The sequence below is a fragment of the Amphiprion ocellaris genome, chromosome 8, assembly GCF_022539595.1.
Source record: "Amphiprion ocellaris isolate individual 3 ecotype Okinawa chromosome 8, ASM2253959v1, whole genome shotgun sequence".
In the NCBI taxonomy this organism is placed as follows: Eukaryota; Metazoa; Chordata; class Actinopteri; family Pomacentridae; genus Amphiprion; species Amphiprion ocellaris.
This window is the reverse complement of record NC_072773.1, coordinates 13,003,168-13,291,525: the sequence shown is the minus strand read 5'-3', so window position 1 is coordinate 13,291,525 and position 288,358 is coordinate 13,003,168. Positions and strand designations below refer to the sequence as shown.

At 39.8% G+C, this 288,358-nt stretch overlaps 6 protein-coding genes across 12 annotated transcripts; 3 read left to right on the top strand and 3 right to left on the bottom strand.

The window, feature by feature from the left end:
• Positions 1 to 32,341: 32,341 nt before the first annotated feature.
• ctnnbl1 (catenin, beta like 1) lies at positions 32,342 to 104,421 on the top strand. Its single transcript, XM_055013176.1, has 16 exons — positions 32,342 to 32,500; positions 33,111 to 33,335; positions 35,280 to 35,386; positions 35,828 to 35,969; positions 37,001 to 37,096; positions 40,180 to 40,273; positions 43,528 to 43,619; positions 45,350 to 45,422; positions 47,092 to 47,150; positions 47,538 to 47,686; positions 53,432 to 53,613; positions 68,684 to 68,781; positions 73,112 to 73,192; positions 89,735 to 89,872; positions 91,215 to 91,287; positions 103,728 to 104,421. Exons 1-16 carry the CDS (start codon positions 32,471 to 32,473, stop codon positions 103,814 to 103,816), a joined length of 1,728 nt encoding a protein of 575 aa, XP_054869151.1. The 5' UTR covers positions 32,342 to 32,470; the 3' UTR covers positions 103,817 to 104,421.
• Positions 104,422 to 111,987: 7,566 nt separating this feature from the next.
• Positions 111,988 to 192,934, top strand: LOC111571774 (V-set and transmembrane domain-containing protein 2-like protein). The gene is made up of 4 exons (XM_023275105.3): positions 111,988 to 112,322; positions 181,721 to 181,890; positions 184,143 to 184,187; positions 190,346 to 192,934. The coding sequence occupies exons 1-4, from the start codon at positions 112,205 to 112,207 to the stop codon at positions 190,805 to 190,807; spliced, it is 795 nt and encodes a 264-aa protein (XP_023130873.2). The 5' UTR covers positions 111,988 to 112,204; the 3' UTR covers positions 190,808 to 192,934.
• On the bottom strand, positions 126,201 to 148,988 carry LOC118470646 (uncharacterized). Of its 5 annotated transcripts, none has more exons than XM_055013183.1 (4): positions 148,879 to 148,988; positions 141,083 to 148,766; positions 135,022 to 135,180; positions 126,201 to 128,896 (listed from the first exon to the last, which is right to left on the bottom strand). In XM_055013183.1, exon 2 carries the CDS (start codon positions 145,371 to 145,373, stop codon positions 144,258 to 144,260), a length of 1,116 nt encoding a protein of 371 aa, XP_054869158.1. In that variant the 5' UTR covers positions 145,374 to 148,766; positions 148,879 to 148,988; the 3' UTR covers positions 126,201 to 128,896; positions 135,022 to 135,180; positions 141,083 to 144,257. The 5 variants fall into 5 exon arrangements, 4 of the variants coding, with proteins under 4 accessions (XP_054869158.1, XP_054869156.1, XP_054869157.1 ...); XM_055013181.1 differs by lacking the exon at positions 126,201 to 128,896 and adding an exon at positions 133,818 to 134,089; XM_055013182.1 differs by lacking the exon at positions 126,201 to 128,896 and having other exon boundaries at positions 134,161 to 135,180; positions 141,083 to 141,267; positions 141,946 to 148,766.
• tti1 (TELO2 interacting protein 1) lies at positions 181,145 to 230,241 on the bottom strand. Of its 3 annotated transcripts, XM_055013175.1 has the most exons (16): positions 230,107 to 230,224; positions 228,607 to 228,686; positions 227,221 to 227,960; positions 225,658 to 225,995; positions 225,281 to 225,569; positions 223,986 to 224,163; positions 223,464 to 223,750; positions 218,372 to 218,776; positions 218,022 to 218,181; positions 217,369 to 217,536; positions 216,461 to 216,612; positions 213,456 to 213,596; positions 212,581 to 212,785; positions 200,769 to 200,856; positions 188,259 to 188,317; positions 181,145 to 181,201 (listed from the first exon to the last, which is right to left on the bottom strand). In XM_055013175.1, exons 3-15 carry the CDS (start codon positions 227,932 to 227,934, stop codon positions 188,281 to 188,283), a joined length of 3,162 nt encoding a protein of 1,053 aa, XP_054869150.1. In that variant the 5' UTR covers positions 227,935 to 227,960; positions 228,607 to 228,686; positions 230,107 to 230,224; the 3' UTR covers positions 181,145 to 181,201; positions 188,259 to 188,280. The 3 variants fall into 3 exon arrangements, with proteins under 3 accessions (XP_054869150.1, XP_054869149.1, XP_023130877.2); XM_055013174.1 differs by lacking the exons at positions 181,145 to 181,201; positions 188,259 to 188,317 and adding an exon at positions 194,908 to 196,188 and having other exon boundaries at positions 230,107 to 230,223; XM_023275109.3 differs by lacking the exons at positions 181,145 to 181,201; positions 188,259 to 188,317; positions 228,607 to 228,686 and adding an exon at positions 194,908 to 196,188 and having other exon boundaries at positions 230,107 to 230,241.
• A 452-nt stretch (positions 230,242 to 230,693) lies between these two features.
• Positions 230,694 to 237,275, top strand: zgpat (zinc finger, CCCH-type with G patch domain). Its single transcript, XM_023275111.3, has 7 exons — positions 230,694 to 230,848; positions 232,493 to 233,142; positions 234,557 to 234,690; positions 234,834 to 234,998; positions 235,150 to 235,272; positions 235,945 to 236,350; positions 236,832 to 237,275. The coding sequence occupies exons 2-7, from the start codon at positions 232,544 to 232,546 to the stop codon at positions 236,968 to 236,970; spliced, it is 1,566 nt and encodes a 521-aa protein (XP_023130879.2). The 5' UTR covers positions 230,694 to 230,848; positions 232,493 to 232,543; the 3' UTR covers positions 236,971 to 237,275.
• A 17,058-nt stretch (positions 237,276 to 254,333) lies between these two features.
• Positions 254,334 to 267,345, bottom strand: chrna4b (cholinergic receptor, nicotinic, alpha 4b). The gene is made up of 6 exons (XM_023275095.3): positions 266,965 to 267,345; positions 263,440 to 263,591; positions 261,045 to 261,089; positions 260,839 to 260,948; positions 257,950 to 259,381; positions 254,334 to 254,971 (listed from the first exon to the last, which is right to left on the bottom strand). Exons 1-6 carry the CDS (start codon positions 267,014 to 267,016, stop codon positions 254,846 to 254,848), a joined length of 1,917 nt encoding a protein of 638 aa, XP_023130863.3. The 5' UTR covers positions 267,017 to 267,345; the 3' UTR covers positions 254,334 to 254,845.
• Positions 267,346 to 288,358: the final 21,013 nt, after the last annotated feature.

The following is a 288,358-nucleotide window of genomic DNA, read 5'->3' as shown; positions in this document are numbered from 1 at the left end:
GATAGAGGCTGCATTCCTAACAGCGGTGTCATTTACATGACTTATTTGCATGATAATTGTATTTTCATGCAATGTTTCTTTTTATGCATTGTTACCATTGTGAAACAGGAGGAAGGTGATCTGCATATTAAATAGTTTCATGGTTTGTAATGGTGCCACAATATTGGATGATAATACATATACTATAATGTATATTTTTCATTCTGGATCACTGTCCCTGTTTTATAGATGTGTCTGAGAGTAGATTTCATGAGTTTTATTTTACAAGGGCCATTGTGTAATCTATAATGCTAACCCTAATAGGATCTGGGGAAAGGTAATCTGAATAACTAAAGCTGGACTAGTTAGCTGGACAATAGTTTAGCGGTTAGGGGAGAGCTCCCACAATTATTTACGTCCTGGTTTTTATTTAAATTTATTATATAATGGAACTGCTATCATACATGTTTACATATATTATTTTAAACTGTTCTATTTTTTATGTGTGCATGTGTCAGTTGTTTTTTTAAAGCATGTAACTATTTTAGCATTTAATCTATTTTCTTAAATTTAGCACTTATTGATTTTTCTTTGATTTCTTTTACTAATATGTGGGCATGTATGTATTAGTTCTCTAGTCAAAAAACATTTGCCTTCAGGATTCTTTTATCAACGGACCCATACTTCCTTCACTGAGTTTAACACCTTTATTAATTAGGACCATTTTAAAGAGAATGAAATGTTGTCCATATACAAAAAAACTATTTTCCAGTTCACATGACTTGAATTGAATTTGTTTGATTCATTGAATAAATGAGACAAATTTCTACTTTGATTAAATGGGCTTTTCTGAAATAATATGTCTTGTGATACTGTTAAATGGTTCTTTTATTTACAATAGTAATAAAATAATGGTCTGTGACCCAAATGTAGTTGTTGGCACATGCGTAAAATATAAAAACAACACTTAAATCACAGTCACAAACGATGGTTGTAGGATATCTTTATTTTGACATGCAGTTGGAAGGAAGCAATCACACGAGACAAGAAATGTTCAAGACATTATGTTGATTGAAAAACTATTTCAATTATGATATTAGACATAAATTGCACAGCAGATTTTTTACAACCAAGTTTAGGTTAAGTTTAGGGCTGTACTTAGGTATGTATATACATGTCAGATGACTATCTTCTGCGACCATCTGTATATTGATTTTTACTATGTGTTATGAGCATCTGTGGCTCATTTTTCCCCAGGAGGAAGTAAGCTTGATCTCATCTTATTTTCAGGTTGTTAGTACAGGTTATGAGTATTATTTAAGCTCCAGAGTTCAAGAAGATCTTTTGAGATTTAGATCTCGAACTGTTTACTTAAACAGTAAACATGAAGAATTTTAAAAGGACAGATTAAATTGATAAAAGATAAAAAGAAAAAAGAAAGGCGGGGTGGGGCATTAACTGTGCTGTGCATGTTGTCTCACTCTTTGCCAGCTGAGCAGTACATTCTTTGATGACAGACATAATAAAGCCTTTCCAAGCATGACATTCTCTCTGTAACACCATCCATCCACCACACCCCAGTTATGGCCTTGCAGCTATAATGCCCACTCATTGGACTCTTTTAATACCATCAGCATCCTTGTTATGTTTGTGAGGCATGGCCTTGCCAAATGCGAGGAACACTGATTTTTATATCCCTGCTCCCAGCAAGGTTTGTAGCATCTGTAGTCTTGCTATCTGGCCTTGCATCTTTACATGGACAATATATTTTAGTGAATACATTAACATGTTTCTGAGAGATTGAATCAGGAGTTTGATCAACTGTTTCCCCATCACAGAACAAATACCCAGCTCAGTTTCTGTACAGTTAATTCATGAAGTGGTTTCTTCATTACTGTCTTAATGGCTGTTCAATTAGAGTTTCCATCACATTGAATTGAGAGTGAATTAGCCCCACACTATAGTCTATGCACTGCAGTCAACTATTTATACAAAGGGGCCATTTGGGGTGTGAAGATGGGTTTTACTTCAGGGATGAAATTATAGGGCTGTTACAATAATGAGAAACTAGATAGTTTCATCTGCACACTGACTGTACGCTGAGAGAATAATCTATATTTTGACATAAAAATGCTTTACCAGCCAAGGCTTTAAAATGTCTAAAAACAAGAAAAGACAATTTTGGATGGACTTTGGATGCATATCCCGTTTCAAATTCTTTCCATTTAAGGTTGATGATTATCTAATTTTCACAGATCCGCCCCAATGACAATATAGCAATTTATTTTGTTAAAATATCTGTTTGCTTTTTCTCTTTTAAAAATAAGCTGGAAGACATATCATTAGCGCAATTTGCAGGCAATGTCATTGTGGATCATTTCCACCTGGAAACAGCAGTATGCCAACATTTCATAGACCAAACGAACCAATCTTGAGCAGAGCTGTAGGTGAGCTGGTGTGCTCAAGCTGCAGCTAAGGGTGCAGGGAGAGGACAGGACCTCAAAGACATGTTCATGTAATAAGCAACTGTGTTACATTCAGTGCCATTTTAAGGTCTGAGGAGATTATTTTGATGGAAATAAATCATCAAAAATATGTAACTGACAAAGATGTGACTTTTAGCAACAGTTTCAAATGACTGAAGGAGACTTTCTACAATTTTTGTCAAAGATTATTTTGTTGTCCTTTCAACTATGGAGTGAAGATGAATCTGTTTATTTAGAATAATGTGTACTGGCTATTATTTTTGTCAAGTGACATGTAATCCACTTTTAGACATGCATTCCTTTCCATTAATCTAACAACAACTGAACGTGCCAGCTGCATGTCTGAATGGGCCCAATGGTCATGCTTCCATAAAAGGCATGACAGCCCTCTTATTAGGGCAGACCATGTAACGTTTCTGTATCACTTAAGGCTATTTCCACATTTCAGCCCCTATCTATGCTCAGCATCATAGATAGAGTCTGTCATCTGACTTTATCAAATACTTGCAGCATCAGGATTCTGTTAGCATCACCTAAGGGAGAGAGTTGTGCACAATGTGGAATAAAAGTGCTGGGAACTGCATTGATTACATGCAATTACAAATGATCTCCAACATGGAGAGAGGATCAGTCCAGGCCACGATTAGTCCGAACCGCACGTTTCACTGTACTTTCCTTTACATCATACAGGTGAGCTATGACACACAACATCACAGTTTAAGTTGTCGCTTCCAGCTGTTTTGAGAAGTCTTTCCAGCCTGAAGTCAACATGAGCATACTCAGTGTTCCTAGTGTTAAGTATTTTACATCCACCCTCCAGAAGCAAACAGCAAAACCTCCTTTCTAGAGCAACCACTTTACGCTGACGTTCAACAATCAGGTAGAAATCTGTTGCAGAGGAGGCACACAGACCAATTTCCCTGTGGCCCTAATAGGCCTAAATGCCATGCAGACACAATTTTCATCTTTGTGAGCTCCTTCACCAGCAGTGTATATAAGACACAATATCCTGTTACTGACTTTTGTTGTCATTTCAGCAACCACACAAGTTACACCACAGCACTGCCATCATTCTTTGTTTCCTATTCAAATCATTTTAATAGGTTTTTTTAGGTGGAAAAAGCTACTGTATAAGAATAGAATAGAATAGAATAGAATAGAATAGAATAGAATAGAATAGAATAGAATAGAATAGAATAGAATAGCCACTTTGTCAACCAGAACATACACTAGTTGGTGCACATCAGGCTGAAATTTCGATGCAAAAAGCTCGCCATCGGATTGTTAAAAAAAAAAAAAAGAAAAAATTATTCTGAATAAAAAACTATTTCACTTTATATGTGTAAAAAATTATAACTATATGTGTGTGTGTGTGTGTGTGTGTGTGTGTGTGTGTGTGTGTGTGTATAAATATATAGACACACACACACCTGTAAACACACACATACGCATCCGCACATTTATTTTACAGAGCAGATGTAGCAGCAGTGAAACTGTTACAGAACCTGGCTGTTCTCATTCTGATGCTTCCCTGCTCCCCTCTGGGAGAAGGTTCTCCCGGAGGGGAGCAGGGAAAACGGTCCATGGTGGGGGTGAGTGGAGTCTTTGATGATGATGTTGTGGGCTCTGCTGAGACAGCGTTTGTGTGCAACATCCTGGATGGATGGAAGAGAAGTCTTGATGATCTTCTCTGCCATCCTCACCACCTTCTGCAGCAACCTCCTATCTGAGGCCCTGGAGCTGCCAAAGCAGATGGAGATGCATCTGGTCAGTACACTCTCTATGGTGCCTCTGTAGAAGGTGGTCAGGACACATAACTCCTTGTATTCCTTTACTTGCAACTATCCAGTGTCCACAGCAGCAGCTTTTTTGATTTATATTTTATGGTTTTCTTAACATATATTTATTAATAATGTGCATACTCAGTGCTAAAACCTCTGTTGGTACTAATCCACATTTGAAATCTATCAAAATAAATCTGTCTTTATCGTCAGAGGGATGGTTCATGTGTGTACATATTCATAGTTAATCTGTGGAAGTGGAGAAGCCAGTAGAGGCAGTCTGATCCTCTGGGCACTGTTCTGCTAGTAAACCCACACATGTATTTGGATGTTAGTTTGACATGTTCCACCTAACTTAACATTGCAGCAGAGCAGGAACACCCATTACAGCAGTGAAAGTCCCAGGGGAAGCACGTTCTTTCAGAAAGACGATGCATCTTTGCCATTATGCACACATTGTTACTAAACGTTTGAGGAGCATGACAAAGAGTTCAAGCACTGAGCCTAATCCCATTAGCCATCTGAGGGATATGCAGCAATAAATCCAATTTGCAGTGACAGCACTATGCAACTTACAGGACTTCAAAGTCTCATAATAAACTCATTTTTAACAGTTTGATATAAGTCTCACTTGTCACCATGATATGTATTTCAAGGTTCAAGGTTTGAAGGAGGAGTCAGCTGAGAGCAGTGCTTATCCTGTGGTGAAATCACAATAGACTGCAAACTTGAACAGCTTGTTTCCAGACACTTTCTGACACACTAGACAAAAGACAGAAATGAGGGGATGGTCTTGTCTTATACTCTCTGGGTTCATAGATATACTGAAGACTGTCTCCTAAAATTTTGGTTCCTGTACAATTAAATTGCTTGACAATTACAATTTGAGGTAAACTTATTTTCTCATGGATTACATTTGTTTGTGATCAGATACAAATATGTTTCAAATCAATATGCTGATTCCATCAATGTGATTGCTTTCCTACTGTCACTTCTTTTCAGGCAAATATGTTTTGGACAATGCTCTTTAAACCACTTAGCATGAACTTTATAGCTCTTTTCAACTAGAAACACATCAGTGTTAGCTTAAAATGTATTTGCATTTTAGCTGTATAAGAGCATATTTCCTGTGAGACTGGGTTGGATCAGTATCCTTTTAGACTGGTAACATTATCTTTGCTCATCAGTACAATCTGTATGTAACTTTGGTGAACCCCTGCCTTTTTATCTGACACCTCTGTCAGAGCAAATTAATAATTTATCTTAGAATAGAATAGAATAGAAATACTTTAATAATCCCTGAGAAGAAATTAGTTTGCTAAAGTAGAAAGAGTACAGTTCCCACCATCATAAATACAGATAAATATTGTAAAAATGTGCAGTAAATATGTATCTGTCCTTGTGATAGCGGTGCTGGACCAACCTGTTGGAAAAGCTGCTCTACTGTCTGTCCAGCAAGGGGTGAAACAGGTGGTCTGGGTTATCCAGGATGGACAACAGTTTATTCAAAGTCCTCCTTTCCACCACAGCTTCAAAATAGTCCAGTTTGCAGCCATTCACAGAGCCATCTTTCCTGATCAGTTTGTTCAGTCTGTTCTTATCGCTGGTTGTGATGCTGCTCCCCCAGCAGACCACTGCAAAGTACAGGGAGCTGGCCACAGCTGACTGGTAAAAGACCTCTAACATTCTGCTGTGCATGTTAAAGGATCTTTGTTTAGTCACAAAATAGAGGCGGCTCATCCCCTTCTTGTACACAGCGTCAGTACTGGCCCTCCAGTTCAGTCTGCTGTCAAGGAAGACACCCAGGATACTCCTCCACCATGGGCATGTCCTCACCAAGGATGTGTAGCTGTTGCGTAGCTGTCCTCTTCTTCCAGAAGTCGACCACCATTTCCCTGGTCTTGGCCACATTAAGATGCAGATGATTGCTATCGGACCGCTGTACAAAATCACCCACCAGAGCCCTGCACTCCTCCTCCTGTCCACCTCTTATATATCCCACAACTGCCGAGTCATCAGAGAACTTTTGTAAGTGGCATGACCATGAGTTGTACTGAAAGGCAGAGATGTATAAGTGGAACAGAAAAGGAGACAGCGTAGTTCCCTGTGGCGCTCCTGTACCGCTAACAACCACAGCAGACATCGCGCTGCCCAGACGGACAAACTGCTGTCTGTCTGTCAGGTAGTCAGTGATCCAGGAGATGGTAGGCATGTCTACACTCACCACCTGCAGCTTCTCCCTCGACAGAAATGGCTGGATGATGCTGAATGCCCTGGAGAAATCAAGAATGTGATTCTCACAGTGCACCCAACACCATCAAGATGTGAGCGAGCGTGCTGCAATGTGTCCATTATTTTCATTTAATACCTGCAAAACTAATGATATCCCCAACAATCCATTATTTTACCAATATTAGCACAACAGTAACATGTTAAACAAGAAGAGCACTCAGAGAGCGCAGTACTCTAGCAAGACTGTTCATTCGCTGACCTTGCACTGAGCACAGGTGTGTATTATACATGTGTACGTTGTGTACGGATACTGAATCCCGTGACCTAAATATGAAGTGGGCGGCGGACTTGGAAACACCCTCACAATTTAATCAATTGTTCCTTGTATAGCGTCGGATGGATAAGTGCCAGTAAGTCCACAGTGGTCAGTTTGTAGTAGGACTGCAATCATGTGATCATCAGCAGGCAGCTGACGTAGCGTTCACTTGTCATAGTTACAGTGACACCGTTCCGCTATCTCGCAATGATACAGAAATCTCCAACAAATCCATAGATACAGACTATAAGCCGCGTCATTGCCAAAATCTAATGAGATAGTCCCTGTGTCATTTCTTACCTTCCCTGAAAATTTCATCCAAATCCGTTATTCCATTTTTAAGTAATGTGGTGCACAGACAGATTCACAGATTAACAGACGAACGTATGCCGATCATCATATAACTACCGTGTTCCTTGGCAGAGTAACTATATGGTGAGTATGAAAACCCTTAGACCAGCCTAAATCATAATCTTAGCATTATCATTATAAAAGAGAAAAGCTCCATGCTATAAAAAAACATTATCAAAAATAAAGTTAAATGACAAGATTCACTGTATAACATACACAGTACTGTGAGCAAGAGCACCCCCAGCTCAGTGATTAGTATGGATTATAAGCTGTGTCTTACCATATCTGTCCCTTACTTCAAATCAAACTAAGTTCATTTTCTTCTTCTTCTTTTTTTTTGTCACTGTCTTCTTCCCTCTCGACCCCTCTGCGATATCCATCAATCCTTAACTGTTGAGGGACACACTCATTTCACAGGTCAATTAATTTTAATCAGAGTGTGTCAATTTAATCTGAGTTCAAACCGCTAGACGGACACTTTGTGAAAATCTCATTAACCTTCCCATTTCCAATCTGCTCACTTCATCAGCAGGGCACAGCAATGACGCAGTCATTTTCAAACCCACGTTTTTTTACTGTAGGTAAACAAACTCCTGAATTTGGATAATGTCACTGGAAAAGAGGTGCCTGGGAGGGGAACCGCACAACATCCTCTCACACTGAAAATGACACAGGCATTGACTTAGTGTCCTCAAGTAGGTGTTTTAATAGCAATAGCACTGGCAAGAAAATCAATGTGATCTCCAGATAAAGTTAAGGTTAAATGATTGCCATGAGCTTAAGGGATGACTGCAACAGCAAGACAAGAAGCACAACAAAGACAGCATGTAATGTAAGATAATGTGAAAGATGGTCCTGAAGTAAACAAGAATTTCTTCATCAGACCCATTAAATTAAAAGATAAAAGCTGCAGATATCAAGATATTGAGATATTGTTTCAGCTCGACTTGTCTGATGTCTTTTTCACTGTTTGTGTTCTCTGATTTTAACTGTGTCATTCTGTATAACAGGAGTTGACAATCTTTTTTGCACCACAAGCCAGATTCAAGCAAGACAATTTTCTACACACCGGTCATCACGCACATAACAAATAAGAAAAGCACTTAGAGAGCGCAGTACTCCGTCAAGGCTTTGTATCATTTCCAACAGATGAAATCTTTAATAAAAAAAATGACTCTGTGGATGTTCTCAGTCATCCAGGTCATGATAAGTCTCAAGCAAGCATAAGTTATGGCAACTGGACTAACCTCGTGTGAGTCGAAAACGTTTCACCTCTCATCCAAGAGGCTTCTTCAGTTCTGAAAGCCTGGTGGGGAGTACCAGATATTTATCCACCAGGAAGGTGGTGGCAAAAACAAGTGGACAAAGACCCGCAACCAACAGACTCGTTAGGTGTTAATGTGAGTCGTTAGCCTTTGATGGGCGGTCGTTACCCCTCCCAGCCCTCTAGGAGGGTGGTTGGGGGTCACCTGACTGCAAGTGGGACAGATGGCTGCACCTCCTTGGGAGGGCTCTAAGAACGGCGTTGTAAGTGGGAGACAAGTGGTGTCTGAGGCCCCCTCCTCTGTTCAAAGATGGCCGTTCTAGTTTGACATGAATGGCTTCTTTTACCCCTCTCTCAAACCATCTGTCCTCTCTGGCTAGAATGCGCACCTTGTGGTCATCAAAGGAGTGCCCCTTCTCCTTGAGGTGGAGGTGGACTGCTGAGTCCTGGCCTGTGGTCGTGGCCCTCCTGTGTTGTGCCATGCGCTTGTGTAATGGCTGCTTAGTCTCTCCAATGTACAGGTCAGAGCATTCCTCATTGCACTGCACTGCGTACACCACATTGCTCTGTTTCTCCCTTGGAATTTTGTCCTTGGGATGGACCAGCTTTTGCCTCACCACCAGATCCCAGTACACTTCAAGCCCAGCAACACTCTGAGGCAAAAGCTGGTCCATCCCAAGGACAAAATTCCAAGGGAGAAACAGAGCAATGTGGTGTACGCAGTGCAGTGCAATGAGGAATGCTCTGACCTGTACATTGGAGAGACTAAGCAGCCATTACACAAGCGCATGGCACAACACAGGAGGGCCACGACCACAGGCCAGGACTCAGCAGTCCACCTCCACCTCAAGGAGAAGGGGCACTCCTTTGATGACCACAAGGTGCGCATTCTAGCCAGAGAGGACAGATGGTTTGAGAGAGGGGTAAAAGAAGCCATTCATGTCAAACTAGAACGGCCATCTTTGAACAGAGGAGGGGGCCTCAGACACCACTTGTCTCCCACTTACAACGCCGTTCTTAGAGCCCTCCCAAGGAGGTGCAGCCATCTGTCCCACTTGCAGTCAGGTGACCCCCAACCACCCTCCTAGAGGGCTGGGAGGGGTAACGACCGCCCATCAAAGGCTAACGACTCACATTAACACCTAACGAGTCTGTTGGTTTCGGGTCTTTGTCCACTTGTTTTTGCCACCACCTTCCTGGTGGATAAATATCTGGTACTCCCCACCAGGCTTTCAGAACTGAAGAAGCCTCTTGGATGAGAGGTGAAACGTTTTCGACTCACACGAGGTTAGTCCAGTTGCCATAACTTATGCTTGCTTGAGAAAAAAAATGACCTTGTGCTGAGCACAGGCTTGCATGACCAAATTGTGTGACCTAAATATGTAGCGGGCAGCGGGAATTGCTGGGACTCCCCCCAGAAACACCCCACAATGTAATCAATTGTTCCTTTCTGATTGTATCATTTCGGACAGATTAGTCCCATTAAGTCTGCAGTGGTGGATTTGTAGTAGGATCGCAATCAGGTGATCATCAGCAAGCAGCTGACGTAGTGTTCACTTGTCATAGTTACAGTGACACCGTCCCGTTATCTCACAATGATACAGAAAAAAAATCCATGGATCCAGACTATAAGCTGCATCACTGCCAAAATCTAAACACTTGGTCCGTATGTCATTTCTGACCTTCCCTGAAAATGTCATCTAAATCTGTTTGTTTGATTTTGAGTAAAGCTGCGAACAGACAGACAGACAAACAGACAAACGTATGCTGATCGTCGCATAACTCCACTGTGTTCCTTGGTGGAGTAATAATGATTTTTTTTTTTTTTTTTTTAAAGAAAGAGTCCTAAACAAATAAAATTACTTGTTATAGCTGAATATTTACTTACTTTTTCTTCTGTGTCAGCATCAACTCTCTTCTTCTTTTGAAAGAAGCTCTCCAGAGATGTTTGTTTTTTTATTAATATTGGCAGATTGACGGCTTCATTTAACATCAAGTGCGGGAAACAAGCACAGACAGAAGGGACGGGAAGACGATCTAGTGATTTTTCAAAATAAAACACCCTGCAGATGTTACGGGTCTCAGGCATGAGTCCACAATAACAAATAGGTGTTCAACCTGTATCAGATGAATAAAGCAGGAACAATGAAATCACAGTGCACCACGCTTCTTCCCAGACTGCTTCTGACGAGAGCGTGAGACATGCGTTCCCTCACCTGTCCCAGGTGCAACCAAAACAAAACAAAGGCTCCGCCTCACCGCTGCCTAAACAAAACTCCTATTCTTTTAGTTTCGGTAGTGCAATGGCAAGTAAACTAGACCTTATTTTCACTCACATACATGTACATACTAAGCAAAATATAAACATTGTAATTACTCTCAACTTTTATCACATAACTGTGGTCACACTATTTTATGGGTGCCACATAAGATTTGAATCACAACTCCATGCGAATGCTAATATTGCTCTGCGTCTCCTAGTCAAAAGTGGTCAGATGGCACTGCTTTTAGTGAGGTTCATGGTGTGTCTGAACCACAATGCCCATAGTCTGTAACTTTCTGTAACCAATGAACCTACATTCACACTCGTGACTGGCTCCCTGTCTCTTTCTTTGGCACACACAACCCAATTTAACACTATAGTAATGTGTCATGCGCAAAAGATGCGGCTCTAAGAGCCAATGCTTCTTAGTGAATCCGAAGAGTCGACTCCTAATTTTTTTCCTTTTGTTGCTCAGCTCTCACTCCGTCACTCCGTCACTCAGCTCTGCTCACAGCAGAACTTTGTTCTGATTGACAGCATGACAACCATGCAGCCAATCATATGTGAGGATATAGGATCACACCATTATGTGATAGCAGAGAAGGGCTCTTTGTTCAGCCATGGAACAAAAATTTCTCCATAAGGAGTATAACACTGTCCTCACAGAAACCACGCTTCTGGATCCTAGATTAAAGAAGCTTTCCTTCAGTGACAACAGAGCTGTTGACGACTTCAGAGAATAAGAGCAGCAGCAGCGAAATGTCCCCCAGCAAGCAGCCACCTTCACCATAAGAGGACCAAGTGGAGGACAAGTCACAAACTTCTGCTTTGTGGAATCTCTTTGATGAAAAAGCTACAGGAGATGATTCAGGAGAAATCCTACAGCTGATGCTGTAATGGAGGTGAGATCATATCTAGAGGAACCCCTCATCCAACCAGCAGATGATCCACTGAGCTGGAGGCAGGTCAAGGCCTCAGTCTACCCCACCTGGTGAAGGTGATGGAGGAGAGACACTTTCTGTTCCATCTGAGAGAATCTTCTCAAAAACACGGCAGATACTCAGTGAAAGAACAAATGGTATCAGCTCATCCAAGCTCAGCCATCTGATTTTCCTGAATGTCAACCTGCACTGAGGACATTTATACTGTTTGAACATCGAGTTTGGTTCTGGTTCTGTGGGTTTGTGTGCAGTGTTTTGTTCATTTGGTTTTTGTGCAAAAAAAGTTTGATTGAAATATTAAACAATGTAGGAATGCCTGCTTTTGTAACAGAACAAATGGACAAAATGAGGCAATTGTGAGGCTTGTCATAAAAACACTAAATGTAAAAGGGTTTATCAATACACAAGTCATTCATATTTGCCAGGTTAGGCTAAAATATGATGCTACAAATAATACTAAATTAGGAGCTATTTGGGAGCTGATAGAGCCATCTCTTCTTTGGGAGCCGTTCCAGATCCGGCTCACTGAAAAGAGCCGGATTCCCTTCACTACAACACTATCTATGTTCCTCCAGCAGCAACTATAAGCACATCTTAAGAACTATTCCTGAGAGACCATAAGCCTATGTTTAAAGTTACGTTCAAGGAGAAGTGACAATCCGGACGAGTATATTACCATCACTGTTCGTTGCATTTAGCAATTTCATGATAATCCAATTAAACTGGTGCTGGATGTGGAGCCCCGTTGGATGAACAGGTTCTCTCAGGTGCTTTGTTCTAAGCACTTCATCATCATTTCCTGTCAAATGAGATGTGTGACCACAAATGCTGAATTTGATCTAAGTTTTATAACTAATATCAATAGCAATCATCATTTTCAACTCTATAGAATGTTACCAACAACAGAAGAAGATACATTGTTTTGAAAGTGCAGCTTAGGTTCTCTCACAATATGTTGTATGTCTGGATGCAAAAAGCCATTCTACAAATTGCTATCAACTCTGCTCTCTTAGGGTGGCTGATAATCACAGCTCAACTGCCTGTAATATAATCTGAAGAGAAACATGAAGAAAATGGAAACTATACTAGTGTCTTTCTGAGTAACTAAAATAATACATCATTTAATTGTAGAAATGTTGAACTGTCAATTTTTAAATCTAATTATCCGCATATTCATATCCCAAATTAGGAACTACAAATTTCCGCAATTTCATGTAAAAAAAAAAAGTGAGTTCTAAGCGTGAATGCAGCAGTTACAGCAGAGCAGCTGTGCATGTGTGTATAATCAGCTCTTCGCCATAATCAGATTTACAGATGGAACAACATAGACAGGCATCCAGCTGCTGTGCTGTTAGTCACATGATCACACTGAAGCTTTCACTTTGTAGTCCATTAAAATTGCATCAGTCTTGAGAATAAAACTCTCTGACACTGCTGAACAAATGCTATATGCTGAATCTTTAGGCACAGAGATTATATCTTTTCAGCTGAGGCTGCACACACTTCATTTGGCCTGACTCTTATTGCAACTAGGGCTTAGTGCTTTCTATTCTTTCAGTGTGCTTGACAGACCAAATCAAGTGCACCCAACCACTACAGCCAAGTATTCATTATTTGGACTTTGGTGTCATGGAGAGCTGATAAGATGCAAGCTCATTTGCATGAGAGGCCAAGACACCCTTCAGAAACCGCAGACCCAAGCCGACCAGCCGCTATAGCCAGCACTGGCCTTTCATCTCTATCTTTATCGCTTTTATTCTCTTATTCCCTTTCTTCACTCGAGCACACACTCACACTGCCTGGCACAAAGAATAATAGGCATGCACTGCAAAAAATGACAAAGTTGCCAGGAGATTTTATTTTCTATCAAAGCTTATAAGCCTTATTTTGAGATAGCTTATGTCAACTTACTCTTCCGCAGACTCCCAGCATAATGTGAGCTGTTTCATGACATTTGCTACAAAAAAGAGAGACACAGTCACAGAGTTTTTGGTTTGCGGGCTTTATGATTATTCCCCCGAAAGAGGTTATTTGAAGAGAAACAAGCAGAATTGAAGCGAATGAGCAGCAGTACGGCTTCAAAAAATATCCTGGAGTAACGGTGATAATTCTTACTACAAAATATAAGCCCTTGTCGAGCCTGTAGTTTTTATAGTATAAGAATATGAGGACCACATACACACAGACAGAGTTTCCTGCTCCTACTCTCTCTCTCTTTCTCATAAAAGCACTCTCTGGCCTCTTTAGTATTCTGATGTGGTTCATGATTCTCTGTCAACATTTGACTTCACAGGCGGTGGGGATCAGACTCATACAGAGAGAGGCCAGCCGTCAGTGGCTCACCACTGCAGAGGACTGTAGGCAGGGATTACACGGACGAAGAGATGGACGGACAGAATGACATGCAGATGGACACCCTCTCTACTTGCACCTGAAGCTAAGGGGCATTTGACCTTAAGTGATATGGATCGTCTGCTGCGAAGCAAAAAAATAAAAAAGTCCAAGTAGGAATCAGTCAAACAGCAGACAGTATATGCTCCATATACTGTCACCTTGAGCAAAAGTGGCCTGTCACAAAACAAGAAAGTCAGATTGACACAAAACAGACAAATATGCTTGCTAATTACGGCAGGGGCCTTTCTCCAAGCCCTGCAGATATATTGCAGTCGTTTTGTGCTACGAGGCAGTTAACAGTTTCTCTTATAGCCCCTTTAACATTCATCTCACATCCAGTTTGCTTCTGGATATGATTCAGCTCGAGTACATTTACGACTGACATTAAAATGCGGCAGCAGTATACACAGTGAAATTGGATTTCTCTTCCCCCTGCCTAAATGCAGATTGTGTCCTTTACGTCCTTCAAAAACTGACAGTAAACATCTCATCTTACTTGTTCATCCACAAGTATCCCATTTTTGGCATGTATTTTACAATTCGAGCCGCCTGTTGGCAGTTTGATTTGTTTTATTTCTGTGTATAGTAGCTTTATGCGGATTGAAGTTGCTTTACATTGCCTATTTAGACCACCATAGGGCACCTGGGGAGGGGAGGTGACATCCTGCACATCCTGGGCTTGCCTTTGCTTAGAGAAATGCGTTCATACATGCTGGTGCAGAACTATCTCAACAGCAGTAAAGATGATAAGTGCTAGAGCTTGTGACCACATACTGAATATTTTATGTTTAGCAGTGGTTTAAGCTTCTAGCAGAGTGTGACGATGCCTGAATAGTGTTCGCTGTTGTCCCTCTACATGCCACTGAAGTGTTCTAGAGCAAGACACTTCTTATACCTGTTGTGGATGGCAGGGGGATTAGAAATAACTGAACATTACACTTTGTATACTTCAGCTCATATCTCATCATAAACTTCCCAGCTGTTTTCTGTGTTCATTCTGACCTCTAACAGCTGTTCGCATTACCCAAAGTTCTTGTTAACACATTATACAGAGGGAAATAAAAGTATAAAAAAGGAATGCAGAACTTTGTTGTTGAGTCAAACCTCCCATTTGCAGACTAAACACTGATTTTAACTATTACAGTGTGGGGTTGATATTTTCTTAGGGTTAGGCTGAGGTAAGCACATGTGGACAGGATGTGTAGAGAACAGGAACATTTGGCCTGAAGCAATAATACATACACAGCCAGACCATTCTCTAGTGCTCTCTGGTTCTCTGCTGTTCACACTGCTGTGTAGAATGGTCTGACTGCACCTTATTAACATTGTGCAATAAGGAATAAAAAATGCTGTGCTGTGTTTTCATATTTTTAAACAATTCTACAACTTCATTTAGCAGATGCTTTTATCCAAAGTGACGAACATCTGAGAGTAGATACAACACAGGCAAGGATCTAGTCAGAAGAAAACATCCTGGATAAGTGCCATAAAACAAGTTCAAGTGTGATAAGACTGTGGTGTCTACAGGAAGATTTATTTTTTATTTTTATTTTTTTGCAGTCTGTCAAGTGCAAAGATGTTGAGTGAACAACTGGGTTTTTAGTCTTTTCTTAAAGACTGAGGGAGACTCTGCAGATTGAACAGAGTTTGTTAACTCGTTCCACCACCGGGGAACCACAGAGGAGAAGAGTCTAGCTATCGAACAGCCCTGTTGTGCTAGTTGTATCAGGTGGCTTTTGTTGGCCGAGCGTAGTGAGCAGGAGGGGGTGTAGACCTGAATGAGAGAGTTGAGGTAGGAGGGAACTGTTTTCATTGTAGTTTTGAATGCAAGTGTCAGAGTTTTGAATTTAATGCAGGAAGCAACTGGAAGCCAGTGAAGTGATCTGAACAGCAGACGTGCTGCTGGATTCTGGATCATCTGCAGAGGTTTGACTGTTGAAGCAGGGAGGCCTACCAGTAAGGAGCTGCAGTAGTCGATGCATGATATTACGAGAGCCTAGACCAGGAGTTGTGCTGCATGTTCAGACAGGAAGGGTCTGATCTTCTTGATGTTGTACAGGGAGAATCAACACAACCAAGCAACAGAGGCCACCTGAGCCTTGAGGGTTAGTTGGTCATCAATCATGACTGATTTCTTGTTGTATAGAGGGACAGGCTGGGATGACCAGGAGATCAGTCTTGGAGAGGTTGAGTTGAAGGTGGTGTTTATTCATCCATGCCGAGATATCTGCAATTCATGATGAAATCTGGGCAGGACAGTGTGGTCATCTGGGGGGAACTGCCACAGGGGATGGTGAACCCAAGCAGAGAACACACAGACCACAGCAGCATCAGATTAAACAATCAATTAATTTATTAACACAAAAGTTAAGAGATAACAGAAGGAACTAATGAAGATGGAGAGTCTAAGGGGCAGAATTACTAACTAAAGCCAGGGGGGCCACAGAGACAGGCCGGGGAAAGTCTGAGAGGTGGCAGGAGGTCAGAGCTGGGGGGGAGCAAGGCTGGGGGTCCAGATGCAGGGCAGGGATACAGCACTGGGCAGCATGGAAGCGGGTAACTGCAACAGAGAAAAGATGTTTATCAAGGCGCACGAGAAGCAACAGGAGCAAAAGTGCAGGAGCTGAACTAAATGTTAGAAGCTGAAGCTACAATCTGACAGGAGTGGAGTGAGGAGCCAGCTTTTATGGAGGAGGAGATGGGTCAGGTGTACAGTGCTGCAGCTGCCCAGAGTTCTGCTGATGAGCTGATGAGGGTTAGGGTTGAACAGAAAATGCTATGTCCTCCAAAAAAAAAAAAAAAAAAAAAAAAGGAGAAGAAGAAAAAAGCCTTTCTGTTATGGTCACAGCCTCTGACTGTGATCAGTGACAGTCCCTTCCCTCCTCCGGTCCAGGCTTTTTCCTTCTCTTAGGTGTGTTTTGACACAGAGGCTGAGCAGCAGGTGCTTAGCAATCAGCAGAGGCAGAGTGTGGGCAGGTGTCCCTTACCATCATCTCCACTCACCTCTCCATAAAACCAGACGCCACTGTTCACTTGAGGCAGGACTGTGAACCTTCACTTGTTAGTGCTGTGCACTATTCAGTCCTTGCCAGTTGTTTTGTGACTTTCAGTAATCCTGTGTTTCTTTGATTAGTTCTTTCACCTAGCTGTGCCTCCTGGATCTACTGTTGCTCTGTTCCATCTGTTGTAGAGAACCTCACCTGTTGGATTCCCTGGGTTTCACGCTTCAGCCAGTCAGCTCTCCATTCTCATCCTCCCAAGCAAGCACCTGCTTCCAGCCTCCCACACCAGGAGCTCCATATGCCCTTCAGCTCGCCTAACCCTCCCAGTACGACGCCTGCCACTCCAGTGCAGCCCCACAATCACCACCTGCTGGGTCATCCCCACACTGGAAAGTTTGGAGCCATTCCCCTTCACGAACTCTGTTCCCCTGCCCAGTCAGCTAAGTCCCTAATACCGAGCTCAACCAGAGAATAGTTATTTATGATTAACTAATGTTCCTTCATCCCTCATTTCTATTTTCTGTATAGTTGTTAATTCCAGCTGAGGTTAATTTATGGGTTAACATCTATAGCTATTGCTGTGTGCATTACTGGGTTTTGGAGATTCCGTTAGGATTATTGTTAGTCAGGGTTTTGTTTAATTTTGGGTTTTTGTTGTATTCCTCACTTGGTGGTACCAAGCCAGGGTTTACGTTCTTTATTTCTTTAGTGTAGTTTGTCTTCCCGTCCTTTAGAGGGGATCTCGTTCCGTCTGCGTTTGGCTGTAGAGTTAGTTCCGGGTTTTTGTAGTGTTCCGGTTTCCTGTTGTAGTTTGTATAGTTAGTTCCAGTTTCCTGTTGTAATTCTGTATTGCATTCTGCACTTTGTAAATAAAAGCATTCTAAAACTCTTTTGCCTACGATCTCTATTTCCTGCACCTGAGCCTCTGACACCCACCGTAACACTTTCTTTAACTGGCAGAAATTAATCTTTGAACTCTTTGATGTTGTAGGGCACTGGTGTGTATTGTGAAATTTTCTGAACAGCTAATCCCACTATCGGATGTCTGTATTGTTGAAATGTGATTATGTGTGTGGAAACGTGTGTGAGGGAAAGATAAACAGCATCTTAATGGGAGCAAGCAGTGTGTACAACTTTTGTGTCCACCCAGGAGATTGTGTGTGCATGTGAATTGCGTGTGTGTATGCATGCACGTGTGTGTGTGTGGTGTGTGCAAATGTCATTCAAAGTAACTAAAGCTTCAGGGATTCGATCCTGTGTGAGTCCTAAGAAGGAACGATGAAGGGATTAATCCAAAGGGATTTCTTCAGTGTTGTGAATAATTCATTAAAAATGTGAGATAATGACACATTTGAGTTTCAAACACCACTTGTGACTCAAGTTTAAGAGTGGAGCTATGCATGAGTGCAGGGATTTGAAAAGAGTGTGTGACAAAGACTACATTCAACTATGAGAGTATTATTGTCTGTCGTCTATGAATTATTGCCTGCTCTGGAGTATAGACAGTACACACACACGTATGTGTGTGTATATACACTTGTTCAATTGCTTGTTAACCCTTTAAAGTCCCCACCAAGAAAAAAGTGATGAAAAAACTATTTCTATTTCTTCTTTCCTTGGGGCACTAATAACAATCTTTTTTTTTTTTTTTTTTTTTTTTTTTATAAATTGCCACAGCAGGTTTTGAAATATTGGCCTCTACCAAACAGTTGAGAGGACATTTCATGGTTAAAGTGCAATTTCAAGAATCTGCATAAATTTTTATGTATTTAGCTGAAATAAAAGACATTTCTATGCATACATAACTCTTTTTACTTTCAAAACTGATTAAATCATAATAGCCAATGTATCAAAATATAGTTACAAATACAAACAAATGTTGAAAAACTCAAACTGTAGACTACAGCTGAAATAAATTAAAGTTGGTCAGTTGTTTGGTGGTGAAGTTGCGCAAATGTTTTTGGCCATTAGATCCACTTCATTTCTGGTGGTATGGTAAGAAGCATTGCTGGTTTGCATTCAAATGCAGGAAAACCATGCATTTCTGGCACTTTCATCTGGACACACCCTTGCCAGAGTTTGCACTGTCCCTGCTTGTCACAGTAAAGTGGCAAATGCCCACAGCAGTCGTACCGCACACCTGGCTGTGGTTGTGAGGGTCTTGGGGTATAGCATTTCTTTTGAGACAGCTTGCAGGATGGGGAGGAGGTTGATGGTTGACCAACCCGTTCAGCCTTGAAGAAGATGGGCTACAGCAGCAGAAGACCACACCGGGTGCCACTCCTGTCAGCTAAGAACAGGAAACTGAGGCTACAATTCACACAGGCTCACCAAAATTGGACAATAGAAGATTGGAAAAATGTTGCCTGGTTTGATGAGTCTCGATTTCAGCTGCAACATGCAGATGGTTGGATCAGATCTTGGCATAAGCAACATGAAAGCATGAATCCATCATGCCTTGTATCAACTGTTCAGGCCGGTGGTGGTGGTGTCATGGTGTGCGGTATATTTTCTTGGCACACTTTGGGCCCCTTAGTACCAACTGATCATGCTTTAAACATCACAGCCCACCTGAGTATTGTTGCTGACCGTGTCCATCCCTTTATGAACACCGTGTACCATCTTCTGATGGATTCTTCCAGCAGGATAATGCACCACGTCACAAAGCTCAAATCATCTCAAACTGGTTACTTAAATGTGACAACGAGTTCACTGTACTCCAGTGACCTGCACAGTCACCAGATCTCAATCTAATGGAGCAGCTTTGGGATGTGGTGAAATGGGATTGGCATCATGGATGTGCAGCCAACAAATCAGCTGCAACTACATGATGATATCAAGGCAATATGGACCAAAACCTCTGAGGAATGTTTCTAACTCATTGTTAAAAGTATGACACCAAAAGTTAAGGCAGTTTTGAAGGCAAAACAGGGTCCAACCTTTTACTAGCAAGATGTACCTAATAAAGTGAGTGTGTGTGTGTCTGTGTGTGTGTGTGTGTGTGTGTACACACATCTGTGAATGTTTCTCAACAATTAACGGTACAATCTCTTCCTGCATAAACATCACCTTGTAAAAGCGTATCACGTTGTGATCATTCTGTGCTTATTTGTGGTTGTTTTGTTTAATTTCTTTGTGAATCTGTTGTCAGTCAAGCTGGTTAATTTACCAACAACCTTTACACTATACAGTCATCTTAGAGTCTCATTTTACAAGTAAAATATTATTGATTTTTAAACACATACAGCGATACCAGAAAGGTATTGTGATACTTTGCAGTTGAAAATAATGCCAAACCCTGTTTTATCAGAACCAATACTTTAATTGACCAGCTGTGATCAGCTTTGCTGAGCAAGGTTTAATTTGTGTTTGTCCTTTTAGCTAACTTACCAATATGGAAAACATCTCTGTAAGCAAATGCATCAACCTGCTAAGAGTCAGGTGTTCACAGTATGCAGATTAAGCAGATGTTTAAAATAAGCACTGAAGTTATATTGCACTTATACTTGCAAACATTTATCCTTTTCCAAGCAGCAGTGTGATATGTGAAGGAAGAAACTTGTGAACATGTAAAGAGCTGATCTTAAAGCAGAGTTACTCCAAGTTTGGTTGGATATGAAAATGTATGAACACACTGTGGTACAGTATTTCCCTCCAGTGGTTTTGTGACTTCTTTTCATGTTCACCTCTGCTCTGCACTGACATTGTCAAAATATATATATTTTATAAAATAACAAAGAAAAACAAATTCGTGAACCTACATTCGTTAGTGCTGTGTACTGTTCAATTCTTGCCATTTGCTTTCTTTGCTTTTAGTAATTCTGTGTTACTTTATGTAGTTCTTTACCTACCTGTGCCTCCTGGATCTGCTGTTTGCTCCATTCTATCCGTTGAAGAGAAACTCACCTGTTGGATTCTTGGGTTCCATGCTTGTGCCAGTCTTCTCTCCAGTCCTGTCTCTGAAGCAAACACCTGTCTCTAGTCTGCTCACTCCAGGAGCCGTTTGGCCTCCAGCTCGTCTAACCCTCCAAGTCCTACGCCACAATCTATGATATTGTTTTGTTGGTGTAATAAGTTCTTCCATCCCGCAGAGGGAATCTAGTTCTGGCCGCAGTAAGTGGATAAATATTTCCTGGTTCAGTAGTTCTAGATTCTAGTTGTAGTCCAGTAGTTAGTTCCGGTTCCTGTATACTTTGGTTTCCTGTTGTAGTCCGGAATAGTAGTTCCAGTTCTTCTTTGCTGTTGTAGTCGAGTAGTTTAGTTCCGGTTTCCTGTTGTAGCCTGTATTATACTGTTATTGTAAATAAAGGCATTATAAAACATTCGCCTACGATCTCTGCTTCCTGTATCTGAGCCTCTGACACCCACCGTAACACCTGCCTCAACATAATCAGCTGGTCACAGCCGTGGCAGGTTACCCAGAGCAACACGTACTGAATTCACTTGAAGACAAATACAAAATCAAACAAGAGAACCTATTAAAAACAACATTTCAAATTTAAGGGTCTACTGCTTAATGAATGGAGCCTGTCGAAGTGTAGATACAGTTCCTTGTAAGCCATCTGAACAGCTTTACTGACCTGTCATCCAGAACTCTGCCAAAAGAAGACACTCCTGCACATAGAAAAGATGTAGAGCAACAGAGTGACTGTTGGAGTCTACATGTAAGCTTTTTAACAAAAATAATATATTCAGAAGTCATCCTTTTGTAATCACCAACATTTTAATCAGGCACTGTAATTTAATTACTTATTCCTTCTGAGTAACTGTTTCTGCTTACAATTTGAATGACATTTATGTAACTAGTTATTGCCCAACACTGCCAGTAAACCAGCAAACTAATTCATGTAAAATTTCAATCTCTGAAAGACCATTAAAATTCTGAACTCTACTCTTCCTGTGTTTTCAAGCTCTGACTTTAAATTAGGTTTTAACTTACTATACACAGGGGTGTGCTGATTAATTAATTAAATTAATTTTCATGCCTTCAAGGAGCTGCTAATCCAACTTAAATGCTTTCACGAGTATCAGTTTCACTTGAGAGTTTTTGTATCACATCTTGTTCTAAATTCTGTTTCAGAGGCTTTTCCATCCACCCAAGAACAGTCAATGTGTCATTTTGTGCTGCTCTGATTAGCTGCCCTTAGTTTGCTATCACCAAAGGCATGGGCCACCACTACAGCACACCACAGCCTTCATATTCATAATGGAGATAAAATTAATTTTCCCTCTTCTCTATCTCTGCTTGCCACTCTCCACCTCCCCTATCCCTTGTTCTTCTCCCCTTCGTTTCCTCCCACACTGTCCCTGCATGCATTTATCTCTAAAGTGTTTGTCCTGCCTCTTGCCATCTTCTCTCTCTCTTTGTTTCACTGCCGTGTTACAGGCAGAAGCCTCCAGTCCCTATTGGTGTCAGATTTGTGTCGCAGACAATGGAGAGGGAAGCTATTAGGCACATGCTGGATTCCTTGAAAGCATTTATAGGAAATAGGTTTTAGCCTGTTCTCACTCTTTATCAGTTGAACACCATGCATCCGTCTATACATTAGTTTTCTTTTTTGTCAGTTTCAGTGTGTTAATGTAATGAAAAACTCAGTTTTACTTTTGCAACCTATGCAAATAAGCATCTGTTAATTAGCTGTTGTTACCATTCAATTTCCAGACAAAGCAGAATAACAAAATGTATACTTAATTTAGATTTTTCCCAGGCATGAGAATGGTAGCCAGAAAATCCTTCAGCCTCTTAAATAAGCTGGAAACAACCTCAACTTCACCTGCTTTTCCACAGCTGATGGGCCACTGAAAAACTGAGACCTTTCTAAGCTACAACAGCAATAATACATTAGTTGAAGGTACGAGGCTGCTGTGACATTGCACAGGTCCTGCCCTCAGAGCAACATGTTTGAAGGGTTTATGCACTAATCCGCTTTTACCACATGTAACACACTCAACCAGTTCACGTTTTTTTAGCAAACCAAATATTGCAGCATCAAACACAAATAAAACCACCACCCATGTGTCTGTTTGTGGTATTTTATCTGACAAGGGTAAGTCTTCCTTCTTTAGTTTTAGTTTACAACAAACTTAAGTTCTACTAACATTAGTTCCAGGAAGTGTGAGTGCTGCTTTTCCAGAGTATATACCTGGTCTGAACTTCCAAATGTTTAGTGTTGAGTTTTCAAGTACCAACTCTTGCACACGTTCAGGCCGCTCTAACACAACATGAGGCAAAACAAGTTAAGAGACTCACAAAGCACTGAGTCACTGTGACTTTGTACGTCGATGAGCCCTGAAGTTCCCGGTTGCTTTGTTCATTGTTATGCTGCGTATGGAGAATGTCGAGGGCAGCAAGTATGAGCGAGAGCTGGTAACAGCATCAGTTCAGCTTGTGTTCTTTTGTGTTTTGTAGCTTTTCAGTGCATCTCAGCGCTAAACTTTCTTTCCTCAATGTGAGCATGACACTGTCAAGAAAAGCTTTTTTGCTGTAGCCTATTACCTGCATGGTCAGCCACTGGATTGTGCCTTCCTTCCTACTTTAGTTAACATTTATGTACAGATTTTGCCTCAATATTGCAACAGTCGCTTCACTTGTCTCAAACAAAACTCCATTAGACTCAGTCACCAGGCTTTAAACAAGAACCGTGGCTGTTTTAGCCTCCTTGCGCTGACTTCCACTGTTTGATGTGATGCAGAATTCATAGTTGAGTCAACAATAAGGACAATGCAAGCTGCTGAGTGCTGAACACAAACCAGAGCATTACTTCCAACATGCTTCACGGGTGATATTAGGTTTTTCTCCTGTCTCTGATCTGCACCACAAATGCCCACTGTTACTGCAGCCAAAGAACTCTATTGTTGATTTGTCATCATGCCAAAAGGTCTACGCTTTGTCTGTACGCTTAGTTACAAAATCTAATGCTTTAATGTTCCTTTTGGACAGCAAAATCTTTTTCTCTGGACACCTTCCTTGCAGATCAAAGCTGTGCAAAGTCTTTCTGATTACACACACAGCACTTTGACACCGATAGTTGCAACAATTAGTTGCGGATCCTGTGCTGGCATTTTGGGCTTTTCGGAGAATTCTTTTTGCATCATGTGGTATGCTCTTGGGCTGAATTTGCTGTTGCAGATTCTCTCTGCACTGTCTTGTTTCTTGAAATCTTTTGTTTGGTTTTGACCCACCTCAGACTGTTCTGGACACTTTAAGTTGTTTTTGTTTGCCTTTGAAAGATGACTGTGACTTTTTGCTTGTTCGTCCATTATTCATCACGACCCAAACAGCTCGTTAACTCTTGAGTATTGCGGAAATCGAGGTAAGTGCTTAATGTTGATTTGCACATTGGTGGGGGATGGGGCTTTGAAGAACTCTGCTGATGTGATGCATAATTCCAATCATGTTTAAGAGGAGAGAAAACCGTGTGATTGCACCGCTTGACTTAGCGGAGGGGAAATGATAAGGCCTATCAGTCTTCATCATCTCCTTCCCTGTTTCTCCCTTTTTAAAAATAGCTGTGCTGCTCTGAATTTTGAGCACACTTATGTTGTTCTCTGCAGCATGATACAATCATACTGACCTCATGTGATTTAATGCAATCAGCCCTCACAGCTTGTGTGAAATTGTATTGTTCTGTTTCAAAGGAAATGAGGTATGATTCTGTGGAAATTATTCTACCAGCGTCACCCCAGAACAATTCTGCAGGGAAATGAAGAGACAATGTCATTAAGCAAACATTTGTGTCTGAAAAGCTTTTTGGCTCCTTCAGGAATTGTGGAATGTGTTAATCATTGTGTGAAACAAAAACGATTTGCAATTACAGAGGCTTCAAGGCAAGATTCAGTCAGAGTGAGCTTATTACTGTAGCTGACGTGTTTATGTAAAAAATACCAAACATGGCGTTGTGCTGATCAGCTGTAAAAGTAATGCTTATAGCTGTTGTTTTTTTCTTTGCTCTTGTCCACACAAATACTTGAACCAGTGACTTTATTTAATTCCATGACCTGCCTTTGTGTCAGGGTAAGTACTGTTTATTTTTTGTTTAAAAATCATTTTTGCAAGAATACATGTCATACCTTTTAAATGTGAAAGTTCATAATGAAGTTGTGTTGGTTCAAATGACCGAATATCCAATCGGATTTGTCTTCACTGCTGAACAAAGACTGGTGAAAGAGGACACTATGAAACATTAGGTAGAAACAAACAGTATAAGACCACATTGAAAACCCTTCATGTTTTTATGTAAATTTGAAAATAATCTGAAAGTCCGATTATTCAGAAATATAAGGAAATAATGTAGAAATATTAAATATTCACTTTATGCAAATTTGTCTCATTGCTCACTCATGTGTAAGTAGTATCAATGTGTCAGAAATATATGAAAGAGCCAGAAGGATTATTACTGTTATTCTAAACAAAGAGGATCTTTCTCAGCAGCAAATCGTGTTTGGACTGAAGGCTTCTGAAGGGGAAAATGTATGGCACTCACTGGATCAGCTGCATCCAAAGCAGACCAAAGGATCCACACTATCAGAAGATCAGTGCAGCACTTCAGGTAGGTCAGCACACACAAGCATTTTATTTACTGAGGAAACCAAGTCTGACTTATGATGGCTGTAACACACAGGTTTGTATAAGGAGACAAACTGACAAAAGAATAGTATGAAACCCACAGTGGGCCAAACTCAGTCACGCAGACTCACACACTCTGAGACTTGTCCCAGCTAAGGCTTGCTGCGGTCCTACCATCAAATCATTAAGTGCATGCAGGCTGTTTTGTGGATTTTGGGGTCTTTCCCGTTGCAAAACTGGTGAATGTAGTTGTCTGCTCCCTGCAAAATGTGCATGGATGGTGCCGGGAAGAAATCTAGTGCGGCATTTATCTGTTTGACAGTATTTGGCTGCTTGCTGTTGTGGCTATGTTTTGCTCATTTATAGAGAAGTTTGTATTTGCAGTTAAGCATAGGTTTTCCATTAGTTTGCGACTGTCCTGATTTTTAGTTTTCTAAAATGTATGAACACTGTAATGTCACTAGACCAGATTCACTTGTTTAGATGTTTTTTTTTTTTATGCCACTTCATTGTTTCCAACCGAGCTGTGCTGTCATGCCAGAGCATCTCATTCCTCTTTTATACCATTTGGAGCTTGCATTAACTTACACACTCAGATGCTCCAGATGTCAAGTGACGTACAGATGTTCTCTGAGGTCTCTGAGGCTTTAGTTCTTTGGTATTAATGTGAAGACTGGGATTGGTCCAGTCAAACATTGTACTGGGAATATCCAAGACTGGGGGTGTTTTCTGTTTCTATTTATTTATTTATTTTACAACTGTGTTGACGATTGAAATAAAGCATATCTTAGCCTCTGTAAATTTGGAACACGCTTGGTTCTCTTCCCTTAAACTCATTTATTTCATAAAAAAGTTTCTCTATTTTGCACCATTTTTTCTTTTTAATTTGAGAACGTTTATGTCTGCACTGTGTATTCATTAAATCAGTGTGTTCACATTATTTCTTTATCTTGCAAAATCTTTTCCATTTTATGATTTTGTATTATATTTAATTTCTCTTGTTTTGTTTACGTATCATTCAGTGCATTTAAAAGTTTAAGGTAAAACGCTTTGTAGGCCATTTTATGGGCCCTTTCCACACCATTTTTCACAAAGGAAAAGCACTTGTGTTACTAACAGTAACGATAGTTCTTTAGTTTTAATTTGACAGTGTCTGTAAGTGAAGCCAAATGGAATTCAACAATCAGTAATTTTGTCATTTACACCTGTGCTGTTTGTAAAGTGGTGTATCAAGATGCCTTCTGTGAAATAAAAAAAACCTCAGAAATATGGAACTTAGACTGATGAAAGTCACCAATGATCCTCTCAAAGCCTCAGATTATGGACTCGTCTTTGTTCTTGTCCTGCTAGATCTTACTGCTGCATTTCACCCAGTTGATCACAACATTTTATTAAATGATCTACTGCTACTGGCCCCAACTGCGTCCCAAGTGTTTAATGTCTTTTATTCAATATTTGTCTGTTTTGTCTGCAGTCCTGTTCTCTCACCCATCTACCTTCACCCCAACCAGTCAAGGCAGATAACTGCCCACCCTGAGCCTGGTTCTGCTGGAGGTTTCTTCCTGGTCAAAAGCATTTGTTTTGTTTCCGATGTCCACTCAAATGGAATCTTTGGATTTGTTGGGCTTGCTTGATAATATATTATTATAAGATATACATTTTACTATGTGAAATGCCTGAGATGACTTATGTTGTGGATTGATACCATATTAATACAACTTAATTGAACTGAAGCGCTTCACAGTGAAAAAAGTGAACATTTCTGCTTTATTGGATCAAATAAAATGCTTGATTTCCTGTGCACCAGTTTACCACATTTTTAACTCACTGATGGCTGAGAAATGTGCTGTACTGAACATGTCTTGCTTTGACTAATACTTGATGTTTCACTGCAGTATTCAACTTTTGCCATCCAGGCCTGTCTACATCGGATGAACATGAATGAGTATACAGTGGCTGCCCATCCATCTGTCAGCAACACAATCTAATTCTAAGCTTTGGTCTTTACACAACACGGTGATAAATATACACCATCACCAAGACTGCTGTTTAGCATCATAGACAAGAGTTTCTGTAGAAATACTTTTAACATGTACTAGTTTTTATGCAGTTGTCAGTCTCATAGAAAGGGTTCTCTCTAGTTTGCCTAATCAAGGCTTTCTATTCATCTGAAATTGCCTCGTTGACTCCAGCCAGAGGATTTCCATATAAATTCCTCTTTTCACCTGTCTTGCTCCCTTTTATTCTCGGTTTCTCTCTTTCCTTTGATCAAGTGCTTTTTTCCTCATGTTTGGTGGGACGTCAAGCTTGACTCCTTGGCAGCTGGATTCCTTTTAAATGTTGTTTCTATTGCTTTTCTGTCACACATCACTGGCCAGAGACTGAAGTTGCAATAGAGACTTCTACGCAACGCACCACTCATACATTTTCCAGGGATGCTCATTGAAAAAGTGATTTTCTGCCTGTCTGGAACAGTGAGCCAGCTTGACATATAAAGCTCTCCTGTTACAAATAAAGCAAACGTGATCCCATAAAACCAGGATTTCATGTGTGAGACCTGATGAGGAATCATTCATGTCTAATTTTCCATATTATTGAATGTCCCATATGGAGCAAAATACTTTTATTGTGTTTTGTGTTTGTTATGAACATGGAATTGTAAAGTAAAGGCTGTTAAAATGTGAAGATATTTAGTTCTGCTATTCATAAAGTCACACCACAACTAGACATGTTTTTATTAAGTTAAATTAAACAGATGATGAGTAATACAAATGTATTCAAAAACATCCATTAAGTAAGAGCTGTGATAACTACATTTTTACAATCAGCAAAATTTACATTAAATTTTGAAAGTGAAAAGATCATTTTAAGATTGCTATATCATAATATTACATCATTAATACTATTTTTGTGTGAATGGTGCATTGACACGTAAACAGCATTTTAATGTTACTACTAGTTGAGTTCATTTTAATTATTCTTAAGTACCTAAAAATGGTACCTGAGTGTATTACTTGAACATTTAGTAATGCACACTACTGGTCAAAAGTTTTACAATGCCCCAATTTCTCCAGAGTTTTATTGAAATTCATGTAGTTTAGGTATAATGAATAGCTTGAAATGGTACAAAGGTGAGTGGTGAACTGCCAGAGGTTACAAAAAAGTAAGGTCATCCAAAACTGAAAAATAATGTACATTTCAGAATTATACAGCAAGGCCTTTTTCAAGGGACAAGAAATGGGTTAACAACTCAAAGCTGCTCTGCAGCAATGGAGGTTGATCAAGCCTTGATAGTTGGTACTGCAAAATCCTACAAGGGTTCCAACTTTTCTTGATTACTCACAACCCCCTCTGTCTGCATAAAAGTAGTACTGGAACACACAGTGGCACCAAACCCTGGAGAGCATTATTTGAACAATATTGTACTGCAGAAAGTAGTGTGTTGCTATAAAAATGGTGAGGAAAAGCCAACTAACAATAGAAGAGAGACAAACCATCATAACACTTAAAAATGTAGGTCTTTGGTACAGAGAAATTGCAAAGAAAGTCAAAGTGTCAGTGAGTACAGTTTTCTTCACCATCAAAAAGCACTCAGAAACTGGTGGAAACTCTGACAGGAAGCGGTTTGGAAGACCCAAAGCCACAACAGAATCAGAAGGCAAGTTTCTGAGAGTCAACAGCTTGGTGATAGGAGGCTCACAGGACAACAGCTTCAAGCACAACTGACTAGTGGTCGTAGTAAGAAGTCTCATTTTCAACTGTGAAGAGAAGACTTGGAGTTGCAGGTTTGACGGGTCGAGTTGCAGCAAGAAAGTCATTGTTAAGATGGCAGAATAAGAAAAAGAGGCTTGCCTGGACCATGAAACACTGCCAATGGACTACTGAAAACTGGAAGAAAGTATTATGGACTGATGAATGAAAATTAGAAATTTTTGGTTCATCACGCACGATTTTTGTACGCTGTCGAGTAGGAGAAAGGATGTTTCCTCAGTGTGACATCAACTGTCAAACATGGAGGAGGAAGCGTGATGATCTGGGGGTGTTTTACTGGATCCAGGGTTGGTGACTTGTACAAAGTGAGAGGTGCCTGAACCAAAACAACTACCACAGCATTCTGCAGCGCTAATTTGAGTCAAACGTTTGGATACATTTTGGTTTTGAAATTGATTTTTTTTAAAACTCCATTTGTTTATTTGTTCTATGCTTTCATTTTAAAATACAATGACACATTAACATGCATAATTTCCAATAAAAAACTGGAAAAATTTGAGGGGGTTCTAAAACTTTTGACCGATAATGTAGTTTGATGTAGCATACCAACAAACGATGTGTCACTACAGTAATTCCAGCGCTGGGTAGTAACGCATTGTATGTAATTGTGTATGGGTAATTAGATTATCAAAAGTAACTAAAGATTACTTTTGCAAAAATCAAATTAAGATTTTGATTACATGTCCAATAATAACTTGATTACCATTGGACATTACTTTTTTAAAATGTGGCAATTTTAAAATGATTTAACTATTTTTTCAAGACGTCTAATGCGGTTAACTCATGAAAACCATGTCTGACATAAGGAGCTTCTTAGATCAGTACTCCACTATGTGGCTGGGGAAAAGAAAGTGCGTTGAGCCAAGATAGAAGGTTCAAGCAGCAGCCGTCCCCACATAATAGCTTTTCATTCCTGGCAATAATGACATCACTTCAGCCTCAGAAGTGTGAAACAGAAGAACGTGTACTGTATATCAAAGCAAGTAACTCCTCTCAGGTTTATAAGTAACCAGTTTTGTTACAGGCGACTTAACTAATATCTGCTGAATTCCTTAGTTAGCTTCATTTTGAAACATTTTAAAAATGTTTCAGCTGGCAACAACTTATTTAACCCTAGCTGATGCAGTGAGGAGCTTCTCATTTCTTAAACAACCGTGTCAGAAGACATATCCTGTGGTTGTGGAAAAGGTGTTAATCTGTTTCAGAAGGGTCAAATTATTGGCCTGCATCAAGCAAAGAAAACAACTAAGGAGATTTCTGAAACTACTAAAAGTGGGTTAAGAACCGTCCAACGCATTATTAAAACCTGAAAGATAATGGTAAACCATCATCTTCGAGGAACAAATGTGGTCGGAACAAACTCTAAGATGATCGTAGGAAATCAACAGTCAAACTCACGGCTATGTTTAATGGTGAAAGTAAGAACATTTCCACACGCACAATGCAAAGGAAACTCAGAGGATTGGGACTAAATGGTTGTGTAGCTCCAAGAAAACCACTGATCAGTGAGGCTAATCAGAAAAAAGGCTTCAGTTTGCTAGGAGGCATAGAGATGGGACTCTGGAGCAATGAAAAGAAGGTCACGTGATCTGATGAGTCCAGATTTACCCTGTTCCAGAGTGATGGGCCCATCAGGGTAAGAAGAGAGGCGGATGAAGTGATGCACTTATCATGCCTAGTGCCTACTGTATCAGCTTGTGGAGGCAGTGTTATGATCTGGGGTTGGTCAGGCTCAGCAATGTTATGTTCCCCTAAGAATGAGGTCAGCTGACTACCTGAATATACTGAATGACCAGGTCTTTCCATCAATGGAGTTTTTCTTCCCTGATGGCATGGCCACGTTCCAAGACGACGATGCCAGGATTCATGGGGCTCACATTGTGAATGAGTGGATCAAGGAGCATGAGACTTCACTTTCATACATGGATTGGCCTCCACAGAGTCCAGACCTCAGGCCCACTGAGAATCTTTGGGATGTGCTGGAGAAGACTTTGCGCAGCGTCTGACTCTCCCATCATCAATGTAAGATCTTGGTAGAAAATTAATGCAACTTTGGACAGAAATAAATACTGTGTCACTGCAGAAGCTTATCGAAACAATGCCACGGCGAATGTGTGTCATTCTCAGAGCTAAAGGTGGTCCAATGAAATATGTGTGACTTTTTTTGGGCGAGCAGTGTTTTTGTGTCAGTTTTTTTGTAAGGGCAACTGGATTTAAGTGACTGTAAATGCTGAATGTGGAAGTGCATTTTATTTGCCTTTAAATGTTTTGAGATGTTTAAAGAGAAGACTTCAGATTAGACTACACTGTATGACATCCAATGGAGCACTTTACTGTTTTTCAATCCCACACAATCCGTATTCAGTCACTAACTTCATTTCAAAGTAATCTACCCAACTCTGATTAAGACATATGTTCTGCAGAGCCTACTACACCTACAACCTACTTGCTGTCATGACTTTACTTATTTATACATAAGATCAAATTCCTTACACTTCTGACCACTATAGTGTAAGCTGATGCAGTTTTGAATCATTTATACTAGTATATATTAAGGCATTTAAATCTCGACATATAAGTCAATAAAACAAGTAAATGAGGTTGAGTTCATGACTCCATCACCTGTACACTCATCTACTATGTAAACGCATTGTTAGAATTAACCCACTGACTATGAAAGTATGCTTTTTGTTTTTTAATTAAAAATAAACAGCAATTTCCTTTTTTTATTTGTAGTTTTACAACTGTGGGCCTGACAGCGTATTCAATATGCACAGTACCATATATTTGTTGTATAACATGGTGAACACATATTTCTGGTTAAATAACTGAGAACTACAGTCTTGCTTGAAGTATACGTGTGCCTATCAGCTTTGTGCAAATAGATAAACGGAATAATGTTTATTTCATGTTTTTATTGAAAGAAGCAGTTAAATATTGTAACACTCGACTTGGACGGCTGTTAAGGTTTACGACACTATGATGCTACGACAATGAAAAAGACTGCTTTACGGCAGGCGTGTATATATGGAGAGCTGTTGCTAGACGAATAGCTAACTGCTCAGTGTTGTGGGCTCTTTTTCATTTCCAAACCAAACGGAGTTAAGACTTATAACCTGCACAAATGGATGTCGGAGAGCTCCTGAACTATCAGGTAGACATTTCTTCTGCCCATGACTGTTAGCGGAAGGCTAAGTTAGCCAAATATAACTTCTCTCATTCATTTGGTTGCATGTAACACCGCTGCTAGGTTACTGATGGACATGAGCGGGCAGACTTTAGTTCAGCCTCGTCTTGAGCTGTTTTGTTTATGCTGGATAGTTAGCGGCAACTTCTGTGCATCTCCTGCTGGTCAGACGATCAACTTCACTGTAGTCTGCGTTTTTCAGTGAAGAACGATGTCAGTTACCTGCTAGCCAAAGGCTGCTAACTGTGTCCCTGCGGTAGCTCTCACTTCTACACTAGTTGAACAAACGGAAGAGTTTAGCTCGTGTGCTATTGTTCTATCAAAACAAAAACAAAAACAAACAAACAAAATAAAAACACTACTCAGTTCAGTTGCGTCCATCATATTGTAATTTAATGCCTAAAAAAATAATTTATTCGTGGAGTTTAGTTTATTATACGAGGCACACAATTCACAGTGTAAAAGAAATGCATTTCCAATATAGTTGTACTTCGTTATGTTTTGTTGTGCAGTGTGCTGGAAAAACAAATACTGATTAAAATATCACATCTTCACTTCATATCTTTTTACCTTGCAGCCTGATAGAGGAGCAAAGCGTCCCAGGGAGGAGGATGGAGGGTCAGCAGGAGCAGAGGAGGACTTGAGGGGAGGGAAGCAGCAGAAAGGACTGGCCAGGTATCGGGAGGCAGCAGCAGGTGTAGGAATAGAAACAGGAATTGATATCAGAGAGAATGAAGAGCTGACTGGGGACAAGAAGAAGATCCTGGAGAGACTGATGGACCAGGATGAAGAAGAACTCGAGGTAGGGAAAACTATTGTATTATTACAGAGTTGTTCAATGTTTTTCACATAAATTCTAGCTTTTATTTGAAATTGACTTCCCCTCTCCTAATATTTAATGTCTCAGCAGAGAAATGAGGTACAATTAGTCGTACAGACATTAACACTAGGCAGCTTGTCTAGTGTTAATTATGTGTAGGAATTCATTGAAACTGAATTGTCAGCACTTGGAGACCCATCATCAACCTCAAACATGTTTTTTGAAAGAACCAGTGTGAGCTCCACATGATGTGTAAAAGTCAGAAGAGATTGATTTGTGCTCAGTAGCAATGGCATGGCCTGCGGTGTTCTTATGATAGTTGTCATGGTGAGATTTCAAGATTCTTAAAATTTAATAAATATTCATTGACCAGTAGAAAAATTCAGGATGTTTTACAGCTTTACAGTTGTGCTTTTGTCACTCTTGTTTATCTGCATTGCATTTTTCAGTTGCACTCGGTATGCTGGGAAGCTGGATTTATACTTCAGTAAAGTTTTAATTTAGTACCTAACATGCTTCTCCTTCATGCTGCTATGTTGGTTCAGACATATAGAGAAGAGACAAGAAGAACTGTGATTGGTCAGCTTGGGCTGCTTATGTTTTCACTTACAAGTTTAAGATGCAAGTAGAGATTGCTGAAAGTGATGACATTATTCTCCATCTGGAACCTAAGCAGTTTCTGACATCTTTACTCATTGGACTCATTTTTTGCAATATAAAGTCCTGCACTTGTATGGAAACAGCCAACCATAACTTGAAGTGAGGGGGATTTAAAAATATCTTTTATGCACTATGATAGGGCCATGGATAGTTAAATAAGAGTTGTATTTTTGATGTTTAATAACATACATTGAAAAAGTGCTATCACTACTGGAAAAATAGTAGCTCTGCATACTCTAGATTTTTGCTACAACATTTTAAATTTGTTTCTGTTGTCGTCTCCTATCTGCTCTGTGTAAACACAGCCTGTAGTTCAGCTAAAAAAGCCCAGATTTTTTGTCATGTGACTGTTGATGCAGCTTAATCGGTAATGACTTTATGGTTACAGTAAAGAACACTGTATTTAACACTGAATTTTTATTTATTTTTTACACAGTATGATTAGTTAAAGCTTTTCTTTTGGCAAATTTTGAATTTAGACATATATTGCCAGTCAAGAGTTTGGACACACCTTCTCGTTCAATAGTTTTTATTTATTTTAATTATTTTCTATATTGTAGATTAATACTGAAGACATCCAAAATATGAACGAACACATATTTGGGACTATTGTAAAGCTCAAAACCCATAGTGAGCTGAGGTGCTACAACACTACTGCGGTTAAAAGGAACATAATATAGCACCAAAATCGGTGGGAAAGCTCTTCACCATAAAGATGTCTGTGTAGTTTCTCATTCATCCAGGTCATGGTTATCCAACGTTGTTTAAATCGATCCAGCTGGACTTTAACCTTCTTAAAGTCCAGTTGGATTGATTTAAACAACTTTGGATCTGCACCATAAAGGTTTCTGTGTGATTGCCGATGCCATACTGTCCAAAACATTAGAGAACTGCATGTCTACAGGCCTGTTCTTATTGTCCCACAGTGTAGCTTTTTCAAAGGTGAAGTGCTTCAAGATCTACTCAGAGCAAAGAGCTGCACTGTTCAATAATGTCAGACAATTGAAATGTCCTACCCTGCCATTATTTGTCAACCACTTTGAGCCACCAGGAGGTCAGACACATTCTCTTTTCATTGAAATGCAGTCAGATTCCCTCTGGAGAAAATGTCAGGCCACTAGGCACCACTCACATAATTAAGGTGACCCTGATGTCTCTGTTGTTATTGCAGCATTTGCTTCAATAAAATTGTCTTTTCCTTTCTCCTTGTTCTTCTTTTCTCCACTTTTTCCTTCCTTCTCCTCACCTTTTGTACTAATAAAACAGGCAGAGCCGGTCGATGAGAGCTCAGTGAAGAAAATGATCTTGACCTTTGAAAAAAGGTCGTACAAAAACCAGGAACTGAGGATTAAGTTTCCAGACAATCCAGAGAAGTAAGCCTGTAACTGGAATTCCTCATTGTTTTACAAACTTGACCTAAAACTCATATTTTCTAACAAACATATTGTGTGTCAATTCAACAAAATATATTTCAATTAAGAAAAATTTCATGTTGACTTAATTGCGCTATCAGGGTTTTTCCTGGCTCAGAATGGGCCTTTTTGGAGGTGAATATGTACAATATTAAGCATTATTGGTCTGTATTCAGTTAAGGCTAAATCGTCTTTGGGGGCTCAAAAAATTCTATGCAGGAAGAATCCTGGTTTATTATGGCATATTGAGTTTTTTGTGAATTTATACTATGTGCCCGACTAACGCAAAATTGAAATGTTTCTCCTGTCAGTGTGATAGCATCTGAAAGAAAGCAGAACATATTGCTAATGTATTATCCAAATATATACATTTTTTATTGTTTTATTTTTTTCTAAAACCAGGTTCATGGAGTCAGAGCTGGATCTGAATGACATTATCCAGGAAATGCACGTGATTGCCACGATGCCAGATCTGTACCACCTGCTGGTGGAGCTCAACGCTGTCCACTCACTGCTGGGTCTCCTTAGTCATGAAAACACTGATATCCTTTCACTTACAGACTGGTTGTCTTTTTTTGGTCCATTTATCTTCAGACTTCAATGTTATTGTTTTTTTTGCTCTTCTTCCATTGTTGTCCTGAAGCAATGAGAAACGTATCATTGATCTCAAAATAAAACAGCCCAGAAGTTTTATGAAGCTGCTGTACCTTTTTAAAAATCGAAAACTGACGAGTTTTTAGAAATGTGTTATGTTTTAAGCTGAAAAAACTGGGCTTGAGAGCCACATGCAATACAGGAAAGTCAGCAAGTACTGAGAGAGTAAAGCATTGCAGCTTTTTATGGGATCTAAACTGACTGATGCTTTTGTCAATATCTGTGTCTCTTGTCAGACTGTGACCTTGTACATTGTGCCGTCATGATGTTGACCAGCAAAAGGGCGAGTTAGGCTCCAGCCACATCCACTCAAAATACTGCTAATGGGCGTAAAAAATGGCCAAAGTCATAGAAACTTCAAACTGAAACTTCAAGTTTGAAGTAGATCGAATGAGTAGTTCCTGAGATCCATGAAGAACAAACAGAGATTCTTTAATGTATAGTTACACTTGTGCAGCACATGATCCCAGTGGTTCATCTGTAACAACATTTCAGCTTTGATAATGTAGAACAACTACAGGGAAAACTTAGACTCCAACTATACTCAGGCCACTCTGAGGACCCCAAATAGACCACAAAAACATTCTAATGACTACAAAGTTGACACTGCTAGTCCCCAGCAATGTCTCTATAATGTCTCTATTATCATCTTGAACACTGATGAAACAAGACGATTTTTACACTGAGACTTGAGACACAGACTCGAAAAACACACCCAGATATCAGATCAAATTGGCTGGTTGACTTGCATTGTGGGTAATGTAGGTGCCAGATTTTGACAAGGAAGGACAGAGCGGCATCAATTTTAAACCTTTTGTTTATTTGTTTATTGTTGTTTTTGCAGTGGTGTGTGTGTGTACACTGCTACAGTTGTTGAGCACTCTTTTAACACCAGCTTATTCTCCTAAGCCTGATCCACATGTGGCCATAGCTGTGGTGGACCTGCTGCAAGAGCTGACAGATATCGACACACTCCATGAGAGTGAGGAGGGTGCTGAGGTGCTCATAGATGCTCTGGTGAGTTCAAAATTTACATCTGTCTTTGATGATATTGATGAAGCAGCACTTTGAGTCAATACGTACGTTTCTGGGCTTTCTTTCAAACCAGGCAAAGAAAAATTGATTCCTTACACTCTGGTAATGAATCAAAAACAAGGCTTCAGTTGGCTCTGCCTTGCATGCGGACATGTAGATAGCTTTTTTGTTTTCTAATTCATAAGTCTGTTGCCATGATTCTGCCATGATTCTGCCATGATTCTGATGCCATTATCTTCACTTTACTTAACAGCATAATGTGTAGATGATTTATCTACATATGCTAAATATGCAGAGTTGCATCTAAAGAGTACATTTCTCTGAGGCTTTACTTTTGTTTACTAGCTGCCTGGTTATTGTGTGACAGGACGAATCATAGAGCCAGATGGACATATATCAAAGATTCTTGTAAAGCTGTGGTTTGTGTGTGAATTGGCTTCTTATGTGACAGTAGTAGCTCAGGTGGCTTTGCAGCACTCTCAGTATAAAAGCATTATACAAATGCAGTCCATTTACCATGCAATGGAGCGCCCATAAACCTCACACTTCTTTACAGCTACTTCCAGGGGAAATGGTTTCAGGGCAGCAAGGGTTGGTTGAATCCATTTGTCTCCCCTCTTTGCTGTAATGCTCACAGCTCCTCTGTCCTTGCTGCCAGAAGGCCAGGTGGTGTCCTTGATAAGATAAATCAAAATGATCCATGTCAGTCTCTGGTGGCTCATATATCTGTGTCGACTGTCCATCTTCTTTCGTCTGTAATAGTACTTTTATCCAGCCGGTTGGCACCCCACAAGCTTTGTTTGGCTATGAGTCTCCAATCTTGACTTGACTGATAACACGTGGACATTTTCGAGATTTAAAAGTGAACTATGACTGTCATTTTTGCAGCCCTCTGTATTTTTTCTCTTTGTGAAATGTCAATTGTTTCTTAAGCGTCACTTTACACACTAATTTAAAGAGGAAGATTTAGCATACAGACTTCAAACAAAGTGAAAAAGTTGACATTGAGAGATTTGAAAGTGACCATCATACTTCATATTACACAACAGTCCCTTGATCAGAATGAAAAGTTGTGGTCTGTGGTTAAAAAGTCAGGTCAGAGGTTAAACAGTCAGAACTAGGGAAGGAAGGTTCAACCAGTTTTCTTATTGGATAGTTGATTATGTCATTGATCAGTGATCAGTTAATAATTTAAACTATTGTGGTGTAGTGGACATTTCTCTCAGACAAAGCCATTTTTGAATACAAACGATACAGTATTATATTTGCTGCAAAAGCGGCATAACTACTAATGTACTTGTAAACTACGATTTGGCTTCAGTATGTGAGCGCTGGCCAGAAGCCATTAATCAAGAATTTTTTTGTCATTATGTTTTCACATAATGAAATTTTGATTGGTGACCCCCAGCTGTAAATAAAAAATTGAAAAAGGCACACAATAAAATATTCAAAAGATATAAATATGTAAACTGAATTAGTGCAAAATGAGCAGTGAGATGGGTGGTAAAGTTTAGTCCAGTGCAAGACTCAGTTTTTTATTGCACCTGGTGTGTCTGTCTGTGTGTGCAGGGGGGAAATGGATTGGACATTTCTGGGGAAAAAACTGTTTTTCAATCTGGTAGTTTGAGTTTTTATGTTTTTATACTGTTTACCCGAGGGAGGCGGAACAAACAGTCCATTACCCGGGTTGGTGGGGTCGCCGGCGATACGTCGGGCCTTCCTCCGGAACCGGCTCGCGTATATTGAGTCCAGGTCTGGAAGAAGACTTCTCACAGTCCCCTGTGCTGTGTTTACCACCTGGGATAGGTTCTTTCTGTCCTGAGCTGTGCAGCTGCCCTACCACACCACACTGTTGCACTGAGACAGAGGATGGTTTCTATTGTGGCTCTGTAGACGTTTGTCAGGAGCTGAGGGGAGAGACCAGCACTTTTCAGCTTCCTAAGGACGAAGAGTCTTTGTTGAGCCTTCTTTACTAGGTGAGCTGTGTTCAGGGATCAGGTCAGATCAGATGTAACGTGGACACCCAGGAACGTGATGTTGTCAGCATGCTTGACTGCTTAACCTTGAGTGAGGAGAAGAGCCTGCTCTCTCCCCCTGGACCTCCTGTAGTCCACGATGACCTCCTTGGTCTTGCTGGTGTTCAGAACAAGGTTGTTGAATAAGGTGCTGGATCTCCTCTCTGTAGTGGATCCCATCATTGTCCGATATGAGACCCACTATGGTGGTGTCGTAAGCAAACTTCATGACCGTGTTTGTGGAGTGGATGGCAGAACAATGGCTAGTGAAGAGGGCTGGGCTGAGCATGCAGCCCTGTGGTGCTCAGGACCAGTGTGGAGGATGTACTGTCTTCCATTCTCACCACCTGAGGCCTGTTGGTGAGGAAGTCTCCGATTGTGGAGCTTCAGTGTCAGCTTGTCCAGGCACACTGTATTAAAAGCTGAACTGAAGTCCACAAATAGCATCCTCACATGGGTGATAGAAAGCTGCAGGTGGGTCAGAACTGCTCTCCCTGTAGGCAAATTGATATTGATCCAGACCAGTAGGGATGACGTCCTTGATGTGCTTTAGGACGATCCTCTTGAAGCATTTCATAATCACCGGAGTCAGAGCGACTGGGCGGTCATTGTTCAGGCAGGTGACTGCTGATTTTTTAAGGCACAGGCACAATGATGGAAGTTTTGAGGCTGATGGGGACTGTAGCAAGCTGCAGGGACAGGTTGAAAATATCCAGAAACACTCTTGCCAGTTGGTTGGCACGCAGTTTCAGTGCGACCCCACAGAAGTCTCAGGTCATGGCGGTTCGTTGCTAACTAAACCTCCACATTGCTCTCTGCTTGCTAAAATGGAGATGCTCACAGAGTGAGTGTCCACCTCTTTGAGTTACTACAGGATTAAGCACAGCAATGGAGCTGCAGTCTTTTGTTCCTGGTGGTGCAACCAGGCTCTACAGCAATTTGTTGAATTACTGTTAATAATTAATAGCTTCCACGAGGGTTAATTAATCATTATCTTCAACTAATATGAATATCAGGTTTGACTTCAGCTTCATCTTTGTGTGTTTATAGTTGGAGGGTCAGGTGGTGGCCTTGCTGGTGCAGAACATGGAGCGGCTGGATGAGCAGGTGAAAGAAGAGGCTGATGGCATCTATAACACACTGGGTAAGGAAACGTACACCAAGGTTGTGACAATAACACTCCACTCTGTGATTATCCTAGAAGAAACTGACATCAACATAAACACAACACTTACTAAGCACCACTAGAAAATGTTTTGTCTTTGTAAGCAAAGTAGTTCCACATTTTATTCATGTAATCAGTTTTGTCCAAATTCACTGAGACACAGCACATTTTCAGCTTTTGGGTTTGCGTAAATACTAGATATATTTCCTTTATACATTACTAAGCAGAGCAGACTCTGTAGGTAAAGGCTGAAATAGATGGATTGACTGAAATAGGTACAGAAGGACACCAACAGAGCAATAGTCATTTCACTGTCACTTGTCCAATGTACGCAAAATACATCTGAATCAAATAGTTGAAAAACCTGGCTTGCTGCATTCAAACATTCATCATGTTTTGAACTGAATCCTAGAACGGTGAGAGCGGCCAAACAAAGCAGGCGCCAGGAATGAAATATTGAACTGTTTTTATGCAGAGCCTGCCTGTCCTGTTGTTCAGGGAGGGAAGTAACAGTACAACAAGTGTCTTAGAATTGATTAATGCTGCATTGTCATATTTGTTTAAATTCCAGATTTATTTCTCTTATTTTTCATACATTGTAGTTTAAATGATTGAAGTCAGAATACATTAAATTTGTAACAAATATGTAATTTTTTTTCAAACTGGTGCCATTTTTGTTGGTCAGTTCATCAAGTGTCATAATTTGATACTGTCACAATGTGGTTTCAGGAAATGTACAGTACAGTACTGTATATGCTTAGTCAGTGGGTGATTTAAGGGCCAACATGCGCTAATTGTTAACCTGACATCTCACCTGTCAGTCCTTTATGAAACCAGCCTGCTGTCAATTTCTCAAAGTTTCAGCATTCCTGAACTTTTTCAAATGTCACGGTTTAATTTCTTCTCAATTTTTCATAAGTAATTGTATCAACATTGAAGCGGAGTTATGTGACGATTGGCGTCTGTTTGTCCTTCTGTCTGTTTGTCTGTAACATGCAACATTACTCAACAACAGACTAATGGATTAGGATGTAATTTTCAGGGAAGGTCAGAAATGACACAAGGACCAAGTGATTCAATTTTGGCAGTGATGCGGCTTATAGTCTGGATCCACGGATTTGTTAAAGATTTCTGTATCTTTGCGAGATAGCACCACGACTTCACTGTAACTATAACAAGTGAACGCTATGCCAGCTGCCTGCTGACGATCACGTTTGCGATCCTACAATAAATCCACCAGTACGGACTTATCAACAACTGAGCAGCCTTGGCGGAGTGCTGCGCTCTCTGAATGCTTTTCTTGTTATTATATGTTGACCACAGGAATTGTATTTACATCTTCACTTCAGAAATCATGAAAACGCAGCAAATATATAATTTACTGAGAGTTGCTCAAACGTTTCCATATGACTGTACATCTCAGTTCCTCAGCCACTGTCAGGGCATATCCCTGTGAGTAGGATAATCATTAAAGACTTCAAGGCACAGCAGTTGCTGCAGTGCTTTGTGAATTATTTCATATTCAAAACGTGTCGCACAAATATCTGGGAGAAATCTGGGACATTAACTGCACACTGCAGGTGCTCTATATATAAGTGCACTGTATAAAAAAAAAACATGCTTGAATACAAATAGAAGCTCTGTAACATTATAATATTCTGAGCAAGAATAATTGATAAACCCTGTCTTGTTTACTTGTACAGAAGCATGACAGGCACCTCCAGAGGGAGGTTTGCCCTTAAGGTGTGTTTGAAGCCTTGTTAGAGCTTTGGGCAGTGCAGTGACAGGGATCTCCCGTGGGCTTGGGTTTGACATTACGCAGAGAGTGTAAACTAACTTTATATTATATTCGTTCAGCTGTTGCCTGCTGGCAAGGGTCTGTGACATTTTCAGTGACTGTGAAAGGAAGCCATCAATGTCTCATTTTAGATGTTTTAAAACACTCACTCGGCTCTGGCATTAGTCATAGAGAATCAGCTTTTGTAGCTCACTTTGACAGCATTAAATGTAGACAAAGTCCTGGAGAGGGCAGGGGCTGGCAGATAGTTTGAAAAGTCATGGTCTCTGTATTTAGCCTCACATGAATCAGACGTTACTGCCTCTCAGCTCTTTTTGTGTTGAATGAGTGTGCTGAGATGATATTTTCTTTTTTGCTAGATTGGGGCCGGGTGTCAGGAGGCCTGTTTAGGTGTGTTTGGCTCTGTGTGTGAGGGTTATATCGTGGCAGCAGCGCTTGTGCATCGCCTGTTCTAGTTTATTTGTGTGTGTATCTGTGTGAGCTACCAGGGGAGCTCTCCAAGCTTGAATAAGCCTTTTGTCTGCCTTGGCTGCTCTCTGCTCTGAGCCTGCTGTCCTCCAGGATTCTGTCTGTCTGCTCTGTTTGAACCACTGATAAAGGCCCTTCCTCTCTCCTTCAGTGTCCTTCCACTCCAACTCGATCATTTCTTTGTCATCTGCAGCCCTTCTCTCCAGATGTTGCTGTTTTGCTGTATTAATTTTTTTTATCCTCTCACAACCCTCTCTTCCTTTTATGATCTTGTTATCTGCTTATTCACTCCCTTCTCAGGTCCCTGGTTCCCTCAGCTTTCCATGCTGCATCTTTGGCTTGTCGTTCCACCCCTGTTTCCTCCCTTCTGCTTTTCCTCTCCCCTCCCTCCTCTTAGTCTTCCTCTCCTTTTATCACCATCCCACTGTCTGCCCTCTCCCCATCCTCTTTTACTTCAGTGCTCTCATAGAGACATCAAGTAACAATCAGCGACAGCTTTCTAATGAAAATATTAGAAGAAGCTGGGGCGAAAACCAGTCAAACCCTCTATAAAAAGACGACTGTCAACTTTCACAGCAAAAAGTTAATTTTATCTGATTGAAAGTTTTGATATTGGCCTTAGATTAAAGACCACTCAAGGGTTTTTTATGTACTAAGACAGACACAACACAAAGTATGCAAAAAAATGTTTGTGCTTGTGGAAGCCGTGGATGTCATAAGATGAGAGAAAAACAGCGACGGAGAAACTATTTAATGTGGATTTGTCATGCTGTCTGGCTGATGCCACATCTGCTTAATAAGATCAGTTTTGATATTGATCGGACTTTTCCAATTTGGTACAGCCAGCCCAACTTATTTGAGCTCTAGCAGGAACATTTATAGAAACGTTCTCAATGGTGTTTTAGCAGGGTGCTCATACACCTTAAATGTCAAATTTAGTTTTTTGACACTTAACGTCTTCTTACAGCTATCACAGAAAATATGGCTGAATTCAGACCAGGCCTGTGCACCGAGGCAGCCCAGCAGGGACTTATGCAGTGGCTGCTCAAGAGAATCAAGGTAAGAACTTGACAAAGTTCTTGTTGCTTTTCACAGTCTTAACGATGTATTTAATATTTTTTAGTTTTAGTTTGATTGGACAAAACAAGACATTTTATGGCATTGCCTTGGCCTCTGAGAAGCTGGGGTTGACATTTTTCGGTGTTTTCTAAGATAATCTAGATCAAACATGAATCAATATATCAAGAAAATAATCATTAATCTAATAATAAATATTTTCAGTTGTGGACTCATCTTTCCTTCCTTTTATCGCATAACTTTCTGTTCCACAACTAGTTCCACATAGTATAAAGTTATGTTTAGGGCTGCAGCTATCGATTATTTTAGCAATCGGGTATTCTATGCCAATTAATCGAATAATCGGATTCTACACTTGGCATGTGTGTTACAGCATTAAAAGTGGGAGTGATTGTGCTGTGCAGCAGAAATAACCATCCTGGTGGAACATAGTGGACATCAGCTGTGTATTATACATATAGTATAGTACATGGGTATAGTACATATATAGTATAGTACACAGGTATAGTACATGTATAGTACAGGGGTATTGTACATATATAGTATAGTATCGGGGTAATAAACTAAAACTCAAAGCCATGGGAAAGTTCATGTATTTGGTTGGTGATGCAGAAATCACATAAATATGTTTTTATGTTTGGTCCGTTTAAACTGCTGGTACTGCAGCTGATGGAACATAAATAAGAAAACTGATCTGTTTATTAGTATTCATTACAGAGAATTTTCAATCCGTATAATTCCACTTTGATTTGGAGACAAATTAAAGTGATTTCCTTCATTATGAGACAGTGTCAGACCTACATGCACTTCAATACAATATCATGTTTGAATATATGAAGTTTGATAGTTTTATTGTGCAGCTGTCTGTTAGAAATAATCTGCTGCATTGATCAGTAATTAAATATATTCACACATGCTTAACAGTTTTATACCAGCATTCCTGTATTATATAATTTCCCATAGCAGCTTTTTGCCGTCATAAATGTTTATGTTCCTCATTGTTCTCCATTAAAACCACCTGTTTGTGATGGGTACATTTTGTGTGAAAAACAAGTCAAATGAAGCTTTAAAAGCTCCTGTGTGTGTGACGAGTTTGAAGCAGAAAGTCTGAATTAACAAAGAAAGTTGAAAACCACCTTCATACCTGTTAACTCTGACTGAGGTTTTAGTTTTTGTCGAGCTGACAACGAAAGTCTGACTGTGTGAAACTGCTTTAATAATTCAGCTTCTGATCTGCTAAATGCTGTAAACACTTGAAAAGTTGCATCAGTTAAAATAGAAGTGTCCCGTCAAATTTAAAATCCCCTTATAGTTTATTGATTATTGGTCCGTATAGAATGAAGTCTGAGTCTGGACTCGGCCCGCGGTCCACCAGTTAGTGACCTGAGGTCTAGTATGTAGTGGATGAAACGAAGCCTTGATTCAGAGAATTTTCCAGAGAATTGTTTCAGCCCTAGTTATGTTCTTCTAAACATCATTATTTCTGTATTTCTACTCAACACTCAGGGTTGTTTTGAATGAATAAATGTGTTTAGAAATGCTGTGGTTGCATCCCACTAATTTATACAATATATATGGCAGAATCTCTGCTCAAGGTTAAAAAAAATGCAGATTTTCTGATAGAACACATGGTTATTTTCTAAATTCTCTGGAGAACAGTTTCTTGAGACCAGTGGTAATTAGACTTTGGTCTCTTTTTGTCTCCCTCTCAGGCAAAGATGCCGTTTGATGCTAACAAGCTGTACTGCAGTGAAATTCTGGCCATCTTGCTGCAAAACAATGACAGTAAGTGTGTCTCAGTAAATGGTTTGCAGATTCCAAATGATGCTAGTTTATTTTTCACATTCTCCCACCCTCTTTTCTCTCTTTTCATCCCCATTCCTTTCCTTTTTTTCTACCCATCTTGGCTCAGGCATGTTCCCTCACAGTCTTACCTCCTTGTGTCTTTCTCCACTCTTTTCATGTCTCTCTTTCTGTTATCACTCCTTCCATTTGTCACTTCGCTTCCTTTCACAAATTTATTCTTTCCTCCTTTTATCACCCCGTTTCCTTTCTTTGTCTTTCCTCATTTTATTTAGTCACTTTTGGATTTTATGTCACCTTTCATGTTCTATACTGTATCTCCTTGTAGCTTTGATGTCTTTTCTATTGTAGCCTCCCTTACTACAAACATGGTAAAATCCTCAGATAGCCATTAGACTATCAAGTAACTGGACAGATTCTCATTAATGGTACGAGCCACATTGATATTCAGTGGGAGTTGTGTCTCATTTTACACTCACTCCCCTCCTCCTCACTGGTGCTGCCTCCATTCATCTTCTCTCACCTGGCTTTCTAATATAGAATAAAATCAAAATCTGAAAAATGTTGTTTTGCACTGAAGGAAGTGCCTTCACAAATAAGGTACCATATTTTAAGTCCATCCATCCATCCATCCATCCATCCATTATCTATACACCGCTTAATCCTCACTAGGGTCGCGGGGGGTGCTGGAGCCTATCCCAGCTGACTCGGGCGAAGGCAGGGGACACCCTAGACAGGTCGCCAGTCTGTTGCAGGGCTACATATATAGACAAACAAGCACTCTCACATTCACACCTATGGGCAATTTAGAATAATCAATCAACCTCAGCATATTTTTGGACTGTGGGAGGAAGCCGGAGTACCCGGAGAAAACCCACGCATGCACAGGGAGAACATGCAAACTCCATGCAGAAAGATCCCGGGAAAGCCGGGACGCGAACCAGGGACCTTCTTGCTGCAAGGCGAAAGTGCTAACCACTACGCCACTGTGCAGCCCATATTTTAAGTCAGTGTTTTGAAATAATAAGGCAAGTCACACAGTTTTTATGTAGAAAATTAATGGAAATTGCATGTAATTATCACATCGTACTGTTGAGTTTAATATAAGAAAAGATACAGCATCTCATCTCTGTTAATCAAGATGCTTCAGATTAATTACATTTTCCAAATGAATTTCAGCTGTTGTTTACACAACCTAGACAGAGTAACAAATGCAAGCACAAACTATTGTTTTTGTAAACGTGGGTGTTCGTCATGCCACATCCTCATGTCAGTTTACAATATTTCTGTGTCCCATTTGTGGCCACTCAGAAGCATGGTTGTGTTGTGTGATACTCAAGTCTACACAGAATAACTTGTTAGGATATATTTTTCAATGTCCTCATTTTCTGGCTCTCTGGAGGTCCCTCGTGTTTGATGTGCTCGTCAGTATTTCTGCTCTTTTGCATGCCTCTGAAGCCTGTCTGTCATCTCCTCCCCATTTCTCTTTTGTTTTCTTTATCAGTCCACTTGAACTTTTTAAAAAATTGTTTTATGTCTGCCTGACCACTCACTAAATATCTTTTTTGGCAGTAATGTCAATATTATGTCTCTCCCGTCCTTTTCTCCATATTTATCTCTGAATCTTCCTCTCTTTATTTGTCTTCCACAGATACCAGAGAGCTGCTGGGTGAGATGGATGGCATTGACGTGTTACTGCAGCAACTATCTGTAAGCTTTTTAGACACTATTTTTAGTTTGCTCTACCCACTACCCTTCATATTCACTCACCATCCTCTTGAGGCACACAGGAGTAAAACGTAATTATACTGTGAGCTTTTCCACACCCGAGATTGAAATTTAGGTGGCAAACTCTGGTGCACTCACTTGTGCATCCATGTCAAAGCCAGTCTTCACACTGAGCTAATTTTACTCCTATTTTTAGGCTTACAATTAACCTCACCTTTGCATTCTCCAATAGATGAATTAAGAGACGTGATCACCACAAACAATCTTAGAACCTTTTATTTAACACTCATACATAGGCATGTGCATGCCAGTGCATGCTTTGCAAATACATCCTCACTCAGTGCTTTCTCTTCCTGCCTTCCATCTCAGGTGTTCAAACGCCACAACCCTTCGACAGCTGAAGAACAGGAAATGATGGAGAACTTGTTTGACGGTCTATGTTCTTGTCTCATGCTTCCCACCAATCGGGACCGCTTTCTCAGAGGAGAAGGGCTTCAGCTAATGAATCTCATGCTGAGGTGAGGCTTCTTAGTAAAAGTAATGCCATGACACACTCAAATTTTGTACAGATACTGTTGTTTGGTATACCTGTTGGTCAGCCCATCTGCCACCTTGGGCTAGACTGAAATATGACCTCATGAGATTAAGGTTTTGTAGGGGACAACTTTGCTGGCTTGCTTGAGAAAGCTCATAGAGTTGTAGCTAGGTGATCTTTCAACTTTTCATCTCCATCTTGCAGTAAACGGGCCATGTTGTGCAATATCCAGGTTTACAGTGTTACTCCACCACGTTCCTTGGCAGAGTAACAATGAACAAGTGAACACTACATCAGCTGTCTGCTGATGATCACATGATTGTGATCCTACTACACATCGACCGCTCTGGACTTATCTGGACTTATCCACTGGAAATGATACAAGGAAAACTTGATTAAATTGTGGGGGTGTTTCTGAGTCCCATCAATTCCCGCCACCCGCTGCATATTTAGGTTACGCGATTTGGTATCCATATATAATGTACACATGCATAACACTGATTTCTGATCATCAATAACTAACAAATAAACAAATGCTGCATTCCTAAAAAAAAAAAAAAAAAAGCAACAACCTTTGGCAGATATAACAACTGAACACACTCGTAGCATTCTTTCCACAATGGAAATCAAATATTCTTTAGAAAGTTCTTCCCAACTCTGTAGCAGAAGTTCCCATAAATTAGTGGTTCTTGTAGGTTGCTTTGCTTTCACTCTTCTGTCCAGTTCATCCCAAACCAGCTCCATGGGGTTTAAGTCTGGAGACTGTGCTGGACACTCCATGTTTTCAAGCTTACCATCTTGTTCTTTTTTCCTGAGGTAGTTCAGGCATAGCTTGGATTTACGTTGTGAGTCATTATCTTGCTGTAGGAAGAACCCCTGACCAACTAGGAACATACCAGAGGGTACTGCATGATGCTGCAGAATACTGTGGTAGCCGTTTTGGTTCAGGGTTTCTCTCACTCTGTACAAGTCACTGACCGTGAATCCAGCAAAACAGCCCCTGATCATCATGCTTCCTCCTCCATGTTTGAAAGTGTCCCACACTGAGGAACCATCCTTTCTCCTACTCAACGGCGTACAAAAATCCTGCGTGATGAATGAAAGATTTCAAATTTTGATTCATCAATCTATAATACCTTCTTCCAATCTCCAGTAGTCCATTGGTGGTGTTTCATGGCCCAGGAGAGCCTCTTATTCTTGCTACAACTCCACCTGTCAAACCTGCAACTCCAAGTCTTCTCTTCACAGTTGAAACTGAGACTTCTTACTACGACCACTATTAAGCTGTGCTTGAAGCTGTTGTCCTGTGAGCCTCCTATCACCAAGCTGTTGACTCTCAGAAACTTGTCTTCTGATTCTGTTGTGGGTTTGGGTCTTCCAGACCTCTTCCTGTCAGTTTCCTCCAGTTTCTGAGTGCTTTTTGATGGTGAAGAAATCTGTACTCACTGACGCCTTGACTTTCTTCATAATTTCTCTGTAGGAAAGACTTACATTTTTAAGTGTTATGATGTCTACAATTCTGTATTTTTCTGTCAGTATGGTGTGCTGTGTATACATTGAGGGAAAAAATGAACTTAAATGATTTTAGTATATGGCTGTAATATAACAAAGAGTGAAAAATTTAACTGGGTCTGAATACTTTCCGTACTCACTGTGCATATTCTATAATAGAAATCCCTGATATACAGTCTGGCATTCACAGCTCAGTACAGAACTTTGTTTCGTTCCTTCATGCTGTACATCCATCTATTCTGTTGCATGGTGAGGGTGCCAGTTCAATCAATCAACACTTGGTGAAGCGCAACAAGGCAGAGATGTGACCTTAAAGAGTCATAAAGACACATTACACGCATTGATGAAACCTTCACAGCTGCTGCACCCGTGCGCTGATAATCATATCACTGGACACGTAGATTTAAGTCTTCGATCAATACCTCATTATTGAAATGCAGAAACCATTTTCTATTAAATCTTCCACCAGGGAAAGAAGATAAAGACAGAAAAAATGCATAGCAGGTGCAAGAACAGAGCAAGATATGACTTTGGCAATGTTGGTCTTTAAAATGAATGGTGTTTTTTATAATAGGCTCAACGTTAGGTAGAGTACATGATGTTTGTTTGAAACGACACGAACACATAGGATTTATCATATTAATCAACAATCCTACTGCAGAGCTATCAGACACACTTGTTTTCAGCTGTTGATACCACCTCCATAGTAGTTTATCAAGTTTAATACGATAGTGGCACATTACATTTTTTGGGTTGTATTTAGATGCAAAATCTCCTTGAAATAGTCATGTACCCCAAAGTAATCACATTTCATCACTTTTTCCTATACAGTAAAGTAATAATGGAAACATTTGTCTTTTCTACTTATTACTGAAAGCAACCCTGTTACTATGCAGGCATTAATTGCACCAGCAATTTCAACATAAGCTAAAAAAGCAGCAAAATGAATTATATTGTATGTTACCACTACCAACAGAAACTTCTGGGTGGAAACGCAAGCAGCCCAAGTTGACCAGTCACACGTCTTCCTGTGGTAGCAACATTTATTCAGAGAGTATATGCAGCTATAGAGCCTGCAAGTGTTACTTCTGCACAAATTTTAACACATGCATGCAAAACAAGCTTCAGTGGCTGCAGACAGTCATTTGTTCTTGTATGGAATACACTGACTCATTCAAGCTTAAATACCAGGTCCCTTCAGATCATGCATATTTCTTCTTTTCCATCATGGCCAACAAAGCAGCACTGTGATATACAGACAAGTCACAAATTAAAGGAAAATCAACATAAAATTTCTTGTATGCTGCCCGAACAGCCTTAGTGCACCTTTGCATTGATTTTTCCAAGTCTCTGGAACTCTACTGGAGGGATGAACTTCATCATTCCATTAGATATCCCCTCAATTGGGGTTTTGATGATGAGCGCTGCTGGTCTCAGAGCAGCTCCTGCTTTCTAACCAAGATACAATATAGCCGCAAAATAACAACAACGTAGGGAAGTGGAATAAAAAAATAAATAAATCAGCTCTACTCACTGAGACACTTCAATCAAAAACTCTATTTCAGTTCTTCAGCTTTGTGCTATATAGCGGACAGCTAAATGTTTGTCAGACCAGGCTCTGCAACGGAACCAAAGATGTGCCAAACGCATGTCCGACAACCAGGAAATAATCTCATAGAGTTTTAAGTGCATCGATATTCATGACAGTTTTCGAAGGTAGAGCTTCCTTTCTTTTCTAATTTGATGTAGCCATTTACTTGGACACATCTGATCTGTTTTGGTCAGTATTTTGAACTATACACAGGTTAATAAACTCTTCAGCCGGGGTCAATCTTTGAGTGATTTAAATTTCTAGTATCCTCTAACACGGTCCAAAATCCATTTTGGAGTGACAGCAGTAAATTTTAGGACAACGGTATGTTGAGTTAAATCAGCTGTCGACAACCTCAATTGCCTTAGTTTCTCTTCAGAAAGCACCCTGCATATCTCTCCCCCGTGCCCTCCACAGCTGTCTATCATGTATATGTCTGTCTGCAGAACCAGACACTGCTGCCTGAAATATGTGTCCTTCCTCTGAAATAAACACTGTCATCTGTCATTGGTTGGAATGGAGGAAGTGACACTTTGACAGACAGCTACATTTCCACACACAACAGGTGTGGAGTGGGAGGGAAGGGGTGTAGACAGAGCAGGGCACTACTGGTCCCCCTTATAATGGCAATGCTTTGTTGATCTAAAACAGATACATATCTACTGTAGATTAGTTTATTTGTTGAATAAATGCTGATTGTAAATTATGTATTTTAAATAATTAGTGGATTCACATAGACATGTTATATACTGGACTAACAGTCCTGTCTAATATAAAACTAATAAAATTTTCTTAGCAATGTTTAGCAATACCTTTAGCTTTATACAAGGACCCTTCTCAACCTTATCCTCATTTTTTCTTATTTTTTCAATAAGGTTTTTAAGTGTTTCAAATTAGTTCTGTCAGACTATCTTATCATCACAAATTTGATGTGAATAATTAGTTTCAGCCTGATGAATGCCACCTTTCTTGAGCAGGTGCACAACTGTGAGATTTCATTATTGGCATATTAACTGCTTTTCAATTGCCATGTAAGACACACAGCAGTTGGTACGGTAAATCTGCTGTAATAACAAGTGTATCAGTGTTCTTGGCATTAGCAGGCCATGATATGATGACTATCTATCTATCTATCTATCTATATCTATATCTATATATCTATCTACATATATATGTGTATATATATATATACACACACACACACACACACACACACACACACACACACACACACACACACACACACACACATACATGGCTGCAACTCATTGCATTTAGGTATGTAGATGTGGTCAAGACAACTTTCTGAAGTTCAAACTGAGCATCAGAATGGCTAAGAAAGGGGATTAATTGACTTTGAACGTGACATGGTTGTTGGTGCCAGATGGGCTGGTCTGAGTATTTCAGAAACTGCTGATCTACTAGTATTTTCACCTCAATCACGTGTAAGTTTTACAGAGAATGGTCCGAAAAAGAGAAAATATCCAGTGAGCAGCAGTTGTGGATGAAAATGCCATGTTGATGTGAGAGGTCAGAGGAGAATGAGCAGACTGGTTTGAGATGATAGAAGGGCAACTGCAACTCAAATAACTACTTGTTACCACCACGGAATGCAGAATGACATCTCTGAATGCACAACACATCAAACCTTGAAGAAGATGGGCTACAGCAGCAGAAGACCACACTGGGTGCCACTCCTCTCAGTTAATAACAGGAAACTGAGGCTACAATTTGCACAGACTCACCAAAATTGGACAATAGAAGATTGGAAAAACATTGCCTGGTCTCGATTTCAGCTTTGACATCCAGATGGTAGGGTCAGATTTTGGGTCAGATACACAACATGAAAGCATGGATCTATCCTGCCTTGTATCAACGGTTCAGGCTGCTGCTGGTGGCGTAATGGTGTGGGGGATATTTTCTTGGCACACTTTCTGTCCCTTAGTACCAATTGAGCATGGTTTCAACGCCACAGCCTACCTGAGTATTGTTGCTAACCGTGTCCATCCCTTTATGAACACAGTGAACCCATCTTCTGATGAGTACTTCCAGCAGGATAATGCACCATGTCACAAAGCTCGAATCATCTCAGACTGATTTCTCGAACATGATAATGAATTCATTGTACTCCAATGGCCTCCACAGTCACCAGATCTTAATCCAATGGAGCACTTTTGGGATGTGGTGGAATGGGAGATTGACATCATGGATGTGCATCCGACAAATCTGCAACTGCATGATGCTATCAAGTATGCCACGAAGAATCAAGGCAGTTCTGAAGGCAAAACAGGATCCAACCTTTTACTAGCAAAGTGTACCTAATAAAGCATGTATACACACACACACACACATACACACATACACACATATATATATATATATATATATATATATATATATATATATATATATATATATATATATATATATATATATATATATATATATATATATATATATATATATATATATATATATAAAAAATAAAATTATCCATGCAGTAGCTGATTGAATTGAGAACTAAAATCTCAATAGGCTATTAGGTTATTTCTAGTTTTTTTCGAAGCAACGAAACTGTAAAGATGTAAATATATATATTGCTTGTTTCTTTGGTCTTGATTCCAGAGAAAAGAAAATGTCTCGAACCAGTGCTCTGAAGGTCCTGGACCATGGGATGATTGGACCAGAGGGAGCAGATAACTGCCACAAGTTTGTGGACATCTTGGGCTTGAGAACCATCTTTCCTCTTTTCATGAAAACCCCCAAGAAAATGAAGAAAACTGGTGCTTCAGAGAAAGAACATGAAGGTCAGTCACAGATTTCAATGAGTCGGTGGTAACAGGATTCCTTCACAAAGGCTGCAGCTGCAAGCATGTCACTGTGACTTGTTGAGCCAAGCAGTGAAAACTGGGAGATACATTAACTTCTTGTTCACTTACATACCATCACCAGCAGCGGTAACCACATATCTCTCTGTTAAAACATTTGAGATCAATGTAATCTACACACACTGAAAATTTTCTGTACACATGCTCTGAAAAGCCTTGGTTGTGGACTACTTCAAGCACTACAACTAGCTAATCTCAGTTGATCTTTGTCGTAAAAGCCTGTCTATGTCTCTGGTTTTACCTCAGCTTCTATCACTCTCCATCTTCACTCGCTAGAGTTTCCAGTTTCCAGAGTTGTTCATTGTGCTGTAAATCACACCATCATTTTCCAAGGAGATTTTGGACCTGGTTGCAGACTTTAAACAGTGTTGCATATTGAAAGCGAGGCTTATAAGAACCCATCTAAATGCCAGTGGTCATTATTCTATAGCCATTTCATTGTTCAAACAACATATATCATAATTTAAAGTAAAAAAAAAAAAAAAAAAAAAAAAAAACACTTCCTATTGTTAATGACCTCAAACACTATCTCATTGTATTCAGATGTTTCAAAAATAGGACATGGAATACTGAGGGTCACTGGTTTATGTTAGCAAAAATTGTTTTGCATGTAATATATTGCCACAGACATGCACAACTTTGTTCATTTAACTGTCAGTTTTCCCAGTGTTCCGAGAAATCCCTCATAACTAATGAGCTAAATATGACATTTCTGTTCCGTATGTTGTAGATGATGACTGAAAGCTACTTCTTTAACAACCTTCAGCTGTCATTATTTTTATTTGTCAAAAAAACATACATTGCTGAAAGTACTCATTGAAATTATTGTAGATGTGTGCATTTCCTACTTCTCCAGCTTCTAGTTTTCTGCAGTGTGTTGTCACACCCATTTCCTGCAGACACACTCAGTCCTAATCTGTTCGTGTATCACGGTTTGCTGCCTCTTTGGCCTGTCAGTTTACACTATCAATCCAATCTTGATTGATTTTCCTGCCTGCGCTCTTGAACCTCTCTTGTCTCTGAATGAGAGATAGGAAATGCAAACAAGAGGAAGAGATGGGAAGAGAGAGCAAGAAAGACATAGGTCTATGTCATACAGGACAGGAGAATAAAACAGGGAGGAGCTGAAAGAAAAAGGAACCTTATCCATTTCTCTGCTCTTTGTTTGATTTCCGACATTCAAAATACGAAAACCCCTCCCATCTCTCTGTCTGTAATAATTAAGCTCCATACATCCGGTGGGACTCCCCAGCTCTGCCGAGGAGACCAAATTGTTTTCCATTGTGTCCCATCTCACCCAGGGAATTGATAAATTAACCTTCGACCCCACTGAGCAGCAGGAGAAACAGTAGGGCAGATAACCCAGCATAGCAGTGAAACCTTGGCCTTGGCAAGGCAAGACACTCTCCAAAGAGACAGGCTTTTGAAGTGATGTAAAAATCCACCATGGAGGTTCGTCTTCTCTGTGAAGTTTGGCAAGTCGAGGTCGAGATCTGTTTGTAATTCTTAGGGAAAGCTGTTGCTGGAGATCCACAGTATGGTGGTGTAAGGAGTAGGTTTTGAAGAGGTCAAAATCAGCAGCTGTGTCTGTTGACACCTCTTTTGCTGGGAGTTTAAGATGTTTGCAGTAAATGTTGTGGTAAGACTTTTAGTGGCCTTCAAAACCAACTATCAGTATATAAACCTGACAATGACTTCAAATCTTTGCACAAGTCATTGTGTAAATAAACATAAATACAAAGAAGTTCAGGGTGAAGGCGAAAGTAGGCAGGTGGCCATAACTACCAATGGGAGTTTTCAGACTGCAACCATAATAGATGCATATACAACCATTTTTTGAAAGTGTGTGAATTAGAATGTCAGATGGTTGCATTTGTGTGGGTGCATGATGATCATTGGGCTTATTTGCTGTCTCTCTGTGCAGCACGGTAACTACTGCACAATATATTGGGGTTGACAGTTGTAGTTTTCACTTACTTGGTCAGTCTTTTTCTACCTGCACTTTTCCTGCCTATGAGAGAAGCAATCCATTAAGCTCTTGCCATGTTCTAAAGAAGAGATGATCTATAGCTGAAGAGCAAAATTAGCTGTAAAGTAGAAGAGATGAATGGTTGTTGAGATATGCAAAAAAACAGACTGGCACACACAGACTTCGTCATTTATTAGTGAAATATTTAGAATTCAAGCTGCATTTGTAAAGCCTTTACTCACAAAAATGTCCAAGACGTCCCATAGAACATACTGCATGGTATAGTATAATCATAATAATTGTTGAATGTTAATCAGTTGTCCAGCTGTTAGTACCCCTTAGTTTTACTCCTTAGACATGCTAACCCTGTTGAATGGCCAAAGGGAATGGTGGCTTTTTTTGTATACCAAGTACTTTAACTGCTGCTCAGTTGGCCTTCAGCTGCACTCCCATCTCCTTGAGTAGCTTTTATGTTGATATTGCTAGAAACTAGGGCTGAAACGATTCCTTGAGTTATTCGAGTAATTTGATGACTAAAATTCCTTGAGGCAAAATTCTCTGATTCGAGGCTTTGTTTAATCCACTGCACACTAGACTCCAGGTCCCTACTTGGAAGAAGGCGGTCAGAGTCCGGACTCAGATGTCATCCTATACGGACCCAGACCTATAATCAATAAACTATAAGGGGATTTTAACTTTGACGAGACTCTTCTGTTTTGACCGGCGCGGCTTTTCTAGTCTTTACAGCGTTTAGCAGATCAGAGGCTGAACTACGAAGGAAATTTAACATAGTCAGGCTGTCTTTGTGTGAGTCAGCTCAACATAAACTATAACTTCAGTCAGAGTTAACAGACATGAAGGTGGTTTTTAACTTTCTTTGTTAACTCAGACTTTCTGCTTGAAACTCATCACACAAATAGGAGCGTTTAACGATCATTTGACTCCTTTTCCGTACTAAATGAACCGATAGCGAGCATGTTTTTTTAATGGAGAACAATGAGGAACAAATCAGATCAAAGTGAAACTAATGTTATGGATTGAATATTCTCTGTAATAGATACTAATAAACAGATCAGTTTTTGTATTTGTGTTCAGCTGCAGTATCAGCAGTTTAAACATAAAAACATATTTATGTGATTTCTGCATCACCAACTAAATACATATAGGTTCCCATGGCTTTGAGTTTTAGTTGAATATCCCTGTTCTATACTATATACAATCAAGCCTGAAATTATTCATACCCTGGCAAATTTTGATCAAAAGTTACTTTTATTCAACCAGCAAGTTTTTCTTGACTGGCAATGACACAGCCTTCCCCCAAAAGATAATAAGATGATGTACAAGGCATCATTGTGGAGAAATTATTCATCAGCTTCTATTTATTTATTTATTTTTAAACATTTAAACAAGAAGTGGCATGTCCAAAAGTTTGCATTGCAAACTGTCGCGGTCTATGGGAAAATCCAAGGGTCTATACCATTCCAAATAGTCCAAGCTGTTCTAAAGCATTCTGATTACCCTGATTCATTGGGAACAGCTGTTTTAATCAACACAGCAGGTGAAAAACAGCAGCACTCTGCAGTTGATTTGTGGACAGTCATGGCTAAGACAAAAGAGCTCCCTGAGGACTTACAGGTTCGCATTTTGGCTGCTCACAAGTTAGGGAAGGGCTGTAAGACCATATCAAAATGTTTTCAAGTTCCAGTTGCTACAGTGCAAAATATTATTAAAAAATACAAGACGTTCCACACTGTAGAAAATCTCAGAGGATGTGGTCGGAAGCCAAAAGTGACACCTGTGCTGACCAGGAGGATAGCGAGGCAGGTGAAAAAGAATGCAAGGATCACCACCTAGCCATCCTGGAGAATCTGGGCCCTGCTGGTGGCAACGTCTCAAAGCAGACAGTGTAACGGACACTGCACACTGCTGGGTTCCATGAACGCAGACCAAGGAGGACGCCACTTCTCCAGATAAGGCACATGAAAACCTACTGGGCCTTTACAAATGCTCATCTGGACAAAGAAGAAGATTTCTGATCTTCTGTTTTGTGGTCAGATGAAACAAAATTGAATTGTTCGGCCACAATGATGTAGCCTTCATTTGGCATATAGAAGGAGAAGCCTTCAACCCTAAGAACACCATCCCCACTGTCAAAAATGGTGGTGGGAACCTAATGTTTTGTGGATATTTTTCAGCCAATGGACCAGGGAACCTAATCACAGTAAGCGACACCATGAAAAAAAAAGGAATACATCAAGATTCTCAAGAACATCAGGCAGTCCGCAGAGAAATTTGGCCTTGGGCACCACTGGGCATTTTAGCACGACAGCTACCCAAAACACTCAATTAATCAGCAGAGTAATCAGTAGAATACTGGATTACTAAAATAATGGATAGCTGCAGCTCTACTAGAGACCCTTGGCAACATACCATGCTTGGTCAGACCTTTGTTTTTCCAGGCATGTTTTGCGACAAGCTTTGTGTACCTCAGCTTCTTGCACTTGTAGGCCTACTCCGCTGCATCCTCCCATTGCACTGTAAGCTCGATGATGTGAAAGAGATGGAGTGAGGCTGATCATAGTAGAAGATATGATCTCAGGTTGGTGGACTCGATTTCAGCTAAGCAGAAGAATCTCTGGCATAAGTCTACCACCATCTTCCAATGGCATATCCTGCTGAGCTGGTGTGGCGGATCTAGCTTGACCATCACTTTCTAGATATGTTAATTTGTCTGTTAATACGGTTTCTGCATGTTTGGCATTTTATCATTATAGGATATAAAATTATGAAAAATAACTCTAGCTAGTGAGTCCTGATCCGACGCCCATGATGGAGATCATGGCTGGTCAAAGCATTATTTAACTGATCAGTATCGGCTTTACTGAGCACAAACCTAATCCTGATCCCTCGTTTACGTCCACTGTGTCACAGGATGAGGCTAAAATGTCTGCAGTGTGGAAATATTTTAAATTGGATAGTGAAAGCAGTTTACCAGTCACTCGTAATATCTACAACGCAAGGATTTCACAAAGCAAGAGTAACAGAGCTGCATTCAATACTACTAATTTGATACGACACCCAAAAGTTCACTCAGGTAACTCAGTGGTCGCACAGCAGCAACACACACTGTACAAGACTTTAAAAAGGAGAGAAAAACATTTTCAAGACACTGGCAAGGCCAAAAAGTGTGCACATTCATCGTGCTGGATGAGCAGCCCATCGCTTTAGTAGAAAATACAGGTTTTTGACATTTTTAGGAGTTTTTGTGTGAAAAGACAGAAGTACCATATGTCGAGTGTTTGCACGTGATTTAAATCAAAGCGGCACTTTTTACGCAGCACCTGAGCTTTACAACAAGGATCACGACCAACTATGAGGTATTTTATCAGCTGTGACTGCTGTTACCATTTTATTATTCTATTTTTATTATAATGCTGCTCCAAGTGTGCTGTGACTGTGAATGTCAAAGTCAATCTATTACACCTCTTTAAAGTGGAATTTTGATTATATTTGAGTGCTGTAGTTTTATGCCATTAATGCAGTGCTAATGGAATTGCAAACGATTTATGAAGGCATATTTTACATTGTTTACTCCGTTATTATAGCAGCTACATATAATGCTGCACTCAGTGAAACTGAGGTATGTTACTTCCTTTGTTAATTTATAAAATACAAATAATATACGGTCATAGATTTGATGGACACTTTTTTTTCTTGTTGAGCATATACAGTGGATTCATTTTAATAACTTTTTTGTGCTTGAGGTGTACTGACTCCAACTGTAAGCAAAATGTTGTCAATTTGGGGTTTGGTATTGGCAGATATTCAATACTAAATGACTTGGATATGGTTAAAAAATAAGTTTGTCTATTGTCTTGACCCAAATAATGCAAAACCTTCAAATCCATGCTGCAGAGGTCTAATACAAGTTCATGCCTTCTTTTTTTTGTCTAAAGCTTTCTAAAAGTACACATTTAGACTGAATCTCAGAACAGTGCATTATGTTTGCAAGTACTAATAACAGATAGTTATTTGCTTGCATGGCTGCTTTTATCCCTCAGAGAGGTAACATTTATACAAATACATATGTTCTTATTAAAATTCACAACTATAAATGACTGTCTGACATCATCAAATTGAAAAGAATGAGCTTTGATTAGTTCAACATTCATGATTTCATCATTAGTCTATAATGAAATCATATTATTCTTTCTGATTAGACTTGGAACATGTACTGTATAGGATTTCCCTTCATGTCTCCATTGATTTGTCAAACAGCCATAGGTGTAATGAGATGCCTGTTATAATATATGACACAGTTAGTGAACCCTCCTTCTCTGTAAGGCTCCTAATTGAAAATGCCATGAATCAAGTGGCTCTCCTGAATAACACAATAACACTGTAGATTAATTAACTATCACATGCTTCAAACAAAAGTAATTAGGAGGTAGAGACCTCTCTGTCCTTGTATCTTTAGTCTGCTCTCTCTATGATAAACCTCAGTGCAAAGATTGATCCCTGTGAAATCCTGACTGTAATTGATGTAGCACAAATGACCAGGCATTGCCAGGCCATATTAGCATACAGAATAGCATAATTAATAGAGAGATTGTAAGTGGGAAGAAAAAACTCAAAGGAAACTAGAGGGGAAAAAAATCCAAACAAGTTACATTTTTCTCCTCATGAGTAACACTGACATTGTCGCAACACTGACATTCACCTTGGTTTAGGGTCTCAGTTTATTGGTGTATGTACTCTTTCATTACCACTGAAATGAGATTGTATGATGGAAATTGGTGGCAGCCGGTTGTTATATTTAGGTGGCTAATGATGCGAGCGAGTGTGAGAGGGAACAGAAGTAAACAACTAATTTACATGGCGAGGCACAATAGTCCTAGCTATGTCTCCAGCTCGGAAAAGTGTTTCTTTGTGTGCTCGTGTGAACGTGTGTGTTTGTTTGGTGGCGAGAGAGTGCTCAAGAGAGAGGCTGAGAGAGCAAACAGAGGCTTTTGTAATTGATAGATACTGAATGCCACACAAACACCTTCCAGTGCAGCGAATGCCCTTACCACGACCCTTATTTTCTAATGAATGCACTAAAATAGGTAATGAGTGAGCCATGCTGGCAGAAAGAGGTCTGTATTAGAAACACTGTCATATTGTATGCCTCTGCAGCTCTGGTGGATGTTAAAAGATGGAATAGCCCATTTAATAGAAACAGGATGCCTTTATTAAAGCAACCCTTCCCCCGACTCCAAAAAACTCAAAATGATGGCAGTTTCATTCCAGAGACAAAACATGGCTATTACTTTATCACTGGTATCTCTTCTCTGATATTAACAAAATGGAAAATTTGAAGCATATCTTCATAGCAGAATATATGACGTTAGATAAGTGACTTTAATAGAGGGACTTGGTTATCTGAATTTAATGATGAATGTTGCATCTCATATTTCAGTCAAAAGCAGAGACTTAAATGGAACTCTGATTTAATCCTCCTCCCGGCTCAGAGTGCCTTTGGCTCAGATTGAGATCAGTAATATTTTACATGATACAAGTTTGATTGGAATCTGTGTTGTCAGAGTCATGCTGTGTAATCCTATTATTATCCTATTATTAGTGCATTTCAGAGGAGAGATTTGCTGTTAGATCCTTGTGTAAAGATGCATCTAATTAACATCTTCTTCACGTTTGGTCTTTCCTCTGCTGGGGATTGATCATGTTCCATCCCTGTGAACTTTAATGAAATATGCTGTGGCATATTTAGATGTATATGAAAGATTTTATTCAGAACACTTAATATTCTGTTTATGAGGGGACATGCTTAACATCAAGAAAAAAATTATCACTCAGTAGTAGGAGGAATTTAATAACTCAGACCTTTTTCATATCAGCCGTTTATAATGTACCACAAGTTTTTTGAAGCGAGTCATTACTCAAGTTGAAACGAGTTTGCTGTATACTTTGAGCTTTATAAATTTTTTTGTAAAATACATAGTATCTTTTTGACCTAAAGGAATGGGGGAAAAATGTTTGATCCCATCCTTTAGCAAAGAAAGGATTCAGTGCTGATTGGTTAAACTTGGGGGAAAAAAAACAAGTTGTTTTTTTTCTGTAGTCTCGACCTACTTTTCAAATAGCAGTCTTCTAAAATTTACCATATAGGCTTACACAACAACACAGCAATGCAGCAACCATCTCTGCTCCTTTCAGTCATTAAAATTTGTGCATTATCATAGAACTGAAGTAACTACAGTAACTATAATTACTCCACCAAGGTATGCAGCGGAGTTATGTGATGATCGGCGTACGTTTGTCTGTCTGTTAGCAACGTTCCTCAAAAACAGACTAACGGATTTGGATGAAATTTTCAGGGAAGGTTACAAATGACACAAGGACCACCTGATTAGGCAGTGATGCGGCTCACAGTTTGGATCCACAGATTTGTTAAAGATTTCTGTATCATTGTGTGATAGTGGCATGGCGTCACTATAACTATGACTACAAGTGAACACTATGTCAGCAGACGATCACATGATTGCGATCCTACTACAAATCGATCGCTGTGGACTTAATAGGATTTATCTGTTGGAAGTGATATAAGGAACAATTGATTAAATTGGGGATGTTTCCGAGTCCCATCAATTCCGCTACATATTTAGATCATGCGATTTGGTATCTGTACATAACGTACACATGCATAACACACACCTGTCCTCAATGCAACATCATTTTTTATTAAAGATTTCATCCGTCGGAAATGATACGACGACTGAGCAGCGTTGGCGGAGTACTGCGCTCTCTGAGTGCTTATCTTGTTTGTCTTTGATCTGACACTGAAGCTGCAAAATTCTTGTCACCTCGTGAGTTTCGTGGATCCAACACTAGTAACAAAACAGAAAGATACAAGGGCTTATTATGGGGCTGTTTCTGTAGTGGAAAGACTCCTACGGTGACCCAAGGAACCTAGATCAAGTGTAACCCCTGTGCCGTAATTTCTGCCAACCAAAACATCTCTGCTCCTGAGTATCAAATCTCAGGAACCAACAGTCTATTTAGTGTATCGTGTATATTGTCACACACTGTTTAACACAAGAGATGTGTTAATAAAGAGTTACAATGGAATTCAGAGCCAGAATTTAGTGCTACTCTTTCAGACAGTGAATGCAGACTTTATAACCCTCTCACAGGGGCTAGCATGTGGTGCAGAAAGCTGATTGCTCTCTCCAGGGCACTGTTAGTTCAGACTCAATCTGTCTATCAGTGCAGTACCACCTATCTGTTCCTCTGTCGTTCAAAAGTACTCTCAATCAATAAATGAATTCAGGCCCCTTGGGGTTATTTGCATGTTAACTTAGTGCTCTTGAACTCCTTGGGCAAAGATGAGGCAAACAGCGAATAATTAATGAAGCATGAGTGAATGCTATCATTTGGAAATGCGCTGTGTATATCAATCTAGGAAGAGTTGACTGAGACCTTGTTCACTGCTCTAAAGCAGTTTATGGTGATGGAAAGACTTCATGCATTACTTTGAGGAGATGCCAACTCCATTAGCAGTGTGTCATTGCTGTCAAATATACAGCATGGCCGAGCCAGTTTACAGCAAATGGACATTTGTTTACTTGTCTTTCTCCTGCTTTCACAGTTTTTGTTATGTTGTTGGTTTGTGCTGTTTGTGCAGAATTTTGTGTTTCTTTTAAAATATAAGCAACTATGGAGGATTCTATAAATGCCAGAGTGAACTCAGATGGCTCTTGTTTATATGATTGTTCTGAGCAACAGGAGGTTCTTTGCTGTCACGACCACTATGCAGCTCTTGAGTTAACCACAAAATTACAAACTGGAGTTTACATACTACATTTAATGTGTTTTATGGTGTATGGATTTGACTTTTACCCCATCTGTCATGATCGATTCAACCCGCTCTTGCTGGTGACCTTTTTCGTAATATGTGCAAGCTGACCCCAGCTGAAGTTGCCTACATTGGACATTTGTAACAGCTTTGTACAACAAACTAGTCTTGTTTATGGACATTTGGAAGGTAAAATTGATTATTACTGTTTTGTGGGAGATTGTTATTAATTTGTTCCTTATGTTTGTACCCAACATTCAAGTGTAAAGCAAAACATGTAGATTAAGTATTGATTGCACACCTTTTTAAAGACAGATGAGGAAGCTGCTTTATTGAGCTTACCCTCTATTTGGTACATACAATGTATTTCCACCCCTTCGCAAATCTCAACGGAGCAGTCTCTGTTTAGTTTTAAACTCTTTGGGGAGAACATTCCACAGCCAGCGATCAATAGCCTCCCCGGCAGGGCGTAGAGGTGGCGACATCAATTACCACTTGGTTCAAGCTGATAAAGTAGTGTCCTTTTGGAAATGGCAGTTAGCCTCCTTGTCATTGTGTACAGGAAATAAGGTTGTCTACATTAAAGTAAGAGATCTGTGGGCTGAGCCAGTGTGCAGCTAGACCACATAGCTTTAACTGCATGTAATAACTGTTATACCAGTCAGTTATTGAAACTGTGAAGTCTGTTTAGAGTTTCACCTGCTCCTCTGATATACCATTATATATTTATTTTCAAAGAAATGTTGAAGGGATTTCATTGTGGCACACTATGACGTAAATACCTTTATTCTTCCTGTTAGTGGGCAAACCAGAGCTTAAAGGTGCAAGATGCAAGATTTGGTAGATAAATACAGCATTAATTTATCTGTAACTGAAAGGTGTATTGCAGTAATTGTGTGCTTCACAGAGAATGAAGTCCCTCTCTCTCTCTGTGTATGCTGTAATCTGAGCTTTTCTGTTCTATGTTTGTATCGTTGGTTTGGCCAGGTGTGTATGTTAGTGCATGTGAGTCCTTCCCTTTGAAACTGTTGGCCCTCCCTGTATTTATAAGCATGCTGAGAGTGATCTCCCACATGACACTGGAAAAGAGAAAATGAAGTCCAATGTTCAGGTGGTGCCCTCAAAATCCTATGAATTTAAAAACAAATTATTATATCTATCTCAACTCAATTATGTTCACTTGTTTAATTTTAGCTCAATGTAAGAGTTTCTACTGCTGCGCCTGGTTGTTCTAGTCTGAAATGCTAGTGTTCCAGTGACTTCCACTGGATCTGAAATGTTATACTCAGAACCTTTAACCACTGAGAGGAGGCACTGAACTAGTTAAGAAAAATTAAAAGCCCTAAAGTAAGCACATTTTAAGGCGTATGTACTTCTCTTTTAATTATTCACCATGCCAATACAGTGCCTAAAAAAAAATTAACCCCCTTGGAAGTTTCCCCCTTTTACTGCTTTTCAGCCATGACTTATGGTCAATTTAATTACTTTGACTTTTATTGACAAGAATTTATGAAAACGAACATTGCATCTGGCAAAAAAAAAACTCAAATTTGATCTCATCGTCCAAGAACCATCTTCTAGTTGACTTCAGTCTCTTACAGGCCTTCTAATGATCTCTTGTCCAGATTTAATAAGGGCAATACTGGAGGATGCACAGTTTCTCCCATCTCAGTTGCAGAAGCTTTTAACTTCTTTAGAGGAGTCATAGTTGTCTTGGTGGCCTCCCTCACCAATCTCTTTCTTGCTTGGTCACTCAGTTTTTGAGGACATCCTGCTCTAGTCAGGTTTACACATGCCACACTCCAATTTCCTAATGATGGGTTTAACTGGACTCCAAGAGATAATCTGTGACTTGGATATTTTCTTGTATCATCCCCTGAGTGGTGCTTTTCAATAGCCTTTTCACAGAGGTACTGAGTGTTCTTTTCCCTTCACAGTATACTTATAACCAGAAGAACTATTCACCATGGCTGGACCTTCCAGATACAGGTGTCTTTATACTACAAGCACTTTCAATGCACTCAGATGATCTCTATTTAAATATTTGTGTGACTTTTAGCATCAACTGGCTGAACCTGTGTTGAATTTGGTGAATTACTTTAAAGGGAGTGAATACTTATGCAGTCACTTATTCTAAGTTTTATATTATTAATTAATTACTTAAAATTTCATGCAAGTTTCTTTGTACCAAAGATCAAAGTGAATATTGCCTTCCATAGAGCCCTTTAAATTTACCAGATTGCATGAATGCAATCTCCCAATGTTTAAATTGGTTACAAATTTAAGGTGTCTTTTAATTCAATTCAATTCAATTCAGTTTAAACCTCGAGCAGAACCCGGCTCTTTATGTTACCCATCTGCCTGCTGGCCAGGCAGGTTGAGAAGGACAGAAGAGGTAGAGAGGTAGAGGTAGAGGGGAAGAGGGATGGAGAGGGGGAGGGATGGGAGAAGAGGGGGGTGGGGAACACAGACCATATAACACACAATTGGATACATGTATGATAAGCTAGATGATATATACAAAGTACAAGCTAACATTGAAACTGATTCATAGTTTACTGTTATGGTGTACGGCTCTGGCATTAAATATACTACATATATAGCCGGTAGTAAAATTCAAATAGCATGTAGATGAGCATATCAAGTATAGTAAGGGCAATGCAGAGTAGACTGGTGGAAATGGGCAGCTGGAAGCAGTGGACTGGAGGAAGGTCAGCAGCAGCATCCCACAGTGGACATGGTAGAGACTAGGCCAGTTAGTGGGACAGCAACCATAGATCTGAAGCATCCAGCTCTGGGACCAGGGACACTCAGAGAAAGGACACAGGGAGAAACAGAGTGAGTGTAATGCAATAACGGTACATATATTGAATATAAAGGTAGTTAGAGAAGGGCTCAGTGCATCCAGAGAGGTTCCCCAGCAGCCTAGGCCTATAGCAGCATAACTAGGGGCAGAATTAAGGGACGTCGAAAGGGGAAGTAAGTTGTGCAAATGAAGACACCAGCTCACCCCCTCAGGGTCCCCCAGTCAGCCCTAACTATAAGATTTGTCAAAAAGGAAGGTTTTAAGCCTAGTCTTAAAAATAGAGAGGGTGTCCGCCTCCCGAACCCAAACTGGGAGCTGGTTCCACAGGAGAGGTGCCTGATAACTGAAGGCTCTGCCTCACATTCTACTTTTAGAGATTCTAGAAACAACAAGTAAGCCTGCAGGCTGAGAGCGAAGAGTTCTGCTAGGATAATATGATACTAAAGGAATAAGCAGTGAAGTTAATCAATGTTTTTTCATGCTATTTGGTCAATTTTAGACTGTTTTCGCTGCTTAAGAAGCCCTGAAAGGCCCCAAAGCCCCGTTTCTATTAATAACTTCCTGTTTATGAGTAACATCAGTTTTGATGAACATGTATTCTTTTGTTTTGCCATGCTCTTCTCACTGGTGTTATGTCTGGCCTGACAGTCCTGATGAAGAATTTTTGAGTGTTTTAGGACAGTGATGACAGCATGAACAGAACAGGTGCACGTAAAAGGCCACCTTAAAATGTGTGGTAGACAAAGGTGTGGGTGTGAGCATGTCAGTTAGGCCCATAGCCAGGAACTTGAGTGTTCACAGCTCTTGCATTTGTGGTCTAAGAAATCATTTCAGACTGGATGTGTATAAATGTGACCTTAGCTAATGTCTGCCACCTTCACCAAGACCTTCAGGAAGCCAGCATAGACAAACTCATCAACTCTCTACGTTGCTGTGACTTATTTACTTGTGATGCTGCTTATTTATTCATCAAAATTTTAGTTGTTTAGGAAGATGTAAAGCCACATTCTTGCAGGCTGTAATTGCCTTGTTAATAATGAGTAAATGGATAGGAAGTTGAGCTAGAACATGAAGAGATTCAGTTTAATGGTAACAGTAACTGAGGAGACCAGAAGAGTTTTAAGTCAGCAGTTCTTTCATTCAGTTGAAGGCTTCTGACTCACATTCAGCAGTGATCAGCATTTGTCAATTTCTTTCAGCTTTTAGTGGAATATATTCTCCACTGGGCCTTTTCTTTCTGAAGCAGCAAGACTCCAGTTTGTTGTGTTTTGTGTTTCAGTGCATTTTTAGGCCTTGTTCTGCTTATATTGTTCATGCTGATAGATATTTATGTGTTCTGAAAGAACTGACATGAGCAGGTATTGCAGCCGCTTGGTTTCTCAGCCACCCTGTCTTGTGGGTAAAGACGCTGCAGGTCATAAGCGATTGCACAAAGGGAACTGACAGCAAGCATGACCCCCTTTAAAAAGCAGAAATGGAATTGATTCTTGTACTCTTGTTGCTTAGCAACTGGAAAGCCTTGTTGAGAGAGAATATTGACCTCTTGTTGATAAAGTCCAATTACATTTTTTCCTCCACTCTGTATATCCGGAGATGTTGCAGTGTCATATTCTACTCCCCCTGTGTGTACAGTGTATGTTTCATTCAATTTCATAGAGAAATGTTATACTGATTGTCACATACTGGTGCAGCCTGTGACTGAGAAGGTCTTTAAATGAGATAGCACATTTTATATAGCATGAATTGGTTTAACAGGGGCACTCAATGTGACTAACTCGTGTTTGTTGCTAATTTAGTCAATTAACACATTCTTAGAGCTCCTACTCACTAAATGGCCCCAGAGCTGCCACAGACAAATTTTTATCACCACGAAAACTGTAATTCAATCACAGCCAAAACCCTTGCACATGTTCAAGCATGCCCTAAAATGAAAATTGATTTCTAAATTTCATTAACATTTTCTTCTCCTCTTGTTCTGTGCACTCTCTGTTATAGTGGCCACGCTTAGCTGGATGCGTGCTGTAATTGCAAATTATCAAGTGCTAATCGATTTGTTCTTTCTGAGGGCCGTGAATGTAGGTGCGAATGAGCTTTGCAGTTACCAATTTTTTGAACGTGAGACTGTATTAACACGACACTGAGGAACATAAGTGTGGCTCATAGGTTAGTTAAAGCTCAATAATCTTAGCACTGTGATCTCTTTGATGTTCCTGTAGGTATACCTGCTGCGTGTGTTTGTCAGAGAGTTGCAGTTATCTTTTTGATGTTAGACAAACCTAAACTTCAGGGAAAGTTTTGCGATTTTTGCTTGGTGATAAAAACAAGGAAGTTTTTGCTTCACTTCTCACTTTACTTTTTTCAGAGCATGTCTGCTCCATCATCGCTTCCATGCTGAGAAATCTCAAGTCCCAACAGAGAAGCAGACTCCTCAACAAGTTCACAGAGAACGACTGTGAGAAGGTTAGTTTTCATCATCTTCCTGCTGTTTTCTTTTGTTTCTCTCCCTTTTTCACATTTTTTTTTGATTGCCAGCAGATTGCTTCATCAAGAAGCCTCAGCTGAAGTGTTCATGTGTGTTCATCATCCATATGCTGTGGTTACAGGTTATTTGCAGCCCCTTGAATCAGAACACGTCTTTGTATTTTCTAAATTTAAATGCCCTGAAAACATACTGCTTCAATCAGTTTCTTACTACAGGCAATAGAGCCCTACATGAACACACAATTTTCTACCAAGCTGTTTTGTTATTTCACACAAGAGACTTTTGGATTAGTGTATTTCTCTATACTCTTTTTAGCTATTTTGTGGGCTATGCTCAGTTGTGCACACATCTGGTTGTTCACGGATGTTGCCTGACCAGTCTCATTCAAATCTAATCAAAGCCACATTGCACAATCCTGCAGGAGCAAATTGGAAAAGTTTTTGTGTTAAATTGCAACCTTTAGAAGATTAGAATTTTAACTTGAATGGTTGCTTTTTAAATTATGAAAATGTAAGTTTTTAAAAAAAATATTTTCGGGCACTTTAAGAGCATTTTAACCCCTTGATGCCAATTGTCGCAAATTCACATCAAACCACTTTCATTCAGACTGCAGCCGAGGTAGTGTATCCAGTCCCCCAATGCCGGTTTGTGCATATTCAGTACGTACCTCTGAACGTTTTGCATGCACTGGTTTCACGTAGGACTGGTCGGTGTGGGACCTAATTATTATATATTTCTTCTATGTGTAATAGACATATTAACAATCCCCACTTAATTCAGTATCAGCTGGAAAGCAAAAAAAATATTTTTTCTTATATAATTGTAAATAAATTAAGACCAAACAAATTTTTTTCATCCTGTACAGGCCCATGGATTGCATGCTTTTAGGACTGTAATAATCAGTTTGTCAAATGAAAAAGTAACTGTTTGTATGACTGATTACTTGTTATTTTTCCAGAAAAAATTCCATCTTTTTATTGGTTTCAGCTTCCTAAATATGACATTTGCTGTTAGTTGTTATGATACTAGATATGATCATAAATACAATCTTTTTCAGATTTTGACTGACATTACGATAACTAATTTAAGAACATAACTTTAGACTCTGGAAAGCTGTCGTGAGAATTATCCAATTCCAAAAAAATTAACAGATTAATCAATAACGAAAGTTAGTTTTTCTTGCATGACCCTGGATGGAGCATTTTACAAAAGCAATGTTTTGCTTATGTCACATAATGCTTTGTTAATTAAAGCTAGTCACTAAGTTCTTAAAAATACCTGACTTACATTTAGAGATTTGATAATCTGTTTTTAACTTTGGACTAAAGCTTTGTGTAGCTTTATGTATGTTGGATATTAATAGTTATTTCTAGGTAGCTTAGACATGGGAACATGGTAGTAGAGCAAATGGGTAAATGACCTTAATCCTCTAAATTTCAAGCAGTTTCTGGGTGTTTTTCGCTCCTGTCACATTTTTATTTTCTCATTTGACAGTCTACCTAAGAATTCTGCACCTCTATGGAAACCGAACAACCATGGCTAGAAGTCGAGAGAACTCAAACTTGTCCTGTGTGCTGCATAACAAAGTTATAATTCCACATATCAATAACAGTAGAAACAATGAAAGCTGAATTTCTTGATTCAACATGTAAAACACTTCAAGTGCACAGGTATTTCAAATACTGGAGAAAAAAAATGCAGAATTTACCGACTGTACATATTCAACTACTCAGATTTTTGAATTGCATCAGTACTTGTCTCCTATCTGCTGGCTTCATGTCTTTGCCGAAGAGCTCAGTATTCATTCATTTATTCATTCATTCATTCATTCATTCATTCATTCATTCATTCATTCATTCATTCATTCATTCATTCATTCTCATATATATATATATATATATATATATATATGTATTTATTCATTCATTCTCATATATATATATATATATATATATATATATGTATTTAATCTGGTTACGGCAAATGGTTTTATTTATTTAACCTTTATTTTACCAGAAAGTCCCTTGAGATTTAAAATCTCATTTCCGAGGGAGACCTGGCCATTTGGGGATTAAAAAAAGAGACATAAAATAACTTGATTTTGATGAATTTTCACTTGTTTAAGCATCCATCCATTATCTATACACCGCTTAATCCTCACTAGGGTCGCGGGGGGTGCTGGAGCCTATCCCAGCTGACTCGGGCGAAGGCAGGGGACACCCTAGACAGGTCGCCAGTCTGTCGCAGGGCTACATACAAAGACAAACAATCACTCACACATTCACACCTACGGGCAATTTAGAGTAATCAATTAACCTCAGCATATTTTTGGACTGTGGGAGGAAGCCGGAGTACCCGGAGAAAACCCACGCATGCACAGGGAGAACATGCAAACTCCATGCAGAAAGATCCCGGGAAAGCCGGGACGCGAACCAGGGATCTTCTTGCTGCAAGGCTAAAGTGCTAACCACTACACCACTGTGCAGCCCTTGTTTAAGCATTATTTTGATAATAAAACATGTCACAAATGAGCAGTTCAAGGACTGCTGTAAAGTTGAAAGACAGAACACTTTGTGTTTCTTACAGTTTCTTGTTCTGATTCATGGTGTCATTTTGTTGAAAGACAACATACATTTGAAGCCTGCTGGCTGGTTTTGAGTTTCGAGGGGTTGAATATTTTTTGGTTTCTTTGTTTAGGCTTTAGCCACCACCATGGGAAAATCCCATACATTTTCTCCAGGATTTTATGGTTTCAGAAGTTCAGAATGTTCCAAGAAAGCCTGAATTTCCGATGCGTTTCTTAGCAGCTGTGGCTCTTCGTACTGTCCTTGGGTTCTTTGTCAACTTGCATAACAAGAAAAGCACTCAGAGAGTGCAGTACTCTGCCAAGGCTGTTCATTCCCCCATATGGCGTTGTCAGAAATACAGCAATTTTTTTTTTTAGAAATGCAACATTTGTTTATTAGTTATTGATGATCAGAAATCACGGCAACATAGAATGTGTCCATGTAATATAGATGTACCCACAAACAAAATGATCTTCCGTTGAGCACAGGTGTGTGCTATACATGTGTATGTTATGTACAGATACCGAATTGCATGACCTAAATATGAAGCGGGCGGCGGGAATTCATGGGACTCGGAAACACCCCCACAATTTAATCAATTGCTCCTTATAACATTTCCGATGAATAAGTCCCAATAAGTCTGCAGCGGTCAATTTGTAGTAGGATCACAATCATGTGATTGTCAGTAGGCAGCTGGCATAGTGTTCACTTGTTGTCATAGTTACAATGATGCTGTGCCGCTATCTCGCAATGACACAGAAATTTTTAAGGAATCCACGGATCCAGACTATATGCCACATCAATGCCAAAATCTAATCAGGTGGTGATTGTGTCATTTGTGACCTTCCCTGAAAATTTCATCCAAATCCATCTGTCCGTTGTTGAGTAATGTAGCACAAGGATGGAATAACAGATGGACAGACAAACGTATGCTGATCATCACATAGCTCCGCCTCGTTCCTTTGTATAAACTGGCTTCTAAATTCATGTCATATTAGAAGACATTTGACTGAAACAATCAGTTTCTATCCATTTTGACAGTCTGTTTTTTTTTCAGACACCAGATCTCTGAGTTTACATGGTCAGTTAAATACATTCATGTTCACATTCAGGTCACACAGTCACTCTGTACCTGTGTATACTGTGTGCCAAAGGCTACGGAACTTGAGAAAGTAATCTCAACTAAAGTTTTTTTTTCTTGAAACTCCCACAGTTCTAACGTGCAAAAATATCTGATATACAGTCTGTTGCTCAAGGCAATCTTGATACGACACTTAAATTTGAAACTGCCTGTCATTTTAGACAAATAGGAAATGCTTTCTCACTGCTAAATCATCCTAGAATTTCATTTCCGTCATTCATCTTCAGCACCTATTTGTTCATTTTAGCATTTACATAGGATTTCATTGGTAATGTCTTAATATAGTAAATTAGAATCTTAAAAATAATATACTTGTTCTCTTTGTTCATCACTTCATTAACCCTCTCTGCAAGAGTTCTGTCGCAAAAAGATTCGTAGATAATTCATTTAATACTGACGTATAAGGAGTAGATGATTCATATCTATTATTAAGTGACTATTAGCAAATTATAAGGGGTGCTGTGTATTTATCATGAACCATATCTTGTTCTGTCTCTGCTTTGTACACTCTCCCTTCACATTTCCCTTATTTTCACTGTTTTCTTCTATGCTGCATCTCTCACTTTCTCTCTGTCTGCCTCTGTTTCATTCTCTCTCCAGGTTGATCGATTGATGGAGTTGCATTTTAAGTACCTGGAGGCTGTTCAACAGGCTGACAAGAGGATCGAAGGGGAGAAACATGTAAGCATCTCTCCTTTTCCTTCTCTACATCCATCTCCCTCCTGTCTGATAAGATAAGATAAGATAGTCCTTTATTACTGATGATCTACCTTTCTATTTACTGGCTTTATCCCATGCAGCTTGTTAGATTGATGGATTCACACAAAATATGGGTATCTTCAGGTTTGCTTTGTAGATCACAAATAAAGAACCATCAAGGAATTGTCTCATTGCAACATTAGAAGTAGCTCTGTTCCACATTTGTTTTTTAATGTGGGTATGAGAATATAAAGCCGATGTGGCCAGTGTAACAGTGTATATATGGTAAATAGTTCCACTTACTGTAATTTGGCTTTCATGTAATTTATTGTTGTTGGCTCAATAGTGCCCTGTCTGGAGCTATAGTATGCAACTAACATTGATGCCACACTGTTAGTTCCTAAGAGGCGTGCACGAGCTAGGTTGTAGAGCACAGCACAAGCTTATAAATACATATTTTTTTATGTTCCTTTGTTTATTTTATGAGTGTATGTGCACTATGATCTACTCAGATGTTCATTGGAGTGTGATGACACATATTTTATGTTTTTATTTGCTTTATTATGTTTATGTGAAGTTTGAGACGCTCTGTAAGCTAGCTGTCTCGTGGGCATTAGCCTAAATTTATAGTGTGGTGTGCACAAGATGCCTGAGCCCACTGATGAGAGTGTTATTCTTATATTTACCAGGCACATATTTTGCTTTGGGCTGCACAGTGGCATCCTGGGTCACGTCCCTGCCTTTCTGGGATGTTTCTGCATGGAGTTTGCATGTTCTCTCTGTGCATGTGTGGGTTTTCTCCAGGTACTCTGGCTTCTTCCCACAGTCCAAAAACATGCTGAGGTTAATTGATACCTTTAAATTGTCCGTAGGTGTGAATGTGAGTGTGACTGTTTGTCTCTATATGTAGTCCTGTGACAGACTGGTGACCTGTCCAGATGTCCCCTGTCTTCACCCTAAGTCAGCTGGGATAGGCTCCAGCCCTCTGCGACCCTAATGAGGATTAAGCTGTATATAGATAATGGATGGATGTTTTGTTTTATGTCTTGTTTTGATATTGTATTACTGTGTATTATTCACTGTCAGTTCCTGAGAGGCGTACACGAGACACCTGAGCCCGCTAACACGAGTGTTTCTTACATTTACCAGATGGTACAATAAAAAGCACAGAGAAGACATTTCAGCATTCCAACTTCTTTAAAAATAAACACAACGCAGAGTCAAGGGGTTTTGAACCAGCTAGCAACAGAGTGTAACTGAACATGGTTATACCAGCAGGTTGTTCAAGTTTATAGCTGGAGAAATCCTGACTAAATTTGTAGTATCAATGCTGCTGCTTGCTCATACTAGTAATGATGAGTCATGTCAACCTAATGAATGCCTTTCAGCATCAGTATCAATTGTTTTCCTCCAAAAGGTCATCCGATATTGCTCGGACCCATTTAAATGGCATACAGTAGCATGCATTGTTATACATTACAGCTTTAAATCAGACTGGTGTTTTTGACAAAAACAAACAGTTACATGTACAAAGACGAGAACAAACTAAAAATTTGTCGATATGCTATTTTTCACATGCTGTAAGACATATCATTAGCAAAGCTGTCAACATCATGGCTGGATATTTCTTCTTAAAACAAAGTACTGATGAGCATCTCAAAAAGACAGATTCTGACATCTGGGGTTTCATTCATTACAGACTTGAGGAAGAAAGCTTGTCAACTTGCAGGGTGCAGCTCTTGGTCTCATTCATTTCCATTTTAAGCATGCTTGGTTGAATTACTCCAATAGTACCACTTGCCTTTGTTTAGGACAGCTTAACAGAATCATAGGTGTGTCGAGCTGCAGCAAATAGCGGAAGGCTTGGTGGAGAATGAGGTGGGAACTTTCTTTTGGAGACTTTATTGGACCATTTTCTGCCTTTTTATTTGATAATACCAGAAAAGAAATAGAACATGTAAGGAGAGAGTAGGGGAATGATGCACAGGAAATGGCCAGAGGAGCATTGATCCAGGGAGTCGCTGCTCAGGGACATTTGTGCCCATATGGACTGTGCACTCACCACTTGGCTATTAAGTCACTCTTCTGTATTTATTTTTGTATGTATTGTAATATGTAGTTTTAGGCAATCCTGTTCTGAGGCGCAAAGTATGTGATAAGGGAATGCAACTAATTTATGCACTCATACTGACCCATGCAGCAGAGAAAACTGTGGTATAAATGTGCAAAATCTGTGACATGCTGAGGTTTTTTTTTAACCCTCAAATCGAGCAGTTGAGGAAAGATAAAGCAGGAATGATAACCATCCATTAGAATTGTTCACGTTCAGGAAAAACGTCGACTTCAGTGCAATATCATCACGCAGTTATGGTTTTGTTATCGTCTACTAGATAAAAAAAATAAAAAACATTCAAATTGCATTCCAGATGTTCAGATACAAACCGCAGCCCCTGGTATAAAAGGTTGGGTTTTGCGATCAAAACGTCTATTTTGGTAGATAAGATGTGCAGTTCCACACAGCGTCACTTCCAAAGCCATGAGGGAAGAGACCTAAAATACCATCACAATCCTGCTGATAACCATATGACAGTTTACAGAGGAATGGAAAGTTTGATATCCGTTTGAGGCCCTATTGAGTTGTCAGTGTGTTGAGCTTTGGGCTGGACAGACCGATGGAGGGATACAGATGGAAGATAAGTGACCAGGCAGGGGATAATGGCGTGAACACAGAGACAAAGAGTGTCCTGTTGTTAAAAAGGTAGAAAAAATGCACATGCACAAACTGTAAATACAAGAAGAAGAAGAGTTAATAGAAAGGGAAATGCAGGGAGAAAGAATTTGAGTGAAAGGGGAAATGATGAGGGCCATTGTTGTGTGGGTAGAGACAGATAAGTGTTAGATTCCTATCTAAAGATTACAGAAGATTAATTTCTCAGACAGACATCGTGGAGGGATTGGCAAGAAAAGGCCAGACAGTTTGACATTTTCTCTCCCTCCTTCTCCGTTTCTCTCTCTGTCGCTGTCTCGTCTCTTCCTCCAGGATGGCAAAAGCATGACTTTGTGATAACGTGGTGATAAGAAGCCTTGTTTGTGTGTGCAGCTATCTTTGAAGCCATATGGTTAGTCTTCCCCACTTAAGAGCCATACTGTGAGCCAGATACACGTGAGGCAAACCATGATAAAATGTCTATTTGTGGCATAGCAACAATATTCTCTTCATTTCACTCCAAGTTGGAATATCTAACTTTTTACTGTTCCATGCAAAGCATCACTGTGTGGCACTCAGAGACATACTAGTGCATTTTAAAAAATGTAAGATATTGTGAAAAAGAGATTTTTTTTGTAGTTGAAATCAAACAGTTATGTTTAACATAACGTGCTAAACATGATCAGCATTTTGAAAATACTGTATTTTTACGTGTGCAGAGTGATCTAATTTAATAAAGGATTCAGTGCATTTTGCTGCAGCTGAAATACACCATGCCAGAGAATTCATGAAACAATGTGAGTGCACTGTTGTCCTCTTATGTGCTTGTTAACATGCGACACATTGAAGAAGCTTCAGTAGAAATCAACTGAACTTCTCTTGTAGGTTCTTGAAGATGTTTCACCTCTAATCCAAGAGGTTTCTTTTGTTCTGACTAATGGGGAGTTACAGAATTTATAAGTCGCTCCAGCTCACATGGCCCATTAACGACCCAGTCAGTTTTTCATGTGTTGCCTTGATGCTTCTTTTACCTCATCTCAGAATTATTTTTGGTTATTTCTTTTTGCTGACACATATTGCAGGCCAGTATTCTATATTACCGCTAACTTTGCCTTTACACATGATAGACCACAGTAACATTGTTTCCTGTATTTAGGATAAATTCCCATGTTGATAAGCTGATCACTAGAAGTGTAAACGGGTGGGTAATTGAGTTGTCCAGGCCTTTTCAGACAATGCTACCAGCTCTGCTTTGCAGAGGGTGACACGAAAGGGACTTGGTTCCTGTGTGATACAGTGAGAGAAAATGTAAACACAGGGGTAATGTGTGTTTTGTGTGTTATATATTTGTGATTTAGGCTTACATGCTACTTTTTGTGTCTTCGCTGAAGTCGGATTGTGAGATTTGTGTAAATGTGCCGCAAGCGACTGTATCCCCTCCCAAAAAAGGAGCTGAGTTGTCCTGGAAACCAAGATAATTTTTTTTCCCTACTTTAAGAAATGGAGACACAGTTTACATTGTTTCAAGTTTTGTGCATTTTTAATGAGCGTTAGTTGACAGCAGCAAGGCCAAGCTTTGGGACTATTTCACAATGCAATAACGCTCTGCTTTATAATAAAACAAAATTCTAGCCCATTGTTTTACCCAGAGGCTACATAGGAGACAAATGCCCTCCATTTAATGACTTTAATAATCGTAGGAATTTCAGTGGAAATCTACTGGACTTCTCTTGAAGGTTCTTGAAGACGTTTCACTTGTCATCCAAGAGGCTTCTTCAGTTCTAACTGTCTAATAATGAGTTACAGAATTTATATTCACTCCAGCTCACATGGCTAATGGCCCATTAACAAACCGGGACTCACATGGCTCAAGGTGTGAATTGTTGTGAAACCAAGACAGCAATCATGATGATGGAGCTCCCAGTTCACACAATAAAGAATGTGAATCTGCTAAATCAGGAGTGACTCAAGATGTTAACAATGGCAAAACTTCCTGGAGAGAGACCTTATCACTACGTTATAGGTGTTTGATAAGTGGTCCCACCTCATTTCTAAACAGAGATGGCTGTTCCAGTTTGACATAGATAGCATTCTTCACTCTTCTCTCTGATCTCTCTGTCAAGAGAGAATCTCTGTAGTGTTTTCTACAGAAGCTCCTATGATTACCATGAACTGGATTACTGAGACATGAGAATCTACAGACAAATTTGACACATCGACCTTCTGATCACACTGTTTACCAGTTCAAACCTCTACTGTGTAGCTTGAGGCTGTTGTCTTTTCAAAATACTGAATTTACCTTCATGTCATTTTAATGAAATTCTGAAATTATTTTGCATTGTTCAGATTTTTAAGCTACTTTCACAAAATGTCACTCTTGACCTTATAGACAAGTACATTTCACAGTGTTGAGATTTCCTCTATTTACTGTGCTGTGTTGGGTATGAAAGACACTGCTGTTGCACGTTACCTCATTTGTTTTCTATGTCCTCTGTTGCCCAGTAGGTCTTCCTGTCTAATGCTGAAAACACCCAAATGATATTTTAAGCTTGTGAATCAAAACTTCCACCGAATGCCATGTTACATTAAATAAGGTGATAAAGACGCCAACCCAGTTCTGTCCAGTGCCTCGTCTGAATCAGCTGCTGTCAGCAGCAGTGTTTTATCTCTCTCTGCTGTGCCTTTTGGTTTCCCCCAGTTAAGCTTGTATTTTAGGGGTGGTAAGCAAAATGTTTTTCCTCTGCAACATATTATCCATAGATTTCTCAAGAGGATAGCAAAGAAAAAACTGCTGCTGCTTTTTCTCCGCATCTCCAGCCCAGTCCCTTTAATAAGCTGCTTATTTTCCTCCCACCTCAGTATCTCTCTTCTCTCCTCTTTCTGTCCTTCTGATTCTCTTCTTCTCTCCCTTAAAGCTACTTTCTCCATCCTGCTGTATTTTAATTTTTGATTCCCTTCTCCTCTGTTTCTTTTACCCCTCTTTTCTGTAACCCATCTTTCTTTATGTCCAATCTCTTGCCTGCTTTTTTAATTGCTTTTGATGCGCTCATTTGCAAATTCTCTTCTTTTAGTGTTCTTTCTGCATCCTTTTCAGTTTCCCTTCATCCTCCACTTCTGTTCTACTTCACACCTTCTAACTGTCCCTCCTTCCCTCTTCCTATTATTTCTTTCTTCCTCTCATCTAATGCCACAGCTTTCACCTTTCTTTCTGCTACCTTTCTTCCAAACCTCCTTTCTTCTTTTGGTAACCGCTCTTTGAGATTGATGAAGCTCAGCAAAACGTGGCTGGAGCCGACCTCAATACTGTAAAATGCCTCAGTGCACTTTCCTAGCACTCAGAACCCAGTTGGTAGTTGTGTGTATGTGTGATAGAGTATGTGCGTTTCCTTTACTGAGCTGCAGCGAAACCATACAGCTGAAACGGACTATTTTAGCTTTGCTGACTGTAGACATTTTCAAAGAATCGTCTGTGTTTAGTTGGAATTGGTTTTGCACCTGGATGTGATATATTTAGTTTTCATAAATTACGTATAAGAATAAATGTTCGCCTTTACTCGCTCTCTCTCTCTCTCTCTGCCTGTTTCCTCATTCACACACTCGACATTTTGTTTGTTTCGCAGCTTGTTTATCTTTCTGTCATTGTTTCTCTTTCTTTTCTGGTTCTTAAAAGTCACGGGAGGAAAGACATTGTATGTGCTGGGATGTTTTCAGGTTTACATATTTACTCTTTGTGCAAGGAAGCGTGTTTTGTCCCTAAAGAATCCACCTCTTATGTGCTTGTTAACATGTGACACATTGAAGAAGCTTCAGTAGAAATCAACTGAACTTCTCTTGTAGGTTCTTGAAGATGTTTCACCTCTAATCCAAGAGGTTTCTTTTGTTCTGACTAATGGGGAGTTACAGAATTTATAAGTCGCTCCAGCTCACATGGCCCATTAACGACCCAGTCAGTTTTTCATGTGTTGCCTTGATGCTTCTTTTACCTCATCTCAGAATTATTTTTGGTTATTTCTTTTTGCTGACACACATTGCAGGCCAGTATTTTATGTTACCGCTAACCTTGCCTTTACACATGATAGACCACAGTAACATTGTTTCCTATATTTAGGATAAATTCCCATGTTGATAAGCTGATCACTAGAAATGTAAACGGGTGGGTAATTGAGTTGTACAGGCCTTTTCAGACAATGCTACCAGCTCTGCTTTGCAGAGGGTGACACGAAAGGGACTTGGTTCCTGTGTGATACAGTGAGAGAAAATGTAAACACAGGGGTAATGTGTGTTTTGTGTGTTATATATTTGTGATTTAGGCTTACATGCTACTTTTTGTGTCTTCGCTGAAGTCGGATTGTGAGATTTGTGTAAATGTGCCGCAAGCTACTGTATCCCCTCCCAAAAAAGGAGCTGAGTTGTCCTGGAAACCAAGATAATTTTTTTTCCCTACTGGAAGAAATGGAGACACAGTTTACATTGTTTCAAGTTTTGTGCATTTTTAATGAGCGTTAGTTGACAGCAGCAAGGCCAAGCTTTGGGACTATTTCACAATGCAATAACGCTCTGCTTTATAATAAAACAAAATTCTAGGCCATTGTTTTACCCAGAGGCTACATAGGAGACAAATGCCCTCCATTTAATGACTTTAATAATCGTAGGAATTTCAGTGGAAATCTACTGGACTTCTCTTGAAGGTTCTTGAAGACGTTTCACTTGTCATCCAAGAGGCTTCTTCAGTTCTAACTGACTAATAATGAGTTACAGAATTTATATTCACTCCAGCTCACATGGCTAATGGCCCATTAACAAACCGGGACTCACATGGCTCAAGGTGTGAATTGTTGTGAAACCAAGACAGCAATCATGATGATGGAGCTCCCAGTTCACACAATAAAGAATGTGAATCTGCTAAATCAGGAGTGACTCAAGATGTTAACAATGGCAAAACTTCCTGGAGAGAGACCTTATCACTACGTTATAGGTGTTTGATAAGTGGTCCCACCTCATTTCTAAACAGAGATGGCTGTTCCAGTTTGACATAGATAGCATTCTTCACTCTTCTCTCTGATCTCTCTGTCAAGAGAGAATCTCTGTAGTGTTTTCTACAGAAGCTCCTATGATTACCATGAACTGGATTACTGAGACATGAGAATCTACAGACAAATTTGACACATCGACCTTCTGATCACACTGTTTACCAGTTCAAACCTCTACTGTGTAGCTTGAGGCTGTTGTCTTTTCAAAATACTGAATTTACCTTCATGTCATTTTAATGAAATTCTGAAATTATTTTGCATTGTTCAGATTTTTAAGCTACTTTCACAAAATGTCACTCTTGACCTTATAGACAAGTACATTTCACAGTGTTGAGATTTCCTCTATTTACTGTGTTGTGTTGGGTATGAAAAGACAATGCTGTTGCACGTTACCTCATTTGTTTTCTATGTCCTCTGTTGCCCAGTAGGTCTTCCTGTCTAATGCTGAAAACACCCAAATGATATTTTAAGCTTGTGAATCAAAACTTCCACCGAATGCCATGTTACATTAAATAAGGTGATAAAGACGCCAACCCAGTTCTGTCCAGTGCCTCGTCTGAATCAGCTGCTGTCAGCAGCAGTGTTTTATCTCTCTCTGCTGTGCCTTTTGGTTTCCCCCAGTTAAGCTTGTATTTTAGGGGTGGTAAGCAAAATGTTTTTCCTCTGCAACATATTATCCATAGATTTCTCAAGAGGATAGCAAAGAAAAAACTGCTGCTGCTTTTTCTCCGCATCTCCAGCCCAGTCCCTTTAATAAGCTGCTTATTTTCCTCCCACCTCAGTATCTCTCTTCTCTCCTCTTTCTGTCCTTCTGATTCTCTTCTTCTCTCCCTTAAAGCTACTTTCTCCATCCTGCTGTATTTTAATTTTTGATTCCCTTCTCCTCTGTTTCTTTTACCCCTCTTTTCTGTAACCCATCTTTCTTTATGTCCAATCTCTTGCCTGCTTTTTTAATTGCTTTTGATGCGCTCATTTGCAAATTCTCTTCTTTTAGTGTTCTTTCTGCATCCTTTTCAGTTTCCCTTCATCCTCCACTTCTGTTCTACTTCACACCTTCTAACTGTCCCTCCTTCCCTCTTCCTATTATTTCTTTCTTCCTCTCATCTAATGCCACAGCTTTCACCTTTCTTTCTGCTACCTTTCTTCCAAACCTCCTTTCTTCTTTTGGTAACCGCTCTTTGAGATTGATGAAGCTCAGCAAAACGTGGCTGGAGCCGACCTCAATACTGTAAAATGCCTCAGTGCACTTTCCTAGCACTCAGAACCCAGTTGGTAGTTGTGTGTATGTGTGATAGAGTATGTGCGTTTCCTTTACTGAGCTGCAGCGAAACCATACAGCTGAAACGGACTATTTTAGCTTTGCTGACTGTAGACATTTTCAAAGAATCGTCTGTGTTTAGTTGGAATTGGTTTTGCACCTGGATGTGATATATTTAGTTTTCATAAATTACGTATAAGAATAAATGTTCGCCTTTACTCGCTCTCTCTCTCTCTCTCTGCCTGTTTCCTCATTCACACACTCGACATTTTGTTTGTTTCGCAGCTTGTTTATCTTTCTGTCATTGTTTCTCTTTCTTTTCTGGTTCTTAAAAGTCACCATTCATTCGACCAGGGTTACGTGAAACTATGACTTGCAGGTGGATGGATGATTGTACAAACAGATTCAGTTGAAGTGAATATATGGTTGTATTATCGCAACACGGAATAGAGGAATCCATAGATCAATGGCCAGGGTTACAAGTCCAGTATGGACGCTGGTAATTTCAAAGAAAAATATCATTCCAACCTGTAACATAGAATTAGACCAAGAAATACTGAAGCAGGTTCATCATTTGAAGTATCTCGGTTCATGGATGTCATCAGATGGGAGGTGTAAAACAGATATCAGATGAAGCGTAGCGATGGCAAGGACAGATAGTAATTGGCATCCATATGAGGACTGTCAGCTGTTACATCCTACCACTTCTGATGTACGGATGTGAATCTTGGAACATAAATAATCAAATGTCAAGCAAAATCACTGCAGCAGAGATGTGGTTTTACGGACGCATGCTACACAAATCTTATACATCCAGAATAACGAATGAAGATGTTTTAAAATGACTAAACACAAATTATACACTATTGAACAAAATTAGGAAATGGCAAGCAACATTTTTTGGACACATCATATGAAACGAGACCTTGGAATATATCATCATAACTGGAAAAAATTAATAGGAAGAGAGGATGAGGCAGATGGAGAATGAAAGTGATAGACGAACTGACATCATGGCTGCACATGGAACGGGCAACAGTCACAATTCAGAAAGCTAAAGATCAGACTAGGTGGAGGGAAATGATTGCCTACGCAGAATGGCATGGCACTTGATTGATTGACTGACCATTCGTTCATTTGAATACAGATTGTTATGATACACTGACTGCAGTGCAACCAGCACATTCATGTTTGGATTGTTTTATTTCAGTTCAAGAGGTCTTAACTCTTAATCCCAGTTCAAAGGGAAGTCTGTCCTTTTGCATGAAGAATCGTCCTTGGCAAGGATGATACTAAATTTCTGCAAATATGGCTCAGGGGCTCTTTGCTGGAGGGGTTGTGTTGTTTTCTTTTTAAAGCTTCCAACTTGGAGTTATCTTGTCAGTCAGTATTTTGGGACATTCTTTGTGCCATCTGTAGATGTCGCCTCTTCAACAGCTTTTGTACTGATTCAGCCCAGTATCATCACACTCCCAACTCTGGTTCACTCTCTGGACTATGCATTCACTGTGGTAGTCCTGGCCAGGTTCAAGCCTCCCTAAAAATTCTCAAAAATGTAGTGTCAGTTGGGTTCTAATTTGTATCCAGAGAAACAGTGAAAGAAGCTGCTGAAGATGAGGAATAAGAAGTTTCTTGGAACACAACATGGACTGTTTTCCACTATCTGACATTTTACCATTTGGACAGACTTCAGCACAGGCTGTCCATCCATCCTATTAGCTGGTTGTCTCATGTTCTCACAAAGTTGCTGTTTTTGTTTCCTCCAAGTTTACCCTTTTATCAACCTCTGTATCACTGCTTTATAATGAGGCTATCCAACCTCCTCTTCTTGTTTGCTTGAGCCTCATGAAGAACATTATGTCCTACACACACACACATACACAACACGACACAGTCACAGTGGGTTTTTGCAAAATTGCTGACAAAGGAATCAATTTAATTCTGCATATAAGTATTCCAGTGGAAACGCAAGCCGAGGAATAACAACCAGACACACTCACTCCTCCAAAAGCTGATGCACGTTCAAGGAACATGACAGATAAATGCTCTTGTTCAAAGATGCTCAGACATTTCTTGCTCACATGCCATACACAGACACCAGCTTCAACTGCATGGTTTACAATGGGCACGACAAGACTCGCAGCGCACACACAGTCTTCCATAAATCATACACACCCCATCACGCAAACACACAAGCACAGTGTGTCTGAGTTACAGTAAAGGGACTGAGACCGAAAATCACTGCTTATTACTTTGTCTGTACTGTAGCCAGGCTGCCAGGCTCCCCTGAGGTTGCAGTAATTTACTTGTCCAATCCCTGCTTTCAACACATTATTCTTTCTCCACTTCTTCTGTCCGGTGTTCGCCAGAGGGTCTGAGCTGACACACAAAAGATATTGGCCGCAATGTCAAAATTCAAGAGTAGACAAAACTCTGCGGCTGTAATGAGTGCTGATACACTGCCCATGTCGCCTTCTGTTTTAATATCACAAGTGCCTGCCTCCACTACTCACAATAATGAATATTTAATGCATCAGCCATTGTTCAAAACCTTCCGCTCCCTGCACGGATTCAAAGGTCTGGCTTGATTCATCATGTATTGAACATCTCTTTGCTGTTTCATCAGTGAGCCTCCCTGGAGGGTGCGGCAGTTGACTTATCTAAGACCTTAATTGAAAATGCTTTTCTTACTTTTTCTCCTTTATGAGACCACATTTTGCTATAGCCAAAGAGGAGGAATTATCACTGGCATAAAGGACTTATAGAAGTAAACGTCCCGCATAGACAATTTCTTACAGATGGAGTATTTTAAGGATCCTTCTGCTTCTTGGTTATAGAAGTCCAAGATATAAGCATGTGCAGCTACTTAAAAGCTTGCAATGAAAAGGCATTGTGGACTAGTAACATCTAACACAGTTTTCTGCATAGGTTTGTAGCTTCAGGATCACGAGGATTGCAGTACTAGTACCTATAGTACTGCTAAAAAATCCAGGACACTCCCGTGAGTATGTGAAATTACAGTCAGTGTTGAAATAACTTTGAGAACCAGTTGCTGATATGCGGATTCTGAGCACATTGCAAAGTTCTAAAAGCAAAAAAAACTATGAACAAAAATTAAGCACTTTTAACACCTGAAACAACAGGAACACGATTTTCTCAGAATTACTGAAGGTTAAGCAGTCGGAAGCTGTTAGTTCCTTATGGTCTCACTAATTAAGTCATGTAGCATACAGTGCCAGTAGATGAAGTGTCAGATGATTTTAACAAGGACTACAAGCCTCTGTTTCAGAGGTTTCTGACTATTTATGTCTGACATAGCTGGCAGCACTTTACATGAACTCAAATTTTCCTTCATCAGCATCACATATGAAGATTCAAATTCAGTTGATTTTAATGTAGTTGTTAATGTAGTAAGATCATATTTCAGAAGTTTTTCCTGGGTTGACATTTTTTGTGATTTGCTAAATGTGAAAATTGTCTCAGATTAATGTGATGACTCCATAAACACCACACACAATGGTAAAACACATTAAACACAAACACAAATGAAAGCATGAGCCTGAGATTAAAAAGAAAAAAATCACAAATGACTTACCCATTCCTTTTACTGATTATTTCATTTGTTTATCCACAATGTAAGGCTAATAATTTTAACCATTGCACTCTTACTTGTTTCAAATGTTTGTCCATTTCGATAAATTATCCAGTCGTGCGTAGATTACTTTTTATTTAGACTTTTATTTTTATTCCAATATTTTTGATTAAGTATTTCAAAGATACTGAACAAAAGCTGATATTTTGGGGAACAGGATCACATTGTCGGACACATCTATCCAAATTGTTCTGAACGATTTCAAGTTGTGGACCTTCTAATGTTCAATACCTTTTGTAGCTGATACCAGTTACAGTGACATGGATTGTGCTCAGGGACGAAAGCACCACCTCTCAATAATTATTGCTTCAGAACTCAATTTTTCATGTGTTGCCTTGATGCTTCTTTTACCTCATCTCAGAATTATTTTTGGTTATTTCTTTTTGCTGACACACATTGCAGGCCAGTATTCTATGTTACCGCTAACCTTGCCTTTACACATGATAGACCACAGTAACATTGTTTCCTATATTTAGGATAAATTCCCATGTTGATAAGCTGATCACTAGAAATGTAAACTGGTGGGTAATTGAGTTGTCCAGGCCTTTTCAGACAATGCTACCAGCTCTGCTTTGCAGAGGGTGACACGAAAGGGACTTGGTTCCTGTGTGATACAGTGAGAGAAAATATAAACACAGGTGTAATGTGTGTTTTGTGTGTCATATATTTGCGATTTAGGCTTACATGTTATTTTTTGTGTCTTCGCTGAAGTCGGATTGTGAGATTTGTGTAAATGTGCTGCAGGCTACTGTATCCCCTCCCAAAAAGGCGCTGAGTTGTCCTGGAAACTAAGATATTTTTTTTTCCCTACTGGAAGAAATGGAGACACAGTTTACATTGTTTCAAGTTTTGTGCATTTTTAATGAGCGTTAGTTGACAGCAGCAAGGCCAAGCTTTGGGACTATTTCACAATGCGACAACGCTCTGTTTTGTAATAAAACAAAATTCTAGGCCATTTTTTTACCCAGAGGCTGCACAGGAGACAAATGCCCTCCATTTAATAACTTTATTAATTGTTGGAGCTTCAGTGGAAATCTACTGGACTTCTCTTGAAGGTTCTTGAAGACGTTTCACTTGTCATCCAAGAGGCTTCTTCAGGTGGCTGGCTAATGGAGAGTTACAGAATTTATAGTCCTGGTTCACCCCAAGGATAAAACACAATCGCACAAGTGGACCAATGTTAAGTATGCAGTCCAGTGCAGTGAATAGTGCACAGACTTGTACTGAGGAGAACCTAAACAACAACTTCACAAGCGGATGGGTCAACACAGGAGAGCCAACTCCTTAAGGCAAAACTCAGCAGTCCACCTACATCTGCAGGATAAGGAACATTCCTTTGAGGACAGCAATGTTCACATTTTGGAGAGGATAGATGGTTTGAAAGAGGAGTACAGGAATCCTTATATGTCAAATTGGAACAGCCATCTCTAAACAGAGGAGGGGGTTTGTGGCACCACTTATCAAACACCTATAATATGATGATATGGTCTCTCTCCAGAAAGTTTCGCCATCTGTAACATCTTGAGTCTCTCCTGACATGGCAGATTCACATCCTTTGTTATGCAACTGGCATGTTTCACCACCATGATCACTGTTGTTGTTGGACCCCCTGGTTTCACAACAAGTCACACCTTGAGGCATGTGAGTCCCGGTTTGTTAATGGACCATTAGCCATGTGAGCTGGAGTGATTATAAATTCTGTAACTCCCCATTAGTCAGTTGGATGACGAGTGAAAAGTCTTCAAGAACCTTCAAAAGAAGTCCAGTTGACCTCTACTGAACCTCCTACGATTACCTGACCTGGATGACTGAGAATCTACAGAGGCTTTATTAATGGTTCTTGTTTTAGTTATCAGCACTGTTCTGATCTTTAACAAGCTACAACTGACACTGCAGAGTAGGACTTTGTTTTGAAGGTGTATCTAGCTGTCATTTCTTGTCAGGATAAAAGCATCAAAGCAGGATAACAGCCTGGTCTCATAACACAATGTCACAGAAGTGGATATGTTATCTTGTGTCCCCAATTTTCAACCTAGACTTTAAATAGTGTTGTTGTACTGTAGTACTCAGAGGCTGCCCTTTGATTGAGGCTTGTTAATGAGCTGAACTTCACAGCTGTAATTGGGGTTTTCTGTGTGACTGATCTTTAAGGACAAGGCCTTTTGAAAGTTTTAATTTTGTCTGAGATTAAATCATTGGGATGTAAATGTCATGTGTGGTACCTTTTCGCTCGACACTTAAATCTATTTGTTTTCATTACAAAACAGTTTGATTCTCTGTGTCATGTACTGTTGGGTGTTGTGCTATTTTTAATCTTGCCTCTCTGACTCGAACAGATACTGATTAAACTTATGTTAACAGATGAATGATGCAGAATTTCTGCACGCTATAATTGGAGTGTGTAGGTTAAGATACAAATTTCTAAGAACTAAAGTGAAAACAAGTATTGGGAAATGTTGATGTATAAGTAGGTCTGCCACTAACAACTATTCTTTAATTGATTGATCTCTTGGCTACTTTACCAATTATTTGATTAATCTAAACTCAGAATTTTCCACCAAAAGAGCAAAATGACTATTTCATCTAAGTTTATTTTAATTTGACAAACTGTATGTCACTGTGAAAAGCAGCACAGTATGAAATGCAAACAAAGGTTTAAATATTAAAGTGCAAAACGGTAGAGCTAAATTGGAAACTTAAAGTTAAAAAGATGGCTCATTATTTAAACCAGTTGTACAACTTAAAAACAAATGTTTCTATTAAACTCCTTACCAAAATGAAAAAGTCTGTATACTAAAATGTAACATTGATGCAATGGATATTGTCAAAGCACCAGAGCAGCTAAAGCAGCTCCTTTTATCCTTACTGTGTAGTTTGATTTTAATTTCAGCTTCAATCTCTGAAAATACGGCTGAATTTACAGCAGTCAACATCTTTAAATTCTGTCTCCAGTGCATTTGTTAAGACAATTTTGCGGTTATAGAAACATGACACAGAAACTTTAAAGTTCTCCCAGACTTTCAAACCGCATCAGATTCTACTGCCATCATTGGTCTTTCACACTGAACACTGACTGCAGCTCACCAGTCAATGGAGACAAAATCAAATAACATCATGACACCACAATTATGCAGTGATACTAAAAAACAAACGCATTTGTTATAATCAATTAAAGTGTAAAACTGTTTCTAAAAAAACTGTCAGTTTAAAATATTGATGTCAGCACACAATGCCGTCGATGAAGTGTGCCATCCTTATTAAATCCTTATAAATTATTGTATGAAATGATTTGTGAAGGCTGACGCATGTACAGTGCAAAAACTCTTTTTAACTTTGCTAAGAAAAGCACTGCATGAATACAGTTTGTTGTTATTTTAATTGTTATTTTGAAGCTGTGTGACAGCTAAGCCCTTTACACTGTGTTTCTGTACCACTCCAGTGGTTTACACTTCAGACTCCCCTCTCCCCCTCAGGTTTGTCTCTTAATCTCTAATGATGATTGATTGCGCTTATCGGCAGCACCGTGTTATTGGCATACTGACAGGCCTGTCAAGATGGATAACTATGCAAGTGTGTGCATGTATGTGGAAATGTGCAAGCAGTGGCAGTGGAACCCCCCATTTTGTAGCTTAGCCATGAAATCAATTGATTTGTTTGTCTGGTCAATGGAGAACATAGATTTGTGGGAAAGGCTGGAAAAACAACACCTAAATTAAACTTGGTCTCTGATTTTCTGTTTGTTGAAGCTTTTATTAATGTGTTGAGAACAATAGAAAACCTCCCAACAAATAGAAAATAGGGATTTATTCAACTCTCCTTGTATCAAATTGTGTTCTCTTTTTATGAGCCTGTTCTGTCTTTTTATGTGTGTGTGCAGGAGATGGTTCGTCAGGGGGAGATCCTGGATGACAGCATGGAGGATGAGTTCTACCTTCGCCGCCTGGACGCCGGACTATTTGTCCTTCAGTTGATCTGCTACATTATGGTGGAGATCAGCAACTCGGGGATCTCACAGGTACACACACACACACCCACACACACACACACACACACACACACTGACCGTGGCTTGCTAAATGACTTCTCTCTCCAATTAATTATCGTTAAAACATCTGATCAGACAAGCTATAAAAGCAGACAGCAGTCAGATGGTTTTTAATAGGTGCTTTGGCCAAGTATCTCATTCATTTCACCGCTAATTTGGTCTTAACTGCACCCTGGCAGTGCTTCTTTGTTTTTTAAAAGTGACTTGCGTAAAATATTTTACCTACATTTTAAATAGATGTAATCTAACCTTGATCAGTTTGGGCATTTTAGGCAGAAAATGTGATTCCCTTTGCATTCCTTCATACGAGGATCAATCCAAAAATTATGATGCTGAGCTTATGAATATCAAAAAGCATACTTGATTTAAATTCGACCGCCATCCCCATTACAGTTGTGCAATAATGCACTGCTCCCTGCGCTTGTGAAATGCTTGTCACGCTCCCTGTTATGTAAACATGTCAAGCACCATCTGTGATGAGCACTGAATCTCTTGAATTATGTCAAAACAGCCACTCTTCAACTTGAATTTCATTATGGAAAAGAGAAATGCTTGACACTGGGCATCTTTCTCAGACACCACAGTAGAACTCTGCTTTGACAGTCCGACCCTGGTGGCTTGATTCAGGTGCACAACCACGTTATTCCTGAAGCAGGCTCCTGGTGCTCCTCACCTGACGCACCTGGTCCAGTTTTAGAAACTGCAGTTCTTCCACTGTGTAAACTGCAGTTTGTTCCATCAGTGGTACCTGCAGACCCACCTCCCATCTCCACTGATGATCCTCGGCATAAACGCTGGATAATCTTAAGTGACAGAATGTGCAATTTTCTTCTCTGCATTAGTTTGTTTATGGAAAAATTGCAAATGCATGCCTATCGGTTGTTGCAAAAACATGTGTACCACAGTCCAGCTGTTAGCTGATAATTACTGTTTGCATTTGTATAAATGTGACTGAGCTGAATTTTTTGATCAGTCTTTTTTAATAATCCAGAACCTCTGACATTTGCTTCCTGTTGATCATGCCTCCCAGTTAGTGTGAAAGATTTTAATACCACTTAGGAAAGTGAAACTGAAATATGGCTTAGTATTTGGAGGAAATATATACTACATAAATAGATCAATAATAACATGTCTTGGTCCATCAAAAACAACATGCTGAAGTAGAAACAATGCTTAGATTCAGACAACACAGTCATCCCTTCACAACATTAAACATTTGCCGACCAACACACTTTCTGAGCCAAAATGTATTTTAATTTCAATTCAGCTCAAGTCTGCTGTGTTTCTGAACCTCGTTTCCTTCTGTGTGCAGCTGCAGCAGAGAGTCCATCAGATTCTCAACCTTAGAGGAGGCTCGGTCAAAGTGGTGCGCCACATCATGAGAGGTGAGTAACTTGACTCTCTTAAACCTCACCATATTTCACAGTAACCCAGGTCTCATTTAATAATAGCAAACTTTAGTAACAAAAGATGGAAAATACATCCCAATTTACCCTTGTTTCCCACAGTATTAATTCAGTCTAAGGTACTTGTCAGGCCAGTCTCTTCAGTCTGTAGCGGCTGTTTAGTGTCTGTAAATGTAGTCTCTTTAAGAATTCTAGCAGTAATCTGCTGCTCTAGCAACAGTTTTTGCAGATGTTTACCCAAAAGGATTGCCCTGCATGCACACAGCTGTTTTTTAATGTGAAACATGGAGGAATATTAACAAATCAATGCTTCTCTTACCAATATATAATAAAATGTACTTACTTAATGGATTTAATGATAAATAAAGGCTGTCTCTGTTGCAGCCTCTCTCAAATAAAGGACTTTCCTCAGTTAAGGCACATTTATACATAATGTTATTAAACATTTTTACTCACTATACACTCATTTTTCACTGCAACATAAAGTCATGCAGCTTTATGGAAACAGCAAGACCATGGCAAGAAGTAGAGTGGACTCCCAAATGCCTTCTGTTTACTATGAAACAGGCATATTTCCCATAACTTATAAGAAAAAACTAAAATTGAATTTTGTATTATTTATTTTAGAAAAAAAATTCTATTTATATACATACGTGGACAAAATTGTTGGTACCCCTTGGTTAATGAAAGAAAAACCTACAATGATCACAGAAATAATTTGAATCTGACAAAAGTAATAATAAATAAAAATTCTATGAAAATTAACCAATGAAAATCAGACATTGCTTTTGAACTGTGGTTCAACAGAATTATTTTAAAAAATAAACTCATGAAACAGGCCTGGACAAAAATGATGGTACCCCTAGAAAAGACTGAAAATAATGTGACCATAGGGACATGTTCAATCAAGGTGTGTCCTCTAATTAGCATCACAGGTGTTTACAAACTTGTAATCAGTCAGTCGGCCTATTTATAGGGTTACAAGTAGTCACTGTGCTGTTTGGTGACATGGTGTGTACCACACTAAACATGGACCAGAGGAAGCCAAGGAGAGAGTTGTCTCAGGAGATTAGAAAGAAAATTATAGACAAGCATGTTAAAGGTAAAGGCTAGAAGACCATCTCCAAGCAGCTTGATGTTCCTGTGACTACAGTTGCACATATTATTCAGAAATTTAAGATCCATGGGACTGTAGCCAACCTCCCTGGACGTGGCCACAGGAGGAAAATTGATGACAAATGGAAGAGACGGATAATACGAATGGTAACAAAAGAGCCCAGAACAACCTCATTAAAGGTGAACTCCAAGGTCAAGGTACATCAGTGTCAGATCACACCATCCATCGTTGTTTGAGCCAAAGTGGACTTCATGGGAGACGACCAAGGAGGACACCATTGTTGAAAACAAATCATAAAAAAGCCAAAATGGAATTTGCCAAACTGCATGTTGACGAGCCACAAAGCTTCTGGCAGAATGTCCTATGGACAGACGAGACAAAACTGGAACTTTCTGGCACATCAGCTCTATGTTCAAAGACGTAAAAATGAAGCATATCAAGAAAAGAACACTATCCCTACTGTGAAACATAGAGGAGGCTCTGTTATGTTCTGGGGCTGCTTTGCTGCATCTGGCACAGGGTGTCTTGAATCTGTGCAGGGTACAATAAAATCTCATGACTATCAAGGTATTCTAGAGAGAAATGTGCTGCCCAGTGTCAGAAAGCTTGGTCTCAGTCGCAGGTTATGGGTCTTGCAACAGGATAATGACCCAAAAAACACACAGCTAAAAACAGCCAAGAATGGCTAAGAGGAAAACACTGGACTATTCTGAAGTGGCCTTCTATGAACCCTGATCTAAATCCTATTGAACATCTGTGGAAGGAGCTGAAACATGCAATCTGGAGAAGGAACCCTTCAAACCTGAGACAACTGGAGCAATCTGCTCATGAGGAGTGGACCAGAATACCTGCTGAGAGGTGCAGAAGTCTCACTGACAGTTACAGAAATTGTTTGATTGCAGTGATTGCCTCAAAAGGTTGTGCAAGAAAATATTAAGTTAAGGGTACCATCATTTTTGTCCAGGCCTGTTTCATGAGTTTATTTTTTAAAATAATTCTGTTAAACCACGGTTCAAAAATGTCTGATTTTCACTGGATAATTTTCATAGAATTTTTATTTATTCTTACTTTTGTCAGATTCAAATTATTTTGTGACCATTGTGGGTTTTTCTTTCATTAACCGAGGGGTAACAGCAATTTTGTCCATGTGTGTGTGTGTGTGTCTCTCTCTCTCTCTCCCTCTCTCTCTCCCTCTCTCTCTCTCTCTCTCTCTCTCTCTCTCTCTCTCTCTCTCTCTCTCTATATATATATATATATATATATATATATATATATATATATATTTGTGTATAAAATTACTTATTTATTTTATATATAGCTTCTGGTTCCCATAAATAGTGAAGATTTGGCTCTTAAAAAACCCCCCAAAAGAACCCTTTTTCAATCCACTAGCAGGTTTTTTTGGTTTCAGAGGGTTCAGAAGAGACAAAGAAAAAATAAATGAAGGAATGTTGTCTACTATGTACAGTGTGACTTTATTAAGAAACCCAAGTGGTAGTGTGATTAAAACTATGACTCGCTATCAGACCTTTTGGATGATCTGGCCATTGGATAAAAGTACCGATCTGTCACCTTTGAGTGAAAGAGGTTTGAAATTTAAAAAAAAAAAAAAAAAACCTAACAAAAAAAAAACCAAAGGCTGTGTTTTGGAAGGGCAAAACGCAACACAATATCTACAGTAGCTGCTTCTACACCTACAATGATCCTTTCAGACAAGCATTTCATTGACACTTGTTATAAAAGCCTTTTTTTTTTCAAATGCTCCTCCCCTGGCAAGGAAGCGACAATTTACAGGAAAATGTTGTGTAATCACTGCTCTTTAGCTGTGGTTGTTGTTTGATGGCAAGCCCCTGCTGTGTGCCTGCCAAAGTGGTTATGTTGGAATATAATAAAATACTATGAATAATTTCATTCCTCCTGTTTCCCTGAGCAAAGGAATAGACCCAGGCAAACTGAAATGTCAGACCACTGCTCGGTTCGTACAGCCTTCATTTACATGTATAGATTTGTGTGTTGGCCCAGCTTTGAAATGCCTGCATAGTTGGTTGCTATTAGGAGACCCACTGCAGAGGGATGTGTAATAGTATGATAGCTAAATAATTAAATGTAAAATACAGGTGGAAAAGAAAGATATAGCAGCACTTAATGCACACAGTAAATTCCAGCATTGAAGATATCCAGGCAGAAGTGTTTATTGGTTTTTATTCATTTGACCTGTGTTGAAGAAACTTCACTCTTAGTCTTTCAAAGTTTGCTGTAGTGGGGTGTTTATTGGTATTCTGGTATACAGTGGGTTTACCAACACAGAGCATGAGTCTGTGAAGGGAAGCCAACCCAGAGCATTCTGGGAGTAACCTTTTTATAGGGATGTCAGAAGGTGGATCAGAGGGTAGGGAGGGGGCTGTATGTAAACACAAGGGTGAATAGTGGTTAATTTGGTTATAGTTGGTTAACAGACGATAACACAAAAAGAACAAAGAGCAATTCAATCAAAGGATCTGGCATACAGATGCAAATGGAAAGGTGTGACAGCAAAAGTTAAGGGGGGGGTTGTATGACAGACAGTAACAATAAACAAAGATAGATGCAGGGGCTGACATGTGACACTAGTACCAAAAGGTGTGCTATTTTCTTCATCACCTGTGTACAGCTGGTAAAACAATATGCTAAAAAGCGTTCTGGTGTACAAATATGCACGGTAGTATTTTCATATTGTCACTGTGAGAGGAGACTTTCTGGCTGTCATTCATTCTTTTTTTCCCGCTTACCCAAAGGTTTCCTGTCCTGCCACATTTGCTTTGTGTTTGGTTTTCAAAGACCTAGCAGGTGTGTTATTTTCTTCCCATTGCGACATCCATCCATCCTGTATCGTTGTCGGATAAAGCTGGAGGACGAGGCTCCGTTCACCCTCTGGCTCTCGGTGGCATGTAACGCTGTAGATAGAGCCATCCGTCACACATGGCAGTGCCAGCAAGCATGGCAATTCTCCAGTCCTGTGTGTGTGTGTGTGTGTGTGTGTGTGTGTGTGTGTGTGTGTGCGTGTGTGTGTGTGCGTGTGTGTGTGTGTGTGTGTGTGTGTGTGGGAATCTGGCCCTTAAACGAGACAGTGCCTCTCTTTTGTTTCCTCTGCATATTTCCATATACACGTGTGACTTGCTTGTCCACAGTACGTTTTTGCTCACTAACAGATTTTCCTTTGTTTGTGTATGCAGTGTTTGCCATTAGCATGTCTACATATTTATGTGCACACACGTTCTTGCTTTCTTTCATGTGCATATTTTATACATGTTAACATACTTCTGAGATAATCCATTCATGTGTGTACTTCTTTGTGATTCAGTTTGCATATTCAAGCCTGCCCTTGTGTATTTTTATACATACTAATGTGTGTGTCCTTGTCTGATCTTGATGTGACTTATTTATTTGTCATGAACTGTGTGGTGATTATGTGTTAAGTGACATTGTGTGCACATCTGTAATGGCAAGGTGCCGGCACACCAGTCTGCCTAAATGCATCTAAGTGTGTGCAGCTCGTACTGTGTGTCCTCAGCCTTTGCGTTAAGCTCTGTTGTAAAGCCCATTTCAAGTGCCCCTCTGGTCAATGTGAAACTGCAGGAAAAGGTTAAACACATGCAGAGAGTGTTGCCATCTTGACCTTAAGCCTTTCACTCACCGAATGAGAAGCAGCTCTGCAGGAAGAAAGGCTCAGCACTGGAAGGAAGAACATTGATTTCACTAATGTTTAGAAAATCTGCTTCAATTTTGGAAACTTTAAAAGGTTATGTGACAGGTAAAGAGATGTTCGTTGTCTAAAAAATACAGTTTCAGTTGTGGCAGTTGCTTGGACTCTGTATTGAACCTTAGAGAATGCTAACAGAGCTTTGGGTCTGGAAAGGGAAATCTGACATGCACTTTCTGGTGGAGCTGAGTCGACTGTTCCACAGTTCTGGACAACTAAATCCTCTGCCTTAGGGCCGGGGTATGTTTGAAAAGAATTAGATGGTATGAAATGTCTGACCTTGCAACGGCCAATCAAAAAGCTGAGCAGAGTTAGGAGAGATGATTTTTCCAGACCCCTCCAATGAAAATCAAGTTTCTTGCATTGTTAACATGCCCACATCTGGTGCCTTTTGTATGTGTGGGCGGTCAGCTACAACATTATGACCACTGACAGGTGAAGTGAATAACACTGATCATATTGGTACTATGTGGTGTTCTGCTGGAAATCCTTGAGTTTAGGCATCCGTGTTGATGAGACTTGAACAGGCTTGATTCCCAGAGGCCCCACTGCACAATCCAGAGTACCCAAAAGATCCACTGCCAATGTCCTGGTGCCAGACCCCATAGGACATCCTGAGAGGTCCTCTGGTCCAGACCCAATGGTTCAGAGCATTTTCGACCACATAAGGGGGACCAACGCAATATTAGGCAGGTGGTTATAATGTTATAACTAATCGGTGTGACAACCATCTCTAGGGTTTACAGAGAATTGTCCGAAAAAGAAAAAATATCCAGTGAGCGACAGTTGTGTGGATGAACATGCATTGTTGATGTGAGAGGTCAGAGGAGAATGGGCAGACTAGATGGAGATGATAGAAAGGCAACAGTAACTCAAATAACCACTTGTTACAACCAAGGAATGCAGAATACCATCTCTGAACGCACAACACGTCCAACCTTGATGTGCTGTTGGCCATAATCTTGATGGGATCTGTAATTTCACGACAGTGTCCCAGAACGCTGACACCTCAGACACCAAAAATCTTTAAAAATGCTGCGTATCATCTCCTTATCTTATAGATGAAATTATTAAATGAAACCTAAAATTGTTTGACCACCTTCAACATCAAGGAGTAATGTAAAATGACAAAAAACAGTCTCTGTGGCACAGAATTCCACTGTTGTCCAAAACTAGTTAATATGAAAGGTAACTCACCAGAATTAGGAAAGGCAGAACACAGAAACTGGTCTTGAGCATGTTCAGTAGTGTCGACATTACACAGAACTGGTCTCCAAATATAGTAATGTAGTAATAGCATATTGTCTGATTTGCTGACTACACATTAAACTGAGTAATGCCAGCAGTTTCCTTGAAAAGCATTTGGGACAATTTCAAAAACAGCTCAGCAGATGGCTGAACGTTGTCGAGGCGTCCTTTTAACGGTCTTATTTCAGACGTCTTTGCATCACGCATTTTTTAAACCTTGCCCCTCTAGGTTTGCCTGCTTCTTGAATCTTTACATATAAACTACTCTACCTGACAACTTCTGAAGCATTTGAAAACATTATGGGGTTGAGATGACACTATGGCATTATCTGTGCCAGCTGTCCTTTGTGCAGCTGGATCTGAGCAGCTTCAGACTGGTATAAGAGCGTTTTAAATGAGTTCTGGCTTTCCAGCTGCATCTGTGATCACGCTGAAACTCTCCGTGGCTGCAGCGACTGCTCCCAGAAATGATCTCCTTGCATTCATGGCAGAGCAGTCCTAGTCACTGACCTGAGTAATGGCGATGCTCAGTACTGTATTGTCCTCTACTCTGCCGTGCTGCTGTGGTGACAGAAGGAGAGGGTACCAGCATGCCAAAGAAAAAGTTCTGCAGAGAGCTGAGGAGTCACAGAATCTCTGACCTTTCTGTCTGTGTGGTGGACTGCAACGCCATTTATAGACATCCACACACACACACACACACACACACACACACACACACACACACACACACACACACACACACACACACACACACACACACACACACACAGTCACTATGACAGGCTGGTGTAGAAGGGACTGCAGACTTCATGATTCCGTTGAGTATCCTCACCTGCTTTTCTCAGTCAACCTTAAAATTCAGCCTGTTTTAGGTCAGTGGAACCCCACACCACTGCAGATCAGAATTAAATCCATGCTGCTACCAGCAGAGCCACTATCGCTACATTGAGCCTACACCCCCTTAACTTCAGATAGTGGTCCAGTCTTACACTTTCATAACCTTACTCTCCTCAGAATACACAATGACGGGGTGAGTTCTGTACTCCAGGGCAGACTACTGTCACACTGTGTCTTCTGACCTGACCTGAACTCAAAACTTGTGTCTCAACAAACTGTTCACGTACTGTGCTGCTCTTCTTTCCCTCCAACTCTGTGTCTGTTATTGCTCCTGATTTAAGTATGCCTGCCCAACTTATTTCTTTCCTGCTTGTAGGCTGAGTGTTCACTAAAACAGATCGTCTCTTTACTGTATTCTGCTATGTTTTGACCACTTCAAGCTGTTAACCCTTTGGCAGCCCAGTCTGAGTATCTTTCTGTATATCCAGCTGAAAATCAGAGAGCGTGTCCAAAGTATTTGTGTATTTTCAGTGTGAGAGGTTGGCAAAATACAGAAACACAAATGAATCTGCCCTCCTTATCAAACATTCAGGTAGGAACCTGTCATTTTAGCAAACTGTCACTTTTATTATTTAGAATGACAAATGTTACCAGTGGTAGGTTTGTAACTTCTCCTGGATTTGAATTAAGACAGACAGCATCAACAGTAAGAAGTCTCAGATTTAGTAGTTTTTTATGTTAATGTTTGCAGATGCTATTATTACTACTATATATTATTACTCCATCCATCCATCCATCCATCCATCCGTCCTCTGTAGGGTAAGTCGGGCAGAAGTTACATTTTGATGATGTTTAGCCTCTGGACAGACAATCACTGTAAACATACGTGTATTTCTTTTAATTGATTATTGATTGTGACTATTGGTTACAGTAATTTTTTAAACAGTTTAAAATCACTCAGACTTGAGCCAAGTTGGTAGAATGACAAAAATGATGATGCCATTAACTTTCAAAAAGCAAGTATCAACATGTAATCTATTCTAGTTTGGATGTTTTAATTAAAGAATAAGCACTAAATTTGTGTATAGCTTTGTTACTTTAAATGACAACAAGAGGACTGGATTGCAGATTTAGACAAGAAAAGCACTCAGAGAGCGCAGTACTCTGCCAAGGCTGCTCAGTCGTTGTATCATTTCTGACTGATGAAATCTTAAAAAAAATTGTGGCGGTAATCACAGCACTATAGAATGTGGCCTTAAATATAGATGTACCCACAAGCAGAATTACCTTGCAGTGAGTACAGGCGGGTGTTATGCATGTGTACATTATGTACAGATACTGAATCGCATGACCTAAATATTAGGGCTGGCCCGAATAGCAATTTCTAAGATCTGAATATTCGGATCTCAAAATAAATATTCGGATACCACCATAATAACCGAATATTCGGATATCCAGATATTCTGTTCCAGCCCTACTAAATATGTGGAGGGCAGCGGGAATTGATGGCACTTGGAAAAACCCCCACAATTTAATCAATTGTTCCTTGTATCATTTCAGACAGATAAGTCCCGATAAGTCCACAGTGGTCGATTTGTAGTAGGATCACAATCATGTGATCGTCAGCAAGCAGCTGACGTAGTGTTCACTTGTTGTCATAGTTACAGTGACGCTGTGCCACTATCTCGCAATGATACACAAATCTTTAACAAATCCATGGATCCAGACTATAAGCCGCATTACTGCCAAAATCTAACCAGTTGGTTCTTGTCATTTCCTGAAAATTTCATTCAAATCCGTTAGTCCGTTTTGAAGTAATGTTGCTAACAGACAAACAAACCAGCACTGATCGTCTCATAACTGCCTCCTTGACAGAGTAGCAAAAGCAGCGCAATTTTTGTCTGGGGAAAAATCCCACAGATTTTTTTTGAGTTTTGGACACAGAGAGCTGCTTTTTTCTGGCTACTATTCCCCTTTTCCTCTTTTGCATTTCAGAGCAAATAACCCAGATGAAATGAAAGTAATCTTTTTAAGTAATTTGTTGATTTTAAGAACATTGCTTTGTTGTTTTTAGAAGCAATTTAACCTGTAAAAGTAAATCAATTTTCTTGTTCTTCCAACACTCATGAGAACGCTTGGTGTTCTTCCACAGTATCTCTGTGATCCCTGCTCAGGCCTATTACACCTTTCACTATCTTTTATGTACAAATTAATAACATAAAAACATCCCTCTACGCCTGAAAATACTAAATCTCCTCGATGTCTTTGACAGCCATGCTTCTTCGTCTTAAACCCTTGCAGTATCTTGTCAGGAAAACCCCCTTTATTTTCTCTTCTCTGCAGTGTCTCCCAGACAAAAATAGTCTTTTTTCATGTTTCTGCCTCGACATCCCTGGGTTTAATGTGTAATCCCTGCCTCAGAGGCTGGCTGAGAGACAGAGCGGATGCCCGGCTTTCACCAACACTGCGGCAGCTGCAGCTTTCTCTTTCGTGCCCATTAGACTCACAAATCGACCGTTGGACGGTCTCAAAGGCCTTGTGACACCGGGAATGAAGAAAACAATCAAACGCTCAGTAGCACACAATGAAGTTCGAGCTCTGCACAATACGCCTGGACCTGCTCCTGAGGACACAAGCTGGATTTCAGTACAGAAGCTGTCATAAGACATCTCGTTATATGAAAGCTTTTGTTTATTCTTCAAAAGAAGAGATCTTGTGACAGACTTTTTCTTTGCAAAGTGACAGAAAGGCTGGTGAGTGATAGCAGTTCTTTAAGGCACAGTCTCTCTCAGCTTTGTCCTGTTAAATTACAAAGAATAGCTTAATTTCACTCTGAGGTACAATGTGATCTTCTGGAGAAGGTTTACTCTCTCCTGACGTTACAGCAAGTCTTCGTCTTTCTACTTAACTTAGTTTTTTTAATGGAGGACAAATGGAGGAAAATTTCCCACTGAGGTGTTGCCTTTGCCTTCATGTTCCAGACTAAATCTATATCAAGTCACATTTCCACAAAGCGACACGAAGCAAACCTAGAGTGAGGCTGTATTCTAGTACAGGAGCAATGCTTAAGTAAAATAGTGCTCTAGCGACTTTGGGCAAAACATGAAACAATTGAACAGATTAGCAGAAAATTATTAGAATTTTAATCCAGATTTTCAGTAAATTTTTTTTCTTCTCAAATGTGAAAAGTCCCTGCTTTTTTATTTTTGTAAAATTAGTGTTTGAATTTTGAATTGTTTGTTGGAAAAACAAACAATATGAAGAACAAATGTAAATTATGAATTTACTCATCAAGAAAGTAATTGATAATGACAGTAATATTTCCTTGCAGCTGCTTTTAATAGAATAACATACAGCTTATGTGTAGTCTTTGAGTCCACAGTGCTTCTAGGCAGACGTATACACAGTACAAAGACAAGGAGAGGAATGGAAGCTCCTGACAGGTTAATTCAGCTGCAATTAGGAACACTTGCAAATTGTTGTTGTTGTTGATGATGCAGTGCATTTTTTTACATTCTGTGGAATAGTTTAAGAACACAAAAGGGATCACCCCCCCCATAACTTTAATAAATATATATATGTGTGTGTGTGTGTGTGTGTGTGTGTGTGTTTTTTTTATATGTTTTTAAACAGTTTTTACATGAAAACGCGAATATGCAGGGCTGTGTTATTTTGTCTGATTCCATTTTGTTGTTTTTCACAGTACAGATCAGGGATGTCAAACTCATTTTAGTCCAGGGGCCACATAAAGCTCAATATGATCTCAAGTGGCCCCAGTAAAATCACAGCATAATAACCTAAATCACCACAACTCCAACTTTTTCCCTTTGTTTTAGTTCGAAAAAGTGCATTCTGAAAATGCTCACATTTAATAAATTATCTTTTTACAAAACATTATGATCATCTTGAAATTTCTTAAGAAAAACAACTTCAGTTTCAACAGTATTATGCCTCAATTGATCATTTACACATGTGCATTACAACTGACAGATCACAGTTTATCTACAAAGGCACAAAACATTCAGTCACAGGTATCTGGAACTGAACAATCTAGTATTTTACTTTATGATCAAAACAACTTGTCAAGGTCTAGAAATTATTTAAGATTTACAGTTTACAATAATTTTAAAAATTTACAATTTACAGTCAATGTCTTCTCTGTCATTTTTACACTTTGCAAAGTAGTCCTGCGGGCTGAAATGGACCATCTGGCCAGCCGGTTTTGGACCGTGGGCCGTATGTTTCACACCCCTGGTAAAAATAATCAGAGCAGATGAGCCGAGGTGGTGACGTGATCAAGTACGCCGGTGTTCTAATTGCATATTAACGATGTGTTCTTGCGTTCTCGATAGTCCGTATTTGCCAAGTACGCAAGTCCGGACTTGCACAAGGGCCAGCGCAGTTGGTGCGCCGCGATAAACAGGCCGACGTCAAAACAAGAGTTCAGCTAATTAGTTCCGCGTAGACGGACCTTTTCCTGCCAGTCTCCCGTGCCCCCCCCCCGTCATGCCTCAGAAGCACTGGTGTAGAGGGAGAAGAGAAGTGGAGACAGGACACATCCCTGGGTGCTAACAGTCCAGGTTGTTGAGGTGTCATCTCCCAGCAGCCTCACCTGCTTCTTCCTCTCTGTCAGGAAGTTGGTGATACATCGCTACATGGATGGAGACACGTTGAGGCATGACAGTTTGGTGGGGAGGATTTCAGGAATGATGGTGTTGAATGCCGAGCTAAAATCCATAAACAGGATGCCCGCATAACTGCCAGGGCCACCTAGATGTTGTAGGATGTAGTGCAGTCCCAGACTGACTGCATCATCTGCCGTCCTGTTTGCCCGATAGGCAAACTACAGGGGGTCCAGCAGGGGTCCCACTGTGGTCCTCAGGTGGCTCAACACCGGTCTCTTGAAGGGCCTCATGACCACAAATGTCAGAGCAACTGGTCTGCAGTCGTCAAGGATTTCTTGAGAACCGGGATGATGGTGGAACGTTTGAATGTAGAGGGGACTTCACATTGCTCAAGAGAAGTGTTGAAGATCCTGGTGAAGATTGGAGCCAACTGGTCACTGGTCAGCACAGGCTTTCAGACAGGAGGGTGACACTCCATCTGAGCCTGGTGCTTTCCTGGTTCTCTGCCTCTGGATGAGCCGGCTCACTTACTCTTCACACACTGTGAGTGTGACGGGGGGCAGATTTGGGGTGCAGCCTGAGGTGTGAGGGGGTTGTTGGTGTGGTTGTGGTGTGGATGTGTCCCTTTCAAACCTACAGTAGAAGGTATAAGGTACATAACATTTTCACGCAGATTCCTGAACCTAAACCGGATCATTTTTGTTTTCACATTTGTCTTCTACTCAGTGCAGGATAATCGTTGATGTTGTGAACTTCTGACTCCAAGGATGTTCTGTTTCACCTTAAAAGTCAAACGGCTACACCTGTGCTATCAAGCCAACTAATCCTCTGATTTTTCTTTCTTCCACAGAGTACGCTGAGAGCATTGGAGATGGCAAGAGTGACGAGTTCAAAGAAGCCGAGCGGAAAAGGATCATGGACCTTGTTGACAATTTCTAATCTCGCTGTTGCTCTTTCTCTCTCTCTCACACACACACACACACACACACACACACACACACACACACACACACACACACACACACTCAAATACAAATGATATGTCCTTACACGTGGGACTGATAAAGGCACAGAAGTACTGCTAAAGCTGATTGGACTAAAAGCAATCCTTCCTTAGTGACTTATTTCTATGCTTTTGTAAAAATGTAGTAACACATTGTACCTTAGAACTTTTACTTAGGGGAAAAGAAAGCTAAATTCAGATCTGAGAAACTGATGAAATAACTTTAAACTTTCATTATTTAATTGTTATTGGTCCAATGAAAACGGTCTGTGTGCATCAGGGAAATGCTTGCTGTAGAAACAGAGGGAGCAGGAAAGTGTATCTCGACAGAAGCCCACAGCCAACGTGAGATGTTCTCGGAGCGACAGCGCTGTTTATTTTCTGTTGTGTGGTGTTGAACACTGCAGGATAATTGTGGACACTTTGCAGAGATCTGAAAACTCAATATCTCTCCCTCGGCTCCCCTACTTTACCTGCTCTGTTTGTTTTGGATTTAGGTGTATAATATTTTCTAATAAAACATTTGGTAATAAAATCCTGATTGCCTGTTTGGTCTGTTTGATTAATAGCACGGTTTAGCGAGTGACACTGGCACAGCATGCTGATAACCGTCTGTGCACATGCATCTCGTTGTGCCTGCTCCTGGTTACTGTTGCACAGATGGAGACAGCAGACCTGCAGTATATCCGCAGCTTCCTTCGCAGTGTGAGAATCTTGAAAGAAAGGCAGGACAGCTTCATCTTTATTTGTCTGAACCCACCCACGGATGGATCTCCGCAGCCTCCCGGAGCTCTCAGCCCACTGCTGTTTTTCTTTGACGCTGTTCAGGCACATCACTGTGGAGGTGTATTACGGTACAGCTGTATACAAAAACAAACCTATTATTTTCCCTGTCTTGTGCACCAGACTGCTTTCTTTTACCATTAAGGAAACATAAACATTCCCAATTACTTACACTGTAAGTGTGAGAGACAGAACTGTTTTTGCACTGACTCGTAGTAACCTACTTAACTCCATTTACCAACTATATTTAGTCTGATATGAATCTTTATGTAATTTTCACAGCACACAGTAGTGTCAATCAAATTGCAGATAACAGCAGTTTTCTAAATATATAAATTAGATTTTTTTATAATTTTTTTTTAGCAGGGACAGCCAGCTTCATCAAGATAAAACTCATCCCCTGCTGTCGTAAATAAGCAGCCACTGGTGCAGCTCTCCATCTGATACTTGACCTTCTAATCCACTGCTGAAGTGAAAGGACACTTTGCTAAAACTGGAAAATATTATCTAGAATTTATATTGGCATAAACTAAAAGAGAGAAGTAGGTTTTAATGCAATGGAGTGTAGCATCCTTTTCTGTGGTTGAACGTCATCTAGTTGTAGATCAGTGGATGTTAAACCCTAGTTGTAGCTTATTTTTTTTATCATGTATGACTAATTTAGTTTATTCTGACTGGTTTCAGCATTTTCATATTTAATGGATATTTAAAGGTGTAAAACAATGCAGTTGTCTAATAATGGTAAATGCAAAACATACAAGCTCATCTGTGAAACCTGTGGAGGTAATGTCATGGCCTGAGCTTCCATTGCTTCTTCTGGGATGGGCTCATTAATCTTCATTGATGATGGAACACATGATGGCAGCAGCAAAATGAACCCAGAAGTCTACAGAAACATTTAGTCTGCCAATTTAAAGAAAGATGCAACCAAACTGATCGGGAGATCCTTCATCATGCAGCAAGATAATGACAAAATGTCAAAACAACAAAGGAGTTCATCAGGGGCAAGAAGTGGAAGGTTTTAGACTGTCTAAGTCAATCTGCAGACTGAAACCCAGTAGAGCTGCATTTTACCTGCTAAAGAGGAGACTAAAGGGAGTAACCCCCTAAATAAACAACAACTGAGAGAGGCTGAAGTGAAAGCCTGCAAATGCATCATAAAAGAAGAATGCAAAGGTTTGGTGATGTCAGTGGGTCACAGGCTTGATGCAGTTATTGCAAGCAAAGGATTTGCAACTAAATATTAAATATTTTTCACTTTAACCTATTTTAGTCTATCTTTTCCAATACTGGGCTGCAGAGTGGCTCAGTGGTGAGCAAAGTCGCCCTGCAGCTAGAAGATCCTCTGTTCACTTTCTGCAAGGAGTCTGCATGTTCTCCCTGTGCATGTGTGGGTTTTCTCCAGGTTCTCCAGCTTCCTCCCACAGTCCACAAACATGCTGAGATTAATTTGTGATTCTAAATTGTCCATAGGTGTGAATGCGAATGTGACTGTTTGTCTCTACATGTAGACTGGTGACCTGTCCAGGGTTGCTGCCTTCACCCTAAGTCAGCTGAGATAAACTCCAGCCCCCGCAACCCTAATGAGGATTAAGCGGTGTATAGATAGATAATGTTCCAATACTTTTGCTCACCTGAAAATTTCATGTTCCATCACAGATAGTGCTATCTTCTAAGTTGTAAATACCTGGAAATAAAAGCTGAAATATTAATCTCTTGTCTCATATTCAACAAAAAAACATCTATGTAAAATTACAGAACCAACACATTTTTCTTTGTCATTAATTGTATATAATTTTAGTTTCATTTAATTAAAAAAAAGCAAATATTTGTGAAATTACAATACATTTGCAAAAGTATTTTATTGCAATTTCATGTTTAAAAAATTACATTGTCATAAAAAAAATTGTTGTTTTCCAAAGTAACAGCTCTTAACTCGAAGTTTTTATGTCTATTTAGTCTGTTGTTTTTTGTGTATAAAATACAAAAAAGTAAAATGTAAAGTAAATATTTCATAAAATTGCTTTTTTTTTGCAGTCTACTCGCCGACTCCTATAGCTTCACTACAGCTATACTTTAGTTATTTTGCACAGGTGCTTCATTCTATAATTTCAGTTTTTCTGGATTTTATCTATCATTGTGTTCCTATTGACTTCAGAGGTGATGGAGCTTTTCCCTTCCTTGACTCCAAGTTGCACTAACAATGTGAGCATCTTTTTTATGTAGGCAACTCTAACCCATTTGTTAACATTAGTGCTTTTATTATATTTGTGCTTTATGATTCATTTAGTGCATCGTGTCCTCTCTAGCTCCGTCACTGTGGTTCCTTGCAGGAAGCAGCGGCGCTGTGAGTTAACAGGAGTTGTTCACTGACAGCTGCCACATCTGCTGCCTTTCCTAAGTGTCTTTTCCAACCCTAATATCACTCTGTAGCACGATGGGTAGAACAGCAGGGTGTTGCTTGCACACTGTATTGGCAGAGGAGGCCCAGCCCCATGCATCTCTTATCAGTGATTATGACTGCAGCGTGTTTAACAGCAGTTGTACAGCAATTTCACAGCCAAGGGGAGGGAGAATAATTGTATTTTCCGAGTGACTGAGTGCAAACACTGTGCGCCGCTGTGCTCATGGGCTCCTCTCTTTTTGTAGGGACTGAAAGAAGGAGGTATTTTGACATTGAGAGTGAGTGCAGGGATTGATAAAGTGTGGGAAACATGCAACTTAAAGCTGTGATGTATACAGGCCTCCAGAACCTGAAATGCAAACTCAAAAGTAACATCTTTCACAAACTGACAAACAGACATACTCACATTCACACCTACAGACAATTTATTATCACCATTTAAGCTCAGGATGTTTTTGGACTGTTGGAGGAAGCTGGAGAACCTGGTGAGAACCCAGCAGGGAGAATCATACCCAGGACCTTCTAGCTGTGAGGCTTCACTGCTAACCACAACCACTTGATCCAACTTCATTTCTATTGACAGGCTTAGTCTTCTTCAGCGGGGAGGATAGTTCTCTGGAGGATAAATTTCTGGAGGGATGATCCGTTATTCTTCAGAGACTGTATTTTCATCTGCTATTTGCTGGAGGGGCTTTTGTCCCTCTGACTTTCTCTTTAAAATACCCCAAAGGGCTTCTGTTGGATTTAAGTCAGGCAGCATACTCTGGAGGAAACACTCTGCTGTTAAACTTAATAATGCAATTAGTGATGCAATTCTGAACAATTTGTGATATTGGACAGGGATGTACTCACTTCTGTTGTATAGTGTATATTGTATGAGACTTTATATGATGGCTTCCTCCATTTCAAACAAAACAGTAAGAAATTCTCTAGTCAGATTTAAATAAAGTTGCTGCTGTTTTACAGGACTTAATATGGGTTTGAAATTTGGTGTTATAAAAGCTGTTGTGATTAGACTCTCAGTGCAAATGCAGTGAGAAAAAAATGCTTTCACTGAAGAACTGCATGATAAGGGGTGAGATGACCCCTATGGTCTCCCACTGCAAAGGGTGGGGGTCACTTTGATTATCCGTGTGTTTTATATACAGTGTACACTACTGTTCAGAAGTTTGGGGTCACTTAGAAATGTGCTTATTTTTGAAAGAAAAGCAGTTTTTTCCAATGAAGGTAACATTAATCACAAATACAATCTAGACTGTATTTGTGATTAGACACATTGTTAATGTGGTAAATGACTATTCTAGCTGGAAACAGCTGATTTTTAATGGAATATCTACATAGAGGTACAGAGGAACATTTCCAGCAACCATCACTCCTGTGTTCTAATGCTACATTGTGTTAGCTAATGGTGCTGAAAGGCCAACTGATGATTAGAAAACCCTTGTGCAATTATGTTAGCACATGGATAAAAGTGTTATTTTTCATAGAAAACATGAAATTATCTGGGTGACCCCAAACTTTTGAACAGTAGTGTATATAAAACACTGTTTTAGTTATTTGTTTTCATTTACTCTCCAGTTTGGGTTTACTTTTGGCATGCTACAATATCTCACATTCTGGTACCACAGCTGAGTTTTTTTATGCCTTTTTTTTTTTTTTTTTTTTAAACAAAGAAGTAGTATTATTGTTTCTCTTACAGTTTGGTATAATCTCTGGTTGTTTTTTAAATCAAAAATGAAAAAGCCCTGTGATGGAAATTGTAGATTTTACTAGTTTTAGTTTTTATAACAGCTGACACTGAGTATTTTATTCTTTTGCATATCTCATACATTGACTGCCTGCTTGCTTATGTGAAGGTTTCCCTCTCATCCACTCTTGTTTGAAGGAGGCCAGCTTGTCCCAGGTGCCTTGGAGAGCAATGAAGACTTTATCTCTCACAGATGTTAGTAGATCAGTTGGACAAAACCCAGAGAGGTGTGTAAGAGACAAAATTCATTACAAAATGGAGTGTGGCTTTTCACCTTTCATTTTTGTCTGAGTCCAGCAAAGAGGCAGGACTTTTATTAATGGCTAAAGTAAAAGAAAACACACAGAGAGTTTTGACACAGACAGACAAAAGCTGTTATAGTGAGAATAATGTGTGACTGGGTTTGAATTTAAGTGGTTGGATTTCTTTAATTACAGGAGGATATGATTTCCAGAGGAAGGTTGACTGGTCAGTAGACATGGTGTGCATGCAGACAGTAGCAGTGTTTACAGATCAGGCTACTATTAACGCACAAAGCTGTCATCACTCATGCTCACAGACTCCTAACAAACTATTAATTGCTGTTCTAGTCCAACTGCTCAGCTGCAGCAGCAGTCAACTGTATGAGCTGTTATCACCAAACTGGCCTCTCTCACTCCCTGCTGTGGAAACAGTCATTTCCCCTGATTGTTTTATTGGGGCTTGGCATTAGTAATGTACAATCCCCAGTCAGGCCAAATGAGACCCCAGGGGTAAACTGGTGGGAGAACCACATGGTTTGCTGTCTTGAGGTCTGGATAGCTTGCAGTTATAAAGACGCACTGAGTTACAACTGGTATAAGTATCGCAGCTGTTTCTTATGTGAAGCAGAGGTTGGCTCACCTTATAGTAATAATACATTTGTGAAATATCTTAGCCCAAGTACTTTTTTTGGCCTTTGTTAGATAGAGGACAGCAGAGAGAGAGAGACAGGAAACATGGATAGAAGATTGTCGGAATGACATGCAGTAAATGGCTATGGGCTGGATTTGAACCCATGACCGCTGCATCAGGGACTGTAGCCCCTGTATACGGATCACCTGCTCAGCCAGCTGAGCTATCTGGGACCCCTAGCCCAGAAACTTTAAATAAATACATAGGCAATCATAGACCAGTTTATCATGAAAACATCTACACACAGACACAATCTTTTACATTTTTTGAAGAATTTAAGACAGAAATCCGATTGGTTAAAGACTGCCTGTGGGTTTGTCCGTTATATTATTTTGCCTAACAAGGTGGACAAACTATCCTCTTGGCTGTGATGTCCTGCAGAGAACAAAGTGCTTCTTACATACATTCCACTCCGTCCATCAGCCCATTTCATAGTCCAGTTTGCCATGAGAATTGGTGCTTTCCAATGTTCAGCATGAGTCCAACACTGAGGCTGTGTTTCAGCACCACGGAGAGCGAACCTGACTCACTGATAGTCAACCTCCACTGCAGCTCCAAACCAGGGGTGGAGCTCATTACATGAAGATGCCTTTGTGGTTGAAATAATGCCACAGATGAACAAAGAAATGGGCTGACTAAAGGCTACATCACAGGAAACAGTTGGGTTTGTCCCCATTCAAATTTAGACTTCCCATGGCTGGTTAATTAGAGGTTAGCTGCATCAAATTAAAAGCTGGAACAAAGACTATATGTGATTATAAACTTTTCCTACTGTCAGTGATCGCAGGTGTATTCACTATTCACTTTTATTGCACCAAGTTTCCCAGGCCTGTACAGGAAGTACTCAATAGTGCAAGCTGACATACACACACATATATGCATTACTGTTTGAAAGTTTGGTGTCAAAATAAAAAAAAAAAAATATATATATATATTTGGCTGCAAGACTAAAATATGCATCAATCTCATATAATGTTGACACCCCTTTTGTGGAGTTAAACAATGAGAACAAATGCAGACAAAAAAAAAAAAAAGGAAGTTTGGTGTCACTTAGAAATGTCCTGTTGAAAGAAAAGCAGTTTTTTTCAATGAAGATAACATTAAATGAATCAGAAATACAGTCCTGACGTTGTTAATGTGGTAAATGACTGCTCTAGCTGGAAATGGCTTATTTTTAATGGAATACCTACATAGGGGTACAGAAGAACATTTCTAGCAACCATCACTTCTGTGTTCTATTGCTACATTGTGTTAGCTAATGATGTTGAAAGCCTAACTGATGATTATAAAACCCTTGTGAAATTATGGTAGCATATGAATACAAGTGTGAAAAACATGAAGTTGTCTGGATGATCCCAAACTTTTGAATGGTAGCGTATGTCTGATGAATCCAGTAGAACATCTTTGTGGTATTTTAAAGAGAAACACGGAGCAAGACAATCTGTCCTGCAAAGAGCAGCTGAAGAAAACTATGTCACTGAAAACAACAGAACATCTCTCCACAGATCTGGTATCATTCATGCTGAGGATAGAGTCTGTCATCAAAATTAACATTGGACTATTAAGTATTGAGATAAATGAATAAATAAAATGAAGACGTGAATTTTAGTAATGGAAGGTGTGTAGTTTCTTCTTGGATTTTGTTCCTCTGTCAGGCCTGAATTTGTGATATAGAAGAGCTAGTTTTTAATTATATTATATTATGTTATATTATATTATTTTCCACTGTTTGACCGAGAAATAATGCAGTTATGAGAAGTGAGAGTTTTTTTTATTTATAAAAATTAACAAAACAGGCTACAGGGTTCGAGTCCAACCCCTGGCCATGTACTGAATGTCTTTACCCTACGTTTTCTGTCTCTCTCTCCCCACTATGAACTATAATAAAGGCCAAAAAATAACTTACATTTTTTTTGACATGTTATTCAGCCTTCTGTTGTAGACCGAAGTGTATAATTGAACTTTAAATGTGCTCTTTAAAGGGTGCTTGCTCCCTGCTAGCAAACACTTTGTTTAGCTGATGTTGTGCAAATCTGCTCGTCTGTAGAAAAACACGTCTTCAGTATTCAGCTAACATCACCATAAAGCGGTGATGTTGTGGTTCTGGTCTCCTGCAGCGTCTTAAACGTCTTTTCTTGCTGAAAAATGTCGCTTCGTGAAGTTTTCGTATCACTCCTCCAGTAATTGATATTCTCCCTGCAAGCCGCTGCACCTCCCATCGTGGAGCGGTGTCCTTCCGCCGCATGTAGAGCTGCTGAGCGGACCGGAGCCTCAGTGGTGATCAGCTGTGTGAGAGGCGACAGCGACTTCTCTCTCCTCCTAACCGTAACAATTTCAGCTGGATTTTAAACTGAGAACAGAGAAGAGAGAGAGAAAAAAACCCACATCTTTTTAGACGTGCGTCCACCTGATGTGAAGAGAAAGAAGAGAAAGGAGAGCAGATAAACCAGAAGAGAAATGGGAGCGTTCAGGCTGCTGCTGGGGACTTTACATTACGTTGGACTCTGCATGCAACTTAGTGCCTCCACCAGGCGAGCTGGACACGGAGACACGGAGAACCACATCTCTGGGAACGGTAGGTGGAGGAGGCTGGTCGGTGGAGGAGAAACCTCTTATTCTGCTGCTGCTGCTGCTGCTGCTGCTTATTATGTGGCAGCTGATGCACATATGTGCTTTCTTTAAATGTGCTCAAAGTGCATAGTTTGTTGCTGTCATGCATAAAATTTAATAAAAAGAGTTAAGATGTGTGCACTGGCAACCCCATTCAGTCAGGTTTGGAATTAAAATGAAACTAATTCAGGTCTATAGAGCTGAAATCTGGCTGTTTTTAATGAGTTGTGTTCTGGTGAGTGACAGGGTTTAGTTTTAGAGCTGCAGCTCTTCTGTCCTGATCAGATTCGTTCAGCGGAGCAGAGGTATTGTCAGCCGACAGACCGTGTTAATATTCCCTCTGAAAGCTTTGCTGAACAGTGGTTCAGATCGGCCCCTCCTGTCTCACCAGGAGCTTCCCTAAATGTCCTCCAGTGTTTCACTTGGTTACGTCATACACTGGAACGCTGTCACAGCTCTCTGCCTCGTCCTGATAACTTTGGCTGGTAATGTCCACAGGTGTCATGCTGCCAGCTTGGCAGATGTTTGCGTGGGTTGAAAAATTGAAGTGAAGAGCAGAAAGTGGACTTTCCTTGGACTGTTCTTCATTTTCAGGCACTTCATCAGCACCTGAGCTCCACAAACAGCACTCATGACTCAGTTCATGTCCCACACACCTTAATTACAGTACAGCATAGACAAGATCCTCTTAGAGTGAGAAACTATAATAATAATAATCTTGTCTGGTTTGATCACATCTATACCAACTTACAGTGAATAATTAAATCCTCAGTGTGAGCTCAGTTGTAACCTGTTTTTCTAAGCAACAGCGAGTAGAAGAAGAAAACTGAGACATTTCTGAACAAAAAAATAACGTCAAAGCAGCAGGTTGACATTATGGGAAATTACACTTGTTGGCTTTCAAGCTAAGAGATAATGATAAGACTGGTAGCACTCTCATATCTGCCCATTAAATATAAAGCTACAGTCCAGACACGCTTCATTTAAAGACTAAAACAGGTGAAAACAGAAGACCTGACTCTGCCCAAAGTAGGGCTGAATGTTTTGGGGAAAATATCAAGCTGTGACATTAACTAAGACCATCGTTCTGTTCCAGAAACTGGTGGATTGTTCCATCTGGGTTGACAGGAAGTTGCTGCCCGAAGCAAAGGAGTTTATGTGTATCTGATCTTAAACTTCGTCACTAGTGACATGTAATTAAGCATGATGGACAGACTGGTGCAGCAGCAACATTACTGTGTTGTCCCAGAGTGCCGTGATGAAAAAGGAGCTGAACTGTGGCCTACAGTCTACGTTCCAACCCTCACCTGTAGTCATGAGCTCTGGGTAGTGACCAAAGAATGAGACTGCATTTAAAAGTGGCCCAAATGGGTTTGCTCCTTAGGGTGGCTGGGCTCAGCCTTAGAGATAGTGTGAGGAGCTCAGACATCTGGACGGAGCTCCAAGTAGTCGCTGCTCCTTCCCGTTGAAAGGAGCCAGCTGATGGATGGATGCCTCCTGTTCATCCAACTAGAAAATACCTCAGAGTAAACCTAGAACTTGCTGCAGAATTACATACACTACCGTTCAAAAGTTTGGGGTCATCCAGGCAATTTAATGTTTTCCATGAAAACTCACTTTTATTCATGTGCTAACATAACTGCACAAGGGTTTTCTAACCATCAATTAGCCTTTCAACACCATTAGCTAACACAATGTAGCATTAGAACACAGGAGTGATGGTTGCTGGAAATGTTCCTCTGTACCCCTATGGAGATATTCCATTAAAAATCAGTTGTTTCCAGCTGGAATAGTCATTTATCACATTAACAATGTCTAGACTGTATTTGTGATTCATTTAATGTTATCTTCATTGAAAAAAAATGCTTTTCTTTCAAAAACAAGGATATTTCTAAGTGACCCCAAACTTGTGAACGGTGGTGTATCTCATCTGGCCTGGGAACATCTCAGGATCCCCCTGAAGGAACTAGAAAGCATTGTTGGGGAGAGGGATGTCTGCTGCTGGATACACAGATGGATAGATAAAATACATAGATGGATAGATTTCATTTTTTAAAAGTCAAGTTTCAGTCCAGTATTCACTGTGAAATGCATTTTAAACATGTGATTAAGCATTAGCACACGGGACACAAGCAAAAGCACAACTGTTGCATAACGAGGACAGCAAGAATTTGTAAAATCACAGACACAACAGTTTAAACAGATGAGACGTGTTTTTTTTTTGTTTAAATAATGACACTGGTCTCATGTCAGTGAAACCACATCATACACACCTGAAACACGTAATAAACGCCGACAGCATAAACAAACGCTAAAAGTTCCAATGTGCTTAAATGAAATAAAATGTTCAACTGCATATTTCACACTCATTTTCTCATCCAGGCTTGGTGGTTACCACCGTCGCCTTGCAGCTAGAAAATCCGCGTTTCACGCCCCCGCCTTCTCGGGATCTTTCTGCATGGAGTTTACATGTTCTCCCTGTGCATGCGTGGGTTTTCTCTCAGTACTCCAGCTTCCTCCCACAGTCCAAAAACGTGCTAAGGTCAAGCCTATTCTGATACATCGGAATAGTGTTCAGTTTGATGGGGATCTGTGAAAGTGTTTCTGGAGCTGTTCCTGATCAGTTCTTGTGGCGTGACCAGGCACGTTTTCTTGCTGGGGGGAGGCTGCTGTGATCGGCGAGTGCCATCACCATTGAGTGGAAATCACATCCTCACTAAGACTTGAGGTTTCCTAGCAGAACACTACATTGTAACAATTGTCATGTTATTCCTTTTACTTGTCAGTAGTTTCAAAGTTTTGGCAGATTGTTGTATCCATTAGATCTTTCCTGTCTATGTATGGACATCATGTTAAAAGATTTCTCTGGATTTCAGCTTAAAATATTTAGTATTTATAATTTTTTCCCTATGTGGAGTCAAGACAAATGGTATCTGATGGCAGATCGGTACATCGGTACCATATAGAATCTGTTTCCACACTGAATAATGTGAAAAATGAGGGAAAAGAGGAGGGCAACAAACTAACTGGCCTTGCAGTGTAATAATTAGCAAAGCACAGTGCATAATACTGTAGTATAGAGTTGAGTCTAATCGGATTTTCATATGGATTGTTAGTGTAATATTTTACAGGATGAGAGGATAAACCTGCTTGAACTCTGTGAACACCTTTATATTTGCAGAATAAATTTAGCCACTTATTGTAGAATGACATCCATAGTTATGAGGTGAATTCACAGAGCGGGCTATGCCACAATGAGTTATATCAAACAAATGGCGTAAGGACTGAAGGAAATGAGAGGCACTCATTTGCTTTTCTGAGACTATACTATAATTTTGCTGTGTATTGGTGGTTTCCATGTCTCTAGGGGTCATAATTCATCCTCCTCTTTCTCTACTGGCACTGCAGGAGAGAAATAGGAAGAAATAAAAGCACTGAAAGACAAACAGTTTGTAAAACTTAGGTCAATTTTCATAAGGTTCCAATCCTCATCTGCCCAGATGCTGTTTTAGTCACTGATACTTTTCAATTAGCTCCCAATTAGGAGCAAACAAGGTGATTATTCCACCCAATCAATTGCTTTAATTAATCAGTGAAGGGCGAATGAGCCATTGGGCAAATACGATGCTAAAGCTTTCCATAGAACCAACAGTTGTAATGAGACAACAGACTGTTCTTTTACTTTTTTCCCGTTTTTCATTTATCAACTTTCACAGTTTCCTTAGTATCAGTTTAAATGAAAACCCTTTTTCCGCTTTAATGTAAATTGACTATGCAGTTTTGGTCCCCCTGAGTGTAGCAGCTTAAATATAATTCTTAGAGCACTGTTACCACCATGTTTTTGTTTCTTTCTTTGCAGTTCTTGATGGAGTCATACAGAGTTATGCTCTTAAGGTGGTTATGGACACCTGTTTTGCTGATTAGAAATGACTTTCTAGCTCTATTCCTCTTCATTAAACACTAGGACAACTGTCTTTCATCATTTTGCAGTTCTCTTCTTTTAGGCACTTTGATAATTAAATTATCTGTTGACTTTACATGTACAGCTCATGCACTACATTATGGTGAGTCAGTACATTTCAATACAGTTAAATACATCATATTACATAATTGATTGCACATGTTGAATTATTATGAGTATTTTATGTCTTTTAGAAGATGCTGTCACTATTTTCTCTAAATTCTAACTAAATGATCAATGTTGAAGGCCTGCTGTGAAACGTTTGTAAAGACAAAAGCGGCAATATTTATTCCCAAAGCTGAGCCTTCACTCAGGTCCAGTCATGTGTCTTCACCCTATTTTGACCTCCATCACCAGAGAAACCAGCACCGTTCTGACTCTCATTATTAGACTGGATTTGAACCATCTTTTTGTAATTCAACAAGCGAGTCGCTCGCTATTCAGTGAAGACAGAATCCTTTATGGCTGCTAGACCATCTAAAAAGGCTTCAGGCATGGCTGCCCCTCCATGCCATAACAGTATTTGAAAAGAATATAGTGGATTGATGTTTGAGCCTAAACCCAGGTCTGGCACAGATGCAGTCACAGCCTGTGATGGTTAAACCTCCATTACAGAACTGTCTTTATCAACGCTAGTACCTCTGTGATGATGGTTTGTAAATGTAATGTTGGGTGGGGGGTAGGGGGACTTCCACTAAAAGCAAACCGGAACACTGAGGCAATGACATCAAACCGCTATTAAATATTTAACAGTGGCCAATGCAGTATCCCTGGCAAACATTCAGCAGCAGCTTGTGGGGTTTACTCGTGTCTTCTATGGAGTCAGACACCAAATGTCCCCGTCTGCTTCTCGCCTCCCGCTCACTCACAGTTCACATGTGCCAGCAGAGCACTGACATGACAGTGGCATCCCATCATCACCACAGCAGTCAATGCAGAAGAACAACTGCCATGGGAAGCTCTGTCAGGTGCACTGATTTACTGTTGCAGATTTAGAAAACAGTGTTAACTGGGTCAGCTAATATGGGCACCGATCCAAGTAGCACTGACTAAACATCGCGCTGTATTGGCTTTTTCTAAAATAATTACTGGAACAGCTGCCTCATCTCATCACACAGATTTTGTAAGAATAGTCAGTTAAATGAAGGAGAAATGCAGTTTGTCACATCTGGTTGTTAAAAAAAGCGTGAACACATGACAATTTTTGAATCAGTTATGCTTAAATTAACTGAAGAGAATGTGTATATTTTTATTTAGTACTTGTAGTGGCTTGGTGGTGAGCACTGATGCCTTGCAGCTAGAAGATCCCCAGTTCACTTAACCGCCTTCCTGGGATCTTTCTGCATGGAGTTTGCATGTTCTCCCTGTACATGTGTGGGTTTTCTCCAGGTTCTCCGGCTTCCTCCCACAGTCCAAAAACATGCTGAGGTTATCTGGTGATTCTAAGTTGTCCGTAGGTGTGAATGTGAGTGTGATTGTTTGTCTGTATATGTAGCCCTGTGACAAACTGGTGACCTGTCCAGGTGTCCCCTGTCTTCACCCTAAGTCAGCTGGGATAGATTCCAGCCCCCTGTGACCCTAATGAGGATTAAGCGGTGTATAGATGATGGATGGATGGAATTACACAGAAAACATGCTATTTACACTACCAGTCAAAATTCTGGACACCTTCTCATTCAAAGCTTTTTATTTATTTGTATGATTTTCTGCATTGTAGATTAATACTGAAGATTACCGCTTTTTTGTTTACAACGTAATTCCAAATGTGTTCTTTTATAGCTTTGATGTCTTCAGTATAAACCTACAATGTAGAAAATAATTGAATAAATTGGCTGAGAAGGTGTGTCCACACTTTAAGTAGTGTCCATTATAACCTGAAGTGTGTATTCTGAGTTTGTCAAATTGTTACTTACTTTGCAGACAAGTTTGAGCAATTTAAAAAAAAAACACCCAGCTATATAAAATTAGGTTTCAAAATGTGAAAAAAAAAAATTGTATTCTCTGCTCTGAAACTCTGAGGGGGTTTATCCATTGAAGGTGCTGATTGTCAGCTTTTACACCAGCTGAATTGAACTGAGTTAACCACACAAATGGACCTGAACTTCTCTGAACCAAATGGGTAAAATGTAAAATCATTTTTCATCAGTTGTAGATATATAATATTTCCGTCTCTTTGCAGCTAGTTACATGCTATAAGCTGAGCACACAAGGCAGCTTACACTCATTGATGGGCATGTAGTGCCACCAGTGTTAGCTGGACAGGAGGATGAAGGCCAGGGAGGGAGATAGTCAGTTCAGCCCCATTCATCAGAAGCGAGTTATTGGTGGATTAAATCCCAGTTGTCCAAACAGTTTCTAAAACCTCCTGCTGTACAGCAGTCTCTACAGAGGCAGTTGTCGGTGGTGATCCTCAGCTGTTCATCAGTGGGGCTCTTTGCAAAATCAATCCACATCTTCTGCATCTTATCATTTTTAGGAAAATTAAATAGGTAGGCTGAGCTGTTTTGCAAATTCTAGCATCCAGTCAGGATGCATTTGCATGGCCAGCAGAGAGCAGGAAAACCAGTCATGCTGATACACTCCAGTTTTTAGAACACTATAGTGTTTGGTTCCAGTGCTTTATCGAACCATGAAACCTTAACACAGAAAATTATAAAGAACGGTTTGTTGGTTTAACTCCACACTGTTCAGTCTTTCCACATGTTTTCAGCAATTGTTTTCTGACACATACACTACTGTTCATAAATTTAGGGTCACTTAAAAATGTCCTCATTTTTGATAGAAAGCTGTTTTTTTTCAATGAAGATGACATTAAATGGATCAGAAATACAGTCTAGGCATTTTTAATGTGGTCAGTGCTGATTTTTAACGGAATATCTTCATAGGGGTACAGAGGAACATTTCCAGCAACCATCACTCCTGTGTTCTAATGCTACATTGTGTTAGCTAATGGTGTTGAAAGGCTAATTGATGATTAGAAAACCCTTGTGCAATTATGTTAGCACATGAATAAAAGTGTGAGTTTTCATGGGAAAAATGAAATTGTCTGAGTGTCCCCAAACTTTTGAATGGTAGTGTATAAGGCATTTTGAAACAAACCTTTGAATTTCTCCCTAATTAATAGTCTATGGTTTTTAAAATATATTTGTTAAAATTTTGGTAGCTTTCAGTTGTGTTTTGGTGTTATAGCGCACACATATTTATGGCATTGCAGTCCTGTCCCATTCGTTTTAAAAACATGATTAGGAAACATTAATTAAGTATGGATCCTATCTGCAGACCTAATCTGGTGCATCAGCAAAAGCTTTGTAGGCAACATTAAGAATGTGTGTGATTTTCTGCAACAGCTTGCTACAATGAAGAAATCCCAACAGATAAACGGCTTCCTTGGCTCATAAACAGCCTGTGATACCTTGATAATGGATCCTCTTTGCCCTCTGTCACTCTTGCCATGGCGTACATGCAGGTATGCCAAGGCAGGCTAGTCTGTGACTTGCCTGAGTCTCCTGTCAGCCCCATCTTCATTTGGAAACCAGTGTTTGCCCTTCTAATGGAAAAGCAAGCACCACACCCCCACCTCCTGCACCCACCCAAACAATATACTTACAGCAGTCCAGTCCCAAGGCGTATCGACTTAGTCAGGATGTACATGGATGATGGGTCAGGGTCTCCAAGCTGATCCTGTCCACTCTGTACCTTAGTCTCAGTGCAGTGTGGCACCTTCATCATGCCCAGCCTCCAAGAAAAGCACTCATTTCCCCATATGGCATTGTCAGAAATGCAGCATTTGTTTATTAGTTGATCAGAAATCACGGCAACATAGAATGTGGCCATTTAATATAGATGTACCCACAAACAAAATCAGCACAGGTGTGTGTTATGCATGTTTACGTTATGTACAGATACCAAATTGCGTGATCTAAATATGTAGCGGGCAGCAGGAATTGATGTGACTCATAAACACCCTCACAATTTAATCAATTCTTCCTTGTATCATTTCGGATGGATGAGTCCCAATAAGTCTGCAGCAGTCAATTTGTAGTAGGATCGCAATCATGTGATCATCAGCAGGCAGCTGACGTAGTGTTCACTTGTAGTCATAGTTACAGTGACGCTGTGCTGATATCTCACAATGATACAGAAATCTTTAACAAATCCGTGGATCCAGACTATAAGCTGCATCACTGCCAAAATCTAATCACTTGGTCCTTGTGTCATTTCTGACCTTCCCTGAAAATTTCATCCAAATCTGTTAGTAATGTTGTGCACAGACAGACAGACAGACAGACAGACAGACGGACAAACATATGCCAATCGTCACATAACTCCGCCGTTCCTTGGAGGCATAATAATGTAATTTGTTGCAACCCCCAGATATTCAGCTGTGTTTATTCTAAAGCCCCATTTTACTGTGCTGTGTACAGTCAATAGATGTTTAGTTTGCTTTTGTGTTCTTTCTGATATTGTAGCCTAATGTTATTTCAGACATATACTCTCTCCATCTGTCTCCCACTGTCAGTACCTGTGCTGCTCAGAGACATAAAAATAGCAGAAGAAGGGAAGTGTCAGAACAAACAGGAAGGATGGGTGAGGAGGGTGGGACGGCTCAGCGGTAGGCAGAGCTGATACATTTAGGCCCTGACCTCAGCATATACTCCTCACTGACAAACAAGAGCTGGAGGGCGATCTGAGACAAACTACACAAAGGAGAGAAATTATTACTGTAGCTGCAGCTCCCCTCCACCCGATGCACAGCTTGGTTGTCTTAGGACTTAACAATCAATCTTTTACACATCTCTTGGCTTTTTCTACATACACTGTCATGAACAAAATGTACTGAAATCCATGACATTTTAACATTAAGAGGTGTTGATTTTGCTGCTCTCGGCCATTCACTGATGTGTTTCAGGCTACACCTTTATGATAGTTGTTGAACTTCAAGCATTGCTACAAGATAGTGTGAATCAAATTGATTTTTTCGGGGGTTAATCAAATAAAACAGAATGTGGAATCACACAGTCGATTTGATGGCAAGAAAATGTGTTCTAATAGTTATATCCTGGAAGCTGAGAAGGTAAATCTCTTACACTGTTCTCAGAATCTCCTGTGATTCATCACATTTGGCACGTTCATGGCTGCTGAGATTTGGTTCTGGCAATGGCTGGATTAACTTGTTAGGGGCCCCCTTAGCAAAATGTACTTGTGAATCCTCGTTACAAGCTTTGTTTGGTCAAAAAGAAATGAGCCATTTTTGACAGAGGATATCTGTGAAGTGAAGAGATCATGTTGAGGCTAAAACAAGGAGTTTAACCCTCCTATTTCCTCCAAATTTACTAACAGCTTTTATCCTTAGGGTCAGTTTGACTCTGGCAATTTAAACCTCCAGAAAACTATTATAATTAAAATTGTTCCCCAGGTTTATGTGTCAGATACTTTGTCTGTTTGTTGACAACCTAAATAGCCCTTTAAATAAAACAACCCCCCCACCTACTCCCCTCATACATCCAGAATACCCAGTACACAACTATGCAGAAATTTGCATATCAAAATAAAGTATCACTTTATATTATTTCAAAGTACATATTTATGTTATCTATAACATTTGGAATTCCAAAACAATTTCTGTTATCAAGTATAGTAACTTGTATTATGTTCAGGGTCAATTTGACACCAGGAAAAACAAACACAATCTCAAAAAGTTTAGGGCCCTAAAGCTTTTTGAAGATTATAAAATTGCATGTTATAATGACCTCAATATCATCCAAAACAACCAAAGCTAAACTGTGTAAAATGTTGATATTTCTTCTGTGTTTTTTGCAGCTAAAAGCCTGGGGTCGAATTGACACGAAAGAACTCTGATGTGTACAACATGTGTACAGGACATTGAAAACATATCGTCACATTAATTTTATACTCACCCAGTTGTCCCCATTAAATTAGGAGAAGCTATTAAAGATGAAGAAAAAAATTACATCAATCATTTATTTAGAGATGATAAATATTGAATGAGGTCAAATTGACTCCAAACATAACAGGAGGGTTAAGTTGCTCCTGAAGTCTTCATCATTTCATTAGACTCCAAGCAAATTTCCAATCTAAACTTCACAGAACAACTAACGTTGAGGCCCCTGAAATTCTGGGTCCCTGGGCAGTAGCTATATTTGGTTAGTGATCCAGCCTTGTATTGTTTTAATCCTAAGAATCTCAAAAAGCATAGTTTTCTTGTCATTACTTTTAAAGTCCTTAACTGAGTGTCGAACCTTTGTGTGATCATCTTAGTTCATTATGATGGAGAAAACTGGTTCAGAGTTCATCCATCTCCTGTAGCAGGTGCAACTTTTAAAAATTCTGCATGCTGCTCAGAACTTGATTTTTTTGGGGGGCCTTTTTGCCTTTATTTTGTATAAATACAAAAAATCTTTCACCACATAGGCCCGTGTTAAATGTGCTGTGTTTCTGTGGCATGCTTCCTGTTTTGCATAACAGCATGAACAGATATACTCAGACAACCCATAATCATTTTCAGGGCATGAAATACTCAACGCTGCTGGCATCTGAGAGATAAGCACAAGGTGTCCTTTTATGTTGGTGCCACCTGCGTCAGTGTGCGATGCTGGCAGATGTATAGGAGCTCATAAGGGGAATGTAGGGCTGTAGGCAGTATTACTCACAGGACTTTCACATGTTAGACTGCTGTTCATGTCTTGTGTTGGACCATTATGTTTCCATTCAGTCTCAGTTTATTTTGTGACCGACATGTAATTTTCTCTTGCTGTTTGGTTTAGTTTAGGGCTCTAAACTACTTTGAAGGTTCCCCTGCTCATTGAAAGATTATGCTAAAAGGCATCTTGTGTGACAATTTTTAGATTTAAAATCCAATTTGTAATTTGAAATAATGCAATTAGCAAAACTGCAACAGCTGCCAGGGTTTAAAATATCTTGTCAGTAGATATACAAATTCTGTTACACTCACTGTTGATTGTGTCTGATGTGGCAATGCTTCATCACATGTTGAACTGAAGCTTGACTTAAGAAAACTATATCTAAATCCAAGCGCAAAATCTGTCAGTAAAATGCAATCAAATATTTTCCCTAAATTGTTCAGCTCAATGAGTTCGTTAAATTGTGATCTGGACTGGTCCTGACCAAGCCTCTGTATATGAAGAGTTGGGGATGACTGTGCTTAGCTTGAAACCTCACTCCAGATGTTTTACAGTTGTTCTGTGGCTGCGGTCAGAGAGGACATCATATGGACAAAACTGACACATGGAGCCAATTTATCGGTCTAACCTGTGAAGGAGCAGTTCAGCTGTTGTCAATGCCTGACAATGTGGACTCAGACCTCCTTTGTCCTCCGTCATTCTTTCCTCCTCCTTCCTTCCCTCGCCTGTAACCGCTCGCTGTATTGTGCGTAATAAACTCTGAATCCTCTCCTCTCTTCCCCTTGATCAGAATGCTCTCCTCAAAATCGACACAAACAAGCTGCGAGGTCAGCCGGCAGTCAAGGACTCTCCCTCTGTCTTTCTCTGAAAGTGTCATCTGCTCGTCCTTCGCTCTCTTGCAAAGCACTCAGCTGGTTTGTGTGTTTGTGTTTGTGTGTGGACATACTTTGGAGGAGAAATGATTACAGGCAGCTTTGAGCGTGGCTATTCAAAGCCGCACTTTCTCTGAGGTGTCCCCGTATGACTGGAACTCATCTGTGGGACTCATCACCAACCCTGCGTGTGTGTGTGTGTGTGTGTGTGTGTGTGTGTGTGTGTGTGTGTGTGTGTGTGTGTGCGTGTGTGTTTGCATGGTGTACACTGCGAGGTGTGTGCGTGCTCCCAGACGTGGAGAGGGGGATAGAGCATTCCCTCTATTGCACTCAGCGTGATGATGTTTGAGGAAGTGTTTGGCTGTGAAGACTTGTCTGAGAGAGCGTTGCTTATCTTCCATTAGGCACATTACTGCCAACGTTGCCATCAAAGAGGAAAGACGCACACACACACAAAAACACACAAGACTCTCTGATGCTGAGACACACACTTCTCCTGGGGAGGCACTTGGCAGGACTCATCTGCTGGTATTCTCACTGAGGGAGGTAAGAGGAGGAGGAGGAGGAAGAAGACAGGCGGAGAGGGGAATGTGATGTATCCGTGGTCCTGGATCAGTCATTTACAGCCTCTCGAAGCTCCTCCGCCTCCAGCAAGCTGCCACATAATTTAGTCAAGTATCATTGCTCCCTGGAGAGCCTCTCTGATTTGTGTTAGATTTGTTTTCAGACTATACAGCTGTATCTTTAAGTCACCTGTTAGTTTAACGTTCATTATTCTATTTTTCTACTCTTCATTTCTGCCTTTATTTCACTCATATTCACACAATAGGAGGTTTTCAAGATGATGCTATGTATACAGTAAAGCACAAAATCCTGTTACTGTACAAACGTCACACCATGTGTAATCTTTCCAGGGGGAATTTAAGAAATTATTCATGAAACCAAAAAATTTTTAAAGCCAGTATTGCAAATTGTTTGCACTTGAAAACTTCACTACATGCTACAAAAAGCTGCCTTTTAATCATATGTAATGTCAAACTGCCATTACAAAGCTGCCTCATCAGTCCATTGCAGTGAATTTACAAATCACATACGGCTGAGACTTCACCCAACTGCTTTGTGCTCTCAGTAAATGACACATCCATAGGCTATTGTCTAATATTCATATTACAGGCTGCACTGAAGGCCAGAGAAGACTGCTTCTATGAAACTGCAGCATACATTCTAGATGCACATGCATTTGGCTGAGCCCTTTTACAACAACAAGCAATAATTATTTAAGAATGTATAAGAAAGTGTTACTGATTGTTAGCTTAGTCTGACATGGGCAAACAACATGACGCATACAGAAAAAAAATATATACACTACTGTTCAAAAGTTTGGGGTCACCCAGACAATTTCATGTTTTCCATGAAAACTCACACTTTCATTCATGTGCTAACATAATTGCACAAGGGTTTTCTAATCATCAATTAGCCTTTCAACACCATTAGCTAACACAATGTAGCATTAGAACACAGGAGTGATGGTTGCTGGAAATGTTCCTCTGTACCTCTATGTAGATATTCCATTAAAAATCAGCTGTTTCCAGCTAGAATAGTCATTTACCACATTAACAATGTCTAGACTGTATTTCTGATTCATTTAATGTTATCTTCATGGAAAAAAAATGCTTTTCCTTCAAAGACAAGGACATTTCTAAGTGACCCCAAAGCTTTTCAACGGTAGTGTATATATGAGAAAATGCATGAAAAATACTGCAGGAATTATATCTGCATCGTAATTTAAAAATTTTTTTTTTTTAAAGCTGCATTCAGACATTTTTTTCCATTAGTGCAAACTGCTTGGAACCTTCCTCGCATGGTGCAACTCTGGAAAAGGCATCTGAAAAAGTTTTTAGCTCTGGATGGCATTCAGATCTGATACAAAACTTTGTGATTCGATGCGCTGCCTCGTGTGGTGGCAACAATCGAAAAACTGCTGACAGTCTTTTTTTGTCAACATCATCCTTTCTGTAGCTGAAATATTTCTACACAGCTGACTACAGGGCAGATTATGGAGAGAATGATAATCACAATTATTATTAATTTTTGTTATTTTTTGGCCTTTTACACATTATGTAGGACAGTGAAGAGAGAGAGGGGAAACACAGGGAGAAGAATGGGGGAAGGACATGCAGCAATGGGCCATGAGCTGGATTCAAACCCATGACTGCTGCATCGGGAACTTTTTCAATTATCACAAATAGCATGTTTATCACAATTAATGATTGATTTTATTTTTACTGTAGTTTTTACATTTAAGTAAACAGGACGCTGCTTTAACTTACATGTTGGCTGCCTCCACTTCGAAACCTCCACTTAATTACTGCAGTGCAGCGAGTCAGACAGGTTTGTGGCCAACAGTGACTTTGCAGAGACTCAAATAAGACATTTTAATGTCAGATTTACCTGAGCTCAAACCAAGTCATCATATCTACATGGTTGTTTTCTATATGCAGCTATATCTAGAGCGTCTGTGTATCCTGGCAACCAAATCTTTTATTTTAGTTTTTCTCTCCTATTCCTGAATCATTTTGCTGTGCAGACGTGGAGCTTGTATGTCAACAAGCTCTGTGCGATGTAAATAAAGCTACAAACAAACATTGTTTCCAAGACGTCTGAAACCAGAATACATGATGTTCTATCAGACAGACTTCTTTTGTGCATTAGTCATGGAAAATGAAAGCGGTGGCACTTTTTGTCGCACGATGTTTTTGAGTCAAGTTGCCTCACTTCACATTGCACTTCCTGTGGTGTGACTGTTGCACACAACAATATATTGTGCAGCCCTGTTTAATCAGATTTGACTCTGATGACAGAACTTGTTAATGTAAGGGAACATGTATTCCAATCATCCCTATAACCAATGTTCCCTGTAATTTTTCCTGAGTGTGAGCAAACACACAAACTCCCTGAGCGTCCCTTGGACCACTGTGAGCAACATCAGACGTGTGCACTGTGGTCACACCAGCATCACATCCATTCAAGTTACATGGTTCATTAAAAGAATCAAATTACAGCATTTACATTTCTGTTAAAACACTTTGTCAACAGGAGCCAGTTGAAGGCTGCAGTGATTTTAGTGACACTACAATGTATAAGAGTGAAGTTATTGAATATTTGTCTCTCTTTACTGTTGCAGTGGTTTTGCAAATTGCAGACGGACCCTGTTCACTCCATAGACACCAATGTTATTCCTGTAGCTTGAAAGACAGCTACTTTTGATAAAACTGGGCTTGTAGCACATTGTCTGCCTTGCAACAATGGGAAAGAGGCACCGTTTATGTTTTGACAACCTATATCTAACTAGTTATTGATGCTGGAAGCCCGAATCTGTGAATATCTTTCCAACTTTACTGAACTTGGGGCCACTACCACCTAAGGAGTGATATATTTAATTTTGATAAAAGCATTTAGCCATACTTAAAGCTTTAAGTGCTTTATTAACACAGAACTAAAAATTTTGTATTGTTTTATTATCACAGGTTCTGTCTGAAAAGAGGTGGCATCATTTTAAACAGTGAAATCAAACTAACAAAATGTAATGACCAACCAGTGAGCAATACTGGATTCTGCAAAAACATAAACAACTTTTTAAAATCTAAATCTTATCTTAACACAGTTAATGTATTAACTTATTTTTGTGTGTATGCATGCATTTATTGATTTATTTAATACTGTTAACATATCAGAGTTCTGAGTGAATTTTTCTTAAGATAGGCAAAGGCCATTTATTGATTACATATAGGCTCTTAAATGTTTATTAAAAACTGAAAAGCATTAAAAAAAAAAAACAACTTAGGAATTTATTGAGTCACTAAAATACTGTAGAGTACAGACCACATCAGCATGATTATAAGCATCCTCTGGTAAATTAACAACCAGATACTGATGTCTCTCACCATATGGACTTCAGGAGATGACAGGGGGATGATAAACTGTGACCTACTGGTTGGGTTCTCTCTGTTCTCATGTTTCTTACATGTTTGTCCCCTGACAGCCGGGTCCTAATGTTTTTTGAGCAACACACCATACTATGACGTTTTTACAATGATGGTTCTACTATGAAACCAGTTTGACATGTTCAGGTGTTCTTTGTGTGAAAACTCAGAGATTTCAGGGATCAGAAGGTGGTTTTCAACTTTCTTTGTTAACTTTCTGCTTCAACTTTAAACTAAATTTCCTTCACTAACCCAGCCCTCTGGACTTCCAGTAAGCTGTGTTCCTATTGGCTGTCCAGGTGGCTGCTTGGTGTTATCAGGAACACCTGAGCAGCTCAGTGTCTTCCTGCTTTATTTAGCTGCAGCCAAACATTTCCTCTGCTTCTGTTCACCACTGAACTGGGTTTGGCTCCGTTGCTTCAGTTTGAACTTTAGGCGTTGGCTTGCAGCTTCCAGCAGTAAAATAGGCTTTAATGTGTTTCTTGGTGTGTTTTAGGGCTTTGTACTGGATAGTTGTCTTGGTAAATGTGGTTCTTTAGCCACAGTTAGCACATGGTGCCAATGTGTGCAGTGATTAGTGGATTTGCTGCAGCTGAGTTGTGTCTTTATCTTGGCTGTAGTGAGTCTTTAGAGGTTTTTGGTCAGACACACTCTGTATTCTTGTTTGAGAACCAACGTTGGTTGTCCAGAAGGTAAGAGTTCCTGTCCTGATTCTCTGTTCTCAGAGGTTCTCTGGTAGGCTGCAGGAGACTTTAGCGTTTGGGTTGTGCTAGTTTGGTTTTTGTATGGTTTCATTTGGACGACTATCTTGAGGCCCCTCCATGTGGTTTAGTGAGGTTTTCTGCAACAGTTCTACAAAGCAACCTGCAGCAGAAGAGACTTTGAGAGTTTTTAGGAAGTTCTGGAGACCAGACTTTAGAGCAGCAGGAACATTTGTCAGCAGTTTGAGCAGGAGAAGGTGAGCTTCAGAGTAGAAATGAGACAGAAACCTTCTTGACCCGTGTGGTGAGGTCCTGTACCAAGAGTTTGAGCAGGTTGTGAAGAGTCTGTAGTTCTTTGGCCTGAAAGCACAAGAAGAGTCGACTCATTGAAGGAGAAAACAGGAGATATTGTTGGTTCTTCTGTTGCTTTGCAGTTTCCTTAGACTGAATATCAAGTTTATATTTTAAATGATTTCCCATGTGAGCCCAAGAAGACTTCAATAAACTCCCTCCATCCCCTGGACACAACATATTTTATTACCATGTTAAATCTTTTTTTTAAAATATGTTTTTGAGTTTTAGTCATAGTTTTAGCGTAGTTTTTTCTCTTTGCTTGTTTAGTTTTGTCATCTGTGTGAAAGGTGCCAAACAAATAAAGTTGAATTGATAAAGTGAATAATTGACTAACTCATGATTGTGACAACAGAAGTATTTTCATTGTGATTTAAGGGTTTATTTCATTTTTAAGGTTGGGGTTAAAATCTTGACACAAAAAGATTAAAGAAATAAACTACATAACAAGCAATTAAATCAAATTGAAAAAACTTAATACAATAAAACTTTTAAAGAGGTTTATTATTAAAAAGTATTTTTGAATGTTTAATTATCGAAAATATTTTATCTGTAATTTTGAATATTTGTATTTAAAAAATTCTGTTTAATTTCATAGTTACATGTATTGTATCTTGTTTAATTATCTAATTCAATATTTTGTCTGTTTAATATAGTTAACATTAAATACAATTAAATTCTATTAAACAGACAAAATATTGAATTGGATAATTAAACAAGATACAATACATGTAACTATGAAATTAAACAGAATTTTTCAAATACAAATATTCAAAATTACAGATAAAATATTTTCGATAAACATTCAAAAAATACAATTAAACAAGAAGAACATTAAACATTTTAAAAAATACAAAACATTTAATTAGATTATTAAACCTTTAAAAAGACAAAACATTTAATTAAAAAAATAAATGTTTAATTAGAAAATTACATCTTAAAGACAATAAAACTTCAAATAGGAATTAAACAGAAAATAAGTGAAGCATTCAAAAAGAAAATTAAACATTAAAAGGTGGTAAAATATTTAAAAAGAAAAACCTTAAAGATATAATCGAAAAATTAAATATTGGGAAAGAAAAAAAAATTCAAACAAGCCGATAAAACATTTGAAAAAACAATTAAACATTAAAAAGACAAAACATTTCGAAATCAAATCAGAGATTAGAAAAGAATAAAAGGTGAGAAAAGAGCAAAACTAAACGTTTAAGAAGAATCAAACTAAAGACAAAACATTTGAAAAGACACCAGTTAGACTTTAGAAGATCAAATTAAACAGAAGAGACGATAAAATGATCAAAAAGAGCAAAAACAGATAAAGGTCTTAAGGCATTTTCTAGTCTGAAACGAAAACAAGTTGTTTCTTCAAACATTTCCTCTTTCTATGTTCTTGGTTTGATTGTGGACAGATTTACTAAGAACTCATTTCAGAAAACTGCTTTCCAGATAAAGTCTACTAGTAGTTGAAGGCATTTATCAAACTAATGTTACCTTCTGATCTCCACAAACTTTACTGTTCAGTGAAGAGAATCAAAGTTTGTTGAGGATTTCTAAAAAACCCACAGGTGAAGGTCTGAGAAGGACTCAGATGGAGGGTCTAAATGTGAAATCAAGACTCATGGTCACAAGTTTTAAGGCTTCTGTTAACCAGAAGGTTCAAACTAACAGAGAAGTACTGAGAAACTTTTAAAACTTCAGTCCTCAGAGTGTCTGAAGGTTCAAACTAACAGAGAACTACTGAGAAACTTATAAAATTTCAGTCCTCAGACTGTCTGAAAGCTCAAACTAACAGAGAAGTACTCAGGAACTTTTAAAATTTCAGTCCTCAGACTGTCTGAAGGTTCAAACTAACAGAGAAGTACTGAGAAACTTTTAAGATTTCAGTCCTTGGACTGTCTAAAGGTTCAAACTAACAGAGAACTACTCAGGAACTTAGAGGATTTCAGTCCTTGGACTGTCTGAAGGTTCAAACTAACAGAGAACTACTCAGGAACCTTCAAAATTTCAGTCCTCAGACTGTCTGAAGGTTCAAACTAACAGAGAAGTACTGAGAAACTTCAGTCCTTGGAATGTCTAAAGGTTCAAACTAACAGAGAACTACTCAGGAACTTAGAGGATTTCAGTCCTTGGACTGTCTGAAGGTTCAAACTAACAGAGAACTACTGTGGGACTTAGAAAATTTCAGCCCTCAGACTGTGTGAAAGCTCAGGTCCTGAGGACTCGGGAGGTGTGGAGGCTTTGGAAAGTCTTGGAACTGAGGGTTCCACCCTCCAGCACAAAGGCTGAAGTCCAACCTCCTGAGAAAAACGGTCGAGTCGAGACTCGAGTTAAAAAAAAAACTCGAAAACGCCAAAAAATAGATGATAAATGCGCAAAAAAAAGAAGAATTAGTATCTGAGCGAGTAGCTCAGGGGATAAGAAGACGGACTCCCAAGTGGAAGGTCGCAGGTTCAAGACCCACCAGTGGCACTTTTCTTTCTTTGTCTTTGTCAGAATTTTGAGAAAAATTTAAGAAGGGTCTGGTCTTGAACCAGCGACCTGCAGCTCCATAGGCAAATCCTTAACTCACTGAGCTACAGATCAGATAAAAAGAAATAAATTCGTCGTCCCTTTGACATCGTAGTTGGTGAAGTGACCACATGGGCAGAGCCAAGGCGGAGTCTGGGTGGAGTCAGGGCGGAGAGTAGGCGGGGAGGTGGGTGGCGGCCTCCCCCCTCTACTCCCCCACCTCTCCCCACCACCCACCACACCTTCCCCCGCCCGACGAGTTCTTCGAGTCTCCACGAGTTCTTCGAGTCTCCACAGGTTTTCCCGAGTTTCTGGAGTTTCCACCAGGTCGGAGGCAGAACAAGTTGTCATGAAGAGGTGTTGAAGTCGGCCAGGATGGACTGACTTTTTACAGCGACTAGAAGGAAGATCACTAGAAGAGCAGGTCTTTAACCACCATCCATAAAATCCATGGAGTCGGCTCCAGAGAAATGAAAGAAGGTCAACTTTTATCAACCTCCATCCAGATGTTCAACTTCATATCTTTACTTTGACATTTTTAGCACCACAAACCTTTAGTATCACACGTTAATATAATTTATTAGGACTTTAATGGAATCCACCAGCAGATTTAGTTTTTGTTGACAAACTTTATTCTTGTCGTCATGGGATTGCAGTATTTAAAACTGTTCCTTCTATTTGACCTCATGTTTATTAGTTTTAGTGGAGAAAGTTATTTTAGTTGTCGATTAGTCTCTTAAAAACCAAGTAATAAATTGGATTAGTCAAGCGGTTTAAATTTCTTACTTTGTCATATTTTAAATATGACAAAAAATATAAAAATAAAGTGTCTTGAGACAATTTGACCTGTAATTGGCGTTATATAAATAAAATTGAATTCAAATTGTATGCATCTTGTAATGTTGGAGTAATTCAGCCACATATGTTGGAAAACACATTTTCTTTGTCCATTAATCTGTTGATCGTTTTCTCCAGTAATTCATTTCTTGTTTTGGTTTATAAAATGTCAAACCCAAATATATTCAGTTTACTGTCATAAAAACCAAAAAGATTTACATTCATGATGCAGGAATCAGGCAGTTTTTCACTTTTTATCTTAGTTTAGTCAGAAAGATAGTTGATAATGTGTGAATTGTTGCAGCTTGTGAGCTGTAGGAGGTTTTAATCTTTGGGGCCGAGTGTCAAAAAACATTTAGAAACCAACATCAACAAAACACTCAACAAAGATTTGAACATCATTAAAGGGAAATCCAACTTTTGCATGACAATGTCTAATTAAAGGACATTTATTTCCAATGTAAATGTGTGATATTCATCCTCTGGAGCTTTCTCTTCACATCGTCTTCCACCTGGACTGGTTTGGTCGGGAGCATGTGCAACAAACATTAGAAAAACTGCACTTTAACATCAATGAATGACACTGAAGTTTAATCTCTACATAAATGAGACTGAGTCTGGATGTGCTGCTCTGTCATTAACTCCTAGGTTGAGGGAAAGTTCAAACAAAAGAGGACAGTTCAGATAAGACTTAAGAATGAGCTTATTTTGAACAAACATCTCAGACTTTCTGAGCTTCAGCACCTACAGCAAGATATTTTAACAACAAGCAACTCAAGAGATCCAGAAGTTGGAGCGAGTTAGCTTTAGCTGAGCCAAAGAACATGTGGGACGCTAACCTAGCAAACATTTCAGACTTTTCTCTGTGAATTCTGAGAAATAATTTCCTATTTAATGACAGCTACACATCTTAACTCAGTCTCATTAAAACAGACTCTAATTCAGTGTCATCCATCCATATTAAAGTGCAGTTACCCAAAATGTTTGTTGCATGAGCTCCAACAAAACCTGTCCAGGTAGAAGGCCACTTTGACAAACAGGAAGTGGAAGATTCCAAGCAGATTTATAGAAGGGGGAACCGGACTGTACTAAGTGTGGTCGAGTATAGAGGGGTGTTTTGTGGGTTTTTAAGGCTGATAATGATTATTAGTGAGACATTTGGAGTAGATATTCATTTGCAGTAAATGAAAGTATTTAAAATCTTGGAGTTAAACTTAGAAGAACACAAACTCTAACAGAAAACTTTGTTGATACGTTTTTGTTTTGTTTACAGATGTTAAGTTAAAGGAGTTTTATTCGTGACGTATAACCAATCAAATCACTCCAGAAGACAGAGCGACCACAGGTAGATAAAGGTTCAGAGCCAAAGTAGCACCATTTTTAAATGTATTTATTACCGTAAATCAGTAAAAAATAAAATACTGATAATCAGTAAATCAGTCAGCCCACAATTACTACAATTCTACAATGTATGTCTCTTTCCTTTGACTTGTTATTTGTACAATATACGATGTATATGATGGCGTTTTTTCATACCAAAGGCTATACTATGATGTTTTCTAAGAGACATACTGCTCTGGGGCTGCTGCACTCCTCCTCTGTTGTTTTCTGGATTGTACTCAGCTGCATGCCTTCGTCCACCCGGCCTCCGTTGACTCGTCCCGCCTGCCGTCTCTGGAGCTGAAGCTGGATTGGAACAGACCAAAGTACAGTCCAATCACGATGCCAGCTGCCTCTCAAAAGGCTCCTTCATCTGGCAGGTGGCGGCACTTCTTCTGAGGGGAAGCTGAGCTGGCCAGCAGAACTTTGGAGATGTGTTCCAGTGGTTGGTGGATGTGTGGGGAGATAGAGAGGGACCTTTGAATTGTTCAGAAAGGAAAACAGGGAACCCATTGGTAGTTTTAGTTTAGGGTGCTACTGTGGTGTTTTTGGGTTTTAAGAGGTGAACAGGAAGAGTTTTTTTTCGTATTGATTATCTTTTACTTTGTTCCTGGTTGGAATGCCCATCAATGTCAACATGAAGTTCACTTTTAGTTCTGTTTATTTATTTTTATTTTACTAACACCCATTTGTTTTTAACCCCCTCACATGTTGTGTTGTTGTAAACTTACTCTTTCAAATAAATTCTCGTCTAACCCTCTGGAAACCAGCGTTTGGACTGTTTTTGTGTTGCTCCTCACCTACTGACAGCTGTGGACTAAAGGCTATACTGTGACGTTTTTAGAGCGACATGCTATACTATGATGTTTGTTGGGCGACACACTATACTATAGGCTTTTTTAATTGACATATTACTGTGACTTTTTTTTGTTTTGTTTTTTTTTTTTTAGCAACATATAAGAATTCGAACAGTTTTAAAAGTTACTATACTTTTACTTGTGCAATGAAATTATTATTCTATGGCATTTTTTAGATGACATATTATACTCTGATGTTTTCTTGAATTACATACTATTTTGACAATATACTGCACTATGACATTTTTTGAACCACATATCATACATGACAATTTTAGGCAACATCCTATCATTTTGCGCTTTTTGAACCACATAATAATCTATGTTTTGTTTTTTTTTCTTGCCAACATGCTGTACTATGAACTACAGGCCATACTATGTTATTCTTGAGTAAAGCATACTATACTTTGACATTTTCTGAACTACATCCTATACTATGGCGTTATACACAGAGTGCTTTGGTTACATGTTGATTTATAATCTAGATTTTTTTCTGTTTTGTTTTTTGACGGGATTACCACAGACCTGACTGTGAACACCGTCGACACCCACCTCAGGGAGACGCTGCCTAAGATCTCAAGGCTGCTTGGTCGTGGTCTTTCTGGCACGTACTCTTCCAAGATGAGCCGGGAAGTTTAACACTGATGGAATGACACCAGGTCTAAGCCGACAAACTTCCAATTCCTCCTCAACCCATAGTCTCTGGGAAACCTACATGGAGTAAGAAAAGTAGACAGACAAGTAATTAAGTCTGTACACAACATATTAAAACGAAATCATGCTAATAAATTAAGTACAAAGAACCGAATTCGCCAATATACTGGAGACCAGAGCTATTTAATTTGATAAGTATAACCTTGTTTAGTAACATTTCAATTATTTGAGAGCAGTCCTAAAGAACTGCCTGTAATCCCAATCATCACCTATGAAAAGTCATTCCAAGTTTCCTTGTCTCAATCGTACGACGTAGTGTGTAATTGTATGCAGCACAGTGAGACGGCATACTTGTTTCCGTTTTCACGCCATCTACACCAAAGGAATGCACTGAAACTTTGCCCCCACTAGCTTAGCCTCGCTGTAGCACGCAGCTCAAAGGGGCGTGTCCTATCTACTCATTCATATCTATGAGAACAACGGTAGCTGCACATAAGGACGCCTGACGTTGATTAGCTGCGTAAATACCATTATATACAGTCTATGGTAAATACGTATGTGAATCGCATCATTGGCTGCAGCAGCCAGTCACCGGTCACTCACTGACTCACACTGAAAAATAGCACAGAATGAATTGTTATGTGTTTATTTTATTTACAATTTAGGTTGGATTTTTTTTTTGTGCGCAGCGCAGATTTTCTGTGCGCGGAGACCATGTCAGCAGTGCGCAGTTGCACACGCTCAGCTTAGAGGGAACAGTGCCTATAACCCTGAGCAGCTCACTTATTCTCATACAGGTATCTGTCACAATAATCTCTGTTATTAAGCTCTGTTATTTTCCAGAGATTTCACTAGCCTCTCACAGTCTTTTTCTTTATATTGCATATACAGTCTAGTTTATATAAGCTAGAAATTGCAGATCCAATCAGCAGTTGCCAGCTTACCAAAGAAACTGATTGATCATTGGCCAGAAATGAGAAGTCTGCTTGTTAGTCAGTTGCTGAGCCTGTAGCTGCTTTTGAATATGTGATTCATCAATGTAGGTGGTCCAAATCATTGGTTGCTTTTATTGTTTTGGACACGCATCGTCTCTCTTAACCTGTCGATCCCTCACCATGGCAACTATCTCTGAAGGACCTCACACTCTGAGGAAAGTAAATCCGGCTGTTCTGTATGAATGACGTTATGGCCTTGTGTCAGCTCTTTGAAATCAACCCATCACACAATCAGCAGGCAGCATCCCCTGACTTTAAGCATATGGGGGAAACTGACTTTGAAGATTGTTGTGTTCGTGTTTGCTTCTTACGCTGCCTTTCATGTGGCTGATATCGAAGTAAGCATTTACATTTTGATGGTTTTCTGAAGCACTGTTACAAGTGTAGCATTAAAAGGTTACATTATTTGTAGTCGGTCATACCACAATATGAAAGGTGCTGCCTCTTTCCTCTTTAACATGAACCTGTTTAACCTCATCAGGTCCATCAAGCGTGTGCTGGCACTGCATATTTCTTTTTGATTTAAAAGAGCAGCCTTTAAAAACATTGCAGGATTCAAATATTTGTCAGAATATGTTACATATAAAAAATTATGTACCTTCAGGGGGAGAGCTGTGACTCTGAATTATTACTCTGCCAAGGAACAGTGGAGTTATGTGGCGATTAGCGTATGTTTGTCCATCTGTTTGTCTGTCTTTCTCTTTCTGTTAACAACTTTACTCAAAAGTTGACTAACGGATTTGTATGGCATTTTCAGGGAGGGCCAGAAATGATACAAGGACCAACTGATTAGATTCTGGCAGTGATGCGGCTTATAGTCTGAATCCACAAAGCTGCTAAAGATTTCTGAATCGTTGTGAGATAATGGCATGGCATCACTGTAACTATGACAACAAGTGAATACTACGTCAGCTGCCTGCTGACGATCACATGATTGCGATCCTACTACAAATCAACCACTGTTGACTTATCAGGACTTATCTGTTGGAAATCATACAAGGAACAATTGATTAAATTGTGGGGGTGTTTCCGAGTCCCATTAATTCCCACCGCCCGCTACATATATAGGGCACGTGATTTGGTATCCGTACTCATGCATAACACATGCCTGTTCTCAGCGCAAGGTCATTTTGTTTGTGGGTACATCTATATTAACTCTTTGATGCAAAACATCGGTCCAGAGATACCCGTTTTCCATTGAATATGGGTCACTTTTGACCCAAACATTACAGACAGAGCTGTATTCCATGTCTGAAACCAGCTGTAGATTGCTATCACATCTCTGTAACAAAATCACAAGTGATGAAGACAGAATGCCTTTTCCGTCACATTTTATGCACCTGTGCTGTACGCTGCTGCTCTGAACAGCTCCAAGCACTTTTGCGTTGCTTTTTTCTAAAGCATAGCTCTAAAAACGTGATGGGCATGCTGTTACGATATAAATAGAGAGCTTCTTAACAGAGAGGTCCTTCATGGCAACAGATATTAAAGTGTACTCTGTTAATGTCACATGTCTGGCACAGAGAATGAAGCACCCACATAGGCACAGGTCTTTGAACTCCACATTCATTAGGTGCTACTGCACACATAATACAGAAAGTTGAAACAAAAAAAAAAAAGCAGCAAGAAATGCCATTTTTGTAGCACTCCTCCGTGAAGCGCACATATACAAGCGCGCGCATAGACATGGCATGCTCAATTATGTGTGCTGCCCCCGGCCATTTTCCGACAGGGTTATCCATTACAGCATTTCTGCAGTGACCGGGCCTAATTACACTGCTGTGGAGAGCCTCTCCTCTACACAATGGGTGTGAATGTATATGGACACAGGCGAGGTGTGTGTATTTGTGTGCAGTTGTAGCCTGTGAATGACTCTACAGGCAGTGCTTGGTTTTGCAATTACCAAAACTGGAGCCAAATTAACCAGCATACATGTGTAGCTGTTCAAAGTATTGTATAGGCTTCACACATACACACACTGACAGCTGCACTTTATTTGAATCCAATCATGCTCTTTCTCTGCTTTAGTCGGCTGCCAGTGATTCATATATTCTGTCTTTCATGTCCAACTAATAGGCTCTTGGCCATGTTTAAGGCCCTGGATGGTATTTACAAAGGGCTGCTGAGCTGGACAGCTTGATACCTGTCAGCAGTGTAGAATTAAACACATACACATGCACATACACACTAATGCCATTACTGAGCTTGGCGTGGTGGAACTGCATGAGGGTAAATTTATTTTCTGAGTGAGGTTTGTAACAGTTGGTTGCATGGTAGATGAAAGCTCTGGTCCAGGTCGTCCTTTAGAGTTTATTGCAAATATTATTCATTGTCAGATCTGCAATTAAGATGTTTTCATTTGATTAAAAAAAAAACAAAAACAAAACAGCATTTTCCGTTTGGTCTATAAAATGTTTTTATAATATATGATTCCCCCAAAAAGCCAGCTTCAGATTGTTCATTTTGTCCTAAATTCTCACATTTGAAAAGTTGTAAACATTTGGCATTAGATCAATTAGTAAAGAATTAATTGTTGAAATCGTTGATTGATTTTCCATCCAGTGGCTAATTATTTCAGCCGTAATCAATAGCTTTGGTTTGACTTAGGCGCTAAAATACTCATTTCTCTATGCTGATATGGAGCAGCGATGACACTTCATCAATAGCAATAAGAAAATTATTCAGTTGAATGTTTAATAGCTTCACTTAAATGCATCAGATGCAAACCATGAAAGCATATTCTTAGCGAAAATGCAAAGTCCAGTTGCATGAACATGCATGCTCCCTCTCTGGCCTGTGACCTCCATGCAGATCTTCCAAGGCATAGCAGCCTGCTGCCACCACTGTCTGTACCTACAGACCTCTTGTGGAGACTATGAGCTGTGGTTGCCCTTATAAGACAGACTTTGCAGTCCACAAAAACACACATGACTGTGTGTCCCCCATTAACTACTAGTGAACCAAAGCACTCCCAATGTGCTGCTCCAGCAGCGGACAGACTTGATGTCAAGACGGTGTGGAGGTCGGTTCAGGTCTTGGTCCGGGGGTCCAGGCCCACTTCTAGGAACCTTATTCTCAGTGTGCTGCAGTGGCCTCCACTTGGTTTACTGAGTTTTACATACTATCTTTATTACTTTTCCAAAGAACAGTGGAGTTATGTGATAATCGGCGTTCGTTTGTCTGTCTGTCAGCAACATTACTCAAAAACGGACTAACGGATTTGAAAATTTTCAGGGAAACTCAGAAATGACTAATTTGCTAATTAACTATGGATAAAAGATTCATGTAAAGCTGGTGGAACACAGACTGGATCAATTATCCAAAAGAACCAGAAGAAATTGTCCTTCAAGCTGCCACATGAGCCACTCATCCAGCTCTACACAGCACTCATTGAGTCTGTCCCCTGCACATCCATCACAGTCGGGTTTAGACTGGCCACCAAACAGGTCAACTTACAGTTATGCCATCAATGCCAAAGTGGCCACAATCCAACATTTTTACACCTGCACAGAGAGGCAGGACAAATCACAGCAGGCTGGTCCTGTCTCTCTGACAGAACACTGAAGCCACATTTCTACACGTCATCACACTCATCACTTAAAACAGAAAACCATCTACTATCTACTGTAGTACTGCGCTGGGAAAAATCATTACTCCGCCAAGGAGGTGGAGCCTTGGCAGAAGTATGTGATGATTGGCGTTGGTCTGTCTGTCTGTCTGTCTGTCTGTCTGTTAGCAACATTACTGAAAAACGGACTAACAGATTTGAATGAAATTTTCAGGGAAGGTCAGAAATGACACAAGGACCACCTCATTAGATTTTGGCAGTGATGCAGCTTATAGTCTGGATCCATGGATTTGTTAAAGATTTCTGTATCATTGTGAGATAGCAGCACGGCGTCACTGTAACTATGAAAACAAGTGAACACTACATCAGCTGCCTACTACAAATCCACTGGGACTTATCCGTCGGAGATGATACAAGGAACAATTGATTAAACTGTGGGGGTGTTTCCGAGTCGCCCGAGTCAAATTCCTGCCGCCAGCTACATATTTAGGTCACGCAATTCGGTATCCATACATAACATAGACATGCATAACACGCACCTGTGCTCACTGAAAGGTAATTTTTCTCTCAAAGATTTCATCCGTTGGAAATGATATGACTGAGCAGCCTTGGCAGAGTACTGCGCTCTCTGAATGCTTTTCTTGTCAAATTTGTATCAAGCTGAGAACATTCCTTTATCCTTATTTACTTTTATTTACGTAAGGGTTTTATTGTTGGGGTAACATAAAATTATTAACTCTGTAAATAGACTAAAGTGGTTAAAATAAAATAAACTTTTTTCCCCCCTGGCAATCATTCAAAAATGATCAATAATTATTGATATCAGCCAAAATGAATAACTTTATTGTGATGAACTTTTTAATCACATTGCCGAGCCCTATGATAAGCAAATCATTTCAGATGTTCTCATCTCAGTCCTTCACCTTCTCATTAGAGTCCCAGCAAGGAGACAAATAAGTTTATTAGAAAATGAAGTAGATATTTTTTCATACAAGGCTTCTACAGGACAGTGACAGTTGGCTCCACAGAGAACGACCAGCAAAGTAGCTTAATGCTGAAGGGAGTCAAGACATTTCACAGCTGAGACATGCTGAGGACATTCTGCCATAAACAGAAAAAGCTGTGAATGGGGATGCTCTCAGTTGTGCTTAACTGTCCCCTAGACAGAAATCCATTCTATCTACATCTGACTGTGCAGCTCAGAGAGGAACAGTTTGGCCAGAGAGGATGTAGCTCAATATTGGAGCTATATTGCCCGAAACATGACACATTATCACCGAGGAGAGCATGCTGCGCATTCAGCTGAATTACTACTGGAGAGATGAAACTGCTCAGTACTGAAGCTGTAACTCCAGAAAAGGGATTATTGATGAGAATATGTTGCATATCAAATCACCTTTTGACTGGAGGGATGCTTTGCCCAGAGATGATGGTTTCTAAGCAGCACATTTAGACATCTCCAGTCTCCTCTCCCAGGATTCTTGGCTTTGCTTGTTTTCACTGCAGCTCCACTGCAGTGGCCATTTTACCTTCTTTGCAGTAATGTCTTCTGGATCTTGGGTTATTGTAGGAGTGAGCCGCCTTGCATGAGAGAAATGGTTTTAAAATTAACGGCATTAACATTACGATAGACCAGAAAATCAAATTTGTCCTCCTGTTGCTGCATCCTCCAACAACCGCTATAGAACTATTATGCATCACTATACACACTGAATCAAATCTTTACAGCCTATGGATTAGTTTAACAGGTCTGATTTACTATGAAACATATTATTCCTTATCCACCATCACTGTGTATAGACATGAGGGAAAATTATTATGTGAGACCAATTGAATAATCTCTTACTGTTGTCTGAAATCTGTGCTGCACTTGATACATCAGCTGATGTGACTCATAAACTGACTTGGAGACAAGGTACCCACATGTTAAGGACTCATTCATTTGTAGAAGTAGCGTATGTAGTGTTTAGGAATTATTTAGATGGACCCTGGTGTAAAACAACACAATCTAAATTCTCTCATCTATATGTTTTTTTGGGTACTGTCGGTGTAGCTCCCCTCCAGTTTAAACACGGACGACAAGGTGTTCTTTTCTACAGACATTTATTTCCGACGTCATGCCGAAGTGTCGATGCCGTGAGAACTAAATAAATAAATATACAACATATAAGTCGAAGTACAAATTTACAATAACAATTAAAGAAATGCACAATAAACACAAACAACAGCACAATGAAAAAATAAACATAAGTTTTTTACCTCACTGGCCGCATAAACTTTTGGGGAGAAACCTCCAACCGAAAACACTGCATTCCTCCTCCGTCTTCTCATTCATTCATTACAATGACAGGTACACTGCTCCATGTGGCGATTGATGTGTCTCTCAATAATCTACCTGACTACAACAGCACAACAACATCAGCTCCACAAGAAAGGTTCCATTTTCAGAATATGTTCAACTTTGTATGTTTTAATCTTTTTAAACTTATTTCTAAGCAAAAAAAATGATTAACTAAATCATTCCTATTTTTAATCCAAAAAGTAATTAAATGAACTTAAATTGAATACTTGATTGTGATGACAGCTACACTCCCACCAAATCACTGGTGATTTCCTAATTAACTTGCATCAAAAAAAACTCAAAGGTTTTGTGAGACCTGAAGTAGGATAGAGACTGCAAAGTTACATAACTCAGCCTCAAGAAGAGTAACTGTTTTGTGGATAGGCCTCTCTAGGTAGACCAGCTTATTGAGTCGCTGTCCTCGGTTGTCCAGTGCTGAATCACTGATCAGCAATTTCAGCTATCTCACACATCCATCTTCACCTGGGTACACGTTTGTGACATTAGCCAACTTCCATTCATTTCATGGTGCAGTGTCGTGTTGCACAATCACTATATCACCGATTTTTGCGTTTCTGTGTGTCTTATGCCATTTTTGTCTTTGCTGTAGGTTTAACAGGTACTCTTTCTTCCATCTGGACCAGAATTCATTGGCTAAGTATTGCACTTTACGCCATCTTTGGCGAAGATAGAGGTCTTCCTTCACAAAGTCTCCAGGTGGAGGCAAGATTATCGAAGACTTCATTGTCAAGATGTGATTGGGCGTAAGAGGCTGTGGCCCAGCTGGATCATTGAGTAAGTTTGTTGTTAAAGGTCTACTATTTATGATTGCCATGACTTCGTAGAAGTAAGTTCGCAAAGAGGGACCATCAAGTCTTCGGGATGACTGATCCAGAATGGATGTCAATACACTTCTTATGGTCCTGATTTGCCTTTCCCAGGCTCCACCCATATGACTTGCAGATGGAGTGTTCATGACAAATTCACAGCCCAGTTGCTTTAGGCATTCTTGGTCCATTTCCTTCACAGCTTCCAGGAACTCACGTCTGGCACCAACAAAGTTAGTTCCTTGGTCAGATTGAAGTTGCTGAACGTTTCCACGTAGAGCAATGAAAGCGTGAAGAGAACTGATAAAAGCATCAGTCGTTAAGTCGTCGAGTAGTTCTATGTGCACAGCACGAGAACACAGATATGTGAACAGCAGACCATAGCGCTTCAGCTCCTTTCTTCCCTCCTTGACATAGAATGGGCCGAAGCAGTCCATCCCGCAATATGTAAAGGGAGGAGTTGTCTCCATGCGCTCACTAGGCAAGTCTGCCATTTTTTGTTGCTCAGGGCACCTTCTGAACTTCCAACACTTTACACATTTATGGATGTATGATGACACAGCATGACTGCACCCAAGTATCCAAATGCCATTCGATCGTAGCTCATTCATTGTTAAGCCATGCCCTTGATGCTGCACTCGTTCATGATAGTGCTTGATGAGGAGGTTTGATATGTGGCTGGTCTTTGACAAGACTGCTGGATGTTTGATATGTGAATGCAAAGCAGCATGTTCTAGCCGACCTCCCACCCTCAGGATTCCTTGCTCATCTAAGAAGATATTTAGTCTGTACAGTCTGCTAGACTTGTCCTTAGTTGATAAGTCTTTCTTCTTTTGAAGACTTTGGATTTCTTCAGTGAAGGCTGCTCTTTGGACAGTACGTATTATAGTTATTTCCACATCCTGTCTCTCTTTGATACTTGTGTCTTCATTGTTCCTTGGTATCAAGCCCTTAAGCTCCTTGACTTGTCTAATGAGTCTAGCAATAGCTATTGACTAACCGTGACTAGCTGGAAAACTTTAGGAAGCGATCGAGCAGTGTATCCTTTGTTGCCATGGTCTTGTGCACAAAGGCCTTACGAATTTCTGGATCTTCAACTGCAACATCTCCCACCTTGATATCTCCACTGGGAAGCTTGTCATGCCAGAGAAAGTCAGGACCAGCAAACCAGTTAGAAGCAATGAGCTCCTTCGCTGGGAGGCCTCTGGATGCATGATCCGCAGGATTTTCTGCAGAGGTCACGTGTCTCCAGACTTGAATTTGAACTTTCCTTGATTCGCTGAATGCAGTTTGCTACAAAGACATGAAACCGTCTAGCGTCATTGTTTACGTAACCAAGGACGACCTTTGAGTCCGTCCAGAAGAACTCCTGAGCTTCTATATCCAACTCCTTTCTGAGCATGTCACTTGTTCGAACAGCAACAACTGCTGCTGAAGGCAGGCAGGCAGGTACACTGTCCATACCCGGTGACACTTGCATCTGAGAAGTGATGCAGTTTGTATTCTTGAACTTCTTTGAAACTTGCTGGAATGTAACATCTCTGAATCTTTACTTCAGCTAGGTTTTGAAGGTCCAATAACCAAGAGTCCCACTTTGGCCGAAGGTCATCAGACAGTGGTTCATCCCATCCGATTTTGTCCTTACACATTTGTTGAAGTATTTGCTTGCCAATTAAAATGAATGGTGCTACAAAGCCGAGCGGGTCGTAGATGGAGGCCACAGTTGATAAAACTCCTCTTCTAGAGAGTGGGCGCTCATTCACCACTACTCTGAAACCAAACTGATCTGAACTGACACACCATTTAACACCTAGGGCTCTCTTGATCTGTACCTCACCCAAAGCTAAGTCTTGATTTTGTACAGTTTCGGCACACTCTCCCTTGGGAATTGAGGCAAGTACCTCTTGGCAGTTGGAAATGAACTTGTGGATTCGTAGCTTGCCAGCGCTGCAGAGCTCTCTTGCTTCGCTAACCAACTGAATTGCTTCATCCTTTGTTGATACACTTGTCAGACCATCATCAACATAAAAGTTTCTTTCAATGAAGCGAATGGTTGCTTCCTTGAAATGACTTTGTCCTTGAGCTGCGATGTGTCTGAGGCCATAGTTTGCACAACCAGGTGATGAGGCTGCCCCGAACAGGTGCACTCTCATACGGTAAACTGATGGTTGAGATAGAAAGTCTCCGTTGTCCCACCAGAGAAATCTCAAGTAGTCTTGGTCTTCTGCTCGCACATGAAACTGATGGAACATACGTTCAATGTCACACATTACTGCGACTGGACCCTTGCGAAACTGACACAGAACACCAACCAAAGTGTTTGTTAAATCTGGCCCTGTGAGCAGGTAATCGTTAAATGACATGCCTTGAAATTTTGCTGAGCAGTCAAACACGACTCTTATCTTTCCAGGTTTCTGTGGGTGATACACCCCATGGTGCAGGATGTACCAGGCCACAGCACGATCAATTTCATCTTCGGGGACCGTCTCAGCGTCTCCTCGAGCAATTGTTTCACTCATAAAGGCTATATAGTCCTTGTGGTATTGCTTGTCTTTCTCAAATCTTCTTTTTAATCAACTGAGACGGTGCTCTGCACATATCCTATTGTTTGGCAGATTTGGTCTGTCTTCCTTAAATGGTAGAGGCATTTCATAGTGACCATTCGCCTTGATTTTGATTCCTGCCTCCATTGTTGTTAGAAAACGCAGCTCCTCTTGAGAGAAGTGAGCATCTTCAGCGGTCCTTTCATTGACGTCGGACTCAAGCACCTTTATTACATCTGGTGGAGTGACTAATTCTTTGACTTGTGTTCGGCTTATGTACTGAACTTCACTTGTGAGATCAGCGGACTGAAGATAGGGTTTCACTTGTCTCACAAAGATCCTGTGGCTGCTTCCGATTGAATCTCCATAGTCAACACAGGGATCAACACAACCAACTACACAAGGTCGGTTTTTTGAGCAAATGGCTCATTGTCTTTGCCTGACACAACTTCTCTAGGTAACAGGGCCTGTGAACAGTTGTAACCTATGAGCAGACCAACATCACACTCAATTAAGGGCGCAATCTCTTCAGCGAGGTGCTCTAGGTGAGGCCATGCCCTTGCTGTCTTTGGTGTAGGAATATGACTTAGATTAGCAGGAATAAACTCTCTTGAGTAAGTAACTGGTAGAGGAATTCTCTTTGCTGAATAAAAGCCTCTGACCTGCAGCCCAGTTAACTTCTGACTTGGAATGACAGTACTTCTGGATGACAACGTGGAGAGCTTTAGCTGCACAGGCTCTTTCTGTGTATTCAGAGTTTCCTTTTCTTGCAAGATGAAAGTGGTGTCACTTTGGTTATCCAGAAGAGCATATACAAGAACTTCGTTCTCTGGGCTACTTGTTGTTGACAACCACACTGGAATAACTGTGGAGGTGTAGGAGTTGTTCATGTGTTGCACCATCCGATTAGATGTTGCTTCATTTGATGTTTCAATAGCCTGTTTAGACTCAATTCCTTCCCCTGACCTTTCCTTCTCTTTAGTGTCTTCCATTCTTGTTTTGTTCCTTATTATGTTCTTCTTTCCTTTCATCTTACTTAGTGCAGTCTTCATGTAAACATGTTGGATGTTTTCTTTTACATGTTTCACACACACTCCTTCTATCACAGTTCTTTGAATGATGTCCTGGTTTCAAACATCCAAAACATAATTTTTTTGTTTGTACAAAGTTGACTTGTTCTGTGATTGACTTTTCCATGAACTTTCGACAGTTGTGTATCGCATGGTTTGACTTGTCACAGAAGAAACACACTTTAGCCTCTGATTTTTCTTGAGTGCTGCTTGCTAGAACCTTTGCACCAATATTTCGAGCCTTTGGTGTTTTCACCCTTTCATCATCACTAGATTTCAGAGCATGAAGAGAAGTAACAGGATTACAAGCTATTTTGGACTCCCTCGTTACAAACTCCACAAACTGACTGAAGCTAGGGGATGTTTTGGTGGCTTCTTCAGTTTCAATGACCTTTCTGTTCCACCTGGCTATCAGCCAGTCAGGAAGCCTGGCGAGCATCCTTTGGTTTTCGCTGCAGTCATTGAGGACTTGAAGGCTCTTAATCTGAGACATTGCTGCTTGACAGCCCTGGAGAAAGTCTGAGAATTCTCTTAGTTCAATGCTATCTTTGGGTGCTATCTTTGGCCAGGAAGTGAGCTTATCTCTGAATGCTTTAGCAATCACAAAAGAACTTCCATACCTTTCTTCCAGGATGTCCCATGCTGAATGGTAAGCTGCATCTGTACCTAGCAGGAAATAACTCTCAGTGGCTTTCTTTGCAGGACCACCAACATACTTACGAAGGTAGTAGACTTTCTCGTTCACTGGAATGTTCTTTCTTCCTATCAGTGTTTGAAAAGACATTTTCCAGTCTTTGTACTTTAATGGGTCGCCGGTGAAAACAGACAGTTCTGGTACTGGAAGACGACTTGCATTAATGGACTCTGCTATTGCTTCGGCTAGTGCTACAGTGCCATCTCGACGGGCACTGGCAGCAGGTTGTGCATGTGTGACCTCTCGTGTTGATGCCACGTGATGCACTGAAGGATTTTAGTTAAGTGCAGGTGCATCCTGCATTAGCTTGCAGTCATGCAGCAATTGTGATATCTCTACGTCTGAGTTCATTCTTCTTCATAGACTCGGAGTCGTGCCTTTGCAGTGTTCATTGTCTTAACTGTCTCTAAGCGCTCTATCTCTCTGCGCTTTTCTTCTAAAGCTCTTTTCCTTGCAGCATTTTCAGCTTCTTGTAGTGCAAGTTTTTGTCTATCTGCAGCTTCAAGCGATTCAAGCTCTTGTTTCTCATGTTCTATGTCTAGTAAGACCTTTAAAGTAGCATGAGTTGCAGCTAGCTCTGCTGCAGCTTCTTTTATCACTATAGAGGACCGATTTGAAAGCTGTGTTCTTATGCTTGAACTGCCTACAGAACTCAAACTGTACTTCTGAGATGTTGCAGATGAAAACACTGAATCAGTTTCAGGCCAGCAGGATTCTTCCTTATAAGAGGTTTGACCTTCAAGGTGTTTCCCTGCTTGTTCCAAAACATGCCTTGAAACCGCATCGCAAGTGTCCACTCTGTGGTGTGTGTCGCCACTAGGGGTAATCTGTTGGCGCAACTCTTCATAAGCTTGTTTTACATTGACTGAAGCAGTTTAGATGTTGAAGCTTAAATTCAGTCAAAATCAATTAATTAGCTAGCTTAACTTGAACCTTACTAATTTGTTGCATAAGCAGTAACAATAATTAACTAACCTTGTAGCCTTTGTTTAGTTTTAAATATCTTAGAATGCCTTAACTTGTAATTAACACCTTTTCAGAATGCTAATGAACTTATTTTAACTTAATTTTAACTATGAATTGAAAAACACTTTTCCTTAACACAAGTTATACCAATATTGGTTATATCAGCAATTCAAATCTTTTGCACACTTTAAAATAGCTTAACAGTAAATAACAACAACAATTAAAAGGTGACTATAAAACATAAACATGTACACAACACCAGAAAATTTACCGTTTTGGCACTTATAGAGTTCCTTAAAGCAGTTGGCGAAGTCGCTCCACTTTTTCACATTCAACTTGTTTTGAATCTGACCTTCTTGTTGGTTCGACCACGCTATGCTCCTGAACTCCTTTTGACGCTTGCTGCAGCCTCTGATGTATGGCACAGTCTTATCTGCTTTACGTTTGAGAGCGATGAAACGCTAGGAAACTTGCTTGCAGCTCCGCCGACGGCAGGCGTAAATCCTCATCTCGTCACCTCGCGCCGAGCAGGCTGAGTTCTCACTGTAGCTCCCCTCCAGTTTAAACACGGACGACAAGGTGTTCTTTTCTACAGACATTTATTTCCGACGTCATGCCGAAGTGTCGATGCCGTGAGAACTAAATAAATAAATATACAACATATAAGTCGAAGTACAAATTTACAATAACAAAGAAATGCACAATAAACACAAACGACAGCACAATGAAAAAATAAACATAAGTTTTTTACCTCACTGGCCGCATAAACTTTTGGGGAGAAACTTCCAACCGAAAACACTGCATTCCTCCTCCGTCTTCTCATTCATTCATTACAATGACAGGTACACTGCTCCATGTGGCGATTGATATGTGTCTCTCAATAATCTACCTGGCTACAACAGCGCAACAACATCAGTTCCACAAGAAAGGTTCCATTTTCAGAATATGTTCAACTTTGTATGTTTTAATCTTTTATAAACTTATTTATAAGCAAAAAAAAAAAGATTAACTAAATCATTCTTACTTTTAATCCAAAAAGCAATTAAATGAACTCAAATTGAATACTTGATTGTGATGACAGCTACAGTCAGTATGTCAGTATTTATGAGGACAGTTTCAACAGTGTGTCTAATTCTGATAGTTTGATCTTTAAGAAGTGTAAGACAGATGTTAAGCTAGTTTTAGTGGCAGTTTAAGCACTTTTAACTGTTATTATTTTCAAAAATAATCTCTCTCTCTCTCTCTCTCTATATATATATATATATATGTATATATATATATATATATATATATATATATATATATATATATATATATATATATATATATATATATATATATATATATATACAAACACACAGTCCCATGAAAAAGTATTTATCCCTCCTCAAATTCTTATTTTGTTGCATATTTTCTCTTTACTATTTAAGATCGTCAAACAAAGGTAACCCAAGTAAACACAAAATGCAGTTTTTAAATGATCGTTTATTTTATTTATTAAGGAAAAAAGATTATTCAAAGCTACCTAGTCCTTTGTGAAAAAAAGTAATTGTCCCCTAAACCTAATAACTGGTCGGGCCACCCTCAGCAGCAACAACTGAAATCGAGCGTTTTCTATAACTGGCAATGTCATTCATATCTCCGTGGAGATATTTTGGCCCACTCTTTGCAGGAGTGTTTTAATTCAGCAACACTGGAGTGTTTTCGAGCATGAATGAATGGCCTTTTTAAGGTCATGCCACAGCATTTCAATCAAATTCAAGTAGAGACTTTGACTAAGCCGCTCCAAAACCTTCATTTTGGTGTGTTTTGGATCGTTGTCCTGCTGCAGAACCCAAGTGTGCTTCAGCCTGTGGTCACGAACTGATGGCTGAACATTCTTGTTCAGGATTTTCTGGCAGAGAGCAGAATTCATGGTTCCATCAATCACAGCAAGCCATCCAGGTTCTGAAGCAGCAAAGCAGACCCAGACCATCACACTACCATCACCATGTGTGACTGTTGGTATGATGTTCTTTTTCTGAAATGCTGTGTTACTTTTACGCCAGATGTAACGAGACACACACCCTCCAAAAAGTTCAGCTTTCGTCTCATCAGTCCATAGAATATTCTCCTAAAAGTCTTGGGGATCATTCAGATGTTTGTTTGCAAAAGTAAGATGAACCTTTACGTTCTTTTTGATCAGCAGTGGTTTTGGCCTTGGAACTCTGTCATGGATGCCATTCTTGTCCAGTCTCTTCCTTATTGTTGACTCATGAACACTGACCTTAACTGAGGCAAGGGAGGCCTGTAGTTTTTCAGATGTCCTGGGTTCCTTTGTGACCTCTTGGATGAGTCATCCCTGTGCTCTTGGTGTAATTTTGGTAGGCCGGCCACTCCTAGGAAGGTTCACCACAGTTCCAGCTTTCCTCCATTTGTGGATACTGCTTCTCACCGTTGGCCACATTTTGCTGCTTAGATTTAGTATCCTGAAACGATACTTTGTCGATGTAATACTGTACCATTCCCAGATCTGACCAAAGAAATCTGTACTTACAGTAATTGATGGAAATGAAAATAGGACCCAGGTTGTAATAAACTGGAAAGGCATAATATTGACTTACAATCCTGCAGCATGTTCACCACATTATCTGTTGTTGTACATGCCATCTGCAAACAGCCACTTTTCAGTCACTTGTCCTTATTCATAAAGGAGACAGTAACACTTATGTAGAGCTCAGTTGTTCAGCTGGACCGCAAGTCCGCTGTAGCTGCACAATATTTCACTTGTGACAGCTTTAACTAGTTCCTTGTGTTTTCATACAGCTCTGGGATGGCAACTTGACAAAAAAGTTGCATACCGCTTGTCAAGCAACTGGATCATGCTTCTAAATTTAATTAGATTTCTCTGCTGTTTAATGTTCCTCATATGGGCAGATCTGGCTTTGCCCTCATCATCATCATCGTGCAAATCTTCCTTTTCGGTGTGTCTTTCCTGTTCCATGTTGAAACAACACAATGTACAGCCTAAACTGTAATAATACAGTGTCTAAAATAAGACAGCTCATATTATGCAGCAGTACATCATTATATATTTTTATCTGTGGGTGAAACAATAGCTTCAATTTAAGTCCAGTTTCAAACGTGTAGGAGTTTTCTACTGTATCAGACAGGGTTGCTGTGCCTCTAAAATATCCTGTTCTTGGCTTGGAAGGAAAATTTAACAGTTTATTACACGAAGTTTTGGAGATACAGTTAAATGGACTAAAACAAGTGAGTAAATTGACGATAGGTTGGGGTTCTTTGATCAAGTTCAAATTGTATCCATATTTTACACTAAATAAAGTGAAATCGCTCCCTGATGTAAACTGATTTGCTTCTGCCTAATCTGAAAAAAACAGTAAATAATTTCCCCTAATGGAACAGAGCAGGCTGTTCAAATGAAAGGTATGATATGATATTAGTAGGAGATTTAGTCGCTAATGGACATTACTGCTGCTTATCCTGACTAATTACACAAGTGTTTCCAGGATGGTCAAAAATGGACAGGATCAGTTTTTATGTTTCAGACCACATGTGTCGCTGCTGCAGAGCCATGATGTTTCCATTCTTGTTAAGTGCATTAAGGAAAATATCTTCAACTTCACTGGGATTCAAGGATGAACAGATTTGATTTTGATGGTCAATTTCAATCGTAACTCAAGAATTCATACAGTAATATTTCCAAAATTTCACACACATGCAGAAGCAGTTTCTGTCATTAGTCAAAGCCATAATTCATGAACAGAAGGAGAAATGGATGTAAACTGTAACTTGATGGGCTGGTGGAGTGATACAATCGATAGGCAATAATTTCAGTTTTATTAGAAATATTAAGGCCAAATAATATGTCAGAAAACATCAGAAGTTTCATTACACCACCAAGGTATGCGGCAGAGTTAATTGATGATTGGCGTACATCTGTCTGCTGTCTGTCTGTCTGTCTGTTCGCAACATTACTCAAAAATGGACTGACAGATTTGGATGAAATTTTCATGGAAGGTCAGAAATGACACAAGGACCAAGTGAACAGATTTTGGCAGTGATGCGGCTTTTTGTCTAGATCCATGGATTTGTTACAGATTTGTTTATCATTGCGAGATAGTGGCATGGCGTCACTGTAACTATGACTACAGGTGAACACTACATCAGCTGCTTGCTGACGATCACATGATTGCGATCCTACTACAAATCGACCACTGCAGACTTATCAGGACTTATCCATCGGATAATATTCAAGGAACAATTCATTAAATTGTGGGGGTGTTTCTGAGTCCCATCAATTCCCGCTGCCCGCTACATATTTACGTCACATGATTTGGTATCCATATATAACGTACACATGCATAACACATGCCTGTGCCCAGCGCAAGGTCATTTTGTTTGGGGTACATCTATATTAAATGGCCACTTTGTTGCTATGATTTCTGATCATCAATAACTAACTAACAAATGTTGTATTTCTAAAAATAAAAATGCTGCATTTCTGACAACGCCAGATGGGGGAATGAAGAGTCTTGGCGGAGTACTGCGCTCTCTGAGTGCTTTACTAGTTAGATTTTCTACACTGATTTAACAAGTTAATTTGAAGATGTCATTGTTTCTAGGTTAAATCTTATTGTTATAACAGTGAGCCTCTAATAAGCTGTGATGTCTCTCTGTTCTCCTGAGCTGTGCAATACGTCAAGCTCATTAGCTCAACCAAATTGTAGTTTCGAGAAGACAAACACAGCAAATGAAATCTATTCCAAATGAAGCTTAGCATCGCTGGTGCAAATAGATTACAGCCGAGGAGTTATGTTCCCAACGTCGGCTCTGATTAGCGCCGTAAACACGGTGCTCATTCCCTTTTCAGAGAGAGATGTTCCTGTGTGACAGTTCGGTGTCTCAGAGGGGACCTGATGGGTCGTGTCCCTATTAGATGTGACACTTTTCGCGCCTGTTATTCTTTTTTAGTCTGCTGTGTCAAAGTCAGGCTTTCTCTTTGTAATTGTTTCTCTTTTCCTCACTCTTGTTTGGCTGCATCTCACGCTTCTCTTACCCTGCTCTTTCCACCCTTCCTCTTCTTTCTTTCTACACGTTATTGTGGCTGAGGTGTTGCCAGTGTGGCAGCTGTTGAGAAGATGAAAAGATCCGGTACTGATGCAGGCAGGGCAGACAGTCGTCTATCACAGCCAAAGTGTTTTTTCACCTCTGATTAATCAAATGGGATTCACTTTAAAATTCTGGGCAAGTTTTGGAAAGGATGCCAGGTACCTCTTTTTCGCCCTGAGCTACATGTGCTGCTGTCTGGAGTCCTGAGGTGCTTTTTGTGTTAGATTTTTTTCTTAATGTAATTAGCTGCACTGAACTGAGACTGCACAGTTATTTGAAAAATGATGTTCCCCTCTTCCTGGTTTCTACAGGTAGTTTATCAAGAAAATGTAGTTCTTGAAAAGGTTGCGTTAAGCAAAATGTATTATTTGGTATTTATCCTGAGCAAACCCACCATCTCAAGCGATTACACAGGAGAATGTATTGCTGTATTGTTTATGTTCAGCTTTGCTATCAGGACACTGCAATAAATTGCAGCCCTGATAGTCTCCTAACAAGGCCCACTGTTCCATTCACAGTCATGGCCTGCAAAGTTACTGTCTGTGCTGTGTCCACCCACTTCAGTATATCATCTACATTTGTTTTTTAGGCAGCCTGGTACAGAGAGGTAGCAGCTTCCTTTCCTTTTGCTATACCAGCTTTCTGATGAGCAAGCAATCATTTCAATTCAGTCTCAAAACATGACTAAGTGTGGATCGAATCTGTCATTTTTCAGGTGTAGTAAAGCAACATGCAGAAAGACAAAAGCACTCCATAATAGAACTTCATCTTCCATTTAAGTGGGACCAGTATTGGTTGTCCAGGGACATTTTCAGAGTTGTAAAATGCCTCATAATTTTTCAATACTTATAATTTTACAATCTACCGTAGAATGTTTAGGTGTCCAGTAAGTCCTTAAAAACATCTACATAGACATTATGTTAGATAAGGGTAGATCAAAAAGTTCAAAGTCCACAACTATAAAAAGCAAAAACTGTCCCTTTAAAAACTGTAAAACTGTGTTTTCCCCTTCACAATATTCACAGCTCAGTTTGTTTTTGATGAATGTTCTCCTTTAAACGTCTGACAACTCAACAGTAGAACTTGTAATAATGCACTGATGCACTAATACACTGGCAATCAGATCATGCATGGTGTACAACATAACAACTATCCTTTTGGTTGCACTGCTGAGGATAATACAAGAGGCAGAGCAAGGGGACAGACAGATGAATAGACGAAAGGGATCTGAGGGAGCGGGAGGGAGTGGGAACATGGAGGAGATCGGACAGATTTGGGGGGCGCGAGGTTGTGGATGGCCTTGAATGTTAACAGTAGGATTTTGAATTGGATGTGGGTCTGAACCGGGAGCCATTGGAGCTGTTGGAGGACAGGAGTGATGTGGTAAATGGATGGGGTTCGAGTGATGAAACGGGCAGCTGAATTCTGGACCAGTTGAAGTTTACGGAGGGATTTGTGAGGGAGGCCGAACAGGAGAGAGTTACAGTAATCCAGACAGGATGTGACGAGGCTGTGGACAAGGATGGTGGCGATGTGGGGGAAGAGGGAGGGGGGGATGCATTTGATGTTTCATAGGTTGAAGTAGGCAGACTGGGTAATGTTACTGATGTGAGATTGAAAAGATAGAGTGATGTCAATGATGACACCCAGTCTCCTGGGGAGATGAAGGCTAGGTCATGGTTGACACTAGTTTGAGTCATTGAATGTAGGCTGCAGATTGACCGCTCCCCCCCGCCACTGTCTGTTCTCAAAAGTCACCTAACTATGGGAGACAACCACAACAATCTTATGACAGCAGCCTACACTGAAAAATTGGGATTTGGATTCCATACTAAGACAGAGCTGCTGGTTTGTCTTCTGTGGATTTTGCCATTTTAATCACAGTTCTCACCTCCTTGTGTAGAAATGTTTCACTGGCACATTTTCCCCATTACTGTTTTAAAGGAAAACCAAACCCACATCTGTAGGGTAGCTACAGCCCAATATGATTTTGACTGGTTTAAAGAAACACAAAACGGAATATTTTGTCTCTTTGTCTTTGTTTGGCTGCAGTGGCTTGGTGGTTAGCACTTTCACCTTGCAGCTAGAAGATCTTCGGTTCGTGTCCTGGCCTTGGCCTGGGATCTTTCTGCATGGAGTATACATGTTTTCCCTGTGCATGCGTGGGTTTTTTCCTGGTTCTCCAGCTTCCTTCCACAGTCCAAAAACATGCTGAGGTTAATTGGTAACTCTAAATTGTCCGTAGGTGTGAATGTGAGTGTGATTGTTTGTCTCTATATGTAGTCCTGTGATAGACTGGTGACCTGTCCAGGGTGTCTCCTGTCTTCACCCTCAGTCAGCTGGGATAAACTCCAGCCCCCTGCGACCCTAATGAGTAGTAAGCGGTGTATAGATGATGGATGTTTTGTCTCCTTGTAACAGAATGATTTCAATGTGCAGAGGGTCATTCTATAATGCAGAATGGTCTGGCTTAGAGAAACTACTCTGACACAGAATTTGATGTCTGCTTTCTCTTTAAGTTTGGTTAAAAAGTTTGAAGAAACGGGCAGTGTCATGGACAAACCCTGTTCTGGACAACCAAATGTATCAGCCGAAACTGAAGAATTGGTCATGGCTAAAATTCATGCTAGCCCCAAAAAATCACTTAACCTAACCTAATCACCTAACCCTAACCCTATCCTTTGATATGTCCATCCTTCACGTCCACTGAGAAGTACCAGTTCAACTCTTTCTTCTTTCGATAGAGTCATGTTTAATCTGTGGAGGCAAAAAAAATTAGAGTTAATGAGATTTCCTATGTGTCCAGACTTTAGGGATACCCTGTACAGGATAGAAACAGTGTGTTTGGCTTCATCTGCTGCTTTCTTTATCTTTTATTCAACCTGTTGATTTTAAAATGTCTATTGTGTATTGCTATGAATGAATTCACCTTTTTGAAAATGCACAAAGCAAATTGACTTCTCCTAAAGTTACGCTAAATGGCTAAATTGTGGGAACAATTTTCTTGGCAATGGCTTTAAAAAAAACGTTTTCATGTAAAAAAATCAAATTGTTTTTCTGTATTTTTTGTGTTTGTGATTAAAATGCAGCTCTGGAGCTGTGCTGCCTTATTTGTGCTTGCAGCTATAATTTGTTTTTTAAAATGCCAGTTGTGCGTCACTGCTGAATACATATGGCATTTCATATTTATTTGATGCTATAATGTGGAAAAGGAGAGCAAAGACGGGACAGAAGTGGAAATGACATTTAGCAAAGGTCTGATTTGCAGCTATGATGCAGGACTGTCTTAACTTATGTTTGGACAACGGTAATGAGCTAAAATCTGCAAACTCTTTGCAGACTCACAGCCTCAGCATAATTATGCTGATTATCTTTTTTTCCACTGGATTAAAAGGGTTGGCATAATTGCATCTCCCAAAAGTGTACCTAAAAATAGTTTATTTTATTTATATATATATATATATATATATATATATATATATATATATATATATAGAGAGAGAGAGAGAGAGAGAGAGAGAGAGAAGAAAATCAGCAAACAGGATGAATCTAATTATTTCATGAGTTGAACTGATTGTTCCACAGTTTTCTTTCTTGTGAAAAACAAGTTTAAACTACCTGAGAATAGGCAAAGCTCACCATGAGTAAATTAATCTCAGCCCTATCTGAATTTCTTTCAGCACAACTAAGATAAGTCTGACCTGCAGTATGTCCAACCCTTTATCTTGCAGCTGACAGCTTCAGACTACTGCCCCATTTTATTCTGCTTTACCATGTCTAAACAGGAAAACCTTGTTTACTGGTCATTTTTCAGATTATACAAAGGTAGGAATCTTCTTATATACTGTAGGTCCGCACTGTTAGTTAACTATCTGAGGCTTTTCAGCACTGGCTTTTGTCTTTAAATTCACTCTGTGAATATGAGAAGAGTTTAATTACCTAATTAAATATATTCACTCATTTATCCAAATCCCTGGGATTCAATCATCTATATCCCTGGTTATTGAATAACCAGTGCAGTAATCAATGCATTACGATTTACCTGAGAGGTTAAACCCTTTTTTGTTTACTCGCAAACAAAAGTATCACTGTCTGCTTCTTCTTCTGTGGTGGGGAGAGTATTGAGTACAGACAGAAAATATGTTGCAATTATGAATATGTGAATATGTGAATCTCCTGCTGTTAACAATTTAATGTCACCCAGCCTCCTGACATAAAGCCTCAACATATTATTACATATTCTTGTCCTGCCAGTAGTAATTAGAAATAATAAAGTGCTTGGAATGAATGCAGCTTGATTTTCCATGACTTCACACTGAGTGGGGGGTTAAATTAATCTGCATTATTCAACTCAACATAAGTGCAATCAAGTTTATTCGCTATTTTCAAAATTACTGGTTGTGACACATCTAAATAATCACAGTTGCAGTGAAGTAATTATTGCAAAACAGTGCAAGCTTATGAGGGCATTATTTCCACAGAGACAGAGTTATTTTATTTAGTATTTTATTTGTGTGGGACCAGAACATTTGCGGTGTGCAACATACTGTACATGTCTATGAAACCGGAGCTAGTTTCTGATATCAGTCTCTTGCAATGAAAAATCATTCGTAAAGTGTATCGCCCAGACTGTCCGTTCCTCCAACAGGTTAGGTGTTCTACTGAACGTTCGAAGAGAAGGGTGTAAATATATATGGGTCATTCCAGAATTGGAGGACATTTGGGCTTCAAAATTTTTAATAATAAACCTTCTCTTTTACAATTTTCTGCTATACATTCATCAATAAATGGGAATTCAAAAATGATAACAGCAGACCACCTTGTTGCACGACAGGCGATTTATTTTCTGGTAAAAATAAAATACATTAGGTACAGCAAGCATGCGGTGTCACATTAACCACTCTGAAAAAGGGAAAAGAAAAGAGAGCGAACCACGTGTTAAACCAGGTGTGGTTCACCAGCTAGCCAAAGTCATCACTAAACTGCTGTACTCTACGAAAAATAACAGCATAAAACTCAGACAATAAACAAAATGAGTCGAAATAATTCTTAAACCACATTTTAGCTTTTTTTTTCTTTTTTTTGTATTTGAAGCTACAAAGAGAAAGCGCTCTCTGTTAACTCACCTATTCCCATCAGGACCACGGATTGTCTGAGGAAAGGAGCACGAACAGAGAGGAAGTCACATCACAAAGGCTAAAGGTCTCACAAACATAATAAACCCCCCCCCCCCAAAAAAAGAGTAGACACAATAATAATGATAAAAAAAAACAAAAGAAAATTAATTAACAATGTAAACAAAAACAAGAGGGGATTTTGGGGGAAATAAATATATATTTTTTAACACACCAAGAGAAAAATGGCATTTTAGGGGGAACTCCAGACTTATTTGGTATTTTTAAAAATATTTTCAAACATTCTTTTCTCCTAGATTTTTTAAAAAAAATTTAGATTTGGTCTCAGGCAAGTAAATTTACAGAACAACTGCATGTTTTAGTATTTTGTACATGGATTATTTGAAATTTGATGGGTGGGACGTAAAATGTCCTCCACTTCTGGAATGACTCGTATGCTGAAAGCTGATGAAATACCAACTACTTAGAAGTCTAAACGCTGGACCGTATAGATGCCACCCTGCAAATTTTTTATCCAATTGGGATTGATTTCCTGCCTGGAGATGCATGATGAATACAGAATACAGGATGGAAAGTCACTTCAGAAGTGTGACACGGGAACCTCCTCTGTGTTTTTCCTTCTGTCGTGTTTTTCTTTCTGCAAAGTAAAACCTCGCTTCTTCGTATGCAAATTCACATTGTCTGTTGTCTTACCTCTCCTGCCTCCATCTTGCAGAGTATAAAGTTCCCTGGATGCTCTCCGTGTCTCTGTGTTTGATTACATTCACTCTGTGATGAAACTAAGCGGCAGTCTGTCCTGCAATCTCTGTCATTCATCAATGTCAGCCTTAATAGAGGCAGAGAGGAAAAGCAGTGTAAGGAAGCCCTGTTGGTAAACCTCCTGTGACTGGCTATACATCTGCTGCTGTGTATGTGTGCATTTTCAACCTCTTCTGACTATGCTCCTCTAAAAAAGCCCATTTTGTGTTATATACGTGTGTGCAGAGATGTTTACTCCCATTTAGTGAGTGTTAAAAAGCGAGTGTAAGAGTGTATTGCTCTGTGAGGAAAGGTGTGTGTGTGTGTGTGTGTGTGTGTGTGTGTGTGTGTGTGTGTGTGTGTGTGCATCCAACAAGCCAGTTCACTCATTTATCTGTGCTGTCAGCTCGCCCCATGAGAGCCTCGATACACAACAGTAACCTGCAGGGAGGAGGAAGAGAATAGCTGGGAAACAGGAGGAAGAGCGAGAGAGTAGCTGGAAAAGAGGAGGAGGAGGAGGAGGATGAGGAGGAGGTGTGATTTCGGTGGAAGGGAATTTCACCTCCCTGCCAGACACTGAGGCTCAGTTCCAGCTGTCCTGTCTGCCATCACCACATCCCCACCTCCACCCCGTTGCTGCCTGCATGCCTCTAGCACTGAACACAAAGGCTTTCTCAGCTCTGACTTTCAGCAGTGTGGAGATAATGGGAGACTCTTCTGGCTCTTTGCAAACAGCTCCATATAACTTCCAATGTTGAGCCTTCAGTCAAACTGAATGGATCATCCATCGCTGTTAGTATCAAATGAAGATGTAAAGTCCATTTCTGATGTCCACTTCATGCTCCTCTTTGTAATTTTCTGAATATATAGATTCAAACTGTAACTCTGCTTGTGAGAATCTATTTCAATTGCAGCTATAAAAATCTGAAAACACATAGATCTAAGAGGGCTACACAGTGGCTTGGTGGTTAAAAGATCCCTAGTTTGCGTCCCGGCTTTCCCAGGATCTTTCTGCATGGAGTTTTCATGTTCTCCCTGTGCATGTGTGGGTTTTCTCCAGGTTCTGCAGCTTCCTCCAACAGTCCACAAACATATTCAGGTTAATTGATAACTTCAAATTGTTCATAGGTGTGAATGTGAGTGACTTGTGTTATGTCTTTTAGAAGGTGCTGTAATTATGTGAGTGTGATTATTTGTCTCTATGTGTAGCCCTGTGATAGACTGGTGACCTGTCCAGGTGTCCCCTACCTTCGCCCTAAATCAGCTGGAATAGACTCCAGCCCCCAATTACCCCGCGACCCTAATAAAAATTAAGCAGTATATAGATAATGGATGGATGGACATAAAGCTAAGATATTCTAAAGCTAGTCTCTCTGGTATAAAGACATATAAGCAAGATATATAAGCAACATATAGTGATAAAAACAGTGAAAATGGTGTGTCAGACTGTAAGAAATGCTGTAATAAATGCTGCATGGATAATTTATTTTGTATACAGCTTGCCTGGATGTAATTATGACATGCCCAGTCATCAGTTTTATCTTTCAAGCAAATGGAAGTCTGGCTCTTCTGTGTTGCGCTGATGTACAGCTTCATCCTTTAAGTTACAGACAGTCTTTGCTATACGCTGCACATTTAAATGTCCACTCTGCTGTCAGCAGACATTATTCTGTGCACAAGAGAGGCCCTAATCACCTAATCATGGTCAACTCATGGTGTAGAAATCTGCTTTTTTGCTTCTTCCTTTGTGGTTGTTGGTGGAGCTCTACTGCGTTTGCTTCTTAAGGTTGTAATGAGCAGCTACTTTACTGACTCCTTATTTGTTAAGCACCAAGATGGCTGCATTCTCAACACTCCCTTTCCTTCGTTTAGGCTTTGTTGAATTATTATTTACTTTGGATCATCTTTTGACTTGGCATATAAAGCTTATCCACAAAATTGTAGTGACTCAAAAATTGTAATTTATGTGAATTTTAAAATGTTCACAGCTTCAAAACATGATAAAATATTGCATGTAGTAAATATTAAAAGACTTTTGTTATGTCTTTTGGAAGGTGCTGTAATTATTTATGATGACATTCTTAGAAAATTAGCAACGTTTTTTGTTCCATCAGCTTCACATGTATCTTGTGTCCATAGTTAATTAGCAAACTAATACACTACCCTAAGATGATGAACATGGTAAACATTATGTAGGTATCATCATTATTAACAAGTTAACATGCTGATGTTAGTATTTTTCAAAGCACCACTTTACAGGAGTTCAGCCTCACAGACCCACTAGTGGAACAATTAATCGATTTCAAATCGAAATTACAATTTGAAACAGTGCAATGAAGATATACATTATGCAGCACGTCTGACCCAGATCCTAATTTTTTTTCATTATTACTATTTATTACTATTGTGTGGTTTTATGATCATTGGTCTATCTCTAATGCAATATAAAAACATGAAATAAATGCATATTTGAGGAGTTTTACATCTTTAAGTTCCCATTCTTTTTAGAGTGGAGTACAGTTGAATGTTATGTGTTTTAAATCTATCACAATAAAAATTTAAGCAAAGATTTGGAAAATTAAATCACAATTTGCAATAATTGTTAGAAAAATCACAATTTAGTATTTTCCCCAAATTGTTCAGCCGTACTACTATCACATCTTTGCCAAAGAAAATACATTTTTCTTTATGGATACAGGTGATGTCTTCACGACAGAGCCAACAATTTATCCATTTACTCATTTATTTTTGGAACTTGTATTCTTCATTATGTTTAATTATGTGCCTGAACTGTACAGAATTGAACATTTTTGCACATTGGCCAAATCATCCATTTGTCCATTGGCTGCCGACTACAGGTTATGTGAACACCATTCAGTAATTTTAGGAATTCCGTAACATGTGATGTAAAGCTCTGACAGTAGAGCTAATAAAATAAATGGATTTATGTTCATTTTCTCAAGGAAATACTCCACGACTTAGATGAAACATGATACTGACCCAGTTAAAAGATAAGGGATATATAAAGGATCGTACCACTATGCGCTGCTGGTGGGGCTCTAGCGGATGTTTTCAAAGGGATTTTTAAAAATCTGTTTATTTTCCTGCTCTAAATACCGGCTATGCATGTACCTGTGGGAATGCAGCAGTGGCAGGAAAAATCGTGTTTTTGAACAAGTGAAACAAATCCTCAATTGCATTTGCAATGCAAATCTGCAGGTTTTAAAAATCCCCCTGAGGGAGGAAGCGTTATCTGTTTACTAGTGCAGGTACTGTATGTATTTGCCTTTTTCAGTGATACTGACACTTTAGAAAATTCAGAAAGTCATGCAAAATGAACTAGAAGCAGGTGACTACATTTCACCCTATTGGTAGATTTTCCACTTGTTTTGAAGACATAAGATATAAAGGGTAAATGTTTGTGTGGATGTCTTGCTTATGTAGACCACTAAAATGATTGATAAGCCTTTTACAGCCCCTTTAAAACCTTCACTCCACCCACAAACTTGCTCCCCTTCTGCTCAGAGTCAGGCCCAGCAGGGAAAGCTTACCTTTAGCTGTAAAGCTCACTGTTGGGTTTTAGCTTGTGCAGCTGTCGACTTGTATCTCTGTGCCTGTGTCATGCTGGAGATGATACTCCAGGGTGCATTAGAGAGGGTAGGGAGATTAGATACAGAGTGCTGATATCTCCCATCTCTCCTGCTACGTCTGCTCTCTGCCACCACTGCCTGGCCCAGGAGAATAGGCTGGTGGAGGCAGAGGAAGAAAGATGTTCCCTGCTGAGATTTCTGCAGGCCTGTTCCTTTCATTTTGACTCCTCTCTTCCCTCTGACTTTGTCTCCTCTTCTGCTGTCTTCTTTGAAACTAGTCCTCACCTAATGGATGCGCTGCTGCAGAAAATAAGCATACTGCATACAAAAAGGCTAGGCAATGTTGTGCTTTACTTTATGAATGAAAGGAGAAGAAAATGTTGCTGGGCTGCTTAGCAGTCTGAGCACTGGGTGTTTTGTTGAAATCATGGCAATATCTCTGCATCGTGGTTTTCCATGTCTGTTGGGCACTGCTATAGATTCACCTTGGAGATGGCTTTATTGATCGCTCTGTCTCTCGTGGTGAGCTATACTCAGTTCATTGACTGATTGTTGGGTGAGGGGTCTTAATTGCTGTGTTTTTGTACACTGTAATGGTGGAAGCAGCAAAATTAAGCCTTTGGGGAGAAGCTGGTGTATCGGGAGAACATTCCTTGCTTTTCCAAACTCAAATTTGTAGGCTTCTCTGCAGCTTTTTCAGACCATGTTTGATATCTGAGTATAAATAGAGGTGTATGATAGTAGTATGGTGACTTTGTATGCCAAATAATTTCTCAAAGATTGTAGATATCCATCCTTTATATGGGTCTGCTCACCAGTCTATCACAGGGCTACACATAGAGGCAAACAATCACACTCCCATTCACACCTATGGACAATTTAGAATCACCAACTAACCTCGGCATATTTTTTGGACTGTGGGAGGAAGCCAGAGTACCTGGAGAAAACCCATGCATGCACAGGAAGAACATGAAAACTCCATGCAGAAAGATCCCATGAAGGCTGGGACACAAACTGGGGATCTTCTAGCTGCAAGATGAAAGTGCTAACCACCAAGCCACTTTGCAGCCCAGATTGTAGATAGATGTAGATAATAAGTATCAGTTAAGACCAGATCCAGACAAGTTCAGTCACATCATTTTCTTCAAACTGCAGAAACAAAATGAACATCAAGGTGGACGGACGTATTAGTTCCCATTAACATGAATGGAGATCAAATCTTGAGCTGAAGTTCAAGAGCATGATTGCACCTCAATCACTCCCCTTCCTGTCGTACGTCTATACGACCCTTTACACCCACTCTCCCTATACACCTCTGCCTCCTTTTCTTGTCTTCTCCTTTTCCTTGGAGGTCTGGCGGCCCAGGAGCTGCTGCTGATCTCTGACTAAGCTTTTCTCCCACACCACATCATCTCAGCTGAGCCATGACCAACATAATGATCCTTTCCATTCAATAAACAACCAAGCTTCGAATCGATGGTGAGGACCCAGCTAGTGAATGAATTAATAATGGTATATTATTGTTCCCCCCACGTTTTTTCGCTTCTTTAATAATTAACAACCAAAAGTGTGTGCAGCCTTGTTTATTCACATGGAAATGACAATGAGCAAAGCTATAAAGGTCTGGTATCCAGGAGCAGAAAAGCTTGCCCATTTATTCTTCGATACCTACATGACGAAATAACTCATAAATGTTCAGAGCTTGATTTTGATTTTGTGGTTGCAGATGTCTTGAGTTGGTGAAGTTATAAGGCACTTGGTGCAGAGCTGGTTTGGAGGCTGTGACATAGAAGTGTATTGGTAGTGCTACGTAGGATTGTGTATAACATGAGAGACATGTGGATGATCAATTTATTTTTGAAGTTTTTATTGGGGCGGTTGTCTGGAAACTGAAATCTAATATTTTTAATACTCTCTGTTATTTTTTCATCCTTATCCAGACCTGGGAATTGCTAAAAATCTAATTCCATCCATATTTATTCTTCTTCTTCTGTGAAGAAACCATGTTTGTATTCGTGTTGTTTTTGTTTGCCAGTGTGGCAGTGTTTTAAGTTAGTTGTACCTGAACACATTTTGACAGCTGTCTCCTCTGATGTGTCTTATTACACAGACCTCTTGCTATTTATATGTTGTGACTATTTCAATAGTAATGGAAAGTAAACACAATGAAGTAGTTTTTTGTTTAACCTATGGAATCCCCAAAGTTGCTGACAGGTTTCAAAGGCATGTTAAGTGAAATCAGCAGCAGCATTGATTCTGATCTTTAATCTCTTCATCTGTGATGTGCCAAAATATCTGTTTCTCGTTAGAAAATTTACCAAAAATAAACCAATAGCTCTACAGCACGACTGAGACGCATTAGTGAGTCATCTGCAGGTTAGTTACAGAGAACACACAGAATACAACTATAGAAAACAATTAAAAACAGAGAATATCTATAATTGTTGAGTTACCTTTTTTTTTTTCACATTACTGTTAACACCTATGGGGATTTGGAAAAACCATGGTCATATTCATTCAAGGTTTTTAACATTTTTAGTAAATAATCAAAGCAATTCAACTTTTATGTTTATTTTTTTATTTATTTATTTTTTTAAATAAATTTTCCGTACTTCTAGCAAGGCTTAGAAGTATGTTCTGTCTCCATAGAAGTGCAGGACTTCATATTGCAGTGAAAAATGAACAAGAGTAAATTAAAAAAAACACTCAGAAACTGCTTGGAGTTCAGAGTGTTAATATTGCTAATTCATAGATGTGTTTCAGGGGAAGATGTCACTAAAGCTTATTATGATTAATGCAGTTACTGTTCATCAATTTGAGCAAAAGCATCTGTCAGGTGACTGTAATGAATGTTAAGGAAACGCTCCATGAACGTTTGCAGCCAAACATATTTAAAGTTTCAGCATTTTGAGCTCAGAAACAATACCTGCGTCAAAACAGTCCTAACTCGATTTTTCTCTGGTCAGCCCTTGACCTGTCTTTACACGCAGTAAGCTGTCAGAAACTTGGGTGTCATGATCGATGACCAGCTACCCTTGAAGGCTCATGTGGCCTCTGTTGCTCGATCGTGTCGATTCACCCCGTGCAGCATCAGGAAGCTCAGACCCTTCCTGTCTGAACATGCCACAAAACTCCTGGTACAGGCTCTCGTAATATCACACATAGACTACTGCAGCTCCTTACTAGCAGGCCTCCTCTCATACACAGTCAGACCTTTGCAGATGATCCAGAATCCAGCAGCATGTCTGGTTTTCAATCAGCTCAAAATAGCACATTACCCCACTGTTGAGATCGTTTCACTGGCTTCCAGCTGCTGCTCATGTAAAATTCAAAACTCTGACACTTGCATTCAAAACTAGAATGAAAACAGCTCCCTCCTGCCTGAACTCCCTCCCGCTCACTACGCTCGGCCAACAAAAGGCACCTGATCCAACCACCACAACAGAGGCGGTCGATAGCTAGACTCTTCTCCTCTGTGGCACCCTGGTGGTGGAACGAGTTACCAGACTCTGTTCAATCTGCAGAATCCCTCTCAATCTTTAAGGAAAGACTAAAAACCAGCTCTTCACTGAACACTTTTGCACTTGACAGACTGCAAAATAAATAAATAAATAAATAAAGAAAGAAAAAAATCCTATTACGTCCACACTGTCTGTAGACACCAAGGTCCTATTATCACACGTCTTATGGCTCTTATCCGGGATGTTTTCTCCTCACTAGATCCTTACTTATGTTGTAAGATCTACTCTCAGATGTACGTCACTTTGGATAAAAGCATCTGCTAAATGAAATTGTAGAACTGTAGGCTCTAAAATACAGTAAATCCACCACTGAGCTGAGTTTTCACAGATCACATTCAGTTTAACATAATGAAACCTTACATTGTTAATAAAAGAATGACCAACAACACCTAATTCTCTATAATGTTAATATCCATATTACTTAGAGACTGGTATGCAAGCAGTCATTTACAAACCCTCCTGAACACCAAGGAACGGCTCATAAACACAGTGGCATTTACACATGGCTGTTTAAACCGTCACATCATCCCTCACTGTTTTATGGCTTGTTAGCTCAGCTCCTGCTGCACTGACCACACACCCCCCACAGGGCATTTTATCAGCGCTTACAAAAATAACTTATAGAAGACAAAAAACACTGATGCAGCTTGAGGTGAATACTAACATGAGGATCCTTTTTTTGAGTGTGAACAAGAAGATAGTTATGATAATAGATATGGTGCTTTGTAGCCATGAAGTATGGGCTTCACTGGGTTAGGGTTAATGGTAGTCACCATAGCTGTACCTGGTGAGACAAACACCAGCAGAACCTTCACATGCAAATACATTCTATAGACACATTTTACACATACACATTAAAACAACAACCAAAAAGGAAATGTAGAGCAGAGCTATGGAGATACTCACCTCAAAAACTCACAGCAGAGCCCAGAATAGAGTCAATGATGTCAGCTGGCACTGAGACGACCTGCCCCCTTGGACACTCTGATCACACAATACTGCCACCAAACACCAATCAGAAGAAGCTCAATTATAACATTAAAATGTGAAGAAACCTATATAGCAAACAGGAAAGAAGGAAATGAAAATCAAAGCCTAACCCTAACCCTATTTGACAACTGTTAGAATCCATATTATACTATTGAGGGAAGGGGGGGAAAGAGAAAAATTGAGTGTCACCATTTTTATTTCAGTATTGGTAACATTTTGGACATTAGAAATGTCAGACATGTTGAATTCGGGTGGGGGGTGGGGGGTGGTTGTGTTGGAATTTTTGTAAAACTAAGTAATCAAAGTAATTCAGCAACAGGAGAAGGCACCATGGGAGCAGCAGCCAAAGTAGAGCCTTCAAGATAATAGACACACACAAACTGTCATCACAGCTTTGAATATTCACACGATTAAAACCACACAAAATAGCAATGTTAAAGGTTTGGCTCCTTCGGTAGAAACCTCAACTGAACGAAATGAAAACAAGTTAAAGATGTCTATAAAATCCCCGGTAAGTAGTAAATTAAAATCACCTGTCAAATTCAGGCATAGTGAGAGCTGGTAAGTCAGAGAACTCCTCAGTAAAACCAGACTTAGATTTAGAGGGTCTGTAAATTAGAACACAGTGTAGGACCCTTGTCATGCAATGCAAAATGGTGATTCAAAAGAATTAAAGAGCCCATAACAGTATGACAGCAGGACCACAGCCAGACAGACCTGGTTATGGCAGGAGGAAATGAGAAAATCCAGCGGGACATGTGTGGTACAGTCACCTCACCATAACCAACAGTGCTGAGGAAAATACCTTTTTAACATTACATCCTCCCAGTAAAAGAATGGTTTGTCTACATTTAACATGAGTTGCATAGAAATATTTCACAGACCATTCAGAGACGCAAGCAGAGAGGCAACAGGTTGTTTAGGTTTACTGAGCTGCTGTGTTTAACATACAAGAATATGTCACTCGTGGTAACAGGGGCAGAAGGTTTGCAGCAAGTACTTCAGCAGCATTTAAATAAATCTAATCGAGTTGTCTTGGTGCCTGAACTTAACCAAATATCAAGTGTAAACTAAAAGGAAACAAGAGAAAATGAATAGAAAGGAATATTAGTCCCACCATGTTCTCCTGGGTGGAGGTCCTGTCCCTGTCCTATGCCTCCATCCTCCCTCCTGGCTGCTTGCACACATTTTTTGGCCCTTTCCAACCCTGAAGGAGTTCTTACTGCATCACAGGTACAAAAATACATACAAATGTGGAGACGGTGCTGCACATGCTTCACCACTTAGTCCCCCATCATAAAGTTAGTAGTTCCTGCAAGTCTAGACAGCTCAGCCACAGTTGGAGCGCTGGGTTCATGTTAGCAGCAGCCAGCGAGGTCGGGTTGGCTCCAGGGACGGACCTTGTTGGCTGGTCAGGATAATCATTTGCCAGAGGGGTGAAGCAGTTTGAGATGGAGAGCTGCTGTAGTTTGACTCAGTCATATGTTTCCTTTGACAACCACCTCCATCCTACCTGGACCTCTGGTGTCTGCTGATGGTGAGCATGTTCGTCCAGATGGCAGATAATCAGATTGTTGAGTTAGGATGTAGTGGAATCACCAGCAGCCACTTCTTCACTGCAGAGGAACTTTGAAGTTGTCTTTGGAAGGAAAAGCTAGCTTCTTTTCAGAAAGGTCTGTTTTTCATTGAAGTTTGAAACAGCATCTCAATTTCCCTACCCTCGAGATACTTTGCATTTATTATGCTGTGGAAACACTTTATTTCATTCTATTGTTTGGACTGCTGATGAAAGTTGTGAAGTATTGTGGACTTATGAATAGGCAATAGGCAGCAAATTCCAACTGTGCCTTTCTGCACTGAATTCATTTGTGGTTTCTCATTAGCAATCTTCAAAAAAAAAACTCAAATGTGTTCCAAAGAGACAAAACAATCTCATGGATTCTGCTTGCTCAGGCTGGTTTGTCTTTGGGTTTGCTTGGGCTTAAAGCTTCCGGCAGGTTCTCTGTCTAACTGATGGCAGCTGTTTACCACCGAACTGTTTAGAAGCTTATTATTAGAGTGTGAAGCTTGTTATGAGGCCATGTGAGAGACTCGTTACCCGCTAATTATTTCTGAGGAGCTGCCTGGCAAGTCTGAATGGTAATGAAGAGAGAGAATCAGAGTGATGCAGTACAGCAGGAAGATGGAGCTGTTACACAGATGTGTCAGATAGTTTTACTCTGCATTTTACCTGATGGAAATTACAGTTCAGTGGATTATGTCTAAATTTCACTACAGTTTGTGGCCATATGGGTGTGATGTGATATATATATATATATATACACTATATTGCCAAAAGTATTCACTCACCTGCCTTGACTTGCATATGAACGTAAGTGACATCCCATTCCTAATCCATAGGGTTCAATATGATGTCGGTCCACCCTTTGCAGCTAGAACAGCTTCAACTCTTCTGGGAAGGCTGTCCACAAGGTTTAGGAGTGTGTTTATGGGAATTTTTCACCATTCTTCCAGAAGCGCATTTGTGAGGTCACACACTGATGTTGGACCAGAAGGCCTGGCTCTCAGTCTCTGCTCTAATTCATCCCAAAGGTGTTCTATTGGGTTGAGGTCAGGACTCTGTGCAGGCCAGTCAAGTTCATCCACACCAGACTCTGTCATCCATGTCTTTATGGACCTTGCTTTGTGCACTGGTGCACAGTCATGTTGGAAGAGGAAGGGACCAGCTCCAAACTGTTCCCACAAAGCTGGGAGCATGGAATTGTCCAAAATGTCTTGGTATGCTGAAGCATTCAGACTTCCTTTCACTGGAACTAAGGGGCCAAGCCCAGCTCCTGAAAAACAAGCCCACACCATAATCCCCCCTCCACCAAACTTTACACTTGGCACAATGCAGTCCAACAAGTATCATTCTCCTGGCAACCACCAAACCCAGACTCGTCCATCAGATTGCCAGATGGAGAAGCGTGATTGGTCACTCCAGAGAAGGCGTCTCCACTGCTCTAGAGTCCAGTGGTGGCTGCTTTACACCACTGCATCCCACGCTTTGCATTGCACTTGGTGATGTATGGCTTGGATGCAGCTGCTCGGTCATGGAAACCCATTCCATCAAGCTCTCTGCTGAAGCACTGTTCTTGAGCTAATCTGAAGGCCACATGAAGTTTGAAGGTCTGTAGCGATTGACTCTGCAGAAAGTTGGTGACCTCTTGGCACTATGCACCTCAGCATCCACTGACCCCACTCCGTCAGTTTACGTGGCCTACCACTTGGTGGCTGAGTTGCTGTCGTTCCCACACACTTCCACTTTCTTATAATACAACTGACAGTTGACTGTGGAATATTTAGGAGCGAGGAAATGTCACGACTGGATTTGTTGCACAGGTAGCATCCTATCACAGTTCCACGCTGGAATTCACTGAGCTCCTGAGAGCGACCCATTCTTTCACAAATGTTTGTAAAAGCAGTCTGCATGCCTAGTGCTTGATTTTATACACCTGTGGCCATGGAAGTGATTGGAACACCTGATTCTGATTATTTAGATGGGTGAGAGAATACTTTTGGCAATATAGTGTGTATACATACATATATATATATATATATATATATATATATATATATATATATATATATATATATATATATATATATATTATGATAAATCTGCAATAAATCTGCAAATTAATGTTTATTTGCTGTTTCACAGGTCCTCATGTGCAATTTTTGTACTTAAATTTATATTTACATGTGTTTTTTTAAAGACGACACATCAGTTTCACTCTCCACTTCATCACTTGATATATTTTTAATATAAAACAGTGACTGGAGCAGTTTTTAATTTCTCTTGATTTTGTCCACATTTGAGTTGTTGATGCATTCAGATCCATAAAGCTGAATAATGGAGAGACATGATGTTTTGTCTCTCAGTTTATATCACTCAGTACAGCCCTGCACTGTTGAGTGTTATTGTCCCCAGAGTGTCTCCTTTTCTAGACTGTTGATGTTGGAACCTACTGTCTGGCTGCCACCAACATGTTTGCTCTTTAAATAGCAGTGCCTCCACTGTCCATCCTCTATAACTAGTTCTTGCTGTTATCCTTATTTTTCACTTGGAACTTGTTCCTTTCTTTTCTAATATTCTTTTTTTTCCAGCCTTTTTTTGTAAGCGCTAACATTTTATCCAGTCCAAGCAGCCTTTAATGAGACTGAACATACTGTTAATGTCTGCAGTGTATATATTTTCCCGTTTAGGTGTGTCAGTGTTTGTGTATGCAAGTGAGAGCAATGCCTCTAATAGGTATTATTTGATTGGTACTTTCCGCCCTGTCAGTGTGTCCTCATTACACTATACTTTCTATATGAAATAGGCAGTGGGTAGAAGATTGAAGGACCCTGTAACAAACCAGTGAGATGCAGATAATGATAAAGATAAAAATATATACAACAAATAGTAATACCACAAGTGAAGTGTTGGCTTTACAGATTCTACTGAGGTGGCTGTGTTTCTGTACACTGTGGGATCAAGTTGACCACAATCATTCATGGTGGGTGTTTTTTGTCTTATCATTACCCAACTTCATTGACTGTGTATCATTTGTAACTGACTTAGTTGTGCTTCCTACTATTCCCAATGAATAAAGGAAGAATTGTCTCGCACCTCACAGGCTATGCTTTTTATGCATACCACATAGGACAGAAATAGCCCCAGCTCAAGTCCTGAATTTCTTCTTGTTCCAACTGGAGGATCTGAGCCAGACCAGAGCCAAGTGATGTGGACCTACAGATCAAACAAAGGTCTCTGCTGGATGAGAAACCAGATTTATGTGGCTGAATAATTCCTGATATTCCTGCAGAGTGAGAGGTGATATTTCTTTAGTAAGTTCTCTGTATCATGTAGAGGGCTTCTAGATCTGCTGTGCGAGATAAAGCTTTATGTTATGCTAAAACCAGATTCAGGTGATATCACAATGATTAAACTAAATCAAACTGTGCCATAATTGCAGATGTCATAAGTAGCAGATCATTTTCTGTTTCTAATGAAACAATGTTATTCAGATATTGTTCACTCTTGACGTGACGCCTCTTCACTTGCCTGTTGCTGCTCTTAGACGTGTGGTAAAACAAGAGATGCTTTAAGCGCATTCATCTCAAACTGCTTTGTACTTCAGTATTATTGCACATAATGTGGACATGTGAGAATAGAGAATACATCACACCTTCTATACAAACATCTATCATTTTACCCGATCGATTAGGGCACAACCAACACACCTACCATCAGCAGTGACTATAATTTTCCAGAACTAGAAAAGCACTCATAGAGCGCAGTACTTCGCTGAGGCTGTTCATTCCCCCAGATGGCATTGTCAGAAATGCAGCATTTTAAAAAAATTTTTTTTAGAAATGCAGCATTTGTTTATTAGTTATTGATGATTAGAAATCATGGTAACATTGAATCTGACCATTTAGAATAGATGTACCCACAAACAAAATGACCTTGCGCTGAGCACAGGTGTGTGTTATGCATGTGTATGTTATGGTACCAAATGACCTAAATATGTAGCGGGCAGCAGAAATTGATGGGACTCAGAAACACCCCACAGTTTAATCACTCGTTACTTGCATCATTTCTGATGGATAAGTCCCGATGAGTCTGCAGCGGTCGATTTGTTGTAGGATTGCAATCATGTGATTGTCAGCAGGCAGCTGGTGTAGTGTTCACTTGTAGTCATAGTTACAGTGACACCGTGCCGCTATCTCACAATTATATAGAAATCTTTAACAAATCCATGGATCCAGACTATAAGCTGCATCACTGCCAAAATCTAATCACTTGGTTGAAAATTTCATCCAAATCCGTGAGTCGGTTTTTGAATAATGTTGCTAACAGACAGACAGACAGACAGACAAACGAATGCCGATCGTAACATAGCTCCATCGCTTTACTTGGCGGAGTAACAACAACTGCACAAGGGCTTAGTTGTTATTCTGAACTCTCTGCTCTCACTGTGATTATGGCAGGAAGTAATCGCTGAGTGATGATAAGGCAATGATTTCTTATGCAAAGGTTGCACCTTTGCTGTGTTAAATTACAGAAAAAAAGACTCGTCCTTGGTGTTCTGGCTGAACCCTCTGGCTCAGGAAGCTGTGTTCTCCTTTTAACCTTTTTCATTTGATTAAGAGGGAAAACAGTGTTTGACCTGCTCTGTGGGGAGGCAGGCCAGCAGCTGGGATTTGGGCCAGAACAGCAGGAAACTGAGCTCAAGTGGAGGAGCTGCAAAGCCAAGGGTGGTGAAGGTTCACACGCACGCACGCACGCACGCACGCACGCACGCACGCACGCACGCACGCACGCACGCACGCACGCACGCACGCACGCACGCACGCACGCACGCACGCACACACAGATGTTATATACACACATGCATGTACGTACATATATTACTCTGAGTATGCAAGAGAATGCACCAAAACATACACTTGCAGATAATATGCACACAAATGCAGGGACACACACATGCTACTGTGTCTCACTGCACACAGAATACAGAAATATTGTTTTATGGCGGACACAGGCACTTACATTATGAACAGAAACACACAGACATTAGGAAAAAGATTCATATTTCCTGACAGTTATTCGAGAAAGTAAAAACTAAAATATCCTAAATTGTTATGCCTTTTTTTGTTATGATGTTGATGATTTCAGTTTATAGCTCATGAAAATCAGAAATCCAGTATCTCATGATCTTAGAATGTTTCATTTAGTGTACATTACTATTCAGATAGTATACATACTGTGTATCTCTCTAGTTCAGTACAAACAACCACAGTCATGGGGAAGACTTCTGACTTGGAAGTTGTCCAGAAGATGATCACTGATGTCCTCCACAAGATGCAACAGAAGGTCATCGCTGAAAAAGTTGGCTGTTGGCAGAGTGCTGTAATGAGGCATATTAATGGAAGGTTGACCAGAAGGAAATAGTTTGGAAGGAAAATGTGCACAAGCAACAGGGATGGCTGCAGCCTCGAGTAGATTGACAGGACAAGTTGATTCAAGAACTTGTGAGAGTGTTACATTACTGAAAAACAGATCTGGATGAAATTTTCAGGGAAAGTCAGAAACTCAAGGACCAAGTGATTAGATTTTGGCAGTGATGCGGTTTATTGTCTGGATCCACGGATTTGTTTCTGTATCATTGTGAGATAGCTGCACGGCATCAATGTAACTATGACAAGTGAACACTACGTCAGCTGCCTGCTGACGATCACATGATTGCAATCCTACTACAAATCGACTGCTGTGGACTTATTAAGACTTATCCATCAGAAATTATACAACGACTGAACAGCCTTGGCGGAGTACTGCACTCTCTGAGTGCTGTTGTTCTTGTTTAACAATGTTCCAATTGTTTCAGATGGACTTGTACATCAGTACATCTATGGACCAGACACCACACATTTAAGCTGTTTATACAACAAAAAGGAGCATAGAATTGGATAGAATAGACCTGTGCAATTCAGACAGCATGCCTCACAGAGGTGTGCTGCAGGTCCCCCAACCTAACCCTAACCTAAACGGGGAATATTTCTTCAGCAGATAGTACTTCTAATTAAAACTATTCACATTGTGGATTGTCCAGATTAACAGTTCAATTCAATTCAATTCAATTCAGTTTAATTCAATTCAATTCAGTTAAATTCAATTCAATAAAGTTGAACTGAATTGATTAGTGGGTCCTCAATCGCTCGTCTCCAATTAGTTCAGAACGCTGCTGCACGTCTTTTAACTGGCACAAGAAAGTTTGAGCACATTTCACCAATTTTAGCTTCACTCCACTGGCTGCCCGTCCATTTTAGAATTCCTTTTAAAATTCTTTTATTTGTTTTTAAATCCCTAAATGGTCTTGGCCCTCCATACCTCTCTGAGCTTCTACACTCCTATACACCAAGCTGATCCCTCAGGTCAGCTGACCAGCTGCTTCTGAAGGTGCCCAAAACAAGGCTGAAGCTCAGAGGGGATTGAACGTTTTCTGTTGCAGCTCCAAAACTTTGGAATGAACTGCTGCTGCACATCAGGCAGGACTCCTCACTGTCGAATTTTTAAACCTTTCTTAAAACCCACCTCTTTTCTTTGGCATTTCATGCCACCTAGGTTTGTTGTTCCCATGTGCACTATATTGTATCTGGGATGGGCAGTCCAGTCTGTTTAGTCTATTTATCGTTTATGTTTTATTGTGTATTTTGCTTTTAGCTCTATTATTTTTATCTAGTTCTACTGTTTTTATCATAGTTTTATTATTTTTATCTTTTGATCATGTTTTTACTCTTCTGTACAGCACCTTGGTCAACTCTGGTTATTTTGAAGTGCTTTATAAATAAATTTGATTTGATTATTTATATAGCTACAGGTTATAAAAAGGTTTTATTACCCTAACCCATGATAGAGCACCAGACTTTAAACTTTTCACCAGAGAAGGCAGTAAATATTACTCTTTAAAGCTGATATACAATTCTGACAGCTGACGTTCTCATTAGTTTTTAAATAACTATTAAATTACTGTTTGTAATTGTGGCTTAGTGAAGGCAGATTGTACATTGCTGGTGCATCAGCTGCGAACTGTGCCAAGAAGGAAAAGTCACAGAAAGTATGACAGCATATGCTAACTGTAAAGCCTGTATTACTGAGGACTCCAGAGCACAAAGTGTTTCCGTCTTCTAATCTGAGATAAGACTGTGCACTTGTGGTACTCAAATCCTGAGTACTTCTAAAACTTTGTTTTAGATCTAAAAGAATGAATGACGTGCTGGTAAAACAGCAGTGCCTACAGAACCATGTTGTAACTTTGTGAGCTGCTGGTTTGATTGCTCTGTCCTGAAGTGTCCTTGAGAAAGATTAAACTCCAGACAGCTCTGGAGCTGCTGCTTGCTATGCCTGGCCTATGACCTCCCTGTGGAGAAGAGTATGAGGAAAGTCAATCCCTTCTATGACATTTAGTCCTGTGCAAACGTTTCAGGCACTTTAGATGTTTAGCCTCTTCTCCATCATCATTGTGAAGGAGAATTCACCAAGTGCTGGATTGTTCACCCACTAATAGGGAACGTGAGCTGGGGTTAGACCGTCGTGAGACAGGTTGGTTTTATCCTACTGATGATGTGTTGTTGCAATAGTAATTTAACTCCTGATAAGGCAGGAGTCTGAGGGCTGTTTAATGGGTTACTTACCAGGTATGTTGAGCCTGAAATCAGAATTTTCAGGGACATGACAGCGGCTCTGTTTCAAACTGCTAGATCACCATGGTGACTGATGCTCTAGAGGAGGGTCTGACGCACTGAGAGACACTGAGCGGGAAAATCTAAATATTCATTTACACTTTTAACTCTTTTCTCCCAGCATTCCTCTCTTGGATAATCTACAGTAATAGGGCTTTTTACGGAAAAACATTTTTATATTTTCCATAGCTCTCTATTATAACAACCTGTTCCTCTTGACTGAAAATGGTGACACACCCACACTGAAGACTCCATCTTTCATGTGAGCACATTCAGAGCCTGATGAAGAGAATCTGGGTAACAAAGAACGACTGATACCTGTTATCTCTGATTTGGGTTTTAGGTTTTGCCAAGCACGCTAACACAACCCTCGGGCAACCCTCTGATCTGTTCCAATTCATTGTGCAGCATGAACAACAGCCACTAAGACATATTCAATTTTAGTCATTTTGCTACAAATATATTTACATTTTACAGACACCCCTATCTCCCAGAAAGAATGTTTATCTATAACTAAACTGCATTTTCAATTAGGGAAACGTATTTTCCCCTGGTAGGTAGCTGAATGATGTAGTAAGAAAACATTTTCATTTTCACAAAGCTACAAAGCTTCCATCTAATACATGGCAATGGCAAGTTTTTTTGCAAGTCATCTCAATATGCTGCACATTAATAGACAAAATAAAGACAAAAAAATATAAAAATGAAATGAGTATGATGCCCACCGTAACTAAAATGCAGAATCAGAATCACTAAAATGCTTTAGTGATTGTGCACCTTATATCACACAACCACATACACTACCGTTCAATAGTTTGGGGTCACCCAGACAATTTCATGTTTTCCATGTAAACTCACACTTTTATTCATGTGCTAACATAATTGCACAATCATCAATGAGCCTTTCAATGCCATTAGCTAACACAATGTAGCATTAGAACACAGGAGTGATGGCTGCTGGAAATGTTCCTCTGTACCTCTATGGAGATATTCCATGAATAATCAGCCGTTTCCAGCTAGAATAGTCATTTACCACAAGTTTTCTTTCAAAAATAAGGACATTTCTAAGTGACCCCAGATTTTTGAATGGTAGTGTATGTTGATTGGTTGGCTGAAAGGAGTGACAGGTGGAAAGCAATACAATAATTGGCAACATGCATTAATCATCCACCTTATTAATTAACGTAGAAATAATATCGTGCCCCCACATGACCTCTGGAAGTGTCCTGTGGTGTCTGGCATGAGGATGTTGGTGTTGGGTCCTGTTGGTGTGTGTTTCCCTTGCATTGTCAACTATGTTCCAGTGCAGTTTAATTCTAAAGAAACTGAATTTCTGAGAGACTAGGCTCATACAAAAGCTATCCACCAGGGAATTGTAACTAAACTATTGGTGTAATGAAAATATAGTTCTATTTAGCAGAATTTTAATTAGACAACCCAGCAATATATACATGTCTCTTTCTCAGAGTGTAGCAGAGGATGCACATAGATCAGCCTAATTACCAGTACATAATTATACTATTGTACAATAGGTAGAGAGCCACATTACACTGTAGCCGCTTCCTCAGCTGTTATGAAGGCATTTTCAAGAACCTCTTGAGAGCATGCACGCAGCCCGATGCACCAGCAGCCATCTCACACACTGAACTGCATTGACATTCAGAAGCTAATGCTGCTGGCTGCCCGATCATGATGGATTCAGGTGGAGAGCGGAAAAGCCTCAGTGTTGCCAGAGCCCTCATGCATTTTTTAAAAAAGTGACTGTTGCAGCAGTGCGTTGTGGTTCTGAGAGGAGTGAGTCTGCGTTACACAAGCCCCAAAGCAAAATACATGGAAGCAAATGCATGACAGGTCTCTCAATATCCCTGTTAGGCAACTGTTAAATAACATATGAGTGATGGCAAAGTGATGTATTTGGGTTTTTTTTTTTTTTTTGAAGCATGCAGGGGAAGTGAGCAGCTAAAAAGTTTTATGTACAAAAGGGTCAAATTCTGTCTTGGTCTCTAGTCAGGGATCATGATTAGACCAACAAAAAACAGGTGTCTTTTATGATGCTATGGGTTTTATTGGTTTAATATTGTGTACTAAATTGCAGAATGTGCATTTGTGCACTAAAGATTTAATTCATGCCTGCAGTTATATGTGTGAATGGACGACAAATGAGACACACTATGCTTATCCAACAACAGATGCAGTGCACATCCAATACAAATTACTCTTGGGACAAAACCGTGAAGGATGGACACATCGAAAGACAGCAGATGAATTTAATGCACGTCATCCAAGGAGGATTCCACTTGGCTTTTCCAAAGGTGGCTAAAAAGGTTGAAGAAATGAGCAGTGTCATGGACAAACCCTGTTCTGGACGACCAAATGTATCAGCTGAAACTGAAGAATTGTTCATAGCTAAAATTTATTCTAGCCCCCCAAAAATCACTTCCCTAACCCTGTCTTTAGATATGTCCATCGTTCATGTCCACTGAAAAGTACCAGTTCAACTCTTTCTTATCTGTGGAGGCAAAAAAGTATAGTTAATGAGATTTCCTATGTATCCAGACTTTATGGACACCCTGTTTATCAATACGCTACTTTCATATATTTGTTGCAACTAAAACAGTCCAAAACTTTTCAGTCTCTGTTGGTATAATTGCGAAATTTGTCCAAATGTCAAACTGGCCTTGCGTTACCTTCTGGTTGTAAACACCTGCTTTAATCGTCTTTTCCACTTCACTTTTTCTGACTCAGTTGATTGTTTTTACCATATGCTCCCAACTGCAGCGTAGTTACAACTGTCCTCTACTGCAGGACTCGCATTAGGTCTCACAGGATTTCTTTCCTAATGCGTCCCACCTCAATAAAATGTGATTTGCTTCAGGAAGTAGAGTCTATTCTGAAGCACTTGTAGGTGGGACATCTCAAATTTCGAGGTGGGTCTGTCAGAATCAGACAATTCTGCAAAATACGACAAGCTGAACTATCGAGGCATGTTTTAGAATGTGACTGGCACTAGTGGAGGGTAGTTATTTGGCTTAAACACACAAAATCATTGGTTTGGTCCTTTAATGAAACTTGGACTGTAGGTGTAAATATTGAGAATGTGGTGGAAGCTTAGGTAGGCTGGAGTAAGATGACGTTGCAAAGAAACATGTCCTGCTCCCCTTTTATCACTGCTGTAATTACCACGTTACATTTCTCCAAGAAAACAGCGATAACAGCTTCCTCTGCCCACAGCAATCTGCTAGCTCGCACATTTACCTCCGCCTTCCTCCTCTTCTCCTGCCCCCGACACACACAGTCTCATATCAGTTCCTTTTTTTATTCCTCCGATATATTAGTCTCTCACAAACGCACAGAACCTCGCTCTCATAAAACCTCGCTCATTAATTCAATGTCTTGTAATGATTTATTTTCTTGATCATCGCACAAATGCAGACAGAATCGCTTTTTCTCCGTCTTGTGAAAAATCTTTGTCTCATATCAATTTCTGTGTCCATCTCCTTGTTCTCTTGTGGTAAATGGTTTGACATAGAGTCTGTCTTGGTTGCCGTTTTGAGTGTTGACTTGCAGCAGCTGTCTGAGATCCTTCCACTGTTTATCTTGGAGATAATGATCATGCTTCAGGATGAGTGGACCAACTCATCGCAGCCTTTTATTGCCTCAACAACAGCAGTGTGGATATTAGATTTGACTATTACTAAGAGATACAGTATTAGAGATCCACATATTTAAATCATTGTCATACAAGAATCTATGTAAAACTGACATTTGCTGAGTAGCAGAGGATAATTAAGTTAAACATGATATAATGTGAGAGTTGTGCTGTTTTCTTTACAGTAACAGCAGTTTTTGAAAGTGTTCAAATTTAGAGAAAGACTGAAAAAGACAGACATAAATTACACATCATATGATCAGATTAGTATCTGATGTGTGGATTTTGTACATTGCTTTGTGAATATGATCTCTCCTACATTAAATGATTATTATATTTTCCTGTGGTCTCCAAATCTGGGAAGGATTAGAACAACAAAAAAAAGTGCATCGATTTTGCATTGTGAGTTTCACAGCTAAGTGGGGAAAGACATATTATCATTGCCGAGAGCAACTTCAGAGGCTCTATCTCTTACGCAGCAGTTTTTATGTCTCAGCTTTGAATATTATCTGCAAGAGGAGGGCTGTGGGCATTGTTGCTGGCTCCGGCTGTGTAATGTCAAATCGATACCTTGTACGTTTCGGTTTTCACAAATGAAAAATACAAGCAGATTTGATCAATATACAAGAGGGATGTATGACTTGAGGCTTGTACTGCTCTTGTAATACAAGACAGATCCATAGCACAGCTCGCTGGTTGAACAGTTGAGATTAATCTATGAACCCGGATGAAAGTTGGCACAGGTTTGACTCAGTCTTACTGACTGGATAAGTGAGGCAAATATCAAATGTAGATACTTGACAAAGGTTAAGAAATTTTAAAGGTTACAGAAGGACTTAGGCTCACTCTGGAATAGGTCAATAATTAACAACACAGACAGAGTGTCACTCTTCTGTCAGGGAAAAGCTCAAAGGGACAGAAAGACTTCAATAACATTAATTAGTAGTTTACATTTTATTTTATCTATACATTGTTTAACCCTCATTAGGGTCACGCGGGGGGCCGGGACATGATGCAGAGATCTTCTAGCTGCAAGGTGACAATGATAGCCACTGAGCCACTGTGCAGCCTGCAAGAAACCATGTAAAGCTAATTCTTTAGTTTAGAATCAAACTCTCTGTGTTACAGGATTTCCCAAAAGTGAAAACAACTTCCAACTAGTCATTCATGGTTAGCACTGTCGCCTCAGCTAGAAGGTAGAAGATCCTCGGTTCGAGTCCCGGCCTGGGCTTAGGATGTTTCTGCATGGAGTTTGCATGTTCTCCCTGTGCATGCGTGGGTTTTCTCTGTGTTCTCCGGCTTCCTCCCACAGTCCAAAAACATGCTGAGGTTAACTGGTGACTAAATTGTCTGTAGGTGTGAATGTCAGTGTGATTAGTCGTCCCCTGCCTTCACCCTAAGTCAGCTGGGATAAAGTTCAGCGACCCTAATGAGGATTAAGCGGTGTATAGATGATGGATGAATAGATGTTACCAGGCTAAACACAAGATCACTGTTATCAGCTCAATGTCATCTTAAGGCTCTTTATTTACACTGCAAGCCAGTCACTACACCCAACCATTAATCACGTGATTCTGTGTCTGTCCAGCCATGTTCACAGAGGTGCCTCATGATATGACCGCCCAGAGAGGTCAGGATGTGGAGATGGCCTGTTCCTTCAGAGGGGCCGGAAAACCTTCCTACTCACTGGAGATCCAGTGGTGGTACATCAGGAACCATCTTGACTGGATGGACCGACAGCCCTGGACAACTAATGAAGTAAGTTCATAACAGCAACTCTGACTGTCACCTGATGCGAATAGTTTGTAGCTCTTACAATGTCTGTAAATAAACATTGTATCAGTCAGATCCTTCCCTGCTGCGTAGCTAGCTTAAATTAAAGTGTCTTTTTGGTATATAGCAAATGTCCTTTACAGTTGAAGACAAAATTAATGGCCCACCTATGAAATTTTGCATTTTTTTTCAAAATTTTCCCAGGTGCATTTTTAACAGAACAGAGGATTTTCAACATAGGACTTCTATACATACCAGTTTTCTTCAGAAAGCATAAATTAATTGTTTTTGCACACAATAAAAGAATAATTTTAGAAAAATAAAAATTATAAGAGTCAATATTGTTAGCCCCCTGAAGAATTGACCTTTTTATGAAGCCAAAGCACAAACCACTGTTGTGCAATCACGTTTTAACTTTGTAATGCTCACAGCTTGTAATCAATCAGTCAGTCATGTTAAAACTGAGGGTTGTCCTACACTTTACTCACAGTATAAAAACTTCCTTAAGGATTTGAGCGGTCACTTGAGGAAGCATAATGCCAAAAACAAAAGAAATCAGTTTAGACTCGAGAAAAAGAATTGTTGATGCTTACAAAGCAGGAGAAGGGTCTACAACATTATCACAGCATTTCCAAGTCTCATCAAGAAATTCAAAGAGATACACACAGTACAGCATAAGTCTGGCAGAGGTAGGGAGTGAAAGATTTCAAAGACGATGGACAGAAAACTTATGAGAGATGTGTCTAAATATGATAAACAATCACCAGAACACTACTTAATGACTTAGCCAAGTCAGGAATTGTAGTGTCAAAGAAGACAGTCACTAGAGCCCTGCACAAAAATGGACTGTGAGGATGCAGGCCAAGAAAAACTCCACTTCTACAGAAGAGACGTCTTCAAGCCAGACTGAAGTATGCTGAGGACAATCTGGAGAAAGATTATGAATACTGGAAGCGTGTCCTTTGGTCAGATGGAACCAAACTAGAGTTTGTTGCTTATATTTCAGAGAAAGAAGGGAGAGGCGTATAACCCAAAGAACACTGTCCCCACAGTTAAACACGGTGGTGGCAGTATTATGCTGTGGCAATGCTTTTATGCGTCTGGAACTGGGAATCTTGTCAAGGTTGAAGGAATCATGAAGAAAGAAGGATGTATGAGGATTTTAAAGGAAAACCTCAAGCAGTCTGCTGCTAAACTGGGTCTGGGTCGTGGCTTTGTCTTCCAGTATGACAACCACCCAAAACATACGTCACTCCTGGTGAATAATTACCTCCAGAAGACCAAAGGGAACGTTATTGACTGGCCTGCACAAAGCCCTGACTTGAATCCCATTGAAAATCTTCGGGGTCAACTGAAGACCAAGGTCCATGCCAGAAGACCATCAAATCTGAAGGAGCTTGAGAGACTTGCCAAAGAAGAATGTGCTGGGATTCCTCAGGAGATGTGTCAGACACTTGTTACAAACTACAACAAACCACTGCAAGCTGTTATCCAGCAAAAAGAAAACATAATTGACTATTAGCATCAAGGCGGGGAATGTTTTGACCCTGGTAGTTTTTGTTTTTTGTTAAATAATTTTGTTTCTGTGTGCAAATGTTATGCTAATGTAATGCTAATGTAAGCATCCAAAATAAAACTAGGATGTTTTGTTTGCCAGGGGGTAAAATCATAAAAAGAGGGACATTTCATGTCATGACAAATTTGAGTCCAATATTAAATATGGTATTATTATTATTGTTACATTATTTGCTAGATGTTCATGGCCACTTGGCAGCTTTGTCAGTCTTCTCTTTGGTGATGCATAGAGGTGCTGATGAGAGCTGGTCAGACTGACTAATATACAGTAAATGCATATAAATCAAATCCGAAAGAAGGCAAAAAAACTGCGTACATCTGCAGAGTCGGGTAATTTAAGCGCTATGACTGACATTTGTTCCATTATAGAACCACTGACTCTATTAATATAACAAAAATAAAATAGGTGAATTCAGCTATAAAAAAGGAGAAGATGAGCAATAATCCCAAGAAAAACAATATGTTGAAAAACCATTCAAAAAACTGGTAAATCTCAGCTCAGTTAATCCTGTTTATTGTAATGTCAGGTATTACCATTCTGGACTTAACAGTAAGAACACAATATGTGTGCTTTCCCATTTTATGTTGATAATCCCAGTTAAACTATATTAATTAAACATATTAAGATGAAATCATTCTGCTCATGTTTGTTGTTTTTCTAGGTGGCTCCTGAGGAGGAGATGCCAAAGGATGCTACTAAGATAAGTGTGAGTTAAGCTCTATCTTTTGTTATTTTTTGAGACAGCCCTTATGTTTGCCTTGGTGTTATATGAGGAGATGAAGCACCAAATGCTTATGATTACATTGAAATTTCTTGTTCTGAATGATCCACAGATGTTGTGCTTATGCTGTATTACACACAAGGATCAGTGTAGCAGCACTCAGTGCAGTGAACGCTCCAGACGACATTTTAACACGTTCACTTCATCTTCAGTGGCTTTGTGGAATCACAGTGTCAGCCAAAGAGCAGGCAGTGCTGGTGTTTGTGGGTGGTTAAGTGTCCTCCTCATGGGGCATGGCCTGCAGTGCATCATCTTGAGATTCTAATAAACAGTCCTGCATTTTTATGGCTACAACAACAAATCCCAACAATAAACAGTGAAAGAGACAGGCTGGGAGGTAGGCACAACCTTTATATCTCCTCTGGTCTACATACAGGCCTTCAGTTACTAACACAGGTGTAGCGTGAATAGCATCATACGTGGAACCATAATTATAATGTAGCACAAATGTATATATTGTGCAGCGGAAATGTAGTCTCACATGGGAGCAGCAAATAATAATAAGATGTAGTGTAACAGCCTTGCATGGCTGTGCCAAATCACAGAATTAAAGAATATGTAAAATGTGTTTCCTCATGTGGCCGCACCACATGTGTAGACACTAGACTTTGCGACTAAAATTGAGCTTGTTTATCAGAGACACCACCAAATATAAAATTAAATGAAATAATTATTCAGATTAATAATAATTAATCAAATCTATTTGTATTGATCAGTCTTATTATCAAAAGTCGTGAACTCTGATTTCATTGACCTCCAGTTCCCAAACAAATAAATACACAGTAGAACCAATGAGAATTATTCAAAAAACACTTATTAACTAATACAGTAAACAAACAATAAACAACAATGACATAACAAGCAACAAACAGTGAATAAATGAATGAATAAATACAGATAAACAAACTGATTAATTAACTGTGATTGTCACTGGAAGCAGTTGGTAGAGTGGTGGTCAGATTAGAAACACTGTAGAACTGGCAGCCAATTTTAATTTGTAAATTCAACCGTTTAGCGGAAGGAAAGTGATACTTGTGTAGCCTTTGTTGGAGGGAGGGGGAGGCTGCTGCAGGATGTGAAGCTGTGATGATCTGCTGGATGAGTTGGTTCAGGAACGCAGAGACAAGGTGGCACCTTTGCATAGTTGCATTGCAAAAGTGTGGCAAAGTGAAAACACTAAGAGTTTAAGCTTATAGTTACAAAGAAAATGTTGCATTATTAAAGTTATCTTAAGAAGTCCAACTTTAAGTAAAACATAGAGAAACAAAGCCCATCAGCCCTAACTATAAGCTTTGTCAAAAAGGAATGTTTTACGCCTGGTCTTAAAAGTAGAGAGGGTGTCCACCTCCCGAACCTAATCTGATAACTGAAGGCTCTGTCTCCCATTCTACTTTTAGAAATTCTGGGAATTACAAGTAAGCCTGCAGTCTGAGAGCAAAGAGTTCTACTAGGATGATATGGTGCTATAAGGTCTTTAAGATACAATGGAGATTGGTCATTAAGAGCTTTGTATGTCAGAAGAAGGATTTTAAATTATATTCTAGATTTCACAGGAAGCCAATGAAGAGAAGCCAGTATAGAAAAGAATATGATCTCTCTTGCTAGCTCCTGTCAGTACTCTGGCACTTCAGATATGATGTGTTCTTCTTTGATACTGGTCCTGATCAACCTGGTATCACAGATTGAGTCCAGACATTGGGATCATCACCCCAGTGATGCTGAATTTCTTTATTTTGAGGATTTAAATTTGTTCAGTTAACTGTGATATGGACAGTTCTCGGTGTTAGTGAGAGAGAAAGGTCAGGAGATCAGTCTTCTCTTCTCCAGGTGTGGTTTTCCTCACAATTGGCACTTTATTATCAGGTTCTGGTGGAGGTAGGAGGCCTCCTGTTGCCTCCAAGAGGGCCATGAGTGCTCTTTTTGTAGGAAACATCCGATCTGCAGATGTTCCATTTAGGTGTGAATTTCAAATTAAGCTGTCCTCTGAAGTGTTTTCTTACCAAATTTACAGCATTGGGAAAGGGTCTCTGGATTCTCTGTGTGTTGCTCTGGAATGTTCTGCACCTCAGTACGCTACACAGGCAAGTGGTTTACAACAAAAAGCAGGGAGGGCTGTTGACCGAGGAAGCAGCACAGGTATATAGTGACTTAGATTATGGAGTTTTTCCTTCTAATTAACTGTACAAGGAAGCTACTGCACATTCCCCAACCGACTCCCCTGGATAAATCTCTCTGCACTGACTTTATAGCCACAAAAATTACCAACAAATGAGACTTTCTAATCACAGAATCACTGCAATTCAGAGCCTTGCATGTAGAAGCAGCATATGCAAAGTAATAGAGTGTACAGATACATTAACATTGTTGTTTATGTGTCGCAGAAACACACACGTACATAAAGATGAAACCTCTCTCCTTCCTCCCAACAGGCTAACTGCCGCTGATTCACTGTAATGAAAGCACCAGCTGTGGCTTGGTTGACTGAATACGTGGGTGTGTGTGTTTGTATGGGTGGAGCCAAACACAGCAGGCTGTACAGCTGGAAAATCATTATGAGCCCTCGGTATATGATGGATGCTGGCTCACATCCATACAGTCCAGCAAAAAAAAAAGGCAGATGCTCACATATGCAGACACAAAATCACATGTCAGTGCTTTCAAAACAGCCTTAAGTGTTGAGCTTATTTTTATAACTACACTTCTACACATGCAGGGGATGATACCAGCACACATACGCACACAGTCCAACATCTGCATGAGGAGGAAGGTGGGTGACAAATAAAGTTGTATTTATATAGGGTTACTTCATGATGTTCCTAGAAGAACAGGGGTGTCAAACTCATTTTAGTTCAGGGGCCACATACAGACCAATTTGATCTCATGTGGGCCAGACCAGTAAAATCACAACATAATAACCAATAAATAACATCAACTCCACCCCCCCCCCACCCCCCCCCCACCCCCTTTCTTTTCATGCAGAAAAGTACATTCTGAAAATGGTCACATTTTTAATGAACTATCTTTTCACAAAACACTATGAATAAGCTGAAATACAGGAGTGATTTCAGCTCCACATTAAGGCTGTAGTTCTCCTCTTCTTTCGTTGTAAATATCACTTCTTGCATCTCTCTTTATAAATATATGCTAAGCTCATTTTTCTTTTTAAGCACAGTAAAACCTAATTTATTATACGTAACCATAAACCGTTTATATGAAACAGATAATCTATATAAAAAATGTTCAGAGGGTTGTAAACACATAAATCTCGTTTGACTGAATGTGAGTGCAAGAAGGATGCTAATACCACCAAAGGAATAGTTTGACATTTTGAAATAATGTGAATATTTGCATACTTGCTAAGCGCTAGATGAGAAGATCAATACCGTGGTCCTGTCTATTATGTTGTCTTGTCCGCTGTTTGTACGGTATATCTTGGTTTTATTCTATCCCAGCTGACTTAGGGGGAAGGCAGAGGACACCCTGGACAGGTCACCAGTCTATCACAGGGCTACACAGAGACAAACAATCACATTCACACCTGCGGATAATTTAGAGTTACCAAGTAACCTCAGCATGTTTTTGGACTGTGGGAGGAAGCCGGAGAACCCAGAGAGAACCCACACATGCACAGAGAGAACATGCAAACTCCAAGCAGAAAGATCCCAGGCCTAGGCCGGGACGTAAACCGAGGATCTTCTACCCTCTAGCTGAGGTGACAGCACTAACCACCGAGCCGCTGTGCAGCCACAGAAACAACAACAAAATGAAAAATAAACACAGCAATGATCTCCATTATCCCTCTGAACTCCAAGCAGTTTTTTCAGAGAGATCTTTCAAATGTCTTTTGTGCAGAATGTCACAGTTATAATTTCATGAATTATTAAAATTGAATTCTTTGGAATGATTATTTTATAAAATTTGAAAAACACCTGGAATCGACGCGCATGATTTCCACACAGTAAAAACTCTACATACTAAACATATTACATTACTTACATTTTTCATTTGTTTTTATCTGTCATCTTCTTCTTCCATCTGCTCCGTGGAAACTCGGCCTGCAGGTCAGATAAAATTCCCAGAAATGTCAAGAAGCAGTAACTAACTTTATTACACTGATTTACTGTGACAAATTGCATGTATCTAATAGTTCTTTTTTGTACCCCGTTCAAGAATTATAGGGAGTGAAAGGCACTAACAATCAGTACAAGTGGTGAGATGCATGACCGTGAGTGCATTCACTTTCTCACTAGTCCTCTGACTTGATGGCCAGGCAGCTTGACTGACTGAGCTATCTGTGACAGAGTAGAAATAAGCTTTTTTGTGTTACAAAGTAAAAGCTTTTTTTGTGCGTGTGATTTATTTTTGCTGTGACACTGCCGATATTTCATTTTGAAGGCTCCTCTGCAGCTGCATATACAAAAAAAGGGCAAAGACTACGAGGGACAAGCTGGCAAACACGAGGTGATTCACAGACAGGGAGAAACACAGGACAGTGAAGAAAAGATGGAGAGAAAAAGAACATACAAAATCAACAAAAACCCAAGCCCAAAAACATTTACATGGTAAACCGAGGTTGATTTGACATCTAGGAGTTAGAATGAATGTGCGTGAAAGGAAAAAGACACCCAATGGCATATTCAGAACTGTCTTTCAGGAAGATATGAAGAACATGCTGTAAATTATTTCATTATTTAGCAACAAAAGAAGAAAACAGATTTTTTTGCTGGAAAATAGAAGAATTTTAAATATTTTAGCTGAAAGCATGAGTGTTTTTTTTTTTTTTTTTTTAAACATTTTCAAAATATGAAATATTTTCTTCCACTTCAAAATTAAAATTGTATAAAAATTGCAACCTTGTTTAATTTAGAACATTCGGACAGGAATTTCTTGGTCTAGTCCCTGTACCAGGTTCAACATACTCAGAGTCTTTTCGTTATCTGACTTAAACCCAACAACTGCAGTCAGGCTAAGGGGTCACATGAAGCTACCTATCAGCTTGATAAGCCAACCCAGGGTTTCTCAGTATAACTGTATGACCAATCACAAACATAGACTGGAGCTGCAAAAGCAAACTATAACCTTAAACCACTATAAGGAGTTTAGAAATATAATACAGACTTAAAGGTAACTGCTTTCAGCCTAAGGAAGGAAGGAAAGCTGCAAAAACTACAGGCTGTGTGAATGTGTAATAAATATGCTCTTCAATATCACTGTCTTGTGTGTATAAGTAGTTCAGGTGTAGGTTTATTATTCAAGGTTCAATTTAAGTAACACTATGCATCACAAGTTTGTAGAACAAAGTCACAGATGTAGTTGCTTAACACTGATCACAAAAAAGTAAAAACAATCAAGTAATGAAACTATCTTCATGGTGATGTGTGCGATGAATTCAGTAATCTTACATTCAGTCTCATTCCTTGGGCATGTAAGGCAATTTTAGCTTCATTCTTCAGCTGCTTGGTGGTGGTGTAATGGTTTAAATCTTTTAAAGTCGATAAGCAGGCTGGAAGGCATCTGTTTCTGTTTTAGGATTATGTTGCTCGGCAGAGACAGATGAAACACTGACATAGTTTTGAAATTGCTTGCAGCTCTAAAACCTTTGACTTTGTCCTCTCAATATCTGTACACTGAGCTCTGCAGGATCTTCCAGGAATGGTGATGCTGTTTTCCATCAAAACTGATTGGTCAGCAAACCGTGTTACCTCGAACATAACTTGCTCAGGAGCAGGTTAAGCGTTCAGCACAAATAACATGGGAATAAGAAGGGAACCATTGTTGTAGTCCTAAAAACCCAGAGTTAAACCTGAAGTTCTCTTGCTAACATCAAATCCTGCATCATAGTACAGACCTCTGGTTGACCAGCAGCTTATGCTGGCTGGTACTTAAACCCATTCATCAATTTACAGCTTCTACTGCAATGCATTTTAGATGCAATGCTAACCATCATCCTGTAGTTTGTAATTGCCACTTGTGGGCACAGTGGCTTCTGTTTGGAAAAAGGTATGTTGAGCTTAATTTCTTCCACAATCTCACCATAATCCTTTGCTTTTCTTTTCTGTTATGCTTATCCTTATCCTTACCAGGTTGTTAAAGTCGTAGGAAGCAACATCTCTCATAAACTCCGCCTCTCCCGAGTCAAGCCGTCTGATGAGGGCACCTACGAGTGCCGCGTCATTGACTACAGTGATTACGCTGGGGCACGTCACCACCACGTCAGAGCCTACCTACAGGTGGTGCCAGAGAGTGACGTCGTCAGCAGCAACCACAACGACAACTTCGAGGCTGTGGATGACACCAAGAGGGGAGTGGGATTCGTCGACGATGACGAGGTGGAGCCTCATGGTGGCGCCAAAGAGCACAGCCACCACCAGAACCATGGGCACCACCAGGAGCACGGCAAGCGGCCTTCATCACCCACCCACCATGGCCACAGCCACGGCGGCAGCAGTCAGCAGCACAAGGCTGGCAGGGAGCTGAGGAAGAGGCACATGGACAGTAACCACAGCCACAATGACTGTATCAACGAGCCGAGCTGTGCGCCATGAGTGATAGGTTACACAAGGATTACATAACACGATGCGTGTCACAGCATTAAAAAGCTATTCTTCCCACACAGTGCAGGCCTGCACACAAATACAGAACCCCTGGAAATGTACAGTATTAAGAGCACAGTGCTGTAAACTGTGCAGGAAACGTAGCTTTTTGTTGCTGTGCATGGGTCAAGGTTGGACTGCTCACTGTCTGTAAAGCCTGGCTTCACGACATTCAGCAATGGGGGCTGGGGTGTAGATCTAGGCAGCTCCACTGTTTGTGGTTTCGGGCACCAAAAAAAAAAAAAAAAAAGAAAAAAAAAGAAAGAAAAAAACCCTCCCAAAAACAAAGACTCTTGTCTTACTATTAACCCGCGCTCTGCTCCTTCTTGTACTTTAGATACTGTAAATGACACAATCTGCTTTGACGCCCATACTTCTTCCACTGCCTTACTCTTGTCGTTTCATACACCCTCAGAATAATACACCTTTTTTTGTAACTGGGTCTGTCCCCAGTAAAGAAAAAACGTGTTCCTTTCATTCTGAGAGTGCACTGAATGAAACACAGCTGAATTCTTTCCGTGACTTCTTAGCTTTAAAGCACTAAATTCATCACATATTTTTTGTGTATTCAATAATGGTCATGAAAATGGTGCAAAAGTTGTATACACCCTAATATTCAGCAAGTTATTTCTCCCTGTGTTTGCTCAGATAGAAACATGCTTTCTCCAGCTGGAATTCATCCATGTCCCAGAGTGGCAGGGCTCATCAAGGACAGATGCGGTCGCAATTCATTTCAGTCCGAGTAAATACAGTGGTAATGTAGAAAGTGTGGGATTTCAACTCAAAGAACATTCACAGGCTGTACTTTCTCCACAATATGTTTGAGTTCATGAATTTGCAGTCCATCAGAAAATATGATTTTTGTTCACCCTGCCTTGTGCTGCAGGTTCAATCATTCATGGCCATTCAGGTTTAGAGAAATCAATGGAATTGTTCCATGTGGACTTTACCCATTTGGAAACCCATGAAAAGACCCAATCCACGCCACTAAATTAACAATCTGATTTGGTGTGCCTCTGAATCCTGACGATAAATAAATACAAGAAATGTGATCTTGCTACAAGATACTGTCAATGAAGAGCAGGGCTGTGTTCCTGACTACGATGTTTGCTCATCAATTATTCAAAAAGCCTCAATCCTCCCCACAACAAGCCTCTAATCCACTCTCTGTATATATGACTGTATAATATGAAATAAAGTTAGTGCATGTTCAGTAATTTTTTCAACAAACTTTTTCAACCAACCATACACAAAGACAGTGTGTTAGTTCAGGATATTTTTTGTCATTTATTAAGTTGATTCATTAAAAATATTGTCTGTTCCTTCTGAATCTTTTTCTACTTTAGAAATCTTGTCAACTAGATCTATTTTTTTCTGTTGTTTTATTGCCCTCCAAAAGTGCTGTACAGACAGATGAATGACACATTCTCTTCATAGCTGCTCAGAAAAGGGGTTTCCTTAATGTATCTTAGTACTTACGCAGTGTTTCTACTGTATGTGCAGGACTGTAAACATGAGTGTTACTATATTTTAATGAGCCTGAACATGCGTGCAACTTGGGTGGAAAAGGCCTGGGAGGGCATTTTCCTCCTGCCGTTAACGATGGAAAGAACTCAATGATAATCTCTTTGCTTAGACGCTTATGTGAAGCTCAAGCCCTGTCTGTTACGGTGATGGAGGCATTCTGGGTAATCGTTCACTCTGAAGGGATCAATTAGGACAAAATGAATGTGGGTAACATACTGGATAAAGCCTTGAGCAGTGAGGGTGAGAAGTAAAGGCTGTTAGTGAAACACTGAAATTGACTGTCCATTCTGCCTCAAAATATAGTCTTGCGTCTCAAGACCACGAGCAGTTCTCCTTTGCTCCACAGAAACAACAGCGCTTCTGTTATTGTGGGTTGCAGGAGCAGTGATCGGTGGGATTGTTTTTTTTTTTTCAGCCAGTAACTTTGATTTAATGTTTTGTAAAGAGATCACTGTTGAAAAAAGAGGGAAAATGTACATTTCTTCTAGAATGTTTGGTCTCACACTAAGTGTATGCCTTTATCAAATGAAATAAATTGTATATGAAACAACAGTGAAAATTGGGTAATCTTATCCTTGATTCAGAGATGTGACAGCTTACTTTTCTTTCAGCCCCCCCAAAGAGGCTCTGCACATTTATATCTAAGCAGGTATCGGAGGTGCTTTCACAGCTCTGTTCACTGTCACCTGTGGTTTAGTTTTTAGCCTTTGCTCTGTCTGTGTGTGTGTGTGTCCGTGGGCATTAAGCAGAAACTGTGTTAGGCAGTTGTGTAATAGGTGCTGCCAAAGCCCCCTCCCATTGCTGTTGATGACTAATGGTGCTATTGTCAGCACTGGCAGCAGGATAAATAGCAACAGCACAGGATGAGATAAAGAGGCACTGTGTGCCATGCTGACTAGCATTAAGTCAGGCCAGCTAAATACAAAACACTTGGCGATCTTGTTTCCCCACACCAGAGGCCTCATACATTCATTATGGAGCAGTGAGGTGGGGCTCCTCTGGTAGTCGACTTTCCGTTTCCGTCATTTACACAGACCCTGAACCCTGCAGTGACCAGACCGGTAACAATGATAGATTGGTCAGTGTCTCTGTCATGATGTCTTCGATTTGTCCACAACAACACCACCTGTGCTCTAACAGGGCAGAGGTCCTCCATCCTTTGTATAACAACACTTGCCATAGAATTCCTAGAAAATTGGTCTAGTTACATCTATTCCTCTGTGTAGGAAACATGGAAACTGTAGGAAATTCCATAGAGCCCAAAAACAATATGTTAACTGTCTCTCAAATCCACAGGCTCTTGCTGAAGACATCAGGCTTTGAAAATGACCCACAAACACACAGTACAGTTTCATTGTACAAAGGATAAGCTTCATTAACAGCTGCAACTCTAAAAAGGACCGTGTATTACTTAGTGGATACAGCTTTAAATAAAATAATACAATGGGAATAATGCTTCTTAAATGGGAATAATAAGTTGAATGAGTTAAGAATAACAGGTACAGAAAAACAAGATATTTGTGTCGTACCTTACTGAGTACTTAATGCTTAATTACCGAGTAGTGTCTTTATGGGTAATTAAGCAAGAAAGTGGGAAACATAATTTCTATCCATCCATCCATTATCTATACATCGCTTAATCCTCATTAGGGTTGCAGGGGGGTTGGAGTCTATCCCAGCTGACTTAGGGTGAAGGCAGGGGACACTCTGGACAGGTCACCAGTCTATCACAGGACTACATATAGAGACAATCAATCACACATATAGACAAACAATCACACTCACAGTCACACCTATGGACAATTTAGAATCATCACTTAATCTCAGCATGTTTCTGGACTGTGGGAGGAAGCTGGAGAACCTGGAGAAAACCCACACATGCACAAGGAGAACATTCAAACTCCATGCAGAAAGATCCCGGGAAGGTCGGGACGTGAACTGGGGATCTTTTAGCTGCAAGGCGAAAGTGCAAACCACCAAGCCGCTGTGCAGCTCAGAAAAGTAACCGGATAATGTTTATTTTGATATTTAGAAAAGAAAAACTATTCTAGAATTATTGAGGTGATTTTGTAGGAGTGTGCATCAAAAAGTAATATTTAAAAAAAGCTGTCTAAAGCCTGCTTTGGATGGCAGTCGGATCTAGAGTCTCAGTCTTTACATGTGATCTGTTGAAAATAGGAAAAATACAGTGTTGCCACTCTGAAGGGCCTCTCTGGTAATCAGTAAATTGTACATTGTGTCTTACTCTGTGCAGAAGTCCCTACCTTTCCCCTCCATTCACTCCTCCCCACTTGCTGTAGCTCAAGCAGACCAGCTCACCCACAATTCTGCTCAAACACTGTAAAACTAGTCTACGCTACACAATGTCAAGATGTAATATTAGAGTAATTCTGCCACACTGGTTGAAACTAGAATGAAAATCTGGCTTCCTCAATCTTTGTTTTCGTCATCATCTTGGTACAGTTTTAAGGTGGAAATGCTCAGACATTACGTTGACTGCTTATTTACAATACAATACAATACAATACCATACAATGAGTTTATTAATCCCCGAAGGGAAATTCAATTGTCTGTTCTCATCTGTTTATTTCACTCCTGATGTGACTTCTTGTTTATATAAAACCACCATATGGACGTGTACCTGTGGTAAAACTTTGAAAACTTCTTTTATCAGAAGGGGTTTTAAAAATATTGAGCCCAGATGTGGTTGAGAGATGTTGAACTAGATACCAAAGCCTTTTGGGAATGTACCTTTGTAAAACCACTGTACACATTACAGATTAAATGTAGAATTTCCTAATAACAAGACAATGTCAATTTGAGCATTATTTTTTTTACTGTTCAGGTAAAGAAATACTTCAGTTTCCATCTGTATGGATGCAAAAGCAAAATTTCTTGTTACTGCACTTTAGAAAATCTGAACATGTCTTTCTTGGAAATATGTCTTCAGGTTTGAAGTAGAAACAGTGTCAGTCCAGACAGATCCAAGCTTTTCAATATTCTGTGCTGTGAACACATTTCTGTCAGCACCAGAAAAGTCTGAGGGTCAGAACTCAGTGCTTTTTTCAAGGCTTTGACATCAGCATTATGCATAACGGAGCTATTTTTGAATGATTGGAGAATCCACAAAAAAAAAAAAAAAATCTGTTTTCAAGGCCAACGTATTCTGTGTTCAGAAACACTCTGAACCATTGATTATTACAAACAAGCAAGGTAGTTTAGAAGAAAGTATTTCTTCAGATAACAAAGAAACATCATGAAAAGACATGGCAAATTTAACACTTTCATGTGTTAGTATGTGTCTGTGAAACACATGATATAAAAAGCATCAGCACTGTCACCGATGTAGAAGTCCTGTCAGGTTTGTTCCTGGTTTCTGCAGCACAGATGCTGTACTAACATCTTCCTTTTCCACCTTGCTGCTCATCGGACCTGTGTGCACCATGAAGATTATCATGAGCATATTTGATGGCTGATTTTCAGCATGGTTATCAGATTTTCTTTCAGTGAGTCGGAGCTGTTGCAGTCAGTGGTTCAATCAGTTGTCCCTCTGAGAGATGAGTTAGTTGCATCAATCACCAGCTTATTAGCTGACTGGCTGGTTAATTTACTCAGTGACTGGGCCAAACTCTTCCCTCAGCAGTTGGAGCACGTTGTCCGAGTACTGGTCTCTCAGCCTGCCCATCCCGTTCAGCTGGACGGCGTTGAGGTCGGGGTGAGGCGGGATGTAGGAGGATGGGCAGTGCAGCTCATTTAGAGTAAACCAGAAGGCATCCGGGTCCACCTGGATTAAATGTCGGAAAACGCTGTGTAGAGGAATTAAAGATACATGAGAACAGGATTAGCTCTGGGCTGCTTTATGCTTTGTACGTAATATCTATTGTATGGACAAACACCTTCCTGTAATTCAGAGTGACAGATTGACCAGGTTTGCTGACTTTTCTGTCTGACTCTAAGTGCATTTATTTAACACCGTCTTTTCCCTTCAGGTTGTTTTATGTGTTACCTCCACCACGGAAAGTGCTTATATATTACTTAGATTGTATTTAAACTTGTTTTGTTGGTGACAACAAGCAAATACTGACTAGCCAGAGCTCTATTTCTATAGTTTTCTTCACCATCAAAAGGCACTCAGAAACTGGGAGAAACTCTGACAGGAAGTGGTCTGGAAGACCAAAAGCCACAACAGAATCAGAAGACAAGTTTCTGAGAGTCAACAGCTTGGTGATAGACGACTCACAGGACCACAGCTTCAAGCACAGCTGAATAGTGGTTATAGCAAGAAGTCTCATTGTCAACTGTAAAAAGAGGCTTGCCTGGGCCATGAAACACCACCAATGGACTACTGGAGACTGGAAGAAGGTATTAGGAACTGACAAATCAAAATTTGAAGTCTTTAGTTCATCACGAACAATTTTTGTACACCGTCGAGTAGGTGAAAGGATGGTTCCTCAATGCTTGACATCAACTAGCAAACATGGAGGAGGAAGTGTGATGGTCTGGGACTGTTTTGCTGGATCCAGGGTCGGTGACTTGTACAGAGTGAGAGGAACCCTGAACCAAAAAGGCTACCACAGCATTCTGCAGCACCATGCAGTACTCTCTGGTATGTTCCTAGTTGGTCAGGGGTTCATCCTACAGCAAGATAAAGTCCAAGCTATGCCTGAACTACCTTAGGAAAAAAGAACAAGATGCTAAGCTTGAAAGTATGGAGTGGCAGCACAGTCTCCAGACTTAAACCCCATGGAGCTGGTTTGGGATGAACTGGACAGAAGAGTGAAAGCAAAGCAACCTACAAGAACCACTAATTTATGGGAACTTCTGCTACAGAGTTGGGAAGAACTTTCTGAAGAATATTTGATTTCCATTGTGGAAAGAATGCCATGAGTGTGTTCAGTTGTTACATCTGCCAAAGGTGGCTACTTTCAAAAGTTTAAAATACATTGTGGCTTCTAAACTGATTTTTTTTTTTTACCTTAATTTGTTTATTTGTTCTATGCTTTCATTTCAGAGTACAATGAGACATTAACATGTATAATTTCCCTCCCGCAAAATTGAAAAATTGGGGTGATCTAAAACTTTTGACCGGTAATGTGCATAAAGGTGTACACACACACATATATATAAATATATATATATATATATATATATATGTGTATATACCAACAATAACACAATCCCTCCCCAGTCGCTACCACAAAGACACAGAGTGATATGTCTCTGTGTCCAGGTTGTCTTCCCTTGACTAGATCGAGTTGTATCTACTCTCAGATGTACACTGACTTGGATAAAAACGTCTGCTAAATGAAACTGTAGAAATTGTAGAATTGTAGATATCTACTTGCTGCACTACGTGGACCATTAGCGTGGAAAACAGTCGTGCTGCATTTACCAGTTATGAACTATATTTAAAAAGGGTCCCACATTTCCATTTTAAAGTTGAAGTGACCATTGGATCTTCTCAAAACTCAATCAGGACAATGAAGCTGGCTGTAGTAAATTTGTTGAATATTTGTGTCTCTTCGCTGTTTGCAGCGGTTTTGCATTTTGCAGACGGTCCCTGTTCACTTGTCGCACAGCCGGCTGCTCATAGACACCAATGTTATTTCTACAGCTTGAAAGACAGCGACTTTTGATTAAACTGGGCTTGTAGCACATTGTCTACCTCACAACGATGGAAAAGAGGCATCGTTTATGTTTAGACAACGTATATTTAATGAGTTATTGATGTCGGAAGTCCAAATTTGTGAAGATCTTTCCGACTTTACCGAACTGTGTTTTATTTCCTGACGTCGCCGTAATTCACTGGCTTCATGCTGTCATTTGCGAGCATTTCACCACAAATAACATAATTCTGTCTCGTCCTTTAATAAAACCAAATTTAAGGTAACTGTGAAGGTATAGCTGGAGTTTTTAGGTACTGATGAATCTTCACCCGTTTTGCGTTTTTCAGACACCAATTCCATCAGTAATTTTCTAACTGCACACAAACTAATGAATCGGGATGAACTAACGAGCCAACCTGAAGAAAGACCAAATAAATGTGTTTTTAAAATGTTTTATAGGTAGACTTGTGATGACACAGTGAGTCTGTTACTCTGATTTTATCCAGAATGTAAAAATCTATTTTTTATAACATCACAGCCTCAGAGCAGACAAAGCTTCGCGCCCCCCCTCAGATCTCTAGCGCCCCCCCTGGGGGGGCACGGACCCCAGGTTGGGAAACACTGCTGTAGAGGAAAGACCAAGACAAAAAGCAACACAAGCTGGCAGCACAATAATAGAAAACAAAAATGTGGAAGAGCCAGACTGCCAGTAGCTCTGGATACTTGTTCAGACATAATGAACAATTCCCAATCTATTTTTTGTGTTCTTTACAACACTACTCAAGACAGTGTATACTTTTTGTATGAAATGCCAACATTGGAGTTTAGTATTTGTTGTATCCATGGCAATGAGTGAGGCCTGAAGTCACATCTTGTACATTTTATTTCCTATACTGCTGCGCTGCAGTGATGGCAAACATTTCAGACACGTCACAGTATAACCGAGGAGCCACTGGGGACCAGCCCCCATGTCTGACTCACTGACATTTGGATTCAGTCTGAGTGGCTTTTGCTCCTATGTTTTGGTTCATTATGTCAGACAGCTGCAGGAACAATTCATTTGGACAGGACAGTCTAAACATACCGCATTCTGCTTAGTGCAGTGTTGAAATGCTGAGACAAGAGTCAGAGGTCATGGCTTGTGTCACCACTAATGTGGACAGTGTGGTGGAAAAAGTAGTCAAATTTTTTTTTAATGTAATAATGTCCTACAAATATGAGCGACAGCCCTGCGGCTTGAATAACTACATTCAAAGTCATAGTCAGGAGAAAACACTGGTTGAACACTACTCTCTGGTAATGTGCTTCAGTCAGACTGTGTGGTTGTAGTTTGATCAGAACTATTGATAGACTCTGATCCAAATGTTTCTAAAGCCTGTTTGGTGCAGAGAAACATGCAATGCCACCTATGTGCTTCAAAAAATCGAGACAAAGAACAACAAAAAACGATATAAAGACATCTCTCAGATGAAAGGAAACTTACGCAGAAAATGTTCATGTACTGTAGGATCCAAGTGAGAAGATGATTTACAGCCATGTGAGTATAAATGTGAAAAAAAGACTTTAATTTCAGTAACAGTAAAATGATATCAGCCTAATAAATTCAAAGTATCAAAAACAAAAGTACTTTTATATAATTACTCCACCAAGGAAGCAGAGTATCGGCAAAGTAATTGTATAATAGTATATGTGACAATTGGCGCTGGTTTGACTGTCTGTTAGCAACATTACTCAAAAACAGACTGGTCCTCCCTCTCTGACAGAACTCTGAAGCCGAACTACTGTACCACATTTCTACACATCATCACACTCATCATCATTTAAAACAGAAAACCATCTACTATCTACTGCAGTACTGCACTGGGGAAAATTATTTCTTTGCCAAGGAGGTGGAGCCTCGGCGCAGTTATGTGATGATTGACGTTGGTTTGTCTGTTTGTCTGTGTGCAACATTACTGAAAAACGGATATTCAAAAACGGATTTGGATGAACTTTTCAGAGAAGATCATTCTTGACACAAGGACCAAGTGAGTAGATTTTGGCAGTGATGCAGCTTATAGTCTGGATCAATGGATTTGTTAAAGATCTCTGAATCACTGTGAGATAGCGGCACGGAGTCACTGTAACTATGACAACAAGTGAACACTACGTCAGCTGCCTGCTGACGATGGCGTGATTGTAATTGTACTACAAATCGATCATTGCTGCGGACTTATCTGTCAGAAATCATACAAGGAACAACTGATTAAATTGTGGGGGTGTTTTCAAGTCCCATCAATCCCGGCCGCCCGCTACATATTTAGGTCACCTAATTCGCTATCCGTACATAACGTACAGATTCATAAAACACGCCTGTGCTCAGCGCAAGGCCAGTTTAGTTGTGGGTACATCTATATTAAATGGCCATATTCTATGGTGCTGTGATTTCTGCCACAACTTTTTTCAACATTTCAGCCATTGGAAATGACAGGACTGAGCCTTGGTGGAGTACAGCGCTCTCTCAGTGCTCTTCTTGTTATGACGTACTGTATAAGTGTGTATGTATATAGCTGCTTTATTACCACTCGTCTTGAGCCGTAAGCAGCATTTAAACTTTACAATTGAAGTCAGAGGTTATTTTAGTCATGTTAATTTATGACAACACAACATGTTTTACAACTTAACAAATGTGGAGCAGAAGCTTAATGACGGACAAAAGTTAAACATCCACAAACTGTAGTGCAATGGACTATGCCCATGGTTACTTTCCACCACTGCAGTGAGCTGTACTAAAGTCTTACCTTCGACAGGCTTCCTGCAGTCTGATGGGCTGTGTGCAGCTGAGGTAGGGCAGACATGCTTCACAAACGGCATCCAAGTCGGCTTCCCCTGAGAAAACAAAGCACAGGACTTGTACTAAATTTAAATCATATCAAGAGCAGAAAGTGTACAGCCTTGTTTCAGCAAAAGAAACATCTTTAGAATATTCAAATCACATTAAACCCCTCCCCACCCCAACGGAAAATATCAATACAACACCAACTAATATCTCACAATATGCTTCATTTAGCTGTGTGTACAGGGCAACTCATCAAACCATGTGAAAATAAAATCCCACTTCACAGAACATGGAGGTGAAGACAGAAGACTGGAAAGAGAAGAGAAAGACGGATGGAAGATGAAGAGAAGAAAAAAAGATGAAAGAGAGGGAAAAAAAATCGACCAAGCCTGGACTTTACCTTTGCTAGCTTCTAATGAGCTGAGAAAAACTGCTGAGATGGCTGAGGAAAAAATTTCACAGCAGGCTGTTTGCACATCTCTGGATTTCGCACATTCACTCTTTTCCCTTTGAGGAGTGGATGTGCAGGAAGAGGAGCTGCCTCCTTTCCCTCTTACCTTCCCTCCATCTTTTTATCCTTCGCTCCGACCTGCCTCCTATTCGCTGACCGTACCTTTCATAACCTTGCCAGCTCCCTTCAGCCACTTGACTTCTCTCCACTATTTCATCTCCTCTTCCTATCTCTCTCGCTCAGTCTCTCTCTCAGTCTCTCTCTCCTTCTTCATCCCTCCCAGCAGACATTTAGCGATTCCCTAAGCTGCAAACTGGGCTGCCTTTCAAGCCTCATTTCAAAACACGTCTCTCTCCCTCTGTGCTTAGCCTATTTGCCAATTCAACCCACACTCGACTTGAACCAGGCCTGCTCACTGTGTGTCAAGAATAAAAGCAGCAGTGCACATTTCAGAGTTAAATGGGATTATTTAGCAACTGCTTTTATCCCTTTTCTTCCTCCATTTCTGGTACTGCACTCATAGCCCGTAGTCTTTTGTGGAATCAAGGTTGTTGCAGGGAAGCAAAGAAGTGAGAAACACTAAAGAAGAGAAGGAAAGGTGCTGTTAGATTTAGTTGTAAATGAATAACAGGGTGGAATTGGAGGTGAAGCTAGAACTGGAGGTGAAACATATTATTTGCTTCAGTCAATCTGTGTTTCTGTCTTTCTCTGGCTGTGACTAAGGCTTGGTAATTGGCTTGCTGCAGGCATCCCAGAGGTAAGCTGTCGCCAAATCGGTATTCACATGAGTGAGACTGCAGCCACTGACTGTTTCTCTCCTGCTCTTTCACATTCTCTCCATCACCAACACCAAATCTCTCCCCTTAAATCTCTTATAGGAAGGAGGACAGCGTCAAGTGCGAGTAAGAAAAATCAAGCACAAGGATCTTAAAAGCATAGACTCCACTCTTTCTTTAATGAGACAGAAAAGAAAGTCATGTGAGGGTTATAACTAGAACAATCGCCAGTGGTCATGCTGTGGGTAGAGGCTGCTTTCATGGTAACCTCTTCACCTAGAGATTGCCTGGTCCAGCGCTAGTACTACATCACCAAATGGTGCTGCAAGAGAAGAGAGAATCCCAAAATGGCCTTTAAGGTTTTTCCCTTTGGCACCACTTAAATTCTAGTATCACGTATAGACACTGAGAGGAAAGCATGTAAATGGACTATACTCAATAATCCCACTGGGAAATTGTTAAACATAAACTGTGTTGCACACACTAGCAAATGAGCAGCCTGTCCAGACGCAGTCTGATTCACAAATGTTGGATCTGAATCCTTCCCTTTCAGTACATCATAAAACAGAAAACGTCCTGTGTGCAGTTCACTGTGCATAAAGTCTGGGGCCTAAAGTCCTTGAATTTCAAACAGCTGCTTACTTTTCTTCTAGAGCTGCTCAAGTCTTAAACTGAAATAGGAACCTGCCCATATCGGAGACCTGAAGACCGACTTTCACTACAACATGTGAGAGTCATTTGTGTCTTAGAGAGAGAATTTTTTTATTTGGAAAACATACAATTAGTCTGAGCAGAACCATGATGTAGTGGCTACTCTATTAGGTGTACTACCAGTCAAACGGTTGGACATACCTTCTCATTTAATGTTTTTTTATTTTTATTTTCACATTTATTTTGCCTTCACTCTGCGGTCCCAAACAATCTAGATTGGGTTAAGGTCATTTATCTGGGCTGTAATCTGAGGTGCTGTTAACTTGCGATTTCTGAGGCCGGTGACATGGATGAACTTATCTTCAGCAGCAGAGGTGACTCTTGGTCTTCCTTTCCTGGGTCCTCATGTGAGCCAGTTTCGTTGTAGCGGTTGATGGTTTTGGCAACTGCACTTGGGGATACATTCAAAGTTTTTGCAATTTTCTGGACAGACTGACCTTCAGTTCTTAAAGTAATGATGGATTGTCGTTTCTCTTTACTTCACTGATTGGTTCTTGCCATAATATGGATTCTAACAGTTGTCAAATAGGGCTGTCAACTGTGTACCAACCTGACTTCTGCACAACACAACTGATGGTCCCAACCTCATTAAGAAGGCAAGAAATGCCACAAATTTACTTTGACACGGCACACCTGTTAATTCCAAACCATTTCAGGTGACTACCTCATGAAGCTCATTGAGAGAATGCCAAGAGTGTGCAAAGCAGTAATCAAAGCAAAGGGTGGCTACTTTGAAGAATCTAAAATATAAAACATGTAGAGTTATTTCACAGTTGTTTGTTTGCTACATAGTTCCATATATCTTGCTTCATAGTTCTGATGTCTTCAAAATGTATCTACAATGTAGAAAGAAGCAAAAATAATGAAAAAACACTGAATGAGAAGGTCTGTCCAAATGTTTGATTGGTAGTGTATAACTGTATACCTGCTCATTAAAGCAAAGCTCTGCTCAAACAATCATTTGGCAGTCGCGCAATGTGTGAAAGCATGCAAAGTTGTCATGAGGAAACTGAGGGTACAGTGGGAATAGGCATAAACAAACTGAACAGTAGAAAACTGGAATGAATTTTAGCTGATCTGATGAATCTCAATCTCTGCTGTCACATGCAGATGGTAGGCTCAGAAACAGCACCAGTCCTGGATCTGTGCTGGCTGGTGCTGCTGCTGTATTGGTGTAGGGAATGTTTTCTTGGCTTTAATTATTCACATTTATACCAACTGAGCATGCTTTTGATGACCGAGCCAACCGAAGTACTGTTGGTGACCATGAGCATCTATTTCTGGGCACATGCAACCCGCCTTTTAATGCTTCTTGTCATGGCACACATCTTCTCAAGCTGGTTCCATGAACATCACGCTGAGTTCAGCGTACTCAGATGGCCTCTAAAATCAGTAGCTCTTAATGCAATACAGCATCTTGAGGATGAGGTTGCGACGAAAGATTCTCAGAATTCCTGCTCAAAATGCAACTGTGTGATTCTACAGTATTATGCAAAACATTGACCAGCACCTTGTTAACGTGTTCTCAGAGGTAACTGTGACTTACTCTGTCCTGTCGCTTCCCCTCACAGAGCTTCAAGTTCTGACATATACTTCTGATTGTGTTGCACACACAGCATGTTTAAGATCCCAACACAGATTCTCAATGAGAGAGGAAGAACTTTCGCTTGCATTTTTTGAAATGGTTTCACTTTAATGACTGACTGCACGGCATCTGCATCCAGAATTTACTGATACTTTCTTTGCACTCAAAGAATCCTGTGCAAACGGCTGCCACATGTCCTCACAGTAAAATCCACTTTTATGCTGAACACTTGCTTCCAAAATGAGTCTAGCTTATGCAAAGGATGATTTAAATACTTCTACAATGAAGGGACAAGTAAGCTTTCCTTGTCATCTACCTATACCCTGTTTGAGCATCAATGCTGCACAATAGCACAATACATCACCACCACTGTCCTGTGGCTTTGTTGCAGTCAGTAAGGGCTTATTTTTGCCTGTTGGCACTTAAAACAGCTGTCCTATTTCTTCCTGACATGACGGACAGTGGACATTTGCAAGCTGGAGTACCTTGATAGGTTTTTACAGCCTTCCCCTACTTTGTAGAAATCAGTTAGCTAGTTGTTGATTTTTTATCACAAAGTTCAAGCTATGCAACTGTCATCAGTGGACAATTTTTAAGGCAACTGTTGACTTGCCTACAGCAGCAGTTCTACAAGGCTTTACTATAGTAGTAGCTGTGTAATGTTTGCCATTTTCACCATTTGAGTTAAATGTTAGCATGCTTACAAATAATATTGACACTATGAAAAAAACTACTTGGCACTAAACACAGAAACAGCTAAGACTGATGGAAATACATTTTGGAGGTTTCTAGTAATGGCAGCCCTAGATGAAAAGTCAGGTGTTAATGTATTTCACTGTGGATCAAAGTGATGCACTGACCCATCTTGCAGCAAGTGTGGCTAAAAGCCAATGAGCCACAGCTGTATCTATGATCATGTTTTTATGTCTAAACCAATATTTCCACAAAGGAGATGCGCGTTTGAAACCTTAACCTCAAATGCTAACAGATGATGGTGACGATGACACGGTTGTTCCACAACCATCAGATATGATGAGGAACACTACAAAAATAAGAGACTGGTTTTGATAAAGTCTAATTATCTTTTAATAGGAAAATGACAAACATGGACCATGTTTGTGTCCCCCAGGATGAAGCCTGCCTTCACCTGAAGTGAACTGGGATAGACTCCAGCTCCCCGCAACCCTACAGAGGATAAAGCTGAGTATAGATAATGGACAGATGTTTGTGTCCCATCAACTCAGTTCATGGTTTCTGCTGTCCATCAGCCATTATCATTATTATAACAATCTGAACTCGTAACACTCATCAATATAAACAGTCATCTGCAGTGGCTTTCAGGTTTTCATATCCTGCTTCAGCTTTAAGACTGATGAACTGTGACTAATTTACATGAACAAGTTGCTACAATAAGTGCATTAATTCCAATGGGACACTTAAATAGCAAATATATATCATGACTGATCGTGTAATGGAAAAATTGCTTTATGTTCTCAGTATAACCTCTGTTCCAGTTAACCTTAATATAACATTTCAGTGTAACCTTTACTCCAGCTAACTTTTGAACTCATAGGTCTTCTAGGTATAGCTTCTGCTTTCTGTCAGATGAAAATAAGGTCATCTGCCCCCAGATGTTCCACACCAACCGCCGCTAAAGCAGGAACTTCACCAGATGTGTAAAACCACAAACTCCGACTCGGTACAAAGAACTGAGTAAGGTGACAGACAACAATGTCTTAAGTGTAACCCACCCGGCAACAACAGGAATTTGACGTCAGTCACATCTTTGTATAAAAGAACTTCTGTACTCTGTACCGGATGGAGAACCTCACCCTCAGCCCGCAAGCTGTGTTTGACCTTCTCCTTTTGCTGCACGATAATAAACGACTCTAACACAGATCCAGTCTGACTGAAGCATTTGTTTCTCACTTTGAGCCTTGTTAAATAGAAAATTCCAAAATGCATTTTCCCTCCTTTCTTAAGTGTGATATTTGTCTTACATAAAGAACAAGTAGTGACAGAAAGCAGTAAAGAAAGCGAGAATGAACTGTAAATAATGTGGTGTTCGCGATGGCACAGTGATAATTTCAGCTCATTCTAAAAATATCATTTAAGCCAACAAATCCTGGTATAAAGCACAAGTTATTTCCATGATGAAGTGATGTTCACAGTACTATTTAATAAAACCTACCAGAATCAAATAAACATAAATAAATGTGGTGTAAGACAGAGAGGGCCATCCTTCTATCACACCTATACCAGAGCATGAAAGATAATTTCCAACAAGAACCAACAACCAAGTTTCACTGACTTCTTTTGCAAAATAATTCAAGAGGAGCAATTTTGCTTTGAGACACACTGAATGTTCCCAAAATTATCTGTGGTCTATTAATTTTTTTGTTAAATGACTGTAGTAATTTGCCTTAATATAACTTAACCACTGAGCCAATTAACCCATTTAAGAGATACAATTTTGAGTTTTTTTCATCATGGGCTGGATATTCCATGCTGACAGGGAGAAAGAAACAGTAGGAGGTAATCAAACTACCAGAGTTATGCCTCATGGCTGATAATTTAGGTGAGAGGCCAATATATATATAATTTTTTCATTTTGAAATATATTGTAAGAAACACTGCATTACAGGTAAGACTAGCAAAGCCACAATACAATGTTAAAAGCTGCATTGTAGGATGTGGAACTAGAGTCCAATGTTTAGCTTTTTGTCACTTGTTTTCTGTTTATTTTACACATTTTGGTGAAATATATCTATTAGTCATATGTGTATTAAAAACTTTAATGTAAACCTACATTAAGCTGAAAAAAACTGCAGTAACTTATCAGTGGCATCTGCCAGAGTTGTTGCATACACTAGTACGTGGTTGAATGAAAAATATGATTCTGTGGAAACACTGGCAAGACACAGACAAATCAAAAGATGCACTGCCCAGAGAGGTTAGCAGCACAGACAGACTACAGAGCCAACAGACGTCCTGCACTGATTTAACTTAGACAAATTAAGTTGTCAGTGTACCAATGCTAAAGAGCAATGGGCCTATTAAAGTGATTTCATCTGACAAACAGCAAATGTCACAAAAATGTTGTCTATTATTGGAGACAAATACTTCTCTGCTGGTGCACTTAATGGCTTCTCTCACCTCTTCTTTGCACCTCACTAAAACCTCATTCAGACGTGGGATGCATAACATTAATGCTTTATCGGGCTGTTAAAGTGACGACATTCTGTCATTCAGAAATATGCCACTTAAACATAAATATTCCTCATTCGTATTCTTCACTCAGACACACATTCCCCTCCAAAATTATTGGAGCTGGAGCTGATACACAACTTAGAAGATTGCATTATTTGTAATGGAACACCATTTTTTTAGGTTAGCAAAAGTACTGGAACAGATAGACTTAAAACAGATTAAAGTGAATAAGCCTGTGACCCACTGACATCACCAAACCTTTGCATTCTTCTTTTATGGTGCATTTCCAGGCTTTCACTTCAGCCTCTCTCAGTTGTTGGTTTGGGGGGTTACTCCCTTCAGTCTCCTCTTTAGCAGGTAAAATGCAGCTCCGCTGGGTTTCAGTCTGCAGATTGACTTAGCCAGTCTAAAACCTTCCACTTCTTGCCCCCGATGAACTCCTTTGTTGTTCTGACATTTTGTCATTATCTTGCTGAACGATGAAAGATCTCCCAATCAGTTTGGTTGCATCTTTCTTTAAATTGGCAGACAAAATGTTTCTGTAGACTTCTGGGTTCATTTTGCTGCTGCCATCATGTGTTACATCATCAGTGAAGATTAATGAGCCCATCCCAGAAGAAGTCATGCAAGCCCAAGCCACGACATTACCTGTCATGGATTGATCATTAGCAGATCTTTTCTTTCTCCAAACTTTAGCTTTTCCATTACTTTGGTAAAGGTTCATCTTTGTCTCATCAGTCCATAAAATTTTGTCCCAGAATTTTTGAAGCTTATCTCTGTACCTTTAGTCAAATTCCAGCCTGGCCTTCCTATTCTTCTTGCTATTGAGTGATTTGCATCTTCTGGTGCAGCCTCTGTACTTTTTTTCATGAAGTCTTCTGCCAGCAGTAGATTGGGATACCTTCACTCCTGCCCTCTGGAGGTTGTTTCTGATGTCACTAACAGTTGTTTTAGGGTCTTTCTTTACAGCTCTCACAATGTTTCTGTTGTCAACTGCTGCTGTTTTCCTTGGTCTCCCTGTCCACATCTGTTACTTAGTACACCAGTGGTTTCTTTCTTCTTCAGGACTTTCCAAATGATTGTACTGGCAATGTTTGTGCAATAGCTCTGATTGACTTTCCATCTTCTCTCAGCTTCACAATTGCTTGTTTTTCACCCATAGACAGCTCTGGTTTTCATGTTGGTTACACCTCCAACTATAGATGCAGTCTGTTGTGTATGACACCCAGATGTAAATATCTGGAAATAAAAGCTGAAATGTTGATCTCTTGTCTCATATTGATTGTCTGATGTCAAAACCAAATGTTTTCAGTCTACAGCAGAAATAAAGGAACTGGCCTCACTGTTCCAGTACTTTTGGAAGAGAGTGTACCAACCACAGTAACAACTAAGGTTGAACAGTTCATTGCGTGATGTAAAAGAAATAAAGATGCAATTATAAACAAAAGACTATATCAAAACTAAAGGAAAGCCTAATAAATTCTATATAGGTCATAATCATGGTGTATATTGAAAAATTCATCCTAATTCTGATTGACCCTGTCTCCATGATGGAGATCATTTAGACTTATATATAGTGAAGGTACCGCTGTTGTTGCACATGATAAATGTGATAAATGTCTCTTTTTGGAGATTCTCTATGGATCCAGCTGCTGTCTGAAGCTGCAGGTCTTTAATACACTCAGAGGAAAGACCCCTTAAAAAAAAGCTGGAACAACAAACTTCAGCTCATGTTCTGTTATGTCATTTTGATAATAGTCTCATTAATCTCACCTTGTACAGACTTTGTCTTCATCGTAGTAAAATTTTATTCAGTTTGTAATAAATGTAAAATTTTGGAAATGTACAAACATTATTCTCCAAACTGCTTTACACAAACACTTAAAGTACCATTGCTTGTGCATGTCTATCCATAATGTGACTACTGTTCAGACTGGTGCTGTGCTGACAGTAAAAGAAATGCTACCAGATCTGACTTAGTGAGATTACTGTTGCAACATTACATAAAGCTGGATGCTCATTCAGACATAAAATGATGCATTGCCATCAGATTGACAGACATAAGTGCATATCTACAAGTGGCTTTAGCGGTATTGTGAATGGCAAGAAAGCAAAATCTTCCTGTTGCCAATTGTACCTGTCCAGGTGAGCACTTTATCCAATAAATTTCCCTCTGCCCCACCATGCCACGTTTCCTTCACTGCTGGTGGCTCATCTCCATGTTAGACACCCACCCACTGTCAACCAAACCCACAAACACTCAACTATACTGAAACTGGTTGTCACATGAGCAATGAGGGGAAACACACAAGCTGCTGTTTGTGCTGTGAACTGTAAGAAGCAAATATATCAAAAAGAATTAGTCTAATTTCTACAAAATTATAAAATTCTGAGTGGCCATTTCCTTTTGTGCTGCTAAATCTACTGTTGGCCAGCAGAAGCCATACTCAGCTCTACTACCTCTGTCACCAGCTGCGAACTTTTCTGTCAGTGATGAGCTTCAGTGGCAGTTTGGAACATCCATCCATCCATCCATGGACAGGTCACCAGTCTATCACAGGGCTACATATAGAGACAAACAATCACGCTCACATTCACACCTACGGACAATTTAGAATCACCAGTTAACCTCAGCATGTTTTTGGACTGTGGAAGGAAGCCAGAGTACCCAGAGAAAACTCACACATGCACAGGGAGAACATGGAAACTCCACGCAGAAAGATCCCAGGCCCAAGTCAGGACACAAACCAAGTATCTTCTAGCTGCAAGGCGACAGTGCTAACGATCGAGCCACTGGGCAGCCCAGTTTGTAACATTTGTGATGTTAATTTATCACCATCTCACTGCTCCCATAACCAGGTTGGGGAAACCATCCATCCATTATCTATACACTGCTTAGTCATCGCAGGGGGCTGGAGTCCATCCAAGCTGACTTAGGGTGAAGGCAGGGGACACCCTGGACAGGTCACCAGTCTATCACAGGGCCACATATAGAGACGAACAATCACACTCACATTCACACCTACAGACAATTTAGAATCACCAATTAACCTCAGCATGTTTTTGGACTTTTGGAGGAAGCCAGAGTACCTGGTGAAAACCCATGCATGGAAACTCCACACAGAAAGATCCGGGACACGAACCGGGGATCTTTGAGCTGTGAGGCGACAGTGCTAACCACCGAACCACTGTGCAGTCTGCTGAGGAAACCACTGAACAAAATCAAGTTCCCTGGTTTTCTCAGTGAATGTAAACTTAAAACCTGTAGTACCCCTAAAATCTGACTTTACACAGATTTTTATATTGAAAAAAAATCAGTTTCAAGTGCACAAATAAGAAGCCCTTATTGTTGCTGCAAACAGTTCTTGCATTCTTGCCACTCTCTTGGCCAACAGAAGTAATTATAGTGTAGTTACATTAACTGAATTTTTCATGCATCTTTATCGTTACAACCACTGCTTCCTATTACAATTGAAGATATTTTCATGCAGTTGTTTGAAAAACTATTTATCCTCTTCTAGAGTGAAAAGTAGACCCACACAGCGCGAAGATGCTCTTAGTTTCACTGTAACTACTGTGTTCCCCCTTTAGAGCGTTGAGCAGCGTTGGACCATTGGATACTCTGACTGGGACATGTTTAATGAGCATAACAACTGATGACAATTTAGACAAGCTGAAGCTGTGTCAAGCACAAAATAAACAATTACAGAAAAAAAAAATCTTTCTGACAGTTAAACAGCCTTCTTTCCTGTAGCGTCTTGATTTGCTGATTGCTGTGCACATTGAACAGCATCTCTCGCTTGATTGTGGTGAAATGGAGCTTGAGGGAGAACTTCTGTTTTGAGACGTTATTGTTGTCTCAGCTGTACCTTCTACATCTTCTTTAAAATATGTTAAATCCAACGCTGCCAGTGTGTAAAGGCATTTTTAGTGATTTTATGTATGAGGAAACTAAATGCATAGTTTTTGTCAAATACGACAATACTACCTTAATGAGTGGATGCAAAATCTTAAAGGGTGTTGACTGAAGAAAACCACCATCTCTAACACAAGAGAATACACACATAAAAAAAAAAAGCAAACTTAATTGTTTCATTAAACAGATGCCTGTATGCTAAGCTTCACAATAACATTTTTAAGATGCGAACAGGAGCACGGCTTCAGGTCTTGATAGTAAAACAGAAACAGAGAATTGGGACACATTAAATGATGTTGCGGTATCCTAAACAGAATTTTACTGTTATACAAGACTGCCACCTGGTGGTAAACCAAAGTCACTCTGAATGTCTTAATATTGATGAACACCTTGCGTGTACGTGTGTGTGTGTGTGTGTGTGTCTGTGACATATCAAAACAACATAGACTAAACTGAGGCCACGCCAACAGAAAACAACAACAAAAAAATAAACCCATTTGTCCAAAAAATGTTCACAAGCATCACAAATAGTGAATACTAAACATGGGTTTAGTGTAAATAAGACTGATTTACAAGTCTTAGTAGCAATTTTTTGGCTTATTGTTCCCTCTGATCCGGTTAAACTAAGCTAAGCTAACCATAGTCTGACTCCACTTTAATGCACAAAATTAGTACTGACATCATTTCACTCTTAGAAATACAGCTAATAACTGTTTTTATCAAAACATTGAACTTATCCTTTAACGCAAACACAAAAAGTTCATTTTGAAGTAAGAAGTAAGAGCCCAAATGTGCCACTAAAATTCGTAGTAGGATTTCTTGCATTACGATATCTTAAAATAATGCTGCCATTATGAGGAGATCTGCATGAACCCTGAAAGCATGACTGGCTGTTAAATGCTTGGCTTTGAGCACAATTTTACTGCTGGTATTCATCAGAGCTCTCATTCTATAACAGACTTAAATATTAGAGTTATAAAGAGTTAACCATTCTTACTTAACCAGGCCTCATATTGCACCAGTCTTTATTAAGGGATCTGCCATACCAAAACTAATTGGATAACACTGTATGCTGTGTCTTAGGAGACTTGTGTGTCTGTGCATCTTGTGTTTTTATTGTCTTACCGAGATCCAGCCTCTGGCACAGTGAGCCCAGCCCCTGCAGCACAGCCAGCTGCAGTTTGTAGGCCATGGTGTGAGTGTAGATGGGCCTGGCCTTGGCGCTGATGGGAGCCTGCCGTGCCAGAGAGGCGCTCAGTTTAGGTAGAACCTCTTTAGAAACCCTCCTCCTCATGAAGTCACCACACGTTTCACCCAGCGTACACAGCACCTGGCGTGGAATGTAAAATACAGCGAGTTGTCAAACTGCAATAATACATTCCCATTGTGGGCCCACGCAGTGTCCGTGGATGAATCATTGTATTTACAAAACTTGGATATACCCAAAATCTGCCATATCGCTGATAACCAGAACACAGTTTGCCAACAGTGGCGATGAGTGTCTAAATTACTGTTTACTGATTATGTCCAAATTTGTCAATTCATCAGCAAAAATTAAACAAAGACACAAATATAGTTTAACTGAAGACAGGAGCCGACAAGTACGCTAACTGACAGTGACAACTTGAATCAGCTGACGCTTGTGCTTTGAAAAAAGATCCCAGCTGTGGTCTTTATTCTTCAGAAAGCCATGTCCCTCCTATGTGATTCTCTCACTTACGTTAGCTATTTCATAATGAATTGAGACCGTACTTGTGTCTAAAGTTGCAATTTTTGATTGATTCAACATGACATGCTTGAAAAACTTAAATGTTTTTTTTTTATTATTTAGAAATATAGTCAGTTGCTGCACATAATGACCTGACCCAGATTATGTATTTTTTGACAATATCAAGCTGCAGGTGCTTTAACTGATCCAGCAACACATTAAACTAATTTCTTTTTAAAGATGCTCAGGAACAGGTGCTGGTAATAATTAGTAATGATTCAGTTTTACAAACCCTGAAGGCTCTGAGGACAGCTAGCGGGTCATCAGCTGTGAGTCTCTGTAGGAGGGCTGGCCAGCAGCGGTGACACAGAGGCAGCAGCTCATTCTCCTTCTCACTCAGTGCAGATATACTCAACTCCAGAACATCCAGGGCCTTCACACAGACAGACAGGTCACCCAACAAAAACATATCTTTCATACACAGACACATGTGCTCATCTAGCTTTCAAGTGATGTGGAACAACCTCTGGAGGTCTGTTTGAGATTCTAAACTCATGGGCAATGACGGCTGGTTGCGTTCTAAAGTTACTACATGCCTGCTTCAGCAGAGATGATGGTTTGATGGAATATGTTAATTTTGTCATGTCTTACTTTAGAATAACATTACTTTACAACTGACAACTAAGTAAGGAAAAGATGGTTTTTACCTTGCTGACATGTTTCAACCACATCTGCAATCTTCCTCAGAGTGTCATGTGACGTGTGATGATTTTATCAGGTGACCGACCTGACAGATCTGTCAGAATCTGTCAGGCCGGACACGCCCCCCCCCCACCGTCAGATGGTCTCTGGAGGACGGAATCCCAGGTGTGCAAGAGGGTGTAGGCCCCCTCCTTATTCCACTGTTTGTATTTGTTAGCCTCCGATGTTATGATCACCCCCTTGTCCCAGTCTATAATGTGGTTATTTCTTTTGCAGCAGTCCATGATTTTGAGTTTTCTTGTTCAGCTTTGTCTTTGTATGTTCTTGTGAGTCATCCAACTGTTTTTTCTGGGACAAGGGGCCGATCATAACATCGGAGGCTAACAAATATAAACAGTGGATTAAGGAGGCCGTGGAGCTCAGGAAGTGGGCGAGCAATTCCATGAACCTGGACGAGGGGGCCTACACCCTCTCGCACACCTGGGACTCCCTCCTCCAGAGACCATCGGATCTGTCAGGACGATCACCTGATAAAAACGACATGTCATCACACATCAGATGACGCTCTGATTAAGACTGAAGACCCGGCTGAAACATGTCAGCAAGGTAAAAACCATCTTTTCCTTACTCAGTTGTCGCTTAAAAAGTAACGGTACTCTAGAGGTTTATTTCTGTTTTCACTGGCCAGTGATGGACTTGTCACTGATGCAGAGTTTTCAGCTGTACTGTTGGCCAGTCAGTAGGTCTACCATTCTGAGTCAGAATGAGATATCTCAGCAAACATTGGATGAATTGCTTTGAAATTTAGAACAGCAGTCTACGATGCCCAAAGGATGAAATCCATTCACTCTCTCAAGAGCAAATATTCATTCATGAGTTTGACATATTTGCTTTTGAGAAAAATGTCTTGATAACTCTTGGGTGGATTGTGATTTGGTACAGACAGTGATATCTAGCTCAGGCGCAATTGTAATAATTTTCGTGATCCTTCATTTTTCACCCAGCTAAATCATCAGATCAAAATTTTAATGCAACACTTACTACTAGATAGCCATTATCTGCATGCTACGTTTCTAAACTAAGGTAGCAAACATGGGGAATTATATCTGCTAAAATCAGTATGTCTGAAACCTGGACCTGGCTGCACAAATATGGGCTTCTACTGTATACAACTAACAAATATAATACACTGGGTCAACATCAAAATTCATTGGTTGCTTTCCTTAAATTCTTCGGAGTATGGATTCCTTTAAGTAATTGTAGACTGTTAAAGAGTAGTGGATTGCAAGCAGGTGCAGAGACTATTGGATTTAAAAAGTTTAAATTTTAAAGGGTTACACCTGAGTGAGCACACCTGCAGAGGGGATTGGTCCACCTGCAACTCATCTACCGCCGCCATAAAAACCTGATGCAGGATGAACTTGATGCTGGACTGTTAAAGAACTCCTGTTAGTTTAACCCAGGCCTTCAGTTCTGATCTCCTCTTCTTAGTATGTTGTTTTGTATTCTAACCAGTTATCTCTTGTGCCTCGGTTACGACTAACCCCGCCTGCTGCACCTGTACCTGGTCCAATGCTTCAATCTGCCTTTCTTAGCCAACCTGGTCATCTCCGGATTCCAGTCTGGGAATCACTACTTGGCCCCTGGACTTGCCGAGACGCCATTCCTGCCACACCACACAAATCCACTCGCATTCCCTCATCCTCTCTCCCCTGTTTGGCTGTTGGTTAAGTTTGCCTCGCTCTCTCTCTGGATCATAATAGGGTTAGTGTTTGTGTACCTTAACAGTGTGTCAAACCCATTCTTTTTATCCAATGTGTTAGCATTTGTAATTATCACTTCAGGTGTGTGTTTGTTACCCATTGAGTGAGCTTTCCTAGCTTGGTTGTACCAAGGCATGGTTAGTTCCTGCCTCACTAAAAACTCATCTGAATGGGTTTATAGTGTATTTATAGTGTCTGTCATTTGCTTGTTTAGTTATTCCTCCTGACCAGTTGTCATCTTCCTCGGGAACGTTAAGTTTGAGTTGATTCTGTTACATCAGTTCCCTCGTTGCTCAGATACATCCCGTGTAATTTATTGTAAATATTATTGTAAATAAATCCATTACTGTTTTGTATGCTGGTCTGCCGAGCCTCTCTGTTGCTCCGCGTTCGAGACCCTGATCTGCTCCATGACAGAAATTTAAATCACCATAATGACACCATTTATCATAGCAAGAAACTATGAAGACAAGCAGAATCTACTTCTAGACTGTCTTTAAACTAGAACTACTTGAAATTGTGATCAAAATCATTTGGTTTGACATTTCTCATTAAAAATTTGCAAAAAAAATAAGATGTTTGCAGTAGCCAGATTCTATTTTTTTTTAAAATTACAACTTTTATGCTCCTCACTACAAACGGGAATAAATACTGACTCATCTACAACCACCAGTTGTTATAATATGTACAGTCACCATTTCGTTCAGTCTTTGAAATACTTCCACACTTACAAAAATGTTTTTTCAGTTTTTCTTTGAAGATATTTTTGAGATCAATCTATATCTAGCCATGGTTGTGCTGTTTCCATAGAGTGTTTCCCTTTGCTCAGTACCTTGAGTCTGATCCTGAGGCTGGGGTCCGACAGCAAATGAATGCAGCGCTCCATAACATCCTTTGCTATGCTGAGGTGGGAGGGAAGTTCAGCTTTCACATCTGGACCATCAATATCTCCAATGTCCTCACACTCTGTGGCAGGAGGGACCTCTGGAATAACAGTGAATATACAGTTAGACAGATGGTTTGGTGATGAACCCCACTGCTGCAACCAAAAATGTCTGATTTGTCATATGTTTAACCCTCTGAACCCCAAGCAAGTTCTTTTTTGTTTACTGTTTGGGGTTAATTTTTTATTGCAATATAAAGTCCTGCACATCTATGGAAACTGCACAACCATATATAGAAGTAGAGAGAGAACTCAAAAATGTCTTATGTGCAGTATGGCAAAGTTATAATGCCATAAACAATGCACACATTTTAAAAACCTGGAATGACAATGTTTAACACTTTTTCAAGTGCCCACAGGTGTTACCAATATTGGAGAAATGGTGTCTCTCCATACTATAGATATGTACCTTTACCTACTGACTTATTTTTAAAATTTGTTTTCTGTTCTTGGCTCCTCATGCTCTAAAAACACATCCTGCAGCTCAGTCGAGTGTAGCTGAAAAGCCCCTAAATTTTTGTCATAGGACTCTTGGCACAGCTAAGAAGCTAATGGCTTCACAGTTGTGTCAAGGACCACAGAACTTTTTGTCTTTTACAGAATCAGATTAGACATCTAAAATATGTAGAATGTACAGAGTCCTTTCTGTATTTACAGTTTCTAGCTCAGGGGTTTGGGGTTCAGAGGGTTACAGGCCATGTTCACATTTCTGTTTCACCTTTAACTTAAATAACCCATATTCCCTACATGTTGAAGCTAATGTAACATGCAGCAGAACTCATAGCATTCCATATTACCAAGGTCCTCAGTGTCATCCTCTTCTATCCCAATGCCCTCTGCCAGTTCTTTCTGTTTACGGTAATCCAGCAAGAACTGACGGATGTTGAGCTCTTCCGCTTCAGTGGAGGTCTGCTTGGAACTGGAACAGTTGCTGGTCCTGCTGCTGGTAGAGGGAAACCACCTTGCTAACAGAAACAAGAACAACAAGATACATGAACTTGGGTTAAACATCGGTTTCATTAAAGTTGCAACAACCAAAGTCATTCAACCTGGCATATCCTGATGATCAACACAGGCAGTCAAATGTCTTTTTCTATGCATTCATCTGTCATTTTCTTTTGTTGGATTTTTTAAGCCTGAGAATAGTGTCAATTCATCATTTAACCAAAAATCCATAACTTATCTTCATATTTGACCCATTCTACCAAATTGGACATTATAGAAATACACAGTTCATCAATCTAAAACCCTAAAAACACGCATTTGAAAGAATCTGAGGTTTAGATTTTACCAAGCAATGATGTCAGGCAAATGTATTTACAAAATAGCAAATTACATATGATTAAAGGCTACGAGAATCTAGGATACAGTACGTTATGAGTCACATTTTGTTCCTGTTTTGCGCTCAGCATATGTGATAAACAAGTTGACACCACTTTTGAAATTTTACCCAGTGCCTTCATGAGCGCGTGCAGCACTGAGCAGAAAAGAGCAGCTGTGTGTTCGTAGCTGAGATCCAGAGCCATCAGCACATCCTGAACGATGTCCTCAACCAGAGGCAGCAGGCTGCAGTCGGAGTGAGTCAACATCACTGTCAACACCCGTGGAGCCTGGCCAATAAGAGGGGAAAATGATGAAATACACATTCATGGCAGCACAAGCTTATATAGATCCATATACACCTGGTGATAATGGTCATAGAAATCATGTAAATGGACTACACTCCTGACATTTGCATCCATAATTTTCATCTGCTTCTCATTTTTGGCTCTTTAGGCCACATAAACATGTCTGCTTTACCTGTGGATGTTGGCTGAGCCTCTGCAGGTTGAGTGATATGCAATTGAGCAGGTAGTCTGAGTTCTCACTGATCAGCTCCTTCAGGGAGGGGTATCCACAGGCCTTACTGATGTCCAGCATGGAGCTCAGTGCTGCCTGGCTGACCAGCAGTGTCTCTTCACCGGCTTTCTCCAACACAGGGTACAGTGAGGTCATCAACAGGGGACGGAAGTCATGTCGCAGTGCCTGAGCAAAGCAGGCAATGCCCTCAAGTTGGATGCACAGCTGCCAGATGTTGCTGTTGAGCTGGTGGACTGTGTAAGTAGGTGATGAGGGACAGGGGGAGCCAAATGAAGGAGGAATAACTTGGAGGCAGTTGCTGACATCACTGTTGGATATGGAGAGAGGTCTGGATGGGTTCAGCAGCTACAGAAAGAAAAAAAGACAAAAGTTAAAGATGGAGTCTGTGATTCTGAAGAAATATATATATACACACACTGACATCAGGCATCACGTTATGACCACTGACAGGTGAATGAATAACACTGATTATCTCTTCATCATGACATCTGTTAGTGGGTTGGATATAATAAGCAGCAAGTGAACATTTTGTCCTCAAAGTTGATGTGTTAGAAGCAGCAAAAATGGGCACGTAAGGATTTGAGTGAGTTTGGCAAGGACGAAACTGTGATAGCTAGACGACTGCGTCAGAACATCTCCAAAACTGCAGCTCTTGTGGGGTGTTCCTGGTCTGCAGGGGTCAGTATCTATCAAAAATGGTCCAAGGAAGGAACAGTGGTGAACCGGCAACAGGGTCATGGGCGGCCAAGGCTCACTGATGCATGTGGGGAGTGAAGGCAGGCCTGTTGGTCCGATCCAACTGACGAGCTACTGTTGCTGAAATAGCTGAAGAAGTTAATGCTGGTTCTGATAGAAAGGTGTCAGAATACACAGAGCATCACAGTTTGTTGTGTATGGGGCTGCATAGCCACAGATCAGTCAGGGTGCCCATGCTGACCCCTGTGCGCTGCCGAAAACACCAACAATGGGCAAGTGAGCATCAGAACTGAACCACAGAGCAATGGAAGAACGTGGCCTGGTCTAATGAATCATGTTTTCTTTTACATCACATGGATGGCTAGGTGTATGCGTGTTGCTCTTTAGCCCGCATAAACATGTCTGCTCTACCTGTGGATGTTGGCTAAGTCTCTGGGGAACACATGGCACCAGGATGCACTATGGGAAGAAGACAAGCCAGCGGAGGCAGTGTGGTGCTTTGGGCAATGTTCTGCTTGGAAAACTTGTGTCCTGTCATCTATGTGGATGATACTTTGACACGTACCACCTACCTAAGCGCCTTTGCAGACCATGTACACCCTTTGATGGAAATGATATTCCCTGATGGCTGTGGTCTCTTTCAGCAGGATAATGTGCTGTGCCACAAAGCAAAAATAGTTTAGCAATGGTCTGAGGAGCACAGCAACGAGTTTGAGGTGTTGACTTGGCCTCCAAACTTCCCAAATCTCAATCCAACAAGCATTTGTGGGATGTACTGGACAAACAAGTCCAATCCATGGAGGCCCCTTCTCACAACTTCCAGGACTTAAAGAATCTGCAGCTAATATCTTGGTGCCAGATACCACAGCACACCTTCAGGGGTCTAGTGGAGTCCATGCCTCAAAGGGTCAGGACCGTTTTGGCAGCAAAAGGGGGACCAACACAATATTAGGCAGGTTTATTTGTATTTTATACAGTTTTTTATATTTATCACACATTCCATTTATGGGTATAACTCATTTGACTTGAGGGACGAACCCTCAACTCTGTCTACTAGCCAAACATTCCACTAACTAATGCATATTTCAGTTTTTACAATTCTTTTCATTTGGTGACGTGTCTCAAGGCAAGTTAATCTACAATCTACGAGTTAAGACAGAGCTGCCAGTGTCCTGGGACCTCTGTGGGTAGAGGCCCTGAGATGTTTTCTCTGCTCAGAAATCTAATCTTGATAGTTTAGAGATGTTAGTTCAAACCCTGAAGCTGCTCTCCCCTGAGTTTAGTCTGTTCGGCAAACAGCGATCATTTCAAGGCCATCGACTGGATGAAGTGTGGATATGTTTCCTAATAAAGCCTGGAGCCTGTTGTTTGGAGTCTAGCAATATGGCAAAAAGCTAATTTAAATGCAGAAAAGAGTTATGCGAAAAGAGTTGAAGACTCAGCATGGAATCTAATATCACACTTGATTAGAAAATGTACACAGAGCACAAAATGAGATGTAAAATTTAGAATTTAAATGGAAAACAGGTCACTTTTTCATTCAGAGCTTCATTTAATGAACACTGGGATCATTTATTTTATTTGAAGATCATTCCCACAGAGTTAGATGATCAGCACATTTAGCTGATGCTGATGCAATATTTATATTATATAATGGCCATTTATAGCTCATTATAAAATCTTTTGCTACATCAAAATTTCAACTTTAAAATAACATTAAAGGAACAGTGTGATGTTTTGGGAAGCACATATATTTTACTGTTTGACAAAAGCTGAAGAGAAGATTAATTTTTCAGATTAGACAACACTGTGGTACCTTGTTTCTTAAAAACAGATTTAATATACCACAGTGTTAACTAGTAAGACTCTTCTTACCTTACCAGAGTCAGGCTGCTTCTGTCCAGGTGCCTCCAGTCTTTATGCTCAGCCTAATTAGTCTCTCTCAGAGAAAGTAACTACACGTCTTCTAAAATGTCAAACTATCACTCTAATCATTTCATAAAATGACTGATAAATCACAAGCTAAAGTTGTGAATGATAAAATCCAACCAAACCAACCCCAAAGCCTATTTGCGGCTTTGAAATACATGCTATCTTTAAAAAATTATGAAAATGACATCATTTATCAGAGACAGAAACTATAAAAAAGTCTGAATTATTCCAATATTAAAACTTCCCACTGTGTAGTAAAAAGTAGTGCTACAGAGTCGAAGGTGAGCTGGTGTGCTCGGGTGACGGACAGATAGGTGGAGAAAGAGGCAGGAATTTCATTGATCTGCACATTCTGAAGAAGCAATCATAAACAATTAAATCTATACCATTTTAAAGCATGAAGGGATAATAATGGAAAATACTTCTAAAGATGCAATTCTGGTAGAGTTGTTAGAGGTTTAATCCCTGACAATCTCTGGTCTTTCAGAAACTGTTGAGTAGTCCCTGACAGGAATCACTGAGGGTAAAACCTGTCGAGGTAAATCTCCACAATTGTATTATATTGTGGGGTCCTGTGTTTGTTCTTTCTGGATCTGGAGCTACATATCTGTGATCTGCAGTTTCTGGCCTTGCCGACCTTCAAAATGTTCATTGTTCTGTTTGTATTATCTGTTCTCCATCTTCTATCCTGCTATCCCCACCCCAACCCCTTCTAGAGTTCATTCAAGTGTGGGATTTGCGTTTGGAATCTGGTGAGTTCAACTCTCAACATAAAGTCCAAAGAGCATGACTATCAGTGAAGCAAGCCATCATCAGGCTGAAAAACCAAAACAAACCCATCAGAGACATAGCAAAACATTAGGTGTGGCTAAATCAACTGTTTGGTACAGTTTTAATAAGAAAGAACGCATTGGTGAGCTCAGCAGCACCAAAAAACCCAGAAGACCACGGAAAACAAGTGTGGTGGATGACAGAAGAATCCTTTCCCTGTCAAGAAAAACCCCTTTACAACAGTTGGCCAGATCAAGAATACTCTCCAGGAGGTAGGTGTATCTGCGTCAAAGTCAAGAATTAAGAGAAGACTTCACCAGAGTGAATACAGAGATTTCACCACAAGGTGTAAACCATTGGTGAACCTCAAAAATGGGAAGGCCAGATTACAGTTTGCCAAAAAACTTCTAAAAGAGGCTGTGCAGTTCTGGAACACAGACATGAAGTTTAAGCATAGCACCTCATCAGTGAAGCGTGGTGGTAGTGTAATGACATGAGCATATATGGCTGCCAATGGAACTGGTTCTCTTATAATTATTGATGATGTGACTGCTGAAAAAAGCATCTCAAGATGAATGCTGAGGTGTTCTGGGCAATATTATCTGCTTAAATTCAGTCAAATGCTTCAGAACTCATTGGACGGCGCTTCATGGTGCAGATGGACAATGACCTAAAGGCATACTGCGAAAGCAACCAAAGTTTTTTAAGGCAGAGAAGTAAAATGTTCTGCAATGGTCCTGTTAATCACCTGACTTGAGCCCAACTGAACATGCATTTCACTTGCTGAAGACAAAATTGAACGGAAAATGCCCCAAGAACAATCAGGAAGTGAAGACTGGCAGAGCATCACCAGGGACCAAACCCAGCATCTGCTGATGTCTATGGGTTCCAGACTTCAGGCTATCATTGACTGCAAAGGATTTGCAACCAAATAATCAAAGCGACAATTTGATTTATGATTATGTAGTTTTTCCAACTACTTTTGATTCCTTAAAAAGCTGGAGGGCACATATAAAATGTAATTCCTACACATTCACCTGATTTGGATGAAAATGCCCTCAAAATAAAGCTGAAAGTGTGCACTTAAAGCACATTATCACTGTTTTATTTCAAATCCATTGTGGTGGTGTACAGAGCTGAAATGTGGAAAATTGTGTCAATGTCCAAGTACATATGGACCTGATTGTCGATAGTGAAAACCCAGACAAGACTTGTGTGCACTTTGTTGGTCTCTCTATAATAGGAGCAAGCTGCTGACACAACTTAAGTAAGACTGGGCACAAACACAATCCACTAGTTACTCATCACTCCCTGTAGACCCTAAATTTCTCTACATTTCTTCTAGTAAGGCTACTGCCTGCAGTATTTCAGTGTGTGGGTGTATCTTTTACATGATTTTACTTTACTAGTTAAATGTGCCAAGACTATCTCTAACTTGCGAACTTCATCCAGCAGCTGAACTCTGCGGACAAGACTGAGTGTTTTGTGCTCTGTATTGTAATTATCTTCCATTAGAGGAATCTCCATATTTGCACGCATGGTCATCAGTTTTTCTAAATTCAAGCACGCTCACACAAACAAGTTCACGTTCGATTACATTTGCGTGGAAACAGTTGATAAATAAGGACCTCACCTGCTGATCCTGTTGGTCTCTATCTGTCTCCTCACTGACAGTAATCAAGTGCCAGTTGCTCAGACTGATGTATTCCTCTATGACAGAGATTACTGCTGCTGTAAGGTCTTCCTGGGTGGCAGAGTGTCCCTGATTCTCCAAACCCTGATGCTGTGCTGCCACAGCGATGCCAGCAGCACCTCTGATTATCTCATTTAATACCATGGCAGCCTGCTTTCTGTAAGCTGAAGACTGGTGGTACAAGTCCAGGAAGTGATCTGTCAGCAGGTAAATGTTGCCGTAGTAACCTGAAGATAGAAAAAGGGAAATTTAGCGTATATAACTGTCAAAAAAGCCAAAAACAGGCTCAACATACAGTAAGGTTTAACTCTTTTGATATCAACAATCGAAACCATCATTAGACTAATGTGATTATGTATATCTGTTTTACATTCCTTTAACAATAAACTGACACGGCATGAATTATGTTATGTAAAAAGACAAGAGACTATCTCTTCCATTCATATCAAACAGCTCTCATACCTAATGTTCGACAGATCTCCATGAGCACAGAGAAAATCCTCTCATCTGTGAAGTAGAGAAAATGCTTCCTCTGTATGTGAGCAGTGTAAGAATCATGAGAGTCTGGGCTGGTTTCCATGGTAGCAGTGTAACACCTTTCCTCCACAATGCGAACATCCATCACATCCAGCTCAAGAACCTATAAAAACAAACCAAAGTGTTTGGTGGTTCTAACAATTGTACATGTACTAAACCCCCTGACTGGTTTCAAAGGCATATTACGTTTTTTTTTTTTTAAATTCAACAAATCTACACCATTCATCAGAGCCACAAACTGTGTAAATGGAATGAATTTTCAAATTTGTACTTTCTGACAGTCTGTAACTATCTGATCTGTGTCGTGCTGTTTCATCAGAACTTATAACCAATTCTAAGCTCAAAATTACTTTTTGCCTCGTTTAAAAATCCCTCCCAAACAAACCACCTTTTCCAAACAGTTTTTCCATCCATTAATCATCTATACACTGCTTAATCCTCAACAGGATCACAAGGGGCTGGAGTCTATCCCAGCTGACTTAGGATGAAGGCAGGGGACACACTGGACAGGTCACCAGTCTATCACAGGGCTACATAGAGAGACAAAAAAAGCACAATTGCATTCACACCTCGGACAATTTAGAGTTGCCAAATAGCCTCAGCATGTTTGTGGACTGTGGGAGGAAGCTGGACTACCCAGAGAAAACTCATGCATGCACAGGGAGAACATGCAAACTCCATGCAGAAAGATCCCTGGAAGGTCGGGATGCGAATCGGGGATCTTCTAGCTGCAAGGCGAAAATGCTAACCACTGAGTCACTGTGGAGTCCCTCAAACAGTTTTTGTGAAAAACAAAAAACTCTGCTTGGATAGCCTGTTTTTTCACAGGTTTCTGGCTGATACTGTAGGTAAGTATCTGTTTGTCTTAAGGTTAATGGTTCTCAGGCTCAAGACTTCAACAAAGAAGGCGAGTACAGGGACAACAAAATTTGCTCTTATAACTAACCTCATGTTTTAATCAAGCTACTGCCAGCTCTACACATCCTGCGGGTTCTTCTGTTAGTGCATACGGTCAGCTGATACCAGCTGAAAACTAGAAGTCAGTATGTGTTTGCTGACTGAAACATGCCCCAAAAACATATAAATATGAAGGTATATAATGGTTTTACATTGAAATTCATGGTTGTCAGGGATTACCAACAGTAAAAGCAATGAATTTTCCCTAATTCCCATTCAAGTTGAATATCAAGAATAATCTGATACTCTAGCTATTACATTACCTGCATCAAGGCTTTGGAAATCCTCTCCAGATGTGAAGCAGAGTTGAGCACCACAGAGACGAGTGACCCCAGGACCTTTAAGTAGCCCAGAAACACATTGAGGACAAACAGCTTCTTCTGGTCATCTGAGGTCCTCATCAGTCTGGGAAGGGAGGTGGCCAAAGAGTGGAGATTCTCAGACAAGACATCGGTGAAGGTCTGATGGCCACTGCTCCATTCACGGTTAACTTCACTTCTGCTACTGCAGCTCTGGTTCCTCTGGGATACCTCTTTGAGAGCAGCCTCACACCTAGAGGAGAGGACAGGAGTTTATGTAAGCATCTTGTATCAAAAAGACTTTGCTCCTTTTACTTACAAAATTGTCACTCAAACCAAACCTCTCTCTGACTCTGGGCTCCTCATCATTGATCGCTCCCACCAAAGCTTCCAGTAGCAATCGAACACACTCTCCCAGTGTCTGACTACACCTGGCCAGCAGGTGGTCGGCAAGCTCCACCATCTCCAGTCTAACCCTCCAGTGCCTGTGGGCCGAGGTGCAGGAGATGATCTTCTTCAGCAACACAGACAGTTTCGTTGCTGTGCTCTTCACCCAGTCCGGTGTGCGATGGACTATCAGCTGTCCGATCCTCCCCAGGTCTGGTGACGGAGTCTTCCAACTGTCTCTGGACTGCAGCTGAGTGTCTTCCATGACAATCCCCACAGTCCTGGACCAAACCTGAATGACAGTGAGTGACAAAAAGATGATCATGCAAATCACGTCTGTGTATTTGGACAACTTCTTTTTTCTTTCTTTGATCCAAAACTAATTACACGTTTTCTGTGTTTTATAGCTAGTTGAGGTTGCACACAGACACATTTAACCTATTGTGATAATGAAGAAAGTCAGCTGATGCTTTTTTTTCCAAACACACGTAAAGATGAAAATCTGTAACATGGATACCACATGCACTGTAGTATAATGCAACGCATTTATATGCATTTATATGCCACCATTGTATGTCATTAACTTTGTGTCTTCTCTCTCCTGTAGTTTGTGTTTTGTCCTTTCTACAAGTAGCTCAGCAGCTACACATTGTTAACCTCACCAATCTCCTCAGTGTTTATTGTGTGGTTATATGTTGTTTCATCTGTTTTCTCTCCACTATCTTTCCTGTCTCTACTTTTGCCCTCATCCCAACCAGTCGAGGCAGATAGCTGCCCTCCCTGGTACTGCTAGGTGTTTCTTCCTGGTACAGGGGAGTTTCTTCTTCCCACTGTCATCAAAGAAGTGCTCAAAGGGAATCTTTGTATTTGTTGGATTTCTCGCGATATTGTCATATTGTAAGATCGTCATTTCACTGTGTGAAATCCCCTCAGATGATGTATGTTGTCTGCTGGCATTATATACAAGTGCATTTCATATAATTAGAATATGGTGGAAAAGGTTAAATAATTTTTATGAGACATCGTTCAAAGTGATAAATATATATATTCTGGACTCAGTATCCATAAACTGAAATATTTCAAGAATTTATTTGTTTGAACCTTGATGATAATATTTTAATATTCTGAGACCGATTTTGAGGATTTCATGAGCTATAAAATGTTATCAATACTTCATTTATGTGTACTGAGTCTAGGATATATGTATTTTTCACTTTGAGCAATGCCTGATGAAAAATATTATTGTTATATTGGGCGATGCCTTATATGACATTCACTTGTACATAAAATTCAACTTGAACTGAAAATAATAATACTTATAGTACTAAATACTTTGGCGAGATCCAGTCAAAATACAAACACTGTAATGCAAGATTAAGAGCTGATTCAGAGAGAGGTCAATGACTATACAGTGACTAACCTGTAACAAGGTAGATTATAGTCAGAATATATAACAGCGCTTTTGCCCTGCTTCATCATTACACAAGGAAATGTAAATAAACACAGAAATATGTTACCTTGATGGCCCTAACAGTGACTGCATGGCCTTGTCTCAGATCTCCTGTAATGATCCGGGCTGAAGCCGTAGTGATCCCAGGTAAGAATGACGCCATGGTGCTGCCCACAGAACACTGCTCTTCTGAGGATGGGACTACATGCTCCTGAGTACAGTCACACTGCAGAGTCAAAGCCTGGAGGCACTTCAAGGCCTTTGCCTGGATATCGCGAGATTGCTCTTTCTCTCCTAAAGCTAGCAGCAGTGATATGGCAGCACCCAATCCAGGCAGCATAATAGGTTCAAAGAGTCTGAAGACTATGTCACCATAGGCTGCATGAATCAAGGCATCCAGGCACCTCAGCACAGCTGATTTCAGCTCCTCTGACACATCTGCAGGCTTCCCAGGATCAGTTGGAGAGCAGAGGCAGAGGCAGAGCTCTGAAAAGAGGTCATGGAGGGTCTCCCAGCTCTGGACACAAGTGTTCTCCAAAACGTGGCTCATGGCTTCGGCCACAGCCTGCACCAGTTTGTCCTTCCTTGGTCCGGGGACTTTAAGGACAAAGCGAAGAGGGAAGAGGACATACTCTTGGAGCTGCTGCAATGTTGCATCACTGACTTCTTTCAGTTGGCTGCTCAAAGTCTCCACATTAGTCACAGTGGGCTCTCGGGTGAGCAGGACACAGGCTGGGCGGAGGTAAGCAAAAGCGATCTTTGGATCACTAATCTGAGACATGGCTGAAGGCGTCACAGCAGGGGCCACTTTAGAGAGGGAGCATGGACAGAGACATGGAGAATGTTAGAGGTCAGACAAAACTTCAACGTCAACTTTATTATTTGTCCCTTGAAGGGCGATTTGTTATGCAGCAGCTACACAAGCGTTCACAATAAACAAACAATAAAAACTACTCAAAAAAACAAGTCAAAAAAATGTAAAAAAAAAAAAAAAAAAAACATCACCCAAAATATAAAAAAGACAGGGGCATCAGCAGCAAGCTAGGTCATTTAGTCAGGTGTAGTTCAGTGCAAGGAGTCGCTTAGTCAGCAGCAGTACATTACTTTAATACATAGCGAGACAGGATAAAGTGCAGCACAGGACGTGATAAAATACAGCAGAAAAAACACAGTGTATTACCTCCTCCTCTTCTCAGCATTTATAGCTCAGATGGAGGTAGGCACAAAGGAGAGCTTGTACCTTTTTATTGTGGCCTGGGGTACTGTCAGACGAAGGCCGGAGGGGAGCAACTTATACTCCTGATTAAGAGGATGAGTAGCATCCATAAGAATAGACTGAGCTTTCCTTAAAACTTGTGTATTATTAATGTCTTCAAGACTGTCAAAACAAACTCTAGCCACTTTCCCTCTCCTCCTGAGGGAGTTCTTGTCCTTGTTGCCAAGGTTACCATACCAGCATATAATGGAGAAGGAAATGATTGACTGGATGTAGGAACAGTAGAAGTGCTTCATCAGGGTCCCATCAACCTGAAACTTAAAAAATAAAATTGTGTGTTTAGAAATAATTTACACTTTACGTTTTGTCTCTGTGATTAAATCTTTTATAGCCACGTTCATGTGAGTTTTTTGAAATCATCCATTTTTTTTGTTAAATTTGGCTTGTTAAAAATTTTATGAACCTACAAACCCAATCCAGTACACTGAGTGACAAACATTATCTGAACATTGAGCTTACCCCTGTGCAATATCAGTCTAATGCCAAATGATTCAAAACGGTATTTAAACTCTAACATCTACAATCTGTAGCATCAACAGAGGTCTTCTAAAAAATAATGTCATAGATTTCAACTAAACTAATAACTAAGACTTATTATATTACAAATCTGTGCAACAAAACAACCGTATTACTAGGATTCAAATGTCTTGATTTTTTTTCAATGTTTTGTATGTTGTCCTCTATTTTTAAAGACAAATTCAGGTTTAAATGATGTTGCACAAGACTGTACTCGCTTATATTGCATGTTCTTAACCATAGGTAAGTAAAACTGGATACAGCATTTTAGTGGGTAACAAATGGAAAGTCATCATCTTCTAAATGCTGCTGCTGATGATCATGATGATGATGATGAAGGAAGAAAGTAAAATGAAGAACACAGTACATGTCATCATAGATCAGGGGTGTCAAACATACAGCCTGCCAGAGGGTCCAATCCAGCCCATGGGACGGCTTTGCAAAGTGTAAAAATTACAGAGAAGATTAACTGCAAATTGTAAATATGTAAAACTGTAGAATTTAAAATAATTTCTAGATCTTGACAAGTTGTTTTGATCATAAAGTAAAATATACATCATTCAGTTCCTGATACCTGTGATTGAAAGTTTTGCGTCCTTGCAGATACTCTGTGATCTATAAGTTGTAATGCACAAATGATAAACTGAGGCTTAATATTGTTGAAATTGCACATATTTTTCTCAAGAAATTTCAGGTTGTTCATAATGTTTTGTAAAAAGATAGTTCACTAAATGTGAACATTTTCACAATATACTTTTTGCACTAAAACAAAGGCAAACAATTGGAGTAATGTTCTGATTTTACTGGTGCGGCCCACCTGAGATCATATTGGGCTGTATGTGGCTTCTGAACTAAAATGAGTTTGACACCCCTGGCATAGATGGTTCCGATTGTAACAGTGGTCACGATGATGTTTAAAACTACCTTAAACCTGCCCTGGATTTAAGATTCTTCATCAAGTAGTATTAATTTAGCTATACGCAGGTCTGACGACTCGTTATTGTTTGCAAACGACTGCAGAAACACAGACAAACGTGAAGTGAAGACAACACACACATTACAGGCGCATGTGTGAGCAGTGAGAAGACAACATTAGCTAATTGATGCAGTTTATTAGCTGAAGCTGCGCTGTGTTCAAGCGTCATTAAACACTCATCCTACCTTCACACCAGCAGCTTTACTAGACCCACTACTCCGGACTGTACATCCACTGAAGACTTTAACTTCCACATGAAAAACAAAATACTACAGTGCTGAAGTTGCAGGCTGAACGCGACGTCATTAAACTGCGTCAACGTCGCTCAGGTTTGGCGTAGTCGGATGACTTCCAATGTCTTCAGAATACAAGAGCAGATCGTTTGACGATGACAAAGAATGCCTATAAAATGTATAATAATGAACAGTTATTTTACTGGTAAAATATGGTCATTTTGTCATGGCCGCAATTATATCGAAGTCAATTCAATATCTTAGTGGGTAATACTTCCTTTTGACAACAATTATTTTAATGAAATTGTTTAACAACTTAAAATAGACCGCCTCTGCAGAAGAAAAATATGAAAATTGATAGTTTCGTGTAAAATAGTGCGTTCGCATCATTTTAGGGATTATTTCAGGATTAGCAAGCTGTATGTTAGTTTTGTTCTCTCGGTAGTTTGCTTTCACAAGTACAACTTCAAGTCCTAGAGACATTTACCTTTATTTTGAAAGACGAGACTTCATAACGGAAGTTCACTTTTGTAGTTCGGTTAGCTTGGCACTGGACAGGCTCTGGGCTGATGTGTGCTGTGCTTCTCCACTACCAGGATTTATTCATTTGAAATTACTTGTATTATTATCAAAGCTTTTTTTTATATGGCTGTCAGTTTTTCCGTCGGTTCCGTCAGCTAGCCCAGTTAAGAAGGTAACGCAGGTGTTATTATACTCGATTGGTAGCTTCCAAACGGCTAACAGCTAAACCAGTCTCCGCTAATGTTATAAACAGTACAATTATGGTCTGGTGGTACCTAATTACACACAGGAGCTTTATGAATGAAAATAACTTTTCCATAAAATACAGACCCTGTACTGAGCAGTTCTTATGGCTGAATTCTAAAACATTTTTCTTGTTTCAGTAGGATTTATTAAATCTTGCTCAGTCACACAGCTGTGCTTCTTCACCGTCAATACTCTGAAGTTTCTGTCTGTTTGCAGTTAATGCTGTAAGTAGATGAGTTCTAACCAGGACTAGGAAAGTACAACACATCACACCTATACTGAAAACACTTTACTGACTGCTGGTGTTGCGACAAAATGTGATCTTAACCACCTTCAGCATTATCTTTCTGTTGCTGCACTCTTACTTGCTCTGTGTCTGCGTTGTAACATCCCAGTATTTTTCAAAGGGTGAAATAGCTTTAATGGACAAATTCAACTCATAATTCAACTCATAGTGCAGTTTTCCCTTTGTGATTGCAGCCTCGACATTGTGACTGAAATGTTATTAATGCATTACAATGACTCATTCATGAAGGTCATATTTTAAAGATTATGGCCCAGGCTGATTGCAAATGTAGTTTCTTTATTTTATACATAATAATCATCTGTAAATCATTTATAATTTGTGTAAACAAGTATTCGCCATACCAGACACATACAGCCTAAACATTGGAAACAGTAACACATAATTTTTGTAAATTTCATACTTGATTACACTATGAATTGCAAAGACTTTTTGTCACAAATATTTGGTTACGACGATTGTGAGTTGTTTTTTTTACAGAGACACAGCTTTGCTCTCATCACAGACGTACAGCTTTGTTTATTTGCATATTGTGACTGCTATACAGCAGTTTTAGATGTATATAAACTGCACAACAAAGCATTAACAAGAAGCACACGATTTTATCCACAGCAGTCAGTTTTTGGCACCACAATGGCTCGGTGTAGTATTGAATTCAAAGTATTACTGCTTGTTTACGATGCCCTAAATGGAGCGGCTCCTAAATATATTTCCAGCCTACACACTGGCTATATCCCAACCCAATCCCTCAGATCATCAAGGATGTGTTGGTACCTGGAGTTAAAAATAATACACTGCTTCTCTCTCAGGCTTTCGGTTGTTAACGTTTTGTGTGGGTGTGTGCATCTTTGTGTGCATTAATTGTAATCCATGTGTGAATGATGTAGCAGGAATAAGACAGAGGTTATAGAAAGCTGAACTTTGTGTGTGTGTGTGTGTGTGTGTGTGTGTGTGTGTGTGTGTGTGTGTGTGTGTGTGTGTGTGTGTGTCTTGTATGGGTGGCTAAAAGATTACTTATGTGGAGTAAGTGTTTTCTTTCCCATGTGTTTGATTTTATTTCTATGTTTTACTGTCAAGCACATAACATTTATGTGTGTATGTAAAGTTCTTTGCAAATGAAACTGATTTGACATTAACTATGGCTGCTTGTACAGTGAAAAAGAATAAAGTACAGCTGTATCAGCCATTCTCCTTCCTCTGTTTACATCTCTTGACTTGATTTCACCTTAAATCCCCCATCTTTTTTTCTCTTCTTTTGTGTTTTAGGGGGTTGATGTTGTAATTCCTGTCCTACCTTGTGAAAGGTTGACACCTTTCATGGATGAAGAAAGCCTCGAGGCAGCCATCACTGCCTATGGTGCCCAGCTGCAGCAGGTGGAGTTGGCCCTGTCGGCTGTCGAGGACTCCACCCAGCAGTCAGACCTGCTCAAACTGAAGGAAGACCTTTGTCAGCTGATAGAGCTCACCGAGGCCAGTCTAGTGTCCGTCAAAAAGAGTCGGTTGCTGGCCAGCCTTGAGGACAGTAATGGACCAGAGGCAACAGCTGATACGAACGGTACAAACGGTGGTCTGGACTCCGAGTTTGCTGCTTTTTACTCTGAACTGGGGGAATCGTCAGGCAGTAGCTCTGATACCAGAGAGAGGGATAAGGCGGCGGAAGGTGGGGTTGTGGATTATGAAGAGGAGGAAGAGGAAAATGAGGAAGAAGAAGATGTGCTTAGTGGTGCCAAAGTAAGAGCCCCATACAGGACAACATGGGGGACACTGGAGTATCACAATGCTATGGTGGTGGGGGCAGAACTGCCAGATGGAGATGAGGCACAAGTAAGAGTACTCTACATCTACCCCACCCAGAAGTCCATGAAGCCCTGTCCATTCTACCTGGAAGACAAATGTCGCTTTCCAGATAACTGCAGGTAAAATATGGCTGTTTTTCACACCCACAGCTATAGCAGGTTATTACATTCATTTAACTTCCATAAATCTGCATGAATAGCAAATACAGTCAGGTCATAATATTTGGATATTGACACAGTTTTCAGCATTTCAGCTCTGTACACCACCACAATGAATTTGAAATGAAACAGTCTAGATGTGCTTTAAGTGCAGACTTTCAGCTTTAATTTGTGGGTATTTACATTCACATCAGGTGAACAGTGGAGGAATTAGAACACATTTTATATGTGTCCTCCGCCTTTTTAAGGGACCAAAAGTAGTTGGACAACCTAACATAATCATAAATCAAATTGTTGCTTTTAGTATTTAGTTGCAAATCCTTTGCAGTCAATGACAGCCTGAAGTCTGGAGCCCATACACATCACCAGACACTGGGTTTGATCCCTGGTGATGCTCTGCCATGCCTCTACTGCTTCTGTCTTCAGTTCCTGCATGTTTTTGGGGCATTTTAAGACATAGATGCGCCAACCTCCTGGAGAGTGTTCTTGATCTAACCAGGGGAAGGATTCTTCTGTCATCCACCACACTTGTTATCCATGATCTTCCTGGTCTTTTGGCATTGCGGAGCTCACCAATGCATTCTGTCTTATTAAGAATGTACCAAACAATTGATTTGGCCACACCTAATGTTTTCTCTATCTCTCTGATGGGTTTGTTGTGGTTTTTCAGCCTAATGATAGTTTGCTTCACTGATAGTAATGCTCTTTGGACTTGATATTGAGAGTTGAATCACCAGATTCCAAGCACAAATACCACAGTTGAAATGAACTCTAGACCTTTTATATGCTCCTTGTAAATGAAATAATAAGGGAATAACACACACCTGGTCATGGAACAGCTGAGCAGCCAGTTGTCAATTACGTTTGGTCCCTTAAAAAGGTGGAGGACACATCTCAAATATGTTGTAATTCCTCCACCGTTGACCTGATTTGGATGTAAATACCCTCAATTGTAAGCTGAAAGAATGCACTTAAAGCACATCTCGATTGTTTCATTTTAAATCCATATTGGTGGTGTACAGAGCTGAAATGCTGAAAATTGTGTCAATGTCCAAATATTTATGGACATGACTGTAGAAAATTTCATCCAATTTGTCCTGACCATAGCTTAACAAGTTACATTAAATGTTTTTTGTTTGTTTGTTTGTTTTGTATCTCTGATCTGTTAATTTACATTTCTAAAAGAATGCTTCTAACCCATATGACAGGGTTTTGTTGTCCTAAATTGTGTTTCTGAAGTTTTACATCCTGACAAGAATAAATGATTAAAAATATGATTTTAGGAAGACCTTTAATCCTTGATTATTTACTGCATAATCCACTTAACTCTCCATTCTGTCAAAACAGTTTCTAAAAAAATTTCCCGTTGTTGAAGGTTTTCTCATGGTGATGTGGTGTATGTGTCGGAGCTCAGAGACTTTGTGGAGTGTGACCTCAGTAATCTTGAAGAAGGCTCGTCCTGCCTGGCTCGACATGAGGACGGCATCTGGTACCCAGCCAAAATCACAGGTATAATATCAACTCCATTTCCTAAAAATGTGCAAGCCATCTATATAAAGTTGTACAATATAGCAAAAACAACCAGAACCCTAGTTGATGAAATGCTTCCTGTTTGTATGATTTGTTGATGGGAATGTTTTCTCATGCTGCAGAAATTGACAGTGGATTCTACACTGTGAAATTTGACTCACTGTTGCTGAAAGATGTCGTGGTCGAGGCCGACTGCGTTATCCCACCGTTGAGAGAAAATGACCCGCTCTCCTCTGACTCTGAGCTGGATGACATTGAAGATGGAGACGCTATGGGATACGCAAAAGGTATGAGGGAAAAAATTAGCATGTGGCAAAACATAACTTTGTAATTCTACCTGCCAACAAAAGGTTGTGCATTTGAATGTGGCTTAGTTTGCCGCTTTTTTCTCCTTGCCAAACAACTGACTACAGTTTTCTTTTGCTTGCTACTCAACAGTTACAGACTCCACTGTGGAATCCACAGCAACGTCAAACAGTGCTACTTTTGGTGGCTGGGAGGCACATACCAGAGGCATTGGGTCCAAGCTTATGCTCAAAATGGGCTATGAATATGGGAAAGGTGAGTACAAATGTGCAGCAATGATAACATTTTACAGCCTGAAGTCACAGTATTCTCCTGTTCATATATTATTTTTGAGGTTTGCTTATTTTTTTCAATGAAACAATACAATAAATAAAACAAACAATATAAATATCAAACACATTTTATTTATTTAATAAGGTGGTTGCTAATAGTTAATAGGACACTAGGGGGCAGCAAGGGTCTCTGAAAAGGTCGGGTGGTCTCCTTAGAAAAGAAGCATGTTTCTAAACCTACATGATCATAACAAATCCTCTAAGAATACTCATATTATGTCAAAATGCTTAGTGGTGTAGTCACACTAAAGCTGTTTATTATACACAGAGAGCTAAATCATACCAACTGCTGGATAAGATCCCAGAGGCAGCATGCACAGAGATACTGAACTACAGCATATGTTGCACATACTTATGTAACATTACAGAGGCTGGATGAGACTGTGGATCAGAATCATAATACGCTTATATATTCATATGTTTGTAATAAGTAGGCATTCTCATTGCAAGTGGTTATCAGGCTAGCAGACTTAAAAAAAGGAAACTCATTTACACTCAATACTGCACTGGAACATAAAAGTTTTACTACTGTTCCCTCAAGAAATCCAATCCAGTGTTTTTTCCTCTTCCGCACTGAGTCGCCTTGTCTTCTCAGGCCTAGGAAAGCTGCAGGAAGGTCGAGTAGAGCCAGTGATGGCGGTCGTCCTACCCAAAGGTAAGTCTCTGGACCAGTGTGCCGAGCTCACCCAGAAACGCACCCAGAGCAAAGCCGCCAAAGATGGCACAGGCCGTCCAAAGCGACGCAGGAAGCCCCGGGTCGCCACCAGAGGGGGCCATACTGTCTTTGACTTTCTCAACCACAAGCTCGGAAGCAAGAGCGCTGATCCTGCTGAGGGGGGTGCTGCTACGCCATCAACAGCGACTGGGGTGGAGGCTTACAGGGGAGGACAAAGCACCAAGAGGAGTCTGAATGTGAAGCTGTTCCAAGCTGCCGAGAGGGTGTCCCAGACTGAGCGGGAGATCCAGAAACTGAATGAGTCACTCAGCAGACAGACAGGAAGGTCAGTACTGAAATCACAATATGTTCTTACTCATTGCACAGTTCTTTATGTCTGATTTGACTGCTGTGGAGGCTGGGATTGGAAAATGAGATTGAATTAGTCAACATGTCATTAATGATAAGTTAACTGCATTGGAATTGCTTCTTGTCTCCCCATGGTTCCTCAGCAGCTGCTATCGCCTGCATCATGAATACAGACACATTAGCAGCCATTGTGTAACTCGTATATATGCAAAGGCTTATACAACTATAATTTACTGTGAAATATGAGCACTAGTTGCTATGATGTTCCTGTCAACTAAAGTGGTAATTAATTTGAATTCACAAATAAGGACCGTGGGAGTTGTGTGAAAATTTAAATAAGGTGTGAATATTCGAGATTAGATGCTTGTTTCCAGCTTACTCCGGAGAAAGCAGCTCAAACCAACTTGACTCGTCATCTCTCCCCCTTCCTAATCTATTTGTTCCCTTTGTGTGCAAAGGGATTCATCCAGAGTGAAGCAGCTGGAAGAAAAGCTGTCAGCAGCCCGGCGGCTGCTGGCCCAGCAGAAAGCCCAGGAGCTGTCCATCCAGAGAGAGCACAAGAAGGCTGACACACACAAGAAGATGACTGAGTTCTGAGCTCAGGTCTCTGAAAAACTTGGAGGATAAAGGGACACACGGCTTTCCTGAAATGAACTTTTGTTTCTTTGCACTTGTTAGTTATTTGCTACAGTGTATTTTCAACACGTTTTAAAACATTAGTTCTCACTGGCTTCTCTTTAGGCAGGATGGGTCTGCTGATCCTCATTTGCTCAGCATGGATGATTGCTGGTTTCAAACTGTACAGTCGAAATAATGATTAAAGCTGATTTTTATTTGTAATGTTTATTTTTCCCTTTGTGTGTATTATGCTTTACCAGAACTAAAAAAATTCTTTGGAGAAACTCCTGTCCATTTTCATTTGTTTTAATGAATGAATGAATGTTTTTATTTCAGACATGAGAAAAAAAATCACAAAGACAAATCAAAATACTCAAAACAATAAGAAAACAAAATGAAACAACCAAACAAACAAACATAACAAAGCAAAGCAATAAATAATAACCCAACATATCCGAAAAGCAGTAGGGTTACCTGTTATAACCATAGGGTTATTTACTCCATCAGTCACTCAGTACCCTACCACCATAGTTATTTATGTACATATTTGCAAACAAAATAGAAAATAAGTAATGTAAATAAACAAATATTAAATAATCCGTGACATACCCGTATCAAAGTCCCTCCTCCTCCTCCTCCCTATAGATCGTGAAAACCATATTTTTGTACTGCTTTTTAAACTGGGTCGTGCTTACTTGACCTCCAATCCATTCCATACACCTTCACACAGCTAAACTCCAGCTCAAGAAGGTTGTCTCTACCACAGAATCTTTAATGTCTTCTGTGTTATACTTGTCAGGCAGAGGTTTCAATCATTGTGGCCAGCAGCTGCTCCACTGCTAAGTGCAGCAGACTTTGACTTTCACCCTGCTTTTAAAATCACATCCTCAGGAGTTGAAGGACCTTTGCGGAGTTTTGAAGTTATGCCCATGACTCTTCCAGCTCATACACAGCATCTTTGAAGCCACAAGCGTAACCTTTCTAATAAATAATGAATGCGGGGAGCAGCTTGTCTGCTTGTAAGTCTGGCACGCATTGTCTCTTGGCAGGTCGGGTAGTGACTGCGTCTACCTCGCTGCCTTTCAAACTCAAGTAAAAAGTTATGTAAGGCAGCTGTAGATTAGGTCTTCATTATGTTACATCTTCCTTTTGATGACCAGTTTTTAATCTAAGTACGACATGGCATAATAACAAAGCAAGATTAAAAACAGCTGTGGTCAACTTTTTAAATATCTTCATTCATTAAATATCGTGAGTCCATGAAAGTCCGAGAAACTGGTTGCCATCAGCAAGCAGTCATGTTTGCATCCTACAGGAAACAGATAGTCACATGAAGATGCATGCTAAAGCAATAATAGCAGAATGAGATAGAGTGCAAGCCACCCATGAAGTCTGTGGATACTGTGAGGAGCAGAGGGCAGCCACACATGCAGAGCTTCCCCATCCTGAGGGAAATCCTGCTCGCTCTGTTCTGTTGAGTGGCAGCACCTTTACTGGAGGGATCACTCTGTATTTGCTGATGGTTGTGGAAAATGGCAAAATGCGCTGTGCACGTTGATTTAATGGGATCCCTTGAGGGTCTGTGCTTCACGCTTTACCCCACTTATGAGCCTCGGGTGTCTGAGGGTATTGCTGCCTGGCCAGGAGCTGGTTCAGGTGTGTGTCCACATTATTGAGCGTCTGCATGCGCAGCACACTCCTGCAGACGTCTGTCTCATGTATGGATTCAGACGGGCCTATTAGGGGAGATTTCACTGCTAATCGGCACTTATCAGAGCCTGGATTATGTGATTAAGGAGGTGTTACGGGGGAATTGATTGGGAGGCCACCTTGAGCGACATTTTACTTGGGAATTCACATTAAGCTGTCCACCTGAGGGCTACAGGGGTTAGTCTCTGAATGTGTAGAGTAGGCCGAGCATTCTAATGTTTTGTAGCTGGTTCCGTCACACATTTAACTGATGTTGAATTGCTACAACAATTATTTTTGTTTGTGTATTCATCGTTGTTGTAAGTGTTTTACAGCCACTATGACAAATGCTGGTTCATGTGCATAATGCAAATGTACTGTGCAGTAAATGAAGACATTAAGTAGATGTGATTTTCACTCTAGCATGAGCAAGTTTATTGGCACAAAGATGGAAACAAAATATAAAAAGTGACTTTGTAAAAGAAGAATATCAATCAAACATTTAAAATCAAAGTGTAGAAATATCAGAAACAATAAAATAGAGGCAGGAACAATGCTGGGACACATGCTTAGAATTAGATTTACACTACCGGTCAAAAGTTTGGGGTCACCCAGACAATATCATGTTTTCCATGAAAACTCACACTTTCATTCATGTGTTAACATAACTGCACAAGAGTTTTCTAATCATCAATCAGCCTTCCACCACCATTAGCTAACACAATGTAGCATTAGAACACAGGAGTGATGGTTGCTGGAAATGTTCCTCTGTACCTCTATGTAGATATTCCATTAAAAATCAGCCGTTTCCAGCTAAAATAGTCATTTACCACATTAACAATGTCTGGAAAAGATGCTTTTCTTTCAATAATAAGGGCATTTCTATGTGACCCCAAACTTGTCTATATCAATGAAAAGTTTTCCCCAGTGCATGTTGGGAGGGTTCCAACACACCTTTCTCATTACAGCAATCACACAATTCGCAATCAGAAAGTGATAAAAAAAAAAAAAGATTGTGCTTTCTACATTCTTCCAATTCTTCCTTTAGCAAACTAGCTAGTTTATTTCTGATAGTAGAAACTGAATGGAAATGCATACAGTATACATCAGAAATGAGCACACCTTGTGCAGTGTCACTGCAATGTCACGATTCAAAGTTGTATAACCTTACAGTAACTGCATTATTTCTAATCTGAGAAGCAGATTATTTCCTTCCATGAAAAATCAAAAACAAATAGATTTTATTGAAAATACCGGCCCCAAAGTAGAAACTTGATCAAACAAAAATGAACACACCGGTTATTTCCAATCAGTCTGTCTGCATGAACGTGGTTAGAGCATGTGCTTTCCCAGTTTTGGACATGTAGGCTACATGTCGGCATCATGTCTCCACATGGAAAAGAATTGCCAGATGAATTGAAAAAATCTTAATTTGAACAATGAAAAAGGATCCAGGAAGATCAGTGAGCAACTAAAAATCTATGAAACACAGCTGCAGCAGTGATCAGGAGGTGTACAACAAGACATGGTACCACTAATCAGAGCTGCAGTGGTTGTCCTCCTAAAATGACAGTGACAGTGGAATACTTGCACAATCTAGCTCTGAAAAACAGGCAAGCAGGTGCTTCAGACTTGGGAGAGGGGTTACCAATCTAAATTAGGAATTTATGTGACAGCTCAGACAGTGTGAAAGACTTTGCATGACCTCAAAACTTTAGACACCGTCCAAGAGAAAATGCTGTTTTCCTTTATGGCACTAAGCTGCAACACTAAACTTTGCCAAAATGCATGAAAAGATTCTTGATGTATATTGGAACTGCATCCTTTGGTCAGATAAGGAAGAAAAGAAAAGAAAAAGAAAAAATGAAATAATACAAAAAACATTTGTTTGGCATATATGGGGTCCAGCATGAACCTGTAAAGGACTACCACAGTGAATGCAGAGTCCCAGCAGGAGAGCACAGAGTTGAGAGTGTGATGATAAAAAGCTGCATTAGTGGAAAGGGTGTTTAAAAGATGACATTTATAGATGCACCATTAACGAATGAAGCTGAACAAAATACTGGCTGACATGATGTCTCCCAGTCCGCAGAAAGTTGGCAATATTTCAGCATGACAATGATCCAAAGCTCACTGCCAAAATCACTCAACAGGTCCTAGAGAAGGAAAAAGTGAAAACTGTCACCTGGACAAGTATGTCATCTGACATGAATCCATTTGGGGTATTTTAAAGAGAAGGTTACGTCTGTCGTCACAAACAAAGGCGTTAATACATGAGGATTTGAAAAAAAAAAAAAAATTCTGAATCTCTGTAATTAAATGCGTAGTGATCTTTGTTGAAAAAAGTTCCTACTATGGGACTTTTTACCGCAGTAAATCTAAGACATTACTTTTTAATTTTACATTAGAACAAATATGCTACTGTTCTGCTCCAAAGTTATGCAATTACTGTAAGGAGATACAGTTTTGAATCATTGAAGATTTAAATGATATCACACAGGGCTGTTCTCACCTCAATTGTATACTGTAGCTTAAAAAACAAAAAATAACCCAAAACAAGCACATTTTAGTTGCTTGATAAGATCCAGCAGGGTTGTCTGACCAGTGGAGCTTGTGGTGGCTCTTTTGCAGGCTGCCTCATACAGTGAGGCTCAGTACTTGGATGTAGGGCAGAGTTGTACCTCGGTCACAATGACAACTGAGATAATAGTTTAACAGCTCAACAAAGCAAGAGGAGACTCACAAGATCTCTTTCAATCGCTTACAAAAATGAATGCAGTTCAGAAGAGGCAGTAGTCACACATCTTTCCAAGCATCTTGACAAAACCTTAATATACACTACCAGTCAAAGTTTGGACACACCTTTTCTTTTAATGTTTTTTTTAAATTTTCATGACTACTGATATTGTAGATTCTCACTAAAGGTATCATAACGATGCATGAACACATATTGAATTATGTAGTAAATAAAAAGTGTGAAATAAGTCAAAACATGTTTTAGATTTTAGATTCTTCAAAATAGCCACCGTTTGCTTTGATTACTGCTTTGCATACTCTTGGCATTCTCTCCATGAGCTTCATGAGGTCATCTGAAATGGTTTTCACTTCACAGGTGTGCCTTGTTAAGGTTAATTTGTGGAATTTCTTGCCTTCTTAATGACGTTGGGACCATCAGTTGTGCTGTGCAGAAGTCTGGTTGGTACACAGTTGACAGTCCTATTTGACAACTGTTAGAATCCATATTATGGCAAGAACCAATCAGCTGAGTAATGAGAAATGACAGTCCATCGTTACTTGAGGAAGTGAAGGTCAGTCAGTCCAGAAAATTGCCAAAACTTTGAATGTATCCCAAAGTGCAGTTGGAAAAACCATCAAGCGCTACGACGAAACTGGTTCACATGAGGATCGCCCCAGGAAAGGAAGACCAAGAGTTACCTCTGCTGCTTAACATAAGTTCATCAGAGTCACCAGCCTCAGAAATCACAAGATAACAGCACCTCAGATTAGAGTCCGAATAAATGCCACACAGAGTTCTAGTAGCAGACACATCTCTACATCAACTGTTCAGAGGAGACTGCACCAATCAGGCCTTTATGGTCAAATAGCTGCTAAGACACCACTATTAAGGAAAAGCAACAAGCAGAACAGATTTGTTTGGGCCAAGAAACACAAGGAATGGACATTAGACCAGTGGAAATCTGTGCTTTGGTCTGATGAGTCCAAATTTGAGATCTTTGGCTCCACCCGCCCTGACTTGGTGAATGGATGGTCTCTACATGCATGGTTCCCACCGTGAAGCATGGAGGAGGAGGTGTGATGTGTGGGGGTGCTTTGCTGGTGACACTTTTGGGGATTTATTCAAAACTGAAGACACACTGAGCCAGCATGGCTTCCACAGCATCCTGCAGTGACATGCCATCCCATCTTGTTTGCGTTTAGTTGGACCATCATTTATTTTTCAACAGGACAATGACCCCAAACACACCTCCAGGCTGTATAAGGGCTATTTGACCAAGAAGGAGAGTGATGGAGTGCTGCATCAGATGACCTGGCCTCCACAGTCACCTGACCTAAACCCAATCCAGATGGTTTGGGATGAGATGGACCACAGAGTGAAGACAAAAGGGGCAACAGGTGCTCAGCATCTCTGGAAAGCTCCTTCAAGACTGTTGGAAAACCATTTCAGGAGACTATCTCATGAAGCTCATGGAGAGAATGCCAAGAGTGTGCAGAGCAGTAATCAAAGCAAAGGGTGGCTATTCTGAAGAATCTAAAATATAAAACATATATGTGTATATGTGTCCATATGTTCATTCATAGTTTTGATGCTTTCAGTGAGAATTTACAATGTGGATAGTCATGAAAATATAGAAAGAACATTAAATGAGAAGGTGTGTTCAAAGTTTTGATTGGTAGCGTATAACACAGCTTTTTCCCTTCAACTTCTCATCAGAATTTAATACAGTCCAGCCTGATTTACTTTTGAGGAAAAGTGTTCAGTGGCAGTTAGATCCATTTGTTATTCACTGGCACAAGTAATTTCTCACTAATAGAAAACAGTTGGTAAAGATGAGCGATGTACTTTCTCCTCAGATCAGACAGTTCACCTTTACCATTTACTTTGTTCATTGCTAATTGAATCATTTGCATGCCCACTCGCTTTCTTTTAAAATACTGTGAGGAAATACTCACAGTTCCACCTTACGGTTCCTGCTGACTGACAGAGATGACTCCACTCTGTAGCAGGGTGCTACCGAGGGGTTAATTGAATGGGGCGGCAAAATTGCTCTCATTAATAACACATGAAAAACTGAGGGAATCCTTCCTTATATCAGTTACCGTCAGAGACAGTTCACAATGTAAATATCAGACAGATCTAATTATATTGGTGCTGAGACAGATTCTTCCCTTTAATGGATTCCTCATATAAAAATTATTTGATACAGCAGCCTTTCTTTGTAGGCTCAGATCTTTCGGAGCAAATAGCCAGATTGGGCTTCTATTTTGTAAATCAGTGATTCAGAGTGCGATGCTGTCCTGCAGTACAGCCTGGTTCAGCAACCTGTCAGTGAAACTTAAAACCAAACTACATAAATAAATTTGAATTTTTTCAAGGATTATTGACCAACCTCTAGAACACTCTTGTCAGGGTCTCACAGCAACAGCGTGCTCAGACCTGCTAATAATATTTCCTCTAATCTTTCACATGGCTTAAATGGAGAGTACCAACTTCTGCCCTCAAACAGGCGATTTAGAGTCTCTTGTTTTAAATCTTTTAGGCTGAAGAGCTCCTTTAGACATCGATCCATTCTCCTACTTAAGCAAGATTAGTGTGGTACCAGTTGCTGATTTTGTCTATGTATGTTGTGTTAAAACTGTTATTTGTATGGTCGTTATGTCCGAGCACAATCGGGTAAAGGATTACATGTGAAATGTGGTCATGAAAATACCTCTGATAAAGTAGGCCTTCAAGATGCACTTGGATTTCAGTCTAAGCTAATATTGTATCTTATGGCATTGTACTGAGCGGACCTTGAGTTGGAATTGTTGTCAAAAGTAAAAAAATTATCTTTCATGCTCAAATGTAAAACGTGTTTCTGTGTCTGCATGTTCTCCATGATGATTTTGTGGAGAATAGAAATACCTCAGCTGCAGGATTCTAATATTTTCATACGGAATGTGGGCCACAAATATATGTGGAAATAAATCAGAATATCTACCAAAGTGACTTTCATCTAACCTAGCAGACTATATTGTTCAGATCATCATAATTTGCTTCCTCTTTTTCCTCTCACTGGTGTCCCTCTACTAACACTGGAAGGTGCAGGTAGAGCCCTGCCAACGCTTCAGGCCCTGCACCTGCCCTGGCTGATCTGAAAGCCCCAGAGCTCGACTCCAACCTGCAGCCCAGGTCCAGCTGACCCACCAGCTTGAATTTTTATTGCTGTCTTCTGTCTGTTTTTGCGCGTTGCATGCACCCATGTTTGCTCGTGCTGTTCAGCATGAGTACAGTTTTTTATGTACATGTGCCAGTTGGTTTGAGTGAAATCAGGGAATAAAATATGACTTCAAGTAAAAAGTAAATATCCATGCAACTATTCCACACTATGTTTGACTGTAGGCTTATCTCTCACACACTTGCCTCCACACCTGATCTCTGATTCTAACATTTATATCTAAACATGAATCTTGCAACACGTATTACTATTTCAGGTTATATCAGAGATATAAATGTTTCCCCTCAGGTTCACAGTCATGGTAGAAGTGGTTTAATGGCTAAGATTGCCAATAATCTTCTAACTATTCTCTCTTGACACACACAGGATGTACTGCACCCAGCTGGCTTTGAACCTTACTGTTCTACTGTGAAAATGTTGACCTCATATTACTGGCTTTCAGATGGTGAGTCTTGCTGTGAGTGAGTCTCATCTATAATAATAAATTATTTAAAATTAATACCTGAAAGTGAAGTGAAAGAAGATAAAATGAAAATGTGAAGGACACAGAATGAACTATGTCTTGCTCAGCTTTTCATATACAGTCTCATTAAAAGGGATTCTTTCCCCTTAATTTTTTACAGCCTTTATTGTGTTGTAGATCTATTTAGAAAATGACCAAAATCAACACTTTTGACCATCAGTGTCACTGTCCTTGATTGGCCCAACCACAGTTCACAGTACTGTCCTGAAGTCCCTCTGGTGTTGTCTTGCTGTATGCTTTGGTTCACTGTCATACTGAAAGGTGAACTGTCGCTCCAGTCTCAGGTTGCTGTTCTCCGGAGCAGGTGTTCTTCCAGGATCTCTCTGTATTTGGCTGCATTCACCCTCCTCTCAGTTCTGACCCATCTCCTTGTCTCTACCTCTCAAACCCTTGTGTTGCCGCCATGTTTCACTGTAGGCATGGTTTTAGCTGTAAGCACTTCAGTTCCTGGTGTTCACTAGACATAATGCTTGGAGTTCTGCCCAGAGAGATCAATTTCTGTCTCAGACCAGAATCTCTCAGACTCCTTTCAATGTCATTTGGCAAACTCAAAGCAAGCTGTCATTTGCCTTTCACTTAAACCCCTTTCAGACATGCGCTCCTTTCCGATAATCTGACAGCATCTGAACATGTTGGCTTCATGCCTGAATTAGGTACTGGCCACTTTTATAAGAGCTGCAACGCCAGCCTTACTAACCTAATAACTAACCTAATAACATTTCTGTGTCACTGTCAACATGTCGCAAGTCTGAGTTGGGTTAATGGATAGGTTCGCACAGGGTATGTAAAATCAATTGTGTGAAGGGGATCAGGAAAGGCTTCTCCTACCAATACTGGTACAAAAAACATCATGGACAGCACAAAAGGCACAGTTTGTGTCAAATCACAAAGCACTTTTCCCATTCACTTTGCCTCACCATACTACATCCATAATAAACGGGAATATCTATAAAAACAAAACTTTACTGCCATTTAAACAAATTAATTAACTAATTGCTCAGATTATTGATGCTTACCAAAAAATAATGGAATTAATGGAATGGAGGTGAACTTTACTGTGTTGCTTCCAGCTGTTTGTAGGAGTCTTTCCTCTGAGTTTATTAAATGCATCAAACAGCAGCAGCTTCCACATGTGCATCTCCAAAGAGACAGAGTTGTGTGAATATACTCACGTGGAACAGCAGCATCAGTAACTTATTAATTACTCATAAATGAACCCAGACAAGACATGGAGACAGGATCAATCAGGATCTAGCAGCAAGTCACTCTGGGTACTTTTCTTCACATCAGACAGGTGAGTCGTCACACAGAATCACAGTTTATCAGCTGCAGTTACATCATTTGTAGCAGCTTTCCTCAGGTTAAGTGCTGAACTGTATCACAGCCAGAAAAGTAGTAACATTATCATCACATATATACACAGTTTTCAGTGTTTAGGAAATCATAAATAAATTATGACTGTTAGTTATCTGGACAGTTTGATTTTCTGTTATTAGTTTAGATTTAGGTTCAGATTTAGTCTTTTGTTGGTTATTTCATTATTATGTATTATACATCACTTAATGTACTACACAACCTCACATAAATGGCACTTTGCCGTGGGTCTCTCTGGCACTGTGGTGGGTATATGTATTGAAGTTTGTTAGCAAAATGACTTGCTAAGTGACATACAGCATGTTTGAATAAAAGATTGAAGCAGCAATGTTACGTATCCGATGTCTGAAAAGGACTTTAGAGTCTTCCGTATGGCCACTACACAATAAAGGCCTGATTAATGTAGTGCAGCTGAGGTGATTGTCCTCCTAGCAGAAATCCAATCTTTGCAGAGGACTGGTAAAGCCCTGTTAGGTTGACCATTCGGCTACTACTACCTAGTTGCTTTGTTTGTCAGTTTGATGATAGTCCTGGTAGTTCCAAAGTTCTTCTGTCTTACAATTATTGAGGCCGCTGTGCTCCTGGGGACACTCAAGGCTTTTTACTCTGATCTGTACCTCGTTACAATTTTATCACTGAGATCTACAGAGAGTTCCTTGGACTTCATTGCTTGGTTTTTGTCCTGACACACAGTTTGAGTACACTGTGTCCCAAAAGTTCCTTCTCTTCAGAAAAAGACAACTCAAAGACTGAATATGCAATCTAATCAGTTTATTCAATAACCAGTATTTCCCACTTTCACTTTGATCATGGCTCTCAGTGTTTCAGGCATCGAATGTATGAGGCTCTTGAATGTGGATGGTTCTATCTTCCCTCGCTCCCACACAGCCCTAGAGTTGAGCTGTTTCACGGTGGTTGGTGGTGGACTGGTAAAGATGTGACTGTTCAGGATTCTCCAACAGTTCTCAGTTGGGTTGAGGTGAGGTGAGTTTGGTGGCCATTCTTCCTTATGCAGAAAGCCAGGTAGAAGCTCAGAACACCATTGCTGAGTCATACGGGCAGTGTGAGCAGGGGCACCATCTTGCATAAATACCAATTTCGAACATCTGTTTAACATCTTCTATTCAGTCACAGGTCAAAACTGGAAGTAGTATCTTTTCTAAAATGTTGTTGGTATAATATTGTGCATTAACAGTGGTACTTTGGGGCACAATGTGCAGCTCTGAGAGACCTGAAACGAACATAGCCCCCTAAATCATACTATGGGCACTGAATTTTGCTTACTCAGAAGATGATACTTTTTCACGATCACCTGTATAGATATGGTTGTTTTGGCTGTTGGATGTTGGAAATAAGTGGAGAGGGCATTCATCAGAGAAAATCCAGTTCTCCCAGTCTTTTGGAGTCACAGTTATGTACTTCTTTGTGAAAGCCAGTCTCTTCTTCTTTTGCAGTTGGGTGAGTTGCGGGGTACGTTGCATCTTGTAAGCTTTCAGCCCCAAATTTTCTGTTAAATAACGATGGTGCTCTTAGAAACATCTTCTCCAAGATTTTTCAGCCTCTGACTGACTGGTGTCTTTTATCCTTGGCCTTTCTCATCAGATCCTTGGCTCTTGCAGTTCGGCCAGATGGATGTCCTGAGTGAGGCAAGTCTTTGAAGGATCCTCCTTTATTGTACCTTCGCCACCATTTCTGCAACCAGCAGATACTTCTGCCAAGGGCTTGAGCTACCTGCTGACAAGTTTTTCCTGCATTTCGAAGAGCAATGGCCTGTGCACAAATCTCAGACCCTAAAAGAGAAGCTTTTCCACCCTTACTCTTGGCCATGGTAAGAATGCTTCCAAAATTTGGTTGTGAATGTCATGCATTTTGGTCAAGTAAGAAATTTATATACTGGGTCCTGACAGTTTGACCAAACAAACAACCAAACAGTACCTGATTGACCAGATGTAACCCATTTTGGTAACAGACAATCAGAAACATTGTCCAGTGGGGTGGACACAGTGTAGTAAGTAAGCAAATTATCTTGCACTATTTTTTAAATTTATTATTATTATTATTATTATTATTTTTTTTTTTTTACTGTAGTGGTTCTTTGCAATGTTTTCCATTCAACAATCACTAGTGGCGACAAAGCTGCAATGCAAGGTCCCTGCCTGCCATCGGGAGCAACTTCAGTTTCAGTGTCTTGCCCAAGGACACTTCGGCATGTGTAGGGGCTGGGGATCAAACAGCAAACTGTACAATCTGTGGACAACCTGCTCTACCATCTGAGCCACAAGCCGCCCCATAAGACAATATACGTTAATGAGTTGCTATGTCCAATTAATTCAGTTTGCCGCAAACAGGTTCCACTAACCAAAAGCTCTGAATACTTTCATAAATGGGAAATATCAGTATTTGATTTTTAATAAATGTCATAAACTTGCCATCATAGGTTACTGGGTATAACTTGATGAAAATAAGGCAAATTGTATTAAATTTAGATTAAATATATGGAACTAGAAAGTGTGCAAAAAGAAAGGACTCTTTCTGAAGTGGCGGCACATGCATACTGTGCATAAATACATATCCAGAAATTCTTTGAATTGATAAATAGTTTATCAGGAAGCAGGTAGCAGCATTAGAATCAGGTTCATCATACGCCAAGCATCTAATCAGTGGATTTAGCGAGTTATTATGAAGTTAAAGTTATTAAATCTAAAATCCTCTCCTTGTTGGAATTAATTATCAAAGCCTTGGCATATGCATCTCCAAAAGCAATCACTTAATTGAAATTCACACTGAAGGTCAATTTTTCATCAAGGTACAATTAATAATATGACATTCAGTTGTAATTAATAACTTTGTGTACTTGTATGGCATTTTGCTTTTTTTCTCTTTAGGGATCCAGCACAGAGGATCTTCATGGAGCTTAACCATCTGACATCATTTGCCTTTGTACAACAATTTAATAGTGAAATTATGCAGATGAGATCCCAGCTAAAAAGCCGTGTCTTATCATTTAATGGAAATGAGTTTGTAGTTTCATAAAGACCATCCAGCTTTCCTTTCAGAATTTAGTTAACAATATACCATGGTGTTGCATTTTCATTGAAAACTGAAGGCTAAATGGAAATTAATATCCTGTCATTTATTAATTGTTGCATACAGACAGAAGACTCACTTGAATTTATCTGTGTTATAAAACCGTGTTTCTAACTCATTTGGACTTGCAACAAAGTCTGAGTACTACTTTGTATTTCAGTCTATTATCCAACCTTCATTCTACAGATTATCTGCTGAAATCAATATATACATCCACAGCACTGCAGGTATTTCTCCTCATTTAAGTGCTTTGTTTCCATATTGTGCTAAATTGCCATTTTCTCCTGTCTGTGATTTTACATAAAGATCAATGTCGTTCTTCTGCTGAGGAGGTGGAAATGCAATAGTTTGTTAGCTGAGGTCAACACCGATGTCATCACTTTGGGCATTCAGGTGTAATGTTACATGCTTTAAAATCTAATCAGTCTGAGGGCTTTCTCAGGTTTAAACAGCAGGATGCAGATGTATGAAAGCAGAATTAAAGCAGACAGGAGTTGATGATGACTCGCTGGTAAACAGTGATTCAATACTTTTTTGCTTTTGGATACAGTTCAGTGTTATATGTTAGCTTTGTTCCCTTATATTCATCAGCCTTGTACTTTCACTGTTCACTCTCCATCCATTCAAGGATGTTTGTTATGCTGTCTCTCAGTTTCAGGTAAAATAAATGTATAAACTCTCAGTGGAGTGGTTTTGTGACATCATTCATGTCTTATACAAACTTTTTCAGTTTTACTGTTTTTTATTGTATACAAAACCAATGAAAACTAAATGTGACTGTTCAAGTGAGATAAAGAAACTGAATGATTCTTTCAAAAACATAGGAGAAGGAAAGAAAACATTCAAACATGACATTCAAGACACAGGCAAGAATGAATTTGATACCAGAAAAAGAACTTGTCACAGCCACAGCTTAAGGCTGTGGGCTGTGGTAGTGCTTCCTGCTCTCTCTCTCTCTCTCCTAGGTGTGTTCTTGGTGAAGCTGGCAGCAGGTGTGGTGCATCGTAATCAGCAGACGAGCTGCAGGTGGAGCTGAGTGACTGGTCTCAGAGCATCTCTATAAAAGCAAATGGCACCCGTCATTTGAAGCTGGACCGTCGTCTAATCTCCAGTTAGTGCTGGGAGTAGAACTGTCTTTGCCACCAGCCTAGAATTGCCAGTAATTCTGTTTTCTGTGTTTAGAAAGCTGATTCCTGCCTGCTGAGTTGCCTGGGTTCCTTCGTCTGCTGGTTTCCGCCCTACCACGGATTCTGCCTTCTTCTCCGGAGGATCTCCACCTGTCACCAGCTTAACCTGGGACCATCAACGTACACCTGGAAAGAGGACTTTCTCTGGAAACATCTGCCACGACCAGGTTCTACTGACACCAACTTACCAAGCACATGGCGAACACCGGGAGGGAGAGTTCTGGATGAAGCCAAACTAAAAGGACTGTTCTCAGCTCATCAGTTAAGTCTCCAAGCCCTAGTATCACCAGATTATTTGTATTGTTATGTTGAATTAAATAATCAGCGTTCCGTATTTAACTTGATGTATTTTATGCTTTGCATAGGATAGCTTTAGTCTGGGGTTTCAGCTCATAGTTACTGGTAGTCAGGGCTGGGTTAGTTTTGTATTTTCAATTGTTTCCCTACCTTGGTGTTACCATACGTGGGTTGACCTTAGTTTCAGTTTCCATGTTCATGCAGTTATTCCTCTGTACCTCTAGATGGTTTTTGTTTTTGAGTTCTAGTAGTAGTTTGGTTCTTCTTTGTCTAAGATTCTAGTTCCGGTTCCTGTATAGAGTTTCTTGTTGTGAATAAAAGCATTTTTAACACGTTCACGCTGGTGTTGTTTCATTTCCTGCTCCTGAGCCTTTTGAACCTGCCGTAACAGAACTAGCAGTCAAAGAAACCCTTAGTAAAGTGTCCTCTGATATTAAAGAACAGAAACAAAGTTAATGTACTGACAAATGACCTAAAAAAAAATTTAAACTTAAACAATTTATGTACACAATGTATTAAAGAAGTGATATTTCTGTTTGGCAAAATGTAGAAGTTATAAATGTGTGTATGCTCATTTGAACGACAGAAAAATGATAAAATTATGAAAACATTATTTGAATATGAGAACTAGATTAAAGTCTAGTGTTGCTGCTGTGAACCAAAAAGAGTACAGTCAGCAGATCCTTCAATTATTTGTTCTATGCCATAATTATTTAATGACATTCACACAATTATGTTAAATTGTGTAAGAGCTCCCAAACGTCTACTCTATCTAATGTTTTGGGACCAAAAAATGTGAAATCACAATTTAAAAAAATATTTCAAACCAACAGTTTTTTTTTTTAATATATATATATATATATATATATATATATATATATATATATATATATACACATATACAAGACCTGCCTCCTTATCTTGACAGATTACATCAAGGGAATCAATGATGAAGTACAAGTACTTAATCATGCCTTTTCTTTTCCCATTACCACTTCTTTAGTGACTTGGCTACACCCATTTAGGGTAAAGCAGGTGTTTTGTTAGTATGAATGCCAACGTGGTGGGTAAATTGTTAACCATGTTCAAGGCCTTAGTTAAGTGTGTTGTCAAAGTAGTATTTGCTTCTTTGCACTGAACACAAAGTGCAGCTGAGGCTCATGTGTTTGGTCATAAACCAAAGGCGTGGAGAAACTTAAATTGTGTTTTGATTCATTCATTGGTCCATTAGCTAGACTTGCTTTATCCTGAGGGGGCAGCTGGAGGCTTCTCTAATATGATGCTGGGTAACAGGTGAGAGTTCACCCTGGACAGGTCACTGGTCCATCGGCAGGCTAATGGAAGGAGACAGACAGCCATGCACATTCAGACCTACAGCCAATTTAGAATCACAAATTAAACCACCATCATGACCCTCACACAGAAAGGCCTCAGCCAACCAGTAGATTCCATCCCAGAACCTTGTGAGTGCTAACCACTTTACTACCATGCAGCCCTTCTGTCAACCTTTAATTTGACCTGATAATGGTGCAAAGCGCAAGGTGAAGGGATAACCAAAATTAACAAAAGTAATCCTGAGGGTAGCATTATGGACGTACCAGATTTCATGTCAGTCCAATTGTCCGTACAACGTTGAAAACCGGAAATGTCAACCTGATTTTGATGCTTGAGTTCAAGATCACTAGAGTCACAGAATTCATTCTCTTTCTTTTTTTTTTAGTGTGGACCAGAGTGGAAGAGGTACTTACCAAATGACAGACAGACCAACCTGCCATCCCTCGGGCCGAGCTACTAATGTAAGAGAGAAAAGCATTTTTTTTTTCAATGAAGATAACATTAAATGAATCAGAAATACAGTCTAGACATTGTTAATGTGGTAAATGACTATTCTAGCTGGAAACGGCTGATTTTTAATTGAATATCTATATAGGGGTACAGAGGAACATTTCCAGCAACCATCACTCCTGTGTTCTAATGCTACATTTTTTTAGCTAATAGTGTTGAAAGGCTAATTGATATGCAATTATGTTAGCACATGAATAAAAGTGTGAGTTTTCATGGAAAACGTGAAGTTGCCTGGGTGACCCCAAACTTTTGAATGGTTGTGTAAATAAGGCAATACTTGGACTACTGCCCATCTAAATTTGTTCTCTAACTGCACAGAAAAGTGCTGACATTTACTCTCTCTGTTCACAAGATCATTTGTTGCTTTCTGTTCCATATGCCCGCACCGAATTGGGTAAAAAAGCTTTTGTTTACTCTGCACTTTTTGCATGGAATATGTTGCAGAAAGACTGGAAATGAACTAGTCTCAGTGAGACCTTTTAAATCCAAACTGCAAGTTCTTGTGGCCGACTCCACAACTTGCACCTGTGTTTCGTAACTTGCTTGTAAATGCAATTTTTCTTTGTTTTTTGCTAGTGTCTTAATTGTGTTTTGTATTTGCTGCTTCCTATGTTGGCCAGGACTAACTTGAACAAGAGGTTCTTCATCTCAAAGAGGTTTCTCCTGGTTAAGTAAAGGTTAATAAACAAATAAATAATGTGATAGCTTGGGGATTGGTCTCTTACACTAATGGTTTTTTTAAATTAACACTCACCATAAACTTGCTGGCATCACTCTGGGTGTGTTTAATTCAGACCTGACTTCATCCTCAGCCTCTCACCCCGTCCACTGTCTGTCACTGACAGAAAACTGCAACGTGTTTGTGCGTCAAGGGCAGCTTTCTTTTTCTTTTACACCCCTAAAGCTGTTCAGTTTCAGAGCTGATTGCACAGCACTCCGCTCATAACGCAGAGTGGAGGCTGATTTTCTTTAAAAAAAAATTACAGAAATGTATTCATTATTAATGTGGTGCATATTTTTTTAAATTCACTTCAGTATCAATGCCAAAAAGGAATTATTTTGGCTGCGAAGCTCATTCTTGTATGTTCCTATTCTGTTTATCAAGAAAAGGAACTAAAGTAGACAGGTCCTCTTCATTTGTATGTTCTTTAAGTTTTTGTGGTTGAGGGGAGGAAGGCTTAAGCATAACTAGAGAGAATGAATTTAAACACTTCCCCACCAAAGGCTAATTAATTATTAAGAATTATTGCATAAATGTGTTTGTTTAATTGTCAGGATTAGAAAGCCTCAAACATGTATGTGTGCTTATCTACGCAGTGACCATTGCACAAAACTGAATTCACACAGAAACTCTTCCCAGCAAAGAATTCTGACAATCAGGACTCACAGAAACATGATAATTTAATGAACATATTTTTATGAACATTTGGTGAGCGTGGTACGCTGTCAGCATTGTTTTAGGAATGTTAAAAGTGAGATATAAAAATCAAACCCGATAGAGTCTTAAAAATAGCTCCCGATGCCTTGAGTCTTGGTCTTTCTGTAGTGTTATCTGCTGCTGTTAATGGGTCCATTTTTTTACTTCTTTACAAAGGTGACAGCTTGAGCTTTACAGCTCAATGTCAGAATGGAGTGGCGTGGAAGGATATTTTCTCTGTTGGCCTTTTGCCCTCATAAATAATTGATATACCTACTGGAATCAATGATAGATATTTCATCTTGTCTCTCTGTGAGTAACCTTTTGATAACCCGGGGTAAGAGCAAGGACTTGTAGTTGCTTTGAAAAATAATAAAAAATTAAAAGATCAGTGATAACCCCCACCGTTTTTTTTTTTTTTTACAATATAATACAGCATATTCTCCTGTTAGCGTTCATTGTCCTCGATGCTGAGATTCTAGATCATTCCAGCCAACCAAGGTGGAAGAAAGAGTCCCACAGATCCCAGTATACACACCAACACAAACATCCAGAGGAATATCCTGTCGATGACCATGGCCACATACTTCCAGTCCTCCTTCACCTGGCAGAGAAGAGAAAAAGCACAGAGGGACATTTCACATTGCACACCACACCACCTTTCTTTTTACCAGCTGTCAGTTTTCACCCTTGATTGATTTCTCTCGAATGGCTGATTTTTTTCATTATGAGGCCACTATCTCCTAAATGTCAGTCAATCCTTGCTTGTCTCTCTTATAAAAAAAAAATCAAGGTCAAATTGCTGAGGTCCCGTTGTTTTAAAGGCAGGCCTTTTCTGGCCGCCGCTGGAGAAAATGCATTGTAGCATTGACAGTGACTAATGTCAGTGAATGCAATAAGTTTCATTATGTTTTACATTTCAGACATCTCCTCCCCTTCCATGCAGACCCTGCAATTTTTCCTAGCAACTCAGCAGTTAGTGCTGTCTCGTTGTATACTTAACTATTTGATGTTTAGCCCTTTTCTAACTGAAATTATTTTCAAGAAATATTTCAAAGAAATTCCTCTCTACTCTGCCAAAACTACAGGCTTACAGTATGACTCGACACAAGAAACAGTTTCACCAAACTTTACCAAATATTTTGCGGAATTTATTTCTGTTATGTAATTGTTCATACACTAGCATTCAAAAGTTTGGTGTCACTTAGAAATTTCCTTACTTTTGAAAGAAAAGCATTTTTTTCAATGAAGATAACATGAAATTAATCAGAAAAACAGTGTAGACATTGTTAATGTGGTAAATGACTTTTCTAGCTGGAAACAGATGATTTTTAATGGAATATCTACATAGGTGTACAGAGGAACATTTCCAGCAACCATCACTCCTGTGTTCTAATGCTACATAGTGTTGACCACAAACTTTTGAACAGTAGTGTATGTGTAACTGGTAATATTAAGTTCAACATTATAAAAAAAACATTTATAAATTTTATAAAGAACTTTTTTTATCATCAGAAAACACTGGTTGCTGTTTTTACTGACTAAATTTATCACTATTTATTTTACCAGTGTTGGCAGGGATGATTTGGTCCTTGTGTTTCTCTTATAAATGCACATGCGAAGCCTCCAAGCACAGCAAATTTAAAGAAAAGTATATGAAGAATGCTGGTAGCTATGCATACACGCTGATAAAAACACGTATAGAATGTCACTAATAAATGAAAGGATCTGTTTGTCTATGTATGTCTCTTTCTGTTCTTCACAGATCTTGTGCGCTGTACTTCTGATCTGTGTCGCTGGGGACCTGCCTAAGTGCAGTGTCGAGTTTGAAGTTGTTTGGATAAGTGTTGGCTCTTTTGGGGGTAATTCAGGGTCTTCTGGGGTCCTCAGCAGACCTTTGGCTGTCTGTGGGTGGAGTCTAAGTGTTGCCTGTGTTGCTAGGCAACATCATCCAAAGGCAAATGTAGGATGTCACATTCTGATAAGAGCATCAAAATCAGTCATGCATTATGTCATGCATCAACAGAGAGACTACAATGTCCCACATCAGACATGAAAGTGCATGAAGAAGGGAAAGTTACATGAAGGACACTGCAGATAAAGTACTTTAACCACAATAATGAAATGAAGATATTCAGAGTAATTAGTTTGAATGCACCTCACATAGTCTATCCTTAGAAACAATGAGTCTGCAGTCATGTAAACCTGCAGGGCGTATTCATTTCTTTGAGGAGGGGCCAGATGTATGCTGTTGTTATCATCTGCAAACGATACTAACTGTTTATTTCACCAAGTGCTCATTCTGACATTCGAAACATAATTTCTCATTTAGGAAATACTTTGGTTTGATATTCTATTGGATGATGACAAAGAGTAGAGAGTTTGGCTGCTGTGAGTGCAAGAATTCCAGAGACTTGTTTGCCCGGTTAGCCACTACCATTAATGGTTACAACTTTGCCTATGCTTGTCCCCTGTCCCTCCTGCTTTATGTGCACCTTATTATATCATAAATGTCCCTCTGTAAAATTCAGTCTGATTATTACTCTGCCAAAGAATCTGGCGGAGTTATGTGACGATCGCCGTTGGTTTGTCTGTCAGTCTGTTTGTCTGCTAGCAACATTACTGAAGAATGGACTAGCGGATTGGGATGAAATTTTCAGAGAAGGTCAGAAGGACCAAGCGATTAGATTTTGGCAGGGATGCGTTGTATAGTCTGGATCCACAGATTTGTTAAAGATTTCTGTATCATTGCGAGATAGCGGCACGGCGTCACTGTAACTATGACAACAAGTGAACGGTACGTCAGCTGTCTGCTGACGATCACATGATTGCGATCCTACTACAAATTGACCGCTGCGGACCACAAGTTGTTTAAAAATTTCATCCGTTGGAAATCCTACAATGATTGAGCAGTCTAGGCGGAGTACTGCGCTCTCTGAGTGCTTTTCTAGTTATTTAATGTACCTTTTCTGCCTCACTTCAGTTCAATGACAAGCAAAAGTTACAAAGTTACCAGGTAGTTATGTTGTGTTGTGTAGATGTTTCAAACAAAATGAGATGTTAGGAATGCTGACCCACTGGGTTACAATTTAGACTACTGGGGTTGTACATTGAAAATTTGGGTTTTAAATGAATGATCAAATATAACATTTTTGCATATTCTAAAAACTGCTCAAATCTGCAGTAAAAATAGTTGTTGCACATTCTGCAATGATTACATTCCAAAAAAATTAAATAACATATGGCCATATTATGTCAAAATCACATTTTTCATGCAATGAAAATTATTATATGGATCCTCAGTATGTCTAAAGACCCACAAATTAAGAGAAAAAAAACACCTTCTCTTTCTAAAAGAGGTGGACGCAACAGCAACTCCCTTAGATTTAAAGATATAGACACTAAAATAGTCCGTCTGAAACAGACCTCAAATCAACAGTATTATAAGCATGGTAGCATGAACAACATGTGCAGAATGTGAGCTGAAACTTGAAATACAGATTCTGCACATCATAATCAGCATTTTTATGTCATGGACAAGGCTGTACTGGTTACTTGAATGAAAAAAATCTGTCAACTCACTGAAAAGTCTGCATCCTCTGCCCTGAGATGATCAGCGATGTACTGTACTCCCTCAATGGCCTGTTGCATTGCTGGGGATATAGTTGGAATCATAGTATCCTGTTGTGTACTTGCGTCTTTAGTGGCCTCTGCTGTTAGGGTTTCTGTTGGTTGATCTATCAGGGCTGGTTTCTTCACTTGTCCTGTGATCCCAGTGAGCCCATCATCATGCAAGCAGCAGTACTGGAAGCTGTGGGAGCGACACCGATGTCCAGCTCTCTGAGGGAGCTGCATCTGTTGGTCACACATTTGCTCTGCGCTGACAGAGCGACCATTCGGGGCCAGTGTACTCGTGTCTTCCCTGGACAGGCTGCGAAATGGGCACAATGGCAAAGATGGGGGCAAGGACAACTGGGAAAAGGACATGGCAGCGGAATTGTGTCCCCGTAGAGTTTGCTTCTCTGAAAGGACTGAATACTGACCAGACATGGCTTGGCTGAAAATGCTGGCTTTTGGTGGGAGACCTTCCTCATTGTGGTTCTCAAGAGGGGAAGAAGGGGGGGACGGTGAGCAGACAAGGATGCCTGGACTGTCGGATGGAGTCTTTGGGAGTGTGTTCTCTGTCTGGGCCATCTGTCTGGACCCTGTCTCGAACCACGTCCAAAGGGCCTGTGAGTTGCCTGTAGTAGATATCGTGTGTGGACGGTGCATCATCTCAATAAGCTTCTTGCAGTTCTGCTTTGCTGTGCCTGGTGGACGTTTCATGAAGAGGACTCGAGGTACCATGTCCAAGAACACTCTCCGCACCCAGTGAGGCATACCGTGTGTTTGTGGTGATCGGTGATGTACGTTCAATACAAACACAGTAATTATGATGGAGAGTGTGACAAAGACCATGGTGAACAAAAGGTATTCACCGATCAGCGGAATCACCAGCGACGTGGACGGTATAATCTCTGTGATCAGTAGGAGGAACACTGTTAGGGACAGTAACACTGAAATACACAAAGTAATCTTCTCTCCACATTGTGACGGCAAATAGAACACCAGCACAGTCAAACAGGAGATAAGCAGACAGGGGATGATGAGGTTAATAGTGTAGAACAAGGGAAGCCTTCGAATGATGAAGTAATAAGTGATGTCTGCATAGATCTCCGTGCAGCACTCATACTTTTTTGTGTTGTATTTGCCCACTGCATTGACAATGACCCACTCGCCGCTCTCCCAGTAGTCCATCTGGTCCACGTCATTGGCCATGCTGATCAAATCAATCTTGGCACGGTCATATGTCCAAGAGCCAAACTTCATCTTGCAGCTTTGCTGGTCAAAAGGAAAAAATGTGACATCTATGCTGCATGAGGACTTATAAATGGCCGGAGGCATCCACTTTATCTGACCGTCATAGAACAGATGAGCCTTCGTGAGGTGAGTTACTGCAAAGTCGCCATCAGCACTGCAGATGAAGAATAGGAAATAAAGGGCATTCATCAAATGGTTTACATGTTTACCTCCAACAAAAGTTGTCCTGTGAGGTTTTAGTTATGTGTCATCTCTTGGAGCAGAACTTTCGATTGGTCAAGGTCACCTGACTTTTTTAACGTTTTCTACTTCATCACACGGTCATCCTCAGCAGATAATGCTTACTCAGTTGCCAAGGAGATTCAAAGGATGTTCTTGATTGAAATCTCCAGAAACAGCAAGTAAGTGGAACTTGACCAAAGATTTAGAGGCTTTTAATTTGAATGATTTATTTTTTAAAATACAGTTTCTGAACAAGAATAAAGAACCAGTTTTTACAATCAGTGTGCTCCAGAAACTAAAAGCTAGCACTATTTTTAGTTGAATGATTGACTAAACCACTGCATAAATGGTGCTATCTTTTTTATCTGGTGACGAGTAACACAGTACCATTTTTTTCATCTCTGTTGACGACTGTGCATCACTAGACAATATTCAAATTGAATACTTTTTCCTTTTTTAGTTTACACTTGTCACAGTTTTGTAAACTGAAGTTTTGCAAAGAAGAAAGAATATTTGTTCATTGATACTGATGACCGTCACACTTACATTGTCTGGTGTTCTAGAGTTAAATATGTTTTTATGACAAAGACAAAATACTGGAGGGTAGTGTTCTCTCTGTGAAATCTGTCTTAGCAACAGGTAGCAAATCATCCTTTCTTTTATAATCTGCCTTATGTTCAATTGATTCATCTCTTTTGTAAACACTAAACCTCTCAAATCACTGCAGACGTGCCGTTAGACCGCTGAGCACCACTCAGTCATCTCTGGTTTAGTTCTAGCTCATTTAGAACACTAATGCTCAAGTCTTTACACAGACTAAGAGACGTAGTGATCTAACAAAGTTAAAAAGCCTTTTTGATCTTTATTTTTTACTTTTAATTCAGCTGTGTTGATTTCATGTTCTGTAATGACATGCATTTGACAGTTTTTAGCAAACTGTGATGCAGTTGGTACAGTTTTCTGTATTAGCCAATTTCCTGTATTTTAAATTAAACTAATACAGGTCTACCTGAGGCACTCGCGCTGGATGGTTTTATCTCCAGCCCTCTGAAACACATCCAGTTACATTTCATCTTCTAATTCCTTGCCTGATGTACTACCTTTTGTGATACTGAGCTTTGTTTGTGATCATATCCATTAAGACAGACCTTGTTTGCATTTATTTCAGGTAAATTACTTTATGACACAGGACAAGATGTGTGGCGCAACATATTTTCCTTCTAATCATGCCACCTGTTGGAATTAAATCATCACAATTTGAACATTACTTATGATATGAATATTTTTTGCATTGAACATGACAACATTTAGGAGCACAAGAAGCACACTGTGTGACTAAGAAGACCCTGAACTGCATTCAACATACAAAGTATTGATACAGATTCTCACTTGTTGTAGAGGACAATGTCAGGCCTCCAGATAATCTCTGAGGGGATACGGATGGAGGTGACATTTTCATACTCCTCAGGGTTCCAGCGGAGTTTGTAATCATTCCATTCCTATAGGAGAACATTTGTCATATTTTATACAGTATTTTTTTATTATGTATTGCAGTGTATTTTTTAGCCTGCATTTAGTCTCTCATCATTTCATACTTGCTTGACCCAGACGTTTGTAGTCATCATCTGATTCTTTTCATCCTTTGATGGAAACAAAAAAATGATATGAAAATTCTATGACATTAATTTTCTTCAAGGTGAATTGTATGCCAGTCAGGGATTCAGCATCACATAGGCAGAATTATCATTTTCTAGTCTTTTATGTTTTCAAAGCCACCATACGATCTCATGAATCAGTTACGAAACAAATCAGCATACATTACTGTTCAAAAATTTGGGGCCACTTAGAAATGTCCTTATTTTTGAAAGAAAAGCAGTTCAATGAAGATAACATTACATTAATTAGAAATACAGTCTAGACATTGTTAATGTGCTAAATGACTATTCTAGCTGGAAATTGCTGATTATTAATGGAATATCTGCATAGGAGTACAGAGGAACATTTCCAGCAACCATCACTCCTGTGTTCTAATGCTACATTGTGTTAGCTAATGGTGTTGAAAGGCTAATTGGTGATTAGAAAACCCTTGTGCAATTATGTTAGCACATGAATAAAAGTGTGAGTTTTCATGGGAAACATGAAATTACCTGGGTGATCCCAAACTTTCGAACAGCAGTGTATGTAACGGTCGTTATAAAGACAATTGGTTGTGTAATAAACCTAGAAAAAAGTATGAGGCAGTATATCATGCAAAAACACCCTCACTAGAAAGTTGCTTTCTCCAGCTCTTCCACAGCAACATCTAAGATGCAGCAGAAAGTGAATACATTCTATAGGAGGAGACAACTTCACCCAGAGCTGACTCACTACCATGCAAGTGGAACAAGTACTGTCAACTAATTGTGTGTCAAAAACCTGGAAATCATACCCGCAGCATTGCAGGCTGTACAATATTTAAGCTGCACGGTGCAACGGGATGGATTCGAAATGGCAGTAAGGGGTGAAACAACTTTTCCCTTGAATCAACAGAATCCTAACAACAATTGTGTGAAACTCACATTGCATGCTCATGTTTAAAACCACAGTTTGTCTGCAAGGCAAAGATACCATAGGGGTAAGAGACAATAAAGATGTTATTTTGGTGAGACCAACTGTGTCTGGAAAGCTGTTCAGGAGACAGCTTTGAATGTTGACTGCCAGTGTTAGCATACTTGACAAGTGAATTTAATTTGGGAAAATAATGCAATCTCTTCTGTTGTGGTTTCATTTCCCCTGATAAGTGATCTATATTTAAATTTATCTCATTTGTTTGGTGTAGCTTTGAGCTGGTTATTATGAATGTCCATACAACAGAAGAAGCACAATTAAAAATAAATCACTTACACAGTTAAATTACACCGTCACCATGGTAACATGACACTTACGGTGATGCAAATAGTATGTGCTGTTTATTATGCTGTAGCTGAGCATGTATGGAGGTTTTCAGACGTATGAATTCTCTTTTCATTGGTGAATGTGTGTTTGACAGCTCATTCAACGAGTCATTGTGTGTGTTCATGTTTGGAAGTGATAAGGAAGGGACTTCAGCTGTCTTGTTAAACTGTAACAATCAGCCTTTCATAGAATGGTGATGTTCAAAATTTTATGCAAATATTGTTTTAAATAAAATAAACAATATATTTATTATATTATTTAATTTAAAAAAATATACACTACTGTTCAAAAGTTTGGGTTCACTTAGAAATGTCCTTATTTCTGAAAGAAAAGTTTTTTTTAGTGAAGATAACATTAAATTAATCAGAAGTACAGTCTAGACATAGTTAATATGGTAAATGACTATTCTAGCTGGAAACGGCTGATTTTTAATGGAATATCTCCATAGAGGTACAGAGGAACATTTCCATCAACCATCACTCCTGTGTTCTAATGCTACATTGTGTTGGTTAATGGTGTTGAAAGGCTAATTGATGATTAGAAAACCCTTGTACAGTTTTGTTAGCACATGAATAAAAGTGTGAGTTTCTATGGAAAACATGGGTGACCTCAAATTTTTTGAACTATAATGTATATATTATTTAATTTGAATAAATGTATGAAAAATATTGGATGCCGTTATGAAACTAGTCTCACATTCAGACCATTTCACACAGTGCTGTGACTCACAGTGTGAGAATGGTCTCTTCTATAGAGTACAGAAACATTCTCTTTTGTATTTCTTTAAACCAATCACAGCTGTCTTGAGCGGAGCTAAGCAACAGTATCCACTCAAGGTTGCTGCTCGATAGTTGTTGTTTCCTGTAGTGAAGGGGATTTTAAAAACTGTAACTCATAAATAGTGGAAGGGGAGGGGATTTTTTTTCCTAAATGGAAGAACACACAGGACATTTACACAGAAAGTGAAAAAAGCTACAATTTAATTTCAGCTGGAATTTAATAACATAAGCAGTTGGCTATTGATGAAACTTAGCAAGGCTGTGAGGTTTTACTCACCACATCAATAAGCTGGGCGATAGACAGTCCAAAGTGGACCAGCACTGTGTCTGTCGTGTTTTGTACTGGCCGGGAGAGCTTATTGTAATTTACAAACAGATTCTGGAGCAGCCTCTCTTCAGCGTGGGCACGAGGTCGAACTTGGAAACAAACTGAGGGCAGAGAAGAAGATTAAAGAAAGTTTAGACCAGTTCTTGCTATTTGTTTGCAGGTCAATACCATTTTTAGTCATAAAAAACAATGTAGAACATATTGATTTGTTTAAAACTATGTTTCCACATGTGTCAGATATTATTTATAATTCTTTGTACTCCTTTATGACAGCTGCTTTTCTGCAACATTCCTCATTGACCTTCTGAACCATCATTACCATTTTGAATGATTTCTCTTTTTGCATTTTTATGTATGAAATAGCTCCTGCGTTTTCAAATACATGACATAAATATGGAATTTATTTGCTCCCATTCACAATACATTCATCTGTAATGTATTTAGCTGATGCGACCATACCGGTGAATAGGGAGTGCAATCTAAAAGTGGGGTGACCTCTATTAGAGAGGTGGCGTATGGTTACATGAGACAGTATCTGAGGGATGAGATGAATGGAGGTGGGGGAGGAGGTGGTGTGTATGTGATGGGGGGGACAGAAACGGAAAAAGAGGAAGGCTGAATCTGAATCTGAGGACATCCGTTGTGTTTCCAAACGGACATGCTGATGGAGCAATATGTCGAGACGTCTCATCCCTCCCTCTCACCCACATGGAGCAACTCAGTCACATCTGCCTGCTCTGAGGATGGCCTAACGAGGTCTGGCAACAATTAAAGAGACATGGGTCATCCCAGGATCTGTACAGTACAGTGTCCTTTGTAGTTTGGTCCTTTTTTCAGATTCAGTTTGGCCTTTTTTTCTTTGTGGAGCTTGTGCTTCTGTGCAATACTTCATTGTCACAACATTATACCAGAGGCTGTAATTTATTTAACAGGCCTTGGTGACATCTCTTTTTTTTCAAGTTTATTTTGAACATTTAAAGATACAAAGCAAACAACAGCAAAACGAAATGAATAACTTGCTCAAAGAGGAGTGGGAAGAAGTCAGTGCTCATCTAGTCCCACTCCTTCTCCTTACATAAATGATTGTAAATCCACTCTACCTGCTCCTTCAAATTACTACCATTTATAAACAACAAGAATAATAACAATAATAATAATAATGAACATGATTTATCATAGATATACATGAATATGTCCATCTACATTTACACAAAAGGACAAAGACGAAAGGATCTAACAATAGCAAAACACGACAGAAGGAAAACACCCAACTAATAATATGTATAAATAAAAATAGAAAACGAATCATTAAAGTAACCTGTGCACACCCAGTGACTGTCACACCCCCTCTGTGAAAACATTATCTTTATATTTTGTTTCAAACTGTTGCGTGTTTGGACATTGCTTGATCTCCTCACCCAAACTGTTTCAGAGTCTTACCCCATAGAATGAAATACAGAATCTTTTTCTATTTGTACTGATTTAGTTAATTTTGAAGTTGTATTTTCCTCTTAATTGATTCTCCCCTTCTCGATCCCTAAACAATCTCTCTATGTTTTGTGGCAATTTATGGTCAGAAACATGTATTGCTTTGTTTAAATTGAAATACTTCTTGAAAGTAACCCTGTATATGTTTGATATGTGGTTTCCAAATGATTTGTTCATCTATTTTCACCCCAAGGAATTTATTTTCATGAACTTTTTCAATTTGCACCCCATCTATCTGTATCTATACACTGAACTACTGCATATTTGCACAATATTTTATATTATGCACAATTAACTCATTGTTTCTGTAAAGTAAAACATTACAGTTGAATTTTCATTTGCAGAAAGGAAATTGTTTTGTTGTACACAATCAAGCAGGTTACACTCTGTCTCACTATAAACTTGTATTGTTAAAACAAGGATTCAGTTGTTGTCATGCTGCTAGGATTCCTCTTGGGTCCTCCTACTCACTCAATCAAAGCTGATGGGCTGTCCCTCAATTTCCTGAAAACTGGCATCCACAATTTTTAAAGGCTTAGGATCAATAGCTCATTGAATAGTTTCTTTTTCCATCACGTCTTCTCTTCCTGAAACACGTCCAGACACCAAACAACCTTGAAATGTCTCAGATCAGAATAACTAACACAGGTAGCTTTGTTTAATCACATCAGATCAGAGCACTATTTGTTGAATGCAGCGATATTGAATAAAAAGCAGTGTTCTCGTAGATTCTAAAGCAGCCTTCTAACTAATGGGTTTAGATGAGAGAGCTCGCAGGGTGTCCTGACTTTGACAATATGTAAGTCAGGTCAGTCGTATCTGTAGAGTAGGTTGAGTTCTGAGCACTGATACAGACTGGGATAATTACATTGTTCTAGAACTTGGAACATTTACTTTCGTTAGGAAACATTTAATTTATTGCATATTCTCAGTATTTGTTAATGCAGACAATTTAAATTAAAAAAAGCAACATTGTCTGGATGAGGCAATCCTTCTAAGTGGAATTTTTACTACATATTTCCATGTTTTGCAAGACATAAACCAAGCAGATTCATCCTGGTTAGTTATTTCAATGTATTGTAGCTACTGAACCCAAATCTGTCCACGTTTGATCAATGCATTCTCATTGGCCAATACTGCATCAGCAGCAAATTTCAGTTTGAACCAAGTAGATGCTGCTCTTGAACTCAACAGATTAGGCTTGTTACTAGGTTACAAAGCTTAGATAGCAATAGAGGCAGTTTCTATGCCTATTCAATTTAAAAATAACTATAAATAACAAGTTTTTGTATCTCAGGCGTTGTGTGCTTTCTTTTGTGACTGTATCACTCATCTTGTTAAACTAGCCTTCAACAAAAATCCTTTCTAATGAATAATGAAGCTGAGGTTAGATTATACAAAGACAGTTGGGATAAGCAGAAGGGCTGAATTTTATATTTTATTTTATAAAAAAACAAGATCCATTGCTGAATTTTTGATCTTTTTTGTATTGGCCCTGTATATTTGGACAAACACTATGGAATAATTAAAATGCAGGCTTTATTTTTGAGCATAGAGCGGCTCAGTGGTCAGAAATGAGTGAAATGAGTTCAGGCACCAACTTTGTTGCTGCTGAAGGACTTGAGCACTGCAACATTTCAAATGAAAAATAAATGAAGAATTATAATTTGAGATGAGTAAAAGTTGAATCACCTCTTCCTTGCTCTTCCAACAAATGTCCAACAGTCTCTCTTCAGCAAAAACTAAATGTACTACTCAAAAAGATTAAAGGAACACTTGATCATCACAGTATAACATTAATTCAACTAAACTTCTGGGATATCGATCTGTCCAGTTAAGTGTTCCCTGAAATTTTTGGAGCAGTGTATATACAGCCCTACTATTTTTTTCTCTGCCACTAACTCATTTATGTACAGTCTCTCAAGTCAAAAAAAGAGAAAATGAGAGATGAAACAGCCGCAATTGACAGAAACAAAAATGACTTACCCTGTGGAGGAAGAGTGAAGATCAATAAGCTCAAATATTTGTATATATCCATCTCGCCTCCAGTAGTATCCAACTTTATGATTGAACTCCTTTCAACTTAGGCTGGATTTCAGTCCAGGTGGTCAGTCATCCCAGAAAAGATCAAACTTGGAAATTTCTCTCCCATAACAGCAGGTGTTTAGGAGGTTCAGGTTCAGGTCATGTCAGTGTGTGTCAGCAGAGGGTTCAGTGTTCCTCCTGGATCCATCTGTCCATCCTTTCAGTCACTCTTCTGTCAGGTTGTAGCAACATGAGGGACCGCAGACATGTAGTGTAGTTTTCCTGACCATGCACTTGGAAGTCCCTCCTCGTTCCACTGGAATCCTTCATCCAAGTGTAGCTGATGCGTCTCGTCTCCACCCTCCCCGTCTACAACGCTCCCTCCCTCACTTCTCATCTCTCCGCCTCCTCTGCTCATCTCTCTCTCTTTTACTCTCTCTCCCCTCTCTCTCTCTCTCTCTCTCTCTCTCACACACACACACACACACACACAAATTCATCTCTTTACATTCTCTCTTCTCTCCCACTTATTTTTTATTTCCTCCCTGTTCCAGTTTTTTGTCTCTTCTTCACTTTTTTCCATTAAAAACACTGAACTTTTTTTGTCAGTGTGTGTATACAGTATACAGTTCTGTGCGTGTTAGTGATTGTGTGTTTTTGTAGTATGTGAGATGTGTTACACTGTGTGTACAGCTGGTGTGTAGCTACCTGTCAACATCCACTGTGGTAAAAACAAAGTGCCTGTGAGTCATAGGACCTTTGGATAGTCTTCAATCTCTGCTCTGGCTCCCAGAGCCCATCATCTCAACCTGCCTCTTTTATCTTAGCTCCTCCTTTCTCCTTTAAACACCCCTGACCCTCACCTGCTGTCAATTTTTTTCATGTAATTTCATACACAAAGACAGAGATTTCTCGGTGCTTCACTACCCGTCTCCTTCACAGCTTTTATACGTCAGCAGAGCTCAGTGCCAAGGCTGGCCATCTATTGAGACAGTCGCATTTGCTTGAGGGGTGTTTACTCATGTCGCAAATCCTTTACTTTTCTCCAGCAATACCATCATGTCATGTTTTGATCGAACAACTGAATACACTTAAAAAAACCTTGACTTAAGAGTCATGTTTACTTGACAATGGGCAAAGCAGAAGCCAGCTTTTGACTTTCTGACAGTTCTTTCTGACTGTGTTATATGATAGAGCACAACAAAAGCAGTCCAGCCGGAGATATATTTTGCTGTTGTAGATGTTTTTGTCAGATATGCTTCTTTTCAATACACTATGAGCCCACAGAGAAAAGCCTCCGCAGTGCAGACATTGATTTTTTTCTAATCAAAGACACAGTTCTCTTGATCCAGTGATGACTAACAGTGACTTGACAGATTCCTCTCCCCAGTGTTGCCGCCACGAGCACAGATGTACGTTCTTGCTATCAAAGATTTGATTGCAGATTATTTAGTTGGATTGCTGACAGGAGTCCAGCAGGAATTTGCAAGTGGGACAACGTAGCAGCAGGGGGGCACTATAAGAGGAAATTTCACTTTCAGTATAAGGGCAGGATGTACAAATAGGCCAACTACAGCCTGGTGGCTGACACATACATTAGTTTATCTCACACCCACATACAGACACATATAAGCTCCCTCTGTGGACATTGCAGCAGATGAGAAGAACCATCTGTGCTTCATTGCTTTCCGAATGTTAATGGAGTATAAGGCAGGCAGCAGTCACCTCTTCTAGCAGACTCTTTAATAATTCACCTTGTCCTGGTGCTGGAAAGCCTTTGCTGATCCTTAAACAGACACTCTGACCTCTGCTTCACAAGGTCACAACCCAAACACAGTTGCTGACCTATAGTGGTCTGTGTTGAAACACTTAGGCTGGGTGGTTTCAATCTTAAATGTTGTACATTGCAACCACAAAACATAATCAAAATTTTAATTCAACTGCTTGTTGATACTTTCTCTTTAGCTTTACAATGTAGCATTAACAACAAGAAAAGCACTCAGAGAGCACAGTACTCCGCCAAGGCTGTTCATTCCCCCATATGGCATTGTCAGAAACGCAACATTATTTTTTAGAAAAGCAGCATTTGTTTATTAGTGATTGATGATCGGAAATCACGGCAACATAGAATGTGGCCATGTAATATAGATGTATCCACAGACAAAATGACCTTGCACTGAACACTGTGTTATGCATGTGTACGTTATGTACAGATACCGAATCGCGTGACCTACATATTGGTCATCCCCACAATTTAATCAATTGTTCCTTGTATCATTTCCAACGAAAAAGTCTTGATAAGTCCACAGTGGTCAATTTGTAGTAGGATCACAATCATGTGATCGTCAGCAGGCAGTTGACGTAGTGTTCACTTGTAGTCATAGTTACAGTGACGACGCAGTGATAGAGAAATCGTTAATAAATCCGTGGATCCAGACTACAAGCCGCATCACTGCCAAAATCTAATCAACTGGTCCTTGTGCCATTTCTGACCTTCCCTGAAAATTTCATCCAAATCTGTTAGTCCATTTTTGAGCAATCTTGCTAACAGACAAACAAACAGACGGACAGACAGACAAACAAACACAGACAAACCATTTCCGATCATGACATAACTCCACCACGTTCCTTGGTGGAGTAATTACTGTATGTGCAGTGCCTTGCCAGTTGATAAATCTCTTATAATTTTACTCATGTTCAGACCAGGACTCAAGGGATTACAGTGTCAATATGTCATGTCATCACTTTTCACTTATGTCTTTTGAGATTTCCTGCAGTGCTACTATGTGGCTGACATTTTGTGGCTTATACAGAAATGTGTCAATAAGCATCGGACAGTTGCCATAGAGTCTGATACAGACATTCGCATCCCTCTCAGAATGAGGAGTAGCTTCTGCAGACTGGTAGCCTTCTTGTCAGTTGGGATTTTGGTATATTCCTCAGGCATTCATGGAACATCTAAGCTCATCTTCCCAACGCTGCCCAGCACCATATCAGATGGCTACTTATGTCAATCATTTTCAGGACTATTGCATTCAATGTGCTAGTTCCAATGAGGTTTAGGTCCAAACATGCTGGACAAATCTGAGTCAAACAAATTTAGCTTGGTCTTATGTGACCAAGGAATGCAATCCCAATATCCACCAGACTTCTTTTTGTGGTGTGGTTATGAATTGGGGTGAAGGGAGAAGCCCGTCAACACCACCTGGAGGCTCTCACCCCAGGAACTACTATACTAAATCTGACAACCAACTTGGTCATACAGATCAGACCAGTTCGATAACAGAAGACAGACATGGTTCAAAGTCAGAAGAAATGACATTTATTGAATAATCGATTGAAAAATTGGTTGAATGCTGGATGTCTGGAAGTGCCTGCGGAGAGAGTAACCTAAATAAAATGGAATAAATTGAACCAATGAAAAAATATTTCTGACATTAATTTAATTCTATTTAACAGTAAAATTATTTTTAAAAGAAACGCTTCCACAGCAATAATAGCACAGTGAGAGGAAAGTGGACGGATGCTAGTGGGGGTGATGTGGCCGATTACTTAAGTGTTGCAGGAGTGCAACAAAACAACAAAAAAAAAACACTACAAGGCCTAACATCCACCACCAGTTGCCAACTAGTTCTACTGAAGGGGGATAATTACCTAAAAAGCAGTTGGCTCATTCTAAAACACAGAATAAAGGCTAACACAGCAAATCTAAGACAATGCTAGTATAATCAAAGGTAAAGCAGCAGCCATTAAAACCTACAATACAACAAAAACAGGTGTATAACATGCTTATACCATGTAATAACAGATTACCTTCAACTATCACTCTTGTTTACTGCTGGCTAAAATAAGCCATGTCTTGGTATAACGGTATATTAGGTATGCAGACTTGAGGGGTATCGGCAGCATCAACATTAAGCCAAGGCAGGCAAACTTGCCGGTACAAACTTCCTAACCCTATCACCAATGAGGCAAACAAGGGACTGTCAAACAAATGCAACCTAATCATCATGTGCATATGACTGAATACATTTTTTGAAACAGCAAAAACCCTTCAAACAATCTTGACTACAATCACCGATCTCAGAGTCGCAGTGGAGCCCAGGTGGCGACTATCAAGCAGAGACAAAAAGCAGCCATGATGCCACAGGTGCTTTTAATACCTTCAATCGGGGGCTGGGCCATGGGAGGAATCAACCTAATTCTCTGGTGGTTCCAAAGTATCTGTTTTTGATTGTTCATAACAGGCAATTCTCTACTTTTGGAATTTAAAAAATGCAATTTTTGAGAGGTGAAAATTTAAAGTTCTTTGACATTTAAGTGATATTGCACAAGGGTATAGTGTACTCACTTTTGCTGTGTATTATACCCTATGATAGGTAATTCAAAATTTCTATCAACCACACAGTCCAATCGACAATTAACTGTTTTTGAATGTACACTGCCTGTCCAAAAAAAAAGTCGTCACCTGGATTTACCTGAGCAAATAGGTAAGAGCCTTCCATTGAATAATTATTGCAGTGATGAATATGTTTTAGCTGCAACAACTTATTTAACCCTAGCTGATGCAGTGAGGAGCTTCTCATTTCTTAAACAACTATGTTGGAAGACATATCCTGTGGTTGTAGAAAGGATGTTAATCTGTCTTAGAAAGGTGAAATTATTAAAAAAAAAAAAAACAACTAAGGAGACTGCTGAAACTACTAAAATCAGGTTGAGAACCGTCCAACGCATTATTAAAACCTGGAAGGATAGTGGTGAACCATCTTCTTTGAGGAAGAAATATGTTCAGTCATGTGGTCTGATGAGTCCAGTTTTACCCTGTTCCAAAGTGATGGGGGGCATCAGGGTAAGAAGAGAGGCAGATGAAGCGAATGCACTCATCATGGCTAGTGCCTACCATACAAGCCTGTAAGGGCAGTGTTATGATGCGGGGTTGCTGCAGTTGGTCAGGTCCAGGTTCAGCAACATTATGTTCCCAAAGAATGAGGTCAGCTGACTACCTGAATATACTGAATGACCAGGTCTTTCCATCAATGGATTTTTTCTTCTCTGATGGCATGGGCACGTTCCGAGATGAAGATGCCAGGATTCATAGGGCTCACATTGTGAATGAGTGGATCAGGGAGCATGAGATGTCATTTTCACACATGGATTGGCCTCTACAGAGTTCAGACCTCAGCCCCACTGAGAACCTTTGGGATGTGCTGGAGAAGACTTTTGCACAGGGGTCTGACTCTCCCATCATCAGTATCTTGGTAGAAAATTAATGCAATTCTGGACAAAAATAAATGTTGTGACTTTGCAGAAGCTTATTGAAATGATGCCACAGCAACTGTGTGCCATTCTCCACTGAAAAACAGTGGTTTTCTCTGTGTCCTTTATGTTGGCCTGAAGATTTACCAGCAAAAAGAAAGATCTGATTTTATGTTCATGAGGACTTAACATCTGGAGACAAAACGTATGATTAAAAAAGGTTTCACTGCTAATCTCCACATGCAGCCAAAAAAAAGAAAAGGCCTTTAACTCCGGAACTGCCCCAGAATAACCACCACCTACTACTCTAAACTCTGATGGTCTCAGATAGATGCCTTACATTAACTATTGCTGTGTGGAGCCTGTTAACAGGGACTTGTATATAACAAAAGCTATAGATTTCATGTTATTCATACAGTGGTGTGCAGTCATTTGGGGATTGAATCGTATGTGGGAATAGTTGCATTATTGATGGGTTCCCAAAACCTTGTGAGGGATCTGTAGTATTGATCAGATCACAGAGTGTGTTCCCACTGAAGCCAGGCTCTGTGAAGAGAGCTCCCTGAAACCGCCCCAGGATCTGAGACCACTGGGTCAGCCTTCACTCAACAGCGCATGTTTTGCCTTTGTGATTCACACAGCTTTTTTTGCTCCGCTCATATAGACATCCACCCTCAGACATATAAGCACACACAGACATGGGGATTCATCCTATGCATGCATAAACAGTCAGCCTACTAGGTCTGCTCAGATCACCTGTCAATCTTGGGGACTGCTTTTTCAACGCATACACAAAAACCCCACTGCACTTTTCCTGGATTGTCTGTGTAAAACTAAGGTGTTTTACATGTACATCTCTATGTAACCTTGTAGGCGTGAAAACGAAAGGCTTAAATAATGTTTATAATAACATTGTTGTTGCGTTTGCTGTCATATTCTTTCTGTTGAGTTTGCTTAGTTAAATAAAAGCTATCCTGAACGCTGGAGCAGGCGTTTGCAAAGGCAAATATTGACACATTTGGATGCCAACCAGGATCACACCTGCAACAGCCCAGGGGTGAGCTAGCTGAGATGGCCAGTGAACAGGTACCAACAAAGATGGGGCACCTCCGGCATCTGTGAGGTGAATGCCATCTGTTAGCTGGACACACACAGTCTCAACAGGATGTCACTACAGTCTCCGGTGGTTACATGAATGTAACTCATTTTGCTCTTGAAGAAAGGACTTCTCTTTACCATGAAGAATGATCATGACAGTTTCAGTTGCTTCCTTTCATGCTGGCTGGTATGAGTGTTGTTTAAGATCAATATTATTTTGATTACATTAAAAATCAATAGGCACAAGCACCATTAAACCAAATGATGAATGGTCCATGAACAATAGTCATGGCTCTCCATGTTGTTCATTGACTGTTAATAGATGGATCATCAACATGATATTGCGGATTCATTAGACCTACATTATACTGGTCTTCATGGCTGCTACAAGTCAGTAAAATTAATAGCTGCCCTTGTAGTAGACTTTTTCAATGTCAAGTTAGAGCAGCACATGTTAAAGTGGACACAGTGGAAGAAGACATTTAGATTCTGCTATATACTGATGTTTTTATATCATGGGAAAATAAGGTTTATTACTCCATAAGATAAAAAGAAAAATCATCTTCATATGCAAAACAATAATAGACAAAGAGAATAATGGCCAGAAGTTTCTTTGTCTTCAACATTTTCGCCACATTTCATAACTGTGCCACTCCGACCTTTTTGACATTTATGTATCATAATTATGTTTGGTCTGTACATCTGGGATGGTTGCAAACATTTTTAGATACTTTCCCAAGTATGTCATTTTTATGGAGGACTAAAAGTGCCAAAATTAAATAAATAAATACATCATTAAATAATTAATTAAATATGTCATTAATTAATTAAAATTGGAATTAAATATTTCATTAATTAATTAAAATTGGAATTAAATATGTCATTAATTAATTAAAATTGGAATTAAATACTTAAATGTGTTATTAAATAAATATATCATTAAATAATTAAATATGTCATTAATTAGTTAAAATTGGAATTAAATGTGGGCTGCACAGTGGCGTAGTGGTTAGCACTTTCGCCTTGCAGCAAGAAGGTCCCTGGTTCGCGTCCCGGCTTTCCCGGGATCTTTCTGCATGGAGTTTGCATGTTCTCCCTGTGCATGCGTGGGTTCTCTCCGGGTACACCGGCTTCCTCCCACAGTCCAAAAATATGCTGAGGTTAATTGATTACTCTAAATTGCCCGTAGGTGTGAATGTGAGAGTGATTGTTTGTCTTTGTATGTGGCCCTGCGACAGACTGGCGACCTGTCTAGGGTGTCCCCTGCCTTCGCCCGAGTCAGCTGGGATAGGCTCCAGCCCCCCCCGCGACCCTAGTGAGGATTAAGCGGTGTATAGATAATATTTTCAGCACCTTTTCGGCTGAGGTTCCCAGCGAGCTGAGATGAGCCGATAATGTGGCGTTTACATAGTTCAGGCCACCGATTGGACAGGGAGTGACAACACACAGAGCAACTCCAGCACGAAAACAAAACCCTGCATTAAAAAACAACTGTAAACAGCGACGGTGTGCATTGCTCTTCACGGAACTCTCTGTTCTTCATAATTTTAATATGACAGCCAGACCTGTACCGTGGGTGAATGAAGAGGTCGAGACTTTTCTGTCTATGGTGGCGGACCAAAGAATACAGAGGGAGCTGGACGGAGAAAGTTTATCAGGAGGTCTCTGAGCGGATGGCCGCTCACATATACAGTAGACTGTATATAAAGAGGACAATGAAGCAGTGTAGGGAGAAGCTGACAAAGCTCAAAAGTGACTATCGGTCCACCAAGGACCACAACGGCCGGCGTGGGCCAACCAGGGGGTGTTGGAAGAGGTTTAATGAACGCTATTTAATGGCACCGCCAGCAACAGGTGGGAGACTCAGCCGCTGCATGTTGGAGACGTTCGAGGACGGTGAGTGTTTTGTGACTTCAAGAAACTTATACATCATTTATCCCATTGGTGGCAAGCTTCTTTTAAGCAAACAAGTATATTTAGAAAGTACCGTCGTTGTCTCCTGTAGCAGATAATAAGCTAGCTATTTAGCCATCGGCGCTAGCTATTTAGCCATCGGCGCTAGCTAGTTAGCCATCAGCGCTAGCCAGTTAGCCATCAGCGCTAACTCCGTGCTCTGCTTGTATTTCGTGCTGCTGTTTCTAACGTTTAGCTCTCAGAAGCTAATACTTCAGTCAGCATGTCGTGTTTTTCGTGTACTGAGGGTGAGTGTTTATTTCTGTTTAAGAATCCCTTTCCACATGCGAAGCCTACTCCACCTCCGTCGCGGAGCCCCCAGCTCCCCTGCCTCCTCTCCACCACCAGCAGCGGCTCCTCTCCAGCACCAGCTTCGACACCGACCCTGTCAACGTCAACCTCCAGCACGTCACAGCAACGTCTTGTCACCGATAAGACACGGTAAACAGAGAGCATGGTTGATTTTCGCATTATTATTATTGCTACAGGTGTAAATGCCGGCAAGCATGATCAGAACAGCGAGACCAAGCATTAAGGCAGGTGTAAATGCAAACTGTGCAGCATGCCAGCTCAGGAACGCCTGATGAAAGCTACATGTTGCTACAGTGACACATAAACAGAACACATGCAGCTGCATTTTTTTTCCATTGACTTAACAAGTAAGTCACTCTAATTAATTTACTTTCTGGTGCAGTGTAGTATTGCAACCATTCTTCTTATACTCTTTAGGTAGCTGTGAAACTGAATGACTGGATGAAAATATACATAGAAATAAGAAAACACAGCTGTTCTTAACAACTCCAAAATGTGCACAAGATGAAACGAAGTTCACACCACGTTGTTTTTATTTGTGGTGGAGGAGGTACTGCTTGTGCTTTGGTTAAAGCAAAGAGTGCCAGAAGTTTATTAAAGTATCAAAGACATGATCATGATTGAAAATCAATGGACGGGTGGCTAAACACATCACATCATCGCTGTGGAGTCCTTCAAGCTCCTGGGGACTACAATCTCTCAGGACCTGCAGTGGGAGACGAACATCCATCCATCCTGAAAAAGGCTCAGCAGAGGATGTATTTCCTACGACAGCTGAGGAGACATGGCCTGCCACATCTGTCCTGTGCACCTCTGGATCAGCCACACAGCAGGACAGAAACAGACTACAGCCTATAGTACGGACTGCAGAAAACATTAGAGACCCCACTCGCCCTGGACATAAACTGTTTCCCCCCTCCCCTCTGGCAGGCACTACAGAGCCCTGTACACAAAAATCACCAGACACAAAAACAGTTTCTTCCCCACTGCCATCACTCTACTAAACAGCTGAGCCATTCCTACACACCTGTACAATAGTCACTATTCCAATGGACATGTACAGTATTTTTTCTCACCATGAACAGCTTTCTCTGCTTTTTGCACTACTGTGTTTATAGCAATTATCATTTTGCTAATGTGTTCATATATTCCAGTCTAGCTGTACATTTCTGTTTATATTGTAATCTATTTTACTATTATTTCTTTTTCCTCCCTGTTCCTCTTTCTATTGTTTCTTTATTTTTTGTTATTCCTAGGATGACACCAACAGCCGAAACCAAATTCCGTGTATATTGTGTACTTACTTGGCCATTAAAGCTGACTCTGATCACTTTTCTGTCTTTGGGCTAGGCAAGAGGAAAAGGGGCCACAGAAAATTGGACCTTCCTAGCGTACTTGTGCAGATGCAGGCTGAGGAGGAGTGGAGTCATGCCCAGCATGACGAAGAACATCCAGTTGCTCCTCAGCGAGGTAAGAGAGAATGAAGCGGCTTTGCAGTGGGAGGAGATGGCCCAGAATGCTGCCTTCAACCAGTCATTCCTGGGTGTGCTGGGGCAGCTGGGGCAGGCAGTGCTGGGTGTACTGGGGCAGCTGGGGCAGGCAGTGCTGGGTGTACTGGGGCAGCTGGGGCAGGCAGTGCTGGGGCAGCTGGGGTAGCTGGGGCAGGCAGTGGGCAGCCGACGAGTGTGAGCAAGTCCACCTCCCATAGACTTGAGATCTACAGGTGCTGGTCATATAATTAGAATATCATGAAAAAGCTCATCTTTTGGACAACTGTCAGGTCAGCAGTCTTCCCCATGATTGTGTAGCCTACAGAACTAGACTAGAGAGACCATTTAAAGGCCTTTGCATGTGTTTTGAGTTAATTAGCTGATTAAAGGTGTCTTCAATATTGAACCTTTCCACAATATTCTAATTTTCTGAGATACCAAATTTGGGATTTTCGTTAGTATTCAGGTGTAATCATCAAAGTTAGGAGAAATAAACATTTGAACTATATCAGTCTCTGTGTAATGAATGAGTATACTATATAAGTTTCACTTTTTGAATGGAATTACTGAAATAAATCAACTTTTTCATGATATTCTAATTATATGACCAGCACCTGTAGTTGTATGTAGTTTTACTTTTAGCCCTCCTCTGTAGGACAGGCCCACCACAGTTTGCACTTTGCACATTGTAAATAGTTTTGATTTTGCTGCTGACTAATAAACTATTTTGTGACTTATGTGATTGCATCATAACTTCTCATTTTGTCTGTTAAACTTCCCGGCTCATCTTGGAAGAGTACGTGCCAGAAAGACCACGACCAAGCAGCCTTGAGATCTTAGGTAGCGTCTCCCTGAGGTGGGTGTCGACGGTGTTCACGGTCAGGTCTGTGGTAATCCCGTCAAAAAACAAAACAGAAAAAAATCTAGATTATAAATCAACATGTAACCAAAGCACTCTGTGTATAACACCATAGTATAGGATGTAGTTCAGAAAATGTCAAAGTATAGTATGCTTTACTCAAGAATAACATAGCATGGCCTGTAGTTCATAGTACAGCATGTTGGCAAGGAAAAAAAAAACAAAACATAGATTATTATGTGGTTCAAAAAGCGCAAAATGATAGGATGTTGCCTAAAATTGTCATGTATGATATGTGGTTCAAAAAATGTCATAGTGCAGTATATTGTCAAAATAGTATGTAATTTAAGAAAACATCAGAGTATAATATGTCATCTAAAAAATGCCATAGAAAAATAATGTCATTGCACAAGTAAAAGTATAGTAACTTTTAAAACTGTTCAAATTCTTATATGTTGCTTAAAAAAACAAAACAAAAAAAAGTCACAGTAATGTGTCAATTAAAAAAGCCTATAGTATAGCGTGTCGTCCAACAAACATCATAGTATAGCATGTCGCTCTAAAAACGTCACAGTATAGCCTTTAGTCCACAGCTGTCAGTAGGTGAGGAGCAACACAAAAACAGTCCAAACGCTGGTTTCCAGAGGGTTAGACGAGTATTTATTTGAAAGAGTAAGTTTACAACAACACAACATGTGAGGGGGTTAAAAACAAATGGGTGTTAGTAAAATAAAAATAAATCAACAGAACTAAAAGTGAACTTCATGTTGACATTGATGGGCATTCCAACCAGGAACAAAGTAAAAGATAATCAATACAAAAAAAAACTCTTCCTGTTCACCTCTTAAAACCCAAAAACACACCGCAGTAGCACCCTAAACTAAAACTACCAATGGGTTCCCTGTTTTCCTTTCTGAACAATTCAAAGGTCCCTCTCTATCTCCCCACACATCCACCAACCACTGGAACACATCTCCAAAGTTCTGCTGGGCCAGCTCAGCTTCCCCTCAGAAGAAGTGCTGCCAGATAAAGGAGCCTTTTGAGAGGCAGCTGGTATCGTGATTGGACTGTACTTTGGTCTGTTCCAATCCAGCTTCAGTTCCAGAGACGGCAGGCGGGACGAGTCAACGGAGGCCTGGTGGACGAAGGCATGCAGCTGAGTACAATCCAGAAAACAACAGAGGAGGAGTGCAGCGGCCCAGAGCCAGAACAAGCAGAGTAGCATCGTATGTCTCTTAGAAAACATCATAGTATAGCATTTGGTATGAAAAAACGCCATCATATACATCGTATTGTACAAATAACAAGTCAAAGGAAAGAGACATACATTGTAGAATGTAGTAATTGTAGGCTGACTGATTTACTGATTATCAATATTTTATTTTTTACTGATTTACGGTAGAAGGTCCCTGGTTCGCGTCCCGGCTTTCCCGGGATCTTTCTGCATGGAGTTTGCATGTTCTCCCTGTGCATGCGTGGGTTTTCTCCGAGTACTCCGGCTTCCTCCCACAGTCCAAAAATATGCTGAGGTTAATTGATTATTCTAAATTGCCCGTAGGTGTGAATGTGAGAGTGATTGTTTTTCTTTGTATGTGGCCCTGCGACAGACTGGCGACCTCTCTAGGGTGTCCCCTGCCTTCACCCGAGTCAGCTGGGATAGGCTCCAGCGCCCCCCGCGACCCTAGTGAGGATTAAGTGGTGTATAGATAATGGATGGATGATTTACGGTAATAAATACATTTAAAAATGGTGCTACTTTGGCTCTGAACCTTTATCTACCTGTGGTCACTCTGTTTTCTGGAGTGATTTGATTGGTTATACGTAACAAATAAAACTCCTTTAACTTAACATCTGTAAACAAAACAAAAACATATCAACAAAGTTTTCTGTTAGAGTTTGTGTTCTTCTAAGTTTAACTCAAGATTTTAAATACTTTCATTTACTGCAAATGAATATCTACTCAAAATGTCTTACGAATAATCATCAGCCTTAAAAACCCACAAAACACCCCTCTATACTCCACGACACTTAGTACAGTCTGGTTCCCCCTTCTATAAATCTGCTTGGAATCTTCCACTTACTGTTTGTCAAAGTGGCCTTCTGCCTGGACAGGTTTTGTTGGAGCTCATGCAACAAACATTTTGGGTAACTGCACTTTAATATGGATGGATGACACTGAATTAGAGTCTGTTTTAATGAGACTGAGTTAAGATGTGTAGCTCTGTCATTAAATAGTAAATTATTTCTCAAAATTCACAGAGAAAAGTCTGAAATGTTTGCTAGGTTAGCGTCCCACATGTTCTGTGGCTCAGTTAAAGCTAACTCTCGCCAACTTCTGGATCTCTTGAGTTGCTTGTTGTTAAATTATCTTGCTAGAAGTGCTGAAGCTCAGAAAGTCTGAGATGTTTGTTCAAAATTAGCTCATTCTCAAGTCTTATCTGAACTGTCCTCTTTTGTTTGAACTTTCCCTAAACTTAAGAGTTAGCACATCCAGACTCAGTCTCATTTATATAGAGATTAAACTTCAGTGTCATTCATTGATGTTAAAGTGCAGTTTTTCAAATGTTTGTTGCACATGCTCCCGACCAAACCAGTCCAGGTGGAAGACGATGTGAAGAGAAAGCTCCAGAGGATGAATATCACACATTTACATTGGAAATAAATGTCCTTTGTCATGCAAAAGTTGGATTTCCCTTTAATGATGTTCAAATCTTTGTTGAGTGTTTTGTTGATATTGGTTTCTAAATGTTTTTTGACACTCGGCCCCAAAGATTAAAACCTTATACGGCTCACAATCTGCAACAATTCACACATTATCAACTATCTTTCTGACTAAACTAAGATAAAAAGTGAAAAACTGCCTGATTCCTGCATCATGAATGTAAATCTTTTTGGTTTGTATGACCGTAAACTGAATATATTTGGGCTTGACATTTTATAAACCAAAACAAGAAATGAATTACTGGAGAAAACGACAGATTAATGGACAGAGAAAATGTGTTTTCTAGCATATATGGCTGAATTACTCCAACATTACAAGATACATACAATTTGAATTCAGTTTTATTTATATAATGCCAATTACAGGTCAAATTGTCTCAAGATGCATTATTTTTATAGTTTTTTTTGTCATAAAAATATGACAAAGTAAGAAATTTAAACCTCTTGACTCATCCAATTTATTATTTAGTTTTTAAGAGACTAATTGACAATTCAAACTTTCTCCACTAAAACTAATAAATATGGGGTCAAATAGAAGGAAGAGTTTTAAATACTGCAGTCCCACGATGACAAGAATAAAGTTTGTCAACAAAAACTAAATCTGCTGGTGGATTCCATGAAAGTCCTAATAAAGGATAATAAAGTGTGATACTAAAGGTTTGTGGTGCTAAAAATCTCAAAGTAAAGATATCGAGTTGAACATCTGGATGGAGGCTGATAAAAGTTGACCTTTCATTTCTCTGGAGCCGACTCCATGGATTTTATGGATGGTGGTTAAAGACCTGCTCTTCTAGTTGTCTTCCTTCTAGTCGCTGTAAAAAGTCACGCTACCCGGCCGACTTCAACACCTCTTCATGACAACTTGTTCTGCCTCCGACCTCGTGGAAACTCAAGAAACTCGGGAAAACTTGTCGAGACTCGAAGAACTCGTCGGGCGGGGGAAGGTGTGGTGGGTGGTGGGGAGAGGTGGGGGAGTAGAGGGGGGAGGCCGCCACCCACCTCCCCGCCTACTCTCCGCCCTGACTCCACCCAGACTCCGCCTTGGCTCTGCCCATGTGGTCACTTCACCAACTACGATGTCAAAGGGACGACGAATTTATTTCTTTTTATCTGATCTGTAGCTCAGTGAGTTAAGGATTTGCCTATGGAGCTGCAGGTCGCTGGTTCAAGACCAGACCCTTCTTAAATTTTTCTCAAAATCCTGACAAAGACAAAGAAAGAAAAGTGCCAGTGGTGGGTCTTGAACCTGCGACCTTCCACTTGGTAGTCCGTCTTCTTATCCCCTGAGCTACTCGCTCAGATACTAATTCTTTGTTTTTTTGCGCATTTATCATCTATTTTTTGGCGTTTTCGAGTTTTTTTTTTTAACTCGAGTCTCGACTTGACCGTTTTTCTCAGGAGGTTGGACTTCAGCCTTTGTGCTGGAGGGTGGAACCCTCAGTTCCAAGACTTTCCAAAGCCTCCACACCTCCCGAGTCCTCAGGACCTGAGCTTTCACACAGTCTGAGGGCTGAAATTTTCTAAGTCCCACAGTAGTTCTCTGTTAGTTTGAACCTTCAGACAGTCCAAGGACTGAAATCCTCTAAGTTCCTGAGTAATTCTCTGTTAGTTTGAACCTTTAGACAGTCCAAGGACTGAAATCATAAAAGTTTCTCAGTACTTCTCTGTTAGTTTGAACCTTCAGACAGTCTGAGGACTGAAATTTTGAAAGTTCCTGAGTACTTCTCTGTTAGTTTGAACCTTCAGACAGTCCAAGGACTGAAATCCTCTAAGTTCCTGAGTAGTTCTCTGTTAGTTTGAACCTTTAGACAGTCCAAGGACTGAAATCTTAAAAGTTTCTCAGTACTTCTCTGTTAGTTTGAACCTTCAGACACTCTGAGGACTGAAGTTTTAAAAGTTTCTCAGTACTTCTCTGTTAGTTTGAACCTTCTGGTTAACAGAAGCCTTAAAACTTGCGACCATGAGTCTTGATTTCACATTTAGACCATCCATCTGAGTCCTTCTCAGACCTTCACCTGTGGGTTTTTTAGAAATCCTTAACAATCTTTGATTCTCTTCACTGAACAGTAAAGTTTGTGGAGATCAGAAGGTAACATTAGTTTGATAAATGCCTTCAACTACTAGTAGACTTTATCTGGAAAGCAGTTTTCTTAAATGAGTTCTTAGTAAATCTGTCCACAATCAAACCAAGAACATAGAAAGAGGAAATGTTTGAAGAAACAACTTGAAGTTTTCATTTCAGACTAGAAAACGCTTTAAGACCTTTGATCTGTTTTTGCTCTTTTTCTTCCTTTTATTGTCTCTTCTGTTTAATTTGATCTTCTAAAGTTTAACTGGTGTCTTTTCAAATGTTTTGTCTTTAGTTTGATTCTTCTTAAATGTTTAGTTTTGCTCTTTTCTCACGTTTTATTCTTTTCTAATGTCTGATTTGATTTTGAAATGTTTTGTGTTTTTAATGTTTGTTGTTTTTTCAAATGTTTTATTGGCTCGTTTGAAAAATTCCTTTTTCTTTCCCAATGTTTAATTTTTTGATTAAATCTTTAAGGTTTTTCTTTTTAAATGTTTTACCACCTTTTAATGTTTCATTTTCTTTTTAAATGCTTCATTGTATTTTCTGTTTAACTCCTATTTAAAGTTTTATTGTCTTTAAGATTTAATTTTCGAATTAAACATTTATTTTTTTTAATTAAATGTTTTGTCTTTTTAAAGGTTTAATAATCTAATTAAATGTTTTGTATTTTTAAAAAATGTTTAATATTCTTCTTGTTTAATTGTATTTTTTAAATGTTTCATGATCTAAAATATTTCATGTTTAATGTTTGATATTTTTGTTTAAAAACATTTGTTTAATTTCATAATTACATTTTGTATCTTCCATTTAATTATCTAATTAAATATTTTCTGTCTTTAATATAATTTAATTGTATTTAATGTTTAATTTTCTTGTTAAAAGTTTTATAGTATTAAATGTTTTTTCCTTTAATTGCTTTTTTAAACGTAATTTATTTCTTTAATCTTTTTTTGTCAAGATTTTAACCCCAACCTTAAAAATGAAATAAACCCTTAAATCACAGTGAAAATACTTCTGTTGTCTCAATCATGAGTTAGTCAATTATTCACTTTATCAATTCAACTTTATTTATTTAGCACCTTTCACACAGATGACAAAACTAAACAAGCAAAGAGAAAAAACTACACTAAAACTATAATTAAAACTCAAAAACATATTTTTAAAAAAAGATTTAACATGGTAATAAAATATGTTGTGTCCAGGGGATGGAGGGAGTTTATTGAAGTCTTCTTGGGCTCACATGGTAAATCATTTAAAATATAAACTTGATATTCAGTCTACAGAAACTGCAGAGCGACAGAAGAACTAACAGTATCTCCTGTTTTCTCCTGTAATGAGTCGACTCGTCTTGTGCTGTCAGACCAAAGAACTACAGACTCTTCACAACCTGCTCAAACTCTTGGTACAGGACCTCACCACACGGGTCAAGAAGGTTTCCTTCTCATTTCTACTCTGAAGCTCACCTTCTCCTGCTCAAACTGCTGACAAATGTTTCTGCTGCTCTAAAGTCTGGTCTCCAGAACTTCCTAAAAACTCTCAAAGTCTCTTCTGCTGCAGGTTGCTTTGTAGAACTGTTGCAGAAAACCTCACTAAACCACATGGAGGGGCCTCAAGATAGTCGTCCAAATGAAACCATACAAAAACCAAACTAGCACAACCCAAACGCTAAAGTCTCCTGCAGCCTACCAGAGAACCTCTGAGAACAGAGAATCAGGACAGGAACTCTTACCTTCTGGACAACCAGCCTTGGTTCTCAAACAAGAATACAGAATGTGTCTGACCAAAAACCTCTAAAGACTCACTACAGCCAAGATAAAGACACAACTCAGCTGCAGCAAATCCACTAATCACTGCACACATTAGCACCATGTGCTAACTGTGGCTAAAGAACCACATTTACCAAGACAACTATCCAGTACAAAGCCCTAAAACACACCAAGAAACACATTAAAGATGATTTTACTGCTGGAAGCTGCAAGCCAACGCCTAAAGAACAAACTGAAGCAACGGAGCCAAACCCAGTTCAGTGGTGAACAGAAGCAGAGGAAATGTTTGTCTGCAGCTAAATAAAGCAGGAAGACACTGAGCTGCTCAGGTGTTCCTGATAACACCAAGCAGCCACCTGGACAGCCAATAGGAACACAGCTTACTGGAAGTCCAGAGGGCTGGGTTAGTGAAGGAAATTTAATTTAAAGTTGAAGCAGAAAGTTAACAAAGAAAGTTGAAAACCACCTTCTTGTACCTGAAATCTCTGAGTTTTCACACAAAGAACACCTGAACATGTCAAACTGGTTCCATAGTAGAACCATCATTGTAAAAACGTCATAGTATGGTGTGTTGCTCAAAAAACATTAGGACCCGGCTGTCAGGGGACAAACATGTAAGAACCATGAGAACAGAGAGAACCCAACCAGTAGGTCACAGTTTATCATCCCCCAGTCATCTCCTGAAGTCCATATGGTGAGAGACATCAGTATCTGGTTGTTAATTTACCAGAGGATGCTTATAATCATGCTGATGTGGTCTGTACTCTACAGTATTTTAGTGACTCAATAAATGCCTAAGTTGTTTTTTTTTTTAATGCTTTTCAGTTTTTAATAAACATTTAATAGCCTATATGTAATCAATAAATGGCCTTTGCCCATCTTAAGAAAAATTCACTCAGAACTCTGATATGTTAACAGTACTAAATAAATCAATAAATACATGCATACACACAAAAATAAGTTAATACATTAACTGTGTTAAGATAAGATTTAGATTTTTTTAAAAAAAGTTGTTTATGTTTTTGCAGAATCCAGTATTGCACACTGGTTGGTCATTACATTTTGTTAGTTTGATTTCACTGTTTAAAATGATGCCACCTCTTTTCAGACAGAACCTGTGATAATAAAACAATACAAAATTTTTAGTTCCGTGTTAATAAAGCACTTAAAGCTTTAAGTATGGCTAAATGCTTTTTTCAGAATTAAATATATCACTCCTTAGGTGGTAGTGGCCCCAAGTTCAGTAAAGTTGGAAAGATATTCACACATTCAGACTTCCAGCATCAATAACTCATTAGATATAGGTTGTCAAAACATAAACGGTGCCTCTTTCCCATTGTTGCAAGGCAGACAATGTGCTACAAGCCCAGTTTTATCAAAAGTAGCTGTCTTTCAAGCTACAGGAATAACATTGGTGTCTATGGAGTGAACAGGGTCCGTCTGCAATTTGCAAAACCGCTGCAACAGTAAAGAGAGACAAATATTCAATAACTTCACTCTTATACATTGTAGTGTCACTAAAATCACTGCAGCCTTCAACTGGCTCCTGTTGACAAAGTGTTTTAGCAGAAATGTAAATGCTGTAATTTGATTCTTTTAATGAACCATGTAACTTGAATGGATGTGATGCTGGTGTGACCACAGTGCACACGTCTGATGTTGCTCACAGTGGTCCAAGGGACGCTCAGGGAGTTTGTGTGTTTGCTCAGACTCAGGAAAAATTACAGGGAACATTGGTTGGGACCCTTACTGGAGCACAGACTTTACTTTTCAGAGTATCAGATTCCCTGAATTCATGATTTCCCTATTGTTCTTTATAATGAAGACAAACAGCAGGTCAGTAAACCTCCCTCAGCCTCCACTGTTCCTCCACTCAGAGATATAAGAGCAGTATCAATCTCTTCTATCTTCTTAAATTCTAGCAAGAAGGCAACATTTTTCTTTTAAAAAAAAACAGGGTATTGTATTCTTTTACAGCAAATCAAAAGTTTTGTGGCTCTAAACGTAAAGATGCAAATATGGTCTTCTTGAACCTCGTTATATGGAACTGTTCTATAAGAATAGGCTGACCAGATGGGACAAATTCAATTTTAAAAGTAAGCAACTACAAATGGTTATTTTACTTTAATTATCAATGGTAAACATATACCTCTCTATATCTGCTGTACTTACAGAGATGTATGCAAGACATATTAACAAACAATTAAACAGTGCTATGGTGAACCAATGAAAAATCACATACACTGTAATTATTGACAAAGTTGTGTGCATTGGAGCTTTACTTTCAGTGGTTTTGTTGATATTACTCAACAAATATGGACATGATTAACTCCACAGCCTCTTGAGATTTAAGCTAATACTGTAAAATCAATTGGTACACAGTGGCTGCAGCAAAATTCAATTACAGTTTAATTGCTACACACAAAAGATTTGAGCCCTGCAATCCTCTACTGCCACTGCTGACTCAGTATTCACTACGCAAAGGCATGTCCAGTGTGTGCTATTGATTTCTGGTGAAGCGCACACAGAGGGGCAGCATATGCAAAAAAGGACAAAGCTACAGCTTAGGTTAGGAGACAGACTAATTCAACAGCATCCCTGCTTCACTTTTCATGTTGACTTTAATTACAAGAGCCATCTCTTCATGCCCTTCTCATGACCCTCTTCTCTCTCTTTGAGGCTGTAGGTATCAGTGGCCCTGGGGAAAGAAATGAGGGAAGTGAGGGGGTTTCATGGCATACATTTACATCATAGTGAGTATGTGAACACTTGGGACACAACATAATTACAAATGGGAAATAAGAGGCAGCTGTAAGTGTGCCACTATTGTTCTTCCCAGAGGAGCACGTTTATTTGCCTTGGTAAAGGAACACCCGCTACAATGCTGATTTGACTTTAACTCTTTGAATGATGAAGCTCAGTAGCTGGCTCACTCTCCAAGTGAAACAGAGACCTCACTGTCTTGAACTCACCCTCAGAAATCCCTCATCTGTTTGAAATCCATCCATCTCTACACTGCTAAATCCTCATGAGGGTCACGGGGGGGCTGGAGTCTATCCCAGCTGACTTAAGGTGAAGGCAGAGGACACCCTGGACAGGTCACCAGTCTATCACAGGGCTACATATAGAAACAAACAATCACACTCACATTTACATCTACAGACAATTTAGAGTTACCAATTAACCTGAGCATATTTTGGACTGTGGGAGGAAGCCGGAGAACCCAGAGAAAACCCACGTATACACAGGGAGAACATGCAAACTCCATGCAGAAAGATTCCCGGAAGGCTGGGACACAAACCAGGGATCTAGCTGCAAGGCGAAAGTGCTAACCACCAAGCCACTGTGCAGCCTCCCTGTTTGAAATGTTGAACTAAATTCTGTTAGTACACTCTAAGAAATTTCCCTGTAAATTTACAGTAAAGAGCTGGCAGCAAAAGTTGCCAGCAGCGCACTGTTATTTTACAGTAATCCTACCGTATTCTACAACAACAGTTTATTACTGTTAAAAATATTACGGTATTATGCTGTTTAGAGAACTATTTCCTGGGGCTTTCAAAATGAAAACCCCAGGAAATAGCATAGCATAGAAATTGCTCAGACAAGAGATGACTTTTCAACATTAAGCTTTTATTAAAGCCAACTCTGTATCAAACATATTTCAAAAACTGACTTATTTAACCCATTAAATTTTAGTAACATACAATCATTTCCTCATGCTGAACAGGTTCTCATTCTGCATGTTCTAGTTCAGGTACGCTGAGTTTGGTTTCCATTTTTCCTGAACTGTAACAAAAGATATCTATATATCACTTAAATAATTTAACTA

Bases quoted from the DNA above. Each gene is read 5' to 3' on its own strand.
- ctnnbl1 (XM_055013176.1), top strand. From the start codon at position 32,471: ATGGATGTCGGAGAGCTCCTGAACTATCAG. The intron at 35,387-35,827 runs GTAAGCCTGTAA...TTCTAAAACCAG, and splicing joins TTTCCAGACAATCCAGAGAA to GTTCATGGAGTCAGAGCTGG. The intron at 35,970-37,000 runs ATCCTTTCACTT...CCTGATCCACAT, and splicing joins TTAGTCATGAAAACACTGAT to GTGGCCATAGCTGTGGTGGA.
- LOC111571774 (XM_023275105.3), top strand. From the start codon at position 112,205: ATGGGAGCGTTCAGGCTGCTGCTGGGGACTTTACATTACGTTGGACTC. The intron at 112,323-181,720 runs GTAGGTGGAGGA...GTGTCTGTCCAG, and splicing joins GAACCACATCTCTGGGAACG to CCATGTTCACAGAGGTGCCT. The intron at 181,891-184,142 runs GTAAGTTCATAA...TTGTTTTTCTAG, and splicing joins AGCCCTGGACAACTAATGAA to GTGGCTCCTGAGGAGGAGAT.
- LOC118470646 (XM_055013183.1), bottom strand. From the start codon at position 145,373: ATGAGTGAAACAATTGCTCGAGGAGACGCTGAGACGGTCCCCGAAGAT.
- tti1 (XM_023275109.3), bottom strand. From the start codon at position 227,934: ATGTCTCAGATTAGTGATCCAAAGATCGCTTTTGCTTACCTCCGCCCA. The intron at 225,570-225,657 runs GTTTGGTTTGAG...CCTCTCCTCTAG, and splicing joins GAGCCCAGAGTCAGAGAGAG to GTGTGAGGCTGCTCTCAAAG. The intron at 200,857-212,580 runs GTAAGACAATAA...TTGTTTTCTCAG, and splicing joins GTGCCAGAGGCTGGATCTCG to GGGAAGCCGACTTGGATGCC.
- zgpat (XM_023275111.3), top strand. From the start codon at position 232,544: ATGGATGAAGAAAGCCTCGAGGCAGCCATCACTGCCTATGGTGCCCAG. The intron at 233,143-234,556 runs GTAAAATATGGC...CCGTTGTTGAAG, and splicing joins CGCTTTCCAGATAACTGCAG to GTTTTCTCATGGTGATGTGG. The intron at 235,273-235,944 runs GTGAGTACAAAT...TTGTCTTCTCAG, and splicing joins GGGCTATGAATATGGGAAAG to GCCTAGGAAAGCTGCAGGAA.
- chrna4b (XM_023275095.3), bottom strand. From the start codon at position 267,016: ATGGATATATACAAATATTTGAGCTTATTGATCTTCACTCTTCCTCCA. The intron at 260,949-261,044 runs GTATGAAATGAT...GTTCTCCTATAG, and splicing joins CAAACGTCTGGGTCAAGCAA to GAATGGAATGATTACAAACT. The intron at 259,382-260,838 runs GTGAGAATCTGT...CTTCATCTGCAG, and splicing joins GACATTGTCCTCTACAACAA to TGCTGATGGCGACTTTGCAG.